The 273,291-nt window shown below is 46.6% G+C and overlaps 4 protein-coding genes and 1 long non-coding RNA gene across 13 annotated transcripts; 1 reads left to right on the forward strand and 4 right to left on the reverse strand.

Annotated features, from left to right (window-relative positions):
• Nucleotides 1–2,526: 2,526 nt before the first annotated feature.
• Nucleotides 2,527–8,985, reverse strand: LOC140261470 (transmembrane protein 45B-like). 2 transcript variants are annotated; one of them, XM_072354935.1, is made up of 6 exons: nucleotides 8,905–8,985; nucleotides 5,416–5,617; nucleotides 5,065–5,277; nucleotides 4,077–4,261; nucleotides 3,032–3,177; nucleotides 2,527–2,705 (listed from the first exon to the last, which is right to left on the reverse strand). In XM_072354935.1, exons 2-6 carry the CDS (start codon nucleotides 5,597–5,599, stop codon nucleotides 2,588–2,590), a joined length of 846 nt encoding a protein of 281 aa, XP_072211036.1. In that variant the 5' UTR covers nucleotides 5,600–5,617; nucleotides 8,905–8,985; the 3' UTR covers nucleotides 2,527–2,587. The 2 variants fall into 2 exon arrangements, with proteins under 2 accessions (XP_072211036.1, XP_072211034.1); XM_072354933.1 differs by lacking the exon at nucleotides 8,905–8,985 and adding an exon at nucleotides 6,562–6,657.
• Nucleotides 8,986–45,824: 36,839 nt separating this feature from the next.
• Nucleotides 45,825–71,381, reverse strand: BARX2 (BARX homeobox 2). Its single transcript, XM_072355031.1, has 4 exons — nucleotides 70,863–71,381; nucleotides 50,544–50,838; nucleotides 47,843–47,927; nucleotides 45,825–47,117 (listed from the first exon to the last, which is right to left on the reverse strand). Exons 1-4 carry the CDS (start codon nucleotides 71,032–71,034, stop codon nucleotides 46,869–46,871), a joined length of 801 nt encoding a protein of 266 aa, XP_072211132.1. The 5' UTR covers nucleotides 71,035–71,381; the 3' UTR covers nucleotides 45,825–46,868.
• A 22,865-nt stretch (nucleotides 71,382–94,246) lies between these two features.
• ARHGAP32 (Rho GTPase activating protein 32) lies at nucleotides 94,247–221,342 on the forward strand. Of its 8 annotated transcripts, none has more exons than XM_072355023.1 (23): nucleotides 94,247–94,465; nucleotides 140,265–140,373; nucleotides 147,596–147,687; nucleotides 148,694–148,735; nucleotides 149,093–149,177; nucleotides 168,793–168,879; nucleotides 177,570–177,707; nucleotides 178,484–178,576; nucleotides 179,277–179,399; nucleotides 180,148–180,225; nucleotides 183,258–183,339; nucleotides 198,493–198,642; nucleotides 204,235–204,337; nucleotides 206,180–206,324; nucleotides 206,927–207,009; nucleotides 207,825–207,932; nucleotides 208,855–209,000; nucleotides 210,195–210,396; nucleotides 211,088–211,233; nucleotides 211,532–211,606; nucleotides 211,927–212,781; nucleotides 213,440–214,350; nucleotides 214,770–221,342. In XM_072355023.1, exons 2-23 carry the CDS (start codon nucleotides 140,266–140,268, stop codon nucleotides 217,068–217,070), a joined length of 6,153 nt encoding a protein of 2,050 aa, XP_072211124.1. In that variant the 5' UTR covers nucleotides 94,247–94,465; nucleotide 140,265; the 3' UTR covers nucleotides 217,071–221,342. The 8 variants fall into 8 exon arrangements, with proteins under 8 accessions (XP_072211124.1, XP_072211127.1, XP_072211126.1 ...); XM_072355025.1 differs by lacking the exon at nucleotides 94,247–94,465 and adding an exon at nucleotides 110,227–110,255; XM_072355024.1 differs by lacking the exon at nucleotides 94,247–94,465 and adding an exon at nucleotides 125,490–125,561.
• Nucleotides 221,343–223,060: 1,718 nt separating this feature from the next.
• LOC140261522 (uncharacterized) lies at nucleotides 223,061–234,058 on the reverse strand. Its single transcript, XR_011905720.1, has 3 exons — nucleotides 233,828–234,058; nucleotides 231,200–231,319; nucleotides 223,061–225,604 (listed from the first exon to the last, which is right to left on the reverse strand). It is a non-coding gene; the product is annotated as an uncharacterized lncRNA (long non-coding RNA).
• Nucleotides 234,059–244,967: 10,909 nt separating this feature from the next.
• Nucleotides 244,968–263,771, reverse strand: KCNJ5 (potassium inwardly rectifying channel subfamily J member 5). The gene is made up of 3 exons (XM_072355033.1): nucleotides 263,220–263,771; nucleotides 256,251–257,197; nucleotides 244,968–248,216 (listed from the first exon to the last, which is right to left on the reverse strand). The coding sequence occupies exons 2-3, from the start codon at nucleotides 257,188–257,190 to the stop codon at nucleotides 247,870–247,872; spliced, it is 1,287 nt and encodes a 428-aa protein (XP_072211134.1). The 5' UTR covers nucleotides 257,191–257,197; nucleotides 263,220–263,771; the 3' UTR covers nucleotides 244,968–247,869.
• Between the last annotated feature and the right edge of the window lie 9,520 nt (nucleotides 263,772–273,291).

The raw sequence follows: 273,291 nt of genomic DNA on the forward strand, positions 1-273,291 counted from the left end.
CTGCTAGGGAGTATTATGGGATGGTCCCAGCAAAGCTCGCCCTCCCCAGGCTCCAGCCCTGATGTTCTCAATCTAAATAGCAAATGGAACTCCATTGCATTTTTAATTCTTGCTTTCTTTTTTTCCCCTTCTTGGCTGTAACTGCAACATCCTCTCCCTGAAGGTTCATCACCGGCCTCAGTGCTAATGAAAAAATGTGATAATGTTTGCCTGCTTCCTGGGGGTGGTGGGAGGCACGATCTAATTAAAGGTTTGCCAGCAGCTCGGGCTCTGCAGATGGATGGTTGTTAGGGAAGTGCAAAGTATTATTATTATTATGACGAATGCTAAGACAGGCTTTCATAAACAGGCAACAGGGGAGGTGAAGCAGGTGGTGGAAGCATAGGCTGGCCTTGTGCTGCATCCTACGCTGTCCCTTCAGCTTTACATTAATGCAGCCACTGAGGGTGGCAGTGGCAGGTCCTATCTCTGGTCAAAAGCATGGGGTGAGGCTGGTGGATGGGAGGACAGCAGCATGTGGGATACTTGGTGCTCTGGGGTGATGTTCTGTGTTCTGTCATGCTGAAGGAATGGGACCTGCAGCTCTTTTCTGCCTTGAATGTGCAGGTTTCCTATTGTGGGAACATCAGCAGCCCTGTGCCCCAACCAATGCCATCCAGGAGCACCGACAGCAAAACCAAACTGCCCCAAACCAAGCCCAGGTAATACAGTTCTCCTAAGACCCCCCCACTCCAGCTGCACCAGCACCAAGTTTCAAGTTGCTAATGGATAATCCAATCTATGTGGCTTTGTACGCTCCATAGGATCCTACAGGACAAAAGCAAGGCTGTGTTAAAGGCAATGTACCATTTAGAAGTGTTCTGGAATGTCTGTCACGTAAGAAATAAATGTGAGGATGGCTTTTGGTTGTGCCTGACTGTATAATAAACCATCTCTAGACCCACTGATTTTGCTCTGGGCACCCAGAACAATTCACACCCTTCTTTGGGTACCTCAGCTATTTACAAACACGTTTTTCAGCTAAAACACAAGTCGTTAATTCTCCCCCCCCACACTTCGCTCCTCCTTGTGTTTTCTGTACAGCCACAGGCTCCCTCTCTCCTCCTTTGCTGACCTTCATACCTCGGAAAAGCTCTCGAGCAGGAAAACAAATTAGCGAGCACCGCACCGGCAGTCCGAGGACGTTTGTAGGGCCGGGAGTTAATGAGGCAGACAGAGCAATTCCAGCTGCGGAGAGGAAAAAGCGTCTGTTGGGGTGGGGACGAGGGGATGCCGGAGGGGGTCGGTGTGCCTGCATCCCCTCATTGGGGGGGAGGACGGCTTGGGGGATGGGGGTGGAGCGGTGCCCACAAGGTGCCTTTCGCCCGCAGCTCCGAGCAGCGCTGCCCTCGTGTGGCCGTCATTCCCAGCATCGCACCGAGCTGCTTTTGCTGCCCGTTTCGGTTTGATCTCCGCCCCCTGGAGCCCTCGGCTGTCGTAGAATCGCAGTAAAGACCTCCAGGAACTCCTGGTCACCATCTCTGGGTCTCGTATCACAGCAGCGAGGAGAACTGGATGATCTGGGGAAAGCTGACCCCAACTATAGCACAGCAAGCATCTCCAAACCCTGCTGCGGTACCCTCCAGTTACAGTTCTTGGCACTTCATTGTGTGGCATTAATCAGACAGATCTGCAGGGCTGAATTGCTCTGCTGCTGAATTTCCTTTGCATCGAACCTCATTTGTGCCTCCTGAAAACGAGCACTGTGAAACAAACCTGCTCCAAAGGCTGGAAACCCCGGTGAGGCTGAGAGCCTGCTTTCCTCTCACCTGGGAAGTGACCTTTTAGCCTGGAATTATCCAGCACAGATGGGCTGGGAACACAACGTGCAGCCCATTTCATCACACTTTCCCAGCTGTGGGGGATTTGCTTATGGAAATCAGGGCTGTTTGGTGGGTCCTGGTGCTCAGTCGTGCATCTCACAGGTCTCTGGGCTCTGCAGGTCTGAGAGCCACTGTTACACACTCCATAATTTATCAGACTGAAAGGATTTTTTGCTTCATATTTATTCCCTCTACAAGAATTTAAATGAATAGAAAACCATTTTTTACACGTCTTCAGTTCACAGCTTTGGCAATAAAATTACTGCTACATACGAGGAGGCTGCTGTGTTGCAAATCTGACATAATCTCACATCACTCTTTTGATCTTCCTCCTTGGGATGATGCTGTGCTGTGGGGGTGTTGGAGGACCTGACCCCAGTATGGAGCTTCCCTGCCTTGCGTCACAGCAGGTTGGGCTGGTGGGGGAGTAAGGAAAGCCAAAGGATGCCATCCATCTCTATGGGGATGGGGATCCCCAAGCAATCTCTTAACAGTCAATTTCTGTGCTTCATTTTGTTGCTAAAATCACTGCAATCAGTGCTTGTGTCAGAGCTGGTGTATCTGGGTACGACGGAGAGCAGAGACCGCCATGCACACAATAGGATTCCCAGCAGCGTGAGGGCAGCCCCTCTCTGCTCTCCGCAGACTTTTTGTTAGGTTTTGTTTGTGTTTTTCTTCTGGAAAGCTGATTCTTCTCCAGCTTGCAGGAGGAGGTTGCACCCTCCTCACTCGTCGTCCGACCCATTGAGGAATGCAGCCTGGGAGCCCATGTTGTCCTTCTGCTTCCGGACCCCAAGGCTGATGTAGGGCTCTCCGTTGCCTCTCCCACACCGCTGCATGCAGCTGCAACACACGGGGCAAGACATCACCGACAGCCAAGCCTCAAATTAAATGCTGACTTGCAGGTGTCAGCCACCCCCTGGTGCAGAGCAGCAGCAGTGCACAGCTCTCAGAGCAGCTCAGAGTCGTGCTTGCTTGCCTTCTCCATGCTCAGTGCCTGTGCCTCTTGCTGCCCCTATTTTGCATTCTGCGCATTCAACAAATAAAGACTACACTTGTTGCTGTGCTCTGAAGCCTGCAGCAGGCACAGGCTGTGGATCCAGCTGTGGCTTTGCACACCAGGACCAGCTGCTCACCCCAGCTCTGCTCCTCCCAAGCCCCAGCAGTACCTGTATGCAATGCTGTAGTTCACAGTCAGGATGACCACTGCAGCCGCCCAGTGCCAGAAGAAGCACATGGTGAGGAACATGATGTTGCTGTGGTCGCTCTCATCCCACATTGGACCTCCCCATGGCTGGAACAGCACGACCCCAACCTGGATGGGATGAGAGCTTTGTTAGCTTGGGGGAAAACCAACATCCTGAGACATGAGCCTGGGCTGGTTTGCAAATGGTGTTATTGCTTCCCAACCTTCTGCGATGTTTTGGAGGCACGAGAAGCTGCTACAGGAGCTTTGAAGCTTACAGTTGTCTCTCTGCATTGCAGACTCCAAATTTAGAGTCATAGAATCACAGAGCCATGGAACCATAGAACTGTTAAGGTCAGGCAAGACCTCTGAGATCCCCAATCCCTGCCCACCCCACTGTGCCCACATCCCTCAGTGCCACATCCCTATGGTTATGGAACACCCCCAGGGACCCCAGCACAGCACTGGGCAGCTGTGCAGTGCCTTTGGTGCTTCATATCCCTGGATAAGGGCTGCTCTGAGTTATCACAGCAACCCTGGCACTGAGGCAGAGAAGGAGATCTCACTGGCAGCTGAGTTTTGGGAGCAGTTCTCTCTAATTGATCTCTTTGCATCTCCACCACCAAAGCGAGCGGGTGGCCGTGCTTTCACTCAGCCATTTGACTGCTTGGTGGGGATTGCATCCTTCCACTAAGCCACAGGGAGTGCTGCAGGGTGCATTAGACACATTAAGCAATTAGGACTCTGTTGTCAGATACTGCAGAGCGCCTCTTGCTTACTGTGAGCATTCGCCTTTTCTCTTCCCCCCCAGAGAAGCAATAAGCCAAGACAAACAGCCACCTCAGCCAGAGCAGCCATCAGAGATGACCTGCGATGAGTAAATTTTCACTCTGGGTTATCATCTATTTATGAAGCGGGCCTGGCAAAATTATTCTTTAGAGACATGTGATTGAGATGTGATGGATGGCTCCTTTCCACATGGCTCTCCCACCCCAGTGCTCTGCTCTATAGGAGGAGCCAGCCCTGACCTGCCAGAACCACGTTCCCTGGACGATGGTGACTCCGGCTCTGAACATCTCCAGCACGATGTTGTCCCTGAGGAAGACCTCCAGCATGGTGCTGCAGGCCCCTGAAAAGATGGCGATGAGCAGCAGGGAATGGATGTGCTGATCCAGCATGGGGCGGTGAAGGACGTGGTAATAAAAGAGGCAACCTGCCAAAAGATGCACCGTGCTTAGGGTAGCATCAACCATAGTAACCACCACCACTGAGCCCCATAGAGTAAATCACGTCCCACCCGGATCTCAGGGAGCTCAATGATCCTTATGGATCCCTTCCAACTCAGGGTATTCTATGACTCTGATTTCCCTTTCCCTTTCCAGTTCCTGAACTGCCTGTGCTGTGCTTCAAACACCATTGAGATAAGGGAAAAGAAAACATCAGAATCAGAGAATCACCAAGGTTGGAAAAGACCTCTACGATCATCTAGTCCAACCATCCACCTACCACCACCATTTCTCACCAATGTAAGCAAGAACTTCATTTCCTAGTGTCTTCTTCCTGCCCTTTGTGAGCCAAGAGGTCTGAAATCCAGGCTCACGATACACAAGACAGTCTGAAGACGTAATGATATTCACGATGTGCTGAAGCCAGAATAAGTCACTTCAATTTGCCACGTGCAACGCAAGCAGATGAGAATGATGATGCCTGCAGCACAATTAATGGCCCTCAGGGGGGACACGGAGCATGGAAACAGCTCGGTGGCTGTAAGATAGATGGGGTATCCACCAGCAATTCATCATAACAAGGAAACTCAGCCTGCTGTCACACCAGAAACCCCAAACCAGGAAAGCCAGGACGCATCAACACCTATATTTCTCATCTTGCAGCAGGCAGTCCATTGATAATATATCAGACCTGCCCCGTCTTCAGGGATGTGCAGAGCGATATCTCAGTCTGCCCAACTATGTTCTCACTGTGACTCACCCAACAAGATCCCTCCCATCTCCTACCGACCTTCAACAAACACAGCCACAGACAGCGTCAGCCGGTCCAGACCCCGCGGCACCATGGGGCAGATGTAGGTGAAGATGTCCACCACCCCGGAGAGACCATAGAAGAGATACATGGTGGTGTGCTGCCAGTTCATCAGATTCACCCAGTCACGTTTCTCCCCGCTGTAGAGGTACAAGTGGGGCCCATCGGGGACGAACTGTTCTGCCAGCATCCCTGCATGGACATACAAGGTCATGGCTTATATGCAACGATGGTTGATGCTGCGGGTTGCTCTGGGTGCTTTCTGAAGGCAACAGGCACCGACTTGGGTCAGGACTGGCTGCCTTAATGCCAAACCAACATAGCCCTTACCTATAAGAGCAAAGGTGATTTTAACTCCTCCTTCAATGGCATCCAAGCGCTGGAAGCAGTAATTCTTTTGGGACTTCTTGCTTGCTTTCTGGCTGAGGTACCTCAGTGGGTATTTCACAGACCACCAGAGCCCAAAGACCAGGAAGAAACTGCCTGGAAGTGCATGGCCCTTGAAGTTTGCCATGCTGACAAGGTCCTCTGACTAGAAGGCAAAGAAAAAAACCAACCATTACACAAATCACACTGGAGAACTGGGAGGTCTGCTGCAAGGAAGCACCACTGGGGTTGTTCAGCTCATACAGAAGGGTTTGAACAGCCGCACTCCAGGCAAAAATGTTTTACATTCCTGGAATTGCTTCAGTGCACCGAGCCAAAGGGTTTGGTGAAAAACAGCTTCAGAAATGTCCCAAACCAACTGCACTGGTGCTCTCCATGAGCATCACCAGGCAGTGGGGGCTCCCAGCTGAACTCAGCCCAGCCCTCAGTGCCAGCACAGTGCAGGGCTGCAGGAGCAGAGGGATCTGTTTCCTAGGAGAATCACAGCAATTAAAACCCAGCTCCTGCTTGCCATTTGCTGGTTTGTTTAATTAGGTGGAGAAACGATTAGCTCTTTGATGTGGGCTCAAGCATATGTTTGGGGGCCTGCCTTGGCACGGGTACAGGTCGGCTGTGTCAGGCTGGTCAATTAGGAGATTTTAATTGATAGCAAAGGCTGTGCTGGTGATGCTGAGCCATTCCTCCTCCGTCCCATAAGGCTCTGAGGTGAACCAACAGGAGTCAGCTCATGGCACAGACATTGCCCATTGGAATGGTGAGGGTATATTTGGGAGCAAACATTGCTCCTGCTGCAAACTCTGCCCTATGCATGCAGCTGCCTGCATGCCACAACACCCCTTCCACCAGGCCAGTGCTGCAGGAACCTTCACCAAACAACAGTGCAACATTTTCATGCCAAAAATAAAGGAGGAGGGAACTTATTGCCAGGGAGAAAATGCTGTGCTTGAAATCATTTTTTCCTGCTGTATTTGCAGGAAGGTTTTAGCAGCACTTAAGGCTCTGCCTTATTTTGTGACTTAGAAGCAGAGATTTATCGACAATGGGCACACTGGATAATTAAACACAAAATCAAAGCAAGGCGCTGCTTACCAGCTCTGCTGGCACAGTCCAGCAGGTAAATACAATAGGCTCTTTGGTCCTTTGAAGGAGACAACCCTGCAATCAGAGCATCTACCTGTACCCTGCAACAAAGGGAGCATCGGGTCTGGGCCAAGCAAGGCTGACAATGTGTGTGTTGGGGTGAGCAATGAGCCACACTGTGTACGTGCAGGGGAACCCAAGACTGAAAGCACAGCAAAGCCCTGGGAGGACAACATGGCAAGGCATTCCTGCAGCAACCGTCGTGGTTATCATGCCATAATGTCATACTGTATGTCAAGTAAAAAACTTCACAGACCACCTCCAGCAGTTCTGTCTATAGCTGGTGTTCACTACCACTTGTGACCACTGACACAGGGCATCCCTGCAAGGAACGACTTTGCAATGCTCCCACTTGTCTGATTTGCTCGACAACACACCCGCATCCCTCTTCCTTGTAATTAATGAACTTTGTCCTTCTGCCTGTTCATTACAATGAGCTGGCTTAATGATTTACTGTTTCCTCTGCTCTCATCGCCCTCCCAGAGGAGCTGGCTTCTTTTTGTCTTAAAGCTAATGCACCGGCACTGTCAGGAGGATGGTAAGGAGCACACCAGGTTTTGCTTCCTCCTCTCACCTGCCCAGCACACCATTTCTTTTCATCCAAATCCTGGGGCCATTACAGTTTGCCTTATTTGCTTTACTTCTCTCTTGGTTTTTTTTTGCCCAGGTTTTATCAGTGCATCAATAATGGCTCAGTCAGGGCGCTGCTTCCATGTCGCCAGCTTGGAAATTACTGTCTAAAGTTCGCCATTGGAAACAGCTCACAGGCATCACCCGTGCAATTAACTCTGCCCTTCAGCCTCCACAAATCAGACAGCTCAGAGCTGCTCTCTCTCTCTGCAGGACCTGCAGTGTTGGTGTGACAGCAGCAGTCCCCGTGGGAGCGCTGACTCAGGGATGAAGAGAAATGGCTTTGCTTGCAAATAAAAAAGCTGAGCTCTGCCTGGATCCCAGCTGGAAATGCCTCTGGCTGCCATGTCTAGGAATAAGGTGGGTGATTCAGACCCTCTTGAGAAGGTCTTATCTTCCTGCTGCTGAGGTTTCAGTGGGTGACTGGAGGAGCAGCCATAGAAGCGAGATAACAACACAGGTAGATAACAGGTAGAAAAACTGCAAAAGGGGCACAAATAGGAGCTCCCCTGTTTCTCATCCCCATCTGTCCAAGCTGCTCAGAGCTGGTACAAGCAGCATTTCCATCACTCCTCCAGGAACCAGACCCCTAATGCATTCACATCAGCCTAAAGCCCCATTCTGAGCCATTTCATCCCATTATCATTGCTTTTTTTCCTTGTATGTCTGCCTGCACCCACACCAGTGACATCGAGCCGTCACGTTATTATCTGTTAGTAATCCTTACAAGCCCAGCTGCATCTGCAGCCTTCCACCTACAGAAGATACATAAGGGTTTTCCTCTTTAGGTTGAAAACCATCATCATAAACAGAACCTGCTTTTACTCCATCAGAGGGAAGGACACGAGCTCATGGCCACAATGCAGTGCCCATCCCCCGGCCCTGCAGAGAAAGCTGAGCACTAAAACAGTGACCCAACAGCACAGTGTTGCCTTTGTCACACCTCAAGAAAAAAAGCTTTTTATACCCAAATATTTAAGACACCATTTCAGTTCTGATATACTCAAGGCACAAGCAATTATTCACCTAAAACCCCCACACCTGCTCTCCTTGCCTCATTGGGCACCTGGGGCTGCATTGCAAAACTGAAATGCTGTTGGTTTCCAGCTGGTATGAAGGAGGAAGAAACCTTCCCAGAACAGAGAAGGGGGAAGCACCGGCCTTGGAGAAGGGCATTGAAGGACTCAGTCCTTCCTCATTTTCAGGCATGAAAAGGGGAATTTCTGAGCAATTCTGCAGAGAGAGGAGGCTGAGGGAAGGCTTTCTGCTTCAGTGCATGTAGGGTGATTTCAGCCCGGCTGTCAGACAAAGCCTGTGTGTGTAACTTGGCTGGGAGCAGAGACATGCCAGTGGGACAGCCCAGCCACGGGGCAGGCAGAACCCCCCCATGCACCCACTTTGCTCTCTGTGCAAAGCACCTCCTTCCTCACCCACCCACTCTTTACTCTGTATGGACTCAATCCAAACACCAGATTTCAGGGTCCACCACCCCAAACCCACTCATGGACCCTTTAGACAACCAGGTGGGCTCCTTTCCCTCCCTGCAATACCAAAGGCAGGGGGTTGGTCACCCAGGTCCCCCACCCCATCTCTTCCCATCCCATCCATCACCATCCCACCCCTACCCAACACACAGCCCCTGCCCGCAGAGCCCCACGTTACCTGCCAGCTGCTGCTGCACCTTGCCCAGGTGAACTGTGCTCCGCCTCAAGCACCTCCCCACCCACCTGCAGCCAGGGGCTGGGCACACCAATACCCCACACCTCAGGGCACACCGAGCAGCTTGTTTCAAGTTTCCTTCCTTCAGAGCCTCCCTGAGTCAATGAGCGATGCTGGCTGGCCATGGTAAAGCTTAATGCAGAATCCTTAACCCCAAACCTTTATGTATTTAATCACTGCAACAACCAGATATCCTTCTCCAGGTTCCTGCATCACCCACAGGGTGTGCAGGGAGCAGAGGCACAGGGCATCATCCCCATTCCCCAAGTGCTGCAACAGTGAAAGGGGTCACCAAACATCTTCATTTGCTCTATTTGTTCCTTTCCCACACATCCCAAGCTGTTGATGGATGCTCCTCCAGGGACCCGTGATCATAACCCATATTTCAACTCGGAATGCAATTTTCTGACCAGACCTCCTACAAAACGTAGTTTATTCTTAATAATACTTTCCCACTTTCATCTCCAGCCCTGCGAGTGCTTTACAAATGTTAAATAATTAACCCCCATGACACCCCGGGGAGGGAGGTAAGCATTATTATCACCATTTGTAACAGCAGCACTGACAGAGCCTTCTGTGCTAAAGCTCTGCCAGCCCTCAGCTTAACTCACTTTTATGGGGCAGCACAGATACTTACATCACCCAGATCACACACACCTGCAGAAGGGAATTTGTAAGGAGAAAGCTGAGTTTTATTGGCTGGGTGCTTTGTAAATGACTTCATGGCTCAGAGCTCTGCCTGGCTGCCCACCCCAGCATTCAAGAAGGGGGGGATTTGTTAAAACCAAAGCAATTTGCTCACGATGTTGTTTTAATGGGTGATGTCCAATGGTCAAGTCTTTAAGTTCACCCCCAAAACCCTGCGCCTAAAGATGTGCAGTGAGTGGTGATGTGGAAGGCCTGGAAATGGGAATAAGTCTTTCTCTATGGGGAGGGTCTGCCTCTCCTGAGGAAGTGAATGGAAAGAAAGCTGTGGGATATCTACATGTGTCAATGAAGCACCAAGAATGTCGGGCTGCTCTTTCATCAATGATAGAAATCCAAGCTGCTGGGCTGGGGTTGTGATCCCACTGTGGCTCCTGCTGTCGCACAGCTGAGCTGCTCAGGCAGAGCCCTGACATTGAAACTGCAGTTTGCCCTCAACCAAAGCTCTGCTGCCCGTTGTTGCTGTTGCTTGTCTACCAGGAAATTTACACTGTGAAATATTTGCGGAACGAAACCATGGAGCCCATGGGGTGGGGAAATAGGAAACCTCTCAGTGTGTATTTACTGCAGCAAACACCATCCCGGAGCTGGCTGTTAGGCTGAATATGTGCGTGTTTAACCTCAGCAATGCTCACACGGTCCAAAGCAAACATTTCCCAACGAAACACACACACAGGATAATCTCTAATTTACAGCTATACTTCTGCTAGAGGCTGTTTCCTCCACCATCCTTGAAACAACACACAGGCACATGGGCACCTTGCCCAGCACGCATCCGTGTTCTGCTCTCTGAAGCTGTGGGCAGGGGGCTGCCACCAGGGTGGGCTCGAGGTCACCATGGGCTGCAGACACAGGCCAGGCTCCATCCCAAATGGCAGCGTGCCTAAATCCTGTTACCTTGACTTGAAATCAGCCCTGGCACCAATTCACCATCCTATCCAAGGATTGCTTGGATAGAGCTCAGAATTAATTGCTCAGGGAAATAGGGGAAATGATGGAGTGTCACGGCCAGGAAATGAGCTCCTGGTTTCTGCAAGGTAAGGACGGCAGCCTGAAGGTGAGCTGTGATTTCAGGGGGTGGGACAGCAGGCTGATGAGCTGCATGTCACAGTCAGACTGAATAGAAGTAGGGAGAGCTCAGCCGTGCTGCAAATCCAACTGCATCCATCCCAGCAGGACACCAAGTCTGCACAGCGCTTGGGAAGGCAAAAGCAATTACTAAGGGACAGAAAAAAAAGCAATTACAAACGAAACAGTGCAGTCAGATGAGAGGAACGAAAGGGAAAGTGAGGGTGGATAGCAAGAAAACAGCCAGGGAAATGCAGAGAGGGGATGGAGGCTGATGAGACAGCAGGGAGCACAGAGCTGGGGGAAAGCCTGTGGGAAATGGGAACACTGGATAGAAATGAAGCAAAACAAGGTAAGAGAAGAGAAGAAGTAGAACAAGGAAGGAATAAAGTAAATCCTCCCGGAGGGTTTTGCGTGGAGCAAGGGCACACCTCGGTGGCAGAGGGAGGAATACCACCCCGAGCCTCTCCGCCCCAGGGCGGTGCGGGGCCGCCAGGTGGTGCTGGGGCTGCGCGGAGCGGTTCCGAGGGATGCTCGGGGTGCTGCCTTCCCACCGCACGGCCGGCCCCGCGCTCTGCTGTGCCTTTATCGCAGCCCTTCCTCCTCCGAAGGGAGGTTTATAGGGCCGGGTATCCCTCCTTTAGTGATGGGGAAACTGAGGCACGAGGGGGATTGCGCAAGCTCCATCCTCACCTATCCCAGCAAGGAGGTGAAGTGGCCGCACGCTCAGCCCTGAAATGGATGGGAAAGGCTCAAAGCATCCCTCAATGAGGGGGACTGAAGCCTCAATCTGGCTTACTTACAGGGTTACCAAAGGTGATATCAAGGTGGCAGGGAGTGGTACAATTTAGTTCCAAATCTGAAAAGTTGAAAAGAAATGACAGTTAATAAGAGGTGTATTTTGAAAGCCAAAGGGCAGCTCAAGCACCAAAGAGGAGAAAAACTGCGGCTTCTGTACATACAAATGGGTTTTTCACCATCCTCAGCTGCCCTGTGAGAGCCGAGGGGCTGCTAATTAGGCTGAAAACCACTCATTGCTCCCCCTTCACCCCCAGCCCCCTTCATCCACCACCTCCCATTCCTATGTGCCACCCGTGGGCTCCGGTTACGCCGCGGGTCCGTAAACAGCGTCTAAAATAATTGCACAGTTGTCACCGTTGGGCTGGGGGGGACTATTTTAAAATGCTGGCTTAGCCCATAGGGCCGGGGGGATTGTGGCACAGCCCAGCTGTCCCCGCGGGCGCATCAAAGTGCAGGGTGGGATGCCTCAGCCTTCGCTGTTTGGGATGGGGAAGGGAGCCAGGGGGTTGGGGATGAGCTGATGTTATGATGTGGGGCTTCAGGAGCAACCCACGGGGCTGTGGGGAGGAGTGCTGGGGTCACTGGTCTGCCCCAGTGATTTGCAGTGCTGGATTGAAGGGTGAAGGGGAAACATCTCCTAATCTCATGGGATGAGGTCTTGGTAACACCTTGGTGCAATGTTGATGGCTTGCCCAAATTACCAGTGAGTGCAAGCAAGGGATGCTCAACTGGGGCAACTCTTCCAGACTGGTGCTCTCTGCTTTATTCTGTGTCATTTCTCTACAAGGCTCCATAGCCCTTGCCAGCACATGACATATCATGGCAACGTCATAGCAAGCCATGACAAACCACAGGGAAAGCGCACACACATCTTGGAGAGGCTCAGGCTCCTCTCGAGGTGAAGGAGCAACTCCCAGCACCAGGCGAGAGCCGTCTGTCAGCAGCTGTGAGCCATTCATGAGATGGGTTTGAGCACTTCTGCAGAAGTCAGGGGACTTGGGGATGGAGACAGAGTTGGGAAGACAAATGTGAAAGAATATGACATTAATTAGCAGTCCATTTGCATGACGTGAAGCTGCCCCGGTCCATCATCTCGTCCCGGTTTGTCAGGTCTGAGGCTTTCAAGCAGGGTCCCAGCGGGTCCCGCGTTCCCCCGCATTGCCATAGGGATGGCAGCTGCAGCTGACTTCTCCTGTTAGAAGCAACCGCCGGCGCTCCAGAAACCATTTCGGGAGCATTTGTCACAACGGCTTCTGCTAATCTCTCTTTCATTTGTAATTATTTTCTCGCCCAGACACTCCGACACCGGAGCCGCTCTCACTGCCCGCCCCTGTGGGAGCACCTCCAGCCGCCTCCAAGGGTCGAGGCGAGATAAAAAGGATGCGCAGGCGGCAGTGGGGACAGCCCTGCGAGGAGGACGGCGGCCTTCAAACGGGCTCGGGCTCCTCTGAAGGCGATTGAAGTGGGCCGAGGGATGGAGCCGGCGGCTTTGAGGCAGCCTGCACCATCTCGGCCAAGAATAATTGAACAAATAGTTTATCTGGCGAACCGACAGCTGTGGGGAACAGGCGATTTCCAGAGGATTAGGGGAGAGCTGTGAAAGGGAGCTCCCACGGGAAGTCTAAAACCCTCATCTTGAATTCAGCTCGCCCAGAACACATGTTGGAGCCTTTGACTTACTTTTTAAGCAACGTTTCTACCCCTTCTCCCCCCCCACCTCCCTCCAAACCTTTACCCAAATGACTCTATAAACCAAATTGGTCAAGTCCTTGAAGCACAAGGCAGGAAAATGGGGTCCATGGGAGGCTGATGAATTATGCAGTGCTGGTTGATTTCTGAACAGAGTTTTGCTCTGGCGCTTGTTGTATTTTGATCTAATCCTGATGGTGTTATTGTAACTTCTTTCCCCAGCATTTCCATTTATTGGGTTTTAAGTTTATTGCAGCCACCAGCAAGGAGGTGAGAGAGGGGACTCCAGCTCTGCTGCTTTGCTCTCTGTGCTCACCAAGCAAAGCTCAGCCACAGGGTGAAGCTGTGATATGCAAACCCTCAACTTCTGACTGATGCAAGTAGAGACAACTAAAGACTCAGACCTTGGGAGTGGGCTGAAGCTCATCTATGGAAACTTATACCTTCACCCACTGAGTGCTACAACCTGGCCCTGAAGGACCGCATCACCTCCCCAGCCCAAAGATGGATGCTGTGCTGCATCCAGACCAGCCCTTCTGCATCCCTCCTTCATGCAAAGCCATCAGCTCTCACCCAGACAGAGATCACAACTTTTTCTTTTCTGCATGAAGCAGTGCTTTTGCTGGAACCACATTGGACAAGGACCTGGCAGTGCCAACACATTGGTCACTGCAGCTCTCCCCCCAGCCTGGTGCTCAGCAGATGGGAACACAGAGCTGGTGGAAAGCATTAAGCAGCATCTCTCCCTTCACACCAGCTCCAAATCTGTCCACAGACTTAATTTGGATCAAGAGAGAGAGACAGAGTTAATGATCTAACCACTATTTTTAGAAAACAAGTCTCCTGTTGAGTATGCATTTGGCAATCCCTACAGCTGCATCACCAGCAATGAAACCTTTGGGGATGGGTTTTGCCTAACTCCAATCACTCAGCAAGAAAATAAACTTCTAAGCCCTTCCCTTGATGGCAGAAAACTATTTTTACTGCCTTTTCACCAGAGCATTATCTAGGCTGGTTTTAAATTCATAGGCAGTGAGAGCTCCCTATGAAATCATGGCAATTTCTGATCTCTTTTTTATTGTAGAATGAAAAAAAAGAAATGTACCCATTTCTAGAGGAGAGATTTGCTGAGGGTTATTAAGCAGGGGTAGATTTTGGCTTAGCAACACTATAAAGCATCGGCTGCTGAAAGTTGCATGAGATACTGAACAGAAAGGTTCTTCTGGGCCACACTGATCCAGGAGGCACAGATACCTGGTGACCTTCTTGTGCTCTCCCAGTGCTCAGTGAGCTGCGGCTTCTGATGGGTCCCAGCACATTGGTGGAGGGGATGAGTGTGGAGAGGCTCAAGGTCCTCAAAGTATGGATCAGGCACTCAGCATCTAAAAGCATTATTGCCAGCTTCTGGGTCTGTGGGTTGAGGTGGCAGCTGCTCGTGGCAGTTTGAGCAGACTTCAGTGCAATGTTGCTCTGGGAAGCTTGGATGTGGCTCTGGGCAGCCTGGTCTGGTGGTTGGTAACCCTGCACATAGCAGGGGGTTGGAACTGGATGAGCATCGTGGTCCTTTTCAACCCAGGCCATTCTATTCTGAAGGTCAGTGTGGCACAGTCCAAGCAGAGGAAAAAAAGGGAAAACAGCTTTCACATTACAGGCAGATGAGAGCCTAACAAAAAGACTCTCACTTGTTGGTTCCTTTTTTTTTCTTTAAACACCATTCAATCATTCCACTCACTGGAGAGACCTTAAATTGAATCTCAGCCCTAGAAAATGCATTACTTAGTGCTGAATTGATGTCACTGCCAAAGAATTTTCGCTCGGCTTAAGCTGTCTGCTGCAACACGCCAGGGGCACGTTGGAGACGTTTCCGTATTTGTGGAGTGACATTCCTTGTGCTGGTTCTTTGCTCTTCCCCTTTCCCCCTGTTCTGCTTTAATTCCCTCTCGGTGGGATGTGCTGCTGGAGCAGAGTGCACCGAACACAACTGAACTTCACTGTGGCTTCCAGCATCCCACCTGGGTTCTGCCATTATAACACTGAGGGTTTGATGGTGCCCAGATCCAATCAGACATCACCCCACTGACCCTCTAACCCTCACAAGCTGGATTCACACAAGTGTTAAAACCACAATGCAGAAGCAGCATCTACCAGGGGTTTGCTTCGAAGCCTCTTCCTCTTGACAGAGGTCCCACCAAAGTCCATACCATGGAGCAGGCTGCAAGCACTCACAGCTCCCACTTGTTGGGATTCTCCAGGGCAATGTTATTTGCTGTGGGAGAAATGTGCTAAAATAGAATCATAGAAGCATTAAGGTTGGAAAAGACCACTACGATCAGCTCGTCTACCCATCAACCACCAAACAGCATGCCCACAAAGCAGCCCAAAGCCATTAAGTTACTTCTTCATGTACTTTCAGTGTATTGACATCTGGAAAACACGAACTTTATGCTACAAGTGCCAAGGGAGAAGCTCCGAAGAGCAGCTGTGCAAGAACCATAAAGCAAACGACCTCTCGGAGAAGTCAGGAGGATTTATGGTCACACTGGCAAGCGAGCAACAGATATCTGGTGCTAAATACATATTTTAGATATCACATTGAATATGGGAAATGTGCTAAACCATTCCTGTGGTGTTCTGGACTCTTTTTATAGGTTCCTTGCCTGAAGCCAGATCAATAAAACTGTGCATTAAGGGGATCTCAGCCTGCTCTGGGGGAAGGTGTTTGAAGCCCGGAGTTTCTCACATCTGCCTTCCCATCCTTAAGGAGGGCAAATGCAGATAGCCAGCATTTTTGCCAACCCTTTCACTCCCATCTTATTTCACAACCCCTCCATCTCCCTCCTATCATCCTCCCTCCCTGCACGTACAGTTGCTGATGTCTTCCCAACCAGATGCACACCTGCAGGAAAAGTTGGCACCTTCTCTTTCCAAGCTGTCATGGAGTCAAATAGTTTATGAGTCCATTGATGACAGATAAATTAATTGCAGAAAATATGAATGACTTAATATTTTGTGTGCTAATACATTCTTTCTTTCTTTTTTTTTCCCCTCCTCTCTCTCTTTTAAATCCACGTCATGGCATAAGATATATCTCAGGCTATTTGGGTTGAGTTCAGATTCCCATGTCTCAACGCCCACTTAAGGTGGCAGAAGATACCCCGTGCCTTGTAATCTCCTGGATTCAGTGCTTGAAATGAGCAACACAGCTCTTGTGGAAAGGTGCATAATGGGTAACACAGCCCGGGCTATGGAATGATGTAGCGTGGACTTTTGGATCCCACTGTGTTCACTGGGACCTGGGTTCACCCCACTCTGCTCAGCCTCAGGGCTTAGGCTGTCTTTGTAGACACTGGAGAGAGGTGGCAGTTCAGATCCCCTCTGTTATTTTAAACAACAGCAGTTTTTCTTCAGGGGGGAAAAAAAGCTTTTTAATGCCCTGCTGAGGGACTGGCTGAGCCCCATATGAAATAGGGCAGAATCCACAGCTTTTGAGGCTCATTCCACTGTGACAGTCTGCTATGATGGATGACACGAGTGTGTAACTGCTCTGAGACAGTCTCTGGTTCAATCCAAGGAGAGTCATGAGGATCTGTCTGGTTTTGGTTCAGCCCCCATCACCAGGGAAGTGTCTGCAGACTCAGCAGGAACCCAAATTACATGTATGGCTGACCTGGATGTGGATGTTGTAAGCCCACATTGACTCTGGCCACAGGTGATTGCCTTTATATTTATGTATCGATGACTAACCCATTACTGCCCAGATGGATATCTACAGTCAATATATTAGATCATCACCTGCTATTGATCCAACAAGCTTCAATTATCTACTTGAATTCAAAAGAGTTTCAATCTGTGGATTGAGGACAACCATCCATCTGCTTTATGCAATACAATAAGCAGCAGGATTGATGAGCAGCCTGGAAACATGGCATATGAGGGAAGACTGAGTAAGAGAGAGAAGGGAGGTTGGAGGGGAAGGCAGAAGCCATGTGAAATGTTGAAGTGAGGCAGCGAAACAGCCTCTCTCTTCACTCTTGATAGGACGAATAAGGAATGGAGTTGAACTGGAGCAAAGGGGTTCAGGCTGACCCTTAGAAAACACGTACATGTAATAAAAATACAAGGAATAGATTCCTTACAGGAATGAGGAACTTGAGCCATTGGGAGTTTTTAAGAGCAGGACAGGCAGAAGTGTCAAATGTGGATTAGAAGCAGCTGTCCCTGCCTTTGCATCTTGAGGTGGCAGGTGGGTTAAATGGAGACCAAAGGTTGCTTAAAGCTTTGTGATGGAGGCTGAATGCTTGCTATCACAGCCAGACCTTGGCAGATACTAAGAGCAGCCCTCATCTTAAAATGAGGTAACTCAGTAGGAGCGATGTCTAGAAGCACAAGGATTAAGACTACAGACATGGACTCTGCCCCCCAAAACTTGAGTTGATTTTAGAAGTTCTGAAACCAAATGATGTAAACAACAGACACACAGAGACGTGTTTGGTCTGTAAGCCTCGTTCCTTAAGAGATGAATGAGGTCACCTTGCCATTTGCATGGCTCTCATTAGGGGCGGGATGCTTTGTGAGCTGCCAGAAGATGTGACTGCCAGTCAGAACTGCTCCTGCACACCAAGACAAGATTACTGGGTCTGCTGTGCTGCCTGAATGCAGACACTGCTGTCTGAGCTCACCAACTACTCTGTTATTGGTGCTTTGTTCTGCCACAGATATCCATGGCTGGTTTTAAGCCACTCCATCTCCCTTGATTTTATAAAGCACAGTATGACTGGCTCTAGCACCAGGCAGCACTTCATAGCAACACTTTCTGGGCTGAAAGCAACGCCATCGCTCTGTATTTGTAACAGACTTTTGCTCAGTGTGGCAATGTGTCATGGGTGAATTCCAAAATCTCATTGCAACGTTAATTGGGCCTGTGCATCTCCAGGGGAATAATTATTTAGATGACGATGAGGAGGTTCTTCCCCTCTTGCTAATTTGCCTGTAGGATGGTCAACAGATAACAAGTGCTACGTGGTAGAGGCCAAGCACAAGGCAGGCAAGGACAGCAAGGCCCTGCTCCCAGGCTTGTTTAGGTAGAAACATACAGACCTTAGGGGTGGTGTTGTTCACATTGGGGTGACCTGGGGGGAAATCTGAGCTCCTCTCTTTCAAGCCATCCCACCTTAATGCAAAAGAAAGACAAGCTTTGAAATCAGAGCAGAACAAAGCCAATGGAAAAGAACCCAAAGAGCTGCGCTGTAGAAGACACTCGCCCTATAAAAAGTGACTTTTGATAATGGCTGGAAAAGTGCCGGAGTATTTTGGGAGTGAGAAGAAATAAATAAAGTGAAGGGATGACCTAATGCTCCTGGAACCCATCCACCAACCTGGGTGCCCTGTGGCTGTTTCATTTTTTCTCTCAATCTGCTTTTCCAGAAGGTATTTCACAATCCGGGTTGTTTGGTGTGCGAGGCAGGGAGGCTGTGCACATCCCTCATATGGGCCCTCTCTGGTCCTTGCCTCGAATGGCACTCGTTCAGGTGAACAGATAACACCTCTCAAGCCACTTCATCATCAGCGCTAACAACCTGAAGACCTCATTAGAATGGAGCCATGACGAAGGGTGATAATTAAACTGAGATGTAATTAGATGGATGCTCAGTAGTATGACTCTAACTGCTGCTATTGTAAAACAGCAACAAAAGAAGAAAATTCCAAAGGCAAAGTTTGAGCAATGAGCAAAGACAGTTATTTATGCTAGCGTATGTCATTTCTGCTATGTTTTAATATATTAATATATCTGGGATGATTCTATGCACTCTGTCTCTCGGTGAGGTTTCCTAGTCTTGCTTTCCCATGGGGAATGATGCAGTGATCTCTTGGCCCCTACCGGGAACTGCTGCAGTCTCTGTGGGTCACACAGTGCAGGATCACGATCTGAGTCTCTGGAGGGTACAAAACGAAGTAGGACTAGCAGTAAGATGTAAATGGTAACAGAGCAGTAAGATGTAAATGGTAACAGACAAAGCATTTAACCACCAGATCAAGGGTTCATGCAGCACGTTTGCCAGTTTTTCCAGACAAGCCTTCACTTCTGGACTGGATTTAACAAGAAGGTGGTCTAGACTGTCATTACATTTGCTTCTAACCGTAAAATCATTTGTCTGTGTTAATGGTTACTGGGACACCAGGACACTTGTGACAACATCAGGACAGGCCCTGTAGGTTCTGGGACCTGATCTCTAGGCAGCTGTGACAGCTTGGTCCAGACACATGCAGAGGTCCTTTGGAACATGAATCTTTACCTTCTAACCTCCCAGCCTCTCCTGTCACACCCTTCCAGCTCAAACTCTGGCTGTGCCATGTGAGCCCACATTTTCCATTTGATTTTACAGCCCGTGGAGCTGTTTGCACAAGATTGGCCAGTAGGGACGTTACCAGATTACGAATCAAAGGGAAGGAATTTGCTCCAGAAAATACAATGGCAGTGATGGCTCCCACCGAAGACTTTATCAGATGTAATGAAACCAATTTTCACACTAGGATAATGCTTGTACTTGCTAGCTCCCCTAGGCTGAACTGGCACCCATTTCCCATCAGTTAACCCTTTTGGGCACACCATGTGTGAACAGACACCGAGGGCCCCTAGGCAGCAAAGCAAGGTGCTGCCCTCAGCCCACGCAGGCAGAAAACCCTCCCATGGGAGATGGCAGCAAGAGCAACAGTTAATGCAGGGCCACAGGAACCTAAAACAGCAGATTTCATACCCCTTTTTAGCTCCATGACACCAGTGAAGTGACAGCTGTGATGGCCATTTTAGCAGCTAAAACATAGGAGCCACCAGACACAAAAGCATAGCTCTCTGTAGGCCACAAAAAACAGCCAGAACTTCAACTATTTGCCCTAAAAGTCACATTTTCCAGTTCACCAGCGTTTATAATTCCTCTCTGCAGTTCCACATTGCTCCCCACTACGTGGGGGCAGTAGCTCCTTGCTACATCACACTGCCCTGCAGTCTGTAACAGTGCACTGGAAAGGAAAGCAGAAGCTTCAGGCAGAGCTTTGCTGTTGTGAGAAGTGCAGAAGTTAAGAATGCTGTGTTCTCTCCTAGTGAATGGGATGCTCAGTGCCAGGGATAAAAGGAGGAAGACTGAGCAGCAATGGGCTGCAGATGTGAAGCACAAAAGAGCCTCAGGATGCAGCTGGGGTTTGTGAGGGTGATTAGAACAAAAGCATCATAAAGGTGGGGAAAAAAACACTACAATATCTTAAGCCCAAGCATCAACCACTGTGCCTCTGTGGCATTTCCTAGATCATAAAATGGCTTAGGTCAGAGGGGCCTCACAGCCCCCAGCCCATCCCTGACATGGGCTGAATGCCCCCCACTCACCTGTAGCCTCTGGCAGCTCTGGGGATGGGGCATCACAGCTCCGGGCAGTGCTGGGCCCTTACTGCTCTACCAGTGTTAAATGCTTACTGGCCAGGTGTTGGAAATGGAGCATAACCCACAGTCCCTTCACATTCACCCCTCCAGCAGATCTCAGAGGCGATGTGGCTTTGCAGCAACACAGAAAATGGGGATATTTCCCTTTTCAGCAGTGCCACTGACTGATTGTGTGGTCTGGGGCAAACCTTGTAACCTCTCTGTGACTCTGCTTGCCAGTCTGCACACCAACGAGCACAGCATTTACCTCATCAAGGGTTGAGAGGCTTAATTATTCCCAGACAGATGGATGCTGCATAAGAGCGAAGTGTTACGATGACTAAATCTTCCTGGAGGTGCCTCTAATATCTCTGATTAGTTTGTTTATCCCCCAGATTCTGTACCATGGGCATGACAAAGATTACAAGGAGCATGTTTAAGCAGGGGCACAGTCGCTGTGCCAGATACCTCCAGGTTAAAGGGAAACAGATGATGGAAAACCAATTAATTTTTTACAGCGAGAGAAATAGCTGCAGGATTAAGAAACATTAATTATTTATTGAACTGCTGCCTTTGCAAAAAAAAAATAAAAGTTTACACATACAGAAAAATAATCACTCGTTGTACATAACAGTATAATAACTTGGGTAATCTGAGCTCCTGTTTTGACACTGCTCTTTTCTCAGAGGTCCGTTAAGATACTAAGAGCAAAAAACACTTAGGAGCTTCAGGAAGAAAAGGGCTGTCACAGCAACGTTGCTGAATGTTATCAGTCCTCCAGCCCAGGCCTGGCTATGGTTTTCCTGGGATGAATTGCTGCGCTGCTGTGTATCTGAGTAAAGGGAACTGATTTTAGCTGCAGATTGGCCCTGAAATGCAGGTGAGGTTCATGGCACACACAGTGTTTGCAAGGTCTCGTCATTCCTGGAAAGAAATTGCATTTTCAGTAGGTTCTGATTGCGAGAAACGTGGATTTGGCTTCAATATTCATGAGAGATGGGCCCCATTTCCCTCACAAGCATCCACAGACACACATTTCACTGCCATTCCTTTCCTTCAGTTATTTATCTTGCTCATTTCAGCTGCAGAAGAGCCCTCAGCTATTGGGACCTCTTGGGGTACGTGGCAAGACTTCTTCCATCCATGCGGCTTGGTGGGTTTGGAAGCTTTTCACTACTGGAGATATTCCCTATGCAGGAAAGGGGAGGAAATCATGCCCTGTTGAGGTATCACAGCTGTGTCCCTTAATGCTGGGCACGAACCTAAGACTTGGGCCTGAACAGCTACAGAGCTTCTGGGAAGTGAAAGGGGAAGTCTTGCAACACACACAGCCTGGAGATTGATTGGCAGTGGTGTTTCACAGCTGGCTCCATCCATGGCTGAGCAGGATTCCTAAGGTCCAACACCCTTCAGCTTCTCACCACACAGCTCTGGCTTTTACCCCCAGCCCTCGGGCGAGAGTTCATTATTGCTTGCTGCAAGTCCCTCCTTGGATTAGGAGCATTTTGGAGCACAGCCTAATGTTGAATGCTGAGTTCTACTGCGTTGCATACAGCCTCGAAGAGCCAGACTAAGGTTACTTCTTTGGCCCAAACAGTGAGTCAATGGGTGGGACTTTGCATGACCACATCCCACGGGAGAATACTCCATGACCTGCATTCAGTGCTCAGGGCAGACCTGCTTGTATATATGTAATCCAGTTGCAGAAAACTGCTAACCAAAGAGAGGAAAAAATCCAGCAGACTTCCATTTCCATGCACCCAAATGGGGCTGTTCCAACAAGTGCTCAAAAGAGTTCAGATCTCCAGCTGTTGATGCTGAGGATGAAGGTTTGTCCACTGGAGCAAAGCTGTACACTTTAGGTAGCTCAGGAACAAGGTTGGCTCCTGTATTTCATTCCCTGTTCTACCACTTGTTGTTTTGGAGGTCAGGCCCACATTTTGGCATCGTGTCTCTGTCCACAGGCGTCTGGGGTTTCTAATCAGAACCCAAGGAGATGCCTTGAGACTCTCCGTGCTGTTCTTTGGAGCCATACAGAGATGGTTTGATTTGAGCTTGGTTCAAGTTTGTGGCAAAGTTGCCAGGAGGTGGAAAAGATAAAGCAGAAGGTGTTTCCTATGGCTCTTCTCCACCACTCCTTTCCCTGTCTGCATTTCCCAAGCAATTATGTAGCAACAGAGGTTTTGTCTGAGGTTTCTAACCCCTGCAAGTCTCATCCCCTGCCAGCAGCAGAGGTCCCTGAAGCCACGTGTCCACCTGGGACAAGCTTCCATTCCATGCTTGTGCTCACTCACTCATTGTATCTCATCTTTACAACTTGTAGCTCGAAGTCTTCCAGTAAGGGGTAGCACAACCAATGCATTTCAGATACAATCACAAGAGGCATAGAGGCCACTCTCTCTAAACCAGCTGCCCACATTGAGCTCCAAAAATCTCCTGTCAATGAGGATTGGGTAAGCAAAACCCATTCTGCTCAATCTGCCAAAAAAAACCCCAAGAAGCTTTGTACCATTAAGACAGTGGGATATCCCAAAACCTACATACAGCAGTCAAAAGATTTCCACTTGATTTCTGGGGAAAAAGAGAAAGGAGAGAGGCAGGGATGATGCTCCACCCCATGAGAACAAGCAGGTAAACGTCAAACTATTTCTCTCCCTGCAGAGGAGGATTAATTTCCTAGGTTTCCCCTGCAGGGAGAAGCGAGTCATTCGGAACAGCCCTGATCTCGATGCAGTGGCACAATCTTGAGGCTTCCAAGGAAAAAGCAAGAGACAAAAGTTTGATTCATAAAAGCTTGAGGAAGGGGGAAGGGGGAAGAGGAGGGGGAAGGGAGGAGGAGATGATAATAATAATAACAAAAATGCCTGGGGGAGATTTCATAACATTAATAGGTAATGTAGTCAATTATGTAGGCTTATTTTATTTCAGCAAAGTGCAGGTGGTGAGCTACATCTCATCGCAGGTGCTTTTCCAATTAGCTCGACGTATTCTAGGTGAATAAATGGCCAAGTGCCAAACCTCCGTGCCACCAGCAACAGACTAATCCAAACTAATCCAGAGGACTCATCTTGCTTCATGTTAAAGCAACTAGAGTCTATTTTACTTATTATCTCTTGAAAGATCTCTTCTCGTCTTGGAAAAACAAGGAGGCCTGTTTCACATAGGAGTCCATAAATACACTTCACTCGGCATTCAGTAAGGGCTGGAAGACTATCACTGCTTGAATTCAATTGCTTATTAGCATTATGTAATAGCAGATGAATATCCTGTTCTGCATTTGCTAAATGTTTTCTTTTAATAATCAACTCATATCCACATAATGGGCGAGCTTATGCAATAGGCTTCCTTATGAGCTCTTCAGGGAGACATCTGTTTTTCAGCATCGTTAATTACCAGCATCGGATCATTAAAATGTATTTATTTACTTTTGTTATTACAACTGGGCGAGCCCTATTACTTAGGCAAATGGCAGGCTGATAAGCCATCCAAGTGTAGGCATGGTGTAGGCAGGAATGATATGAGATAGCCCCACACACATACCTGCACCTACCAGGCACTTTGGTTTTAACATGAAGCCAGACTCCTCCTGACACAGGTAGGTATGGAGGAGAAGGGAGAAGGAAATGGAGGACCACCATTCTTCAGAGAGCCCAACGACTTCACTGTTCACTTTGACTCCATCTCATATAAAGCCAAGATGTCATTTCCAGAGGAAAAAAAAGCATGCATCAGCCCTGCAGGATGGATTCTGGGGGTACCACCACCATCTTCTGACTGGCCAAGAGGTTGGACACCAAGCACCCATTAACAGCAGAGCAATACTGGGCAAACTGATATGATATGAGCAAAGAACCAACAGTACTCAGTTTTACCCCAGCACAGCGATCTTTACACATCACCCACATCTTCTGAAATTCTTCACTGGCCGATGGTTTACTAAGATGGATTACTGGGGAGCAGAAATTGTTTCCTTACCCTATCAGAGGCTCTCTGAGATCCTCAGCTTCCTAATTCCCATTCATTTCGCTGACACTGCAGACTTGCGCAATGTTGCTTACCAAAACCCCTTAAATCTTTATTGAGGGGCTTACACAAGCACCTATTCTGTGTCCCCAGCAACTCCAACCAGCTCCACCCGACTCGCTTTAGACACTCAGGGAAGTCCCATCACCCCATTGGATGCCTTAAAGAAAATACAACCAAGCCTCTTCAGGCTTTCAAAACGATGACCCCAGGATCTCATTGGGGCTCAGGGAAGAGGAGCCTGCCAGGATGAGAGCTGTGTGACATCATCCGGATCCAGTCCAGGACCATCAGACACCTGCTGAGCCTCGCAGTGCAATCCCGCGGCAGCTGCTGCCCTAACCCGCAAGCAGGAACATGAGCTGCTTGGATCACTTGCCTCAAACATTGTTCTCCCGAGTGTTTGAAAAAGGCCTAATGAAATGTGACTCAGAAATAACTGACAAGTGCCAGCCTCACCTTCTTATTGTTTCATCAAAATGGGAAAGACAGTGAGGAGAAGAGTCAACCTCCTCCATGAGATCTGCTGTCCCGGCTTGCCCGTAACCTGCAGGCTGAGTGAAATGTTGACACAAAGTTGACATCTCCACTTGATTTATGGAGAGCTCAAACAGCGGGGAAAAAATTAAACATTATAAATCAGTGAGTAACATCCATAACCCCGAAGTGCTTGTTGTAAACAATACAAAACACCGGCCTAATTTTTATATGTGTAATTTACGACGAGCAATTCCTTCCAAATGAGAAAATTTAAAAGGAAAAACCATCACTTGTTAGAATATCATTAATTCGATCAGATGAGAACTAAGCCAGCCATTGTTCCTAACGGTGGAAAGTTTCGTGGGAGCTAATTGCTTCTCTATGGTGCCTTTTGGCATCTTATGGTGCAGCTGGGCAGAGAGCTGGTGGTGCAGGAGGAGAGCTGAGGGTGGAGGTGACAGCAGGTGATGGGCATGGCCCTGCCTTCTGAGGCTGTGCCTCCTGGTGGGAAGGTGGCTTCATCCCAGCACCTCCCAGCTCACCCTTCTAACTTGTGACTTCTTTAGAGCTGCTGGTCTATAGCAGAGAAAGTCAGCCAGCTAAAAACAGCCAACGGGACCTCCATGCTTGCAGTCAATGGAGAACAAAGGTCCCTAGGCACCACACCAAGGAGATCAGCCACCTCAGGAAAGCCTGGTTGCTATAGAGCTAGTTATAGAATCACAAAGGCTGGAAAAGACCTTTAAGATCATCAAGTCCAACCATGTTTGGTGACTCCATAGTCATATTCTCTAAGTCAGGAGTGATGCCAACACTGATAGTTGGGCCATTTTGTGGTTGGAGGTGCCCCTTGCCGTGCAGTCTGCCAAGCCCTGCTCCTGAGTGCTGAAATGGATGTTAAAGTCAAACGGCAAGGAGAGTCCCCATCCTGACCAACCATGAGAATGCACAGAGCATTCTCATCCTCTTCACCCAGCCCCAAGAAACCAAGCTTGGTTATACCATGGACAGCTTAAAGAGACCTGGTTTGCAGGAACACACATTGGAGGCAGGAATCAAACCCTGGCTGAAACCACAGCCCAAAGCTCACAAGAGCCTCTTTGTGCTTAATCCCAACTCAGGAGCATTTTCACAGCTCTCATGGCTCTGGGCACATGGGAACGCTGTTTGCCTTCAGGTGATTAACAGATTCCAAAGGGCTTGGGGATGGAAAGTTCTCCGTAAATAAATAAATGGATCTAACAGAGATGTAATGAGGCTGTAATTAATTACTGTTTGCAGAACACTGTGAGAGGCACGATGAAGCGTGCTAGCAAAACGCAAGGTATTACTGCAGAAAATGTATTATTGTTGGCACACCAGGGATCATTAGCAAAGCTCTTTGCTTGCCCACTGTGCTGTTTCACAATCCTTATTCCTCCTGATGGTTTGAATGCCAACAGAGGCTCCTGGGGCTCTTCTATTGATGGCTGAGTCCCATAAGGGCACTGGGAGGGAGGGCAATGCTGATGCAGGCAGTGTGGGTATGCAATGCTCTCCCTGCCTGCAGCCCTGTCCCCCAACCCCTCTTTAAAGTGTGCAAGCTGCAAACATTTGAAGTCTTTGATGTAGTTCTCCATATCAAGTTTGACAGACCCCAAAACCAGATCTGAGGTTCAGTAATTCTCAAATATAGGGCAGAAACGTGTATATTGGGTGCTATCTAAGATGTTTCCACACATTTCCATTTTTAAAAGGGTGAAAGATCAGGATTCAGCTAATGATAATTGAATATTTGGGTGGAGAAAAATACGTTCACTGGACTGATGTTCAGCCAGGGTGAATCAGCCAGGCTGACTGCTCTGAGCACCTCCTCCTTTCTGCTGCCAGATCATCTGCCCTTGTGCGTTAATAGAAGTGCATATATTGCAAGGCTAAGATTAAAGATTTCCTATGAACAAATATGACTCAGTATTTCTTTCACTGGGAATACTTGGAGAGTGGAAGAAAGCAGCCTTACCAAGTACACAGTGAAGTCGTAGGCTATCACTTTACATACAGACAAATATACACAAATGCAGCAACACTGAAGGAGAGGGCAACCGTAACCTTCACAGTACTGGATGTGAAATCAATCTGTTTCCAACTCATCTTGAAGGGGAGGAACTGAAACAGCGAGTTGCATAGAGCCACTTCACAGATTGAGCAATGACATTTGTTTTTCTGGTAAGCTCTTAAATGCTTTGAAAGAGGTGAAACACGATCCATCTACAACATAAGCTCCTACTCATTGACTCCAAAGCCACCCTCTCAATTACACTTACAAACAGCATTTTCCTGTAGAGAATTAGGAGGAATCCCCATAATCCCCTGCCCATTGTGGTGCAGCAGTGATACCCAGCGTGGCAGCTCTAGTGTGCAGAGCTGGGTGCTGCTCAGACAAGGAGACCTCAAAGGAACCATCTGAGATGGCCCCAAAAGAAGCTGTGGCACAAGAGGGCAAAGAGGGAGAACATTGCAAGAGGTGCCACCTCCTCCCAGCCTGATCATCCCCTTGCTGGGACCAAGCTCACCCCAGGACTAGGCTGATAACACTCTGCAGACTATCCCTGTTTGGGAAAGAATTAATGGGAAGGCAAAGAAGAAGACTCCACTCATTTCCAGATTCAGACCTTGGAGCCCTGTGGGATGGCTGCAAAGGAGATCACTGGCATCCCAGCTGTCATGGCACAGATTGAAGAGGCTAAGATCTCATGTCCACATTTCTCCTTGTGGGAAAACTTCCCATATGAGTCTTGTGTTGTATCAACCCAAACACGACAGGTTTTGGCAAAGGAGCCCAGGAGGGAGAGTGGAAGACTACTTGATTGCCAATATCCAATCATAACTGGGGATCCAGAAAACTACTTATCTTAGGAATTGCTTAATAATGCTCTTAGCGTGTGAAGGATTATCATTGCATATAATTAAATACGGAGAGTTACACAGAGAGAGATAAGGATCCTGTGCAAACGGACAAGAAGGAAAGTAATTGAGATTTAAGCTTCTGCCCTGCCAGCTCTTCACCTAGCTCACAGTGAGCTGCCTCAACATGCATGCCTGGAGAGAGAAAGGCTCAAGGTGGGGAAGGAGGGAGAGCCAGCACCCAGTACATCACTCACTGCTGTCCCCACAAAATCTGCTGGAAGCCCTGGAGTGCCACTGGGCAATCAGTGCAAAGGAACGATTAAGTCCTGGGGTACCTTAGTGCTGTGGCTGTCCAACCCTATAGCAGATGTGGCATGAACAGGTTACAGGTCATGCCTGACCCCAGGGGGACATGGGGCTGCCACCCCATTACGGCCTCTAGGGGCATCAGTATCTGTAGCAATACTGAGAGCACCCTGCTGGCTGGCACAGGGCGTTACTGCCTACTGGCTGCTGAGCATCCCAGGGGCTGGGTGCTGCTAAGGGGTGTCATGGCATTACCATCTCATTTTGCTAAGGAAAAGGAGAATTCTGCCAAGGCTGTGTCAGTTTTATCTTATTGCTTTGCTGGCAGGGGACCCAGAGCAAACGAGAAAAGAGAAAGGAGCAGAGAAATGGAGGAGAATACAAATGAGAGGAGAGGTCCCTGCCTGACATTGCTGCTACCAAATGACCTGCGCTGTTGCTGCCAGCTCTAACATTGCTCAGCTCACTATGGGAAGAGGTTTTCTTCTTGTCTCATTTTCTAGAGTGACAAAGCAATAGAAGTGCCCACAGCTCCTGATGTGCCCCAGTTGACTCATCCTCATTGCAGCATCTAACTCCAGCACACAGATCAAGGCAGGCAGCAAAGTGGAGAGAAAAACTCCATTTGGATGGAAGATAATCTGGGCCAGACTCAACCAAGCCATCTCAAAAGCCAGAGCAATGCTCACCTTTTCCTTACCCACACTTACTAGAAGAAAAAAAACAAATAAAAATAAATTCAAAAGGAACAATGTCTCAAATCCTCTCAGCAAGATGAGCAGTAAGCAAGCAGCAGGCTTTGTACCAATTAACAAACGTATCAGGAAACAAAGCAAAGGTGTCATAGAGTGGGAATAAAATAATTACAGAGCCTTTCGCCCTTCAAGCCAACCCATATTTATCCCACAGGGCTCTGACAGTCATCTGAAAACCACACAAAGCCTATTTGTTCCATTGGCCCTGGGGCACAAGGACCAGTGGAGCAGCTCCAAAGGGTGCAAGCAAACATCCCAAAGCCACCACTTAAGGGCAGGAGAGGAAACACAACCATACCTTTACTCATCCAGCCAGCTCCCAGACTGGTGTCTAAACAAACTGCTACACCAAAGGAGTCCTGCTGGCAAAAGTCTTCTCAACAACAAATGATTTCCTCATCCCTCTCAGGACCAGCGCTTCCACCTGTGCTTCTGCTCACACACAGCCTGGCTTTGTGATTCCCAAACAGCCATAAATCAGCTGCCATGCCAGGTGATCTGTGCCCATTCCCATCTGTTCCATCACGATGCCCAGCAGCAGAGAGAGAGGGGGAAGAGAGACCAAATCCCCACAAGGATGTAAGGAAACAGGAGAGCTTCAGAGCCAGGAATTAGGAAGAGAGCCCATTCCCCTTTTTTGAATGCTGCATTCTGAACTTCAACATTGTTTTAATATCTGACCCTTTCCCTGTGTCTTGTAAAACACTTCCATAACACTCAGCCACATCCAGGGGCACAGGCATCACAGCCATGTGTACACACAGAATGAAGCCCCCCAGCCTAATCCTCCATGACCTGCCAGTACATTTTAGCGGGTGATGAATATGGAGGGAGAGATAATTCTGCTTACTGGTTAATTAATCCAGCATTACAAGAGCAACGAGAGTATAATGACCACTGGTAATCCCTCTGCAATAACACCGCATGCCACTGCTCATACTGGGCCACCTGTTGGGGTGCTCCAATCACAGCAGCTACTGCTCATTAGTGCCATATCTACGATTGAGATTTTATTAGCCAGCATTTGATACGTTATCTGCCCCACGCAACTCAATCTAAGCCCAAAAATATTGTTTTACAGAATTAATTAAAAGCACCGATACTGGGTGCTTGGTTCACATGCTCCACTATGATTTATGGGCTGCATTTAATTACCCAAATAGTGTGACTTATCACATCTACCTGGTTAGGTATCACTTGTATTTAAAATCAATTAACGTTTGGTGGCTTTAGTGTGTCTTACTAGGGAAGGAGGGAATGTTTCTTGTGAACAACTGAACTCCAGACAAGAAAAGCCAGCAGCTATTTCAGGCATCTAAACTGCAAACAAGATAATGTGACCTGGGCATAGCCACACAACAGCTGTTTGGAGAGCATTGCTTTGTTAAGTGTGCTAGTGATTTTTCGTGGAAGATTTAACTAATTAGCTGAGCAGGCCTTCCATAAAATAGACACCAAGTTATGTTTAGCTTTAATTACACAGTAGTCCTGTTGGCCCATTCAGTTGCTGAAAGTCAGGCATGTGCTTGAGTGTTTTGCTGAATTAGGGTCAATATAAATACACATCTCTTGTAAGCATCTAGGAAGCTGCACTAATATGAAATTAATGAACTCAGTGGCTCAGAGAGATTTGCAGCTGAAAAAAAAAATGTAGTAAAAATAATGAGGACAAGCTAGAAGCTCTGCCAGAAGGGCACTGCTGCAATCTGCCCTGTCCACTTTGCAGGGTAACACATGCTGGGGCTGAGGGGCAGCTCCCTCTGGCACACAGCCCTGGGCAATAGGATGCCCTGCTCCAAGGAGGGAGGATGACTGCAGTGGGCTTTCATAGCTGGAGGCTTTTAGCAGATACCCTCTTTTGTCCCATCACCACAACACCCTCCTTGTTCCCATTCCAACACCAACTCCATTACTCTGCCAGTAGCTCTAACTCTCCCCACCACCTTACACCAGGTTGCTCTCCATTTCACCCCCAGCTTTTAAGCTCTTTGCAGGCTCATTCTTACCTCCCCTCCTCCCTCATTATTTCCCCCATTAGCCCAAATGTGCTCTAATTTACACCACTTCCCTTTCCCAGCTCCCACCCATCCCCAGCTGCTTCTCATCACAAAACTCATTGAATACACGTTTGGCAATTGCAGCCCTGGTTCCTTTCCTTTGCCCTCCTCTGCCTGGTTTGTGTCCTGCCATTTGTCCCCTATTCTCCTTATGCTTCAATCCCATCAAACCGGTGTCATCCAAAATAAAGAGGGCCAGTTTCAGGTGGAAGATTCATTTAAAAAGTAAATGTCTTCTTTCTGAGATGAATGTGTTTTGCCGAATTGTTTCCCAGCTACTCTGTTTGTGTAACCTTCAAGCTATTTTGTACAATCCATTAGTTTTGACAGTTTAAGATTGGCTATGAGCTAATATTTTAACACCAAAATAACTCAGAGGTACGAGGGATTGTTGCAGATCTCCCAGGCAATCTGTGCATGGAGTTACACCAATGAGCACCATACATTGTTTTTAAAGGAAAGGCCTTTCCTGGGTTACCTTATCTTCAACTTCGAAGATATTTGAGTAAAGTAAACCCACTCCCTTTCCAATTTGATGGCCTTTAGGAAGTTGAAAATATGCACATGGATACACACTTATTGTCTTTCTACCTGGCATTTCCCTGTGAATAAGGGGCTGCCAGCCAAAGTCAACGAGATAAAATCTTTCAGGAACTTTTACAATGTCACATACTTGTGCAAATTGCTGGGGTGTTTATAGCAACAGGCACCACAACAGACCTCTGTGCTTTCAATTAGGCCAGGCGGATGGGATCGGGCAACCTTTTCCATGTGTTTACGGGTGCCCATTTGCAAAAGATTGCCCCACCACAGCATAGAGGAGTGGGGAAATCACTGCTCCCCGCTATCCCAATGGAAACAAGATCCAAAAGTGCACAGGGATGGAGCTCTGTCAGAACAAAATGAATCTGGTGGTTTTGGGTCCTTTCCCAGCTTGTAGCAAGAGATTGAGTTGCTTCACCAATTCCAGCCTCGTTTTACCTATCTGTACCAAGGAGATTAATCAACACTTAACCACCTCGCTGAAGGTGCTGTGAACTGTCAAAGACCTGGAAATCCTGGGGCGTATGATCCAGTGAGAGAAGGAAGTGTTATTATGCATGACTGCATAGAGCCATCTTGGTGTGCAGTTGCCCAACACGAGATGTGTAGAAATACGCCTCCATGTTGCATCAAGGTGGATGGGAAATAGAGGCTCTTATTTTGGAGCACAATTGTTCTCATCAAAACTAATTCCTCCAGAATCTCCATTTTCTGTGTACTGGGCCATGTTGCTGGAAAGTGCCGAAATTTCTGCTTTGCTATTATCCAGACAGTGCCTGAAATGATGGGATTCCATTTTCCTGGCTCAGACAGAAATACAAACAATATCAGGTGAAGATGGAAGTGATTCACTTGAGTTCTCATTCACAGAAAAATGAGCCAAAACATCCTTAACAATAAAAAACCTCCTACTGAAAGCGTGTTTTCTTTTGTTTTCTTTCAGATTTATTGACTTTTTCAAGGAATAAACGATCTGCTTTCATTATTCCGTTTCCTAATGGAAATTGTTTTTCAAGAAGCTGTGTAGAATTTAGTTTCTTTCCAATGGACAACTTCTGCCAGTGGCCAGTGCTGCAGATGGGTAAGGACAGGTGAAGCCAACCCTGGGAGCTTGGTTAGCTCCATGAGTTCTATAGGAGATGGAGAGCCTTGAGGCTTCACTTCAAAATGGGACGGGAAAGCATCTGGGCTGCCACACAGGGGAGACTGGGAAACACGAGCGTGATTTATTGCTCTAAATCACACAAATAAAAATAAGTAAGTGACTCAAGCATGTGCTTGCCTTAGCGGGGGTCAGCGCAGTGAGACACATCCCGCTTCCCACCTGGTGGAAAACTGCCCCGGGGAATCCTCCCAGGATCCAGTTACCGAGCTGGGGAACATCACTTAAGCCAACGTATTTCATTTCCAGTCCCTTGGGATTCCAGATGAACAATCAAAGGGGTGAAAAGGGAAGCTCCACCCGAGTTTGTATTTCATGGGATGAGAAGTGCATTATCGAGTGACAGTGAAACAAGCCTGAGGCACAGTGAGTGCCAATAGAGCACCCACATACCTCTGAGCTCTGATAAACTGCTGTGGTACGGCTTTATATCTCTCTGCAGCAACCCTTGGATGAACTGTATCCAGAGGAGGTGATGGTCTCGGTCAAGATGGTTGCAAAGGGAGCCTGGTCACAACCTGCAAATCCCTCATGCTGAAAAGCCCCTTGGAGAGAGCCTACATAGAGAAGTGTTGAGTGGTGTCAAACAGATACTGAGTGGTTGCGCAGGGATGGGCCATGTGTGAGCACTTCATCCAGAACTGCCATGGAAAGAAGAAATGATTCACTCCATCGTCTTTTGGAGTGACACTGTCTCATGTGGGCAGATGAGAGAGAGTACCAACTGCCCACTCTCCAAACCCCACTCTCCTTACTCAGATGAAATTTTTATATTGCCACCCACACACATTCAGAAGCCCATGACTCATCTCCATCGATAATGAGATCGGCTCAAAAGCTACAAAGTTTTGAATACAATGAAGGTTGCCTCCTAAGCTGTTCTCTTGCAGAAGGCCCTTTTTCAAGCTTTTCTCAGCTACTGCAAGAGGTGGGGATGATTTATTTCCATTTTACCTCCCCCAGGAACAGGGGTGCCATGATTTTGGACAACTGCCACCTGTCCTTGACCTGTAGCACAAGATCACAGGAGTTGGCAATGCTAAGCAGGAGCAGAGCAGCCTGTCTGTGATCAGCTCCATGCTGAGGTGGTTCACACCTTCCTGCATCTCCTCCTGGCTTGGAGTAGGTGGTGGAGGACAGAGAGAACATACAACCCCTGAATGGACCTCATGTCAGCTCCTGATGCATGGAAGGATTGGGCTACAAATCATGGATTTCTTTAGATGTTGGACAAGAAGACCATTCCCAGCGTGATCCTGACTCTCAGCTTTATGCTTAGGGTCTCTTGCTTCCTCTGTCTTTTGTGTTGTTTTTCAAGTTTTGGCTTTTTTTTTTTTTTTTTTTTTTTTTTTTTTTTAATTACCCCTTTAGGCTCAGAGTTTCAATTACTCCTTTTCTTTCATTTTTTTTTTTCTTTAATGATTCGGAAATATTTGAGTGACAGATCTTTTATTAAAATACTCTTATCAGAGAGCATCCGAGAAGGGGCAGGGTTAGTGCAGCACTCAGGCTTTCCGTGCCTCAGGGGAGTGAAGTTCTTCCTGGCTCTGCCTGGCCACGAGAGCAGAGCTTTGGTATGCAGCCCTTGGTAGAGAAGACAGAAGAATGTCATTCTCCCAAAAGTCTGGTAGGAAAATGAATTTTGATCACACCAGGCAGGCAAGCAATGAAGAAAAGAGACTCTCAGCTCATCTCGTTCAGAAGATGCTTCCCAACCCACTCCATGTCAAGAGAGCCACGATCCAAGGACAAGGTGTGGGCAGCTGATGCCATTTGTCTCATGCCTTGGCCACTTGGCATCCATCTGCACAGCAAGAAGAGCTGGGCATCCGTGGGTGGAGAAGCTACATCCTCCCCTCTTGCACCAGTGCTTCAAGAAACCCAAGTTGAATCTAGGGAGATTCTGCAGGAAGTCAAATTAATTGGATTTGATATAAAATGAGATTTGTTTATTTATTTTTCCCTACAAGGTACATATTTGTTTCCAATTTTTTTTGTTAAAGAGCACTTGAAAATGAGAACACTGGGGTCAGATCCTGAGATATTTCTGTTTCAAAGCATCTCACCAGGGTTGCTGCATCTCATCAAAGCCCTACCAGCTTTCATGGTGCATTCTGGGCAAGAGCTGGGCAGGAAGAGTTCAGCTGCTGCCCCAGGGCCATTTTGCTGAGGACAGGTTTGGTTTGGGGATGGAGTGTCAGAGCACACACCTGGCACAGCTCTGCTCTCCTGTCCTCGCAGGCTGCTGTGTGCCTGCCCAGCTAAGTCAACATCACACCCAGTGCTTGTGAGAGTTCAAAACAAGAAAAAGAAAAGAAAAACCCAATTTGCTCATTCTTGCCTATCCAAGAAGCAATTCCAATTATTTAACGGTCTGAGCCTGAAACCACAGAGATCACTGGAGTGAAAGGAGCATTGCCCAGCTGGGTGCTGTCGGAGGGTCACCCACCACGTCACCACCCACCGCCAGGCAGGAGATGAGCGTGGGGCTCTGTGTTCCCAGTGGCGCTCCCTGTTCTGACTGAGATTGGATGGGTGTCAAGCAGCTGTGCTGGAGGCACGGGGCTAAGCCCCTTTCCTCGAGGCCACCCGTCTGTCAGGAGGTAAAGTTTTAGGGAAGCCAACCTTCATCTTCGTTGATGAAAGATGTGAGCAGCAGCACTGTAGCTGGCATGCAGGGACAGCACTGATGGGGGCCTGGGGCTATGCACAACCCGTCACCATGCCAGGGGGTGCCAAGCACGGATCCATCCCACTCACACGCTGCTGGGTGTTTGTTCACAAATCTTTATTCCAAAACAACGATTATCGTCAAATTCTCTTCTGTTTTGCTTGGCTCAGCTGCTCTGTTTGTTGCTTATCGTGATGCTCTGCTCTCCTCCCAGGTGACTGCAGATGGGTTATGCCAGCGGGGAGCAGCGGGACAGGGAGAGGGGTCCAGGCATGTCAGCATTGGCAAGGCCTGCCCAGCAAACCCCAGTTTAGCCAACATTTTGTTTTGACAGAGGACTCATTTTTGACAGAGGAATCAGTTTCCCATGCATTCCCCCAAACAATTGTTCTTTCCTCCATATTACTTTGTACTGAAATACCCAGCAACAAACAGGCTGGGTATCTGTTTGCAGATGAAAGTGGAGGCACAAAGCTGCGTGTGCCAAAGGAAAGGGCAGAGGAAACACAACAGCATCACCAGCTTGGGGACATCTTCAGAAAAAAAGAGTGAATCAACCTTTTGTGCTGTCTGGGGAGGGACTGTTCCATCATCGTTGTGGATTTCCACCTTCGGCAAGAGCTCAATAGCCTCACATATCTATCATCAAGGCACTAACAGCCATGCCATAAATCTTAACTCTAAATTACCATTATTCACCGGAGAAAATGAATGGTTTGCAATGCACATGGCAGAGAGCACAGCTCCTGGAAGAGGATCAGGGCTGCTGTCAGGCTCACTCCTGCATGTTGAGGTAAAGGAAAAGGGTCCCAGAAATGATAATAAATGGCTCGAAGCCCATTGATACATCCAGGAAGAGTGTCCAGGCCCTGTGTGCCCTGCTCCTGTGCCCCAGGATGGCACGCAGCCCTGAGCCCTCCCCTTCCCAGCAGCTCTTCCAAGGCCAGTGAGCCCCAAGGGAGAGCAGGGGATGAGGGGAAGCATTACTTTCAGAACAAATTCTTGTGTCATCTTCTTGACAGTACCTTGAAGCGCTGCATGACACTCAGGAATGGTGCAGCTTAACCTCAGAGTTCACCCAAGGGAGTGTTTCCCCTGGCAGAGAGTAGAAGAATTGCTGGAGAAGAGCTCTCATTGCCCGGCCCCGTGTGCCCCCGGCTGCTGGGGGTGAGCTGTGCTGGTGAAGGCTTTCCCGCAGCACTCCTTTCCACACTCATTATCCAGAGACCAATAGAAAGCCACTGTCTAAAATCCCAAGGATTATGGGTTTAGCGTGGCCAAGAAGAAGAAGCCCGCAGAGCATTAATTAATGTTTGTATGTGGTTTCTATTTTTCCTTCCCTTTTTCTTCACCCTTTGTCTGCCTCAGAAGGCAGTAGGTGGGAACAGCTTTTCCTGTCAGTGCCAGATTTCACTGACTGGGTCTCTTCCTTCTCCTCTCCAGAATTTATATAACCATTTAATGCACTGGTTAATGACTCACGTGGCTTTCCCAGTGTTTATCCTCAATTACAGGCTCCCTTTGTTCCCTAGCGTTGCCGTTTTCTTGCAGGGATCTTCTACCTTCCATGATGCTTTTGTCATACAGACCTGGGGCTCTTTTAGCATTTCTGCCTCCCCTTCCCTCCAGGGAAATGCACTGTCCCCACTCTGGACAGAAAAGGCAAGTAATTGCCCACAGACATTGCCCTGCTGTGAATTCCCACACACCAATTCATGGGAGCTCACGTGCATAACCCCGACCTCTCTTTATGACTTCTTCAGGTCAAAGCCATTCCTTCCCCATGGGGTGAGCCTCTGACAGGGTGGACAGCAGAGCAGCAAGCTAATCCCCAGCCAGATCCTCAGAGGGTATAAATGGCTCCCTGCTGATTTATGTCAGCCAAAAATATGACTCCACTACATCTCTGAGTTTCTATATAGCATTGCACTATGCTGCACTTGAACCCAGTAATCTTAGCTAAGAAAAAATTTCAAGCTACTGCAACAGGTGAAAAGAATAAGGGGGGGCAGGGGGGTGTCCTTCCTGCCTCAACAGACTACATACTACCATCTAAATTTATCCAAGTTCCTGAAGTTCTTTACACCTTGTTTTATTATCCGCTTTTATTTTCCTTGTTCAGCCAGCGGATAGGACACGCTGCACAAACAACCCTATGTGTATCAAAAGGAAGGGGCTTACACTTGCAGACACAACCACAGACAAACCAGGAAATAACCTTCAACTGCAGAAGCAAGCTGGGGGTGTTTGGCATGGGGCATTTGGCCCATCCCCACCCTAGAAGAGCTCATTGCAGGCTGAAGAGTTCATGCATCACTCACTGAACCACTGGGTCTGAGAGCACATCTGAAACACCCAACGCTCAGGACCACGGGTGGAATAAATCTCCTCTAAGCTCATCATCTGGGCAGCTGATGATCCCAAGTTCATTTTATGATCCATGGGAGATGACTTCAGTGAAGGCATGCTTGGCATCTCAGTGATGATTTCTTTATGGCCAAGGGAAAGCTCTACAGTGTAGACTGGGTGAGATATGGGAACCTTGCACAATGACAGAGGCCTTCTCTGCATTCTCCATCACTCCAGCCCATCCTGCAGGAGGGAGGGAACCTGTTCCTCCTTTCTTTACCTGCTGCCACTCAACTGCTTCATAAGAAGGGAAATTCAGTCTGGATTTCAGTATTCCCCATATGGTGGCAAAATCCACCCTAACTGTGGCACATTGCACAGTGCTCAGCTGGCTGCACTGTGTAAGAACACTCCTGTTGTCATCCATTCTTTCCATTTGGGAAAATCCAGTAGATTTAAAAACGAGATGCACGTCATTTCAGTTCTTTTATTTTTAATGCAAATTTATGTTAATTAAAAAGTAAAAAAAGCAGTCCTCCAAAGGCATTACTTTCCAGAAGCTGCAATTAAAGCTCTTTTGCTCCTGACTCTGCACCAAGAGCTGATGAATTCGTTGACAATGTAACTAGAATGCATGGAAAGGGATTTGGCACAGCCCTATGAATAGAAGGTTTCGTACAGCCTCAGCCACGTTCATTCTGTCTCCATTCAAAAACACCGACTGAGCACGGGGGAACATTTCCACGTTTGACAGATGGAATAATGGCAACAGTGAGTTATTAATACTCCATTCAGCAACCACAGATATTTCTCTCTGCTTCCCCCAAGTTCAAAAACAAAGAACAGAAGGCAATGTAACTATTCACAGCCAGTTTAGCAAGATCCCCTGTTCTTAATGCGCTGCCTGCTATTATGCCAAAGTACCCGTGTCTCCTGAAAAAAGCTGGATAAAAATAGAACGTCATTAATTAGAATCACCACTAATTATGGAGGATATGCCCTGACTCTACTCTCACTTTCTGACCCCGCAGGATCACTGTAGGGTGAGACAGGTAAGGCCATTCACCCAAGGTTGCCCAGGGAAGGTCCACGCACCCATTATCAATGGGCAAGAAGGAATGGGCCTAAAATACCAGGACCATGGAAATGAGACCCTGGTGGCTTCAGCTCTCATCTAAACAGTAGCAAACCAAACTCAGGAAACCAAGGTAACCTCTCAATACAGTCAGAGGCACCACCAGGGAGAAACAACCTCTGCAGGAGCAGAGAAATTGGGCGGTCTGAACAGCAGCAGTGAGATGGTCAAAGTCAGGTGAGCTGAACCCCCTCAGCTGCTGCTGTATGGCATTGCCCGAGGGATTCTCAAGGTGAGAATAAAAAGGTCTGCTCCATTATTTTTTTGAAGTGCAGCATAGTTTCTTTACTTAATTGTCAGTCCGGGGAGGCTTCATTTTTTACATACCATAAGAGCAAGAAAAATTGGATAAAGCAATCCAACTGCCAACTGAAACTGGAGGAGAGCACGGGGGAAGGAGCCAGCAAAATGTGCAAATGACAGCACATGAGGCACAGCAGCATTTATGTGAAATCCAGGTGAAACCCGCTGCTATTAGTTCATCCAGCTTAAAGCATGAATGAATACAGTAAGAGAACACAGGAATCCTTGACTCTGGTGGGCTTCAAGCTGCACTTCTCCAAAATGGCAAAGCAATAATGGCACCTGAGTGATCTGCAGCATCTTGGCATCACCAGAGATGGGTGTGAAGGGCCAATTTCAGCCCCAGACCTGAATGTTACAGCTGGACCCCACCTGCTGCCTTCGGCAACCCCAAGGTATGGTAAGAAACAAGACCCCATAGGAGTTGCTGGTGTCCATTTAAATCTTACTTACACAAAATATAAGGAGAACGTGAGGATTAACTCCAAATCCATGTGGATTAGTCGAGAAGCATTGCATGGCAACGTGGAATTGCTGAAGAGAAATACATGAAATTGTCATTTTTGTCAACTTTACAATACAACTTGATCCTCTGTGCATAATGAGCCGTAAGCCTGGCAATATCCCAGGGTCAGGTGAAGGGAAAACTTTCACTTGGGAAAAAAATGATGGAATTCATAGGGTCAGAGCATCAGAGACATGAGGGATGGGAAACCAGAGTCCACCTTGCTCCCTCCTGAGCATCTCCAGCCCTTCTTGTAAGCTGTCATCACACACATACAACAAAACCTCTATTTACATGCCCCCAAGGAATTAAAGAGGTCTGTGGAAGATGGGGATGTGATCAAACACACAAAACAACACAAGCAAGCAGGCAGCCTTGCTGTGTCCTTTGGAGGCTGCATGCACCACGCTGCAAGTAAGAGGGAGACTGTTTCCTTTGATACATGGGGAGGATATCTAAAAGAAAGCCCATTTTCATAGTACTCCTCCCTTTTCTTATGGGATGTTTCAGCTGAAGGTGAGCAGAGAGAACCAGGTGTGATAACCTCAGTGCTCATCTCCAGGCTGGCTCTCACAAGCTATCACAAAGAAAAGCATTATTTTAGGTAAAATACCACTGCAAAAGAGAGTGACATTCACTTTGACGTTGGAGGATAAATTAAGGATGAGGATATGTTAAAGAAAACTCTGAGCTCCTTCGTCACATTCCTCTATTCAAGGAGAAATGCAGCTGAGTTTCAGTTGATCTTGGCTTCTTCGCTGACCTGCAGCAGTAAATTTCCCCCCTTTTAGTGTTTAAATAGTTTGTCAGTGAATGATCCCATTCATAAAGAGCTGGTGATGACAGCTCTGCAAAGCTAAATGGCACTTAAATGTGCACCTAATAAATCTGCAACAAAAATAAACAGAGGGGAAGAGGGGAGTGAAAAACAAAGATTAACAACACCAAAGAGGTGGAGGGATATTGTCATCAGAACTGCTTGAAATGGCACTGTGCTAAGCTTTGAATTCTCAGAAGGAAACAGGCTTGGCTGGAACCTGGGTGCTCTGCCCGAATCTCCCTGTGTTCCCCACTGGCATCCACTTCTTTTGGGCTTCTTGAAGTAGGGAAAATGCAGTTCTGCTCTTGTGGAAGGCACAGTTTGCCTTTATGAAATGGTGACCTTGATTTTGTGTGGCCAAGAGTGTAAATACTCGAATTGCTGGAAGCAGGAATCGGATATGGGAGGAAATGAGGGCAGAAAAGCCAGAACTGAGACAAATCTGCAAGGAACAAATCTCAGATTGGCTGTGCTGCCAACGAGATGCTTATCACAGAGCTGAGGAGTCCAAGAGCAGCACTTGGAATAACACAACACGGGCAGAGGTGGCACTGGAGAAATGCCATGTGTGCCCAAGACCTGAGGAGAGAATCTGAAGAGAGCAAAAAGGCTGCAAATTGACTTTTATAGACAAGGGAAATGTAGTACAAGTGCTACAAGAACAGTGCTGCACTTCTGCAGCCACGGGTGCAGTTTTCCACACCTAAGTTCAAGACAGATAAATTCAGCAGCAAAAGATCCCTGGAGTGATTGAGGCAGGAGTTCATCCCATGAGACAGGGCTGCAGCAGATGGAAGCTGCATGAAGATGTGACCCCACCTGCAAAACACATGGATGGAAGCATCAGAGAGGGAGCACAGCATGTGCTAGTGGCCAATCAACAGCAAAGACAGAAAAATCAGACAGCTAAATGGGATGCACAGAGGCACAGATGGAATCTAATGGAGGACTGCCACAGGACTTTGCTTCTGGAACAGCTTTCCAGCAGGAGCAAAAATGTACCATCACCCTTAATGTGTTTGTAAATAGCACCTGAAAGACTTATGAAAGGGGAAGTAGCAAGGCCTGGAGGAGGTCTGGGGAGGGCCTGGTCCTTGGGAGGGGGCATAGCAAACCATGGAGCTCGTGTGCAGTGCTGACGGTTGGCTGATCTTCAGGAGGAGTTATCCTCCATATCCTCCATCTCTGCTGGCAAGAGCTGCAAACCACGTCAGCCTGGCCTTTGACAGCTTCCCATTACCACTGATGGGTGACTTTTCAGTGCACAAACGGAGCTAATTGTTACCTCAGGGGTAAATATTCACTCAGGCACACAGAATAAGGCAGGTAACTCCCAGTCTGGGCTTCTAATCCCATTATCAGACACCTCCTCAGCATCATTATCCCCAATAACACAAAAAGGAAGGGGAAAAAGTACCATTGTATTTCCAGTAATGAGAAGCATGGTCAAGAGAGGAAATCATTTCTCTGAGTCATGCTCCCCACCCTAATAAATGAAATATGGAGAAAAAGATGACGTTATGGATTAGCTGCACTTAATTTTGATCGTGTAGAAATTCCTATGTGCAAACCCAGCTCTTCCAGTGTGTCCAAGGCTCCAGCTCTGTGCTCTCAGTGAGGGCTGAAGAGAGCTGCTGTTGTGCAACCCTTTACCTGCGAGGGATCAGTGCCTTGGGAATAGGATGGGAATAGGTTCATTCATTTGGCTTTTAGCAAATATCAGAAGCATTTGCCCAAGGGTTACCACAGCTTCCCCTGCTCTTGGCAGTGCTCTGGCATGCTCAGCAGACTTCTTCCCCAGGATATTCTGACTTGTGAAATTTCTTTCTGAAGAAAGCATTTCTCACTAATCTCTAGGGAACAAAAGCTCCCATTGCATGTCGGCTGCCCACGACCAGGATGATTTCAGGAACCTCTCTCAGTGAGTAACTCTATGACTCTCGATTGTATGAATAACAAGTGCCTCGGTGTTTCTAGCAGGTAATGGATGTGTCAGAACAGCCTGGGGTGGTTACACTCTCACCACTGGCAACAGCCAAGCAACACACATCTCCCTTTTGGCACCTATGGATCCCAGCAGCGATAAAGAAGCTTCCTTCCTGTCACTGCCAAGCTAAGGTATAATTATTTCTCTGTGTTGGGACAGTATGTTCAAGATGAACAACACGGGTTCCCCGTCTGGAGCTTGGGAAGTCATACCCTATTCTGAAGACTGATGCCCCCAGACCGCTAATTCTAAATTTAATGGTAAAACCTGATAAATCCAACCTGGTTTTACCATGCCTTGAGATGGAGAAGAGCAAGTTGTTCACAGGATGTTTGCATTCAACACCCCAGATTCCAGATCTGTGCTTCAAACCAACATCTTTTTCAAGATGTAGATTTGGGCCCAAGTCCTGTATTGCAGTATAAATGTAATTCAAGTGTCCTTTTGTCAATTACAATCTAATTATTCACTGTAAGAGGAAACTTGTGAAAGACCTGTAATACGCTGTTCCTTGCCTCTACAGTTAAACCTCAGCAATCAATCTGCCTTTACACAGCCTGAGCTGTCTTCGTTTATGGTATCTTTTCAGCTTTAGCTTCTTTCCTTTCACATCATTCTCCCCTCTTTGCTCACTCATCCCTTTCTTACTTTCCTTCTCCATTTTCCTCCTGAAGCAAGTGATGGAAACAAAGGGGAACTGAAAACCCACCCCAACACCAATGCCTTTGTACTGGCCTGGGGCTAAACCTTTTTTTTTCTTATTTAAATAAAGGATGACAGCCCATTCATCCTCGCTGGGTACCTGGGGGAAACTTACCATTCTGCAGGATGAGCTCAGTGCTATGCAAAATTATCTAAACGGTGGGTACAATAAAAGGTGGGTCCCAGCCAGAACTCCGGATATGAGAGCTTTCCATCCCTGTAGGGGAGTTTGGATTTCAACATCAGGGCTTGTTTCTTGCTGTTAGGACTGGAAGCCAAACACCCCCTGAACAGTCACAAGGCTCAACCCCAAGGGCACCTCTCTGATCTGACCCACTGATAAGTGACAAGCCACTCTAGGACAGGAGGCATTGGAATGAGAGCGATGAGAGGAGAAATAAACCCAATGGAGGAGAGTCCTAAAACAAGACAAGGATCTCTTGTCTACTGTCAATGGGAGGGATCAGCATGTTCAACTCTACCAGAATTTGTTGGTGTTTTGTTCCATCTGCAGATGTGACACACAATAGGGAAATATGAACAGATTTATCCAAGGGGTAATTCAATGGTTTTACCATTTATCCCCTGCCGTTTTCATCCCATCTCGACATACACATTCTGAACAGGCTTTCCATTCAAGAAGCTCTCAGCAAAGTCAGTGAAAGTAATTCAGTGTAAGCAAGTATGAAACAGCATTTAAGAGAGCTAATTTTGCTTTTCATCACGTTGAAAAATAAGACGCTAAGATAGCTACTCATCCAAGAGAGGAACAAAAACATCTTCAACGTCTTATGGACTCATTAAAAACTAGCCCAGGCAGCTAGAGTATTGCATTCTCACCCAGACTGACTCATAAGTGATTAGAATGGGATTAACAACCGCAAAAAAAATATTGCTGGAATTGTTCCCACTGTGAAGTAGGGCTGAGTCAGAACCAATTATTTTCATCTGGGAGGTGGGAAGTGACATTTCCCCAAAGCTCTTTGCTGGAAAATCACCAACTTTGCTCGTGATTTAGGAATTCACCTTCCTTAGAATTTCCAATACTCTGTAACTTTGCATTTCATATTTTCCTGAAATAGCACAGAAACACCAACCGCTACCTCCTGCTCCAGAGGAAGAAACCCCTTTTCCCTGTTTCTATCTTTCTACTCCATCCCCATACAAATCCATTCAGATTCCTCAAATCAGATAAACGCACTGGCTATCAATACCAAACCTTTATCTGTTTTCCACTTCATGGAACACATTTTGGATGAAAGAAAGGGTACACACCGACAATTGAAGTTTCCAAGATGCTGTGCTCCATATCCAGCTCCAAAAAGTTACAGAAAAATGCACTGGAGGATATTTTTTCCACTTTGAACTCAGTGAAATCAGAATATCTTTGATGCTCCCTGAAGGAGAAGCTGTTGGCTTTTCCTGTTTTTGGATTGCCTTTTTGCTGTTGTTTATTGGAATGACATGCACACAAAATCTGCTGGTTTGATTCAGTGCCCCTCTCCGTGCTTCCAAACCCGGTGAACTCCAAACTAAGTGGCGCAACCCATTAGTAAGATTATTCCCAGTAAATTGCTCCCTTCATCCTGAGCAATACTGCACTTAAGGCTTGTAGAAACGTTTTATTTTGAGATAATAGTGCTGTTGCTGCTATCCAAGAACAATACCTGACAATTATACAGTTCATAGACCATCTAATCTCATTCTTGTATAAACAGGCCATGGGCCTTTTTAAAATGAAATGCCATTTCAAGTCCAATAGATACGGTTGAACTGAAGTCAAAGGATCTGCAACAACACACAGCATCGTGACTGCAGCCAACCAGACAGGGGCCAAAATTCTGCCCCATCACCCCTGCCTCTCTCTGGGCCTGTCATGAATTTGTTAGAACTCTGTGGAAGAAAAAACAATGCTTCAAAAACCAATCTCCATGTGTTTTAATGGCAGAGGAAACCCATTGTAGCTCCCAGCCTGAGTTTCCAACACAGCAGGTAAGAGGGAACTCTTTGGTCCCATTTCTATCTCCAGCACTGCAGAGTGCGTGCAGCAGTACCCTTGGTTGAAGTCAATGGGAGCTTTGCTGTGCTGAAAGTCTTCCAAACATCATCGAGCAAGAAATGGGGAAAAAAGAGAAATCCTTTCTCCTCATACAATGCTCCTTGGATAAGTCAAGTGAGAACTATGTGTGTGAATTGTTACTCCCCACTTTCCCCCCTCAAAATGACAGGGTCACAGATTTATTAGCTAGATGTGCAGCAGGGCAAGTGACAAAACAGCAAGAGCATCCTGAGACATTGCCCTGCACCCAGGGACAAGGTGACATGGGCAGCACCTTCACCTACCTCAACAAGGTGCTGCAAGAAGGTTGCACAGTGCCTCCTGCCCAGGAGGGTTACAGGAAGCAGGATGACTCCCATATTCGCCAGGGTTTGGTAGAAGGAATGACCTAACCCAGAAAAGTCTGCCTAGCATTCTGAAAGAGAAACAACAACAACTGGTTTGTTTATATATTTCAGTTTTAATTAAAAAATAAAGGTTATCTTAATACATCTCTTGCAGCCTTTGGGCAAAATGCACCCTTAGCAAGACTTTAGGAAACATGATGCACATCTATTCTTGGCACACGTCTTAAACAAATGTGAACTTTCTACAGCAACTTCTCAAATCCATCCTTCTCCCAAAACCCTGGAAACATTTAAATGTTCTTTAAAAACCCTAGAAAAAAATTAGAAGTGGGCCCAAAGCAAAAATCCCAGATCCAAGCATTCCAAAGCTTTTGGAGCAGACTCAAATCCAAACCCTCATCTCCTTCGAAGTTTTATCCTGGATCACTGCAAATTCACAGACACGGCACCCAAATAACCATGAGACACGAAATCTGAGCGCTGACCTGGGTATGAGTCTCTCTTCAGAAGCTTTGGTCTCTATACTGGGCCAAAGCAAACCCATGTGTCTGAACTCTCCCCCCAAAATGTTTAAGTTGGGCCCATCCCTAAGAGAAATAAGTGCTGGTTACATGTCGAAATGGTGCTGTCAGAGCTCCCCATTTCTTAGCTGTCCCTGATCCAAGACCAGGCCAAGTCCATTTGCACTACTTTTAAAGGCAAGGATAAAGCCAAGCGAACACACGGAACCATCCAACACAGCCGTGCTATCACACATCTGCCCCCTCTGCAGGAAGGGAGCCCTGGCTTTCTCCTTTATTTGCCAGGAGCTGTCTGGGGTTTCTGGACATGGTTTTCTCTGGAAATACATTCAGGTCTCCATCACTCTCTGTGGAAGGCATACACGTGCCACCGCTCACACTGGACATCTTTGCTCCACCGTGGTCTACGATGGCTGACTCCCCAAGGCACAAAGTGACCAATCTTCCAACTTATACACAAGGTCTACATATATATATATATATATTTATATATATATGTACACACCAACAATTACATACATATTTAAATATATATATATACACACACATATATATATTTGGTTTTGGTTTCTCTCTTTGTTATTTCTTTTTTTTTTCCCCCTTTCCCTTCTCTTTTTCCCTTTTAACTTAATGGTGTAGCCTCCTCTGAGGAGGGCTCTGGTATATGTTCCGGAGACTCTTCTGTCTCCAAAGAGACTTCTGGCTTCTCCTCTGTCACTTTTGGCTCCTCAGGGGCTTGAGATCCCTCCTCCTGACTCTGAGCCTGGCTGTTCATTTTCTCTTCTGCTTCAATTTCCTCTGAGGTGGGAATGGAGTTTTTCTTTGGACGGCCTTTGGGCTTTGTTGGTGCTTCCTGCCCACCTTTCAACACCTGGAACAAAGAGATTAACAGTCAGATCAACCTGAACTTCACTGCTGTGAGGCTTCCTTTAGAGAGAGGATGAAATGTGACTTCAGACGTGACCTGCAGTCACCATTCAGCTTCAGAGAAATTCCCTGCATTCACAGAGTTCACTCATTATCTCATAGAACTAAAACTAAACACAAAAAATACCAGCAAGGACACTCAGAATTTAGATGGAGCCATCTAAGCCAGTTTCTGCAGCACCCCCAAAAGCAATCTAATCACCCAGTCCTCAACATTACATAAAGATTTTATGCACAATTCAGTCTCTTTCATGAGCATTTGATCTATTTAAAGCCCAAGTTAAGAACATTCAGACTTTAGCCAGGATTGCTTCTGACTGTCTGTTCTCTTGCCAGTTCCACTTCGACTTCTAAATTAGCATTTAATATTATTATGCCAAAAACGCAGAGGTACATAGTTTGGTTCTTCCCTCTGTTCCAGTTTCTTTCATCCCTCAGCTCTGCATTCTTCCCACCGCCTGTTGTACCTCCCGCCCATCACTTATGCTCCAACGTGAGCTTTTTATAGATAAAAAAAAGCACATTTCTAAGGAAACTGTAGGATAATTCAGCAGGAAGAAAACAAAACCTAGTGTAAATAGACACAAATCCCTGATATACTCAGCTCCAAAATCCATCCTTTCAGAAGCAGTTTTTAGGGTCTAAGAGAAATGGCAACAAACCCCTTACCATTTTCTTCCACTTCATCCTGCGGTTCTGGTACCACGTCTTCACCTGGAGCTGAGTCAGTCCCAGTGACTGCGCTAAGTCAAGCCTGGAAGAGAAGACAGAGACTGCAGGGAGCTGACAGAGGACAAGAAGCACCCAGATGCCAAGGGCAGCCAACCACACAGCAGTGGGACTACCAGAAAGGATTGCTTTGCTTCTCTCAGGGTGTTAAGATAGTTGCTGCTATGGAAGAAGAAAGAGTGGTCAAGGTGTTGGTGGACAAATGGCCAAGTGTAAGAGTTTCGGAGGTTTGCCAGCCCTTTTTAAACACAGGACTGCAGTTTGCTGAGTGCTGATGCTCCATATTTGTGCATGAAGCAGGGAGCTGCTGGTACACAGCATTCCTGAAAAATAGGCCTATGGTGTCTGAAGCAACCACGCAAGAAGCAAGACAGCTGGCATCAGTCTGCCTGTGAAAGCATTGCTCTTTGTATCGTATTTCATCTTCACTACCTACATAATGAGGATAATGATACTTTTTCATTTCTCAAAGAGCAGTAGTACATCTAAATCTATTAATTTCTTATGCATTGTGCTATTATAGGCAATTTAAGCTTATAAACGAATTTATTATTTGCGTGTTTAGCTTAAGGGTATGTGTGGCAGACAGCCCATAATCCTGATTCATCCTCCGCATTTCTCCAACCTGTGCGAGTTCATCTGAAACCATTCATTATTTCTATATTAAAACTCAGGATATGAAGCAAATGCAGCTCAGGTTAGCTCTTTATCCTTCCCCACAGGTGATGGTACCATGCATCTGGCAGTGTTGTAACTCAGTTGCACAACAGGCAGAGTTGGAAATCCTCAGCAACGCCAGGCAAGTGCCCCACAGAGTCACGCAAGACCCACAGGTGGGACAGCCCAAACGCAGAGCCACATTCCAAGGTGTTCTGGGCTGTAGGAGCTTTCTGGCAGATATTTTCCCTATTTCTACACAGGAAAAAACACACTTGTGGAGGCCAAGTTGTTCATAATAGCATTTCTGTTCCAGCTGGGCTCCTCGGGCAGTCGGGCTCTCTTGTGTATTTACAAACACCTACGCACCCCACACCAGCTCTGTGCTCACACACACACACACTCCTGGCTCCATGCTTTTCCCCACTTTAGATTCCCTGCTGCCTACGCTACTATACAGTGTCTGCAGAATATCCCATTGACTTAAAAATACTATCAGTGTTGTCTGAGAATGTGGCAGAGGCATTATCACATCACACTGAGCTCCTTTATTACTAACAAACCAGGTGCTCCATTTGCCCTCTAACCAGCACGATCTCGTGTCTAGGCCAAAAGCTGCAGGACTGAACACAGATCACAACCCATTGCTTCACCATCACGTTTCCAGCCATGAGTTCACAGAAAGAAACACTGCTTGGCTAACTTGCCATAGTGCATGTTATCACACTCTGATTACCTGCAGCCAGTTGCCATCTCTTGCCACACACATCACTGTAGTCAGCATTGCTTGGAAACCCAAGGAAACAAACAGGGGAAGTGGTGCAGGGACAGGAATTGCTCACCAGGCTCTAACACAGACAAAGCCAAGGAACAGTCATGCTATTAAATTAATTTACCAGCCCTGAGTGCTTCATCAGTGGTGTCAACAATCTGCTTATGTGACGCTGGGAGGAGCCACTATGGGAGCATTAGGATCTAAAGCATTCTGACTTGCTCATGAAATTCGGTCTAGCTGTGATCCTTGGCTTTGGTGACAAGCAGTACAAGTGGAGTGTGCTGACTTCAAAACCATTTTAAATATTGGGATTCTGCCATCTGTGGAGTTCAAGGTCTGGTGAACCTTTCAAACCCTCCCTAGGTTTACAAACTGAACGGGAACTGGACGAGGCTTTTTCCTCTAGTTTAAATCTGCAGAGTAGCATTCAAAGCCTTTAAAACAAGTAAAACCTCTCCTTATTTTAGTTTGTCTATTTGGTACCAAGCAGTCCCTGAGAACTCAAGACGGGGCAAGGCAACCTCCACATCTATGCGTCCCAGGCTCTCTCTCACTGAATTGTGAGCCATATTTGCCAGATAGAGTTCACTCAGCAGCCAGCTGAAACTACAGCCAACCTCCCAGCTGCCACAGAGACAGAGCCATCCACCTCAGCATCCCAGCAGGAAACCAGGCTGCATCTTTTCCCAACAGTCTAGAGCAAGAACAGGGAAGGAGAAAGAGCCTTTGCTCAGCTTCTTGCACATCTCTGAGCCTGGATGCCTGCTAGCAGGCATATCTATCACCGTGTGACATTTCCATTGATACAGCCTACCCGTGTCATCTTTGATCCCAAGAGAAGTTAGCCTTGAAATTTAATCAGGTCATCTGCCCATGTCCTTGGCCAACAGCAGAGGCATCACCGCTGAGCTAGAAAGCAGCACACTGCAGCCAGGGAGCACTCAATATGGGGACAGCTGAGCAGGCCTGCTTCAACGCTTTTGCTCCCTGTCCTTCTCCTAGTTTAGGAAACAGTATTTTTCCTGCTCCTTTCTAAGCAATACTTATAGTCATATGAGCATTTGAATGGACTGATCCGATAAAGCAGTAAACAGGATGAAGACAAGTGCATTCTGCACAGCCAAATGACTGCAGTTGGTGGTAGACAATAGAGAGCCCGACCTGTGTTGGGCTGCTTGGATCTCCCTCCCCAGCCCAATGAACTCCTACCTGTCGGGTGTAGACAAATACTTCTGCTTCTGGAATTTCTTCTCCAAGCCCATCAGCTGGAGCTCCGTGAAGATGGTCCGACTCCGGCGTGGCTTTTTTAACCGAGGTGTGGGCTGCTCTGCCTCCGACTCACTGCTGCCGTGGGTCTCGTTGGCTGGCGTCTCCGAGCTCCCAGTCGCTGAGTTCTGGGCTGGCAGCACACGGGAGCTGGTGGCAGCCGGAACGAGGTGAGGGACCACAGAGGGCTGCCTGGTGATAACGGAGATGAGAGGATATGCCCTCAGAGAAGGGGACCCTGGAAGGGAAGAAAGCAGACAAAGGTCAGTTCAGTGGCAATACGGATAGAAAGTGGGAGCTGTAGAGATGTCACTGCATACAACTCTGCAAACAGCCTCCAGAACATTGGGCAAGCCACTTTCTCACTCTGTACCTCAGTTTTCCTCATTTGCAAAATGGAAACAATCCTCCTTACCTGCCTCGCCGGTGGTAAAACATGGATTAAAGCTTAATGTACATAAAGTATTCAGAGATCTTTAAGATAAATGGTACTGTGGAAAGGAACATCTTACACCAGCAGGCCCGATTATGAAACTCTTAGTATGAATCACCACTAATGAACATAATAATCTATAGGGCTCAGTGAGTCTATTTTAGCAGGTAACTCTTCACCAGCAGGAGAAAGGTGTTGCCAGCCTGGCCTGCTGCTGACCTATATTCCCCAGCATGAACAGCTGTGGGATCACAACTCAGATCCCAGGTGAACTGCCATGCAGGGGTAGGTCAGAGCCATGCATCTTGTTGGCTGGCACTTCTCCCCACAGCCACTTCACTCACATCCAAAACCCAGTAAAGCAAGCTTGGGAAATGTTGCCATTACGTCATAAACCCCAGCAAAGTGAGAAGAGTTTGAGTCTTGCTTTTCTCCTCCACATCTTTGCAACACCAAAAAGCAGTTACTGCCACAGTTTACGTGCCACAGAGGAATGGACTTAACCTTCTTGTGTCCCTTAGGGGATAGGGGGTGCTGGTTCCAACCTTGGCTATTTTTGCAGGGCAAAGCAGTGCTAGCTATGAGAGAAGCAGATGACCCTGAGGTTGTTCAAGTGTTGAGCACCTGAAGGAGGGGATACTTTTTCCTAACTGCTCAGCAGTCAGCAACTGTGACCTGGCCAAATGCTCAGAAAAGCTCAGTGCATGCTTATTTTTGGTGCCCACGTCAGGACACTTATTTACTTACAGCACTTCTGAAACTGCTCTTCTACTTCTGGACAAGTGGTGGTTTCCAACTGCTAAGCTGCTGCGAGCTCCAGGTGGTAAACAGATTGGTGAGGCTGCTGACACCAAGAGCCTTCTGTCTGTTTATCACATATGATCATAAGAGAAGCCTTTGCTTGTGGCTCGACCCCAACAGTCATGAGAGTGCTTTTAGAAATGACTGTAAATAATGGAGGCATCAGCTGAAGTGCAGTCTGGCCATGTAGAAGGCTTCTCAGCTTTCTGTCTTTGGTGTGATAAGGGCACAGGATGGGTAGGACAGAGCAAGGACATCTCTGGGAGAAAAACATGGAGTTTGAGGCTTTCTATGGAGAAAGCTGGATGTCAGAAAGGGGCAATGCTTTAGCAGCCACTTCACAGTGAGAACAAAGAGCAGAAATAGCTCATCTCTGCATTGCTTCTGGTTCGCAAAGAAAATGAGCAAGTTCAGTCTCATTCTGGATATAATTCCAGAGTTGAAAGGTGGTTGATGCTGAGCCAGTCCATTGGGTCAAGGTACACTATTAATATGGCTTAAACCATCCGTACAGTTCTTACTCTGATAAAGCCTTGGCTTCCAAACAGGACAAAATCTGAGGCTCGATCTCCATTTCACATCCCCCAGAGTTTGAAGGTATTTCTGGACTGACACGGTATTGTAAGAATGGGATAATTTCCCAATCTTCAGCAAATTAAATGCTGGCAAGCAGCTCTCGTCTGCTCAGCACTATCGTGACTCTCTCTGTCTTCCTAAATGGGAAGGAGCAGAGATGGAGCATCTTCCTTTTCAAACCTGCCCTGCAGAATAGTTTCAGCTGAATGCATATTTTCCATCATCATTTTACAAACACCTTTTTCGTTTCTGATCCACCATCCTTTTGCACTTGAAACCCGAACAGCAGCCCACATAAGCCATGCTCTCTGCTGGGATGCTTCGATTAAACTTGTGGCCACTGGACATGACACAATAGGGACACCGTCACCAAGCTGTATCACATTGCAAACGTTTTAATTTAATATAAATACTTCAAACAAAACGTTTTCCCTTCTTTTGTCCCTTCCCCCTCTTCCCTGGCTCACTTTCAAACCCAGCAGACAGAGATTAGAGGGAAGAGAAAAAGGAAAGCACTAATTAATTGCACTGTTTGACTGCCGGCAATGGCAGAACAGTTTTCCTCCCAGGCAAACTCAGCTAATTCTGTTTTGGAAAGAAAGAAAAAGGAAGGGAAGATTTATGGATCAGCTCCTCTTGGCAGGTCAGCCCTGCTCAGAGGCAGAATGAAATCTCACTCCGAATGGGCTGCAGTGAAAGGTAAATAAAAAGAAAATGAACTTACGACTCAGGAAAGTCCATAAATCTGCCTTCTCCTGAGTGTCAAAACAAAAGGCTACCAAGGAGGAGTTGGGTTCGTTCAGAAAGCTCCCTTTTGCTGGAGGGTTGAGCAGCCCATTGAATGGATGAAGCAAGCCCTGAGCAAAGCAGATACCAAAACAAATCCCAAGTTCAGAGATGACCTGGGTGATGTTCATGCCTTGCAGTGTGGTGCTGTGTACAGATTCCTTGGCTGTTTCTAGAATGGGAAGCAGCACAACCGTGCCATGGTGTGACTGCACCTGATCTAATTATGGACTGAAAAGAGGTGGGCTAATTAAACTGAGAGTACGGCATCAACAGCTTGACAGATTCCAGGACCTGAGTTGGTGTTTTTGTGTGGTGTGGCCTTTAAAACGTTGGCACAGATGGTCTTTCAGACATGCTACCCCCACTATCCTGAAGGGCACTTCTGGGACATTCTGAAAGCTTCCAAAACCAGCCCCAAGGTTCAGCTCACATGCATAGAGCCAATATTTTCCATGCAGGGAAACAGAGCAGTCAGCTCTGAAAGCTAAGTGCAGCACTGGAGCACAAAGACTGAGTCTGCAGGAGGAAAACAAACAAAAATTAGTGCAGCTAGATCTAATGAAGCAAAAACGATCCTTTATAGGGTCCTCCAGTTAAAGAACAATTCTTTAAGAACTGAAACCTTCCGTGATGAGCTAAGACAAGATGAGAGTTCACTCAGGCATTCTATTTTGCCTTCCCTGACGCATTAGCTAAAGTCACTTCCCTGTTCAACCACATTTTTGATGGGTTGTGTTTTCATCACAAACAAAAACCCTGATGTCTGTGAACATCACCCATCCTAATACTGAATAAAACATACTGTAGCTGGAAAGGGCTCTTCCCCAAGGCACTTCTTGCTATGGAGTTACCCAGTCTGGTACCCAGCAGAGAGTAGAGGTGGATGAATCTGCAGCTGCGCTTCCCCAGCTATGGGCACTTGGGTGTGTGGTTGAATTCAGTCATTTAGTTCCAAAACCACAAGGGAAATTAGCTGAGCACTTGGAGCCGTGAGATCCAGGTTTCCTTTCCATACCTGTCTCCATTAGCAATTTATCAACATAATGTTTCAGTATAACTTTAACATAATAACAGTAATTAATAAGTTTGAGTGCATCTGAGGCATGCACGCCGGAGGCCTTCACAATAAAAACCCTAACCAAAAAGATAATTAATCTTTACTTAATAATGACATTTGATATTTGTATTGTGCTTTTGTACAAGTTTACGGCACCCTGCACCCAGAAAGTAATTGGTTATAAGGACACAATGAGCCCAAGAGCTTCCCTGAGTAAGGAATTATCCCACTGCCTGCTGTAAGGACCAGGGCCCTGTCAGATCCATGCTGAAGAGGAAAATCTGTAAATAAAGAAGGATTTTTATTTACTTATTTATTTGTTTTTCAAACGAAGCATTTAAAGAATCTCTTTGGCCAGCGCTCAAGAAATCCTCTGTAACGAATGTAAAAGAGCTCAGGCTTAATTGGTGGAAGATGAATCAGAAAAACAAGCACGACGTTTCTATTTTGAATTATCCTGCCTCACGCACTCATAGGGCAGCCTGCCTTTTGGAATGAATTCCCCCTTGACTCACATCCACCTCTTCAGGAAACCAAGCGTGGCTCAGAGAGGTCCCACTCTTTGTTTGAGGCTACAGGAAAGTGTGTGTGATTCCACATCTTTAGCCGATGACCCTTTAAGTCTTACCTTGTAGGAAAAGGGTTGCTCTGAGCCCAAGCAAATCGATCCTCCCATCTCCTTTTAAAATGGATGGGCCCAAGGCCATCACAACTGAAAATGGCTCCAAGCAACGGGTGGGTTTGGATGGGAATCTCCATTCCAGACCCTTACTGTTTGGACTCCAAGGGAGTTTTAAAACCAGGCCACATTAGTCCCAGAGAAATAAACACAAGCACGTCTCTATAAACCACAGAGATCAGATGATGCAGGAGAGTTACTGGGATACAAGCCACCAGCTCATTTACCATATCTGTATCGAGAGACACTTTGGCTCCATTAAGCCAACATCAATTTGAAGCTCTTTCTTTTGAACTAAGTCATGTCAAACACTTCAGCCAAGTGTTTCCTCCATTACGGATGATAAGACTGAACTCCAGAGCTCATCACTCACTGGACCCGAATTTAGAAAGCAACATAGCCAAAAGATTACAGAATCAAATAGCGAGGAGAAATGGAATTACAGGCAGTTTTTGGTCTCAGGGATGGAGGAGAAGCACTGCACCAAGGCGACCCAGCTCTCTGGGTGTCCGAATTGGAACTGCAACATGTTTGTCTTTACTGATGGCAGCCAGATGACCAGACAGCTCAGGACATTGGGGAGAACTGTAGGAGGCCAAATCCCAAACCCTGTACAGATGTTGTCACCAGTCAAGGAGCAACACTTGGATTTAAGTCTAGAAACAGATAATCAGAGTGAGAGGGTACAGTTTAATGGAAGGGTAAGTCATGTTCTGTTCCTTATACTACTCCCTAAGTGTCTCTTACTGGATGCTGTCCAGGATATTAGTCTATAAAGATTTCGGTCTGACACATTATGACCATTCTTACGTTCCTGCACGTTTGATAAATAAATCTGCCTTCTCTCAGGATTTCAGAGTTTCTGTCCAAGTTTAAATGCATAATGCCGTGCGTGTATAAATCAATCAGTCCTTTACTTCCTGCTCTGTTAATTATTATCACAACATTCATAAGCAAACACTAGCCTTGGACAGCAGACTAGCCCTGCACACAAAAGCACTCTTCAGGTTTCTCAAGCCCACCCTTGTGCGAGCTCCAGCAAAAACCTTGCCATAAATATCACCACCTCTTCCTGCTCTGAGCCTTGAAAACATTCTGGTGAGTGACACGTGGGAAGAGAGAGAGTTCGGTTGCTTCTGAGCACCAAACTGCTTAAATTTTGCACACTTGATCTTTTGGAAAACTCATTATTCTTCTCAGGAGAGCAGCAGATCAGTCTTTCAAAAGCAGAGTCCATCCTCTATGCCTCCACACCAACATGTAAGGAGGACTTCAGCAAGTACCAGTGCTAACCTGTCACATAGTGGCAGAGCCTTTGCCTCTTAGAATCATGGCTTATCCAAAGGGTCGCTATTAATAATCTTGCTCCCATCAGGACACATTTAGCAGAGAGGTTGGTCTCACTGGAGCTGTGTATAGGATTCTTTGATCTTCCATCTGCCCTCACGGAGAAAAAACTCATCTCTGTTTCCTCTACACACAAAAATAAACCCTGTGGACAATTTGGTTGAACAGCTGCACTAACAATGCAGTTTAGATAGACTGGAAGGATATATGAGCAAGCTTCATTCAACCTGTCTACCCTTTGTGTCTGCCAGTTCAGCAGTTTCACCCCACGCTGGTCGCTAGTTGAAAGGAGAAACACGGATGGAATAAAGCTAAATATAACATTCACCCCATTATTATTCCAAGAGAGAACCTTGGAATAAGAATTTCATCCAAATGTGATTTTTTGGGGTTGAAGAAGCTGACAAAGACTTTGTCACAGCTTTGCTGCATGGCGTTGCTTATTTTATTCCCTCTGATTCAAACAGCAGCATACCCAGGTTGCCCCATGGGCAGAACCTTACCCTGGATGAAATGAATCAAGGAGGGCTCAGCTTTCACTTTTTGGATGGGGGAAAAGTATGGCTGAACTTCCAGTTCCCAAAGCAGCTCCTGCAACTTCTGTAGGACTGTCTACGTTATATTAAGTCACTGCAAGAACCTTCAGATGTGTGGCTTATTCACCACCTCTGACTACAGCTGGGACGGTCCAAAATGGACTTGGGACACTCTCAGTGGTTATCCCTGGTCTCCAAACAGCCCGATACTGCACTCGATTCAACATCTGGACTTAATCAGCCTGCCCTGTGGTCCAGGAGTCAGTGAGGACAAGTAAAACTGCATTCACTGCTACAGACATCATGGAAAGAGCATGTCAGGCTGCAGCATTACATGTGTATTTTCACCTCGAAGTACAGCCTGTGGATGAAGGCACAGGGAGAGCCAGAGAGGCAGTCTGGAGAGGGGAAATGGGGGCTAAACAACACATCTGCAGCAGACCCACAGCTTGGACACAGGAACAGCTCCCAGCGCAGAAACCAAACTGAGATAGAGTTGTTAAGACTCAGCCCATTCATTTCAGTTTTTGTTTGTTCTCTTTCTAGCTGAAGCACAAGGAGGTTTAGCTCCTATTTCCGTTCATCTCATCTCAAAAAGTAAAACCCAAGCAAAACAAAATGTCTCAAGGACGGATAGTTTCAAAATGGATGCACCCAGAATAAGCAGTTCCATGAGAAAAATGTTGGCCTTAGCATCACTAAGCGCTTGGGCTGCATGCAACCATTTACATGTCAGAAAAGCGATGACAGGGTCTCCTCTCAGCTACCAGGCAGCCTATGCACAGCACTGTTAGATGGATGAGCCAGAAATTCCAGTTGGTGAGCTCTCCAAAGCTCTGGTCTCCAGAGAACAGGCTGCCTCACTCATGCCAGACACCATTGTGCTGGCTTTTTTTCTGTTCTGATAGGAAGTCAGCCAAGGAGACACTCTTTTATATCTCCAGACAGATATAGATTAGACCTAGGGTGGAGATTGGCCCTAATTAATCATAAGAGTTCAAATTAGGTTTCTACTGGTGCTCCAGTTCTGCTACCTCTAATGCTATTACAGACAGAAACCTTAGGACATCCATTTCAGGCACCTCCAATCCAGAACTACAGACACACCCCCAGAAATGCTCTACCTGACCAGAGATGTGGATAGGAGACCCTCCCTTGCCCATCAAACCAAGGGGTTTGAGTCCAAGCTCCGGTTATCGCCCATCTCTGGTTTTCATCAGCACATCTGTTTACCTCTGATTTTCCTATGGAATGCAGCATCACCGTGTTCCACAGTCTGTGATAACCTCATTTAAATACCAATCAGAGAAGTCAATAGACAAAGACAATGCAGTGCTTTCTTCCCTCCACACATGTGGGCGTACAACCCGCGCCAGTATTAGCATCAGTTCCAGGATAATGGGAGATTGTCTCATTCCTACCGTCTCTATTTAATCTCTTTTGACTCATCCAGGACCAAAAGAACCACATTTTGATCACTGAGATACAGATTAAGGGGAAGAGGACTCTGGCGTAGCATTCCCAGCCCTGGCACAGCTTTCATGTTCTATCTCCAGCAGATCCCCAGCTCTCACCGGACTTCTGTTTTCCCCACATGCAAAACGAGGGCGATAACATCTACCACACAAAGCTGTTGTATGGTCTGGAAAGCACTCAAACGGAAGCCACAAAGGGGAGGCAGAGGTGTTATTATCTCACACCTAGCTAAACATATTTCCCATTAATAGATTGCATGAGTGCTCTTTTGTGTCATACGATTACGAAACTCCTTAATGTGCCATTAATATATATGTTAATGGTGAAGCAATGCGTGTATCCTGTTGTTGTGCAAGAAGCAGTGTTTCCATGGGAACTCCTCAATACGAAGCACCTTTTTCTTGAGAACCAAATTAATATTTTTTATTTTTAAAAATCTTCTAAGACTTCTTCTAAAGAATATCAGAAAAGAGATCGTAGCGATGCTATGGCTGCCAATGCAGAGACAGCCGAAGGAAAGAGGTCTGAGGGGAATATCTCTGCTGATTCTCATACACCACCACGGCCAGATTCCTTTATGTGGCATTGCTGGGGTGAAACATCACAGATTTATTATTCCCATGCTCACTCTGCATACGGCGCAAGAGACTTTACGTTGTCAGTGCTCTCACTAAGCTATGAGTCAGTAAAACAAAGCGAGAATGACTTTAAGACCCTTCTAAATTCATACGGCTTCGATCTGACAACACATTCCTACCCCATTCCAGCCTGGAGGAAACAAAAAAAAATCTCTGCTGAAAATAAAAAGTCCTGCATTAAAACAACGCTCCGCTTGCACATCCGCCTCGTGCCTCTTCCACATATTACAGAGAGGAGGAAGAAAAAGCACATCATATGATTTATTTTTAACTCCGTGGGGGTCACTTTTCATTAAGCTGTTGAGAAGAAAACATACTCCCACCAAGACGTTAACATCTCATTTCCAGTACTGCTTTGGTAAAGAGACCAAATAAAAAATAATGGCTTTTACAATAAGACATATCATCCATCGTCAGCGTGTAAAACGCAGTCATTAATCACAGAAGCAACCTACTTATTATAGGTATTCAAGCACTGGCAATACAAATGCTTATAAAACAGGGGCTCCTTTCATAATTCCCTGCCCTTGTCTCTCAATAGTTTAGAGGATTAACCCTTTTACAACAAGGGATGGGCAAACTGGTTTTGCCTAATTCCAAACCAACTTGACGTCATGGGTTCAAAAGTTCGTCTTGAACTCAAACATCAGATGCAGTTTGTGCAGAGGGGAGACAGAAAGAATGAATCTGGGGAGAGAAAATGGAATAGAGTGAAAGAGCACATCTGAAAACACTGAGTGTGTATAACAGAAGGTGAAAGGATAGATACAAATTGCTAATGGATGACTGAAATCCCTACAAAGTAATACACGCAACTTGGTCTTAATGTCTAAATATGATTTGCACGGAAGCCTCTTCCATCCTATAGACTTCCCTCTGAAGGGGAAAGAAACAGAGATTTTCTTTGCATGCATAGTTAAGCCTCACCAAGAACACAATGAAGTGCATGCAAGTCAGTGTTGCAATCTGCACTGGCTATATATTACTTCCGACTTCTTTTGCATTTCTTAGCAAAAGATTTTACAGCACTTTGCAAAGGTGCATAACAAGCCACTGTTTCCACGTAACTAATGGGAAAGATGGGTCTTTAGCCCCACATTGTGAGAGCGGGATGGAGCTGGGTAAAGGTATCCAAGCCATGGAGCAAAGTCCTCAGCTGCCCCATGGATCTGCAAAATCCAGCTCCATTCAGGTGTCCCTGCTAACAGCAGCGACATGTCCGGAGCTGCCAGATAAATGAGTGCTCAGCAGAAAATGGTCACACATTTGCAGTCTGATGCAATTCCTTTTCTTCTCCAACACGCCCAAACCTTCTCCTGACTCCAAGCAGTAAATAACGTGTGGGGACAATGGGGAAATCAGGAGGCACTGAGAAAGGCAACGTTTGGACATTAGAGTTCAAAATATGTAAGCCTCAGTGTTTACTGATGTCTGTAAGAGTGAAGCATCTGAATGAAGGAGGGAAGCTCGAGAGGCTTTGAATTTTCTCTCCAGTTTAACCAAAGTAATTACTTTTCACATGCTTAAATTTTATCAACAGCAAGGCAGTTCTTTCCAATGCTGGCAGCAACTATAGGAGGGAAAAGACTTATTGCTGGCTTTGGGGAAAACAAACATTTTGAGACAACAAATTAAAAGGATGCATTATAAGCCACCTTCAGGCCAGGTGCTGGGAACAAACACTTTCCTCTGGGTGGGTTTTTTTCTATTAATTAATTAATTTTCTATTAATTAATTAACCACCAACGGGCAACAGCAGCTATTCCATTACAGTTTCCTTCACAGGTAGGAATTACTCAGAGGATACCTTGTAGGGACAAATGGTTTCAGAGCAATTGAGCTACGTCCTGGTAAGCCATCAGCACACATTGCAGAGGTACTCAGAAACTCAGCACCAGCTCTGCTTGTTAAGAGATATCACAGGTTTCTCAAGATAATTCCCCTCCAGGAAATGTTTTTCTTAACCAAAGTCCCCGTCAGTGCACTGTGATGAATGGCAGCGCTTTCTGTGTCCTGTAATTTACTACAGTGAAGTACCGTCTTTATTTTGCAGGTATATTCTCAGAGGCAGAGAAATGCAATCAGCAGACAAAAGCATCACCTTTTCCTTTTCTGTGTAAGATGAGGTTAAGATCACAGCTGAGTCAACACGAGTGAAATGCATCGTGCCTAAGCTGTCCTAAGCAGCCGATATCTCTGAATACATAAAGGCAATGCTCAGTTTTTAAATAGCTGTCAACTGATTTTAATGCATTTTCACATGTTGTGACATGTCTAATTGTGCTGATATTAAGAAGGGAGAAAATAAGGCATGGATTGCCAGGCAGTGACAAAATCACAATGAGAATCGTTGCCTTCTACCCCAAACACCACAAAGCCACAGCAACTTGACTGCAACTCTCAAGTGTTCTGCACTGCTTTCATGGCTGTGCCTTCATTTACTTGTGGGAACAAAAACAGGCAGTATTTTTGCCTTAAAGGAAGTTACGTGCCATAAAATCCCTGCATTAATGGCAGTTTTATTCCTTTTTTTTCTTTTCTTTTTTCCTCATATTAGCACTATTGGATGGGTCTATTTCATGGCTGTGAGCTCTCTGGAAAGTATAAATGGGAGTGATTAACTGATCTTGCTATGAAAACTGCAACGGCACCAACAAAAAGGTTATTTGGTTCTTTAATTTGTTAAACAGGGTTTGCCAAAGTGAAAACAAAGCTCACGTAGGCAGCTAACCAGATCTGGAGACATTTGTGCATCCTGTGCTGGCCGTGCCTGCAATCACACGCATCTCTTTCATTTCCATCACTTGCTGCAGTGGGAAAAGTTTTACTACAAAACCCAACCCAAGCACTGAGATAAGACTCAGGTGATCCTGGACAAAGCAAGATCCATTCCCTCAGCATCATCTGCTCGTGTCTTCAGATGTGTTTCTGGGAGGGGAAAGGCTGGGAGAAGGTGTGGGGAGAGGCAGAAGGACACACAAGAGCTCTGCTCCCACACGCTCATGGATGCAGTTCCCTGCCCCACACCAGAAAAAGCCTTGGGGGCTGCACAGTGCAGGCGGGTGGGCAATCTCACCCTACTGATCCCACCCAGACACCCCGAGGTCTCCCATTATCTTTGCTGGGAATAGGGACCGTGGCAGCCCAGTGCTTACCTGTGCGATGGATAATGGTGGAGGCATCCCACACCCACATCCCATTTTCTGTCCTTTTGTTGCACCCAGTGTTTCCATCCACCAAAGACTTTCACAGAGCCAGAGCAACACTCCTTATTTAAACAAGGATCAGGCTCTGTCTTTCATTTTAAACACAGCTGCACAACGAAGGCAGAAAACAGAACAGACCAACTCCAACCCCTGCAAAGCCCTTTCAGCGCCTGGCACTGACTGGGAGATCATTTGCTGCGGGGACGGATTTAGTTCCCTGAGACAGCCAGCAATGACCCCACCTAGCAGCTATTCCCTGCTGGACACACAGTTCTCAATGTCCAAAGCTTGTGAGAGACCTCCAAAGATGGCACTTAGCTGCAGTGCTAAAAGCCCCTGAGACAGCCCTGCTTGGCAGAGGGGTGTAAGCCAGAAACCCCGCAGCTGCCACTGAGCTGCCCCAATTGGGGGTGAAGCCGTTCTGGGCTGGAAGGGAGCTAAGGGGAAATATGAGGACAGAGTGAGAAGGGTCAGTCCTAAAGGATCGATCCCAAATTCATACAAAATACATTAATTCTCTCAGCACAGGTATGTGAGCCACAATTTAAAATCTCCTTCTCATTTTCTGCAGACAACACCGTACGTTGTTCAACTTGAATGTGTTTATAAATCCGCCTTTTTATTTATGTCCACTTTTAAAATGAGGTTTTGGATGCTGTGCTTTGTTCTGCTGAGACAGAAATGAATCTCCGTAACCACTTCAGTCTGGAGATTGGATCATGCACACATTTCAGCAGCTTATGAACTGATACGTGCACAAAGAAGCTCTCCAAATTCAATTAGGAATAAAAAGCACCACAATCCCTACGATTTCTTTCCTATCGTTTCTGCTGTATCTTCTCACATAAGTCTCCAATGGACAAAAATATATCCGCAGAACCAACTGCAGTGACATCGCTCATAGCCATCAAGAAAAAGGGTTTCTTCAGAGCTGTACAAATAAAGAGCGATCGCTCTGGGATTACATTAAAACAAAACCATTCACGAAATCTAAGCGTTAAACTACTTTGCTATAATGTGCTTTTAAATGTTTACTGTTAAGGCATAATTGAATTTGACTCACTTGGGCCCTGATCCAACGACGATTTAATTGACATCAGTGGGAGTTGGATTGGGCTCGGAGTCATTTTAACTAAAATAACCCATCAATTGTTCCTCACCCACTTCATCAAACTCCTTCTCATCATTTATGATTGCTCTGTAATTTATTGCAATGAGGTTAAACCAACCCTACCAACTCCTGGCATGCTTTCCTGTCCCTCAGAGGAGCAGCTCAGTACCATGGAGTGGCCTAGAACCAATTTGCTTATGGGAAGTACATGGATGGGAGGGTCTGAACTGCCCAGCATTGTCCTCTGCTGTTACAGAAACCTTCCAACATCAGCTCCTCCACTATTTAGTCACCAAAGGAACAAAATGAACCGTTGGCATAGCTGTCAAGAAAAGGTTTTGAGCAAAACAGACAGAAGGGTGAAACCAAATATGTGCACCAACTCATGCAAACATTTCATAGCCAAAAAAACAACAAAAAGAAAACAACGTTCGCTTCAGACTTCTCACCATTGTGTTGCATCAGCATTACTCACTTTCTATTTTGAGAGAATTTTTCATATTTCTCCTCTTTGAGCCACAGGAATAAAAGCAAGGCAGAGCACCAGGCCTTCCTATGCACGCAAAATACAATGATGTGCTGGTAATACGCTCCGTGTGCAAGAGCCACCCACAAGAAAGCACCACCACTGCTCCTTTGGCTTCAGATTAATCTGTCACAGAACACCCTGTTTAGGTAACCACAAACACACCACACACGTTTCTGCCTTGTAAAAGAGGAGATGCTTTTATTAAGGCTTCAGCCTTTGGGTTCTTACACAACAGCACGCTCGATTGCCATGTAGGTGTGCAGGCACCTGTACCCTCCAAGCGAATGAGACCTGCTCTTGTTCTAGAAGTGTCTATTAAAGCCCCAGATCAGATGAAACCCAACTTCCATGGGTGAAATCCCAGTTTAAAAAAAAAAAAAGGCATCAGCAAGAATTAACCAATAACTACCGTATAGCTTTTAAGATCATCATTATGAGAAATATCCAAAGGCAAATGATGAGCAAATGCTTCAAGATGAATTGCATTTAAAACAAGGCACAGAATGAGCAGCTGGGTTATAGGAGTTACAGGGTGCACAAACACTCTTCTAATTCCAGCATGAGTAGCCCTGCCGAAATCAGCCAAGCAACCACATGAACAGAAACCACCAGCAAGTTTCAGAACTTACAAAGTAAGACCTGAATGTGCAAATCCAAACACACCTTAAGGTCACGGCGAGGCTGCTGCTTGAATGTCACGGAACTAATGAGCATATGCGTTAGCAGATTCCCTATCATCACATTTTTAATGGGGATTTTATTTTTGCTTTACAAAACGTTCTGGGAAGCTGTTTGTCCTCCCTTCACAAAAAGCCATCTCCCCTTATGAATCAATGCACATCGATGCCACGGCTGTGACAACTGCAGTTGGAAGAGGTTTGAACAACAGTCCACGTTGGGGAGGTTGGAAGGGGTATTTTGGGAGAGCCCACTCTTCACCCCCCCCCCTTTTAGTTACTTAAATGGGTCCCAGCCCTGATCGGAACACCTGTGTGAAATATCTACAAGTGGTGACACGGTGCTCTTCTGAACTGCCGTGTGGCCAAGAGAAATGAGAGAAAAGGAGCCAAGAATCAGTCAGAATGTGAAGTTATATGAAAGGAAGATGGAAAATACTGAGTATTTACTGTGTTAGCCAGCCCCTCACACCAAACCTATATATATCTTTACAGACGTCGTTAGAACATGGCTTTGGGAATTATACATCACTCAGCAAGGGCTAGAAGCTTCCCTATTGGATTCTCCCAGCATATTAGAAAAGGAGAAATAACAGATAACCAGGGCAGAGAAATGCAGTGCTCCCCTGGATGGATGGTACTGATTGCTTGACCTCACACTTCATTGCTCAGCCTACTCCCAAACCCTCACAACATGAGAGCAATGCAAACGGGACGTGGTATTAGATGATGAATCAGCGTGGGTGGACACTGCTGTGCCCACCTGGAGGAGCCCTCACTCTGTATGGCACAACGCTGAGTAAAGGCGCCTGCCAGCTCCCATCAACCCTGTTCTTCTGACCCAGCTCTTGAAAATTAAAGAAAATCTTGCAATATAGAAAGTAATTCATGGCTTTGCCAAACGTCTCATATTAAAAAAAATAAGGAAAGTATTAGAAAGTTCCGTGTCAGCCTTCAGAAGGAATGCTTTCAATGTTTTTTTCCTGTCTCCAACCTGTTCCCCCTCCCACCCCCCAGCCCCGTTTTTAACATCAAACATGCCAAAATAAATTCTACAACATTATGTTTAACTTTGACCTGAAAAGAGCAACTTAGCGTTAACTTCTGTCCACAAACCAACAAACGTCCCTTCTTCTGCCTTAATGCAATTATCAGCTCAGGTGAACAGTAGGGAAAAAAGGCTCCTGAGCTCCTGCCCTGCTGCCCAGTGCATGGTGAGATGGCTCAGTGCAACCTCACCTGTTTTTTCCACAATTTCCCCAAGAATTTTCCGCCATTTTTTGTGCCCATTGGATACTGAAGGCATTGGTGCTGGTGGGACTTTTATCCCACAGTCCAAGTCTTAATTTCCTGCATTAAACACCAGTAATTTGAAGCGGAGTTGCAGGAATAATAACCCATGGCAATGCTGGAGCTGCAGCACTGTGCTGCACCAAAGGGCTCCACGGGCAGAGCTGCAGTCAGAGCTCTGCAAAGACACCCAAAGCTTAACCCAGAACAGCACAAGGATGGACCTGAATTGCTCCCAGTGTGACTGAGAGGCTCCAGAAAATAAAGTGCAGGGATTGGTTTTCCCAGAGGAATCCCACATTCATTAATGCCATCTATTCCAGAGCTCCTCTGCAGCGCTGATTCGTATTCGACCACAGCCACAGCGCTGCTGCCTTTCTGCGGCCGGCTTTACTGCAGCCACCAGGCTGTGATTTGTTCTTTTGCTCTGGGTCGTTTTGCTTGTGGTTGATTTCTTTTAGCCACGATAAACAGCGCTGAGAAGCAGACAGCCACATCCAGTCCCGGTGGCAGATTCTTAAATATCTCAGTGTCAGGGCCAGATTGCTGTGCTTGATCTGAGCGAGATCTGTTTTCAGATCCTGGCTCTGATCTGGCTTCGCTTCTGAAATGCCACCTCTAATGTTGGATAAAATCCGACTGAGAGGATTGACAGACTCATCTCCGCACACACGGGTATTATTAGGCAGCTCACATGCTGCTTTTTTGCATTTCTGAGCTATATTTCTTGCTAAAATTGTCAAAACACATTAAAAAAAACCCACACGCACACCAATAAAAACCATTTCAGACACCCTGCAGAATGCTGAACTTGTTAAAACAATGTGCTGTGCCCAGGCTACAGCCACTACAGCCAGATCCTCTCCCCATGCCAGAACCTTCTGCTGCTCCCTGCTGGGGGACGTTTCCCCATAGGACTGAGGAGGACACTTTGAGCCTGAGGATACCAGCACTGACTTCAGGCCTTTGGGGAGCAGTGAAGCACTCCTGCATGAACAGACAGCAACGTCTGAGCTCCGCTGGGTTTGCAGAGCACTGAGACAGGGCAGAAAGCAGACTGAGCCTTCTAGGATTTGGATGCTGCAGCACTGCCTGTGAACTACTTTGAATTTACTGAGAGCACTCATCAGCTCACCTAATCCCGGATTAGAGGCAGCTACCGAAGCAACACTTGATACTCCTCAGTATTTTCTTTTTCATTTTGCCCTTACATTTTGCTGTTCAACTACAGAATTACACTCATCTTTGTAAACTGAAACCGATCATGCAGAACAATTTTTTTCTATTATTTATTTTTTTCTTTTTCCCCATATAAAACCCTAGAAATAACTCCCAAACCACCACTGGTTTGCACACAGATGCTGGCAGCTCCGTGTTTTGGGTCGGCCTATGGGGATGTGGACCTTCCACAGACACCCCACACCACAGCTTCTGCCACCAAGGGCACACATGTGGGATGTTCAGGTTGGAAAGCTCACTGGAGCACCCAGGGCGCACACCACAATATAGAACCCATTCCAACAGGTGGGATCCGGGTGGGATAGGGCAACCCAAAACTTGGCTTGCTCAGGTGTGAGCTGGTCTGGCATGAGGTCCACCCTCTGCTTTGTATTGCTGTAAATGATGAATCCAGCTGCTATGTTTCATGTAACACACCCAGAGTGGCTGGCATCTCATTTTTCCCCGCACTCAGACGCATTCTGCACCAATCCCTTCTCCTTTCCCAGCTCTCCCCAAGGAGCTCTGTAACAATATCCATTCGATCTAAAGAAAAAAGGGTCAGCAAAGTATTTCTGCAAGAGAAGCGGCTTCCACCCCAGTTCTACGCAATGTCTCAGAGCAAATCCAACCCTCGGCCGTATCAAGGCCATTCTGAACAGAATCTCTCACTGTTGCGAGGTCACTTGAATGGAAACTGAGCTGTTTTAGGACGCAGTAAATCTGCTTTCCTACCATGAATTCCTAACCAGGTTGCCAAGACTGATCAGAAATCAGGAATGCCAAAGCCCACACTTTGCTGCACGAGCAATGAGTCCGCACCGTGTTCACCGTGCTACTTTGTTTAGAGCAGAGCAACGCAAGAGCTCAAATACGTCCAGATCACGGCAGCTGAAAGACCTTTGGGATCAGCAGTCCTCACTTTTACTCCAACATTAAAAAATATATATATTAAAAAACAGAAGAAGTGAAAAATAAAACTTGGAGTTCAGTGCAATTCTGTATTAGATACCTATGTCCATTAAAACCCCGAGAGTACGAACAGAAAACAAGGTCTTACTTTCCCCACTTCTTCCCCCTCCTCACACCCCAAAAATATCCAAAATATATAATATAATATAATATAATATAATATAATATAATATAATATAATATAATATAATATAATATAATATAATATAATATAATATAATATAATAAATTAAATGAAGCAACACACTGAAATGCTTGCAAATTTGAGTTTCTTTCCTCCCTTTGGAGCGCATACGATAAATGATAGACACCAAATAATTGGCACCGTCAACTTTGCCCAAACAACCTGCAGTTTTGAAGTAAGCTCTCTTGAAAGGGACAGAGTGATTCATTTTAAATCCAACATCTCAACTCATTTGGATGGCTTACAAAGGACATTCGGAACCAGCACTGCTCATCATTAACAGTCGATGCCCTGAATCCGAGTCGGAGTTTCTCAGCCTCCAGAACTCAGGACAAGAAACCAAGCATGGCATGTGTGGGCTCTACGGGCATTGCCTGTCCTGGTTTATTGTGTGAAAAGCCAATAAGTAATTAAATATCATAACAGAGAATAATGTTTTCACTGTCCAACTCATGAATCAAAGAGATGTCAACCACCACCTGAAAGTACTTCCCCTTTACTTACCTATTTATCAGCCCTGATGGCTGCGAATCTGTGTGTGCACTTGGTAAGATTTGGTATAAGTACAGCTCTTCTATTTCCGTGGCTCAGCAAATGCCACAGTTACACCAAATTCAAGCTAAGTGCTGATCCCTTTTAAGGGACATCACATTTTTCTTTCCATATACCAGGTCTGCTGGGGGCTCGCTCCGAGCTCCTTGCAATGGGAACCTTCCCAATGGGAGCTCTGAGCAGTGAGCCTTCCATCAACCCCGAATCTCCTTCCAACTAAAATTTACACACACGTAAATATCACAACTTCCATCGCAGCCAAAACTGAAAGTATTTTCCATCTGCTCAGTAACTTTTTCAGCTCTCTCGCCCTAACAGGAGATGCCATTAAACACGCGTGCTGAACATCTTATATCTTTCAGCTCCAAGTAAATTATAAAGCACATTCGACTGATCCAACTTCACCCAGGATGAAAGAGAAATTCACTCTTCAGCCCAAGAGAGCACTGTAAAACACCTGAAATTATTTCAGACCACAATGGAAATCTGCGCTCACTGCTTTCCTGCTTATCTCAACAGACAAAGGAAGCACGAGCTGAAGTTTGATGCCATCGTGCTGTGTTTCTTCAGGCTTTGGTCCCCGTGCAGTTTTTGTTTTCCCAACAGATTTGTGTCGGGTATTTTTTGTATGTTGTTATTTCTGTGCTCCGCTCCGTTTCTAAGACAATATCAGAGTTTCTTCTCTTTTATTATAATAAAACAAATCCCATTAGGCAGTACTTACTCTTCAGTAGCACCTATCCTGCTTGGGAGGTTCGCAGTTTGGAAGCACGGACTTTTGCAGCCGTTCCTTCCATGGTTTTAATCCCACCACCAAACCCTGCACTTCCCAATCACTGCAGCTCCATGAAGCTGAGCAGCTCAGGAGCTGACATCCACTGCAATGGGGCAGACCGGAGCTGGGGCTGAAAACTCAGTCTCAAGGGCAAATTCATTAACAGTCCCAGGCACAAAGCGAAGCACAGCTTTAACTGCAGAGCTCAGAACCCACTGCTGAATCATCCGAGGATTATTAATGACTATTTAATGAATAAATATTACTCTCTCATACTTATGCTGTGTTCCTTCTGAGTGTTAAGGGCTGCTTTCTTCTCTAAGGCTTTCCATACAGCAGAGATGGAAGGAGGAGACAAGGATCTCCTCCCCACAGATCTGTGCAGCCGTGCCATTGACCCCAGCATAGGCAGAATTGGCTCCCCATGCTTACCCCCCCATCTGAGCCCTCTGTGCCTGTTTTGGCCAAGTGCAGGACTTTGCTGTTCATGCAGCAACAAGGGATCAGCGCTCAAAAACTCCCTCATTAACAACATCCCAATTAACAACTGAGTCTCCTCATAGGACAGCACAGCATGCTAAGTTCGGGGAGGCAATGGGTGCCATTACAACTCAATAGGAAGAAATAAATTTGGAACGAAGCTGACACTATTCATGTAACTTCTGACCCTCCAATCAATTTGGGACCTTCAGTTAATTACATTTGCTAACTAAATATTGAGGTTGGAGGAAGACCAAGGCATTACTGAGCTGATCAAACTCTCTGTAACCCGACAGCAAGTTTTACATTGGCGCATTAGTGCAGCTTCTCTGGGACCTGGAAAGATCCCTTTTATTTATATCCAACCAAGCACTGAGGGAGGAAGGAAAGCAAAGAGCCAAAGTAGGAACTGAAGTTTTAAACACAGCATCACAGAAATGCAAAATGCATTTTCTCAGTACAAGGAAAAACAAAATGTTGGCCTTGATACCTCACAAAAAATTAAGCTTTTAAGGAATATTCTTGAAGAGTTCCGGACTTTTGAATCACGTATTGCAAAGTCCCAGCTTCACCAGCTGCTCCATTGGGTGCCACAAGGGTGGCACTACGGGAAGAGCATGAGCTACCTGCTTCGCTAGAAAACGGGCTGGTTTTTGTTTAAAACCGGAATGCATGACAGGGGGACATTTTTACTGCGCACGTGGATCTTTAAAAGCTCGCGTCGGAGCGATTCCTTTGTGAAACACCTGCGGTCGAGACCCCATCCTGCTCACTGTGATGTACTAAAATCAGCCGCCGCACAGCGAGGTCGGCAGGGTCCCTCGGCATCCCCCCTCACCTGGAGCCGCTCTCCCGATGAGGACGGCCCTGGGGGGCACCTTTTGGTCCCAGCGAGGGGCAGCGATCCCCGCCCCAACCCTTCCCAGCCCTTCTTACCCGCACAGGAGTGCAGCGGCTTGGGCCGAACCAGGAGGGACGGACAGACGGAATAGAGGGAAAGTTTCTCGAAGTAATCGCACGTCTCCTTGGAGAGGATTTCGTCGATCATGAAAGTCTTGTAGCGCCTCCTGCCTGCCTTGGCGAGCCGGGGCTGCGGCGGGCAGTGCATGGCCGGCCCCGGGGCCTCGGGGCTGCGCGGGGCTGCCAGGGCGGCGGGCGGCCGCTCATGGATGGGGCGCGGAGCCGCCCGAGCTCCTCCTGCGGGTGCTGCCCCCGCTCTCGGTCCGCGTTCCGCAGCGCTGGGCTATGCTGGGCTGTGTTGGACTGTGCTGGGCTATGCTATGCTGGGCTCTGCTCGGCTCGGCGGCGCTCCCTCGGCTCGCAGCGCCGCTGCCCCGCTATATAACCGTGCCGATAAGCATCTCCCCGCGGCCTTTTTAGGACGCTCCGGCTGTCAATCAGGGCGCCCGCTGCTCCCCGCCGAGCACCATTGTTACCCTGCGCCCGGCTGGGAGGATCCCGGCGCTCCTCTCCCCTCCCTGCTCTCTATTTTAAGATACCGGGGTGTGTGCTTTTCTTTCTTTTTTTTCCTTTTTTCTTTTTCTTTTCTTTTATTTATTTATTTTTTTTTTTTTTCGGTGCAAAAAACTGGAAAGCTTCCAGATTAGGGCTGGCTTCTCTCTCTCTTTATTTTTTTCCTCCCCCTTTTCCAAGCTCGCAATTAGTTTGAAGAAATTAAAAGCTCAGGCAGCGTGGGGAAGCTCAGCCTCGGGGCCGCGTCCCGAACCGGCTCGGCCCGCAGCTTTGCTGTGCCGCTCTGGGCCCCCAGCTCAGCCCACCCCCCCCCCCTTACCCGGGGCCGCACGGTGCGGGACGGAGCGGTGAGCTCCAACCCGCTGCGATGGGTGCTTCTCTATGCGGCCGTTCTGCGCTCTTCCTCGGCCCCGGAGCTGATTTACGGGCAGATCTCCTCGGGATGAGCACTGCGGCTGTCAGAAACCCCGTTTGTTTCTATGGAAGGAGGCAATCGAGTCCCACTCACGGATCATTTTGGCAACTTTTCGTTGCTCTTTATTAATCAAAACCAACCCCAACCCTCACGCATCTATCGGCCGCCTCTCATGCCCTCTTTATAAGCAGCGTCTCTTTGTCAAAATCACTGCTTGGCTTTCAGCTTTACAGATCTATCTGCAGGTTCGGAGAGCCCTAAAAGCAGCGCTGGGCACACACGGCAAAACTCCACACTCCTCACTTCTCTGTTGGACTTTTGTCTTTAAATCTCACTGCGCCGCTCTAAAAAGCACAGCACACCGAATTAACACAAAGATAAAACAAAGCCTTTTGCTCATTAAGCCATCGGAAGAGCTAAAATAAGTTATTTCTATTGATTTTGAGAATCGGAGGCACTCTCGCCAAGAGGAATCTCAGTAGAATGAAAGCAACCACCGTGGAGCTCGGGGACGATGATAAAACCAACCCCAATTACTGCAACTCTTTGCTTTAATTCCTAAGCAAAGCACAAATGTTTAAGTTGATTTGCAGAGTTATGAGCGCAGCTTTACCAGCGCTCTCTTCACACACCAAACAGGCTTCGGGAACACTTCCCCCTTTTTTTTACACAGTTCTCTTTTTCTCTCCCAAGGAAACAAAGTAATTCCCGGCGTTGTTAACCTCAGCAATCATCACTTGTTGGTAGCCCTGCTCCAAGTGCTTTCGAGGCAGCAGCCGAATTCAACCCCCCACCATCGCAGAGCAGCAGCGAATGGCGTTTTGCTCCTGTTTCCCCCATGTCTGCCCCCTTCTCCCCACTCAATATTCATTGTTGCATTTACGAAAGCTGACAAGGCCCAACAGATGGAAGTTTCCTAAAGCTGAAGTGCAATACAAGCGCTGGAAGTGAAGGGCTCCTCAATGAGCCCAATCAGCTCCAGTGCAGAAACCAAATGGGGAAGAAGCCGCATGTCTCACCCACATCCCTTCCCACTGCCAACCCACTGCCTGCCCTTCCAAGTCCATTTTGCTCATATCTGAAGGGCTGAACGTGCAGAGATGTGGGGCTGGCACCTCTGCCAAATGCTGATGCCCAAAAAGAAGCACGGACAGGTGGGATTTGCACACCCCGACCCATCTTTCCCACTTCTTACTTATTTACTTGAGATTTCTTTTTTTTTCCCTATTTATTTATTTATTAATTTTTAAGTGGCTGGAGCAATACCACGGATTATATCATATGAAACACACGCTGGCTGTCAATCAAAAAGGGGGTGCTTTGGTCAGGAATAACCAGGGGTTTTGTTTCCAACATTAATGAAGTGGCTGGAATAGCAAACATCTGCCGAGGGGACTCAAACCCCGAGCAGCTGTTGGAGCCCCCAGACCTCTTCCCACGTAGGACAGCTCTGCTGCTGAGCACTTCTCCCTGAGGTCTCTGTAGGGCTGAGAAATGGGGCCATGCAGGAGGGTGGGAAGGGAAAGGCATGTCAGAAGGGTTCGGAGGGCAGGCGCTGTGACGTGGGTTGCGCACATGAGCCTGGCAAATGGCCGTGTGAGAACCAGGCCCAGGATTCCTGTGTGTGCCCTTTCCAAGTGGGAAGGGGGTTAATCCCAGGGAAACGACCCTGCAGGTCACTGAGTGAAGCTGCTTTGTGTGTGTGTGTGTGTGTAGAGCCAGAACCAGAGCAGAGGAAGAAGATGGCACTGCTTTGAGCTGATCAGTTGGCAGTGGGTCATCCACGCAGAGAGCTCTTTCCTCCACCATAACACTGAGCAATAGCACCCAGCTGATCAGAAAGCACAGCAGGAGATCTGATGAAGCAGGGTTTCTGCAGGCATTTGCTTTAACCCCAGCCCTGGTGCTGCCAGGCACTGTCAGCACTGGAACCCACTGGAAGGTGTAAAATCTTCCTACATGCACATAGAATTGGGTAAACCCAAGGAGCTCCTCAGTGCTCTGCTCCTCTGAGAGAAACACTGCTCAAGGACAGACAGACACCCAGGCAGGGCATCCCTCCCCCAGCCCTGATAGGCCTCTGTAATGGCAGGAACACACAGGACAGAAGAGAAACTGCAGGGTTTGTTGGCTCTGAACTCTGCCTTGGCCCCTGTGTGGATGGCAAGGCGACACTGCTGGGCAATGAAGTGTGCGATGTCATAGAAATTGCAAAGCAAAGAGGTCATGGCATATGCTCACACACAGCATTGGCTTTGGGGAGGCTGCTGCTTCCAGCTTATCTTTACAAGCAAATTTCACTCCTGGCTCAGACGACTGCAGAGCAGGATTGTTGCAGCTCCAGCTGTTTCATTGATTTTTACTTTTCCCAGCTCAAAGCAGGTCTTGAATCCTCACAGTGGTTCCTCTGTCACCTGTAAATCTGTCTGCAGCCTCTGTGAGTGTCGGCAGACCTCAGTCAGAGCCAGGCTGGCTCTCCTCCTATTCCCACTGCAGTGCTGCAATATTAGCACAGCCCACAGCAGCCCCAGCTTTCCTAGCAAGTTTGTTCTTTATGTGACAGACCTGAGCTCACAGCAGCACTTCAAAGTAGCCCTTTAGCAGTCAGAATAAAGTGGGGCTTTGGACATTTCCTTCAATAAGTTTACATTGATAAGTGAACCATCAGCAGGGACTCCTTTTCGTATCTTGCTCTTCTGCCAGCCAACAATAGCACTGAAAGTTGAGAAGGCGTATTTCTAATTTCCCAGCTGGGATAGGCACTACCTCCTCCTTTCCTAAGTCCCACTGCTACCAAAATCAAACCCAGTTCTGCCACTGGTGCTGGTGGAGCTGCTCCCAGGGGCGTTGCCTTACCCTACTCAGGGAACCAAGGAACCTATCAAGCTGGATTGAAGAATTCATTATGAATTCTGAGGCAGAACTGGCAGAAACGAAAGCATTTAGAGAGACACTTCTGGGGTGGCTGTGATTTCTGGGTGTTGTATCGATACCACATACACCTGAGTGGATGCCAAAGAACATATGGCATCTTTCAGCAAGCGGGGATTTGTTTTTTCATGCTATAGCTAAGAGGTTACAATCTGGACATGTAAACCAGGGCTGAGGAGTTTGGGAGCGGCAACCAGGAATGCAAAGGAGCATTCTGTGTCATCCTGAGCAGCAGAACACTGATGGGGCTTAGTGTGGGGTGGAGGGAGCAGATCACTGCTGTAATGGATAGGGCCTCTGTGGGGCAAGAGTGCAATAGTTTCTGCAGCTATCCTCGAGGCAATTTAGCATTGGGTTTGGGTAAGACAGATGTGCTTGGTACCCCCCCAGTATTAACCACAAACATCTGTGGGATGATCGTTTGGACAGTGCCCTCAGTAATGGGTTTTAGCTTCTGGTTAGCCATGGAGAGGTGTGGCAGTTAAACAGATGTCTTTGGAGGTCCCTTCCAAGGGAAATACTCGGTCCTCAATAGCCGTTTCCTCATGCATCCTTTTGTCCATGAAACTCCAGGCTGCACATCCATCTCTTCATCCCAACTGCATTGCTGCCCTCTCCAGGATCCCAGTGAACACCAAGACACCCCTTAATACAGGCAAGGTAACAAAAATCTTATTTAAACCATAACCACTTCCCTGGAAAGATTAGAGCCAACATTTAGGGGCAGCATCTGATCTCATGAGAGCATCAGTGTTTGGGATTGGAACATTTTTAGAAGTCTCCCCCAGTTTTTGGCATGGTGAGCTTCCCAGATTTAATACAGCTTCACTCTGATCCATGCTCCAACCTAATTTGGGTGAGGATCCACATCTGAATGCTCACTGCTTCATCCAGCTTTGCCTGAGGCCCATTATTTTTGCACAAGCCTTGCAGAATGTCTGCCAAACTGGATGGTAGTGTTCAAAAAATCAAACTATTTCCAAGTCCTTCTATAAAAGGGAGCAGGATGTTTTGGCATTCTGTGACTGATGCTTTATTCATTATTCACAAGGATTATATCTGTTTGTTTTCCTTTTTTTTTTTTTTCCTTTCTCCTACAAGACAATTCACCTGAAAGCAGAGAAGAAAAAGGATCCCAAGCCAATAGACCAGAAGTATGACTCCAGTCTCCATAGAGACACCAGAAAAACACTATGATCATGTGGGTTGTACACAAGAAGCCTATTCATACTGGAATGGGTGGTGTTCCAGGATGTTAAGTAATTTTGACAATCTGCCACTATCTCAGCCTGCAAGAAGCCCGGAGGGAGTTATTGATGCCATCAAGTGCTGATCTGTGTAAATGGTTTCTAGACAGCCTCCTTCGTTCTTGGCTCTGCAGGACCCCAGACCTGCAGATGGATCTCAGCACGGCCATCTGGAAGCAACCACGGTCGCCATTTCCAGAGAGCACCCAGACTGCTCCTATGAGCTTCGGCTCTGCCTGCACCAATGCAGTTCTGGAAGCAGGTTTGTGACACTCAGGACTGGTTAACTGGCCCAACCTATGGGCTCAGGCAAAGCAGCTCATACCTGTGAGGAACAGCAAGAATCAGCTATAATGCAACTGCCATGCAGTATAATTAGGACATTCAAATACACATAGCTGTTAAGGCCCTGGTGCCATTGGTTAAGCCCCAGAGCTTTCACTGTGTTATCAGTATAAGTGGGGGAGTAACACATCGAACAACTGGCACATATTTCCAATCCCTCTGCATTTAGGAGGAATCTCTACATTCCCTTTTTCTCACCAGCCATAACCTCATCTTTACAAGGAACTTGAAGCCTTAATTCTCTCCCCTATACGTATTTCCATGGCTCTCAGTAGTGCTCCTGGCAGCCCTTGGATGGCATTCACACAGCCTTGCTGCCCTTCATGCTGGCTCCCATCAGGAGCAGCCCAGCATTAACTGCTCCCAGACCATCATGCAGTGCCTTTAATTCAGTGCCTTGGCTTATACTGAACAGACCTTGTGTGCAAGTAAGGACTGTTCTCCCTTTCACCTCATCCCAAAGATATCTCAAGGCAGGTATAGCTCCTTCTCACTTGCTACAGACAGCAATATTCCCACAAACCTCTCCCCACTCTCCCGTATTCCCACATGAAAACACTGATCAGGGCTCATTGAGCCAATCGATTCTGCCCTATAAAAGGGGACAAGGTCTGCTGAGAGAGGACTGTAACTCCTTGCAGCTATGGTATTAGTTTTGGTATTTGAAAGCATGGCCAATATGAATAGCATCCACAGAGATGATGTTTGCATAAGGCCAGACTAAAAGAACACAGTGAGGACAAAAGGCTGAGATGTTACGGTGAGGGCAGCCTACTATTGGCTTTATTTTATTATATAAAACCTTCCCTGCTTTATCACTGTCAGAATCACTGCCGTAGGTAAGAGTGCTCCTTACCAGCAATGAGATCAAGAAGTATTCTGATAGCCCCAGTCTATTTTTCTCTACAATCAAGAAAATAGCATTGTTACCTATTACTGGCTAGAAAGACAGCACGTGCTTCTACCCTGACCTGGACACGTGATGTGAAGCTAATTCCAAACTCCAGAGTCTCCTTTACATAGCAATGAGCTGAGCTAACCCGGCTAACCTGAGTAGCAAAAAAGCCACTTTGTGTGCATCACTTAGCTTATAGCTGCTCCCAGTCCATTCCAGCATGCCCATCTCTGGCCTTAGCTTTATCTGTAACTAAAACAATTCACAGATTCCTTAATGGAGGGGAGCTGGAGAAGTCAGGCCAAGAAGCAGCATTGCCTGTTTAACATGGATAAATCCCATTCCATTGCCTGCAATGGGACTAAGATGGTTGATACTAGATAGAAATCTGTCCTGTAATCCAGATGAGGTAAAGCATGAGGCTAATTACAGCTAATTTGATCTCCATTGTCTCTTGGCTGAGTTGAGACCATTTCTTAACAGTGAAGACTTGCTCCGTGTTTAGGGCAAAATCCTTGTGAGCAGCTGAACTGGTGAGGAGTCTTGGACTCTTCCTGACCTTTTCACACCACACTACAAAGCTGAAGACCAGCTTGCAGGTTGGAATAACAGCAATCTTCTAGGACAGGCCTCAGTGGGATCTCCAGAGCTTGGTTTCCTGCTGAAAATAGAGCCTCTGGATTAGGGGAGAGAGTTTAACACAGCTTCCTTAACTTTTCAATAAAGGTATCAGCTTCCATCAGCTGGGAGCTCCTGCTCTGCATGCCCTGCTGCTGAAACAGGCTGGAGCATGAGGCACTAATGAGCTGGGCTTAAAGATGCAAAGCTTAAGAGTGATATATCAAACACAGGGTGGTGTGTGCGGTTAGAACGGATAGCAGCGTAGTGTAAAGGACACAGGAACCCAGCTGCTGGCTAAAGAGGCAAGAAAACAAACCTTGCTTTGGTCTGCATCGGCCTCGGATGCCATCCAAACCTGTGTTCAAACATTCAGACAGGGCTGCTGTGTTCCCGTAACTGATTGGCTCTCATTTGGAAGTGCTGGGTTGCAGACACGTGGGTTGTTCATGTCAGAAGACAGGCAACACAGCTCTTCCATAAAAGTCCAGCAGGCAGACACGTTAACCCCTGTAATCCCTTCCTGTAGTGTCCATGACGCCACCTAGATTTATTAATTAAACCCTGTTATCCGGTGGCCACTGTCAATTAAGCATTTCCTTATAACTTATAATGAGGGCTCATTCATTAGCAAATGTTTCCATTACATTTAAGGCTATGAGTTTCTCTGAAGGCTTTTCTTCCCCAACAAAGAAGGGAATTTGTTGTGGTTTGGGATCCTGGGTAAAGGGAGAGATAGAGAAGCTGAGGCTGGATCTGCTACTGAGCTGAACAATTAATAAGTGATCATTGCTGTGCTCTAGGAGGGCACAGCTCCATCCACAAACAAATGTTTCAGGAGATGAATGTGATTCTTGCTGCTGCCCATTGCCAGCCCTGTGACCTCAGGAAGTTGCAGCACACTTTTACCTTTTTCATTGCCATTCTCTGCTTTGCCAGCTCTCAGTAACACAGCATTACTGTCTCACTTCCCAGTGCAAGCAGTTCCTTCACTCTGCCTGAAGAGTTCACTTCACTCACATGAAGCTACAAGGCTGTACTGAGTTTTGCCTTACCTTGCATCTTTTCTTGCCCATAATTCTTCATCCTTGTTCTGATTCCAGACCTCTCCTGTCTGGATGTCAGGAAAACCCTCTGTTCCTGTGGGCCTTGTGTCTACTCCTTCCTTTGAAATGATTCACCAGAAGCTTCTGTCAAACACATAATAAAATTGCTATGGTTATAAATGGGTACTTGAAGTCCTGTCAGACCTGATGTGACTTTTAGACCATTGGGTTTAGGCAAAATAAATAAACAAATAAAATAAAAGGACCCGACAGAATAATTAATACCTTTGGAAGGTTACCAAGGGTTCTTCCCAGCAGCTGCCTGGAGAAGGGTGAAGGGCTTGGGCTGCCTGCACCAGAAACCATGGCCCTCCTGCCTGCTGCAGTGCTGCTGCAGCTGTTGGGAAATGGAGCTGCAGTTCCCTCTTCTGGCAACAAGTGCAGCTGCAAGTCCTGTTCGGGATGATTTATTGGGTTAATCCATGGCTGTGATTGGGTTCCATGAGAATAAAGCCCAGAGCTTGCCACACAGGTCAGAAACTGCATGCCAGGAGAAGAATCAAAGCCCACCTGCAGATAACTGACAAGGAGGTGAAGGAGTTAAACCCAGATGGTGACTTGTTTTCTAAGGTAACCTGGTAATGATTCTCTTGGTACTGCAGAGGTGTTATGCCTTTGTAACAGCAATTGCCAAGCTTTACAGTTACTCCACCAAGCCTCTTGTAAGGGCTCTTTTGCAGAGGCTGGCTGCAGAGCCTGGAAATAGAAGGGAGTGGGAACTTGGACGTCAGGCTTCAGAGTTGCTGGGTGGTGGCACCAGGGAATGGAACTGGAGGCAAATCCTTGAAAGAATCCCACAGAAACAATCCGTGTGAGGCAGTGCCCGAGTCCCAGCTCCTCTGCAGCCAGACTGAGCGAAGGAGCTGATGCTGTTGAGTGCTTGGAAAAGACAACCTTATCGAATCAAAATCACTGGGAAAAGAAGACAATGCCATCTGGCTGCATCTGAGAGAGCAGGAGACCAGGCTGGCATTATCTGAGGCAGACTGCACTCACCCTTCCCCATGCATTCCTGGGACATTTCTAATCATAACTGTGAATGGCATCCCACAGCGCCTTTTGGGGATCGGGTTCCCTCTATAAACGCCCAATCCCGTATCTGGAGGCTGCAGAGCTCCCACTGAACTCAGCTGAAGCACATCCTGGCTCAGCAGTGTCAGAGCTGCTGTTTCACATCGGGCCCATTAACAAAGAATTTGTATAATTCAGACGCTCAGAGCGCTGAAATTGGAAATTGCCTTTTTGTATGGAAGCCAGCAAAAGACAAGGGGGAAAAAGCAATGCACTCCTCCTCCTCTTTACCGAATGGTTCTCCAGTGACATATGCATGTAATCGGTTGTGGAGAGCAAAAAAATGGGATTATTTTTAAGAAGCCCACTTTACTTCCCCCCACCCTCCCCCTTTTTAGTGTCGGCATGTTCACACAACTCAAAATGGATTGAAGTGATAACGAGTAACTCAGCACATGGCCCTGTCTGCTCCGTGTGTTATCATGCATTCCTATCTGACTGTCTAATCTAAGATGCTTTTAAAGGACATCATCAAAATATCTAAGAGCTGCCGCAGGATCTAATTACTAATCTCCAGGAAGAAACGCTGGCTTTGCTGCAAAGATGGAATCCCACCCCCTTAAGTCTTTATGAAGCAAAGAGGCAGAAGGCTGCAATGCAAAGCACACATGTGCAAATCACAGAGCTGTGTTCTTGCACCTAAGTCTGTGAGCACTTGGTGCATGACGCCACATAAAACTATTGTTCTGTCCGAAACGATGGTGCTGTTTTACACTGCACAATCCCATGAGTCACTCAAACTGTGTTGTACCCCTTCCAAGGAATGGTTTATATTGGTCTCTGTTATTCATCGCTTTCTTAATTGCTTGGCTTTCCTTTGAGCACATTGCCACGGAATTTGGGTGCCCTGTGAGTGCTGTTAGATTCGCTCACACACCAGCATTCCCTTTACATGCATGGAACTGGAGGCAGAGATGAGGGATGAGATCTGTCTGGGGAAATAAGAGTGATTTTCAGGGTAGTGCAACCAGATGTCTTGTGTCCTAGTCCTCTCTACTCACCTAACTGAGCTTTTTCCCTTGTCTCCTGGCAAGCCAAGGACAGGTTCACCAGACAGACCAAATAAAACTACAGCCAATGTCTGCATCCTTCTGCACAAAGAACTTATTACAACTCAGACATGCAATAGCTCACAGCAGTGCAATGTCAGGCACAGATCTGCTGCTTGCTGTATTCAACAGGGGAACAGAAGTCTGGGAAATGAGTCTGGGATGAGTCTTCCATGCCTGTAATAGAAACTGCCTTGTCTAATTCTAGTTTCCTAACAAAGGTCCACAGTGCTCATCCAGTTTAAACCCCCTTTCTATGTGCAGGGTCACCAAGCACCAGCCCAGGCTGCCCAGAGCCACATCCAGCCTGGCCTTGAATTCATAGGAGGGCACCCTGCTGGAATGAGCACCCCCAGTGCTGGATTCTGAATCACTGCAATACAAACTGCCCATGACACTGAGATTTAACAATTGAATGGTATTCTGTGCCTCCCCCACTTGTGCAGGAGTCAGAGGGAACACCTCTGTACAACCACCTGCCCCACACCAGATGGGTTGGATGGAAGGCGAAGGGGCTTGAACAAACAAGAGTAGCATTTCCTCTGGTCGTCATCTTCCTCCCTTTATTTCCCATAATTATATCATGGCATTTGTTACTTTAAAAACCCCCAAATATAAACCAATCTCAGCTTAGAAGTGGCAGTACAACAAAAGGCCTTTAATGTCTGACTGCATATAACGTCGTTAAAAAAACAAACAAACAAGCAAACCAAAAAAGCATGGCAAGCTCAGCGTGCTCAGCATGGGGATGCCAAGCAGAAAACGAACAGCAGAGGGAGTTGTCCGGCCATGCATGAGGCAGCAGAGAGGAAGCACCCTGTGCTGTTGGGTGCTGCATCACGAGGGTCCACGCGGGTCCGTGTCTCGCACCGCCCTCTTCCTCTGCGGGACCCTGAAAGTAATTGAGCTTAAGGAAGCAAAGGATTCTATAGGGAGTATCCAGGGATAACCCTCTGTGCTCAGGACAACTGCACAGCAGTGTGCAACTGAAAGGAAGGCTGCAGTGAGGGATGTGTAAAAGTCTTTCCCCTTTGAGGGCACTTTCTGATGCTTCTGAGCTCACCCCCTCCATACAAGTCTGAAAGGTGCCACAAAGGACAGAGCTCTGTTCTCTCAATGCACAGATGCACTCAGCAACCAGAGGTCCTGAAGAGCACATCTGGAATCACTTACAGCAGCATCTGGAAACTGTCACGAGTTGCAATGAGACACAGTTGCTTAATTATTCTGGGTCTGTATCCTTTGCCACTGTGAAGCTGTCAGTGGCCGTTCAGCTTCCTGGGCACAAATCCCAGCGCACCCCCTGCACACCACTCATCACATAGAACACTTGTCACAGCATAGGAAGCATCAGCTTTGCCCTCAGCTCTGCCCTAACTGAGTCCAGTGAAAGTAATAACCTATGGTAAGTTCACTGTTACAGCAGGAGGAAAGGAAGAGAAAGGAAATCACCCAACAAGCCCCACAGAGAACGACAGCCCTATGATAGCCCCAATCCATCTCTGCATCATACACAGCCAGACGTTTCACTCCACAGCATTAATCTGTTCTTTAGTGAGAAGTCCATCGAGCCTTTGCAGCAGCAGGATGGTTAAGATCATCTTCTGACTTATCCTGAAAGGTGAAAGGAGTACAAAAGTACCCAGGACAGACTTCTACTTTGCTATTCTATTTTTGGTACATCTTACAGATACAGAATAAATAGTCTCCTCATGGAAGACAATCGTTTTGTTTTCCTTATCTCTTTCCCAGCACTGACGTTTCCTTCTGGAAGTGAAGGAGTTAAGCACGCTGCTCAATGCATTTTCCTCAAAGCACAAAGGGAGATGGGCTAAAGATTCTTGTCATTATCCCAGCCCTGAACTTCAAGGCTGAACTTCCTCTGGAATCATTTGCATCTTCCCCTTCCGCCTCCAGCAATGCCCTGAGGTCAATGTCCCGACCCAAATGGATGGGATCATAGCAGGAGAGATGGTGCCTCCGCACAGGGAACTGCTTTGGAGTGGAAGCACAGAAACATGAGGGGAAAAAAAATGGAATAAAAGTAATAGAAACTAAAGAGGAATGTTGAGAAGCTCTGGGGAGAGGAGGAAACATGAAAGGATATCAAGACAGAGAGCACTGATGCAACTGTAGCTCAAGGGGGGCAAATGAGCCACGTGGAAAATGCAAAGGAATGGTAGAGAAATCATAGAACCAGGATTCCAGAGAATACATCCTATAGTTCAGCTCACGCTGCAGTAAACATCCAGATGGCTGCGTATCCCAGAGAGACACTGCTGGGAAAGGAAATGGAGAGGGAAAGAGGGGGAGAGAGGGGTCACTTACACATGACTCTTCCATTCCCAGCGAAAGAGGAAAAGGAAATGTAGATTAAGAGAGGTCTTCAGGCCTCAGCACTGGCTGAGCCAGCACAGGCACAGGAGGCAGAAGCCAAAGAATGTCTTTGAACCTCTCGTGCTTGCATATTTTTCTAGCCCTCTTCCCGTCTCTGTCTCTCCCTCCATTTCAGCCCCCTCTTTTCCCACTCACACCAGCCCTATCTCCAGTTTTGACAGTCTCTCCTCCCTTTTCCAGAGCCCTACAGCAAGGGTTGGTTTATAGCACTATAAGCCACATGTCACAGCATCACATCCTCACTTCCCTCCCCTTTAGGGGCTCTTTCACAGGTCACAGTAAAACAAATGGGAACAAGCTAGACAAGCCCTCACTCTTTAAGAAGTGCTCTATAGCAATCCCAGAGGTTCACAGAGCCTTCCACAAATCCATCTTCCCTGTGGAAAGGGGATAAATAAGCACTCTGGTAATAAAGGCATAGCAGCTGAACTTCTCTTATCAGGAAAAACAATTATGGGAAAGACGGTGAGTTTAGGATTGCATTAATTGGCCCCAGATCAGACCATCTTGTTGTTCTCAACACATTCAGCTCTCGTCCCATGATCTTGAGCATGTCCTGCTCCCTTCCTGCATCTCAGTTTATCTAGATATGAAATAGGGAGGAATGCTGATCTAGCTAAGTCCTCCCTAAGACACTGACAGCTCCAGTCCTGTGTAAGTAAGAAGCACTGCTGAATCCCAGTGCATAGAGCTTGCACAAAGGGGACTGCAGGAGCTCGTGGATAATAAGAGCAGGAGCAGCATGGTATTATCACTGGGAATGCCAGAGGGCCCCCAGGAGAACACAGCTCTGTATTCAGGCACTTGTGGCATATTCCCCATCTCACTGGAACTGGCTGATTGGGTTTGTTCAACCCAAGGCTACAAAACCACGAGAGAAAGCAGCTCTGAGCAATGAGAAACACGAGAAGTGGTTGCACATTGCATCCCTCCCAGCCCTGAGAGGTTTAATAGCACAGTCTGATACGTCAAAGCTTTTAACAAATACATTCATAGAAGGGAGAAAAGGACCACGCTTTTGCTTTTTTCGCTCTTTGTTCTGTATGTTACCTCCTTCATGGTGAATCAGGTGTTCTTTCTTCTAAGCACTTTATTTTTAGCATTGCTGTTAGTAAATTGCTTTCCCTTTTGCACGTGTCTGCCTTCAGATGGAGATGAAAGTCTGCTCTGAGGAAGGCGCTGGGTGCGCTGCTGTCCCTGGGTGACGGTGTGATGGGGCGCAGAGCTTTGAGAAGTCAGCACTTTTAGGGCTCCTTGCTTTCATCCTTGCTTCAAATCTGCTTTAGAACCTGCTGAGTAAGCAGCAAAAATAGAGATGAAGTAGTGGGGGTGTGCAGCTGGGACAAGAGCGATACAATAGACCATCACAGAACCTTGTGGAATGGCTGTTTTGCACCCAGACTACTAATCACGCTGCAGATGCTTTTACCATCACTTCAATCCAATGGGCAGGAGCTGAATATCAGCTGAATATCAGTTTTACCAAAAAGCTGAGGAAACCTCCCACTCAGTCTCTTCTGTTCCAATAGAAACTGATGGGAGAGCTCCCACAAACCGCAGTTCAGGGCATGCATACACCAAGTGTAGACATAGGATTTTATCTTGCAACCTGGAATATACCACTAGGCTGCAAATGTAATACTTCACAATTAAATGTTTTTAGCCTACAAATAACTGGAAGCACCACTGGCAATAACTAATGACCGCCCTTTGCATATATGTGGCATCTTTCATTCAATAGCCTCAAAGAGCTTAATAAGCAACAATTAATTAACCCCATAACATCTCAGTGCTGTAATTAAGACATCTACATGAGGAATAATTGCAGCTCCGGTGATTTTGGTTCCAGTAATTTCATCGGGACACTGCAGATGTGGCACAGCCATTTGCAGCACAGTGCAGAGCACAGCCTTGGAAAGGTCATGAGAAGCTCAGTGCCAGACTGTAGCAAGGTGTTAGGGAAAGCAGGATGCTAACAGGTAAACCACCAATGTTACAACATTTCTGGCAATGCAATGTAACACGCTTTGTGGTACATTCTCATTTTGGATGAACGGATGTTTCCTATCTCTTCTTTTTCTAGTGCCGCATTAGGTTCTTTCCTATTCCTTTATACATCCTTTTCAGTAATAGCTCTCCTGTCTTCCCATGCTATTATGGCATGTTATTCCAAGATGAAGGAAAGGGGAATTTGTTCCTTTAGAGAGCTTTCATCTGCACACAGTGCTTTAAGGCATCCACTGAGATTTATAGGATCTGACAGCTTAAAGGTGGAACAACAACAAGAATGGCAAGCCTTGCCATTAATTCAGCAGCTCCCAAAGCACTGCAGTGTTCTTCACAAATACCGGGTCTTACCCCACTGTCAGTGGGTTGGCCTTTTTCTTTTGCTAGATGGGAAATGTTGGGCACACCGATTTCAGGTCCAAGACCTGTGCTTAAGATTAAGGGAGATCTCAAATACACAGGGATGGCAGGAGGTCACAGGAGGCAGTAACGAAGTTTGCTTCAGAGCAGGCAAAAAACACTTAGCAGTAGGAGGCTACACCTCACCGGGTGTAATTTAGCATAGCTTTATTGACCCAGAAACTCTATACCAACGTAAATGAGCTGAAGCTGTGGTAGTGAGGCTCATTCAACATGCATAAAAACATAATGGTCTGGAGTTTCATCAAAACAGAAGGATAAGGATCTTGTTTCAACATTTAAACCAACCTCTGGGAGTGACCCAAAGGGAGGCTGGGGGGAGGAAGGCTCTCCCCACGCACTCACCCTATTGCCTAAACAGAGAGCCGGGCTGTTCCCATCCAAGCTCAGCTCTGCAGAGTGAGTTCGGGCAATGCCTGGACCTGAAAGGCGGCACTGTCAGAGCTACAATGGGACAACCAGCCGGCAACATAAGTGTTAACTTGTATCGACTGGGGCCACAGGTCACAGGGGGAACAGAAAGGAAGGGTGACTTGTGGCTTGGAAGGCGGAGAACGTACCAGCTGCACCTTCAGCTGTATGGGGAGAAGAACGTTCTCTCCTTGCAGAGCTAACACTGAGGTTTCAGCATCCATTTCCACCCAGGTGCAATCAGAACAAGCTTGTGAGCATCACACCTAGAGCTGGGAGGAACAAGAGGAAAAGGGAGACAGAGCGATGCAGGGAATACTGGTCAGAGCTCCCAGACTTCTGACTGCTCTGGAGTGATGGAAAATGACTTTGCTTGTCATTGCAAAGGTTCTTTACGTCCTCATATTAGATAAATTCACACACAGATTGTCTTTATGTGGAATCTTTGAGATGGGAATCTATATATTATGCAAAGCATCCAAAGCAGTGCTGGAACCACCGACTACTGCTGTCAGCAGGGACCTGAGTGTATAATTACAGCTTTAAAAGTGAAAAATTCAAGAGAAAGAACTCCATCAATAAAGGGCAGACAACAGTTCCTGCAGCATTAACTCCTCATGACAGCTAAATCAGTTTCTTTCAAGGATTCATGGATTATCATAGATAAGTACGTAACACAGGACATTCTCCTCTCATTTTGCTCCAAAGTGCTACATGGAAAACTTGCTTTGCAAGGAACGTTCCTGTTTAAATGGCTTGATAAACTGGATTCCTCTGCTGCTGTTTGCTTCTGCCTTCCTTAATCTCCCCTAATCATGGTAATGATTTTTTTGCAGTCTGCAATGCATCTGACCTACTTCCACACTCCCTCTGTCCTGCTGCTCTTTTCCCTTCTCTGTTCTCAGTAAGTAACTGCATTTCTCTTCTCTTTTTTCCATTAAGAAATAATCATTGAAAATGTGCTCCAAAAAGACTGAGATCCTCAGGTCTGACTCCCACCTCCCTGCCAGCAGCCTGCAGCCTTCCAAAATCACTGCCCATCTGCATGGGATTTCTTAAAGCTTTGTGCTTTAAGAATAGCATCCAATTTTGAATCACTCCCGCAAGATAATAATAATAATTTGGACATTAAATATATATATATATAACAACTTTGACAGAAGACAAGTAACTCATGAATAGCGCTGGGTGCATCACTTCGGGCTGTTTATCCATCACCCATCTGGAACTCCAGCTGAAGCTGAAGCACAGCCCAAGGATTTGGGTTTGTGTGGTGATGTGGGATGATTTGGTTGGAAAAGAGAGGAGAAGAGCAGAGTGTGAACCAGCACAAAGGCCTTGACAAGGCTTGAAACTCTCATCAGCAGCCCCAGTTCTCCTAGCATGTGCCAGTGCTCATTAACTAATTGCTTCAGACCCAATATCCCTGATTGGATGCCACATGGGAGAGGTGGGAAGCTGGGCCTCTGCTCAGGGAACAACGTGTTTAGAGCCAAACAAGCAAAGACAAAAGGGCAACAGGAACCAAAGGGTGTTGTATCTGATCCAAGAACACGAGGCAGTGAGATAAATGGTCTCTGAAGTAAACTGTGATCAATGGGGCTGTGGTAGAGCCAGGCAGCAATGCTCCTTCCTGTGCAATAAGCCAAACAGCATCGCAGGAGAGAAGAGCTCTGTTTGAAAGGGCATCAACGCTCACTCTGTGCTTTGTGTGCTTTTTATCACTTCTACTACAAAGCAACAAGATACCCTCATGCTGCAGCATCCAAAAAGGTCTCCATCACAAAATACTGAGGTAATTCTATGGATGCCAAGGCAAACACAGGATGCACGACCAAAGTCACACCTTGCCTACAGCAAAGCAAGGGCTGAATGCATCCTGCAGCTCAGGGCACTGCTCTCATGCTGCTCTCCTTCACAGCTTCCCTCTCCACCCCTTGCTGCCTGCAGGAAGCCCTGCTGACTTGCTGCCTGCAGGGAATCAGCTCCTGTTGCTCCTCACCCTCCCATATGCTGGGTGCCATCCCTGGCACCAACACCACACAGATCCCCACCCAACAAGCAGTGCCTGTTGTCCTCCCAGACATCACACAGGGATGGAGCAGCTTCTCCTCACAGTGTGCATTTGGTGGATTAACTGCAGGTTCTCATTTCCATTGGCTACGTGGCACTGAATTGTGCAAAACTTCCATACAAATGAGAACAGAAAAGCTATTGGGACAAGCAGGCTTAAAAAGAAAAGGGAAGAGAAAGAAAAAAAGCAGCTCTTGACTGGAGTCTCTGTGCCTAACAGTTAATTATGATGCTAAGTCATAGAATCTGATGATAAAAAATTAGCTATCCCCAGAAGACACACAATGTAATAAATGCTTGCTGCGGATCTAGCTCCTAAATCTGCTGCCCACTGAGATAATGAAGTATGATTCAGTCAGATCCAGGCTTCTTTTTAATTTCAGAGGCAAAAGTGCTCAGGGCTGCGAGGGGAGGAAAGTATAGGGCTACAACACAGGGGGGAACACCCCATAGGATTTCTGCCTTGATTTCTGGTCTGGAATCACAGCAGAGATGCACGTGCTGTCTGTGCTCAGCCCACTTAGACACAACAGGTAGGTTCTGCTCTGAAGCTCTGCTCTTTGTTCGTTATTCTTCTCCCAGCACAGCAATGCTCAGACATAACCCAATTCCCCAGCAGGTGCTTTATTTATTAATGCAACTGGAAATGAGAGCTGCACCTGCCCATGGGGCAGCAATACCTGGCCGCCCTCCTTAGTCCCTGTGCTGAGAACAAAGCTATTACATTACCTTCAAGCTATTATTGTATTACCTCCAAAAACGGTCAGCAGCTCCAGTGATACAAAATTAGGCAACAAAACTCTCATCTATTAAATCAATTGGGATGTGCCTTCTGACCTACATATTAAATCAACTTGGATTTTCAGGGGACTGATAGCACATGGCTCTGCTCCAAGGACAGCCTGAGAGCTTCCATAGCACAACTGAGCTCCAGAAGGGCCACAGCTGACAAGGAAGCTTTACTCTCACATCTCCAGATGCAGGGAGATGCACTTCCCACCCACCTCCAGACAGAGCAAGGAAAACAGACCTGCACTGTCTGAACTGACAAGTACAGGACACAGACGGAGCTGCCCTTGGGAGTGACATTGCTTATGCAGACAGAGGTTTACTCACCCCTGTAACTGCTGTGCCCCAAAGAAACAAAGAGCCAGAGGGGAACACCACGCCTGCTCTGGGTGGAACGTGACACATCTCCCACACACAGTTCACATCATTTCCTTTTTGTCTGTTCTACCGACCGGCACATGATTTAATCTGGCTTTTTTTCCCCCTCCATTGAGGACTTCTCCCTCTCCTATCCCAATCCTGTGGGGGCAGCTGATGCCAACAGCCAAAATTGCAATGTGCATCAGCAACAAACACCTTCTGCTCCCAGGTGGTGCCAATACTGAAGCCCTGATGCCCACGGTGCTCAAGCTGGATGGGTACTAGATTAGTTAAATCACTGATAATAAGACTAAAGGATGGGCTCTAAAACAGAAAAACCCTCCCAGAGCTCTTTCTTTTATGAAACACCCCCAGCACAGCCAGCTTGCCGTGTAGATTTGCACTTGTGAAGTAATGCATTTATAACTTCTGCAGAAGATCAGATAAATGGTTGACTGTGACTGGTTGAGTGTAACTGCATGCCCAGCCCAAGAGAATGCATTTACACCAGCAACACCTATGATGAAACGTTACCAAATATCTCATTTGCAAGAGGTTTCTCCTGCTCCCATCAGTTTGTATCTGGGACACCCAACCACCAGAAGATTTAAATACCTGTTCTAATAATAACTGCAGAAATTTATACATATTTATAGATACTTTTATCCTCCAAACAAACCTGCAGTGCTAATTCCTGTGCGGCACTGAGCAACAGGAACTTATGGCAGCAACTGATTATCCCTCTCTCAGAAGCCAGCACCAGCTCTGGTGTGAGGTATGGAAACACAACTGCATGTGGAAGCCTCTATGGGCAAAAGAGCTCTCAGTGGGAGCATCTGCTGCAAGCTGACACTGAGCTGTCAGAGAGCTCATGGCCAAGGAGAAGATGCTGCATTGCAACAAGGAGCCAAAGTGCTCCAGTTTAAGGAAGTGATAAATGGAAGTTTAACATGGCATTTCCAGTGCCTATGCTGTGCCCTCCACTGGTTCTGACTGGAAGGGCAGAACTCAGGGCTGCATTTCTTGCAGGATCCCCATCCAGCTTGTGTGACAAGACCTCTGGCCTAATGCAATCTGCTGTGCTCACACTGTGGGCAACGGAGAGACTCGAATAGAAACCGGCAGCTCTGGCCACATACAGTTAGTCATAAATACAGGAGTTATTGCACAACCTAATTTGCATTGAATATGACGGGTAGAAGCACTAAGTGAGCAGCTTAGAAAACAAGCTGGGATCTGGTCTGTCCTGCACGTCTGGTGCCCATCACACAGTGCATCAGATCCTCCTTCCCAGCTGAGAAACTGCTGAGCAAAGGCAGCACCCAGCTCCACCACAGCTGCCCCAGACTGCTACCAAATGTGTGGCACTGCTGGATTCCAGGATGCTGCCGTGTTTCCCTGAGCAGTATTCCCCGCTGTTTATGCACTTGATGCTGTGTTACAATGTTTTAAGTCTGTATCCTCCTCAGTTTTCCCACAATGCCCATCTAACAGCTGCGAAACCAGCGCTTGAAACAATGGCGAGTCTGCAAGAGTCAAGGAAGTGGGGAACAAGTGGCCTAAAGAAAGGAATCGTGCAAACAGGCCAACGGCTGCAATACAGCCCCACCTCCCCCTCAGCAGGCTGCACCAGCTGCAGTGTGCTTGCCCTAAGTTTGCTCTCTTGGAGAAGCATTCCTGTGCTGGACCCAGGCAGCCAGCTGCTGTCACAGCAATTCCAGTGCAGCAAAGCACCAGGAGAGCTCTGGAGACACTGAATGGGGGATGAAAGAGCAAGCAAAAGAGTAATGTTACCCTATCCTAAGCACAGCATCACATTTCCATGCAAGGAGAAGCAAGCTCAACAAGTGGGAGAATCCCATTCTGCAGGCTGTGCGTTCATCCGTGTGGATTTGAGCATCACAGGGACAGAGTGGATCAGAAAATCATATTCTGCTCTATTTGTGTTTATACCCACTTGACCTTTATTGCACGGTCCCAGGGCCTCCTCACACACACTAAGAATATCTTGTAAACACAAAGGGGCTCAGGGCCTTGAAAGTCTATACATTCAGTTACACTCCTAACGTTTCTTACTGCTTTCTTTAACCATGGGCACGGGTCTCCACAGTGGTGACAGCACAGTAATAATTCTAAAGGAGTGGGAAAATGTTTGATTCCAAGAAAAATAATTAAAAGCCAAAGGATGTGAAGGCACAGAAGGAAAGACAGAGTATTATCACATGTGAAAACCTTCTCAAACCACAACCAGGCTGCTTGTATGGAGCAAAGCAGAGCTTTGAGGCTACATAACAGCACTGCTTTGCAGCTTCTCTGGGCAGAACTGGGCAGCTTCCCACTGTTGCTGCAGATAAAGAGCCCCACAAGCACTGGAAGCTTTAAGTCAGGAAAAATCCCATTCCCATTCTGGCAGCTCACTTCTGGATGAGGTGACCGGGTTGGTGACCTCCAGACCAACAGGAGAAGGGCAGACAGCCCCTCCAGGCTCCCAGCAGCAACCTCTGCATGGCACCCACTGGAGCAGCTCCCATCAGTCCTTTCCTATCAGGGTGAACTGCTCACATGGGCTCTGTGCTTCACTGCCCATTGCAGCTGGAGAGCCTCCTTGCATCACGAGGAGCCTCTACATGTTTCCACAAAATGAACACAATGAAGGAAAGAGCAAACAAGAAGCAGAGAGAAAATTTGGGATGGGAAAGCATTCTGCCTTGGTTATAGATTTTATTAAAGTGAAGATGTTCAGACAGGGGAAAAAAAAAAGGCAACAGTGAGCTGCAAACCGCCCACCAGGAGCAGCTGGGGGGAGGCAGTTTGGGGCAGTGCAGCAGGGATCCTCAGCACGGAGCCAGGACCTTGCTCTGATCTGCAGTTTTCTCAAGCTGCATTCCCATGTGCAGCCCACCATTTGGTTTTAGTTAGACAGGCATAATGAAAAATGCTCCGCATGGGAAGAGCAACAAAGAAGCCCTACCAGCATCACGAGGCGACAGCCAGTCAAAACAAGGGAGAGCTGAAACCACAAAAGAGATGATGGCATCTCCAGAAGAGGGGAAGGCTCTGTCACCTTGGGATGCTCCGGGCATCTATGAGCCACTCACATCAGCCCTGCATGGATAGGGATCGCCCTGCACGCTACTCAGACTGCAGCCTCCTATATATGGAGTGAACCGAGCCGCTTCCGGAGCCCCAAGGTTTTATCAGCAGTGCCATGTGGGTACAGTCCTGGCTCATCCTAATTAACTTGTCGGGTCTGACAGGATCAGAATTGTCAGTAGCACACAGCAGCACAATAAATCACATGCCTTTGCCTTGTCATCATCTTAATTTATAACACTTTCTGCATCCTCTTTTATTAGCCCACACAGCTCTGCTCCCTACACCAGGGGATGCTGTCTGATACCTCTCCTTAGAGAGGAAACCCAAACCCACTCATGTCCTTAACCACATTTCTGCCCATTGGCATCTGCTGCAGCACACACTGCACGTGTCTCAGAGCCATTGTTCTCTTAAATTAAAGCTCACAACTCAGAACTTCTGCTTGCTTATTACAGAATCATAGAACCATAGACTGGTTAGGCTGGAAGAGACCTTAAAGATCATTTACCCCTGCTGTGGGCTGGCAGCCCCCCACCAGCTAAGGCTGCCCAGGGCCCCCCTTATGGCCTTCAGTCACCATTTCATGTTGCCTTTGCAATGCCAGCACTGCTGCCAGCAGGAGGTCAGCATGCATTGCAGCCCATGTAAGCCCAGGTGCACTGTGTGTATCATGCCAACACAGCTCAGGGCTGTTGCCCACTGTGCCTCGGGGCCCACGCTGCAGGCAGAGCAACTGCTTTGCAATAGAGGAATAAATGCACAGCAGCCATCAGATGTTTAACCTCTGCGGTCACCAAATGGCAGGGATAATTATCAGGAAGGATTTTCCACGTCGTGTACAGCCAGCAAAATCCAAGTCATGTGTTTCTGACAATGCTAATGGTACAATAAAGCATCTATAAAACACACTGCCATTATGAGCAGTTGGGGTCGGCTCTCAAAGCACAGCCCAGAATGGTGACGGCTCCATTTCTCCTGCTGCCACTGCAGGGACAGCCCCAAACAACCCCACTGCCCGCAGTGCCCTACTCGACCCCCCATGGGAGTGCCACCTTTCCCTCCACCAGCTTGACCTCAAGCTTCAGGCTAAGGTTCAAGATGAAGCACTCACCCTGCCCTCACTGCCCATGCGAAAGCCCAGCACCCCCACCAGCAGCCCTGATGCTCCCAGGTTTCTATGCAATTCGGTCACCAAGCCGCACTTAGACCGCCCCTGCTGCAGCCCTTGTTCCCCCTGGCTGCAGGCTGCTTGCACTCTGAATACACTGCAGTCCCTTTGCTCCATGCATGCTCTGCAGCTCCCCTTGCACCCTGCAAGTCCCCATTCACCCTGTATTGCCCTTGCATTCCCCTGCACCCCGCATGCACAGCACCACCCTGCAGACCCCTTGCATCCTGCATGCACTGCATCCTGCATGCATTGCATCCTCCCCGCACCCTGCAGCCCCCTTGCACGCCCCCCCCCAAACCCCCTCCTTCGCCGCGCGTTCTCGCGGTCCATCGCCGCGCCCCCACCCCGGCGGCCGCCATCACGCGCGCGACCCAACCGCCCCCTCCCACCCTCCGCCGCCGCGCAGCGCCCGCCCTTCCCCGGCTGCGGGGCGGAGCTGGGCGGGTAGAAGCAATGCGCATGGGCCCCGGTGCAGCACGGAGCCTTTCTCTGCGCCGGGGAGCGCGCGTGTGAGGGGGGTGTGTGCCGGTTGGATGCGGTTCCCCCTCCCGGAGCGTCCCCCGGCGGCTCTGCGCCCGTCGCCCATTCACCTGTCCGGACGGCGGCCATGGCGGCGGCACGAGGCTGGTAGGCGGCGGGGAGGGCCTCCGCTGCGGCGGGGCGAGGTGAGAGCGGGGCGGAACGCTGCGGGGAGGAGTGGGGGGTGGGGGGGCTTTGTCAGCGCCGACGGCCGCGCTGCCTCTCGGGGCCGCGTCTGCTGCGCGCGGGGAGTGAAGGAACAGCGCCGTGCGGCTCCATCTCCTGCCGGTGGGTTCGTTTTGTCCTTGTTTTTTTCTTTATTTTATTTTAATTTTTTTCCCCTCCTTTTCCATCGAGGAGCGGAGCGGTCGGTCCGTATTTGCTCACCGTAGCGCGGTGGCGGTGGGAAGCAGCGGAGCGCAGCGCCCGGCTGTACGCGCGGGGCCGTGCGGGGCTCCTCGGAGCGCAGAGCTGCGCCGCTGCCGTCCGCCTCGTGTCGGATCCTCCGCTGCGCTCAGCGCCCTTTGTGCGGCGGGCGCGCGGCCCTTTGGAACCGTTTAGAGCCCCCCCACCCGATGCGAGGGGATCCCCGCACACCCCGAGGCTCCGGGGCTGCTTGCAGTGTGCTGCGGGAAGGGCGTGGGGTGCTCCGGGTTGGATGGCTTCCCTGGTTGGCTCCGTGCGGTGGGGATGGCGGTGTTGGGTGTTCAAAGGGAGGACCCGTAGAGCTGCGGGTGAATTGTGGCTTGGGCAGAACGTCAGGTGTGCCTTGAAGCTTGGGTGCGTGTTCCCAGTTAGGTTGCTGGTTTCGTGGAGCGGTTTGAGTCGGAAGGAACACAAAGGCTGTCTGGTCCCAGTCCACGCAATACACAGAGACACCCACAGCCCCACCTGCTGCTCAGAGCCCCATCCCTGACCATGGCTCTCTGCAGGGATGGTTTGCTGCTACCTGTGCCCTTGTGTCCCTGCCGTCCCATCTCTTTCTCCACAGAGAATCTATCTCGTATCTCAGTCTCCTGCTCCTTAACCAGATTGATGGCTTTCTAATTATAAGAGGGTGATGGGATCAATTCATCTTTTGTTGAGCTTCTGTACTTTGCTCATGAGGTAGTGCAGAAAACAGCACTTTGGACAGAGACTTGGATGGCCTCCGCTGCAGATGGGAGTCCCAGCTTGTGGTGTTGGCCAATGCTGTCATTGGGAAGAATGCAATTCATTGGAAAACGTGAAAAGGCAAAGAGGTGAAACCTTTAAATATGCTATTGCGTTTCAAGAAAGAGAGAGATAAGAATGGAGAGATCCAAAACTGGCCTTCCTTCCAGCATGGAGCAGGATGGTGGAGCTTTGGAGACCATGATGAGAGTTATCTGCCGAGTGTGGGAGTTCTGAGCAGGAACAGAGGCAGGATGAATGCTCTACATGGACTTGTTTTGTGTCATGCAATTTCTTTCCTGCTGCACAGATGTCTCCTCATTGTAGTTTAGCAAAATTAAGTTAGGCCTGACTGAACAATTTATTTTGACTGGCAAGTAAATTATTATGTATCCTTTATGAGAAAGAGCAAGCAAATGGCTCTCGTGATTGGAATGATTTGTTTTCATGAGGCTTACCAAAGGTTTTATGGAGTACCAGAGCGTGCATCCATCTATGTCTGTTGGTTTTATGAAGTTGAAATGCACTGGAGCCATCCGGGGGAATCATTTTACTGCTTTGAGGACATACAGTGATCCAGATAATGAAATGGGAAGAAGGAAAATGGAGAAGCTCTGACAACGTGCTCCTTGTAACCCCTATTATTTGGGGGTGCAATGGAACTGCAAGTATTAACATGAAATTAATAATGTACAGAAATATTAGTTCACTGCCAGAAGCAAATGGCTGTTAAATAGTTCAGATTTGTTTATTTAAGTATATTTGCCAAGCTTTTGGAGAAGCAATGGGTATTTGAGGCAGGTCAGCAGAACTACCACTGAGGAGATGGGTTTTGTAGGGTTGTGTGCATGGTTGAAGCTGAATGTAGCAGTGTTGTGTATCTTCCTGATGGACTGTGAGGTATCCACATCCCAGTTCTGAACGTTCTGTTTTCCTGCAATGCAAGTGGGGGAAGTAGAGTGATGGCATTGAGTTTTCCTTCTGAAGGAGAAACGTTACTTTGCCATTTAAATGCATTGTTTTGCATGCAGTGTCAGCTCATATTGTGGAGATGATTCCAGTCAGGCACCATGCTGTATTCATACAACCATTCTGTGTGTTTTTCAGGGTCTCAATACACCTATTTCCAAAAATAGGAGTGCTTTTCCTAGAGATGTTTGTATAAATGACGAAGGTTGCTGTGGGTTCCCTTGGCCTTCACTTCCTCCTCTCCACAAACGAGAGGAAGATGTTGGCCTCTGCATGAACTGGCTGATGATTTTGGTTGCATTTCCTCTTAGCACGGTCTCACCCATGATGTTGTTGTGTCACAGTTGTTGGCTCCATCCCATTTTGGATGATCCCGGGGTTCAGGCAGGGGGAGATGCAAAGAAACGTGGGGAAATCTGGAAGTTTTGCATACGGACACTCGGGTTGATTGCTGTCCTGGGCTGTGCTGTGGGGTGCCCGTGGGCACGGCTTTGTGCGGCACCTCGGCGTGGTATCGCAGCGAGCTGATGGAGGGGTTGAGAGCTGAGCTCGTTCTCCTCCCGTGCACGACTTGGATCTGTAAGGCGAGCACACGTGGTGCCTTCAGCGCCTGCCTTGAAAGCTGTTCCGTGTCGCTGTTGGGATGGCGGTGTCTGCCCCAGGGCCGTTTGTGAACTCCGTTAACGCGAAAGGAACAAACTTCAGTGTTTCTCAGCTTGGAACGTCAGCAGCTATTTTCTCTGGAGGAAAAAAAAGATCCATTTATTACCTGGGGTGAAGCGGGTCCTCCGGTCCGGCCGGTCTGAGGATGTTAATTTTCATAGCGATTGCCATTGTGATGCTAATCTTGGAGCTGTCTGGCTGTGCGCCCTGAGCCAAAGGCACGGGGGATGTGCGTGCCGTGGGCACTAAGGAGAAGCATCTTATTACCAGCCAGCTATTGTTGTGGAAATGAGGTCTTCCAGCCAACCAGCACTTGAAGGATGACATAACCTGAGGAGGTCCAGCTGCAGGTCGGCAGTCATCGACTAATTTCGAGCTTGTCTGGTTGAAACTGTTTCTTTTCAGTGTTTGTTTTGTGTGTGTGTGTTTGTTTTTAACTCAAAACCTCTGCCATACACATACAGTGCGGGCTGGGGCTGTTCCTAAGCATCACAAAGCCTTGTATTTCAGCTATTTGATGCTTTCTGTTCCTGGAGTCTGTGCATATATTCAATGAGACCAGCTTGCTGTATCTGTGTGTATGCGGCGTCACGTTAGTTGGAAGTGTCTAAATTAATTAAAAACTGCCCTTTGAAGTATTCAGTAAATTGGATTTGCTTTCCCAGCAGTGGACAGGAAGTTAATCGTGTCTAAGCTGACGTTGACTTCTGCAATCTGATTTTCCCTGCAAAGAAACTTTATTACCTAGTTGTTAAATGCACACTTAATTAGGTGTTGATTGTTTAAGCTGATAAACCAACACTACCAGGTTTGATGTAACCAGTTTGGTAAATATGCCATGCAAACCCTTCCTTACGTTGTTTTGTTTTTTGATGGAGCACAATCTTAACTACCTTCCTTCTATTTGAGTGTATTCATCGTTTTTCAGGTGATGATTATGATGTCGAGCTGTTGGCATTCACTGGATGTTCTCTTGCTGTTTACTGGCACATGTAAATCTGGGCCTTATAGTCTCATCTGTGGATGTTATAGCAGCATGGCTCTGCTGCCCCTCTTTTAACCCATAGCTTAGGGAAAAGGTACCTCCAGATCTCCTCTTTTGAAGCCGTTGTTTTAGGAGCCCATGCTCAGTTTGTTTTGTTTTCATAGCTAAACTGCAGCATTTGGAGCTGCAGCTTGAAGCCTCCAGCTGAAGGGATAGTTCAGCGTAAATTACCGATCAATGATTCATTCATCCTCTTGTCATCTTAATTGCTCTCTCTGAGGAAGAATAGATTAAGGAAAGAAATGAATAGATTTAAGAGGGAAGCCCATCCTTCTGAGTCCGTGCTGCAGTGTGGGAAGAAGTTCGATTCAGTGGAGCTTTGTGGTGGCTTCATCTAAAGATGGAGCTCTCTGCCACTTCCCCTTTGTGCCCATCCACTGGTGCTGCTGCTTTGGCTTCACTGAGTACTCTCTGGAAGCTGCAGTGCCTCCCCTCCCTTTCCTCCTAGACTGCCCTTTCTTTTACCTTTCCAAACCTCAGCCTTCTATCTTTATGGATGGAAAAGCACTGATTTAGAGTATGCATTAATAACCCTTCTAAGAATTGGAGAAAATAAAGTCGTTTTAGCCTGCCTTCTTGGGGATTTCAGGATAAAATGAAGTGCTTAAACATCCCTGAGGTTTTTTGTTGGATGGAGGGTCAGTTGGTCAACCGCAGCCTGAGATATGGCCCTGGATTTCCTGGCTGTGTGTTTGCAATGTGAGGGTCACAATATGAAGCACAGTGTGTGGATAAACTCGCTGTAATGGTTCAGATTTATCTTGTGTGCTTCTGTTTACTTTTAAGCAGGCTTTATAGCAGATCAGCAAACTGTCAGCGCCGTGTTATTCTTGGTTTGGACTTTTACAGGCTCTTATGCCTTGCAGCAAGAATAAAGCAGGCAAACATTTCTTCCAGACATAGCGTGCTCATGGGACATCTCATACTGTGAATCAAACTCGTGTCGCTGGGTAAGTCAGCAGCACAGATGTGGTGCTATTCCCACAATGCAGCGCAGAGAAGGTGACAGTGATGTAATTACTGCTGGTGTCTTGCTCTTAAGATGCGGGGATAGAAAGTGGCGTTCTAAAAGCTTTGTCATAGCTTACTGGCAGATTGAGATAATCAGTTTTGCTCAAGATAACTGTCAGGAAGGTGCTGGGTTCTTAGAACTCACTTGGAAGTTCCTGTTTCTTCAAGAAAACAGTGTTTAATGTCCTGTGTATCTCATTATCTGAGTTATGCTTAGCAGCAGCAAAATGAGTGTCTATTAGAATGATGAAGCCTTGTTTTCACTTTGGTAACAATGCTTGCTGGCAGTGGATAAGTTTGCATCGTGACCTCAATATTCAGGGTGTTCAAGGTGCATGCAGGTGCTCTTGGGGGGAAAATGAGAGGTGCAGTCCTTTGTGTTTGGAAAGCAGTCTGGTATCTGTCTGGTGCTCCTTCCAATCCCTATGGTTACCATCTCATCCCTCACACCCTGGCTGTGCTATAAGAATTGCAGCCTTTGGTGTGTTGTTGTTTTCGGTGTGTATGCAATAAAAGTATGTGTGTTACTTTAGAACTGTTGACAGAGCTCACTTCTGCACTGATATATAGAACGTTCTCACTCAGGTGAACTCATGAATGAGTTTGAATTTAAGCATATACATCTTTTGATACACTTTGTACAGCAAAGTGCATTGATTCTTCCTCACTCGTATCCATACGCAGCTTGATGTGTTTGCTGGAGGTTGATTCGATAGGAGTTCAATCAGTAGTTGTATTTCACATTAAGTCCTGCTAATTTATTCCTGAGGTGGAAATGAGATTCCATAGGCTTTCAGCTGAATGATGCATGAGGCAGCTTCGTGTGGAAGGAGAGGTTCCTGGTAACTGCTGCAGCCCATTTCATTGAAGAAACGGGAACAAAAGTTTGTTTGTAGCTCTGCTGGAATGGAGAACAAAGGCTTTGGGGACCTTTGAACCTTTGTGGCTGTGCATCTGAAGGAGGAATTGTTCAGGAATGGGAAAAAGCTGCCAGGAGAGCAGAGCTGTGCGTTCCCCTCCATCTTTCTGCAGCAGGGTTTAATAACCGCATTTAAAGCAAGAAAAGTAATTAATTGGAAGACTTCTTACTTGTTCTTCCTACCGAGCTCTGGTTTGATTTATCAATCATGTAGGGATGGTTATTCTATCAGTTTGTGTTTTCACTGTTTTATTGAGCTGAGGTTTCTTTTAATTATTATTTGTTTTAATGGTTGTATTGGCTTCTTCCTTCTTGTTCCTTGAAGAAACCGTACTGGTTGGTTACGTGCTCAGATGTATTTGCTTTCCTTGTTGTTGTGTATGTGTTATCTGTGAATAATTCTGGCCCAGGAAGCACTTTGTTTCCCCTCTTTCTGTCTGCACTCTCATTTCACAATTGCTTTTCAGTGGTCATCTCTCCAAGGAAGGCAGGCAGGAATAATCAGTGCTCTGAACAAATTGCTCCTTCTCTGCAAGCTGTGCTGCCTGGCATGCTGTGCGTTGCAGTCTCCATTGGTTCTGCATGTGTGTGTGCATGGCTGGGTTGGAGTTTATTCTGATTTTTGTGTTGTCTGTTCACTCTGCTTTCCAGCTTGGCCCAAATGGCAAAATATCTCAAATACTTTCTGTTGTTCCTTAGAGCTCTTGTCTTCTTCGTAGCCTTTGCTTGCAGTTTCTGCAAGGTTAGGCTGTGCTAAAGGGAAACACACCCTCATGTCTTGCAGTGTGTGAATCCTGGCTCCTCCAAGTGTTGTTGAGCTGTGTAACAGTTGTGTTGCATCTCTGAAGCTCTCTACAGCATTATAGGTGTTGCTTTACTTTCTGCTTCTCCCTCTGATAGGTGCGCAGCAAGCTGAACTGCTCAAATCACCTTTCATTTTTAATAAGACTTCACTGTGCAAAGTGCTCTTTATCTGATGCTTCACCAGTTATCCACAGAGCAGTTGTAAAGTGTGTATCCAATAGATCCTTGGCCATTCAGTTTCATAGACATGCTGTATTAATTTGTGGGTAATGCAGCCGTCTGGAGTAGCACTGGGAGGCTTTCTGAGTGTATTCACCCACGTTACAGTGTAACCTTCCCTGCTTTCCATCTCTCAGCACAGGTACCCCTTGCATTTCCCTTCTGTCAAACACCAGGTTGAAGAATTAAGCCACAGTTAACTCTTACGATTAAAACAGGAAATGCAAACATATAGATTGGTGTTATAGGAAACTTAATTTGTCAGCTCTTATCTCCAGAGAATGTGTGTGGAGGAGGGCTGCCATATGGCTGCTAAATATAACACAACTTTCTCCTGCGAGCATTCAGGAAAGTAGAGAAGTTCGCAATCTGCTATCTGTGCTTTTAACAAGAAAGTGCTGCAGATTTGAAGAGTGCAAACCGAGGTAATAGGAACGGAGCCAACAAATAATGTAATAAAATGCGAGTGTTTCCTGAGGAGGTGATGTTGGCTGACATAGGGGTGAGGAGGTGCTCAGCATCTTGCAGATGCCCGTCCCTTTGTTAGCAGTTTCTGTAAAGCAAGGTGGTGATGCAGGCTGGGTGATGTCAGCTGTCAGTGCTCCCTGCCCTCTGGCTCCAATAGCTGCCATTCTTACTTGCTTTAAGCATCTGCGTTGTTACATCCCTGCACTGAGGTGCTGGAGAGCTTGGGCTCCTGCTGCATGCAGCTGTTTGAACCAGGGAAGCACAGTTTGGGTGTGGGTATTCCAGGTTTTTCTTCAAAAGAAGTTCTTGTTAATTTACCCGGCTTTCATGTTTGCTGGAGGTGCTGCCAAGACGCAGATGATTCTGAAGTGCTTTGCTAATGGCAGCATGTGAGCAGTTCTAGGGCTGCACATAGGGTGAGAGGTGCTGCTGAAATATCTGATAGGCAAAACTTATCCTGGAAGAGAATCAGAAGAGAAACTGTGTTGGTTGTGTTCTTTAAGGCCTTTAGGATATTTCAAAGGGATGGGTATAGTTTTACTGATGGGGTTTTGGTGACTAAAAATGCAGTCAGGCAAATCCCAGCTTGTTGGGGCAGGGAGAGTTCCTTTGTGCACTTGAGCACATGTGTGCTTTCACTGCTTTCTCTATGAAGTTCAATTGCAGGCAACGAAAATGCACTTTGTTGTTCTTAATAACAAATAACAGCGCAGCACTTTTGATCTTCAAAGCACTGCTCAGACCTTAATTAATCTTCATAATAGCGCTGTGGGGGAATTAAAAGTGCCTCCCTATATTGGTGAACAAGGAGCTCCTTAACCTGGAGATGTGAGAGGATTCACTTGGGCTGCGTTGCAGTGGTGCTGGGTTGGTTGCTCTGAGGTTCCTGGCTCTGCTCCTCAAAGCTGTGCTGGTGTGTTACGATTTTCACTAAGATCATCAAGAATTGAAGCTGTCATTTTCTTCTTTTTTGCATCATTTTGAATTTCCATCTGAGCGTTACCACTTATGCATATGCATGTTGGAATTCCCCTTGGGATGTTTCCAGAGGCACAACATGGTGTAGGTTTGTGTGTGTGCACGCTGAGAGCAAGGATGCAGAACTGCACCTCAGAAAGCCCGGCTTGCAACTTTTTTGTTGCAGGAAGAGCAAATAGAAGAATACACAGCCCTGGATAGGAAGTGTCTCTGTCTCCCTCCTCTAATCTTCCTGGTTTAAAATAAGGAAGAGGAATTAATACAGATGTTCAGTTTTCAAAGCTTTTCTGTAGGTCGCTGTTAATTGGCATCAAAGAGCACATTCTGGTCTGGATGCCTAAAGCAAAACTGAGGCTGTCCAACTGATCTGCAAACAGTTCATAGTGCTTACCATGGGAAGGCAGCCATCTCTCCAAATAGTCCTACATGGAGCCAGTGTTCATGTCTGTGTTAGGTGCTGGCATGGCAGAACCAAGGTCAGGTTGATTCTGTTCCAAAATGCCATATAGTTTTTACACGTCCTGGGATGCTCCATTGTAACGAGCAGCCCCTGATTGGTGTTTCCTGCTGTGAACTCCAGCTTTGACAGCAGGCGCTGTAATTTCTGCTGCTGGTTGCGCCGATTTGCATGAGGAATGAATGTGGGCAAAGCAGAAACAGTTGGCAACCGGTTAAACAAGTTTGAAGAGTTCTGAAGTATGAAGAGCGAAGTCAGCAGAATCCCATAACTGATGCCAGAAAACCCTGTTAGACTTTACCTGGTGACCTCGTCATCTCAGAGGAACTTGCTGACGGCGTGGTGCTCCCAGCAAAAGAGATGCATGGAGTTCTTGAGTTGGTTCAGAAGGTTCAGTTGGTTCAATGCATCCAGCAAGGTGTGCTCCATTTGTATGGGGGAACGGGGGTAACGTGGAGCTTTAGCAAATGCTTTTCAACTGCTGATCTATTAGGGTTGTTGCTGACTGACATATGGTATGACATACGGTGCTATTTACCACCTCCGTGTCTGAACTGACAAGGAAATGATTTATTTATTTATTTAACATTTAACTCCATTAAGTACTCGTCGGCATCATCCAGCAGTGCCCTGGCCAATTCAATTTACAGTTTTGCTTTTTTTTTTTGTTTATCCCATCTGCTTGTGACTGTTTGTTTTTGTTGGCCGGGCAGGCAGATGAGAAATTGCTCTGTAGTATCGAGTCAAGCGTTGTATCTTCTTTCAAAGTCAGCCTGGTTCTCTCCAGAAATAAGAAACCAACTGGAAACAGTAATCAGTGAGGCTGGGGAAAGGACCTCAGAGGTGGCAGCTCTTGTTGAACATCTGGTCTATGGTGAAAGAGGAGGAAAACCAACGTGAAATGGGGCATCTTAAAACCTGTGACAGCAGCTGCAGCCTGCAGGGCTCCAGGAACAACTCCCAGTGCCATAGCAGGAGCTGCTGGGTTTGCTGCCTTCCGGCACTGCTGTGCAGCCATTGCAGTGAGGATGCTCTTTGTCTTTATTGCTGCTATCTCAACAACTGCTTTAAGGAATCTACTTAAGCCGATGTGTGGCTGTGTGTACACATGAAGGTAAGTGGAACAAATGCTTGAGTATGGATTTATATAGAGAAGAGATGAAGGAAGGTCTTGATATTACTGATGTAGAAGGGCTTGTGTTCATCTGCCCAGCTTCTATAGAAAGTCCAATTTCTTCTGTGGATTCTGCAGTTTTCCAGCAAGAAGAAAGCACTGAATATATACATTGTTTGTATATATTATTGAGGAGTTCTCTTCACTCCGATTCAACTTTTCTCTTCCCTGTTCTCATTGGGAACAGCCTGATTGAAATGTGGGCATGCATTTCCATTAAAGCTGTCAGAATTTCTTGCTACCTGTCACACTTCCCTTGCAGTAATCAGTCACCTTGTGAGCATTCACGTTGAGAGAAGCAGTTCGTGTTCTCCTTCCCCCCTTGCTAGACCCCATTTTTCTTTATTTCCTTCTCACAAAGGTAATGCATCCTCTAAACAAGTGAACTTATTTAGGCTATTTAAATGACTGCATTTTCTGCTTACTGCATAGGTGATAGATAAATTATTGGATTAGGTTATTAGATATGGATGTTGGTCGAGCCCTCATTTCCTTGAACAGAACCTGAAGATTGAATCTGAACTTTATCTTTTCTGATGAAAACTATCTGAAAGGTTAATAAACAACAAGGAGTTGTCAAATTACTTCTCATTAAACAACCAAAAAATGACCCTAAACCAAAATACACACCTGTTTATTTAGCCCGTGTTTTTAGAAGCTTTCTTAGATTGCTTTTTGTTGTCTTTTATATAAAAGGGAGGTGAGATGTCCGTGTTGTGGAAGTGGAGATGAATCCCTCTGAAGTGTCTTTAACAAACCCTGCTTCCTTTTTGATGTCCATTCTTTGGAGGAAGTGTTGACAGAGCAGTTGAAGCTTTCCCTTCTTTTGATATAGGAGCAGTTGAGAACTCTTTGCAGTCACTTTTACTTTAAATAGTCCCAAATGCTGCTGTGAAACAGATGAACAGAGAAAGCAAATGACTGATGAGCAAGATTTGCTCAGACTCAGAAAGGGGAAGAATGATAAGGTTAATTCATGTGATGTTTGCAAAGGACATGAAAGATCCTTAGGAACAGGATGCTCAGCGCTTGAACACCGAGCATTTCAAAACGACTTTCTCGTCTAGATGTGATGCTGCCGTGTAACTCCTTGGCTTGAAGATGCTATCATTAACTGAAAGCTGAAGCTCTCACTCTTTGCTAACCGGTGCTAAGTGCATTAGTAACAATGTGTCGTCAATGGCACAGAAGGTCTCTGCGCTCTTTGATGTTTTGTTGCTTCTCTGATTCAAGTGGAATTCCCTCATATTGCCTTAGATGTGTCAGTTCTGTGGGCTCTTGTGGGAGCTGGGCACTCTGTGGGTCTAAGATCCCCCCCATTGGGTGCAGGGCTGAGCCCCAACAGAACCAAAGACCCTTAATTGGGGATGGACTTTTTTAGCTGTTTGTCTTTCAGGGTCTGTGTGCAAGCTTGTTCACTTGTACTCTAATCCAACAACTTAACAGCTGCACTGAGCTTGTGTGCATAACCAGTTTCTCCCCAGCAGATACTGACACTGAAGCAGTGGATGTGTTAAGCCTCTTGCTTTTCCCCCCTCTGCCTGCTGTTTTAATTCCAAATCAGCATCGTATCCAAATCTGCGATTGCATTTTGTTAATCCTAAGAAGCTGAGGATATATTTTTTTCTCCTTTAGAGGAATTTGGATTCTTTTTGGTAGCACACACGTTAAAAAAGAATCAAAAAATCCCTCCTCCTGTAGTGTGAGTTTGGAGCCATTGCTATTGTCAGCTCTCAGTGGGTTACTTGAGTATAAATAAATTGAAGGTGGGGGGAGTGATCTTTTGTGAGCAGTGCATTCTGCTTCTTGTGGCTGCTATGGTAACAGATGAGGGAGAGACATGCTTGCATGGTAAAGCTTAATGGCAGAGCGGCAGAATGTAGTGAGGAATTTAGCTGGAGGAAGAAGGGAAGAGAGCCCAAATCCTTTAGCAGCGCTGTGAAACGAGCCACCAATTAAGGCAGATAGGAAAGGACTTCCACGTTTATTTACGAATGATTTAAATCAGGTTGTGTTGGTTATATTTGGAGCAGAAAGAGGGGCAGTCTGGAGCTTTGGGGAGCAATAAATAAGGAGGTGCTGCTGTTGTTTCTTAAATGGAGCTCTAAATGCCTTTCCTGACTCAGGACTTTGCCAACAAAAGTCAGGGGACATTTTGCATCCAGCCTTTAAGATTTTGGTCTATAGAGGTGAATTTCCTGATTCCATCCTGTTACATTAAAAATGAGGGTTTTTAACCCTTTCGTTCTGAAGGGGATAAATGGGGAATGTTTTGACTCTGCTTTTTCCTTCTGTACTTGGTCAGTGTAAAGCTTTTCTCACACACTTCAAAGCTTTGCCGGAATAGCAGAGCTGGGATGGAGTCAGGAAGGGAGGCTTTATAGCAAAGGCTGCAGAATGTCATCTTCTGCCAAGCCTGGCTTAAGGTAATGCTTTGAACCTGACAGATGTGATGAACCTGATTCTGTGCTCAGTTGATTAGCGGCCTCTGGTTTTATAACCCCAAAACTTGTAGAGTGGTGGTTTTCCTTCCCTCCACCCCCCATCAGTGCCCTGCAGGGAGTGTGTGTGCCCTTGCCATGCTCAGGAGTTTGCAAAAGAAGTCCACTTGTACAAAGTGAGAGCTCTGTGGGACCGTGTCTATCCCTTATGATTGTCACAACCTCTGGGGAGAGATGGAGCAGTTCTATAAAGGACTTCTCATTTCCATTTCAGGACTGTCCTCACAAATAGGATGTGAGGGAAGTTCCCTCGGGTCCTTTACAGCCTAATTCTGGTAAAGAGCATAGCCTTATTTTGCAGGTTTCCATGGCCCTGCAGGATAAGACCAACAGACTTCTCTGTAGGTTTATTCCTATTATGTGTCTGCACATCTTTGTTAGCCTTGGAAATAAACCTTGGCCATTGTTTAAAGGAAAGCCCTATGAAACAATGCTCTGTTGTGTAGGTGGTGGTTACTGATGTAACCTGAGGGTGCTGAGTCTCCCAGCTCTGTTCTGGAGCCACTCATGGAGCACAGCACTCAGAGCAGCTCATCCAGGGATGGACACACATCTTGCTGTGCTGATAGCTCTGGGGGGTTGATGAGAGCAGCATAAAGCAATAGTCTGAATCTTTTCAAATCATCTGAAATGTGGCTGGACAACTCAGTGCCTTTAATAGCCATCTCTCCTACAGAAGGACAGTGACTGTTTTCGGCTCCTTGCTGTCATTGACTTCAATACATTGATTTCTAATACAAGAGAGATGCTACAGAAAAAAGCATTCATCAGCGCAGTGTTAGTGTTGCTCTTTAAGTACACAGAAGATTCCCCTTTGCTTGGCTTTTGTGTAATATAGAAGTATAGCTGCAAACCTGGGAAGCATTCTTAAAAATAGAGGAGCCCAGTAGCTGCAGGTAGTAGACTGAAACTGTAGATGAAACTATAGCTGGGCCTGCAAAGAAAATAATACAAGCAGTGATGGGTTTGTATTATTTATTTGTTCTATGGGAACTTGTAATATCAGCTGGCTAAAGCTGGCCTGTGACTGAACAGGCACTTGGCCCAGCAGCTGTGAGTTGGGATGGCACTTGCATCTTGGTGTTGTGCAGCTGCAGAGGAAAGCAGATCATACTGAAGTGCCTGATCTGGGTTAGGAGTAACCCATGAGCGGGACAAATGCTGCTGGTCGTCTCTTTGGGCTTAGGTGAGTTCAATCTGTTCCTGTTCAGCCTCCCCTCTGCCAGCTGCTCTTGCATCTCCCTGTCTGCTCTGAGTTAAGCCAGTGCAACTATTTCTGGAAATGTGCAATGAACTGGTTCAGTGAGCAGCAAAAATAACCACTGCAGGGAAAGAAGGCGGGGGGGTTTTAATTTTTAACCTGGTTTATTTCATTGCCTGGATTATCTTTGTGGCCGAGATAAGAAGCTGCACCTCTATGGGCATTTCTATAAAACAGGGCTGGTAATGTGTAGCTGTCTGACTGGGATAACACATTTAGAAGGCTGTGATACTCCCACGTAGTGTGGTGGTATGGACTGTGATGCAAACTGTTAGTCAATGGGAACAATAGAAAAGAAGAGTCTGTTTACATGCACACATACACACAATGGCTTCTTGGCCTGCTTGCCAATTGTGAAGAAGTCAAAGTTATCTTTTGAATGAGATTCATCTCAAATGAACGGGGGGTTGATTTTAACATTGCTGAAGTTATCAGGAACTCCTCAGTAAGCTGATCCGATGTATGAGTGCCTGTAAGCCCTTCGGCACCAGATGAAATGCTCTCTGAGAAGACAGCTCTGTTTCCTTGGGGGTCTGGCTTGATGGATTGCATCTGGGGACTGAAATGTCACGCTGATGCTTTCTGCAGGCAGTGACAACGGCTTGCATGTTGTCATTGTGCACTGCAGCCGTGCATTAAGCTTAATGCAGCCCTTGTAATACCAAGGGAGAAATGGTCAGACTGCTGGAGCAGCGTGAGGGTTTGTTAAGACTTGTATCTCTATGGCTGGGAGTTGCTGTGTCTTTCCAAGGGGAGTTTTGCAAGGTGGGCACTCGGAGCTCAGAGAGGTGTTGTGCTGCAGAGGCAGTTCCTATGGTGGATTGCTGTTTCCTTGCATTCTCAGCAGGTTTTGAATGTTATATTGGTGTTTTTTGAGGAATGTTTTTGAGTAACTTTGCCCAGACTCTCCTTGCCTACCCCCAGAACAGACTGTTTATTTTTGGAGGAACACCTGTATACGTAAAGAGCACAGAGGCATCAATATTGTCATAGTAACTAAAAAAGCAGTGCTGGCTTCCAGCCGGAAGGTAGAGTGAATCACGGCCTGAATGTGGGTGTTTGGAAAATGACTTCACTTCGGAGTCTTCTGCAATTGAATGAAGTCGTATTTGTGTTTGCTTTGTGTTGTTTTCCTCTCTTCTTTCCCCTGGGAGACAGTTTGAATGTTGTAATTCCCCACGGATCCTTTTTTACTTCTGCCATTTCATAGGTAGGAAGGATGCAACCAAACTGTGCCCTGCATCTGAGCAATAAATATATCTCTGTGCAGTGAGTGTTTCTATTGGGTTTATTTCAGCTTAGCTTTAAATTCAAGAATATGAAACCTGTACGTGGAGTTTCGAAATGCAGCAATTTGATTTAATTGCGGGTGAGTTTGAGAGCAGGTTTGGATACAGCGTGTGTGGATGCAGACTGTGTAGGACAGGAGAATGTGATCATTGCAGATCAGGGTTTGCTAAGCATGGCTTCAGTTTCTATAGTTTGCTTGCTCCTGTGCTGAAATAATGTGTTCATATATTGATTGGCAGTAATAGCTGAGCATGCATACCTGCACACAAATGTAGATGTGAGCAGCAAGATCACGTTCTGGGCACATGGGCTGATCATTCCTCCAATGGAAGAGGCTTTCTAGTGTTGCTTCAAGCTCCACACCTGTGCTGTGATACCACTCCTGGGACATAATAAGCTTTAAGCTCATTCTTCAGCTGTATGTAAATGGGAATGCTGACATCACATGCTGAATGTGAAGCTTTTCAAGCTTACTTGCTGTTGTACAGCCAAAGCAAGGGCAACAATAGCAGACAGCCTTTTGAGAGGTAGGTTAGAGATGCTTGTGACCTGATTACACCACTTAAAATGGGACTGTTGGGCTCTTTTTCTATGCTAATTCGAGGTAAAACTCTACCTTTGCTTCAGCCATATCTGCACAGGGGAACTAAACTGATCTTTGTTCCTTGAATTGAGTCCTGAAGGTCTCACTAACAATGTTCAGTCACTGGAACAGCCTAATGGGGTTAGCAAACATCCCCTTTGGTGGGACTCATTGCCCTAACTGCACACTTATCATTTGGATGCTTGTCTCTGGCCTTCCTCCGCAGCTGGTGCAGATGAATAAGCACCTCCCAGGGTGACAAATATGACCAGTATTTAATGCTTGCTCAGGCCAAGTGCTTACACCTGTGCTGCCCACCTGAGCAGGAGTGGAGACTCCAGGCTTGATATAAAGGCCAACCATTGTAGGGAGAGCATCCCTTGGGGCTGGGCTGCTATGGAGGAGGAGTGCTGCATGGCTGGAGGTCCCCTTCGTCAGCTGTGTGAGTTCAGCTCTTCTTTCTGTGTGTGGCTGTTGGTCTCCCTGTGAGTGCATTGCCTGTATTGCAGGAGCCTGTTGGGACTGATTTTGTTTCTTTGTGAGAAATATATATATGTTCAAATTCAGTGCAAGCAAAATTTGGGTTCCAGGAAGTCTGCAGGATGTCACAGCTAATCAATGCTTAATTTTCTCTTTTATCTGATATTGAGCTCTAGAAATCTCTTTTCCCCTCCTGAGATAATTTGGTGAGGCTTTGAGGGCTGGGAATGGATTGGAATTGTTTGTGTAACTGCTGTCTTTTGTAAACTGAGGTTGTTTGTGGGTCTGATTTAAACAGATGAAATATGCACGATAGCAAAGTCTAGTCATTAGAGATATTGGTTTTTCTCTCCTTTCATGGCATTCTGTGCTGTGGACCTGCTGTGTATCAGCACTTCAGAGCTTCCTTTGTCTGATTGGGAGTGTGCTGTGAGAGCAGAAGGTGGGAAGTGCAGCTCAGTTTGGGTCTGTTTTGGCTTTGCAGAAGGACACCAGGCAGGCTCTGCAGTGAGCCAGACTGCCCAAACCAGCTTGTTGTCATTGAATCACATGGAAGGCTTATAAAATAGCCATGCTTGGTTCTGTTCCCTTTGTGGATTCCAAATAGTCCCATGGCATTACAAGAGTAATGGTCAAAACTTCTTTTGACATTAATTTTCTGTGTTGAGGCAGGATGCATTTCTAGCATCAGTATTTATCTTGAATTTTGGGTATGAATAAGTTGGGTTTTGGAAATTGGGGTGTTATCTTTGGTACTGTTTTAAGCTGAAGAATCTGAATTCTCTGGGGCTGAAGTGATACTCTTGCTGCTGTGGGGCAGTGCATCTCAGCTCTGTTTGACCTCATTGCTTTTACAATCTCTGCTCTACAGTTTGGAAAGTCATATTGTCCTTTGGCTTTGCAGCTTCCTCAATTCTAAAGAATAAATAGGAGATCTTCAGCCATTTGATCCATCAGGTAGACATGGGTACTGAAACCCCCATGCATCAGGGAGTCAGCGATTTGAGAGCTCAGCTGATCTATCTAATTAAGAATAACTGGGACTTTGTTCAAAAGGAAGCCTTTCTTGGGCCCTGCCTTGTTTAAGAAGTAGTGCCACCTGCTCCCTGCTGTGACTGTGTGCTGCATGGCCTCAGCTGCTGCACGGCACACCAATCACTGTTGCATAGAAAAGTAGGCAGCTGAAAACTTGATTGGACTTCAGTGAAGGAACAGATGAGGATTTCTTAAGAGTTGCCATCATTAGACAACACCTTCCCTTGGTTGGGGTAAGGAGGTGGTAGGCTTTGGTCAGCTCTTGCTGTGTGGTGTTCCAAGCTGAGCTTGAATGCATCTTGTTAATTAACTACTAATTTAGAAGCTTGTATCCTGGTGTAGGTGCTACTATAGAGGGCTGAGATCCTTCTTTTGTTGTTAATGGTGATTCTTTTTGAGTGTTGATATGGTTCACTGAATAAAACCCACGACAAGCTGTATTATTGAGAGCGGTGAGTGGAGGTGTGCATAGTAAGGAACTGCTCATTTCATCCCTTATGAATTCATGGTTCTAGTGCTGAGGAACAGCTGCCACCAAAGCAGTGGCAATTGAGAGCCATGGAGGAGGTGTGGATTTCTTCTCAAGTGTTTGCTTTTCTGCTCCTTGTTCCTATTATTGTCCTCGCATTCTCTATTTCTTTGGGACAAAAGCTGTGATGAACAAATGCTGCAGTGATGCTGTTTAGGCAGACTGTGTTCACTGCTGTGTGGTGATGTGGGAGCAAGGAGCAGATGGAGAGCCGCTGCAGGAGGGATCTGCTCTGCAGCCTGGCTGTTTAAAGTCCCTGCAAGGGCAGAGGGGTTGCTGGATGAGAAGTAGGGCACATCTGGGGCCATGCAGCTGTTCCTGCCCAGTGCTGTCTCTCACCCGACTCTTCAGCTTGTCAGCACTTGCACTGTGTAGGAAGTTCTGTGAAATAACAGAGCTTTGTGCCTTTTTGTGCACATCCTCTGTCACTTCATGGCACATCATAGTGGATTTGCTGGCACGCAGGTCAGCTCAGAGCTAAGCAGGAGAGGATGCTTTGGAGCCTGCACCTGTTCTGTGCTGCAAAGCTGCTGTATACGTGGATGTTGGAAACCTGGGTTGTCTTTGTGTCTGGGGGGGTTCTCCATAGCTTTGTGATTATTTTAACTGGCTGTTGTCTTTTCAAAGTCTGTCTCTTAAATGCCCTGCAAGCTGAACATTGCATGTGCTTTTGCTGTTCATCTACTGTGGTGTTATGAGCTTAATTTCCTATGAGTAAAACCACTCTCCTTAATTACAGTAACATTTTTCTAATGCAAGATAAACGCAATATGGGTGCAACAGAAATCTTTGGGAGGCAGGAAGGTGTTCTGTCTGGGCTGTAGGAATGACAGCTATGCAGGGCAAGTTAATACTTGCAAGTACTCCTAACTCTGTTTTCACATTATCAGCAACTCTTTCTGTTCTTTGAGACTTTATCTCGACTTTAAGTCAGAGTGGTTTTTTACTCCTTTTATCATCTCTTCTTGAATGCTGCCTCATCTCCTGCTTGTTATTTCCATTCCCACCCCTTTCCATCCTTTGCCTTGTTTGTTGTTTTTTTAAGCTTGCCAGACAGCACTGCAAATTATCAAGCTTACTTTTCATTTGAAGTCATTGCAGCTCAGTTCCCAGCCAGACCTTGCAGTATTAGTCAGGAAAACCTTTGGCAAGAGCCTGACATTGAGCTTTGAAGCAGATATGACCATCTGCATTGAAGGGGTGTGTTGGAGTGAAATCCATCCGGTGGTTTTCATGTACTTGCTGATGCAGATAAAGGCAGTGTTGGAATTTCTTAACATCAGAAATTGTCCTGTTGGGTTGTTGTTTTTTTTTTTTTTTAAATCAAGGCAATTAATGCATTAAATCCGAATCATCACAAATTGCAGTTGAATTATAGTCAAATCAGATTGAGGCCTAAAATAGGTCACGTGCCATTTGAAATAAAATGCTCTGAAAATCATTAAATCTGCTTGGTTGGAGCTGATGTCTTATCCTGAGGTGTAGCATCCTGCCCTGGCTGCTGCTGTTCCATTTGGTTTCTTTGGACATTCTTGCAGCTGAAAAAAAATACCATATGGAGCCTTCCTGCTCTGAGCTCAAATGCGCTGCTTTACAGTGGTTGAAAGCAGCGAGCCTTAAACTTCCTTATTCCTTCATTTTGTACCCATTGTGACTTTGAAGGGACCTTCCTTCACCACCCAGTGAGCTGTCTCATGACTCAGCAGGATGCCATTAACCCTCTACCAGCCCCTCCAATGCCAGCTAGGAAAGTGTTGCTTTTGTTGGTAGGTGTTGCACAGAATTGGCTTCTTGTTGTGTTTAATACGAATCCAGTGCTTTATGCCATTGTTTTTAATGATTCTAAATGCTGTGGAATAAGTTACATTAAAACAGCTTCACTGGTGACCTTGAGTGAAAAGCATTCCCAGCAGTGCATCATCTGCATGTGTACTGAGTTAAGGCTCAGTTATTTAGCATCAATTATTGTTTCACATACCTGCATGTATGCCCCTAATGAGAACCAGTTATTTTAATTGTATGTATGCGTCTCCATACTTCTGCAGCTTTATTGCAGTAGCTGCTGGCAATCAAAATACCAGATCTAAAAGGCTGATCTGGTTTCCATCCCAGATGCATCTGCAGTGCAAGTAGGAAGGGTTCTGTGTTCCTCTTGCCTCTTTCCTATTCACAAACATGGATGCTCTGTAACCCCACTTATCTCTCCCATTGCCACCCCCAGTTTTGAATGATCATTGATAGGAGAGAATCATCAGAGCATCCCCCATGTGAGTGCTGCAGCCCTCATGTTGCTCCTGGTGGATTGCTGCTGTTTAGTGATGTGGAGGTATGCAGGCAGTTGTGTTGACCTGGTTTGTTTTGGCAGTAATGTAAGGAGGCACTTCTGACCTTCTCAAGCTTCCAGCAGTTCTCTGTTACAGAGTAGGAGGCTGTTTGTTAGCTTGCAGACCACAGCTTTATCCCTGAAACTGGCCTTTCCTAAGAAGTCCTTATCAATACAGTTCAAGGTGCACATCCAGGAACCTGGAGATGTACCCTGTGCAGCAATCAGTCTTTAATTAGCAGCTGATATGAATGTGGTATGGAACATGAGGCTTTGTGAACTGATATAGAGGGCTGAATTCCTCTGTAGTTTCTTCCAGGCCATAGCAGCATGCTCTTGGTGTTCTTTAAATGTGCAAGCAGTAGCAAGCAATACCTGGCAGGTATTGATCTGTCTCAGGACATGTTGAGCTGTAAGTGAAATGAACAGTGCTGTTTGTCTTTAAATGAGAGGTAAAACACTGGAGAATTGCACTTGTTTTACTTCAGCCTGGCCAAATGGTTTAGAAAATTAATCCACTACAAATTGCATTTGTTTTCTCTTGGCTGAAATAGCTGGAAATGAAGAACACTTCACTTATCCAGCAGAGCTTTGGAGGGTTTGTTTCTAGAAGGTGCTGTCCTTGCTGACTGGCTTCCATTGTTCTCTCTGTCTTTCCAGCAGTGCTTTCCTAATTGATCATAATTCTAATGAGCTGAGCTTGGAGAAAAGGGAAGGGTTGAGCTGGTACATTTTTCTTGCCATATGACCCAGTTAACTTAATGAGATGGTGGATGTCATTCTCTTGAAGCTTCAGAAATGACTGATAATGGCTTCCCATCCTCGAGTAGTTCGGGTTCTGGGGTCTCTTACTTCCAAGCTGTGAATTTGGCAGCTGTGGTTTAACAGGAAAGAAAAGCAAGGTGGAACACTTTAGATTTAAATAGCTGGCTGTGTGAAGCCTGATAAGGCCTGTAAGAGGAGGGCAAAACTTTGTATGCTGTGTTTATGTAGAGGTAAAGACACGAGGCCAGTTCTGCACATTATTTCTTCTTGTCATCACTTCTGTATGAAAGGTTCTGCAGGAGCTGCTGTCTGGCGTTTCTCTCTCCATCTGTTCTATTTCCTGATGCTGCTCTTTGTCCTGACTTTGCATGTCACAGAGACTAGTTTTGCAGGGAATGCAGCCTTAAGAAAGGACACTTTATGAAGCGACTTGTGCTGGAGAAATGCTCTTTGTAAAAAGAAATCAGTCGTAGCTTTTAGCTCTTTGAAAATGCATCCCAACGCTCCCCATGGGTTCCTTTCTATGTACAGTAATGTAGAGGATTAGTCAGCATCATCTAATTAGGCAGCAGCAAAGCAGAAGTTTTGTTTAGCTTTCTCTTCCCTGATTCAGTTTCCATCCAGGGGATTTGCCCATTGAAACCAAATGCAATAAGGACATTACCGGCGGCATTTGAGATGTCAGTCTGAGATGTGGCATACATACAGGAGGTGTGCACCTGGAGGAGGAAGTCCTGGTGCTTTCCTGGTGCTTTTCATACCCTCACAGCCTTCCCTGTGTTCTCTGTTCATCCTGGTGCAGACCGGTTTCTTAATAGCTGTAATTCCACTCCATCCTGAAACTGATGGAAATAGAAGCTGCTGGAGGACCTTTCCTTCCCACTCCTATTAGTCAGTGCTGTTTTGGTATCTGTATAGGATTGTCTTATGATCTAGTGGTGTGGCTGAATGCCCTAAAAAATAGCTCCCAGTGATTGTGGGGTTGGTAATGAGAAAGTGCCTCCCGGCCTGTAGGGCAGGCTCAGGATCCAGGAAAGCTACCTTACAGTGGGACAGTGATCAGGAGAAACAGCCTCTGAACAGGTTTGTGGTGGCCATTTACTTCAGGCAGGCATTTCAGCACATGCTTAACTGCAAGTGGACAGATGTGCTGAACAGCTCTCTGTGCCTTTGGCCCTCACCAAGGAATGCTGACGCTTAGTTATGTTTGCATGAGAGGACAAGCTGGGCTGTGCTTCATTCAGGTTCTATTTGTGCTCACCTGAGACCCCCCCATGTGATTTTTGAATGCTCTGAGTCCTGGGAATTGCACTGACCTGTCAGACCGGAATGGATTTGTCACAGTTTCAGGATGAGGTTTAGAAAAGGATCTTATTTATGCACTGTTTTCCCTTTGTTCTTATTCCTAATTTTATTTAAGAGAAAGTGGAAGGGCTGCATTGTCTCCGAGGCAGTTCTAAGGTGAGTCACATCCATATAAATAGAACTGCTGAGCACGTTGGATAAGCTGCACTGTGCAGAGGACAAAAATGCTTTGGAGCAAGGAAAGCCTCCTTAAAACGATCACACAATTGTAAATGCCTGTCCTCTAAGACTGCTACCAAGGGTACCTACTGTGTTCTTTCCTTTCCCACTTACCTCTCCTTCCAAACATTTGCAGCTTAGGTAGAAAATGACAGCAGTGCTTGACTTGGTTGGGCACCTCACCTCCAAAACAGTGATCTGGAAGCATTTAGTGCCTTTCCTTTTGCACTGAAGTGTAGGATGATGGGCAGAGCTCAGCTGCCAGCAGACCTTCATATGGGCTCTCCAAAGCATAGAAAGCCTGTGGTCGTCACAGTGGAGCTGAGTTTGCCCATTGTGAGGATGCAAACTGCTTTATGGTACCCTACACACTGTGGCTGAGCCCACTGTGGTATCTGGCTGGGTAAAGATCTGTGGTGCTGGAACCTGTATAATTCTTGATGCAGCTCTAAGCTTTGTGTTCTGTTTGTCACTCAGTCTTTATTTTGGTCATCTGGAATATATATTGGTATGAAGAAAGCTGGTTCTTATGGAAAAAGTAACAATGATTGAGGACAGTGATATCAGATCCCAGAGCTAGATCCATGCCTCTGCCAAGAGCTTAAATACAGCGTTTAATATTCATTATTAATATTACTCTTACTGATAGTTGAGGAAAACTTGAGGTTTTTCATGTTTATAGAGTATTTTCTGTGAAAACAAGTAAGCTTGTTTTCTGTCCAAGTAAGCTTGATGAGTAAGTGCTGGTTTCTCTCCAGCACTGAGGTTTGTTTTCTATCCTAACTGAGCTCACAGGAGAGGATCCATGCTGCCCCTGTGCCCCATGGCTATGAATGGGGTGTGATGCTGCATCTGATCTATTCTAGCTGCAGTTTGCTGCCTCTTTCCCCATCTTTCCTTCCATTCATTGTACCAGGCTGGCTGAGTTGTTTACGGCTCCTCAGAGTCTGTAAGCCTGTTTGTCTCAATAATCCAAGTAGGGGAAGAACAGAGATTTTCCCTTTACTCATTTTCACAATGGAAAAGCATACAATTTCTGGTGTTTTTTTGTTGTTGGTGATTATATATATATGTGTGTGTATATATATATATATATTTAAGTAGGCCAGCACTAAAATGTGAGTTAAGATCCTGAAATAATTTTGCTTTGATTAGCTGCAAATTTGAAAAGCTTTATGCAGAGGAGAAAGTGAGGGAATAAACACTGAGGTCTCTGTAGAATAGTGAAGTAATATGGCTGTATACACCAACGCCACGTAATGCAAGGACCTGTGACTCCAAGGGCACATAGGAGAATGAAATTCCCATCTCAATAACATGCAACATAGTGGGTTTTTTTAATGCATCATTTTATTGGATTCTTATTTTTTGTTAGGCTCGGAGCTGATGAAAGTCGTGCTCAAAAAGATCTTTCCAAGTTGCATTTGAGTGCATCTATTCAATAGATACGTTATGTATTATTGCAGTCTTCCTATAAACGAGTGCTGGGAGAAGAACAATGGGGTTTTTCTTTCCTTTTGGAAATTCTTGAAGGCTTTTTGAAGTAAGAATGTTCTCGTACCACTTCCTCGATCTCCCATTTGCTTTCATTTCCATAGGATTATTGTGAACCTCAGCAATGATAAAAATGAATGGAATTTTATGGGATGGAATTTGAAAACGTGTATCATTTAAAGGCTCTTTCTTCCATACATTGTGATGGGCTCAGGATAGATTCTGCCCTGGAAAGGTCCCTCCAGCAGCTTCTATTTCGCCATCAGGCCCAGGCGATCAATGCTGGCTTAAAACGATCTCTGGGATTCCTCTCTTAAACCCAGCCCTGTTCTGTGCTTGATATCTCTGCTAAATGGGTTGAGCCGCAAGGAGAACGGAGCCTTTCCAACATCGAATGTGGGTTTTGCTTTTGCTGTCAATATGAGTAATTTTGTCATATAAATGTGACCTCTTTTTTATGGTAGCAATAATTTCTCCATTCTCCTTAAACATTGCTAAGCCTTTTCCTGGCAACAGTCTCCTTTTCATCTTTAACTATAGAAACCTTTTTCTATATGTTCAGAAACTTGGATTTTCTCTCAGTTACTGGCTTAATATTTCTCATTTCTTAAAAGCATTCTTTCCAGGTTTCCCCAATAGAAATCAATGTCAAGGATGTTGGATTTCCTCTGTGTTGTGACTGGCTGTTCTGTTCCCAAGTTGTCTTTGGGGTGAGGCTTCCCACAGCTGGCTGCTTCTCTGGGTGGCAGAGGAATGGTTGGGATGCTTTGGGACTGATGAAGAGCCATCAGCCTCACCTTGCCTGCCAGCCTGTGTTGTGTGTGGGCTCAGCCCAGCCCACAGGTGATGGTTTTCTTGACTTCTGGCTGTATATTGTGTATGTAGGGAGAAGCCCACTGCTCTGGCTGAGCTCAGCAGTCTGCCTATCAAAACTGTAATCACATTGTAAGCTTCTCTAATGCTCCTGTCACGTTTGAACAATGGAAATATTCCTAGTGTTAACATGTTCCACTTAAAGCAGAGCCTGAGCTCTTCTGAGGGGCAAACCCGAACTCCAACTTGCAATTAAGACCCATTATTTCCTGTTATTACTTGTTAGCTCAGATTACATGAATCTCTCTTGAACGTGAGAACACAGCTACTCGACAACAAGGGCTGACTTTCAGTTATGAGCAGGGGTTAAGGATGCTTTAATAAGTGGGAGAAGAACAGCATCGCTGACTAGTGGACAGGCAGGGGATCCTGTTCAAGTATGAGAGCTGGAGCCCTGCAGGAAGCCACTGCTGTACCTTAGTTGCCCAATTACCTGGTGTTCTGCCCGAGTATGTGGGGTACCAATGCCAGGAACTGCATCAGTCCCACAGTAGTGGGTATGTGGGCAGGAGGGGAGTTGGACACAGACCTTGAGCTGCTGAAGTCACCTAAGGCTCTCCCGTATCTCTCATGCAGAGTCCTGTGTCAGATGCTATTGGGAAAGGAGGAGTAATGTGCATCTTTCTGTCTGTAGATTCATTATTCTAGCTTGTGAGTACAGGACTTGTGCATGCCTTCATGCATCTTCCTGAAGAAAGACACTGCCTGGCACAAGTTTGAGTGAAAGGCTTTCTTGCCAGCCCTAAGAATGTGGTGCTTTCATTGTGGTCTGAAGTGTGCTTTTGTGCATTGTTCTGGTGTGGAGTTTAGCACTGAAGTCACAACTTGAATAAAAGTTTTGTGTTGGCTTTCGAGGTAAAAGAGCTGCCTTTCAGTCACAGCAATGGTGTCAAATGTTCTTTCTGGTGTTTGTGGAGTTGACATCATTGTAGTCAAGTTATGCTATTGAAAGCATCAAATCTACTGGATATTGGATATATTTACAGCATAGAAACTTAATCAGGATTGTTTGCAACCCCTTTCTCTTCCTCCTGTGCACAAAAGTAACATTCCAAGTAGCTCTGATGTGACTATTGGATATCTGCTTTATCTGCATTGGAAGCAATGTGTTAGGAATTGTTTGAAATCAGGTTCTGAAATTGAGCTCCAAATCTGAGCCCCTTTGCAAAGGCTCCAGCAATGGTGCACTCCACCAGCCATTACAGCTGAAACTGTCAGATGCATCCAAGTAATAATCTGTGCAGTTCTTCCCAGAGATTCAACTCTTAAGAGTTCTCAGTGTTTGTTTCCACATTGGAAATATGAACGTATTTAACATTTGTATAATAATGTAACATGTACTTCAGTGATATTTATAAACAAGCTTCATAATGTTACCCTGATTGAGCAGTCATCACTTCCTTACAGGGGTATTGGGACAGTGGTTATATTCTAGCCTGGGTTTTAATACGAAGCTCTATTTGTGTTGGTACAGCACTCAGGATAGAAGCCCCTGCTGTGCTGTTCTGTAGTAGCATTGTGAAATTATTGCACCTGGCTCTCTATGTAGGATTCATCACTTTGTCCTCCAACAAACACAAAAGGAATGTGAGTTTCTGCCACTGTGTGGTTTTTTTTTTGTTGCCCAGCCTTTCAGTTTCATACAGTAAATGTCATTCTGCATGTTTGGCTTTTAGGGTGTATTTATCCTGGGGGGTGAGAGATGGGGCAAGGCCATTTTTCAGCAGGCTCTTCCTATTTATATTCAAAGAGCAACCTCCAGATCCTTACTGTGGCAAACATACACTCATTTCATAAAAATACTCATCTATAAATATTGATTATCATAACTTCTTTGCACTAAATTGCAGCCTGTCGGTGCCAGGGTGTGACTCACCTCCTCCTGCATGGCAGTTGTCACCCAGGAGTCTGGCACTCTTGTTTCCTTTTATAGCTTCCATTTGTGACACAGTGATTCTTTTTTTCTTCTTCTTTCTTAAACCCCTCATGCACCTTTTTGCATCAGTCCAACACTGTGTGCTCAGTATTGTAGCTGCTGAGCCTGGAAATCATGGTGGTGATGCCCTTTTCCCCTGGCTGCAGCTCTTCCAAGTTCTCTTGCTGGAATGTGCACCTGAGCTTCTTAGCTGCTGTTCTCCCTGCAAAACTAATGAAGATTTTGCTAAAAAATTCCCCAAGTGCTTCCTCAATTTGGTCTTATTTTCTTGCGGTGCTTCTTTAGGTTTATTATAGTTGTATCTGATTAGATTATACGCATAAGAAAAGCAATTAACAAGAATCTGTTTAAGAATGGGTTGTGATGAGGGAAAATGAGATGTCTTTCATCTCCCTTTTCATTTGAGGAAGAAGGAGATGACACTTCCCTTCCACGTTCAAAACAGCCATTTTATTCCCATTTCAGTCTTTTGTGTGTTAAAATAAATTAAAACAACACCACCTCGGCTGCAGTGGCATTGATGGAGAACACAGCTTTGGTGGCCAAGGCTCCATGCAGACTTTTTTCTTTCACAATGAGGATATTGGCAATATTAGTGAGATGCTGTGAAGTATTTGGACGTTGAGTGTGAAGAATGGAGGTATAACTGCATTTGAGTGATAGGTTAGGACTGAGAGAGTGCACAGAGAGGGGGATCTGAATGGCACTCTTAGCACGCTTTATCCCAACAGGCCTGTTTCAGAGAGGATTATTCAGAATGGAAGAGAATTAGGATTGTGGGAAGAGCAGACAATGACAGAGGACAGAGATTGTTCTCTCTCTCTCTCCTTGCAATTCTCTTGGGGAGTATTTTAATTGAAAGCTTTTATCCAGGAGGATACTAAGGTGGGATAAATAAGGACAGAATCATTAGTGCTCGTCTACAGTGTATTCCTGCGTCAAATCAGAGTTGGCTAATATAAGAAGCAGAGCAGCCTGTTAGCTTTGTGCCTAGGGAAAACAAGCCCTTGGTCTGACTGTGTGTTTAGGTAGGGGTGTCTGATGGGGTGTCTTAGCCAAGTCTGGAGAAAGACACAACTTGTGTGTGCTGTGCTTGCTTTTCCTCTCTCCTCACTCTGTAATTGTATTTTCTCTAGGCTTGGAAGAGGTTTTCGAGTGAAGCTGATTATCTATTTTTACAAAGCTGATTTCTGTAGAGGTAAATATTAAGTGCAGCTTGATTTTTCTCTTGTAACGTGGAGCTCTGTTTCCATATCTAAGACACATTTGAGAAGAATGCATCTCAAATGCACACTCCCTTCTTTCCCCTGCCCCCCATGTTTTCCTCTCCCTGGAGGGCAGCTGGCAGAGGTACAGCACTGCAATCCAAGCAGGTGGATTGCACAGGGACTGCAGAGCACCCCATACAAGCACAGACTTGTGCTGCATGGCAGCCTGCTCGGGCTGTTGGATAAAGGAAGAGAAACACTGTGGGAATGCTGCCCTTCCTCATGCTTTAGTCTGCTTCACCAGGCTGGGTTTCTCTTCACCTGGGAACGAGGTTTTTCTAACCACACGCTGCAGGAAGTGCCCATTTCTTCTGGCAAGTGTTGCACCAGAGAAAATTACGGCTACTGACTTAACTTTTGTAATATGTTGCACAGAATTCAGATGAAGGATACAAAGGTTTTCAGCATGGGTGGGCTGTGGGTATGTCCAGTTCTTCTCTGCACCTGCACTGTGTGCTGGGCTTATCTACTCATTCTGCTTTGTTTCTTGGGCATCTCTAGCAATAGTTTTATTGCTACAGGCTTGTTTAATTGCCCTGTCTTGTATTTTAAGTCCTCGCTTTTAAAAATGACTTGGCTTGGTTGCAGATGCTCTGTACTCTGTATGATAAGGAAGTTTTGCCCTGCATCACTCTCTTGCAATTCCCACCCAAGAGATGCACAGGATTGGCCACTTTCATTGAGATCCCCAATTTTCCCCCTCTTCTTTCCTCACGTATACATAAACCTTTCAATTTGTTTATGGAGAAATCAGTGATATATCTTCAGTAGATTAATCAGTCATCAAAAGAACAAGGTGTCTACCAAGGAATCCAGCCCAGCAGTAACTGTCATGGAGGTACTAACACATAGGTGTGTAAATGGCCTTTGAAGATGATTAATTGTGGAGGTGTGCAGTTGTGGCAATAGCCTTGTGTTTTTTAAATAGAGCCTTGAGCGCAGTTCTTGTACAGGAGAATGCGCAGGAATGCAAACTCCCTTTAGACAGGGATTAGAAAGTGTTTGCTGCAGCCTGCTCGGCATCTCTGTTTTCTGCCTGGGGAAGGCATAGTGTGAACCAGCCCTTCAGACGCTCCTTTTGTATGGTTAAAGTTCTCTGATGTGGTGAGGGGTTGGAAGGGTTGGATGTGTGTTTTGTCAGTCAGAAACTGCAGCCTGATTTTTTTTCCTCCTATTGCTGTGATTCACAGAGTCCTCCCAGTATAAAAACCCTTTCATATAACAAGAGGTTGAGCAGACGATGAATGTCTTGTGGTTGCTCCAAGAAGTCAAATGTCCCGTCATACGCTCTGGTAGAGAGCAGTGGGTGACTCGTGTCATCAATTAGCAATGATGTAGCTCTTGTCTTGGGCTAGCAGCAAGATTTCCTTTTAAATATTTTAGCTTCTTGGTTCCAGCTGGCCAGTAGGTTGTCACATTTCCTGGACTCACTTTGCATACTGAGCAATGCCATGGCTTAAACCTTGGTTTCATTGTGCACTACAAGGACGAGTTGCTTACAGTCATTTAGGCAAATAATATATTTATCTCAACATCAAAATATGTTTTTCCATTCAATTTAATTTGCTTTTGGGGTCAGAAGCAGTTCTATGTTGTCACACATACAATATTAATTGCAGTTAATATCTAATTTAACAAAAAATTACAAGGAAGCAGTTATGTGACATCCTTGCCTGGGTAAACTCAAGCAGTCGAAGAGGTTAAACTTCATATCCACTCTTGCTCATCTATATATAAAATGGAACACTGGTGAAGTTTAGGAAGCAATTGAGGGAGGGATGAATGCATTGGCAGGGGTGACAAGTGGTATTCAAGTTGTATAATTGTGTTCTTTGTGCTTGACAGAAGTTTCTGTCAAAGAATTGCCTGAAACAGGAGCTCTTGATGCAGTTTCCCAGTTCAGGTAGTAGAAGGCTTGTCTCATTATGTAAATCTAATTATCAAGGTTGTAAGCTATCAAGGTAGAGGTTGCTCACTTGGCCCTGAGTGTGGTGATGTCAGAAGCTCTGAGGGCTGGAGTTGCAGTCCTGCCCTGCTCCCCATTACACTGAGTGTTAAGATAGAGATGAGTGTCCAAGCTTGCAGCTTCCTTAGCAGTGACCTGGAGTTTGCTGTTACTGACATTATTCTGCTCTGTTCTGTGTGGGGAACACACTTGGGTTTCTCTCCTTGCAGCTCTGCTTTTCAGCATAACAGTGTGCCTGAAATTAGAGCATAACAGACAGTATCTGTTGAGTTGTCATGCTTCATCGCCATATAAAATGAGTCTGTTCTTGCTCTGTTTCTGTTTCATTGCTGTCCCACACCCCAGCTGTAGGACACACCTCTTGACAGCAGAATTTTACCTTCCGGGCCTCTGAGAATTGTAGTTGTTCATCCCGGTGCAAAGTGCAAGTGGTTGTTTCTAAACGAGCCTTTATTTCCCAGTCACTTCTCCTTATCTCCACCTTGTCCCACCCATGCAGGTCTGTTTGGGTGAAACAAAGAGAAATTAGCAGTGGGAGAAAGGGATTTAGAAACAGTCATTGGGCTTTCTAGGCACAGAGCCGGTATAACCTGTTTGACTTTGCCCACAGCTTTGCATCTTCCCTACTCCTGGAACTGCTGAACTAATGGTTAGCATGACTCTCTCCTTACTCATTAGGTCTAATTAACAAGGTCATTGTTGCTCAGTTACAGAGCATACAATGCAACACAAACAACAGTAATCCAGCCATTTAAACAGAAAGAAGCCCACAACAGCAGCAGTTATATTGGCTGTTCTATATAATTTGGGATTGGGTAGCTTTTTCTGTTCAATTTTAAACAGATTTACTACACAGAAACACTTTGTTTTTCTAGTTCCTTTTCTCCACCGAGCCCGGAAAGCACACAGTAGTACTTCACACACTTGTAATCTGCATTTAAAACTGATGAGCTACTGAGGCAAAGGAATGGTGTGCAGAATTGGGTACTGCTGGATGATACTGAGTTTCAATCAGCTGCATCCCTGTGTGCAAGCAGTCCCTAATACTGAAGTTGTTACACATTACAGCTGCTGTTTCCGAGATGGAGCTTCAGTACAATAATAAGAGCACAGGGAAGCGATGCTGCTTCACAGAGATATTGCAGCTCCATGCTGTGTAGCTGTGCAGGGATTGCAATGGGCTGATGTTGGGGGCACAGGTGGAGCCCAGGGCTGCACCTCAACGCCTTCTGTGTGTGTTCCATAGCATAGGGTGGGCTCTAGAAGCTGGATGGTGGTACTCTGTCAGTATGGCTTAACGGGAAAGGGGAATATCAGCTGTGCACGACTTCTAAAACTGCCTACGTGGAGGCAGAAATAAATTAAGCCTTCCAAGTCTCCTCTGGGAACCCGGTGAACGCTGTCCCGTTTTCAGGAGTAGGAGGAGGCAGAACGCTGATGTGATGCAGCCAAGGTTACGGCACATCTGGGAACAGACTGCTGCTTTTACGCCTCCGACTGGTCACACACATCAGAGCTGCTGAGGTTTGATTTCAGGATAGAGGTGTCCGGCCAGGTAAGAGCATCGCAGGGCAGAGAAATCCTCCAGATGGGAAAGGGTTACAGCCTGCAGCAGCCCAGGGGATGCGGGAAGCAGTGCAGGCAAGGGGTGGCATGGAGCAGCCGGAGCCCACGGCTGTCTGTGTGCTGGGCTGGGTTAACTCCATCCTTTGTTCAGATACACTGCAGAGGTTATATGAGCATGCAGAGAGCAGAGTGTAATTTGGCCGTTGCTGCTCTTTGTGTCACTGAGGTCTTTGAGGTGCCTTCCAGTTGTGTGCGGTGTTGATGTTTGCATGAGCAGAACTTTGGGGCTTTTTTTTAACAAAAAATGAAATACATCGTGTTTGTAGCAGAGTAAAGCATGCAGGCTGCACTTCAGCTGCCTGCGAACAGAGGCAGTCAGATGAGTTCTGTGCTCAGCATGCGTTTCTTTATAACAGGTAACAAAGTGTTGCTGTTACACTGGCAAGTCGTCTCCTTCAGCCTGGCTGTAGGTTTACACCGTGGCTGATATGAAATTAAGCCCATTGCTGCTGCAGTTGGTTGGGATCTTCTGCGTGAGGGCTGAGAATGCCTTAATATTTCCTGGGGGTGGGGGGAGGGAGGAGAGAGTTGAGGAACCAGTGTAATTAAAACGTGTTGTCTTGGGTATGCTGTTACCACCTACCTGGTGTAGAGATCAAGGGTGTTTCTACCCAGCCAGAAGTTATTTCTGAACACAGCTGCCAGAAGCTGAAGACACAGATCCTCATTTCACTGTATAATGCATAATCAACAGTCCTGATAATTAATGCTAACTCCTCCCACTTCAGCTTGCATTGCCAGGAGCTGCAGAACGGCTCCTCCAGCACTGCAAGAACCCTCAGCGTTGGGTCTGTTTCTTTTCTCTTGGAGGATTTTGCCTTAGAAGTGCTGCTGTGTATCTTCACGTTGCTTGAACTGTGTAAGGAGAAACAGCAGAGGGTTTTTGTGGCGTGTGAGTGGGATCAGTGTGTGTCTGGGGTGGGGAGCACAGCTGGTGCATGGATCTGCCCTGGTTGCTGGGCAGAGGAAAGTAAAGCTTACAGACTGATACAACCTGTGCAGGCTTTGTCCAAGCAGTTCTGGTGTTTCAGTGAAGGTTAAATGCATTTTAGTTCTGACAGGGATGTTCCCCCTTTTTTTTCCCCCTGTGTAGGTAGGTCAGAATGTGGCAGGGCTTGGTGTTAGCTTACTGTGGCTGGGTCTCTTAAGGAGAGGCCTCTTTCCAGTGGCCCCTCTGATTTTCAGCACAGATGGTGGAGTCTTTTTGGAACCCCACGGCCAGTCCATGAGCACCTCCCCTGCAGTGCCCTGTTGTTACAAACCCCCCAGCCCTGTATCTGCCTTTCTTCCTTCATTGCACAAAGCAGCAGCAGAAGTTCCACACTTCCTGAGAGAATCTCTCATAGTTTTCTTTCAAAGCCCCAGGAAGCATTGCTCAGAGATGTGGCACAGCCCGTGTTCAATGGCTGTACCCAGAGGCAATCAGCAGAGCCTGGCGTGCTCCCTGCTTGCCTTCCAGGGCTGGGAGCAGTGTCTGTGTGCTGGATCATCAGTGTTAGGGAAGTGACATGGCTTCCCCTTCGGCTCCCAGAGGCTGCCCAGCCTTTTCTTTCCCTTTCAGTAAGTTCCATGGCTGAATGAACCTCTGATGCACCCGAAAGGTGACAGCATGTTACTGCTTGTTGGGTGCAGTATTTACAGTTACTGCATCTTTGTTGGAAAGCTTTATGAAGGTTTGAAACCTCTGGTTCATCAAGCTTGGGGAAAGGCTTTTAACCTGACACTTCTCATAATGTTAAAGGCTAGAAAGCCCTGCTGTATGAGCATGCCAAGAGTTTAACACAGCTCTTTGTTTTTTAATTCAGACAGTTCAAGCCAAGGGCAATTTTAGTTGGTGATCACGAGGCTCCTATTGCTCTTAGTGAAGTAAGATGATGGCTTTGCTGGGCACGGAGCTGATACACAGGCAGTAGCAACAATTTGCTTTTTCTTGGCAGGCGAATTTAATGCTGTGTGTAGTCCTGATGGGATCTAACCGCTCTTGGAGGGGGCAGTTCAGTTTTTATGACCCTCCACTTGATCTGAGGCTCTGGGTGCAGCTCACTGTTGTGAACCAAATGGTGACGTGTTAATGAACTCCAGCAATGTGTGTTTTCTCCTTTTAGTTATGTATTACACAGCAATTTTCCTACTCACAGTGCTATTGAATAGTCAAGGATTTCTCAACCTCCTTTTTTCCCCAGGGCTTATAAATTACCACTCCAAACCTTGTTCAGGATTGGAATGCAGTAGATGAGATTTCAGCCCTAAAGGAGTGTTTCAACCAAGCAAATGTGCTTTAATTTCTGGCCCCATTTCTATGTTTCAGGAGGTTTTGTCCTTAGTAGTGAAACATAAGACGTCACCCAAACTTCTTCCAAAATATCCAAGGTTTTTGGATGTTGTTTTCTGTATGTTTCAATGCACTGTTGGTTATTGCTGTATTATAAATGCCTCTGCAGCTTGTTTAGTGTCACTGTGCTGAATTCTGTTTTGGTCAGCTGCTTGGGTCAGAGATGCTCGTATGATATAAGGAAGTTCAATCTGAACATTGTGGCCATAAGATTGTGTGATTTCCCTTCAAGGAGCGTTGAATTCGGTTTATTGATTTTTGTTTTTCTTTATTTCCTTTTTGGTGAGGAAATGTCAGAGCAAAGGTAACCATAAATCCTCTAAATTGTTTTCGGATGAGTCACCGTGCTGTCAGTTGAACAACGGAATGTACACACAACCGCATTTGCACAGAGAGCAGCCAAAAAAACCACCAGGAAGAGTAGGTCTGGAATTGCTTGAACCTTTGTGGCTGCTCCCTGTATGAGGGTGAGCATGTGCAGCTGTGCCAGCTGGAAGCAGCTGCTCCCCAAGTCTGGCACCTCCTGCACCGTCCTGTCGTAGTACATTGTGGTGAGGAAGGCTGATCAGGTTGCTTGCAGGCAATAACGTGTTGGTGAAGACTGGCTTGCAGGAGTGGAGGAAAGCCTTGCTATGTTGTCTTATGAAGGTCTGTCAAACTTGTAATGTTGAAGATGGAGTTCATGTGGGTCTAGAAGGCCCTCATGGGTTAATCTAGCAACAGATAAACAGAACAGACGACAAACAGAAGGGAAAAAAGGGCAAGAATTACTGTAGATACCTGATGTTTCCATGGGGTTATGGGTGGTTCTGCTGCCATTTGTGATCTGTCAGCAACTCAGAGCTCTCCAGAATGACTCACACTGTCTGCAGTACAATCCTGTAGGACAACCTGATACTGCTCCGTTGTTTTGCTATAACGTTTCCCTCTGGAATCATGGCAATGGGTTTATGGACACGTGCATTACTGAAAAGCACTGTGCAAATGCAAAGCTTGATGTCACTGAAGCAGCGCTGTAAGCACGTGATGTGGCTCCTGGTGCAGAAACCTCCCTTGAGGCCTTCTTGGTACTTTCTGCCTCTTTGATCAGCAGTAAGGCTGCTAAAAATGCTTGCTATATTTGGGTGCTAAGACAATGTGAGATGTTAAATTTCTGAACGATATTAAGAGAGAAGAAAAACTAAAGCTGGGAAACTTTATCATGGCGTGGTTTCCTTCTGCGTTCAACAGCCTGCATCCATAATTGCTTTGAGCCTGTGCACAATGAGATTAATACATTTAACATCCTGGCAAACAGTGCTATCAGGCTCCCATCACAGGTTAAATCAGAAGGAGCGAAGTATGTGTGATATCACAGGGTAAACCATTACATCTTTCCTGTTTTTTCTCCCTTCACAACCTCTTAACTGGAGGTCAGACTCTGTCACGGGGCTGAAAGGGCCAATGTCCTTTGGGAATCTCTGCCTAAACTGGGTTGTGTGTACACAGCAGCACTGGAGACTGGAAGAGTACATTTAAAGAGACTCCAGTCTGCTGGAGTGACTTTTCATCTGTAGCATAACTGACCCCTCAAGCACTTAAAGAGCAGCAGTTGAGTTTCTGTAGAATCACAGGTTGGCTTGAAAAAGTGAGCCTTTTAAGGTACGCTTTGATTCTGTTGGGGTTTTTTTTCCCTTAATTTGCCCTCCAGTTTGAGATTTTAAGTGCACGTCGGTTCACGTTGCTCAGCTTCCCTTTGCAAGATCGTTTCATAATTGCAGTGAGAGCTGCAGATACGGCTTATCTGTTGGACTCTGCGAGTGGAACTTTGAAAATACGAAATGCTGAGAGACCTGCAGTGAATTAACAAGAAGTTCTAATGCTGCCTTGCACATTGCGTTCTGATGTGCCTGTAATTCAATCTCAGCAACGTTTATGTGGTCCTATGGTCGATCTGGCAATAAATTTCCCTGTTTCTCTTCATCTACTTGAAAACCAGACAGCTTTTGTGTGCGCAGGTGTGTAAGTACACACAGGCAGCATCTCCTGTGCCAGTAGGGCTGGCCCAGCATGCAGGTTATGCCCATGGGAACTCTTGGTTGTCCCCTACAGGCAAACAGCAGCAAATTATGCTTCAATTATTTTTGTGTATCCTGATGAAGTACCACGAAATACTGCTTTAATTGCAGAGTACATCTCACATTTAATGAACTCTGGCTCTGCAGCAGCGAGGGCAAGCACAGTGTTGATTTCAGTGACACAGCACTCTTTGCAAATGAGGCTTTGTGTCTGATTACAGCTAACAATATATGGACATAGGATGTGACACTGGTAACAAATACCTTCTCAGATGTAAAACTGGTGTTGAACGCCAGCTGATGCCTGTACAGGCTTTTTAATGGCTGTTTGCCCCCTTTCTGGGCAACTTACCTGGTAATACCTGCTAGAAAAAAAGATGTGATGATTGGCTTAAAAGGGAAAGCAAACATGCCGTGCTCACAGCTGCTATTGTCTGGACCAACCCACCCATTCTGGGACCTGAGCAAGACAATGGTGTTTGCTGAAAGGAGCAGACTGCAGAGCAGCAGGATACATGGTGTTCCAGTGCACGCTCTTGTGAAATGAGTCAGGAAGGTGAAGAGAGAGAAGGGCAGTTACTGAGTGTTGGTGCTGAGTGGATCTGGACCCTTTGGCCATGTGTGGGGAGCTTAGAGAGTGGAGATGAACACCCCATCTCTGGATGCATTCAAGGCCAGGCAGGAGGAAGAAAACAAACCTGAAGAACACACTGCTTGCAGTCATTTTCCCGGCCCCTAAAATGAACGTGTTCTGGTTTCAACATCTCATTTCTTGGTGAGCCTGTTGGTCTGGTCACTTCATTATCCCATCTTTTTGCGCAAGTGCCAAGGTAATAGAAGTGCTTCCATTTCCCAGACTACCCTCGGGTGCTTCAGACAAACACTTTTAACAGCTGACCCAAGCTGCCTTGTTTTTATGTCATATTGGGAAAGCAATAAATCTGTTCATCACCCATCCATTGAAGTTATCCAATTGCACCTGCAGCCCTTTTTTAATGTCTTAAAAATAATCAGGCCGTGTGCTTTCTCTGGCAGGTACTCTGCCAAATCAGTTAAAGCTTTATTTGCCTATTTATTTATTTTCCCAAGAGGGCTTTTTATTGCTGACAGCGTGAGTCAGGACAATTAAAGCTTGTGGTGAAATATTCCAGCTTCTATGATACAGTATGATTCGGGATGAATTGTTTCTTAGTCATGCTGAGCAGCGCAATTAACACTCTGTGTGCTGATAGCTGAAAGGCAGCAGTCTGCCAGCTATGCATGGCTGCTGCCTTCTTCCTTTGCAGTGTGGGGAAGCAGAAGTGCTGTGCTCTTATGGTGCAGGCTGCTGGGTGGGAAGAGGCAGCAGAGATCATGGCCTTGATTTGGGCTTTGCTGGCTCAGGCAGTGGGTAAATTCTTCGTGGTGTATTATTCACCCTTGTGCCAGCAGGGTACCAAAACGTTGCTTTTCTATGGGGACATTTGAAGTTAAGCCATACGGCTCTTCACAATTGAGTATAAACATTACTGCAGGGCAAAACTACATGTTGTTCCACTTGGCTTTTTGAAGCAGGATTGTGAAGTGGATTTTAGTGGCTGAGTGTAATTTTGAGCAGGATTGTCCTTGTTTATTACGTTCCCCTCCTGACCCCATGAATCCCAGGAACGCTGCCCCAGGCACCGGGTGGGGATGGATGTTGACACAGGTGTCAGGACTGTGCTGCAGGAGCTGCCCTGTTCCATACTGGGACTTCCTGTTTTTTAACTGCAATTTATTTTGATGCAGAAGCCCACAATCCTTCTTGATCCCTCACTGCCATACAAATACATGGCTTTTCATGGGCTAGCCATGGAATCCCAGCTTGGCCTGTCCCAGGACGGTTGGGTTTACTTCTCCCAGCAGTGGGGATGGACAGTGCCATGTGTTAACCAGACAGGCTGAGGATGTGATGGCAAAGGAAAGCATTTAGAAACTTGTGCAAAGTGCTGACACCTGTTCTGATACCAGGCCCTTCCTGCCTGTGCCCTTCTCCCCTTGCCTGCCCTCTGGCTTTGCAGCTCTCTGCCATTGCCAGCAGTTACTCTACAGCTGCTCTGAGAAGGTACTGGCATCCTCTCATCTTTTATATCCCATACATAGGCATAATAGTAGCAGGGATACCACATAGAACTTAGACAGATGGAATCACGCCAGGAGAGATTTTAAAGGCATGTAGGAAGCGATAAGGAATAGGTTTTTTTTCATGTGATTGGGTCTGTAAGTGAAGAACACTGGAAAGGAATCAGTTACCTGATACGTTTGTTTTTTCTACCCCAGCCTTGCAAAGCCTGTAAGCATCTGCTTAAGTTTCACTGAACTCTTTAGCGCAGAGTGAACCAGGCAGCTACCTGCATGCCTTGGTGCTTCTGCTGCCTGCTTCCAGCTGAGGGGCAGTGCAGGAGGGCAGGGGATTTAATGTTCTTCAACTGCTATTGGCAAAACAGCTTGCAAAGGGGAGAATGGAAGCGAGAGCTCTCAGACAGAGCGGTGAGATCTACACAGTGTGACTGCTTGTCTGGCAGGTTGGACTATGCTATCTGTGTTTGACAGATAACATTTAATCTCACTGTTTCAGGGAGATGTATAAGAGCTGTTCAGCCCCATTAGGCATAGGATAGCTGTCCTGTAAAGTCCTGTGAGTAGAACAGGAGCTTGAATTTCATGCTGCTTTCTCAAGAGAGCAGCAGTGGCCGTGTAGAAGTATCATGTCATGTCTGTCCTGTCAGTATTCATTGGCTTTGTGGGTTGGGAAAGTGAGCAGCTGCCTTTGCTGCCCCAGCCCAGCTCCTTCCTGAGCAGTGCTGCATTCCCCAGGCTGCTGTTTTCTTTCCACCCTGTGCTTACCTGGCTTACTTCCTGACTGCAGCTTCCTATCGTGTTGCTCACAAAGCAAAGCCTGTCTTTGCAGAGGAGTGTGTTTATCAGCCTCCCAAGCACTGGTGAAGCAGGGGTTAAGCCAGCTCAGTTTGCTGCTCTACTTGCTCAGGTGAGCAGAGGAGCAATAAAGAATGGCTGAGTAGGTGAAAGAGCAGCACCTTTGCGCACTGAGCTTATGGGACCTTGCAGAGTTCCACGCTGGGTATTTTCTCTGGTTCTTCCTCTTCATTTATTTTACATCGTGTTTGATGGTAGATATTAATTCTTATGGAAAAGACTGCCCTATCTGCTATTTTTTTTTCCTGCTGAGTCATTGCACAACTCAACAGTCATTTGTGTGGTTTGCTTCCTCGAGCCTTGAGTCGGTCTCATGCCTTCCTTCTCGCCTCCTGCATTTGCTGTTACTGTGCTGGCTCCAAGCAGAACTCCATCAGATGGTCCCATGCTGTCGCTCCATAGTTGGGGTGAGTGAGGCATGTCCTAAAAGCAGGATTCACCCCGTGCTCAGTAAGTTGTTTTTACTACCATAATGTTAGCATTGAAAAATTGTTAATCTTCCTACACAGCACAAGTCAGTGAATGCAGATATTGGATCTTGTAGCAGAGAGGACAAAAAAAAACCTTGTTTGCTTTTGTTTTTTTCTTGCATTCTGCTGTTGAAATCTGCATAGGCAGTTTTAACCCCCTTTGTGTTTTTCATCCTCTATGAAGTGCATTTGGAAGGTTGGTTTCCTTTTGGTTTTTGAATGTCTTTGGATCATCTGTGCATGTGTATGTACTTCACTCCCCACTCCTTTGGTGTCTATTAAATCAAGTCGATGCTTGGGTAGGTATTTCAGGGACTTTCTTGTGCTGCCTGATGTAAGATTGAAGTGGTTACCTGGTGATGCTGCATGATGAAGCATTGCAGTGCTCATTCAACCTCAGGTCTTTGTCTCCAGCATTTTCCAAGCTAAGATAAATGTCCAGGATCTCCACGCTCGGTGTGAAGAGCTGTGCATGCACATCAGGATGGCATCTGCAGAAGCCCACTGGGGTTTTACTGGAGAGGAGGTGGTCAAAGCCAAAGGGAGATCTCTGAGAGGAGCACATGAAGATCTTTGTGCAGCTGTATCCCAGCGAGGGTGAGCTGGGGCTAAATGAGGTGCTTGTGACCTTCATTAGGCCAACAGCAGTTCTTGGAGCACTTGGATGATGGAGAGCTTGTTGGTGGAAGCCTCAGCCTTCCTCTGAAATATTGGGTGGGTTATTTGAGCTGTCAGTTAGTGTGAGTCTTTGGAGAAATGGAGCAATTCTCCTTGCTCACCTCTTGTCTGCTGTGATGTAGATAGTCCTTGCCATGCCATTTTTTAGTCCCCTGACATATTCAAGTATAGCTCAGCATCGTGGGGGTTGCTGGGCACTTGACAGTAGTGCTTGTGATCAGAAGCTGTTGTAATACACTTTACACATGGTGTTTCAGCTTCGTGTTTCTTGGTGTAGCCTTTGGAGTATATTTTGTTTTATGATATGCCATTTCTCAGTCTCTCCTCCAAAAAAGAAAAATAAAGCGAAATTAGACTGAAGCCTTGGCTAATTGTTCTCTCTCTGTTCATCTCCGTGGCAGCAGGAAGCCTAGCAGCAGGATTTCCATTCACAGCAGACGTGTGTGCCAGCTTGAATGCTTTTGTACCAAAAATGCATATGTGGGTGTTGAAGGTGAAAATGATTGGGTAGTAGTGGTTGCAGCTGGATCTTTGAGAACTCGAAGGGAGATCAATCATCTCTTTTTCTGCTCTGGAAAAGATATTTAATGTTTACAAATCATTCCAAGAGGGCAAAGTAACTGATTTGTAGTAATTGTAGGTTACACAGTCACTGGGTCTGTCTGTAGTGCTGACAGGTTCTGCACAAGGTAAGGGTGGGAACTGTATAACACCTTTAATTACAGTCTGCAGGTGCTACTTTCACTTGTCACCCCTTATTTATTGCACTGCTGCCACTTGTTTCTTCATGTCGTGCATCAGAAATGCAAGCAGTAGATAAGCAGTCCTCGCAGGTTTGTCCTGGTAACTCCTTTACTTTCCCATCCATGTTAGCTTCAGAATGACCTGCTTGTTTAGAATACACATCTCTGCTACAGCAGGAATAATTGCAGTATGGTTTGCACTTACTGTGGCCATATGACCCCTAACCTGGTCAGATATGGCTTATTATAGTTGTGGATCTCCATTTAATTCAATTTAAGGGGTCAAGAACCATGCCATACAAATAACAGCACAGCATATTAGTAGTGATCTGTAGGCATGAAAAGAACTGAGCATTTTCCTCTTCTGTTGACATGGAGTGATAGCAGAAGTGCTGCTGTAAATAGGATGCTGGGTCAGCTGGTCATTTAAGACTAGTCATTAAAGGCAGAATGGCTGGAACTACTCTTCAGTAATTTGTTATGCTTGCTTATCTTTCATTCTTTCTTTGGTCAATCAGGTTCTGGTGTCCCAGAGTTTGTTTCCCTTCTTGTCCCTGGCAGTGCTCATCTCTGGATGTTCTTCTCCCCTGATTTCTCCCACAGTGTGTTCCCACTGTGCCTGTACTGAGCTGGGCAGATGGGGAGGCATTGCTGTGGGAAGATGCCCAGCTCTGTGCTTGCATTTGACCAGAGATGAGGTTTCCTTGCAAAGCAGCTATCTGACCAGACAAGTTGCAAGTGTTGTTTCATGTTAGGAACAGTTGTCATGTTAACAGCACACGAGCCTAATTGCAACTGATGAGTTGATGGTGCTTGATCATTTCATGCGCTGAAAGCATCATTTTTCCAGTATATGCTTGGATTAGGAAGGTTTACATTTATCATGGCTTTGCATTACCTCTGAACTACAAGGAAATGAGAAATGAGCCCAGATGAATGTCCTTGGATCTGAGTTTGGGTCACGCTTTGTAATTTTGGGGTAAACTTCCAAACTTTTCCACATTTGGATTAGCTGTAAACAGCTGGTTTTTATTACTGATTTGTATTATGGTATTTAAGGGCTCCAGCGGAACCTGGAATGGCTTTTATTGGGCAGTGAGGAAGCCATGAAATGAAACCATGCCCAGAAGAAAGCATGGACTCAAAAAGCAGCCATCCTTCCCCATCTCTTCTCTGTGCTCCAACTTCAGGGCTGCTCATAGCAGTTCATTAATTGTAAATGAGAGGCCAGTAGTCTTTTTCCATAGAGACAGTTTATTCCTCCACGTGTTCCTGAATCAAACCAGAAGAAGCCAAGTTAAGAACTGAGCGTTTTCCTAATTCTTTTCTCACTCAGGGAAAAAATGATAAGAGAAGCTGATTTAAAGAATAAGTTTTCTAATTGACTGCCAGTGTGTTCTGGAAGAAAATACCAAGCACTGAGTAAAGCAATGCCTTTTATGTGCTGCCAGAGCAAAGGGTGGTTTTGTCCAATAATACATGTACGGAGAATGATGAGGATTCTGCAATTGCTTTGTCAGTAAACATCTATAATAACCAAGATCATGGCTTGGAGCATGTGAAAGCTGAATATTCTTTTCATAAAGTGTTCAAAGAAGTCCTCCTTTTGCAAAACCTGAATGCAAATTACTAAAGCCAAGTTCAGCAGAGCCCTTAAGTACCATTGCAGCCCCTTGAAGAGCGTGGATGGGTGTCTCACTGCTTACTGAAGTACCTTGCAATGGGTGTTCCTGAGCTGAGACAGAGCACAGCTGGCTGAGGCTGGGTACACAAAGCTGCCAACACTGTGGCAGAGGAGCAGAGCCATCCTTGAAAGCTCTGTGCTTACTGAACAGCTGCATGGTACAAAGAAACATTTTGTACTCGGCTCCTGCTGCCCCATCCCAGCAGTTCCCCGACGATCACTGATAAATGAGGAGCTGAAAACTATGGATATAAACATCTAAAACTAAACAGATGCATCCCTGTTGGCACAGGTAGTGTGCAGAGTCATTCAGAGAAATTAAGGTTGGTCTCTGCTGACTCATATTTGGGTAGAAGCATAGGATTTTTAAATGGTTCTTCTGCTGTAGTATAGTGTTTCTCTATTAGTTTTTCTTACCCAGTGGCTTCCTGAACAATCAAATTTTGGCTTCCTAATGATGAACTTCCATCAAAAGTGCCCACTGTCTCTGTCAACATAACAGAATCAATCACAGTAAGCCATTTAGTTATGCCAGGTTTTCATTTTGTGGTCAAGAATTAAATGCAGTCCCATCTGTTTGTTTATGAGGTGTGTTTATTTATGAGGTGTGCTGACCTTGGAGGTCTTTTCTGTCTCCACTCTGTGTGAACCTTGAGACAGACTTCAGAAAGCTTATTTTATATAATACAGACAGACATAATGTAATCAGCAAGGTGTCGACAATGCTGATTTAAGAGATGGGAAATTAAATTCTCTTTCAGGTCAGCACTGCCAGCCTTCAATTCCCATCTCGTTTCAGCATCCCTGGGGCTCTCAAGCTATCTCCACTTCCCATATTGCACGATTATTTGTTCCTTTCCACTGTATTATTTTAATTTCATGGATATAGAGTTTGCTTGGAAAATTGGGTTGGTGGAGGGTGGGTGTCTCCTGGTTTCATTTTTTCCCCCCTATCTCTTTCATGGTAGCACATATCCTTTTCTTTTCTTGTGGTGTAAGTCTGAGGCCAGAAATAAAGACATGCTGATGTTTCTCTCTAGATTCCAACTTCTTGCCCAGGTGTTAAACCCTGCAAACATTACCTTCTTGCATGGGGACAGGCAGGGATGCTGCATCCAGGCTGTTGGTACATTTGCCCTTTAAGTTTAATATGCAATGGATTGAGGGTTTTTGCACTGTGCTTCTCTTGTAGTGAATTCTTGGAGCCTAAAGGAACCCCAGATCTCATCCGTCTGCATTGTATCTTCCTAATCCTCACAGTGGTGCCCATAAAGCGCTGCCTTTTGAACTTGCAGCAGCACATCACAATTCCATTCTGGTTGCTGTCTGCTGCCTCTGCTCTTTGCCCCTCTCTTGAGCAGTATCTTTTAATAGCGTCAGAACTGAAGAGTGCTCATTGAAAACAAATGTGTTTGCTAGGAGCAAGGAAGATGAGCCAAGTGGATGCACAGTTCCCTGCAAGCAATGCAAGGATTAATCTGCAGAGCGTTGTTAGCGCCCTGATAAAGTCTGTGTTATTTTGTGCAAATTATTTGAGTGGCATAAATCCCAGTTTTTATCAGATAATGTTTGAAGCTCATTGATTTTAAGCATAGATTTGTGTCAGCAAAGGCCGTATTTAAATTCATCTTTTTGGGTAGAATTTGTATCTCAGAAAGCATCGCTTTCTGTGGAGCTCTAAATCCTTTTGAATCATCGCTTCCATGGGGTAGAGCTGTGCTTTTCTGTGGGCTGAGAAACCTCCCAGCACAACAGCAGTGCTGTATACATAATAAATAAATGAATAAATCAGTTATCATTGGCTCTTGCCTCTTAAATTGAGGTCAGAAAGAAAAGTCATTTGAGGGAGAAGCAGGAGGGAATGCTGACCTGCCCAGTGTCCTATGGGGGGAGCGCAACCTAAAGATCAGGCTTGGCATTTCATTTAAAAAATATATAGCTGGTCTGAAATGAGTATCTGTCAGGCAGGCAATTATCTGTGTGATATGAGGGGCCTGGTGCTCAGAGTGCCTGGTGTTTCCATGCTATATCGCATGGCTTCCAAACCATCAGGCATCTCTGGATGTAATTTGTCAGCACCTCGTGTTGTCCTGGGGGAGAACCATCAATCAGCAGTGAGGTGGCATCAAGGCCCTGGCAGTCCTGCATGCAATGAGTAGCATTTACCATATCTCACAGTCAGTAACTACAGGTAGGTGGGATATGAGCTGTCCTGCAGGGCGTCGATGCTCACCCATTGCTAGTAGTGCAGGGCTGTGGCTGCAGGGCAGCACTAGTGGGCTTTGGTTCCTTGTAAGCAGTGCTGAAATGAATGGCAGTTAGCAAATCAGGGTTGAGAATGTGGAAATGGGCATTAGTTGTTTCTCGATACAGTTGTGTCATGTGCAGGTATACGAGCTCTGACTTGAAATTCATAAGCCTGACCAAGTAGAGAACTTGAAAGAATGGGTGTGAAAAAGAGAGCTGTGCCTTTTGTGAAACATCCTTGCAAACGTTTGTTCCAGTACATTTGATTCCCAATTTACACCGGAGAAGGATTCAGTCATCTGAAGAGAGATTGCTTAATGACCTCCGTACGGGCAGAGCCGTGATTAATGTAACGGTGTCGGCTGCTGTTTGATGGGCACAGAGAGCTAAAGAAGCGGCGTTTCAAATGCAGTTGTATTTCTGTCATTACAGGTCATACTAAATTGCAGTGAATTTTCAGTCAATTACAGCTCCTGTGAAATAACCAAGTGTGGGCTGTGTGGAACAGACAGGGTTTCGTTTGTCCCTTAATGTTTACAGAACGTGTCCATGTTTTATGTCAGTGGATATCCATGTATGTGATATTCCTCGCTTATCTCTTAAGTGAGGCCGTCTGACTGCTTGGAAACCTCCTCCTCTCAGCAGCGTAGCTCCAGGGTTTTGCTTCATGTCTGCTCTGCCCTGGGTAGTGACAGAGGACAGGAGGTGTCGCACCACCCAACTCCTGTCTTTCCTTCGGGATAAATTGTAACGATGGCTGCCTGCTTCTAGCTACAGTAACATCCCTTTGGTTTCAAAGGACACTTCTGTGCTTCTCAGACTGTTTCCCAGCTGTTGAGTTTGTTACCACTGGGTAACATTGAATTGAGTTCTCCTATAGGTGACTCCATGGGCTCATTTTGTGTAGTGTGTGTGTGTGCATCCTAAAGGCAGGAGGCACGGTGTCCTTGGGCAGCCCTGCAGTGCTGGCAGCATTTCAGATGTGTGGGAAGTTTATTTGTCAAAAGGAAAGCATTGGCTTTGGTGGGAAATGCTATTAAGAAAACAGATTTCTGATGGGAAATCCAGGGGGGATTGGCATAAACCTGAGGAGTGTATGGGAAACTGACCTGTAATCCAAAGTGAAGGTAAAGGTGTGAATTCAGTCGTCTTATTTTCAAGTCTTAAAGCTGAGGAAGCACTCGTTTTGATAAGCTGCTTGTTTTAATTGTGGATGCAGCACTGATAATCAAATGGGTTACTCACAGTAAATGTCAACTACTAATAAAAGCCTGCCTGAATCTTCACTGTTAGTGAAGCCGATGATGCTGCACCTTCCATTGGCCAAGGACTCGGTGTCTGCTTCTCACAGGCTAAGGGTGTTTGCATGAGCAAACAGCAGCTCGTTAAAACAGCCTGAAGGTCTTTCAGTGCTTTAAGACCTGCGTAGATGACCACGGATCAAACCTGTCTGTCCTTCTTTTCAGAATGATGAAGTCCTCTTTACATTCAGAAGAAGATGACTTCGTGCCAGAGCTTCAGAGAAGCATCCATCCCCGAGAGAGGCCGGACTGGGAGGAGACCCTCAGTGCAATGGTAAAACACCTGGTTGCCTTTTTGTATGCGTGACTTTCGTTCTGAATGATCAGCACCTCTGGCTGTTGTGTTTTATATCATGCTTTGATTCTTCCTCTGTGTATTTCAGCTTCTTAAATGGGTTGTGTAGTAGTTTCAGTAAGACCAAAATACTTTCCTTCCTCTGGCGCTTTGTCAAGGGGGAGGGAGAAGGAGCACGCATAACGCTTCTGCCCTATTAATGTGTGCCCCAGAGCAGGTCTGGTAACCAATTAAAAGGTCTGTAATGTCACAACAATTTTCAGTCTGCATTAACCTCGTTTTCAGCAAGACTTTGGAGCATGAAGGGAACTTCTTGTAAAAACATGCCCTTTGAAGCATGCAGCATTGTGGAAGAGCATTATTTTAGCAGAAAGCTGCAAAGTCTACAGCAGTGAAATGTTGGCCTAAAAGCTAACCTGCCATCAGAGGGAAAGCAACTGCAGAAAAGCAAGCACAGAGGTGCTGCTCTCATCCTTATCACAGCACTGCAAGTGGGCTGTGGGCTGCAGGCTTCTGAATTACCCTGATTTGTTTCCTTTTTAAAGGAGCACCTCTCTCTGCCTTCACTTCCTCTTTTCCCATCTCCTCTAGAACTTGCTTAGCTGGGGCAGGAGGTTGTTACTTTATTTAGTTGCCAAATTAGGCAGTCTGATCAGGTGGTTTTGTGAAGTTATCTTACCTTACAGACGTTTGGCCTGCCTTGCTTCAGTACAGAAGTGTCCAGATGTCCTATCTTGCTCGTTATTTTCATATATTTTAAATTGCTTCATTAGCATCCTAAGCAGAAGAGGAAATAGCATTCTGCAATGCAATTGGACAAGGGGGAGATCTGAATGTTCATGGGTGGGATTGCTGCTCCTGGCTGGGGCAGCCCAACTGCATGGCTGAACGTCCTTACTGTGATGTGAGACCAGCGACAGTCTTTCCTTTGCATCAGATCATGTGGCAAAGCATCTGGAAGAGCCGTATGTTTTCTGCTCCTGACTTGCAGCAGCATGAGAGATGGGCTGGGTTTAGCTGTACTGCAAGGACAGTCAGAGCCATGTGATGTATGGGGTTGAGGGTCTGCAGAGAAGCCCAGGTGCTGTATGGGAAATCCATGCTGAGCTGGTTCTCTCTTAAGCTTGGTTAAGGGAAGGGAAGTCACAGATCTTCATGGATAAACCTCCAACTTCTTGGGGGAGATGTGAGGGGAGAAACAGTTTTCACTGTTATTCAGTGAATAATTTCTTTGTCCTTTTCCCTTTGGAACTGCAGCACTGTTGAATAATGTTAGAGTTGTTTCACTGCAGCATTACTGTATGTGCCAGTATCTCCACAGCTGGGATTTTCATACAGACCTATGATGACATTCTATAGTACTTAAGGCACCTCAATGATGGGTATTATTACCAGCAGCACATAATTTGAAGGTGTAAGTCATGTGGCTGTGATTTAGGGTCAACAGTGCAGTGAAACAGGGTTCTAACTCCATCTTGCTTATCTGGAAACACTGCAACATTCCTTTAGGTTTTCTCAGCCTTTATGTGACATCCTGGGATTCCTAATGCTCCCATAGAAGATCTGAGATGCTTCTTTGTCTGGAAGCACTGACCTTGTCATGTATACATTTGTGTTTCCTGCAGCAGCACCTTCCTGAACAACCTTTCAAAGGAAGGATGTAAAGTACCCAACCCTTACACTGTGCCCTACAGTGAGAGAGCATGCATTTCAACTCAGCTTACTTTCACAGGCTGAACAAGCCTTTCTGAGAGATGGTTTAAGTGAACCGGTGCTATTCATGAAGACATAGAAGAATCCAGCAAGACAGACAAAGCCGACCTGGAGACAGGTTTTGTCATTGCTTGTTGTTTCAACCTTTGGGTAATGGAGGCTGTAAGGGCTTGGAGAAGTTGGGTGTAGTTGTGCTGCTTTCTGTTCTCCATTGCTTCTTATTGTAGACCCAACTGGGTGCAAGGCTTTGTCACTTGGAATGAATATCACACTCTGCCAGGTGAGGAACTGCTGAGACTAGCAGCAGTGCAAAGAGCTTGGGCAGTTGTGACACAACAGACAGGTCTGTGATGCTCATTCAGTTGTCTCTCAAACTTTGCCTATGTACATGCTTTTGTACTTTAGGAAAGGTGATTTATGCATTCACGGTTAGGTGAGCATCCCCTTCCTTCCCCCTTTTATCTGCAGTGTGTCTGGAAGTGCTTATTATTAATTTATGTGAGTGCTTTGTTTCCAAAGCTGCTTCTTAACAGGAAGTAAACTAAAGGACTTTCTATTAGATAGGACAGATTCTATTTCTAATATTTCCATCCTTGTTGGCTAATTGTGGGCACCTGAGTTTTTCTGTTCTTTGTAGGATTCTAATTTGTACTTTCAGCTGTTGCTCTTTGTTGTTTAACACAAAGGCAGGTGGTTTTCCTGGGGAGATCTGGTTGCTTTTGGTACTTTGGGTGGCTCCTTCAGCTCCATAGGAGCTCTATAATCCAGAGTCAGACTGACTTAGATGCAGGAGCAGGTGGACAGACTACATAGGAGTTAGGTCATAGCACAACTTCTTGACCAGTCCTCAAGGATTGCTGTATTTTATAGCAACCTCCAATTATATTCTATATTTTTAGAATGTAACAATATTATCTGCACCATTTTTTCTCATGTTTCAGCCCCCAGGTCCCGCTGCGCTGCTGGGTAACCTTCACACGTGCCCTTTTTCTTTCTCTGCTCCACTTCAAAAGCTGCAGTTGATGATGCTGACTTTCTTTGTGAAATACTTGTGAGCTCTGGGGACAAAGTCATGTTTGAGCCAAGTAACGTTGTAACATATGGATTTTTCTAACATCTCTCTGAGCTGATTATGTTACCGTACAGGAAAGGAGCATCTTTTCCTTGTAAGGACCCAAGGAGTGCTCTGTTTCTATTGCTAGAAGAAATAAAGTCGTGAAAGAGAGCCTTTAAATAAGATTTCTCACACAAACCTACAAAACAGCTGCTCTCAACCTATCATTAACTTCAGTGTAATCCAATAGTTTTACCTAATTCTGCATTTTGCCTTCTGTCACTGACCATCTGACTTGCTCTCAGCACCTCACTGTGGGTGCAGGCTTGCTGTGCTATAAAAGCAGCCTCTTCCTGTAGCAGAATTTAGTGGGGAAGCAGAATTAAAAGAGCGAAACGAGCGTAGAACTCTTTATTCATGTGCTCCTTTTAAATGGTGCTGCCACAGAATGATGGCACCTGGAGCTGCACTAAGCATGATGGCAGTCCTGCGGTGGAGATAAAGTGAATGTACTGAGTCCAAAACTGGCAATGGGATTTCTTGATGGAAATGGGCAGCACTGGAGCACAGTGACTGGGCTGACCCTTTTGTTCTCGTGGGCTGCGGCTTATGGATAGCGATGGTATAAATTGCATGTTACAAACAGACACATTCCTCACATTGCTGTGTTATTATAAGGGTTTGCAAAATGAATGTATTATATAGCAGCTATGTCTTTTATGCCATTGGAACCAGATCTTTTATAAGCTGAGCCCAGGCTGGTTTTGCATGCGTAAATATGAATTCCTATTAACTCCACTGGCTCCTGATTTATTGGGTTAACTGTCAGGCTGCTGGTTTTCCCATCTTCCCAGTGTTTCTTCCACCACAGTGGGAAAATTCTTTGGTTTCTAAGCTGATTTGTAGCTATAACATAATGCAGTGCAGGTTGTTATTTACATGAGCACTGCGTATAGACAGCAGACTGAGAAATGGCATTGGCTGAGTTCAGCCTGAATTAATCCCTCAAGTTTTCTGTGCTATGAGCAATTGCATTCTGGCACCCAGAGCCCTGCAGGTCCTTTATGAGTGAGCTGTGATTAAGAACCCCCCATCCTTCCTCTGTGGTAACAACAGGCTGTAGAAATCGTGCATCAAACAGGGTAAGGGGTTTTTGGGGTGGCATTTTTTGAGCCAGCAAGGAGCAGGAATGAAAGCTTTGTGTTCGTTGGATGGTGTTCATTGGATGCTCTCTTTTCTCTGGCTTTCTTCTAAAATTTATTTGGTGAGCTGTATGGAAGGAGGACTCCAACCCTGGCTGCCTTTCCCACGCATATTGTATGTGGGATTTTTGTTCTTAAAGTACATTCCTCAGCCAGAAACCATTCTATGGGGCTGTGTACCCTACATGCAGCTCCCTGGGCCGACCTCTTTGTGAATGGCATTGAGGCACTCACTGCTGCTTGCCTACAGCCACACAGCATTAAAGCTCTCAGGTAGTTATCATGCTGATGCTGTCCTCCGTAGCCAACCACTCATTTTTGCTCATTGCATCCGTTTTTGTCTTTGAAACAAGTGGTTGCTATGAAAGAATATACAAGCATAGGGCTGTTTTGCTGGTAATAGCTGTCATTCTTTGGGTGTGTTTGATTCATCTGCAAGTCCGTGCGTCTTTTTAAAGCCCACTTAAGAAATCCCATCATGACATAAAATCCGCCAGCTTTACGAGGTGAGTTTTGTTCCCAGTCACAATAGCCCTGCCAGAGTAGGGTCAGACTGCTGCCAAGTTGCTTACTCTGTGCCTTGGATTCCATTCACCAAATTAGCTGCTTTACATGTGAGCTGGGGGGGGGGGGCTCTTCCTGCCTATCTGTGAACTAGCAGACTTGATTTGAGAAAGCAGGACGTGAATAGTTAAGAACTCATGCTTTGTTCTCTGCTCAGGCTGATCCTTTAAACTATGGTAAATGGATGCTGTGGATGAACGCCTGTAACACTGGAGCTCAGGAATGAGAGGTTTCCCTTCATTTGCCAGCTCATGGCAGTGCTTAAAAGTTTCCTCTTACTTTTTTTTTCCCTTGGAAGGGGAGGAGTTGGGAGCAGAAAAAACCCATCCTGTGTGGTCTTCTGGGAGAGAATAATTCCCTGCTAACCATGCTGTGCGGTAAGGACTGGCTCGAACAATTCAGCAGTGACAGGGAACGTGGAAAATGGAATTAGAAGTCCTGAACTGAAAAAAAAACGATACACATCAAAGCACCTCCTTTATTGAACACAGATTTCTTAGACACGGGATTAAGAATGAGCATGGCCAGGATCCTGAGTCCCTACTGGGCAGCTCTTGCAGTTCAGGATGGGGACTATGGGCTACACAGCAGACTGTGTCCTTGGTTTCCAGTATTAGGTGTGCCAGTGCTGCACTCTGCTGCTCAGCCCCTGAATAGCACGGATGCTCATTCAGCTCAATTTGGGGATGTGGAGTTGGGAGGATAATTATTTTTTGTTTCTTCAGTAAAACTTCAGGTATTTCTGTTTAAGCTGAGATTGCCAGGCTTGGGCACACAAACCAGATGCTTATTTGCCTTAAATACATCCAGGTACCTCAAGCGGTTCTGAAGAACTCAGCTGCAATGCATTAAAGGCATGCTTGTTTATTGTGGAAATCTTGCACGGCTGTTTTAAGTATGAGTAGAAAGAAATTGCTCTCCTTGAGTCTTTTCACATCGTGTTACAGTTCTGGAGGGAGGAGGGCTGATGAATGCAGTGAGACTTTTAGGAGAAAATCCCTTCATGTTCTGTTGTGGAGTTGTTAGATATAAATTATTTATGACTGAGGTTTTTTTGTGCCAGAGAGAGCAAAGCTGAAGTTCTTCAAGTCAAGGCGATAAAAGACTGCAAACTCAAACTTGGCATCCCTGGAAGGTTCAACAGCAGCACTTGGAAGTGGTGACACCCCAGCACTCATGTAGTTGTGGTGACCTAAACCTGGTTTCCCATCTTCCAGGAGGACAGACAGACAGGTGTTGTCTCAGAACTGCTTAAGCCTTTCAGTGCTGTCTGCCTGCCCCGCAGTCGGTGCTGCTCTGTTGCACAAAGGCTGCGGTGGGTCCATCCCAGCTTGGAGCATTGCAGCAGGAAACCTCCAACCAAACACAGCAGCCTGAGGATGCATGTGAAGCCAGCAGGTTGAGTTCTGGATCAAGGCCTGATTTGTTTACCAAATCTGGGACCAAAGCAGATTGATTGGTGCGGCAGTGGCATTAAGCTGTGAAAATCAGACTAAACAATTTGCATGGACAGATTTGCTCTGCAATTACTGAGCTTTCACAGAACAGGGATGCGTAGAAGAGAAAGGAGTGAGAAGCCAACCTGTAATGTTAGCCAGCTAATTCTCAGGTATAAATAATTCAACTGTTTCCAAATGGTTTTTAGAATGAAATTGCTGTGGCACAAAGAATAGAAGATAACAAATCTCATTGCATCTCGTTGTGCTCCGTGTCAGCTGTGTGTGCTGCTGGAAATGGGAAGGCAACCAGCAAGGTTGGGCTCAGCTGGGAAGGAGAGGATGGCGGAACCTGGAGCAGAGATGCTGGCATTTACATCTCCTGGAGGTGTAAGTTTTGCCTACGCTGCTCTGAGTCAGCAGGAAGGCTCTGCCCACTGCAGGCTGCCTTGGGGGCCCACGTGGTTCTGTCAGATTTGTTTCACTGTTTTCAATGTCTCCCAGATTCTGGAGAAGAAAAAAGAAAAACGTTTATTTTTCTTCCTGCAAAGTTTCTGTTCTTTAGAAAATACAGGGCAGTGCTGATGGTCAGGGTTGAGTGGAGGTAGAGATGGACCCTGGTGCTGGGATCTGACCCTGCTCTGTGAGAGCAGCCCTAGGGATGCATGTACAGCAGCACATGGAGCTCAGTGCTTCCCCAGGGATGGTGCTGCAGCTGTGGGAGGAGGGGAGGTGCAGTAGCAGGGCAATGCAAATGGTAAAGGAGAGCATGGAGCTCTGGTCTCTCAGCAATTAAAGACATTTTAATATGTTTGTGCGCTTACAACAATGGCTTCAAGTGTCTTTGTGAAGGCTCACCTCCCAAGGATGAGCAGCTCTGTCGTTAAGGTGGTTTTGTGCTGCATGATCTATCCAGCTGCATCCAGGGCCTGTGCCTGAGTGCTGCTCAGCTGTCTGAATAGGGAGTTGGGTGTTGTTTGTTGGACTCCACCTCTGAATATCTCTATTTAGAAACCAGGAGAAGTGATGAGCAAAAAATCTGATCTCAGAGTTATTAGTAAGGCTTTACAGATGACACGTGTTAAGTCATCACCTTGGGTTCAGTTTTCCTTAAAAGGCAGAAATACAGCTTTTACCACCAGAGATTTGAGCTCATGCTTGATGAGCAGCAATCCAAAGCATGCAATCCCATTTGAAGTTCCTCACTTTCCTTTCCTTTGCTTGTTTTGCAGGCGCGTGGTGCAGATATCCCTGACATCACAGGGGAGTTACCGCTCCGGACCTGCGGCAGCACAGCAAGTATGAAAGTGAAGAATGTGAAAAAGTAAGAACGCTCTTCTTTCATTTCCCTACCTTTGCTGGGCTCCCAGTTGTGACATCCTGGATCTGAGCTCTTGTGTTGGAATATAACCGGGGCAGACAGTGACAGATTTTGTTAATGCCTTCACTAAGGGCAACCCAAATCCTTGCAAAACAGAGTTCTAATGTTCATAGCAAGGAAGTGGGGAACAGAGGTTTCCTTAGGTTCCTTGCCTGCTTCCTGCCATGAAGGCAAAGCCTGTTGGAGTCTTTCACCTTGCTGTTAATGTATTCCTAAGCTTCTGTGGTTCCTCTCTGAAATTGATCCATTTAAATATCTATATACACACACATACATATGTGTGCGTTTATGTGTATATACATGTTAGGGTGGCCTATATCTATTTGATGTTTTGCTCTTTCCCTTTTTTCACATTCTTTGTGCCTCTTCCCTCAATGGGTTTTGCACAATTTCTTTTTGGCAGTGTTCATGTTTTCCTTCTCTGATTCCCTCTCATTTCCCTGTGAGCCTCCTTTGCTCTCTCTCTCATTCTCTCCCAGATGATGTAAACCCACTTATTATGTTTGTAGCTGAGGTTTCAAACCCCTAACCTGTAAAGAGGCTCAAAAGCGATCAATATTACTTGACTTGTCTTTGCTAAGGATGCTGACTTGAGGACCAGAGCTCCCCAGTATTGATTGCTCTGTGCATTCAGATTACCTCTCCGTAGTGCTCTGATGCTGCGAGGGAAATGGCTCTTTGTTCTAGTGCTGAGCAGCCAGATGCTGTATCTCACTTCCCACTTATATTCCCGTGGGAAGAGAGAGCTAGATAATGACAATCTCATTGGCTCACCACCACAGTTATCTATAGGAGTCTATAATAGCTTCAGCAGAAGCAGAGCATGCTGCAGAGCCAGAGGATCTCCCCGTAAGCCATCGCTGTAGCTGGAGTCACTTGGGAATAATTATGCCTCACTTTTGAATTTTAAAAAAGCAGAGGATAAATAGCGTTTGTTCTGCACCCTCAGATACATCAACCCGGGACTGATGGGCTGTGATGCCTTTCACAGGTAACGTTCTACTTTCCTACGTGTCTCGTGTAAGGCTGCTTCTTTGCACTGCGAAAATGCATTTGTTAAGGTGGAGCTGCTTTGTCCCTGCACTGTTCCTTAAAGATGTGGGCCTTGGTGTTGATGGAATGCCACACGGTTTTTAAGGATGCAAAGATAAAAGGCATTTTGCAATTTGGTTTTTCCCTTTCTCGCTCAATTCCTTTCTCCACTGTTTTGGTGCATCACATCAACAGACCCCTCTGTTCCCTTGGCTTTAGGGTGAGGAAGCTCTTATTCTGTATGAGTAATTGGATTGTATAACGCAACTTGGTGTCAGTGATTTGCATCTTATGATGTGCTTTTGGTGTGCTTCAGGTTATCCTTTACAAAGGGTCATTTCCCGAAGATGGCTGAATGTGCACATTTCCATTATGAAAACGTGGACTTTGGCAACATACAGGTGAGTTTCAGATCTCTTTTCTCTGTTTGTGTTTGGTTACCAGCTGACCTGGCGGGGGCAGCTCTAGTGGGGTTTGTTTGGTTGGTGGTGTGGTGTTTAGCAATGGGAAGTTAAAGCAGTCCGGTCTCTTTGTTTGGAATTGCTTCTGTGTTCTGGGCCAGAATCTGTCCCCAGCCATGTGGTCACCCCTCTGTGGCTGCATTTGGCTGATGTCACACTTCTAAGTCTGCATCATTCGTTATTGAGCCTTCTGTAATAAGTGCATGCATATTTTTAGCTCGTGTGTGCATCTTTAAACAACTGCGTGCATGTGTTTATGTAAATACAATATCCTAATTCCAATTTACCCATTCTCCTCGTGCTTTCTCAGCTCTGCGTTGTGCACTGCAGCAGCTGTGTCATCAGAATACAGGGAGCTGCTACTCAGTCTGAGCTGCATTTCCAAAGTGTGCGGGCTTTATTCCTTTGTGGTCCATCCATCAGAAATATGGGCAGATGCATTTTTCATTGAGCAGTTCCTTGCAAGGTTGAGAAGTGAAAGTCGCTGCTATTTTCTCATAAATAGGGCACACCGTGTTCTGTGTATTCAGAAGCAGAAATGCCTCCAGCATCCACCAGCTTTGTAGCCAAAAAGAGGTTATGACCTTTTAATTAGTGAAACATTTTCTCTAATATAATGAATTATTTACAGCCTTGCATGCTCCTGTACTTTGGCGGCTTTGCGGACAGCTATAACAGAGTTATACATCCCTTCTTTTGTTTTCCATCTCTGTAAAATTCCTGCTGGTTGCTCAGCCCTATCAGGCCCTGCTCTGTTTGCCCTGTGTCTGTATGGGCAGCGGCAGAGTGGGGCACAATGCTAACAGCATTTGGAGGTGTTCAGCTGCCTCTGAAAAACCATCACAGCTACTTATGCAGAACCAAAGCCTTGCTCAGCCAAATACACACAGCTGTTTGTGTACCTGAGGCCAGATGTGCACAAAGATAGCGAATCAGGCCCTACATGCCAGCTCCAAGCCTCTTTCTAAGCAAGATTCCTGCAGTGTAATAACTTTGTAATATGGATAAAAATATCCGAAGAGCAGAGCTTTGCTCCTCAGAAATGAACAAATAAGGCATTACAGTATTGCCTTCATAGGAGAAAAGCAGAATTAATAGCAGAATAAGTGAAAGCCATTAAGACAAGAGCAGTATTAGTTTACGGGCTTAAAAATAGGTTCGTATAGGACTCATACATTTTAATCGAGTGGCTTTCGTCGGTAGCTCCTTTGTAGGCTGCACTGATTTGTAACTGACAGCTTGGCACCTAATAGCGAGTTACCAAGTTGCATCTGAGGGGGTAGTGGGTGTAAACTCCTTTCAGAATCTATTTGCTGTTAAAAATGTGCATAGTAGAAATGCAGGATTATCTGGCTGTGCCAGTAATTGTGTAATGCTGCCTATTAACAGCCTGGCCGAACTTCAGATTGTTTTGTAACGTTTATGTCACTTGTAATATGGTCTCATGCTGCAATTGGTATTAATATCTTGGCATTTCACCTCATGAGATGGTTTGAAATGAACTCTCTGAGATGTATAAAGACAGATTTGTTCTCATCCTAGCACTGTGCTAACACAACAAGATACATTTGGGGATGCTTTTTTCTTCAGAGACATCCTCCTTTGGACCCATTGCCACAACCCCCTGTCAACCAAGTGCAACACTTGGCCTTCTTGAACCTTGTTAGGCTCCTATGGGCACACTGCTCTGGGCATGGAGCCATTCAGCCAGTTCTTTATCCACCCAATGGTCCACCCTTCAAATCCATGTCTGTGCCATTAATGTGGTCAGGAGAAATAGTGATAAGGCATTCTGTAAGTATCTTCCTGCCAGAAATAAAGACATTGTGCTTGGAAAAAATCAGAGGTTATCTTCACTTGAGGTTCTAGTAATGGAATATGGAGACATGATGCATGATGCATTCTATTCTTTCCAGATGATACTGTTTGCTCACTGAAGAACACATTGCTAAAGCAGAGATAGTGCTGCCATGCACATTCCTGTTGCTGCAGCTATCTTGCCTTTAGCCCAGGTTTACCCCTCAGACAGCACTGTCTTGTTGTGGTTGTGTTTATGTGTAGCTGCCTTCTAAAAATAAAACCCTGTCAGAACAAGAGTGGATTAAGGTACCTGGAAGATCCTCTCCTCCTTATCTGTTAAGCCCTGGCATTGCTAGTGGTAGGAGTGCATTATCAGTGATAAAGGAAGCATTTGAACCAGAATCACTTCCGCCTGAGGCATCAGCTGCCAGGATTGCTGCTGCAGCTCAGCAGCGTGGTTTGCTGTCTGCAGCCCTTCCAGCCACAGCAAACTGCTGCTTTTCAGTGATCCCCGTGGTTGTGTCTGCAATTGCATTTTCCTGTGGTGTCTTCAGAGTGAGAGGTATTGCAAAGAGCAGTTCAGTGCTGCTTGTGCTGGTTATCAGCAAAGCCTTTTGAGGAGATGCTTGAGGGGGTTGTCGTCTTCTGGCTGTTTGTCTTTTCTGCTTTTATTGAATAATAAATTCCAGTGAAAGGAAGGATACCTGTGAAGGTCTCTATGTGTTGCTTTTTCTCCTGTGATGGGCTGCAAAGAACCCAAAAATGGGAAAGCCTGCCCAGCTGCCTTGCTTTGGAGATGCCCACGGTAGTTTAAGGTCCATGCATAGGTCAGCTTACAACAGGAACGTGGGATTGCCCCCTGACCTGTGCCTGGGAACCAGGCAGCACAGCTCTCATCTTCCATCCGTGCTGTTAAACGAAGCCTGCTCACTGCCTTTGGAGTGGGAGGGATTGTTCATTCCCTCAGCACTTCTGTGGGCATGATAATTTCCAGCATCTTGGCAGCCATGAGCAGCTGCAGGCTGTAATGTCTTCATTTATTCCACTCATTTGCAGAGGAAAAAAATATTTATTTTAGAAAATGAAACATTAAATGGCAATTCCCCCACTCATCTCATTCCTATTTAAAAGATGGAAATGTGTAGTAAAAACCACAAAACCTGCCCTGGGTTTTGCTGTGTGCTGGTGCTATGGAAGGTAATTTTGCTGGATTTGGCTTTGTATTCACAAATATGACTTGTTATGACGTGAGTACCTGTATTGAATACTATGCGGTGCTCAGTTTTAGCTGTGTTCTTCTATGGAGCAAGGCCTCCCATCCCTCTGCTCCGTGTGGTTTCCCCACTGTTTCCTCCTAAGTGGCCAGGGGAGATGCTGCAAGAGCTCTACTTAAGGACATGGGTATATAAAAACAACTGTGTTCATAACGTGTATGGAAACTGCTTCTATTAACAATTCCAGCCTCTATTCCCTGAATATTGGCATGACGTCCAGCCAAGATCAGCAGTGGGTTGGGAGGAACCCAGCATGGATTTTAATGTAGATGGATGACTTGGTGTTGGTTTCTCTCCTCTACACCTTATTCCTGCTCTCAGCACATCACTGCTTGCTTTATGGTCATCGCCTGCCTTGCTGGTGACCCATCATTGTTGGGTGGGATTCACATATGTCATCTCCACCGATGCAAATGAGATTCTCCCTGTTAATTCAGCTGAATGGGCTGTCTGTGGTCTGTTCTTGTTTTTTCCCTTTTGGCCTTTGGGTATTTTTGCAGGGTTTAACACTGAAAAGATAGGAGACTTGTTTGTGGCTTCTCAGTCTTTATTGGCGCATAGCGGCTGCTTGATGACATGAGTGCATCTTAGAAGTGACTGCAATAAGCCCAGCTGTTAACTTTGGCATTGCCCTCCTGCTGTTTGCCACCATCATAAATCGTCCTTAGCAGCATGTCACAGGAAGGTGTAAAAATTGCTTTAATTAGGAACTGGAACAGAGTTGTGTTGGAAAAATTTTCTTCCCTGAGGTTTAATGACCTGAAAAATACAGAGAGATGTATTATATGTATAATGAAAGTATATTAACATCTAAGAAGAATCCATGTGCTGCTGGTGACGTGGTCTGGGCTCCAGGTAGTTCTCATCTTGGAAACTGAAGAGTGCTTTCCCATCTGCTTCACTCTGGTTTAACCTCACTCACTCAAGGACGTGTGGTGTGGTGAAGTCAAGATGAGGGAAGAGTTGTGTCTCAGTACTCAAGAGGAATCTTGTCACTGCAGCACTGCTTTGGATGGTCTGTCCTGCCCAGAAGAAAACCTAGGGGGAAAGGCTTTGAACTAATAGCACTTACAGTCTATGTGTGGCAATATTTGCTGTTAAAGTGACAGCGTTTCAAAGCAGCGTGTCCTATGTGTGCACCACAGAGGATGCTTCCAGGCCTGTAAGCTGAGACTCAAGTCTTCTGTTTGTTTTACTTGTGACAGAGACAGATTTGTGCAGAAGATTTCCTGTGAACCTAAACTTTCCCAGGGGTCTGGCTTCAGACAGGCATTTCATTTTAGAAGGGTAAGCACACACACACACAGGCACACATTCTCACCCACGCATACTATTAGGATGTCTAGAAGGCATTTAAACATGTTTGTAGACGTTGATAGTTGTGTTATTTTATCCCTTGCCTGGTGTGTCTGCAGCAGTGAAGGTTCTGTTCCCTCCTGGGCATCCAGACTGAAAAGCTCTCTGGTCTCCATTGAGGATTCTGAGGATATTAATTACTCATTTCCTCTGACTGCTTGTTTCTGGCTATTGAGACAGCCAAACTTGCACATTCAGGTTGCTCTTCTCCTGGTAAAGCAGGATATAATGATAATAAAATGGAGTGCTGCCGTTGTAGACCCACTCTATTAAACTCTCTATTTAAAGTACCACAGCAAACTTTGATTCTAAGTGTTTTTTCTTCTTTCCATCCATCTACCATAGGAATTAAAGCATTAAAGCTCGGTGACTTGCTCTGGGATGTATTTTTAAGGTGTGAGACCTCCTGCAGCCACCTGAAATTTGTTCTTCTCAAATATTTTGTTTCCCATAAGGAGCTTTTATGGGGATCTTGCTTAGATCCGCATCCATCTGCTCAGAGTCCCATTGGGTGCTCTTCTGGGTGGCTAGGGATTGATTTGTGGGTTGCAGTCAGTGCTAACACCTCTCACTGCACAGTGAGCCTTTGGCATTGCTGCACTCAGAGTTATGTCAGTAATAATTCAGAGGAAATAGTGTTTCTTAATAGATACCAGCAAACCTGGCATTATAGCAACTTGGAAATAAAAATAAATAGTGCTGCATGCTTTATGTACCTTCAGGATCCATGAACCTGCCTGAAAGTTAATCCTGGTCTATTGGGAGAATGATGAAGCTTATAAATATGGTTATAAAACAAATTGCCTTCTAGAAAACTTCACTTCTTGTGTAGGTGATCTGATCTGGTATTGCCAGTCTGTGTTTGGCTACCAATGAAAATGTTACCTTGAAATCCAGTACAGCTGTGTAAGTGCTTTTCATGGTGCTTGAGTGTTTATTGCAAATGGGACATTTGGTCTTTAAAGTGATTTAGGACCAAGTTCCCATTCACTCCCTTGAAGTAGTTGAGAAAAAAGAAGCAGAAACAGCTTGTTTGACCTTAACTGTGAGTCCAGGATTTTAAAAGCTGGTAAATTATTTAGGAATTCTGTCCGTAGTGAGTCCTGCAGTAATTATAGGCGTAGCAATGCTGGGTCAAGCAGGGAAGCTATTGGGAGATGGAGCCTTGTGTTGAGAAGGGTTTGCATGGAAGAAAGGATGGAGTGGTATCAGCTCATGGTGCTGCCTACTGGGGTGGGGGAAACTTGTGGTTATTTAGTGTAAGACTTGAGAAGCATCAGATTGAGTCTCCTTCTATGAGAGTCTTCTCCTGTGGCTCAAGGTTTGTTTCGGTGTCTTAATGTTTGTTTTCCGGCTCAATAAGACTTAAATAGGGGTTGGAAACTCCTCTTGAAGTAGGGAGCTTTTAGCTTGGTGTGTGCATTTTGAATTATTAACACATTTCAGCAGTAACACTAGAGCTGTGATGTGCACTTTGGATATACCCCAAGCTCTGCTGCTTTCTGTTTCCTCCCCGTGCACAGCTCTGCAGTTCTTCAAACTCTGGTGAGCCTCCCTTTATCCGTCACTTTCTGGCTACTTTAAACTCAGTAGAGCTGAAACTAAGCAGAAGATCTTTTTAGAGCTGGGAATTTTGTCGACTTGATTTCTTCTTCCTTAGAGAAAGGGAAGGTTGCATGAGTAAGTTAAATAGGAACCTCTTAAGAGTAAACCTGAAATTAAAAGCAGGTCTTGTATTGTTCCATTCTTTTTTAACAAGATAAAGCTACATCCTTCTCCTACCTTATGGTGCTTCGTCCTCCATTGCCTGCTGTGCTGCTGGGAGCTCTCAATGAGAAGTGAGATATTTTTAAGATTAATTACCCTTAATTACTATTCAGGCCCAGAGAGACCAAGAAATGATAGTAGCTTGTAATTGCAGCTGATTTTTTGAAGCCTGCTAATTAGGAATTTACCTAATTACATCCCAAACTTTGCCACCTTTGGTTGTGATCTCATCAAAAGTCAGGTCAAGCAGTGCTGGGCTGAAACAGTACTTGAGCTGTAAAGTTCTTGTTTTGCCTCTGACCTCAGTGATTTCAGTCAGTGCTGATCTTCTTACTTCTTATGTAGTATTCCAGAGCCTCTGTGCGAAGGGCATGATGGCCAAAGGCTTCAGAAGTGCCTTGAGCCCTGGTGTGACCAGGGTGGGGTACAGAGCCATGCTGTTGTTTGTAAGGAAGAGACCAGCACGATCTTCCCAACACTTATTGTGATAACAACGTGGGTCAGCCTGTGTACCATTTTTGTGTGATGCACCTCCTATCTGCTTTGGTTTGGGTGCAGTGTCAGATGCAGATGCAACAATTACTGACGTTTGAATTGTGTTTAAATAGGCGTTGCTTTTCTTGCTTTCTTTCTGCCCTTTCTCCTGCGTTTTGTTGTATGTTTAAATACTCTCAATCCATCTGTCATCTCTTTGGTTGCTTAGGAATAGCTGAGAAGCGAAGCTCTGAGCTTGACTATAAGAGGAATTACAGTGGTGCTGTCAGAGGTTGTTAAACTTCTTTAATTGAACAAAAGCCTTCAGCCCCCCCAGCTCTGTGCTCAGTCTGTGTTAACATGAAGATGCATTCAGCGGTCAGTGTTTTCAGACTGAGCTTTATGTAAAACCAGGGGATGTAAGCACAGTAAATGCCAAATGCACCACGTTTCACACAGCCTCGTTCGTAAAGATGAGTGGCTGTTGATCTTTCCCACTTCTGGGCTCATGGGAGGAAATAAAGTTAAGCTTCCCCTTGGCTTTTATCACTTCCTCCTGCCAACGAAAAGGGGATTATTTTCCTTCATTTGCTGCTCTTTTTGTCAGCAGGAGGAGTTGGGATTTGGCCAGATAATAAAGGATGCTTTACTTGGGGAAGGAGTTCTTAGATGTGGTTGTAGTAACACTAATTTCCCCCTCCCCACTGCTTTTCTGTTTCAAGCCTGCAGGTTGTGGCTCGGAAAGATGTGGTTTGTTTGCATGTGATGTGCAAAACCTGTTGGCTTTTGCCTGCAGTCTGTTTCTGAAGCTTTTAGTGCAGTTCTGATGGTGGCTTGTTACCCACTGAACCCTGCCACGTTTATCCATCTTCTTGCATAAGGCTTTTAATGGCCAGGATTGCTGTGGGAGAATGTGCTTGTGCAAATGGGGCTTCCTTATTCATTGACTGCTGCTGCTGTATAGATGTGAAATAAGGGATATTAAACAGCACAGCTCCTGATTTGGTCTCTGTGTTAAAAACAGATTGCCTCTGTTTGGATGGCTTGGAGGTGAGAAATCACAGAATAAACCTATCTGCACTCTGAGCAAGGTGAAGGAATCTTTAGGAACTGTGATGGTGAGGAAGGACTGATGGTGAGATGAAGCAAATTGAGCTCTGAAGGCACAGTGCTCTCCCTCCCATCACAGTAGTGGTTTGGGGGCTGCTCTTTGTGGTTCTTCTTCCTCCCCTGGAACTCCCGAGGACATTTCAGGTGTATGAGTTGTTCTTTCTGGTGCCTTCGGTTCTTATCAGTGGGGGAAAATGTTAACATTGATTTAGTGAGGGAGGAAACAGAAAAAGTGAGTGAGCAGTGTCTACTTGGGGTGGCTGGTTGGGCACCTTTGTGTTCTAGGGGAGGTGGCAATGACCACAGCAAGGGGCCTTGCTCTGCAGGGGAAGAAAGGGCGCTTTGTTTTGGGGGTAAAGTCACTTTTCTTCTAAACAAATAAATAAATAGGCAGCTCCTTTTAATTTAAGAGGCTCTTTGTTTCTCCCCAAGCCAGCCCTTCTGGCAGAGCCATCCCCATTGTCCCTACACTGTAAATATACCCCCAGTTGTCCCAGCCTTCCATTTGTGGCTGAATGGGGAGGATAGTTTCCTCATGTTCTCCAAATCATTGCCTGAACTCTGCTATAATTTGCAGTGCAATGCCATCTAGTGTGCACGGGACTGCAGGCTTCTCCAGCTCTGGAAATTCAGGACAGCTGTTGTCCTTGGCTGCAATGAACTTGGAGTGCTAGTTGTCCCAAACCTCATTTTCACAGTTGTTTGGTGGTGTCAGAATGGGGTGAGGGTTGTGGGTGGGGAAGGACAGGAGAAACAGTGATAGTTTACCTATCATAGAATCATATGATGACCTGAGGATGTGTTTTCTCTTGGCATATGCTGATTTTGTGTCTTTTATCTGCTTCTTGATCGGGCTTTAGGACACATCCAAGGTTTTGTATCCAGTTTCCTCTTAGCACTGCACTGTTACCACTTGTGAAATGTGGTTATGAATAAGCTTGAGTTCAGATCCCTTACCAGCCTGGGAACACTGTGACCTGACCTGGCTGTTCTTTGGACCTGCTGCTGAATAGATGTGGTGCAGGAGAAACATGCCTTCATCACTTGTGTTCTCCAACGAGTGTTTAACAAGATGGGTCTGCTTGCAGGCGCTTCCTTTCCAGCACCAGTTTTGGTATCACTGTGTGATGCCCAAAATGTTTCATTCTAGATACTGCCAGGAGGGGATCTGTGCCTCCCCAGGTGATGACTAAACCACAGCACAGGCTGCCAGAGAGGATTAATTTCTGAGTAATCTCGTTTTGGTTTCAATTAATTGTGAAATCAGACTTTAATAGGGTGTGAAATGGAAACGGAGAGGTAACACCAGATGCCTTCATTTACATGTGTTAATCAACACAGACCCAAAACAACAACAACTAAAACTGGAGCCCTTCACAGTGTTGGGAATGATTCACAGTTGACCATGAGCTTCCAACAATGTGCTTTTTGGAGACAGAAGTGGGAGGTCAGGAGCATTTTTGTACCAAAGATGGCAGCATCCTATCAGAGCCCTGAAGGGCTGTGTTTCCAAAATGCCAAATGTGGTGATAGAAACCCATCATTACATTGAATTGGTTTTGCTTTGAACAGTAACGTGGAAAATATTTACTTTTCCCTTTTTGAGCACAGCCTGTGGTGTAACGAATATCACAGCAGAGTGGGCATGTGCCCTTAATGTATCAGAGTGGCTCTTTCCAAATGCCTGCTGTTATTATAGTCACCAGGGGGAATTAAGGAGTGACTAAAGGTGGTTTCCTTTGGAGACAGACTGGATTTTGCTTTTTGGCTGCTGGTTCTTAACTGGTTGGCCTCCCAGTTCTAAGGGTATTCATATTGGAGTTTGCACTTTCTGGTACCAGGCAGAGGCTTTCTCAGTGGTGGGATGCTGGTTGTATGTAGGTGCACAGTGAGAGGAGAAATGTGGCTTTCTTGGAAGCCTCATAGCAAGAACGCATATTAACCTGTTCCCACGTTCCTCTCCTGCCTTTTGCAGAGCATTTCAGGATCTGGTTTGCCTTAGATTCTCCTCTCATTCTGTAATCTCTGTGCCTGTGGCAGACCAGCCTGCACGTCACTGGGGGGCACCACTTCTGTATCAGTCATCGCTTTGTGGTTTATCAGAGAGCAGTGGGTGAGGGGAAGGCTGGGAGTCACTGTTCCAATGGGCAAAGGAGCAGCTGGAAGGATTGATTCCTTCAGTTCCTACTGTGTGTTTTCTTGGTGCACCACAGCGCTGTGTGTTTAGGTGCATGAGAAGCAATCTTGTCAGATCTGCAGCTTGTGCTTGGAAACACAGCAACCAGGAGCACCCAGTCAGCTTCCCAGTGAAGTGGTGGTATTTCCACATAGATGACAGGGAACTCTCACTCACTTCCTGCATGGAATTTACTTGTTGGAGACATAACCTGAAAAGCATGCAGGAAGAGAGCTTGTTTATATTATTACAACCTTGTACATACTCAGGTGAGCTCCTGCTGGTGCCTGGAAGCAATCATGGTGATCTGCCTGCTTCCATGGGCTGGGCTGCAGGGGACAACCAGGTTGTGGTCAGGTATCCAGGCAGGTATTGACATAACAGCATGAGGAGTGGATGGCATAAGAACTGCATGCGTGGTCAGTGTGTCTCTGTGGCTGCACCTCCATGTCCTGTGCTAGCAGTGGTGCTGGGAAGGTGGTGGCAGTGGTTCTTTGGATGCTGATGTGACCACACACAACGAGCATGGAACCCCAAATCTGGGGCTCAAAGGAAGGACTGCTCTCCTTATCAGCAGTTATTGGTGCTCAGGCACTGATTGATGAAATCCTGTTGCTGCTGGTTGCAGTGCAGACCCCTCGGACAAGCAAATGCTTTTAGCTGTGGGCTGAATAGGGAAGATTGTGACAGCAAACTTTTCAGCGTTGGAATACTTGTTTCCTTTAGAGAATACATGCAGCAAACAGAGCCCCGTTGTGCCGGAGCACACATCCTGCATGGATCTGGGCTTGCACAGCACTGGGGACTTGAGAGGAATTTCATGGAGCTTCAGTTCTGACAGATTTGATACCAGAGGAAAGGGCAGAGGGATGAGGAATCGGCGTGCAGTAAGCTATGCTGTGTTTCGGGCATGTGATGGCAGTTTGCTGTCATTCTGGTTGTTTTTTTTCCTTCCTTCTGAGCCGTAGCAGCAGACTTCTGTGCTGCGCCTGAACACAATCCCTGCATGCATTCCCTCCCTCTCTGTTTCTCTTGGCTCTTGTTAAACTCCACGGCTTGTCTTGTGGGACCTTTCCAATGAGACAGCGAGCGGGAGAGAAAGGAACACCGCTGACTTCTCTGCAGTGCAAATTGAGCATGAAATGGGCAGTGTGGATACGGCTAACGGGGCTATGGAGGCAGATCTTAAATGCTATTCATAGGCACGTTCAGCTGAAGAAGCAGCAGCACCAGGAAGAGAGGAGAGCCGAGGGAGCCGAACTGGGGAGTTCAATGGGATTTTGCTATCTTGGAGCTCTCGCCGTGCAGAGCCGATGCCTGGAAGGTTTTTTCAATTAGCTGCTGGGAAACTGAGGAGAGACCTGGAACTGCTAGGCCTTGGCTAGGGGAAGAAATATCCATGGAAAGAATAGATCATTGTAGCAGGGGTAAGTAGTATGCAGCATTTCAGTGATCTCTGTGCTTGATATACGATCCTTTTTGTTTTGCTGATGCCGTGTAATAGCAACAAAAGCAGCTGAAAGAAAGCCTTGAGGATGGCACCAAACGTTAATGTGGCAATAAAGAGCGATTGGAATGAGTTTAACAGGCAGTGATTTCTTTGCAGAATTAGCAGATGTAGTTTGCAGGGGCTGTGCATTGCATTTCTTGTAGGCTGTCTTGCACTGGAGATATTAAAGATGAGGATCATGCAAGCTGTGGGACTGCTTGGAGGGATTAACCCATGGCCTTTTGGAAGGTTCTGTGCTGAGCGAGTCAGTCTGAGAGGAGTATTGATGAGGGAGGAGAAAATAGCTGCAAATGGGGCTGGGACAGCCCAGTGCAGGGTTCCTACCTCTGCAGAAGTGAATGGCTGCTCTGATCCATTTATATTAACTTCAGTGACACTTACACTAATTAGAGAAATGCAGGGCAGAGAAAGAAGGGCTGTGCTGCATGTTATGGTGCTGGATGTGCTCCGAACTGCTGCTAACAATACTCAGAGCTCTCCCTTTGTCATTTAAAAATGAAGATACTTCATAATATATTTCCTTCCCATTGATCCTTCCTGCTGCTTCTTTCAAAAATATCTGTGGATTATAAAGCAACGTTTATTGCTGAAGAGAATGCACTTGTATGAAGTTCTGGCTGCACAAAGAGCCCTATACGCATCTGTATATGTTTCTGTTTGACACTGAGATGGAGCTGTGTGGGACGCAGATGTGGGTGAATCTTTAACCAGGTGCAGGGGCACGTAATGCCCACCTTGCATGTCATTGCTGATGGCAAGCACAGAAGAATCTACTGTAGGCAGGGAACTTATGGAATGGCATGGTTTGTTTGTCTCATTCAGAGCCATAGAACCACAGATCCATGAACTGGACAGGATCAGTGTTTGCAACTTGGACTTTCCCAACCATAGATGGTTCAATGCTGTCCCAAACTCCGCATAGGCAGTGGAGATCAGCATGCAGCATGCATAAGGCCCTTGTGAAATAATGGTGAGAGTTACCCTGGCACCTTCCTTGGGAAGTCTCAAGTCTCTGTAAGCACTTGATGTGTTGTAACCCTTTCCGTTGTGCTGACTCAGCTCTCCGTGTCTTTTGTGCAGGAGAGTTGGACTTGAAGCCCTTCCTGTTTCCTGCCTATCTGCTCCCTGCTTTGCACGTGGCCCAATGAGCCTTTTATTCTGTGCAGCAGATTTGCATATGTGAATGAGGGCACCTCTTTATGATTATTTTCTACTTGTCTGTGCAGTGAGCCATGTGGGGCTGCAGGGCAGCATTGGCCAGGGTTGCTCAGGCAGGTGGTGGTGCTCAGTGTGGACATCGTGCTGCTCTGCCTGTCAGAGCTGTGTGCTCCGTGCTCTCTGAGCAACAAAACAAGCATTTAATCAACAGTGTGCCATAATAGAGGCTCTGTATTTACTGGAGCCAGATGCGTTTGTATCTCTGAGGCTGGGTTTACTCTATGAGCTGTTCTTGCCATAGCTATTTTGATTTCCATCGTAGATGTGTTAGCTTTTCCCCTTGTATTCCATTCCACAATCTGTCTCTTGGTGGAGCTGATGGAGCCAGCATCAGATTCCATTAATTTACCCTGCAGTGCTTAAGAGTACACTGTGTTTATCCCAGGGGCTGCTATAACCAGGAGCCTGGTTGGCACAGCACTGAGCAGTGCCTAACGGGTCTCCAGAGCATGGCTTTGCAGAAGGAGGAGTGCCTGCACCCATCTGTACTCTCTGATACGTTCTGGCAGTGATGCACCAGCTGTGGCCACAGCTCCTGGATGCAGGACTTGGCTTGTGGCTGCCATGTGGAACTCAGTACCCTGCTATATGCCTGGCAGAGCACAACCACCCCACACCCAGGGCAAGCTCTGGTCTTAGTGTCATGTTTCATGCTGTCTTCTGAAACCTCAGGCACTGGAAGTAGCTCCCCCACAAGAAAGGGAGGAGAAAATGAGGTCATCGTGGAAGCAAAAAAAGCACCCATCTACTTAGGAATGAAATCTGTAAAGCAATCTGGTGGCAGTTCTGTATTTTTCCCCATTTCATATGGACCTCTCTCAGCTTGTAGCATCTCTGCATTGGTTGGAAGAATGGTTGGTGTTCCCCAGCGTCTGTGCTGGGTCTGGGATTGTTCAACATCTTCATAGTGAGCTGGATGAATGGATAAGAGCGCACCCTCAACGTGGTGTTACAAAGCTGGGATGGGGTGGCTGATGCACCAGAAGGCTGAGGAGCACGGAGCAGGCTGTTGGTTAGTTTGTTTTTGATAACAGCAGATATTTTAATGTCATGAAAGCATTCCGTTTTCAGACCCGAAGAAGTTGTTTCTGCCTAATGGAGTCCCTAATGGGCGCATCTAAGAAGTTTTAATGAATATTTGATGGGTTATGAAGGTTGACCTTCTTACACATTTGGAGGATATAAACAGGGGAGACCACATGAGGAAACACTTGCAATTTGATACAGGAAAATCTGGGCAAAGTAATTCTGATACAACTCTGTGGGACTGTGTGTCTCAACAAGCTTAGGCATCAAATATGTTTGGCTTAAGAATTAAAACAACAAACTCTGGCAGCATAGAATTAAGCTGCCTGCATTGGCAGCTGAGCCTTGGATCAGGGACTTTAGGGCTAAGTCTTTTGAAGTTGTGCCTTTCTAACTGCAGTCAGAGCCGAAATCCATCAAGGTTAGGCTTGAATTTGTCTTCACAGAAGTACAAACTGGATCCTGCTGTGCTTTGTGTCTCAGAGCAGCATTACGACAGCAGGAGTGGATGAGACCACCTCTCCAGAGCCATGTGCAGGGCTGGGATGTGTGGAAGGGGCTAGGAATTGACTTTCATCTCTCTTGCTCTGTGCAACAGGCTCAGGGGACAGGCTTTTCTTCCCCCTGTTTTCACATTTACTTTCTATAACTGGCAGAGTGCATTAGTATCTCTTAATCCGACTTGCTCTTGTCTAATTGATTACCTGTGATTCTCAGGGTTGAATGTCTGGTACCGATCCTATGGTGAACTTAAAAACATAGGGACCGAGGCTGCTGTGTTTGCAGAGGAGTCCTTCCGAGCACGTACATGAGTGTTACATTCCCTGCACCTTGTACTGCTTTGCAAATCCTTTCTGACAAGGCATGCTTCTGGATGTGCATACACACAAGCACCCAGTGAGCCACGTGCTGTAACCCAAGGTGGTTACATCATCAAGAAAACAAATTCTTCGTTCTCAGCTGGAGCAACAGAATGGAAATGAACACCCGTCAGCCTGATGCTGATAACTTCGGTCAGTGCTAAAAGCATTTGAATTTCTGAAGCTGGCTGCTGCTGGCACGTAGGCTCTGTGCTGTCTGACTGAAGTCTATTGGGGCTGTTCTCTGCCTTAGCAAGCACAGCTTCTTGCTCTAAACACACACTGTGAGCAGAAATCTATGAGCAGCAGTGTGCAAACAGGGCAGGGTGACCTTTCTCCAGCGTTACATCCTGGAGCCAGCCTCCAAGGTGCAAAATCCAGAGCTTAATTACTTCTTCTCAGGAGATGCTGCTCTTTGCTGCCTCACAAGGATGCCATTTGCTCGCTATCTGCATGGGCTGTTCATGTGAATGGAGGAGCTCCGTTTCTATGGGTCCCTGCATCCTTTCCTCTGCCTTTAAAGTCCTCCTTCCCAGCAGTTTTGATTTGCAGAGAAGCTGAAAGGATTCCTCAGCTGCTTCAGTCTCTCGGGTGGACAGAACTGCACAGCTTGAGGGCATTGCCTCATTGGGAGCTTATACTGAAAACAAAATAACCCCACTAGAAACCTGCTGTGGTTGCAGGCACACATGGAACTATTCCAACCTCTGGAATGCTTAAAGCAGCTGAGGGTGCTGCTGGGGGTGAGCACCTGCCTAAAGCACTGGCAGGGTTTGTTGGTCCATGCAGTGATGCTCAGCTGAAAGGATGCTGACTGCTGAATAATCACACTGCCGTAGGAAGGAAGCATTTCTCATGTAATTGGCAAACTTAAAATAGTTCCGTACGTTACTATGGGCAAAATACGCTTCCTGTAACCTTTTAAATTGACTTAATGTTCGTACTTATTAAAGTTAGGCTTTCTGAGCACACCTGTGAACTGATGGGAACTTGTTTCTGCAAGGAGGAGAATTTAAGGCAGCATTTAATTTCCCCCTTATCTCTTGTGACCTCCTTACTTGGAACAGTGATGTTTTCTTTTGTACTCAGTGCAGCCCAAGTAGAAGAAATAGGCTGTCTCCTTGGGATCAGTTTGTATCTTTACTGCAGAGAAGCAGCCGAGCTGAATTCCACATGCAAACACCAAACTGCATTCCTCAGTGCACCTCAATGCTGATATTAGCAAACCTCCGGGGCCAGCATTAATCTATGTGATGGTTGTACCCTATTGTACCGTACCAGCTTTGCAAAACTGACATGAAAACTCATTGCTTGTCTGCAGTGAGTGCGCAGCATCCCATGCACATGAGATGTGCAGTGCTGTCACGGCGCTGCCAGCACAGAGCAGTCATCCGGGGCCATGGCAGGAGGTGCCTTTCTTTGAGCTCTGTTTGATTTCTGCTGCTCTCAGGTGCCACTTTGGAGAATTCAAAGGGCTGGTTTCAAAGAGCAGTCAATAAATGGAACATCAGATAGAGAAATATTTTGTGAACGTTGCTCTCTTGGCTCTGCTTTCATTTTAACTTCGTGTTATTTGTGCCTGAGCAAACCTGCTCTGCTGTGGATGTTCTGCTTTGAGGGCACAGCTCGGTGTGAAAGGGATAAAGCAGAAGATGGGGAATTGTGTGGGAGTAAAATGAGTACCTTTAGCGAGGTATATTCTGGAGAGGGGGAAGAAGGCTGCAGGTAAAGACTTTTGGACTGTCGGAGAAGTTGGTTGGAAAATGATTCACTGTGCATAAAGATTTGCCAATGTAGAATTTCAAATACAATAAAATAATGAGTTCATATATATATAATATATGTATAAGAGGTTTTGAAGGGTTCTGCTTGTAAGTAAGGAATGGCTCTGGCGGAGAGAAGGTGAAGTGGACAGACATCAAGGAGATACTGGAAGCTGTGGTTTAGAAAGCAAAGAAGCTCATTGCTACTATTGTCACCATTGGATGCAGCAGCCATTTGGAAACTTAATGAGCTTTTGCTATGGCTGAGTTTGAGCAGCAGAAGCTTCGGCTGCGTGTGCCTGGCTGCTTCTGCCAAGGAATTAACCTTAAATTCCATCTTGGAAAAACGTAAGAAGATGACCAGGTTTCCTTGGAACAATGACACATCTCCTGCCAGGGGGAACGTCAGCCTTTCCACTGACTTAAGGCTCCTGGCAAAAAACAGTTCTTCATCGTTCTGCCATTCCTACAGATGTGTGATGTGTTTGAGATGAACCCCGTGGAGGTTTTGGCTGTGTGGGCAGCTCAGCCCCATGCCTGGCTGCTCACTGCCCTCCTCCCTCCTGCAGCGCTGCACCTGGTGCTGCTCAGCACAGCTGGATGGCTCCAGCACCCAGTGAGGCTGCACCCACTAACCAGCCTGATTCCTTCCCAGCAAACTGAATTATAATGTCTAGAGAGAGCAGTTGTGTTCATTTTATGCCCGTGGTTATTTTAGTTGGCTATAAAAGGCATTTTTCACGTGATGAGAACATGCATTTGCATTGTGTTGTGCACAGGTAGGTGCAGTTTGCTCATTGCTGCATGGCAGGTGTTGTGGTGGTGATGGATGCGCTGCATTTCCTGCATGTAGACCCATGGAGAAGACATGTCAGCAGATGCACCTGCTGCTCAGGGTCAGGGATCCACTAGAGCTGACACCGTGCAGCTCCAGACAAACAAATGAGACTGTAAAGCGCCTGCTGCTTTGCTCCAAGCTCAGACCTGCCAGAGTTTGATGCGAGGATTATTCTTGGAGGGAGAGCAGAAGGAGCTTCCAAAGCCACTTCAGAGAGGACAGCAGAGAGCATTTGTTTTGTTCCTGCTAACCTTCGTTCTGCACACGCATACAGTTGTGAAGTTACCATGCTTTTGAGTAAGACTTGTTCACGTGCCATATCATAACTGGCTTTCCATCCCGTGTTGTTGTTTGTCTCTGCAAGAGGAATAGCCGGTAAATCACTCTGCAGGGGACTCCTGTAATCACTGCCTTAGCTGGTAGCTTACTGGAGATGAGCTGCTTTTTCTCTGACAGTAAGGAGACCACAAGAACCAGCAGCATTTCTAAGCCAGCCCTGCCTGTAAATGTTATCAGTAAAGTCTTGGCTGGCAGGTGCTGCTCTTTCCTGGCAGAACTGTGTACCAACAAGGTATGTAACTTCATTCTGTCTTCCAAAATACCAATTTGAAACTGTTGCCATTGGAGTGGATGGGTTCTGTGAGGTTGTGTTTGCTTCCAGGGCTGGTTTCCTGTTCTTGGAAATCTCTGCTGCTGTTTGGTCTGTTTTTGTTACTCATTGCTGGGCGGTTGTTGGTTGCATTCAGAATCACTGCAGCTCTTTTTGGTCAGTGGCATGCAGTGATTTGATGTCATGTAATGCAAGAGGAGGAGGAGGAGGAATTCTATACCTGCTCCAGGGTTTGGTATGTCGGCTCTTGGGCAGTATATGCAGAGTAGAGAATCACAGGCTTGTATAAATCAGAGCAGGCCTAATGCACTTATATTCTGTAGGATATTTTGTTTGGAGGATATACTGATCTCAGTAACTTAGGAGCGACATTAATGCGTTTCTCCATAGCCCAGAAGGGACATTCAGAGCACTGCTGCACAGCTGATGGGCCCCCTCAGGAGCTGCTTCATCTCTGCTTTGGCACACATAGACCAGGAGTTTGTCTGAGGGGACACCGAGAAGCCCTAAAATGAAAGCAAACTACGTGGGTGTGAAGGCAGTGAATATAAATCAGCAGCTTAATCCTCAGGTAGCTCTGCTCTTTCAAATGAAAAGTGATCTCAGTTTGGTGTAACTCAGCCCTCCTACACACAGGGACCTCACGCCTACGGATGATTCACTTTCTATTTCTGGAGAGGTCGTGTACAGACTTGGCTTGACATGAATCCAAATGGGTGCACATTACAGTACGTGTAAGAGGAAAGGTGATGCAATTTCACCTTTGTCTTAGCCGGACCCGTGCCTTTTCCTACCCTGTCTCACGCTGCACAGAACTGGGTCCTGTGCATGTCAAGGAGCTGCTGCAGGTGTGTGCTGTGACTTCATGGCTGGGCTGCTGGCTGTCCTGTTCACAGAGGAGCAGAGCTGCAGGGATGTACTGTATGAGGCAGGGCCTGGAATTCCATCGTGGGCAGATGGAGTGGGTGCATGGACCCTAAATAAGCACAGGGCACGTTAAGGGATGGAAACTTTTCTCCTTGAGTAGGAAACCTGGTTTTGATCGACCTGCAGCTCCACGGAACCTGACCAACATGGAAAATATTGCCATGTATTGGCTCACTGTGTTAAAGGCCCTCTGAAATTGGGTTGATTTTCAGGGCTGTGCTGCACTCCACCTTCATGAGAACATGGGAACACGGAAACATCATGAAGTTCTCATTGAAAAGCTTTGGAGATGAAAGTTTGCTCTGAAGGGGGAATGTATCAGTGGGACCAAAACAATGTCCAGAAGCCAAGAAAAGAGTGTGCTAAGAAGGTGGAATGGGAAAAGCCCAAGAGTGGTCAAAGGGGAGATCTCATGGGCTTTCTGGAGAAGGGATGGATGAAACTGGGGAGGATTGCGGTCATCTGACAGGGGAATAATTATGGAGATACTTTTGGGGAACAATTAATTTGCAGATTTCTAAGCTAGAGGTTTAATCCCTGCCTCGAACCCTTTGCCTTCCTATGATTGCTTTATTTTTGAACCATACTTTTTTATTTTTAAACTGTCAGGTGAGATGCCGGGATCCAATGGCATCAGAGGGTCTGTTCAAGGCATGAATGCTGAGTGTTTCCTATATGATGACTGCAGACAGGCTCCACTCCCTGCTTCCCTGAGACTCAGCTTGTCTTGGAGCGAGCTGATGTGACTGCTGTGCTGTGTGCGTTGTTCCATGGCTGGCTCAGCCCTGCTCACTGACCTGCTCTTTCTCTCTCTCTTCCCACCCTCTCCCCACTCCCTTGGTGCAGCTTTCACTCCCGGAAGAACAGAGCGAAGTGATGAGGAACGGCTGTGAATCCAAGGAACTTGTCTACCTTGTCCAGGTCTCTTGCCAGGTAAATGCCATGTTTTCTCTCCCTGAGTTGTTTTGCAGCCTGTGTTGCACTGTGTTTAGTAAGGCAGCCTCATAATGTTTTGATGTGGCACTTCTCTGCGGCATGTGTGGGTTTTTTTCCACTTCCCTCCAGCTCAGCCCTCAGAAGGATGCTGTCTGTGGTGCTGTGACCAGCTAGTCTTAAGGAAACAAATCCCTTAGGCAAATAATCCCATCCCCAGTTTGTGCAGAGCTGCACAGCATGATCCAGGGCCACAGAGCATGCATGTTTCAGCTATGTGCGTGTGCGTGCCTGGTGGCTGTAGGGAGCACAGCAGGGATGCAAGCAGCAGGGATGTGTGTGCAGCCTGCACTGGATTGTGTGGGGCAGAGTCCAGTGACTTCCAGTAAGATTTTTCAAGGGGTTTAAGGGATCTGAAGACTTGAGATACCCTCAGGGGTCTGTAGGACCTGCAGGATATGTAAGCACAGGAGCAAACCCTGGGAGCTGCAAGCAGCAGTGAATTGCATGCAAGGTATTGGCAGCGCTGTAGCCAGTGAGCCCAGCTGTCCTGCAGTTTTACACTGCTGTCAGCCCTTGGATGCTTTGTGGGATGTCTCAGAATGTTATACAGAGAATTGATTTCTCTGGGGACAGCGTGGTGAGGTCTGTGCCTTGCGCAAGGGAGTTGCAGTTGGCAGCCAGACTGAATGGAGCTGCTGCCCAGTAGATGCAGAGGCTGTAAGTCGTGCCCAGCTGCTGAGCTATTGCTTTCTTTTTCAGTATTGTACTAAACTAAAATGAAAGCAATGGGAGTCGGCCTCATCACTTTAAAGGATGGGCACAGAACCAGTCACCTTTGCATTTAGTAATCCTCCTGACCGTCTCGAATGTCTCCACGCCCCGAGTTTGTGATTCATCTCGTGTCAGTCTGTGCCTGTCTCTCAGATCCTTGCGAAGCTGAGAAACTCGTGGCATCTGGATTCAATGAAAGGAAAGGCATGGAAGGAGCCGCACAGCTGAGTATCATTTGTGCTGTGGAGATACCTCACCCCTGACATCTCGTGGCCTCCCCTAATGTCCAGGGAAAGATTCCATTCTGTCACGCAATGGATACCAGTGGTGTCTGGATGGATTTGGCTCCACATTCGAATTAAATGGAAGGTGTGAAATAGCTCATGGAATGATAGTACAGTGGAGAAAGGTTTTGGCAGGATTCATTTGTATTGGGCCAAAAATATGGAGGAAGGGGGAAAAAAGCCTATAAAACAAATTTCACTTTGCTTGCCCTTTGGGTGTTGTGCTAGTATTGGTGTCCAGCCTACTGCAGCAGCTTGCAAAAGTCTTCCTGATCTCTCAGACGGACACAGAGAAAAGTTGTTCTGCTAATCAGAGCGATATCTGTGTGCATTTAAAAGCTGCTTTGCAAAAACAGAAGATAGAGAATCACAGACTCACCAAGGTTGGAAAAGATCTCTAAGATCACCCAGTCCAACCACCCACCTATCACCAGTATTTCCCACTAAACCACATCCCTCAGTACAACATCTCAATGTTTCTTGAATGCTGATCTCAGGGCACTGAGCTCTCACGGTCCCAGCGTGGCTTTTCTCCATGTTTCTTCTCACATTTGCAGACCTCGTGCTGGCAGTAAGTTGAGCAGCTCCATGTTGTTGCATGGGATGCACAGTTCTTTGCACTGTTCCTGCTGTGTCTGTGCTGTGTTCATTTTGATTGATAGAATAAGGTCTCTGATGCAGTGCATGAAGGCATTTACGCATATATATGCCACTCGTATCTCCCGGCTCTGTCTTGCACAAGATTCGAGCTCGTTATCTTCTGTTTGAAGAACAGTTTTGCAAAACCCTGAAGGCAACCCCATCCAGCATCCCAGGGCTGGCGGTGTGGTTGCAGTAATGAGTGTTTCAGGGCAATAGAGAGAGAGTGCCAGGAAAAAATGAGATCCAATAGGCAGAAAAGTCCGGACTCCCCATCCTGGGTGGTTTGTGGGGAGAGGAGAGCAGACTATACGTTCACAGAAGCAAATGTCTTACTCAGTCTCTGATGTCTTAAGTACTGTTTGCTGATTCCATCTGCCTGTGAGAGTCCTTACTGGAAACCACAACTGCTTGCAGTAGGATTTTTGAGTCAAGCATTCAAAAATCTTTCGTATGATTGGCTTTTTTTTTCCTCTCTTAAAGGCTTGTTCTTTAACATACAATAGTTTTGTCTTGTGTGATTGAGGCTCAGACACCTCGAGAACAGTCACTGTGTAAGTGCTGTGAAATTTCTTCCACAATTCTTAAAACAGATGGGACTCTGAGGGCCAAATTCTGGCACACACATATATAATAGTGTATGTGTGCATTTGTATGTATTATATATATCTAAAAGATTGGGATAGATCTCTGTGGAGTATCCAAGCTGGATCCTACCCAAGGCAGAATCTCTTCCTCAGGGTATGTGTTACCTGCCTCTCCTTTCTTAGTATAGCATTTGCTGCTTTTGTTGTTTAAGGATGAGTTTGCTAAACTAAAGCAGTTGCTTTGTCATTGTGTTGCATAGTAAATTCAGATAATGCTTCACTCTAAGCCTGTTGCTGAGTCCCACCGGGGATGAGCACTGGATTCCCCCTTGGGTGGTGCAGCACTGTCTGTAGTGGTGCAGCCAAACCAATAGGTGTAAAATGAGCATACATTGCACGAGGGTCTGCTCTGCTTTCTTGCCTGAAGATGACTGCAGTGAAGTGCCTGGAGAAATACAGCTTCACCAACCAGTTTGCCTGTGAGAGTTGGGCACATCACATGCTTGAAAATCCCTGTTGTGACACCTGGTACCAGTTTGTAACTTCCCAAAATATTTAAACTCCTGACTGTGAGCCTTCATGGATCAAATATTTCTTGCCTGTCCTTCCGGATGATCTCAAAAGTTCAAACCTCTGCCTTAAGCATTTCTCGGATGAGGAAGGTTGTTCTGTGTTAGTCAAAAGAAAGCAACCGAACTCCTTGTTCCTGCAATACTAATCCATCACTTGATGTGCTGTGCTTGAACGGTTGATCTTAGGTCATACACTACATGCCTTCTGCTCTCGGTAGAGATAAATTAAAGCGAAGTGACAGCAGTGGGGTGGGGTTAATAAAGAATGTATGAAGCTGGCAAACAGCCTGGAGAGAGTGGCTGGGTTGTGTTCAAAGCTCAGGCACTACCAGAGCACTGGCAAGGTGTAGTGTCTGCTCTGGGCTTTCTGAAAGTGGAGTAGCATCTGTAGGAAAAAGAGAGAAGAAATTGAATTGCTTGAGAAGCCTTTAAGAATGACATAATTAACATCTACATCTATTACTCTGTAGCTGTTGTGATGATATTAAAGGATAAATTCATTCATTAGTTAGGATGATAATCATTAAGGACAAGGATCTGACAGGCTGTTCTTTAGAGCTTTGCCACGCAACGCTGATCTGGGTAGGGCAGTGCTTGCATCCATCAGATTAATGCTGTGCTGTGTCCTTTCCCTGCTGTAAAAACATGCTGCACCATACCCTCTCCATTCATCGTGGGGTTTATATATAACTCTGCAATAGTTCATTTTCCGCAGTGGAAGATTTGTGCCATTTGCTTACCTTTGCCACAGTGTATTTGTGCTCTCCAGAAGTTAACTGCTGCCTTCTGTGTTGCACAGTGTAGTGAATCCAGAAGCAGCCCCAATCGACAGCAGCTTCTATGTGAGCTGCCCAGCCTGGGGGACTCATCCTGCCCTCCATTCCCAGACACAGAGCAGACCGAGTACCAATAGCAAGAGCTGAAAAGCAGCCGGGATTTGCTATTTAAGTTTTCCCATTCACTGCACTCTGATGATTTTTTCTCCTCTGTTTAAATACGTATTTTGTAGAAATGGGGTCAACGTGGTCCTTTCTTAATTCTGTACACTTGAGATGTTTGGGCTTGAGCCATTTATTGAGCAGCACTGCAGAGATAAATGCTGTTACAGAACTGCTTATGCTAAGGTGAGTTCTTTTGGCAAGTGCACGCATGGGTGCATTTCAGGCTGCCCTTTCAGTGCACCAAAGATGAAGGCTTGCTCTGCTCTGTCCCATGAAGCAGCAGAGCCTTTTAGGATTCTGTGGTGGTTTGTTCATGTCGTGTCCTTTGAGCATTTTGCCTTCAGAAGGAAAGCTCTGAGTTACAGACATCAATCTTCTCGTATCTAAACTGCATTCTGTTTAGCTCTGAAGCAAAAGTGCAATTCAGTGCTGCAATCTAAAAAGACAGGACGGTGATTGTGGTTTCTCTATGTGAGCGATGAGTTCTGGCAGGGCTGGGGCTGTCATATGGGGCTGTGTGGACGAGGCAGGGCCTGCCACAAATGGAAGGGAGCAGTTGGCTCTGAGTGCTGCGAGGAGACAGCAATTCCTGCCTTCAGCTCAGCAAGTGGAAATGCATTGCAGTGGAGCGGTTTGTCCTCAGTTTTACTTGTTTGACAACTCCAAGAGCTGGGTTTGGTTCATATCCCAGCTTAGAGGAACTGTGGTGGATGTTCTTGTCTCTCTTGGTTGCATCGGTGTTTATTCCTATGGTGGTTGAACACGTGTGTGTTTGCAATGGCAATTGCACTGCGTCTGTTTATTTGGGAAAGCTGAGAGCCACTTGGGACAAAGGCTTCATGCACTGTGATCCTCTGCAGGCTGCAGAGCTACTTAAAGCAACAGTGCTACAGTGCTGAACGTAGCCAGTTCACCCCACATCCCATTCCTTCAGTGAATGCTTTGAGGTCCCAGCTCCAGATTTGCATTTGAAGCATGATACAGGTCAGTGCCTTGTAGGCATCTCCACTTCCTTGGCCAAGGAAGGGTACCCTCTGAGCTTCCAGGGTTGCCCACTGCAGACAGGCTGGGGTGCAGTCCTTAAACATAATTGCATACTGATGCTTTTGCATGCTGCAGAGCAAGTTTGCAGTCATGAGCTGAGGCTCTGACAGATGATGGAGGCCGACTTTCTTCTTGTCTAATGATGCGTTTTTAACCAATTTGTGGTTTTTAAAAGTACGGTGTTTATTTTAAACTTCCTGGTTTTCCTTTTTAAAAGACCCCACCAGGGATATTAGCTGTTAAGGATGGCCTGTCTGCAACACTTTGTCTCCTAGCTCTTGGCACCAGTCTATCTCTTGAAAGTGGTACGTGCAGCTGCCAGCAAAGCAGCTATGTTTCCATTTTGGCTGCAGCTCCAGTTCAGTCAGTGGTGCTCCAGAGCTGCTTCTCTTTCTCTGCTTTCTAAATAACTTTTCTCCTTTCTATCTGCTTTCCTGGTCATCTTTGACACACCTGCTTGCTAATATAGCAGGGCTTTCTGACCTGTTTAATTACTCCGGTGCTGATGGCAACTGTAACCAGGCTGGTTTTTGTTGGTTCCATTTTCAAACAGAGTTTCTTGCTTTGGGACCTACAAAATCTTTCATCTCTGGCGATTAGTTTTAACAAAACCTTGAAACAAAAAAACATCTGCTCTTTGCTTCAGTGTTAAGCCCAAGGAATGGGATGCAAGAAAACCACGTTCTATATCTGTCTAAGCTGCTGTCAGTGTAGCTGACCTCAGGCAAGTCATTGTGGAAGGGCTTATTTGATTTGGTTTGGTTTACTGACCTCGGGGAAGTCATGTTCAAAGCTTTTCTGTTGGTGCTGTTTTGTGTGGTGCTGGCTTACTTGGATGAAGCAGTGTTTCTTCTCTGTGGTTCTGTGCCCAGTAGATAATAGCATGTTCCAGGCACAGGGAAAAGGCAGGTTTGTATTTCAGTATGCACAGTGTCCTTATAATGATCAGCAGATATCTGGCTGTGGTCAGTTCCCCAATAGGTCAGAGCAAGTGGAACGGTGCTGCTGTCATTCCAACCAGGTCTTGGGCAGCCTTGCATTCCTGCTTGTTTCTGGTGTTTCTATCTGTAATTGGAATCAGAGACACAAGGAACTGCAGTATTTAAGTGAGGAGAGCTGCAGTGATTTCCATTGAAATGCCTTTTTTTCCGCGCTGATTGAAATCAATGGGTAATTAGCGCTGAAAGAGATGAATTTCTTCTGTGGAATAAGGCTATGAAGGATTCACCAAAATATATGGGAGCTCCTGTTGAGGGGCAGCACCAGGAGCAATGAGTGAGCATCCCTCCCTGGGCTGGAGGGGAACTTGGCACTATGAGAGCTGAGAAGTCTCAGGCTGTTGCTGGGTGACTGCTTTCATTCAGAAGTAAAGCAGCTTCATGTTGCCTTAACACAAACTTCCTTTAGATCTGAAAGTTTGTAATTTTCCTAAGGTTGTAAGAATAGTGCTGGAAGGCGTGAAATCATCCAAGGCAATCTGGTAAATGGTGTTGAGCTCGGATAAAGCCACCTACAGCACCAGCTCAGAATGGATCTGATCAGCCTTGTTTGCTGTTTTGACTGAATTTCTAAAGCTGTTTTCCAGCGTGACTCATATTAAAAAGGAAAAAAAAAAAGAAAAGAAAAAGGCTTTAGGGTCAAGCTGTAATAACACACAGAGCCCGAGACCAGACAGCTGTAAAAGTCACTGCACGGCCGAGTTGAGCCCTTCTGGTGGGTGCTGGCGCTTTCCCAGCTATTCAATACGTGGTGTTCCCTTTCTGCAGGGTCAAACTGCAGTGACTTTTGCCGCGCTCTTTCATCTCATTCTCTGCTCTTGGTTTCCACGTGGACTGGTGAGGTTCATGGGAGCGTCAGTGTGATTTCTCTCAGGAACTGAGCATTTGAACCAGAAGAGAAAGGTCTGCTCCTGTCTTAACATAAATAAATTGTAGGTGCTGCAGAGAAAACAGGCTCAGGCCATGGGACAGGAAGGCTGTGCGTGCTGGAGCTCAGCATAGCACCCTGTCTGCCTGAAAGATGCATTGATGGACAGAAGGGTTGGGTATCTGGGCAGACTTAAACACTTTCAGCTGGAAACAGTCCTTTTACTTTCCCTTATGCAGGAGGGGATGGCGTATCAGTAAATCTGTTATAAAACTGAGTGTATTGGGCTTTTAAGTGGATCATATCACAGGTGTGGAGGAGAGGAAACGCTGTGCCCTTCAGTGCTAGCTTTCATGCTGGGACAAGGGAGCAGGGAGAAACACTGCAAGCTCACAGCTGTGTTTGAGGGAGTGTGGAAACTTCTCTTGGCCGTGGCTGCCTGTCATCCCCATTGGGCTGTGTGAGCAGCAGAGCTATAAATGCTGCTTATGGAGCTGTGCTTCAGAATCCTTGTCTCTGTGTCCTGTGAGGTGCAGCCCATGTAGCCTTTTACCATCTATGATCTCAGAGTTTTACAAATGGAAGGTTCCAATCTCTGGCTCCGTGGAATTTAAATCATCAGTTGGGTAATCTTGAATCATTTTTCTAGCATGACACTTCTTGCTTTGATTATGGGAGAAAATCAGGAGCTCTGTGCAATATGCTGAAGTCTCACTGGTCTTTCATGATGGACTCAGCCCTACACAGCCTGGAAGAGCATGAGGGAATGGAAGATCAGACTGTAAGAAGGGAAGAAATGAAAGAGAATTTTCCATTTTGGGAGAAATTCCTTAACTACGGTTGGGAATGTTCCTGTAGGATGAGATTCCAAGAGAAACCTTTGGTTTTGTTGGAGAGGTTTTGTGTCAAAGTCAGCTGTCAGGTTTTTCTTTTCCTCTTTTAAACACAGCAAGAGCTCCTTTGTTGGCATTGCTGACATCTTCATTTGGGACTTGATTTTTTGTCTTTGTGAAATGTGTCGTACCCAGTTTGTAACTGAAAGCCTGAGTTCAGGAAATCACTTGTCTGTGTGTTTAGCTTCATCTCTGTCCTCACATCCCATTGGAATTAATAGGGTATAGTGTGCTTGTCTGCATCTGGGCCACCAGTAAGCAACTGCAATTGGAAACTAGATTGTGGTCATCCATTGGTTTGAATATGGAAATAGTTGGGATATTGGGATATCATATTGGGGATGTCCATGGCCACTGATTCAGAGTCCGTGAGTGTGAAACAGAAATAGCGTATCTTCTGGGCTGCATGAGAGGATTAACTGTTCATTAAGATCTCTGACCTGTAAACTGCTACGCTATTATGTTTTTGTATTGATCATGATAGGCCATGAAGCGTTTAGTCATTAGATATTAAAAGCTTCACAGGGTAAACTACGCTGCACTGCCGCGGCCCCTTCCTTGTCCCCTCAAGCAGTGTGCATCTCGTCAATGGTTTTAATTGGGGAGATGATATGCACTCAGGAGTACATTTTCACATAGTGCTGTTATTCATCATAGATTTTCTTTCCCCTTAAAGTCAGCTGAAGATTTGCCTGGAAGCATCTACAGAAATGTTGCAAGCCCCGGTGCTGCCCTCAGATCCTTGTTTGCATGTTCTTCACCTGATGCAGGATCTGATGCCAAGCTATTTATACAACCATTTTGCAACTTACATTTGTGCAAAGATGTCTTGTTCACAAAATGCCACAAAGATCCATCAGGTGGGGGCCGTTAACAGCTTTGGTGGGTCCCACAACCACAGGACCACATGCAGACCCACTGGAGTGCAAATTAACACACGTAAATATCGCTGGGGCACTTCCATCACTTCCAAATGCTTTGCAAAACGGGCTCTCCAGAGCTGTCTGCTGCTTCTACTGGAATCATCCCTTCCTTCATCTCAGCAGCCCTGGTGAGTCTGTAACCGCGTGGGTTTGTTCTCTCTGTGCAGGGGAAGAGTTGGATCGTGAAGCGGAGCTACGAGGATTTCCGAGTTCTGGACAAACACCTCCACCTCTGCATTTATGATCGGCGTTTCTCCCAGCTGGCAGAGCTGCCCCGCTCCGACGTGCTGAGGGACAGCCCGGAGGTGAGTTAGCAGCTCAGGTAATGAGAGCAGGGCAGCCTTTCCAGCCTTTAATTACAGTGGCTTAAAGGGAAACGGCCTGAGGGTTTTTACCTATCAATGTGCAGCTACGGAGAGCATCCAGAAGGAGACTTTGCTGTCTGTGCCTCAGCCAGGATGCTGGTTGGCTTCTTTGCTGTGGATAACTTGGGGGTCCATTCATGTCCGAAATAATTTGCTGGGAAGTAGCAGGTGCATCTTGGCTGCATCATTTTGAAAGCCAAGGAGAGAGACAATGCAATGTGTGGCCACAGAGGGTTATTTGAGCCAGCAGAGCATGACAAAACCGCCTCTGTTGGGCTGCAGTCTGGCTGTGGGAAGAAGCGTGTATTCCAGTTACAGGCAGGGCCCGTTGCTTCATTTCACAGGTCACTTGTCTCTGGGCCCCGTGCTTGTGTGTTTGCCCCCTACCATCAAGTACAACCATGAACCAACATTGACATGCTGTGTCAGAAGGCGAATGTTGCCTGCCTGCAAAGTGTAGCTGAAAAGGGAGATCAGAAAATTGAAGCCATTCTGAGCATTCAAAGCAGAATCTATCCGGGATCTGTAAAGCAGAGTTTGTGTTCTTTCAGTGCCAACTGGGTGAGGATTGATTGCTTTAGAACTGCACACAATGGTTGAAATCAGTACCCTACTGCAGACTGTGGGGCTTCTGCCATTCAGTACAGAGGGTCAATAATGCTCTTCTATTGCTCAGAGTACACAGAGTAACTGTATGTGTTTCTTTTCCATTGCAGCTTGTCACCCATACGCTGATGGCTTACCTGTCCCGTCTCTCAGCCATCGCATGCAATAAGATCAACTGTGGGCCTGCCCTGACATGGATGGAGGTATGCTGTGAAGCTCTGGTTGTTCTTTGTTCCCTGACTTTAGCCACCAGAGTGAGCCACAGATGTGCTCTCCTGCCTTTCAAGAGAGGTATAATCCTTCCAGATCTATAGGTGTCATAGAAAAGCTGTCCTGAAAGCTTAATTTCCTCACTGCAGGTGTCTAGATTGACACAAAAATTATAGTACAAAAAGGCATTATGAACATACAGATGCATTTGTCCTGTCCTGCTTGAGTTTTATAACCCAATGGCACTTTTGATGATCCAAGGGTTGGGTCAGCCTACCACCACCTCAGTCCTGTCCATGAGGTCTCCAAGGAATAGGTTACAGGAAACAGACAGTTCTTACCCTCCTTTTTTGGGGCTGTCTCTTCTCTGGTGTTCCTCCTCTTTCTTTCTCCCTTTTTATAGCTACAGAAACAATAAATACGATCTGTTCCCATTTGCCAGATACGGCGTTGTTCTTAAGTGGATGGAGGGGATATATGACCTTCTGAAATACACACCATGAATTGTTCTTCCCCTTTCTTTCTGTGTGTGCTGTGCCCTGTGATGCCTCTCCATGCTGCTCTGCTCTGGGGGCCCTCAAGCTGTGCTGTCTCTATGAATCAACTTGAAATCTCTGCCATGTATGAGCACCAATAAGATGCCTCCTTGCCTGTCCTCAGCTGCCTCACAGCCGCCCGTGCTCTTTGTTTCAGATTGATAACAAGGGAAACCACCTGCTAGTCCATGAGGAGTCATCTATTAACATTCCAGCTATTGCTGCTGCTCATGTTATTAAGAGATATATTGCCCAGGCACCAGATGAGCTCTCCTTTGAGGTAAGTAGTTAAAAGGCATTGGCATTCCTCGTGGTCATGTACAGTGTAATGTGTGAATGCATTGGGAATATGTTCAGACACCTTTGGAATCACAGAATGGCCTGAGTTGAAGAGGACCATGATGATCATCCAGTTCCAACCCCAAAAGACATGTGGGTCTGTCATCTTCCAGGTTCAGATGCATGCAGTGCAGGATGCAGGCAGTTTGTTGGTGTCTTTGTATTAATAAATGCATTGGGATTGCAATTCCTGCTTGTAAACCTTCCAGCTCGCTGCCAGCAGGCTCAGCTGGCCCTGCAGTGGAGCAAGTTGGTACAAGGCGCAGTATAGAAACGTAAAATATCAGGTGGAAGTTTTGGTTACACCCAGCTGCAGTGTTTGCTGAGGATCTGCCCTGTCTGCTCATTTTCAGGCCACACAGGAGCTGAATCTCAACAAACCTTTTTGTAGCCATGATTATAACGACGTTCTTTTGTATATTGTAGGATGACTTCTGTACCCTTTGGCAGAGAGCCTGCTGCTTTTGAGAACCATTTCCTATTGAACAGCTGTGTTCTATATGCTATATATTATAGCAACTCTTCCAGCTCCACGTTCATTTTTACAAAGGCAAATCTCTTAATAGCTGCATTGGTGCAATTGCTCACAAGCTTTCAAGGTTTTGCAGTGCAGAAGAATGCAGCCCTTTGAACGGTGTTTTCCTTCCAGCCTTGTTGAAGCTGGGATTGATGTTGCCAATCTCTTGCAGGTGGGAGACATTGTGTCTGTTATTGATATGCCACCAAAGGAGCTGACCACCTGGTGGAGGGGCAAGCACGGATTTCAGGTAGGCACAAGCTTCAGCCTTCATAGCACACCTTAAATAAAGCCAGAAGTCCCATCTTAGAGCTGCTCTGCCCACACAGGATTGCTTATGAACATAAACAGTTCCCCTGTCTTGGTGTAAGAGGACTTTGTTTCCCTTTAGCTCTGGGCTAAAGCTGAAGCAGGGTCCTTGTAGGAAATGTTCTCCTCACCAACTGGGCAGAGCAGGGACAGCTGTGACTCTTTGATGCTGATGTTAGGGGAGCTTTTACTGAACCCTGTCTGAGACAGCTGACGGTTATTCGTATTATACCATTCTTTCCACTATCTAAAGCTAGCTCAGGCAGAATGGAAAGGACTCAGGCAAAGGCAGCTGGTCAGACTGCCACTGAGATGGACTTTTCCATGCAAGACTCAGTTGTGGTTCTGCTCTCACTAATACCAATGCTGTGTGCAGTCAGATCCCATCCGAATGGAATGTTACACACAGGGCTGTGTCCATGTCTCATTAGAGAGCACCTGAGATACAGCTTTTGTTGCCTTTCTATCTGGTGTGGGTGTTCTGATGATATCTCACTAAGATGTCCAAGCTGCTCTGACTTGATGATTAGTGAAGTGCTTTAGTACTGCTTGCAGTGATCAGACTATGCTGCATTTAACTCTTGAGTGAGTTGGTAAAAGGAAACAGAAATACATTGTGATATGTCTATGAGCCATTATGCACGCAGCTGATTGCTTGCAAGTGTGTCCCCACGTACGGTGTGGATTCCATCATTCGGAGCAAGCTCCCTGCTTGCCATCAGGCTGCTAAAAATTGTGACTCAGGGTCACAATTTGAACTGTGAACTCAGAATACGAGAAGGCTTTTATTGCTCTGTTTGGTGTTGCTCCCAGATCTCTCATCCTCACCTGGAAAGCTTTGACCATTGGTGAGCTTTTGTGCTGACAGGTGTTTGGAGAAACCAGTGCTGGTAGGGTGCAGATATGCTCCATTTGAACCTCAGCTTTGATTCAGGATGGAAGATGGTTTGTGCTTTGCCAGACCGATTCCTTGGGAATTTGTCCTTCTGTTTTCTGTTGCAATTGCAGGCACCTTTCTCCTAATACCTGATCTAATGATTGCATTGCAAAGTACTTAATCCTGCGCAGAACAAAACGACCCGTTAGGCTCTTTATCATTTTCCCTGGTTAAAGTACAATCATTTTTAAGATGTTTTTCCTCTTGCTTTTTACTTTTCAAATGCCCTCAGTGAGTCACTGCTTTCATTGTAAGATTGTTACCTAAATTACAGCCACCTCCACAGTAACAGCCTCCCAGCCCTCTTTGTTCTCTCCTTCTTCTTTTCCCTTCATGCTTTGTCTTTTCAATCAGTAACTCTGTGTCAGATAGCTGAATCACCAGAGACAGGCCCTCTTCTGATGCACAACTGCCTTCTGATGTTCTTAATAATGCTGTCTTTGGGGTATATCTTCATTAGCTGCACTGCTGCACAACAGCAAGCTGCCCAGCACAAGTGTGTGTGCAGCCAGCAGTGGACCGTGTGCTTTTGGAACCAAGGTCTGCTTACGTGAGCTTGAACTGGTTGTGAAACTGCAGATCCACCCTTCTGAAGCATGCTCCGTGCTGGGCCTCTTCACTTAGAGGAGGAGCAATACTGCTGTTCTGCTACTGAGGTCTGGCAGAGGAGAGATGAATATCTCAACCTTGCAACTCTTCCAGTGCCTTTTCCATGAAGGATGGCATATGTTTGTTCTCCATTCCAAAAGGTGTAAGGCAGGTCTCCAAAGAAAGGCAGGCCTTTGATATGAAGAGATGCAAGAGAATTGCTGCTGTAGGTCATTTGTTCATTGACTTACGTAGTGTGTGCTTTCCTTTTGAGCATTTCTTAACCTTCACATGACCTTGTATCTATCTAAATATGTGTTATCCTTGCTATTAATTTTTGTACGTTGCCAAATCCTTTAATCCTGGCCCCAGCACCAGCAGCTTCTTGCTACATCTGCTGAGATTAACTCTTGGACTTAACTCATGTGTGTATACAAAATCAGGGAGAACTTTCCATGCAGGGAGAAGCAGCATCATTTAAGCGTGTGGGAATAAGGCAGAAGTCATAGGTGATGACCCTGCAGCTGATCTCCTGAGGATCATTAAGAAATGTCAGGGTGAATAAGTCAAAAAAAGTGCAAGCTGTCAGCTCTGTTAGCAGGAATTGAGCATCAGAGAGTTTGTAAGGGCTGAGAGAAATGAGGATTCTTTCCCTTAATGCTGTTCATTACAGTTATTGGTTCTGAATATGGCAAAAAACAAATGTAGAAACAGGTGTCGTGTTGTATTGAGAACTAGGAACAGTCTCCCAGGCTGAACCATTTACCTGGGCACAGCATGTATGGCACAGCATGTATGCACAGCATGTATGGCATAGCATGTATGGCACAGTGTGCATGGCGCTGCTGCTGGTTGATTGGGAGCTTACTGGTGAAAATCATTGTGGTGTAAGAATGAGTTCCTTTCTGCTTGGGGAGTTGTGCAAGATGGCTCAATGAGGAGAGCCCTCTGCCACGCGTTGTTGTTGCAGCACTGGAGCAAACTGTGGCTATAGGGATGACACAATGCTGGTGAATATACTGTTGTAAGGGCGGAAAAAGATCAGGTGTTGTTGAGATCTGAGTACAGATGACTGCGATGCTAAGAGCTGAACGAGCTGCTCTCATCACTGAATTTCTCACTGCAATTGAAATCTTTCCCTTCAGTTCCACTTGGGGTGTAGGGCTGTGTGTCATACCTGACCTCTCCCTGCCCCATGCACAGAAGTTGACCATCTGTATCCAGGGTACCAAGCATAGAAAACAGAACCATGATTTGGTTTGTGGACTTTTTGACTGCAATGTTTTGAGGAATGACGACTCTTACGCAGGCTGGTTTGTGTTGGATGAGGTTGTGGGGCGTCAGGAAATCACATCCCGAAGAAAATGTTATGTGGTTGTTGGTTGAACGGTTCAGATCTTAGAAACACTGCATTCAGTACTCTGCCTCTCTTTTTGTTCTCATCGCAGGTTGGATTTTTCCCTAGTGAGTGTGTTGAACTAATTAACGACAAAGTTCCTCAGTCTGTCACCAATTCGGTGCCAAAGCCAGGTATGTATGTTGCATTTTAAGGCGCAGTGAAGTGAAATGGAGTCTTTCATTGCGTGTCCCATGCCTAACACCTCCTTTGTACACCCTACGTTATATTCTGTGTTGATCATCCTTCATGCGTTCCATTGCTGCCCTTTCTCTGTGTTGACCATCTGCGGGTTCCTCCTCTCTGAATGGCATCCAGTGCTGAATGTCTTTCATCTGTTTCTTATGGTAGTAGCAGCATTCATCTCCTGCATGGTCTGAAAGACTCGATGCACGTGAGAATGTAAGATTCCTGCAGCAATCCATGCAGCTTCCCAGCTCTTGGTGTTTTACATTCGTGTCTCTGGTTTTCCATAAGGAACACAACGGTGGTCCAAAAATGCTTATGCTGATTTAGATGGAATAGATTAATCAGGTATTGCAAGCTGCTTTCTCTTTGGAGTGTGATGGAGAAAGTCAGCTAGAACAGAACTTGGGATCCTCATTGCCTCTCTTCTGGGTGTAGAATGACTCCATCCACTCTGCTGATGGAAGGGAAAATAAGTAGGAGACGTGAGCTGTCCTCCCCCTGTTATCCCAGTGTATGTTGGAAGTGGTTACAGGTGTACGTGCTGGGATGTCCATAGAATTTACTGGTGCTGAAGCTTTTGTTTGATTCCTCCAGTTTTTTATCTGCTGATGTTTGTGTGTGTTCATCTTCTGTATCACGAGGAGCAGTTTGAAGTTGCTGATCTGTCCTAAAACATTACGCAGCAGGCATGTAGAGCTGGAGAGCTGCTTAACGAGTGTTCTTTTCATCTGTTTCCTTTAATGATGATCTTGTCTTACGACATTGCTGGTTTGATACGCTGCAAATGGATGCAATTGCAAAGTCTGATTTTTACTACAGGAAATGCATTGCGTCAGGTCTTGTGCTAGGACTTGAGGCTTTCAAGTTCAATAGTAAGAAGTCGTGAGCACCCTCGGTTATCAGCCTGCTCTATTCATCTGCATTCTCCAAGAGCAACAATTCAGGGCAATCAGTTTTGCAGCTTTTGTTGTTCCTGGGAGCATGCAAATGTATTTGTTGGGCTCAGTGTCAGATCACCGGCAGTTGGAGGCAATGCAGCAGGTGGTCGTTCCCTAAGGGCAGCACCTCCTTCTGTTGGATGCTGAGCTCCATACACTGCGCTCAGTCCCTGCTCTGTGCTCTGTCAGCTGCAGCATAGTAGATGAGGGAGCCCTATATACAGGCTGAGCTGATAGAAATAGCCATAAGTGAGTGTTTGTTGTTACGTATGGCTCAGGCAATTAAATGTCATGAACTGCTAGTGAGCAGGCTCTTGCTACGCTTTAATGAGAGATAATGAAGTAGCATAGATTAATAAATTCTCTTTGGCTTTAACAACACGCTGGGGGGTGGATTTCCTCTGTCAGTCCAGAGAAACGTTTGCTACAAAGTTATAACAAAAGCCTGAATCCTATTAAAAGTAATACTATGAGATACATTGCCAAGCCAAGAGGCTGTCCCTGCTGCCCTTCCCTGGCAGTCATTCCAGGCATACAATTAAAGGCAGAAGCAGCACAGTGAGAAGGGTTCAGATGCATGGACTGCTAGAGCAAACGTTGCAGCTGTTTCTGTAATCCCCCCCCTGCCCTTCCTTTGCACACAGAGTTTGTGATACCGTATCCCTGCAGCACTGTACTCCCTGTTTTCTTTCCACCTTGGGATGGCAGTGCGCTGTGTTAAGCACGTTGAATGTTGTGTTGGCAGAACTGAAAGACTTGAGGGGAAAAAATGATGTTGCGAAAGACAAGAAGGGGTGAGAACAGCAGGGAGGAGGGGAGAGGTTCTGTTTGCTGCTCTGGATTCCCACAGCTGCACGGGGCAGCAATGAGATCCTGGAGTAGCACTGCTGCAAAGAGTGCAGTTGGGTCTGCTGAGGAGCTGCACTGCTGGGATGATGCAAAGAGCTTCTTGCTCACCCGATGCATTCAATGCCTTTTAATCTGCGGTTTATGCATATATGGGATATTTTCTGTACACTTTAATATCCACACAAACTACATTTCCTCCCTTTAGATACATTTTAAACATTAGGTTGGCTTTTTCCCTGGAATAGAGGCTTTCCTATAGGGAAATGCTTGGAGCTTTTGTCCTTCACTAACATTGCCAGGGTCTTTCATCCAGAACTAATATTAAGTTGTAGATGTGGGGTTGATAAGGCATGCTTATCAATATCCAAACTTGATATTCTTTAATCAAAGTGTGGTATGCAGAGCTTCCAGGGCATGTTGTATCTGCAGCATGAAGCTCTTTGCCATGAAGGGCTTTACAATGTAGGACTGCTTGTGCCGTTTAATTGTCCATAGATTTGGCTGCATTGAGTAATGTAATGAAAAGCAGATGGAAAGCAAAGAACTTCCTGTGTATTTTTACTGTTATTTACAGAAAGAGGCTTTGATTTGCAGAAGTGATGAGGGCAACATTTTAATGGAACCATAAAGTCTTGCAATGGTCTTAAATATGGAACCAATGATGACAGAGGTTCAAATGGAAACAAAAGGCAGCGGGAGAGGAGAGCCGTGTGCTGAAGTGCAAAGTGCTTCTAGAAACAGCATTTCCATGGGCTGTGGAAGTCCTTCTAAGTGTGCATTTGGGAATTGCCTGTGGGTTGTGGCTGCGTTTCCTCTTCTTGTCCAGCTCTTCCCACCTCTGTCTGCCTCTGCAGCAGTGTCTGTGTGCACTCATGCTGTCCCCACTCACTGCTTTGCACACATAACCCTTCCAGGCTTCTCAGCCATCCTCCATCCTGCTCAGGGCAATGGAGTCAATGGGCCCAACATCTCTGCCCACATTTGTTGAGGATGTTTTTCAAATCCATTATCCGCTCATTTAATTCACATTTAATGAGGAAACGTGCTCTTATTATATGAAATGAAGGGTATGTGAAGGGGGGGGTGTTTACTTAAAAGGTCGGGAAGAATAAGGTGCAAATAGATGGGGCGTGCTGCAGATGGCAGGGCTGAACAGCCATTTGACACTGATGAGTGCATAATGTCTTAATTGGTGTTTTTATAAGGAAAATATGGAAAGAAAATGTACCTAATTAGTACCATTCTCCTTAACCTTCAGTAAACAAACTGTTTCAATGAAGCTAAATTAAATTAAATGAAAACGTTACCGAGGCAATGCAGGTGCTGTTTGCAGGGTGGAAGCAGACAGGGAGCAAACACACAACAGCACTCAGGGCTCCTAAAGCAGGCTGTGGTCAGAAGACAGAACACACGATGCAGTCAGTACTGACAGACCAAAGGACCAATCCTTGAAGAAATGGTGTTTTCTCAGCTCCTATGGAGTGAGAGGACAAAGGTTTGGGGATGAAAGGTCAGCAGTGCGAGCTGCCTCCTGCGGGAGGCTGTGCAGTGTGCCTCTGAGCAATGGGTGCTGGGAAAGGACCTCAGTGCAGTGCCAGCATCACACTGCTGCTCTGACCTGGGGAGGGGGGGGGTTGTCGAGAGGAAAACATGCATCTTAAGCAATGAATGCAGAGAATGGAATGTAAGATAAAGCAGCTGCTTTAGCTCTGCAAGAGACGGAGGAAAGCTGATGAATGTGTAAGAAAACCGTTCATGCACGCAGTAAATACACAGATTTGTGAGGTATTTTTAATTGTTGCCGCTAATGGATCAGCACTGTCTGTTTATATAAAGACGCACTGCAACTTCCAGCCCTGTTTCTGACTCAACAAAGTGCTTAACCATAAACACATGCTCAGCAGGCACTGCAAGGACCGCAAACAAAGCGGAGGTTTCGCTGTGCTGCTCAGCAGGGTGGGCCTTGTGCGGAGCTCAGGCATGCCAAGTGTGTTGTTTCTGAGCTGGGACACGCTGGGTGGGGAATTCCTGGATCCCAATGAATTTCCAAAGCATCCGTTTCTTTCTTCCTGGTTTTCCCACTTGTTTCCATCTCTCTGTTCCCTTTCTTCCTCCTGGGATGTTGCTGGGATGTCATAAACCAGTCTTAAAACTGGATATGCAAATACTGCGTGTGTGCCTATCTATAAAAAAGCAAGTAATATATGCGTGCATGTAGAGATGCATATGTACTTTCCCTGTGTACACACTTCCAGCCCGTTGGCATGGAGATGGGGCTGCGTTACCATGGTAACGGGGATGCAGGGCTCCAGCTGCTGTTCTGCTGGAGAGCACAGGGTGGGCGATGCTGCTTCCTGAGCATTGGAGGGGGAGATGCACTTAGAAACAGACAGCACCTCGGAAAGGAGCTCTGCCTGCAGCTCGTAGCCCTACCAGAGGTGTGCAGGCTGCAGCCGTGCTTAACCCGCTGTGATTCATCCTCCACCATTGGCCAAACTCAGTTGTGATCTATTCTATGTGAGCTTTGAAAGTAACAGGAGCTGCTGCCTGCCTGCTCCTGCAGCATCTCTTCTGCCCCATTTGGGGGGAATCAGCTGAAACAAAGTCCTACGAGTGAACAAATATCAGATGCTTTTTTCTGCAGACAACAATGAATGTCTGACCATGAGAACATCCTTTTATCTGTTACTTGCTTTTGAATTCAGCCTCCGGCAGCAAACCTGAAATACTGACCACATAAATGCAATCTGTAAATCCCAGCTAGCCCCTAAGTGAGGGATGAGCAGGAATGTTAAATGTTGCAGATCAATTCCCGGGGACACATAGCATTAGGAAGTCAATGTTTTTTCCTCCTTAATCCTTTAATCCTTGACTGGTGCAGCTGTTTGTGGCAGTGGTAGGAAGCACAGCTCCCACATTTGGGCAGCATTTGTAGGCACCCACGGTTGTCTAGATCAGCTCCAAGACTTGCCTGTCCTCTCCTTCCCTCCCAGCCCCCACACCAAAGAGCCTTTGTAACCACAGAAACAAATGCCGTGTGTGCAAAGCAAGCACTTTGCAGGCATCAGTTATCTCACGTGAGCGTTGCCTGTGCAGTCACATGCATGGTGAGCAGAAGGCTGATCGCTCTGCACCTTGTGGCTGTGTGGCACAGTGACAGCACAGGTGTGGGGCATCAGTGAATGAGGCCTCTGTGTCCAACCTGGGCCAGATCCACGCTTGTGTTTTTCCTGGCACGGCCGGTCATGCTGTAAGTAAGGAAGAGATAGCAGCCAGAGCTGGCACAGCTTATCTGCCAAAGAAAGCCCACGGCTGTTGGCCTCAGCAGTGCTATGCCAGCCCTGTGCTCAGGCAGAGAGTTCTGCCCACCCTGGAATGGGGAGATGGAAGATGCAGGTTGATTTCTGCATTCCCTCTATGCCATTTCTTCTATGGGGCAGCTGAACCCATAGATGGTAGCTTTGAGCTCCCAACGTTTGAGGAGTGGATGTGTGGTGAGCTTGGGCTGTGTTCCTTGGGGAGTCTGAGCTGGAAAAGGAATAATGGTGGTGTATGAATGAGTGCACAGTCTGTGTATTCTGTCGGTAATATCTGGTTAATAATCTGGTTCTGTTATGGAACTGAAGGTGTTTGTGGGGGGAGGTGCTGGTGTGGCCGTACCCAATGCTCAGTGCTCCTTCTCACTGCTCTCCATGTGTTCCAGTTGGAAGTTCTTGTTATCTTTAAACGAGGCTTTTTTCCTTTCTCACAAGCTCTGTCAGAGTGGGACTCGGCTCTAAGAACAGTTGGCTTGAGCAAAGCTCTGTGTTTGTGGTAAGAGCTCTGAATTCCTGGCAGAAAGGTGGTCGGTTCTGCTCTCCTTTTCCATGCATAACTGGGAATCATTCCTGACTAATTGGATAACTGCAGGAGCCAAATTGTTGAGCCACAACACAAAGCTCTCCAGGTGGCTTTAGCCTTAGCTGGTCCCTCTTGGCTCTGACCTCTCCTGGCAGTGGCACACGGAGTCACACAGTGATGCTCACATCAAACCTCTGCTGTGTGCCCATGCCCTGCCATCCCTCCTTGCTTCTCTGCTCTCCCTCCCTCCCTCCCTCCCTTAGCAGCAGCGTTAAGCCGCTGCACAGCAGAGATCACAGCATTACTCCGGCCTTTAGGGTTTGCTCATGAATCAGCCTGTATCTGCAATTAGTTTGGAAGACTCGGCTGATCTGAAGTTTCATCTGCAGGATTTCATTTAAGAACTCGTGTCGGTGTCGCACTCATTCTTCTTCAGCACTGAATCCTGTAACAGCAGCAGAAAGCTTGCATCAAATTCTTTGACCTGTTCTCATGGGAACTTGCTTTTGCTAAAGGGAAGGTGAGTAAAAGTCCTCTCTTCCCTACTTGCCTTGTTTTGTGTCATTCCTAACTGCTTTTTTGGGGGGGTTCTACAGTAAAAGAACAAAAGGAGCAGACGCGTCACCCTGGCAGTTTGGAGCCATCTGTATGACTGCTCTGCAGCCCTGTGCAGGCTGCTTTTCTGTTCTGAATTGCTGCGTGTCTCTTCTGCCTGTGAATTTCGGATAGCTTGGTTGCTCCTGTTGCATCCGTTTGCTGTTTGTGTTGGGGTTGTAGCGATGGGTATCGGTGGGTTTGATAGGAAGAACGTTCCTGGTAGCAGGATGTGGGCTCTGTATGTGCAGTGGTTGAACCTGGGCACATACAGAGCTGGATTCCAGCGGTCACGGTTTGGCTGCTAAGGAAAAAAGAAATGTGATACAGTCGTAGTCCAAGCAAAACGATCCAGCAATAAATACCGAGCAGAATAAGTAGCTGGAGAAAAGCGTTATTAGGAGTTATGAGTCAGCAAGCAGTTCTGATAATAACACATTTGAACACCAAAAGATGTGTTCTACCTCCTGACCATCGGCATGTCTGCATACCTAGAAGCAGATTCCTCTTTAATCTCCTGACGCTGAGGTTGCCCAGCTGACCCAGTGAGCTGTGAGCCCACGGTTCAGAGGTGGATTGAAGTGCACTGCAGCCATGTGTGAACTGAGGTGCTGGGGGTCAGCGTGGCTAAACAGAGCACGGCAGTGTTCATTCCTCAAGCAGATGCACATAATGCTGTGCACTGGAGAGAAGTGGGGCTGAGTGGCTCAGCCCTGCTGGGTTTTGTCCCCTCTGCCTTCTGCTCGGGGTGCTGACATAGTTGGGGCTGGGAATCAGGCTATAAATGAGGTCACTGCAAAACGCTCCGTGTCCTTTGGCTTTGTTTTTAAACAACAGACCTGGGGAAAATTTGGGACAGAAATACTTTGTTTTTCTTTCAGTGGTTTCATCCATGTGGCCACAAAGTGCGTTGGTTCACAACCACGCAGGTGGGAAAAGGAGCACTGCTTCCTGAGTACTGCAGATGGGAGAGAAGCGCAGCTCCCGGTGCTCAGGTCCGGTCCGGCCGTGAAACGCAGTTTAGCTCCATGCGAGGAATGGGAAAGCGGTGGACAAACCGCAGCTCGCGGTGCGTCCCGATAACGGAGGTTGGGAGGAGACGCGATCAGGGCCGACAGGAGCGCTGCCCGAATAGAGCCGCGTCCCTCTGCGCTCCGTCCGCGGTTGCGGGAGGAAGGAGGCACCTGGGGAGGTGGAGCCGGGCCGTGCCGGGGAGGGGCCAGGCGGCTCTCGGGGGCGGTGAGCTCCGCACCTCCGCGCCGGCTGCAGTGAGAGCCGCGGGAGCCCCGGGCTGCGCGGGTCCGGGCGGGCGCTGCCGCCGGAGCACGTCGGGGAGGTAAGGGAGCGGAGCGGCTCCGGCTCCTTCCTTATGTAAGGCTTGCGTTTGTCGGTCCCCGCGGCCACTTGTTGCCTAGTAACTTGCCAGGTATTCGGTTTGCCGCTTTGGGGAACGGCTTTGCGTGGCTTTTTCTTCCGAGCGGGGCGGGAGGAGCGGGGCGCTGCGGGGCTGCGCGTTCTGTGCTGTCCGCCCCGTGCCGTGTGCGGGATGGGAGCGGAACCCCCTGCCGCAGCCCGGGGCTGTGCCCATAGCAAAGGCCGATGGAAGCCCGCACGCCTTCCTTCTTTGCCATTTCAGTTCTGTTTCCCTTTTACTAATCTCTGGTTTCAGGTTTCTATTGCACCTTCCTGCTTCCTAGATCCGCAGCCATAAACTGTTTATTGCACTTACGCTCGGGCTGTGGGTGTGTAGCAGGCCGGAGCTGTTAAAGTGTTCATTTTGAATCTGGGAGGGTTGATGTGTGGATTCCCACCCCGATCCCAGGGGAGGAAGAGCTCTGGAGCTCCCAGACCGCCTCCCATGTGAGTGCTCTGCAGATCGGGGTTACCCACGGGTTTATACCCCTCCAAAGAGGCAGCTGGCAGATGGGCATGTCTAACATTTGAATTTCAATAGCCCTTTGCATATCACGTTATCCTTTGTTTTCCTTCTCCTCTTGGACCAGCGCTCAGACAACATAGGATGCATTCCCAAGCATTAATATTATGGATGGTATTGTTTGGAAAATGGGGCTTCCTATTTAGAACTGCTTTTCCATTGTGTGCCGGAGCCCCGGGGCACCGAGTGCAGCTCTGGGAAACAGAATTCCCAGGAGGAGCAGTTACTGGGATCATAGCAGCCCCTTTGCAAATAGCCACGGCTTGTCTGTTCCTATTTGTTCAGAAAGCCTCCGAGAAGCTACCGGCTATTTTAAGGACCCACTGCCCTGCGGGGTGTTATTATTTATGAGAGAGGAGGCAGGAGGCCTCCCCCTTCCACTCTTCCCCGACCTCTTTTGTTCCGGGCACCACACAGGCGTGATGAAAGAGTCACTGGAAATCAAAGCTCCGGGCTGGTGTGATAAAGGAGAAGAATAAAGCACACAGAACAATACAATGTCTGCATTCCTGAGTCTTAGAAAGTAGATTTAGTTTGCCGCAAGTTTAGTTGCCATAAATGCATTGGGCCTGATTTTCAGTAAAGCCTTTGTACACCAAAGCAGTGTAAGGAGATGTGTGGGAATACGTAATTCTCATCCTTGGTGCCTTATAAAGTGACTGATGTGAACGTGTCCTGTGCTCCTTGTGTTCAGTATCATTTCCACTCCAGATGAGTGCAAACTTGGCTTCTAAAGCCAGAATCCCTACAGGGGTTAATGTGGATGTCAGTAGCTGAAGTAGAAACAATTGAAGAAGTCAAGGCTGTGAATAGGCAAAGAACTGTCCTGATGTCAACCCTGGCAGAGTAGGTCAAGGCAGTGTGAAAGTAGCTGGTGTGGATGGGAAACATCTGCCCTCTGGCTAGTGGAAACGGAGATAGGGATCTGCAGTGCCAGTCTGGGAGAGCTGCAATGGGAACTGGGAGGTATGCAGTGCTCCCAGTGTGACAGGTGTGGTTTGGGAGAAGGGAGATGCTGTGCCCTGAGCTGAGCCCTCCTCACCCAGGTGGGTCGCTCACATCCCTTTCTGAGGGAACAGCAGCTCCTTTCCCAGTGCCTTGCATGAGAGCAGACGCCCTCTCAGTCCAGGATTGGGTCTCACCTGGCAAACTCGCTGTTATTCAGCTTTTGCTGTTTGATGATTCATGTCAGGTCTTTTTTTTTCACTGCTTGCCTCCTCCCACCACCCCAGCTGTAGCGTGCTGCATGCAGAACTGGAGGGACTTGACTGCAGTCACTCCGGTTATCCTGGTTTGGCTGATGTCAGAGCTGTGCTTGACTGACAGGTGAAGGCTCTGGGCTTGTGTGTGTGTGTGCTGATGGTACTCAGGGTTGGTTTTGGTTCCTGTCAGGTTTTTGGACAATCTCCTGCAGCAGTGGGGAGCCAGCAGCCACGCTCTGACTTCATCCAGGGTGTTCTGAAGCCTTTTGGTCAGGGGAAGGTGCATCACAGGGTATACGGCTGCTGTTGGCAGGCAGTGAGGATAAAGGAGGGCAGAGGCAGTTCTCCTTCCAGTCTGAATGAGGCTGGGAACAGTTGGTGGACAGATAAAGGTTTGGTTGTGCTAGTGCTGCACTGACTCTGCCAGAACATGGCTTTTCAGGGGGATCATTAATCCCCAAGGTGAGCAAGATAAGCAAGAGGGCTGCATTAAGCTCTGCTGGGATACATAGAGATTTGGCATAATGTAGTATGAACAAAAAAGAGACAGAACAAAAGATGCAGGGGTCTCTTTTGCTCCTTTTCTCCTTGTTCTGCATTTCCCAGCTTAAACTCCTCATCCCCTGGTTCCATTGCTGTCCTGGTGTTGCCTGGCTGCTACCTTTTCCCCTCTCCCACTTCAAGGACCTGCATTACCTGACCGAAGCCCATCCCTGCTGCTTTGTCACTACCACTATTAGTGCTGCATTTTTCCCCAGATAAAAGGGAAGCGTTAATAGAATTAATAGATTGACCTTGTCAGCTCTTGGACCTTTGAAACCTCTCTCTTTTCTCAGTTGGCCTTTGGCTGTGATTTATATCTCCTGGCCATGCACTGCTTCCCCCAGGCTAGAGAAGCTCTCCTACAATAAATGAGTTCTGAGATGTCCTGTGGTCTGTTTGCTCAGGAGGTCAGCTCATATTATCTTCATGCTCATTTATGGCCTTTGAATTGATGAGAAGATCAGGCATCTCTTTATGTGGAAAGTATTGCACATTTCTTGGTACTGGACTTCCCTGTCCGTGGGCAGGTGATGTCCACCTGTATCTGGCCTTGCACTTTACTGCTGTTATCCCATTGTAAATACTCCAGGAAATCCGGCAGCAAAGTGCCTGGGCAGAGTTTTTGTCAGTGTGAATGGCTGTCGTAGGTATTTTCTCCTAGAGGTTTAGAAGCCATCTCCAGACTGTTCAAACTGCATGTAATGGGAGTGTGCACCATCACAGATGTGTGGCTGTGCATGCTCAGATCACATAAAGAATGTTGGAAACTGCCTGTGCTGCTGATCAGACACACCATTTGCTTTTGGAGCCTTCAGTAAGGAGACCAATCAGACCCAACTGCTGCATAAGGTGATAGAGGTGGTTGTGTAACCTGGGAATGGAAATGCACGGGGTTGGTTCCTGAGCTGGTGGGTCTCTATGCTGGGTGCTCCTCTGCTGAGCAGAAGCAGCTGCTGCTCAGACCTGAGCCTTAAACTGGTGTTGGCAGGCACAGAGAGGAGCTCCATTCTGTTGAGTGGATTGCTTACAAGCACTGCCCAAAGGGCAGCTCCAGGGTCTTGGCTCATGCAAGAATAAGGGCTGCTTCCCACATTATTAGGCTTTGTGAATAAGAGCAGCAACATTGCTTGCCAGTTTGAATGATCTCTCCATGGTTGTGGTGCTCTTACAGTAGCTGGAAATATGTGCTTGTTCTTGGCCAGTTCTTACCATCCTAGTTTGATGATTTTTATCTCATGAGGAAGAAATGAATCACTTTTAACCTATTTCCTGACTTCTTGTGGCACAGATGCCGACCTCAGCAGATGTCAGCCGCAGCATCAGGGTGCTCAGCTGTTGTTGTTTGCTTTCACTGAGCAAATAAGCAAACACACACTTACCAAGGCTATTAGATATGAGACAGGAGGATATTTTTAGCCTCAGATCTCTGGAATTGTGAAATCTTTCTAAAAATCTTTATGGTCAGCAAGGGAGCCCAGTGGTGCGGTTACTGCTGTGGTGGTTGCTCCCATTCAAGAGCTAAAGGAGTGTGATGGTGCGTGGTTCCAAATTCTGGTTGGGTTTTTAGGGCTGTATAAATTAGCTTCCAAAATAGAATCTGTTGTGGCAGGAGGAAAGAAGCAAAATGCCCCGTTGCTAAGGAACATGACAGAGAACTGGGAGATGTGACTCAGTTCTTGGCTTTGTATGATTTCTCTCCAGTAAGATGTGGGTCCACAGAGCACGTCTTGCTAAGTGTGAAGGGGAAGGGCATTAAAAACCTTGACTGAGGTTTTAAGAAGAGCTCGAGAGATTTGCTCTGAGGGGAACCAGCTGAACTGAGTCTGCTCAGCAGGTTGTGCAGGTAAATGTGTTTGTGATCAGTGTCTGCAGAATCAGGAGCGTATCAGATAGGTGGCAAAACTCAGCTCAGCTATCTGACATGCTCCTGATTCCCATTGCTGCTTCTTCTCTCCCCACAGTAGAGTTTAGTTTTGGAGGAAAATAGGTCTCTGGGGGCTTTGATTTTTGTGGCTGGGTGTTGCAGTGTGTTGATGTGTTATGACCCAAGCAGCCGCACGTGGCCCTGCTTTGCCCCCAGCCCTGCAGCAGCTCTCAGCAGGGGATGCTTGGGCTCAGCAGCATGCAGCCCCCTGGGGGGAGCAGGAGAAACAAACAGTGGTGTGTGCTGGAATGTGGGTCAGCGAGCAGCTCAGATCTTCTCCTGTAGTCCAAGCTTACCAGTTGTCTGTTAGAAAACATGCTGCCATCAGTAGTGCCAAGGAGAGGATTCTTTTCTAGGAGTGGGTTGGAAGGGGTCAGGCAATGGGTGTGTGAGGATGTGCCATAGGAAGCTGCCATTATCCTGCTCAGAGCTGGGAGCTGGGTCACCGTACGGCTTCATGTCTGTGAGCACTTTGCTCTGATGTGCACATAAACTTCATTTCATCACTGCCAGATCTGTGCTGGGTAAGGAGAGCAGGTTGTGCCCTGGTTGTGCTGCAGTGTTGGGCTGCTGTGCATGGCGTGCTGTGCTGCTGTGTGCACTGAGAGCACCAGGTTCATTCAGCAGGTTGCTTTAATCCAGGTCACTTCCATGACTCAGCTCCTGATGCAGCCCCACAGGGGGATGCAGGAGCCCAAAAGGAGTGCTGCGATGCTCAGAGGAAGGTGGGCCACTCCTCAACGTGTCCTAAGAGATCCCTGTGGGCTTTCAGCCCTCAGTAACTCAGGAACAGCACTTGGTGCCAATCTGCAGCCATGAAAGCTCTTTGAAGCAGCTGCTGGCTGACACATTTCTCCAGGAAACGAGCTGTGTAAAGTATATCCTGAAATGCTTTATAGTCTGCGGCGTGAGGGCGAGCAAGCCCTGCTTTTAATGAAGTAATTGTTATTTAATAGTTTTTATCAATGTCGGGGGAATTTGGGGCCTCACTTACACTACAAAGGCTGGGTGGAATGGCAACAACGGCACAGATTGATTGGCGATGGCAGCTTCCCAGAGCCACAGCACGCCTGGCATGGAGCTCTGCTGCTTTCCCTCCCATGCACAAAGGCTTTGGCCAGCACAGCTGTGGCACTGAAGGGTGTGGTATTTCTTTGCACTCCTCATTGACGTATTCTTGCCAGCAGAACTTTAAAAATAGTCCAACCTCGGGTTATTTTTTGACTATTATTTTTTTTCACAGCCATTCTCACTATGGCAGAGTTTGCCTTTGCTTGCTTGGCCAAACCCGGAGGAAGGTCAGCCCTCTTCCTTCTAAGAGAGCTGCAGGTTCTTGATAAACAACTTGTTTTACAGCGTTTGCTTTTGGGATGGGAAGTAATATGGCTAAATATTGGGATTTTCACGTAGTTTTATTTGCCTTTCTGCCACTAATTCTGTAGCACTGGGAATACAGAGATAGGCTGATGAAGGAGAGTAGGAAAGAGTTAAGCATTTTGTCCAGATCTCCATATCTTGGGGCAGTTTTAGGTCTGTTTCTGGTATAGATCCTCTCCCTGGATCCCATTACTTTGTTGCACTCCCCAGTTTGGGCTGAGCAGGAGCACTGGGTTGGCACATGGGTGCCCTTGCTGCTGCTGGAGCTGTGACAGCGGAGGTTTTGGTGCGGTGTTTTGGAGCAGAAAACATTTCTTCTGCAGAATTCTTGGTAGCAGCCTTAGTGTCAGTGTTTGTACAGCAAGCGGGACTGCTGTGCTAGCTTAATCAAAACAGAAATGAATCAGAAATGTAATCTCTTTGGATATGCATTGCTGGTTCGAGGGTCAAATGATGCCAGAAGAGCTGGAGGTGGGATTGAAAGCGTTTCTCCTTTATTGCTATTGGCCCCAAGACAGCAAACCTGACAGCCTCCTGTGTTCTTGTGATAGCTTTATCCTGATCAGACACCTACGTGCTTTTTTTGTTCCTTTTGATAACCTGTCAGCAAGGAGAGCACTGCTGGAGTTCTCTCACATATTCTCTCCCCACTCCAGAGAAGCCTGACTTCCCTTATCAGTGAATCATTCCAGCCTATGTGTAAGCCCCAGAAGTTGCTTTAGGCTGAGAAACTCTCTCAGGGAGGGCAGTGATTCAGAGAAGGCTGTTTAAGCAGGGAAACATGCAGCTGGGATAGGCATAGCTCAGGTTCCTTCATCTGCCCAGGCACTGCCCGGCTCTGTCATGGATTGCTGCACTGTGTGTTTGCAGGACTCTGCTTAATGGGGCAGAAAACACAACAGTTATTTTAACCTGTGCTGAGAGGCTTAAGGGCAGATTGATTCTGTCTGAAAAGGGTCTCCATTCTGCACAGAGGTGTAAGTGTGTCTCAGTGCCAAGCAAAGCACAGCCCAGCATCAGCCAGGTGTATGCACTGCACTGTGCTGCTGGTTGGAGGTGCTGGCACAGTCATTGCTTCTGCAGCATTGGGACTGGATGTTTGTCTCTATTCTTCTGTTATCTGATGGGTTTGTTTTTCATTAAGTCAATCAAGAACTGTATGCACAGTCTATGGAATGATTCAATGGGTACATGTGTATTTGTCTGACTGGTAGAGGGGTCTGTCCCAGGTCTGCCAGATCTGGTAGCGTTATCACAGCATCCCAATGGTATAACCCTGTATGACTGCACTCAGGTCAGGATGAGACTCCAGTCTCCCTTTGAGCAGGGCTGATTGGAGCTGATAAAGGAGCTGTTACTGCACTGTGATGGGCACAACCAAAATCTGCCCCAGCTTTGTTTGGTGTGCCAGCACAGCCTGCTCGTTTGTTGTGTGTAATTAAAGAACCCCATCAAACCGAAAACATTCCTGTAATTAAAGTCCCCATCATCACAGTTTGTCCTGCTCAGTGCTTCTGTGTTTCATTAAATGATTTGGTTGAACTGCCATGAATGCAGACCTGGGATTTGCTGGAGATTTTGGGATTTCAGATGTATTTTGGTGCTGCCTATCAATGTAGTGCTGCAAGGTGCTACGAGGGACCTGATGCAAAGGCATGTTTTGCAAGCTCAGCCTTGTTCCTTCTGCACAGGTGAACACCAAGGGTTGCCAACCACCAGACCAGGCTGCCCAGAGCCACATCCAGCCTGGTGTTGAATTCCTTCAGGGATGGGACATCCACAGCCTCCTTGTTAATAACGTCCTTATAGTTTTTACGTGCTCCATCGGATGTGTTATGCTTGGCCTTGTCCGATTGAGCCCAATCTAAAATCACTTTCTTCATTTTGTTGTGCAGTGTCAAAGAAACACGGCAAGCTCATCACCTTCCTTCGTTCCTTCATGAAGTCCCGCCCAACCAAACAGAAACTGAAACAGAGGGGGATCCTGAAGGAAAGGGTGTTCGGCTGTGACCTGGGAGAGCATCTGCTCAACTCTGGCCAGGATGGTAAGGAACAGCTCAATGCTGAGTTCTTCCTCTGCTGGGGATGTAAAGATGAAAAGAGGGATCGTATCTAACAAGGGGCAGGTTGGTACCAGTGGAGAAATGTGCAATGATGGCTGAAAGATTAATTGGGGCTAATGCTCATTAGAGGCGACATGAGGTGTCCAAGAGGAAAGTGATACAGCAGTGGCATTATTGTTGCAATAGGAGCCCAGGTGACAGCATCTCACAGAGCTCCGTAGGTGTGCTCTGCATTCAGCTCCCTGATGGGCAAAGCTTTATCTTAGACCCCTTGAATTTTTGAGTTTGGTCTTCACTGAGGCAGAAAATGCATCTCAGGCCGGCGTGACAGAACTTGTGTCTGCACAACTGCAGGACATGATGCCTCTGCTTACTCGAGTTTCTCCCGAGGGGAGGGTGGCTGGGTGTGATAGGACGCATGGAGCAAGCAGGCCGTTATTGCTGTTGCCTTTTCATTTTTGATGAGGATGCAATTTGTCAACTCTTTAATTGTTGTGTAGGCACCTGAGAAGTAACCCTATAAGCAGACATAGGGAGAGAGGTAAGGATGTTAGCAAATGTTTGCAAGAACGGCAGCAGGGATGAGTCGTGCGCCTTAAATTCTCCCTTTATGGCTGGTGACTCATGTTGGGGATTGCAGTGATTATGGGCTGGCAACTGTAACATCCTGGTTTTGGGGTTCAGTTCTATGCGTTGGTTTTTTCTTTAGATCTAGTTTGTAGTTTGTTTACACTTTGGGCCATTTTGTGTTAGTAGTACATGGGCACATTGTTTGCAGTGAAAGCAGCAGAGCCTGCCCTTCTTGTTCCATGTGTGAATGCTGACTGATGGGCCGATGCCTGGAGGTGTAAAACCAGTTTTGATAGGAGGGATTTTTGACTTCTTTGTTGGATTTAGATCTAGCCAAGGCCATGGTGGTGCATCCCTCAAGCATGCTGGCTTATGCAATACATACCCAATGGCCATCACAGCCTGCCTTGGGAGCACCATCTCCATTTAATTTTAGTGCATTACTCATGTGTTGGCTCTTCTGGGCTTTGAGTGCTTCCCCTGCCAGTGAGGCACCACTTGAAAGCAGACCGTGCTCAGCAGGGAGCAGCTCATTCTGCATCATCCTGAGGGACATTCCCAGTGGCTTTTGTGCCCTGGTGCTCGCGCTGCTGCTTTGCTGTGCAGAGCTGCAAGGTGCAGCAAATCCAGTGCAGTCCCCAATGGATGAAGGCTCTGTGTCCCCTGTGGGTAAGCAGCCTTTTTTTTCCCCTGATTTTGTTCTCTCAAAGGAAACCAAACAGAACTGAAATGTAGCCTGACCCCAATTAGACAGATCTGTGCTGGCGGAGGATGTGTTTGCTTAGCGTGGGAGCTGCTTAAATGCTGCATTGCAGCATCCATACCACGTCCTCAGTTGTGCCTCAGAACGTTGGGGAACGTTTCTGTCCCTTCCCTGCAGCTGCACACAGTGCTGTGGTTGGTGTGCACTGTGTGGGCTGCTGATGGCAGCTGGTTGGGTGCTGCACTGAGATACAGAGAGCTCCAAGACCAAAGCTGAGGGATCCCTGTGCAGGGAGTGTGGGATAACAGGCTGGAATCACTTGCACTACAGAGGCTGAGGTGTAAATCCTGGCTGTTCTTTGCCTACACTGAAAAGCTGCTGTTGCCCAACACTGGATGGAAATACCATTTTTCTCTGGGCGGTTGGAGTTGGGTGCAGGCTAACCCTGATGTGCCCTGAATGTGTTACTGGGTGTGTGTTCTCTTTCTGTGGCTGTTATGCTCTTCAGATAAGCTTAACAGCACCTAACTGCATCCTAACTTCCCATTGGTGCCTCTGGGAAGATAATGCACATTTGCTTCTTTGGTGAAGTTCATCATGCCCTCAGGTAGTAAAATAAAACACTGGGTTAGGGCAGGATTCCTCTCGAGGTTACAGCTCACAAACCAGTGTGTGCACCATGTGCTTCCCAACGAACCTGCCTTGCAATGCAGATACTGATGAAACTCTTCTCTTCCTTTAATAGTACCTATGTAGGATGGACCCCGCAGCAGCGACTGTCCCAGTGTGCACACGAGTAGAGAGTATTCCACTTTCTGCAGATGCATTCACAAACCCATTGAGCACCAGTTGATACTTCTAAAGGCCAATAGTCCTGAGCTATTTGGGGCAATTTTCCAACCATAACAGGCACTGTTATTGCTTCACCATCTGCCCTCTCAATTGCTGGAATTCGAGATTACTGGGTATGGGGTTAGCATTACAAAGAGATACGTGGTGTTCCCACAGAGAATTACTTGCTTTGGGGGGAAGTAGTTGCAAAAAGGGTGAACTGGGAAGGCAATACAAGGTCTGGCAGTTAAGAAAAGAGACGATTTCTCAGTCTCCTCCCCTTCACCATGCCCGCAGCTGTGAGGAGAGCCATTCTTTATGCCTGAGTGACCCAGGGGACAGGGGGGAGTTGAAAATTAATTTGCATTTTGAAATGCTGCAGCTGCAGGGAGAACAAACAGGAGAGAAAAGAAATGATTCCCTCCATGCAGGAATTGCTGGGCTCTTACCCCTCACTTTGCTCCTGCTGAGGTGGGTGCTTTGCCCCTCTGTTTGACTGATCTGAATGGAAGGTGCTAGCACACAGTCTGTGTGGGAATATACCTGTAGTGTATTTGTTCCATTTAATGGATATGCATGCAAACAACTGCAGAGAGTTAAGTGGATCCCACCTGGGAGATACATATACCATGCAACAATGCCTATCTTGGATGTCAAAGCAGTAGGAGTAAGCATGTAGCTCAGAGCAGGAATTCCCTAGCACAGATAGACCTGTGATGCTGAGCGTGTGTGCAGGCGATGCCCTGAGTGGAAATACTTGGATATTTCATTGAAGAATTGAGCTGAAAATAGGAGAATGACTGGAGTAAGAGCAACACTATGTCTTGAATATATTCATTGGTATCTTCTTAAACAACCTTGTGTTTGTGCAGTAAGGGAGATGGATGTGTTTGGCTTTACCACTGTGGTTGGGCGGCACTCAGGGCTGTTCATTTGCCGTGCCTGGTGGTTGACAGGTTTTGATTTCCTCCTTGGTTTGCTGTGTGTGGAATTCAGCTGTGCAGCTGCATTTCAACATGCTGTGGTCCATTAACCAGCCAAAGGCCTGGCTTATGTGGCAGCACACCTTATTGCTGTAATAGCATGGAAACAACTCTGTGAGAGGGGAGCTTGATGGGAGGCCTCATTCCTCAGGCTGAACAAATAGTTCTGATTCCAGTAATACACTGGAAAAATAAAGATATAAAAAAGCCTCCCAGAACCCAGGGAGGGAACACTACAAGTGATTATAAAGAGTAAAAAAACAACCCAGCAACAAGAAGATGATAGGAGAGGAAATGTGTCTGATTTCAAGATGAATCAAATTGCTCTTCAGAATGAAAACTGTGTAACTCCTGCCTTCTCTTAATGGGGAAGAATTAAGAATGAATCTCATCCAGCCCTATGGACTTGTGTCAGTCCAGTTACAGGAGTGAGATGATTCCTTCCATCCACACACACATATATGGAACATACATGTATGTAAGTGTGGATCTAACTGAAGGGCTGAGAATTCAAAGGGGAAAGGGTGATTAAACACACTTGTCAGGTGTCATCTTTGTTCAGAAATAAGAAAAATCGAATCCCCATTCCAGCAAAGGGCCTTCAACTGTAATTAAGGCCCTACTTATAATTCAGTCGCTTCTTCAACCATGCAAAATTCCCCCCAAAATATCTGTGGTGCTGGCATGATATATTTAGCTTAAAGAACAGATCGTCCTGGCAACCAGATTAGGAAACGTGTGGAACAAGCCTGCTGGATGTTTTCAGTGTGCATTAATTCTGGCTGTGCCCGGCCCTAACACGATGATGCTGGATGATGCAGTGTGCTGTTGTTCCTGCAGCCCCCTCCTCCCCTCCGTGCTCCCCTGACCTGATTCACGGTATCACAACGGGTCGCTGCTCAGAGGAGCAGGGATGTAAATACCACTCTCACCATGCTGTGTGTTTACACAACTCCATCAAGCCCAAAAGGAGGGACAGAGAAACAGGAGGTCCATGTGGGCTGCCCCTGTGCTGTGTGGTGTCAGCCTCCCTGCTGGGACCTCAGGGCAAGGTGCTGTGCTCATCTCCCATCGTTCCGCATCCATTTATACCTGGGTCACACTTGTCTAATGCTGCAGTGCAATGCGAAGCATATTGTTGCCTTTTTTGGCAGTTGCTGGTATGTGGTGCAACTCCTACCCGATCCGCTTTATGCATTAAAACTTCCTTCTTCAAGAGGTGTGGAATTTTATATGTATATATATTTGCATAAAGATTAAATGTCCTCTAAAAATGTTGCTTGAAACTGTATTCCGGTGTAGGGCCATCTGTTCTGCCTGCCCTGCTCTCAAACTTTCAGCTGATGGCACTGTGGATCCATTCCAGAATGGGGAACACGCACAAGTTCTGCCTGGCTGGGCCTGCATGGGTTCGTTCTGTCATGTTCTCGAGTGTGGAGCAGACGTGCCCATAACCCAGGGTGCTTCTGCTGACCACCATGGAACCACTTACAACAACTCTTCCTTGCCGTGTGTTTGCTGCTTGCCACAAGCCCAGAGAGGAGCAGTGGTGCACAGAGCATCTCCGTTCAGCAGCACTTAGGAGAACTGAGTGGCAGATGGCATTTGCTGCTTGATAGAAGGGGATTTGCCACGTGACCTATTGAGGATCAGACTTAGCATCTAACGTAAGAATAAATCTTGATCTTCATAGGACTTGTGGCACGAAGGTGGTTTGTGCAGGAATCCACACGGAGGTGGGCTTTGCCCTCAGATTTGCTGTTGTTAACAGGAGCTCAGTCCTAATTTTCTCTGTGCTTAGGGAAGTTTTATCTCCCTGTGATAGATAAAATGAGGTGCCCCTCTTCAAACCTACATGGATGGACAGACAGCTCAGGCAGTGGGTGCTGCGTGAGGCTGAAGTCAACTGGAAAGAACCAGTTGGTGAAGTGGCTTAAATATTAACTTGGCACCTAATGATATCTTCTGGGCTTATTTCTTCCATTCTGTTGTACCGTGGTCTATCTGCTGCCTCTGTGAGCGTGGTTTGGTGTGTACTTTGGGGAGGAAATTACCAGTTGTAAACACTGCACTTTCCCTGGTGCAGAAAGCAACATCCACTCAACATTTGCATTTGCTGAAACCAAACTGTAAGTCAGTCCCGTGTTGGTCTGAAAACAAAGGGAGCCTTGAATCCGTTTCATAGCTCTTCTGGACATGAGATCTAACAGCACCGATCTTGTGGGAGCTGTGATGGGACTTGCAGTGTCTCTGGCTTCACCAGATTGTCTTTCTCCGGGCTGATTCATAGATCCTGGCACTTCTTTAAAGCAAAGGACTCACCTCTGTCTCATTTCCTCACCAGTAGTGACATCTCTGGCAGCTTTCTCCTCTAAGGAAGAACCAAGCAGCAACCCAGATGGGCTTAGTGGATGGGATGTGACAAGAGCACAGCCTGAACCACACTTGAATAACAAGCTCAGCTAACCGCTGGCACTTGTTCTTTAGTCCCCCAGGTCCTCAAGAGCTGCACTGAGTTCATTGAGAAGCATGGCATTGTGGATGGGATATACCGCCTGTCCGGCGTCGCATCCAACATCCAGAAACTGCGGTAAGAGTGACACAGCTGTCAGTGGGGTTGGGATGGGACACGTGCCATGTTCTGGGTGTTCAGAGGCCTGTGCTGTGGGGCAGCTCTGTGCAGGCAGTGGGTGCTCAGCAGTGCTGTGCCAGGCTTGTTGCTGTCCTGTAGGAGCATGGGGTGTTCAGACTTGCTGGTGTTCTCCTTCGGGACAGAGCATTGGAAGGCTCCAGGACTGCAGTGTCACTGCTGTCAGATTTCATTCCTGTTTCCTCTTGTTCCCGGAGACCTTTTTGAGTAGCTGATGTTTCTCCTTGCTGCTTCGGGCTCCTGGCATATTAGCAATTAATTAGTGACATGTGATGAAGCACTTGCATAATCCTTGGTGGGCGGCATTGCCGTGTGGGGGATGGCGAAGTGCACCTCATCCCCACTTCAGAGCTGCTCATGTCACCATATCGTGTCCTTTATCCTTTTGTGAGGCTCTGGATTTTTCCTCCCTTTGCTTGCTGTGCTTTCTTCCGTTGTGAAGGGACTTAGAGAACACTGTGGGATGTGACCAATTCCAGGCCCACAGCCCCATAGAGGCAGCAAAGGGGTATTTTTCCTATGGAGGATATCCTTTCTGTACCAGCTATTCCCAAGTTAAATGGACAGGTTTGAGCCAGCACAGCTACTGTACAAAACCTTGTATGGATGGGCTTAGTCTGGTTTCTGGTTCAGCTTAATCCTGTTTTTTCATCACAGCAAGTTCAATTTTAACAACCTGCTTGAGAGGCTTTGCTATGCAGGCTCCAAGGACCCTGCCTGTAGCTGTTGTGCACAGCAATCTACTGAATAAAATGATTGTCCTTGCCTCAGTTCCAACCCTTTAATTCCCCGTTCCAACTTGAGCTGGTCCATCCTTCCTATCGCCACTTTAACCCATTTTTTCCCCCTTTGTTTAGCCACGCTCATTTTCTATTTGGACGCACTCCAAAGGTGCTTTAAAAATGTTTTTTCCTGAAACATTAATTGCATCATTCCCAGGTCTAATAAAGAGAATGAGATGATAACTTCCTTCTCAGTTTTCTGAGACAAAAGGAGTGGGATATGTGGCATAACTTGTAGACACTGTCCCTGTTGTTCATCTAAATCACTAGTGCTTTTTGTAATCAAAATGTGCCTTGATGTGTCTGATAAGCACAGCAATGTCAGGTTGGCATGTTTCCCTCTGCATTCTGGTTTTGGCTGTTTTGGAGATACTGCAAATCTCTCCTGCTAACAAATCTTCCTTTAGGGAAGACTGAATGTAAGTCTTCCCTTATCTGACTCCATGTTCTGCTTCTGCAGGGGTACTTCTTTATAACATGGCATGAGATTTCTTCCTCAGCAAATACTCAAGTGGCAATAGAAGGGCAGGATGAGGCCGGGAATCCACCAGGGCTCAGTTTATTTGTAAAGGTGTAATTGTAATCCTCACCCTGCTGGACCCTCCAGAGCTGGCCTGCTAATTCAAAACTGCAATCTCCATGCACGTACCCTAACAGCAAGCCAGCTCCTGGCCTTCAAAGTAGTTTTTGTTCTGGCCTGCAGGGACTTTTCCTCCAGGCAGCTCTGTGCTCCTGGAAAACATGCTCTGGGGGCTCTGCAAGTGGTTTTAGACCAAGCAGTCAGTTGTAAAGCTAACCGAGAATGCCTTACCATAAAGACAAAGTCTATTTTGGAAACAGCCGGTCTGGCATGGCTCATGTGGTGTTGGTGACTAATTATCTATCTTTTCCTGTACGTCAGGAAGCTCTTGCTTTTCATTTGGCTGTAATTCATATTGGGTTTTATTTATTTTTTCCCCTCTTTTTCAAACCCCTTTGCCTGTTTTTGTGCCCTCCGCAGCCATGAGTTTGACTCCGAGCAGATTCCTGACCTAACCAAGGACAATTATATCCATGACATTCACAGCGTGAGCTCCCTCTGCAAGATGTACTTCAGGGAGCTCCCAAACCCTCTGCTGACCTACCAACTCTATGAGAAGTTCTCAGTAAGTGCAAGGCTGGGCCTCGTGGCACGATCTGTCACATACACATGCATCTGCTCCCCCCCCCTTTTATTTTTTGGTCTTAATTCAGTTTAGGTTTGGGTTATTATAGAGATCCAGAGGGTGTATGTGTAAAACGAGCAGCTCGTGCTTCCCACACACCAGATGCCCACCTGCTGTTAGTATCCTACCCACTTGAACAGTGGGAGATGGGCGCAGTGGTGCCCCAGGACTGAGGTCCTTATTCTCTTGCCCCATTAGGTTTACTCATTGCCGTATCACGCATCACACTGATGCCACTTTGGAGAATTCCTGTTTGGTTTTTTTTCTATGCCCCAACTATTTATAGAACAGGAACGGTACTTGGAGATGGATGCCCACTGCAAGGAGCTGAGCTGCACAGTCAGGCTGTAAACCAGCCCAGCACTTGGATTCCTCTGCCTTTATCACATCAGCTGCATACACCACTATGTTCCCAAGATGCCTCTTGGAAGGCAGAGAGGCTCAAAAAGTCTTCCTCAATGCTAACAAGCAGTGCATTGTCCCCATGGTTCCAGATCCTGCAGCAGGTATTTGTGTCTAAATCCCTTTCTGCCTTATTCCAGGATGCTGTTTCTGCTGCTACAGATGAGGAGAGGTTGGTTAGAATCCACGATGTCATTCAGCAGCTGCCCCCCCCTCACTACAGGTCAGTAGTTCTGCACTGCTGCATTTCAGAGCAACAAATGGTGCCATTCCAGGTTTTGTCTCATGCTGGCTACATTATGCCTGTGTACATTGATGGGAATAATGGCAGCAGTATTTGTGGTATATGATAATTTAGCACTTGTCATTGCAATGTATATTAGTAGGCAATTAGCCAGTGTTAATAACTTCTGCACTGTACAATTAATGTATGCTGATTGGTGTTAATAGTATTGCAATTTGTCTTGACCAATTATAATGTATTGATTGGTATAAATAATATATGCTAATCTCCATATTAATATTTATAACTATCCAACTAAATATAATGAATAACAAACTAGTGATAATGTTTAGTGTTAACTAAATATGATGTATGGTGATTGGTATTAATAATTTACTGTAAGGCACATTAACCATACTTAGCCTATCATAATGCATGGTCATCCATAGTGACCAGTTACAATGGGATGGGGCTGTGTGTGCTGGAAGGGATGGAGTCCCTCTCTCTCTGCCCAGTTTTGCAGTAGCAATTGTGGATAATGCAAAAAGCAGCTTTATTTTCATAGGGACGCAGGTCTGTGAAGTTTAACCTGGAATCTGCTGGGTCTCCCTCGTGCCTAAGTTGTATTCAGATGCACTTAGCTGGTATCTGAGCTGTTAGATCCCCCTCCACCTCCTCGTCTGCTGAATCCAGTCCTGTGGCAGAAAGCGGCTTTTTCCTTTGCCCTGGATGATTCACAAGAGACCCCTCCCCTCCACCCCTATGTAGCTGTTATGATAAGGATGCTGAACATTTGTGCCTCTCTTGTTTTCCAGGACACTGGAATACCTAATGAGACACTTGGCTCGTTTGGCTGATTACTGCACCATCACAAATATGCACGCGAAGAACTTAGCCATCGTTTGGGCTCCAAACCTTTTAAGGTAAACCTGGTTGTTCCCCATTTCAAGGCTTACATCTGTTCTCCAGGAAAAGAAAGCCTCAACAATCTTACCTTATTCTCCATCAAATGTACTCTTCTCCTGTCACATCGCTAGTAATAAGTTACTCAGAGCAAGGGAAAGGCCTGGACTGTTCCCCCCCTGCCCCACCAGCACAGTTTCCAGATGATAATTTCCACTCTCAGTTAAATAGGGCTGCTGTGTCCTTGAGCATCCAGGAAGATTTTGTTCAGTGGCATCACTGATTTCCCACTGTAGGAGTCTCCAGGGTCTGATCTGACAGCTTTTGGCTGCAAAAAAATATAGGACTTAGGGAAATGATCTTGGAGAAATGACTCCTACGGTTTGTTTTCGATGTGCCTGACGGGGTATCCTGAAATTAATGATGTAATTTGAAAATGTGTGCTTTAAAAGAAAGAAAGAATATCACCCCTGGCCTCCATTACATTGATTTCTGCACTGCTTTGTTAGCAGCCTGAGAAGTCTGAGTCATAGCTCCCCCTGTGAGCAGTTAATGAGGGAGAGCTATTTTCTCCTCTCTGGCAATTCACTCCCAGGCACTCTTTTAAAAGATCTCATTTGAGTTTGCTGTTGTGGATACTGGGGTTCTTGCTGAGCAGGACCAGTTGGAGACGTTCCCTGCTAGAGGGAAAGCTGTGGAAAAGCCCATGCTGGGCTTTGTGCAGTGCCACTGCATTAAACTGCTGCCACTCATTGTTTCTGAAAGGAAGTTAAGGGTGAGCTCCTGCTCTGTGTATGCGATACATTTACCTCCATCTGGACCTGTCAGACTCGTCTTTTCCTTTTATGACCAAGTGTTTCTCTTGCCTGTTTTAGCCTAAAACCAAAACCTTGCAACCACTTCTGGCTGGTTGCAGTGGCACTTAATCTGCCTTTCCTTCAGATCAAAGCAGATCGAGTCCGCCTGCTTCAGTGGAACAGCTGCCTTCATGGAGGTGAGGATCCAGTCAGTCGTTGTGGAATTCATCCTGAACCACACAGACGTCCTCTTCAGCTCCAAATTCAGCTCAGTCATACGAGATGGAGCAGGTGAGTGTCTTCCTCCATTAGTTTTACCTTGATCAAAAACAGTAGCAGACACTTAATGGTAAGTCCTCCACAATACTTGAAATGTGCTTTTACTATCAAAGAGACAACAGATATCCAAGGTTGGGTAAGAATATGGCAAACATTACTACCATCACCTTTCTGAGATAGAACCTGAGCCAAATGATCATCCCAGCTTTAGAGTGGAGTGTATAAATTCGCCTAATTGTTTAATGACTCGGGCATTCACATTGTCTGCTTTGACACAAAACTGGGGGCAGAAGGGTCAGGGTATGTCACAGTGTATCAGCTAAGCTCAGGAATACTTTGCTCTAGGAAGGCACTCTGAGCACAGAGTGATAGAAGCAAAAGCCTTCCTTAGCCTGTTTTAAGCCATCCCAAGTTAGTCTAGTTGGAAGACAGCAGGGTGTCTGAAATTTCACCCCTGGTACTCAGGTACAGCTTACAAACACCCAAGGCTGTGCACACGTTACCCGGAAGCTGTGATGTTAAGGGAATAAATAGTAGGAATGGGTCCAACCAGGATGTTGATAGGAGGGGATGATAGACTTCCTTCCTACACCTCTTATCACATGAGAATAACCATGTAAATACTTGCTCTGTAAGCAGTGGCAAACAAGGACAGCTCTTAGAGCAGACTCCTCGTGCTCCCCCCTGCAGCACTGCTCTGCATTGAGAGGCTGAACAGCAGATCCTAGCAGCTGCCATGTGCCTCCAAAAGCAATCACAGGCTGTAAGCAGGCCAAGAGCAAAACACAGCTAGATGTAGTTCTCTGTATCCACCTGCACAATGGTTTGTAGCACCTTCAATTGTGTGCAGCATTTCCTTTTGCTACATCCTGAGAATGCCTAAACCCAAAGTTCATAGGAACAAAACACATTGTCATTACGATGTTTTGCATGGAGATGAAGCTTGATGGAAGTATGGCAATGAAGATTTCTAACCTACTTGCCCCAGTTTTCCAGGTTTTTTTTTTTGTGTGTGTTTAATGCAATAAGCTGATCTCAATTATGACTACGTCCTTCACCATAAACATCCCTAAGTGGTTATTTGGGCATCATCTTCCAGTGGCTAGGATGGCCAAGGCTTAGAAGAATACATCACCTCCCCCAGAACTGTGATGGCTGTGCTGCTGCTTTCTGATCCTGCCTCTTACCTGTGGCTCTCCCTTACAGGACACAGTTCTTTATCACGACCCAAGTCTCTGTTGGTGTCTTCTCCCTCCACAAAGCTGCTCACGCTGGAGGAGGCACAGGCACGGACACAAGGCCAGATCAACTCCCCCATGGTGGCAGACAATAGATACATTGAAGTGGGAGAAGGACCCGCAGCTTTACAAGGGAAATTCCACACGGTCATCGACTTTCCATCAGAGAGGTAGAGTAGATACGTGCTTTCCCAGCATATATCATAATTGCGCAAACACTTACTGAAACTAACTTACATTAATCATGCATAAAGCGTTGTAGACAATTTCCACCCACTTTGGACATTGAGGATTCAACTAACAAGCACGCAGTTGCCCTGTAGGTTTAGTTTAGCCACACAGTGGTGCCATTCCTTCCCTTTTGAGCATGAGATGTATAAAGCCACCTGGTGTCTATCCTTGCCTGCGCTAACAGTACGTGGAAACATTGGGTTTGTCCAGATCTCAGGACCCCATGCCTGAAACAAACTCTGGTTCTCTAAGCAGAGCCATTGGACAGACTTGCGGGCACTACAACTCAAACAAGGCAGTGAGAGGAGGCTGATGATTTGTTAACACAGCAGAAGAGATGCTTCTGAATGCCCTGTGTGGCTGCATGGTTCCTTAGAAAGCAGTTACACCGCCACTGAATTAAAGCCATCCATTAGATGCTGTGCTGTACAGCTGTGGAGCCTTAGCTTACCTGCACTGCATCTTGCTTTGCATAGATTAGAGGAATTTATGCCAGCTGAGCTGTAAGAATGGAAACATCCTCAACTGTTTGAAAGAGACCGAGTTTCTAAGGTCTGTGTCAGCTGAAACCGGGCAGCTCTTCCCTCACCCTGCACAGCTCACACCATTCACTCCATTTTCTCACTCCAGAAAAAGGCCGCCCAACAAGATGAAGAAATCACCTGTTGGCAGTTGGCGTTCCTTCTTCAACCTGGGGAAATCGTCCTCCGTGTCCAAGCGCAAACTGCAGCGCAACCCCAGCGAGCCCTCAGAGATGAAGGTCATAGCCCTGGCAGGTAAGGCTGCAAAGCCAGCTTTCAGAAGACAGCAGCGTAGGATTCGTGCTTTCAGTGTGCTTGGATCTCCTTCTAGCGTTCAAGCCCATGCATGACATCTTTAGTTAACCCATCTTTTCTAAATGGGTCTTGTGTTAACGCAGAATCCAGACCTGTTACAGCACACAGCCTCGTGCCTTCCCTCTGAGTAGCATTCGAAGGACTAGAAGCCTGTTTGCTTCTTGCTGCCACCACTCCATAACCAAATGTCAACCACTTCCATAATCCAGCTTGTCACTGTCTGGTTTTATTTCCCCAGGGGGACGCGGAGACAGCGGGACTCTTCGCTCAGCTAAAAGCGAAGAATCACTTACCTCTCTGCATGCTGTTGATGGTAAGGCAAAACGTGGGTTTAAAAAAAGGTAACATCACTGAGACTGCAGATAAGCAGCAGGGCAGATGCCTGCCACCCCCCAGTAAAAGCTGGACTTGTTAATGAAGCAGCTTATCCATCCCTGTTGAATCGGACCTGATAACTGCTTTAAAAAGAGTTGGAGCAATCTTAATTAACAACAGCTATTGCTAACAACATTGTTTTTCTGTTTAGGGCTCACCAGGTGAGCATCTTGCATGCTAATTGAAAACCACCAAGCCATTGCCTCCTCAGATAGTAAAGGTTTGACACTTAACCCCTATGTATCTACTCATTCCTAGGTGAATCTAACCGGTTTCGACCCAGAAGACCCAGATCCAGTAGTGATGCACTGTCTGCTTCCTTCAATGGAGAGCTCTTAGGAAGCATGAATCGCTGCAATTCTTATGACAACCTTCCACATGACAACAGCGATGGGGATAAGGAGCTCATCCACGTTCCTGCCCTCATTTCTCCTCGCTCTTCTGAAGATGTTGATCTGAGCCCACCAGATATTGGAGTTGCTAGCTTGGATTTTGACCCAATGTCTTTCCAGTGCAGCCCACCCCAAACAGAGTCTGAGTGTCCAGACAGCAGCACCTCCATGCTGGAGTCAATTGGCATAAGTAAGGAGAAGTCGAGCCTCTTGAAGAAGGACTTGGAATCAGGCAGCCAGTCCCAGACGCCGGGCAGTGCCACGAGCTCTGAGCCAGTCTCTCCATTCCAAGAGAAGATGAGTCCCTTCTTTACTCTGGACCTGAGCCCAACTGAAGAGAAGACCTTCAATCCCAGTGACACCTCGCCCCAGATGGGGAAAAAGCCCATCAAATCTCCCCCGCTGACCACATCAGAACCTGTCTCCTTTGCACTGCCCAGCTGCACATCAGAATCAATTGGAGGAATGCTCATCTCAACCAGAAACTCCTCCACTTCCAACTGGAGTGAAGATATTGGTATCACTGAAATCACAAACAGGTTCCCAACCCAGATGTCCTTGCCTCTGAAAGAAATTGAAAGAGCAACAGAGGAGGAATCCCATCAAGAGCTAAAGCATGCCCAGATAGTGGCTGCTGGCAAACCAGAGTTGCCAGAAGAAGGGGAGAGACCAATGTCAAGCAGTCAGAATAAGACTGTCCCCAGTGGACACGCACAGCCAGGTACAGTGCATTTTCCTCCATTCTTTCTTTAAGTTCCAAAGGGGACCTGCTCTCAAAAAAGTCCGTCTCTGCGTGCCTTTTAGGAGAGGGGATTGCCCGTCAGTTCTGATCACAAGTGTTCTTGCAGGGCTGTGCAAATCGGTACGGTCTTAACCTCTGTCTTCTTCCTACATCACACAGATCTCGGATATTTTTCCATAATGCTTTCTATACTGCTTTCTTTCCCCCATCGTGTTGTACACGAAAATCTATAGCATGTACTTCTAAAACATTTCGGCTGATAGATCATCTAAGACTTTTCTTTTCTTAAGTTAAAGATCTGCCAACACTCGAAGAAGGGATCCTTTTTGCCCAGAAACTTATGATCAAAATTGTGTAAGGGTATCTCCTTCTCTTCTACCTTCTTCCTACCTCTCTAGAAATGCAAGAGGAGCCTTTAGACAATCTCTTGTGTTTTTCCCTGTTTGTGATGAACTGCTATGCTATTGAGCAGCATTTGTATGTAAGACAGAAGATACGGTATTTCGCATCAGAAGGAATTACTGCTGTGAAAATGTGGAAAGCACCTATTTTTTTCTTAGGGTAGTCATTAAGGTTAGGTCACACTCCTTATTGGGTAACATAAAATCACTCTCTCTTTCGATTTTCCCCCTATTAGGAGCAGTTGCCCTCGACTCCCCCCAGGATCCTGTTCCTGTCAGTTCTGTGTCTCTTATCCCTCCTCCTCCTCCGAAAAACGCAGCGCGCATGCTAGCCCTAGCGTTAGCTGAGTCTGCACAGCAAGCATCTGCTCAGTCTCAGAAAAAGCCAGGAGATGCCCATTCTGAAAGCACCAGTTATGGAGAAACTGAAGCTGCTACAGCTCTGGAAAAGCTCCATCTCTCTGCTGGAGCTCCAGACAAGCTTCACCTGTATACTGATCTGCCTGAGAGCCAACTTCACTTCCAGACTAGTGCACCAATTGAGCAGGATTTTCAAGCTAGCACCACAGCTCGGGAGCAGAACCACCCTCCAGGTGCACCTGGAAGTCAGGACCCCCAGCCTCTTCACACCAGCGTGCCTGGGGACATGCCTGCTAGAAGAGATGCAGAGCAAGAGCAGCCCAGCTACCTTGCTGGTCAACTGGAGAACAAAGAACAGCTCCCAGCTGAGGACTGGGAGCAGACACGGCAGCACGCTCCAGGGGCACTACCCGATTGGGAGCCACCTGCACCTGACTTGCCTATGGATAAGCCCCATGTTCGTGCATGCACGTCTGGGGACAAGCAGCTCACTTCGACCTGTGCAGCTGATGACAAACTTGAGACTCCTGTAGCTGCTGGGGAGAAAAGCACCCCAGTCCCAGTGCCATACCTGACAACCATCCAGGCAGCAGCAGCTGAGCCTAACCGTGCACCAACATGTCAGCATGCAGCTGGTCCTGCCATAATTCAGGCAGATGTCACTGGCACCGCTGCTCAGCGCACACCCACAAGCAGCCAGCCCACCCCACCGCAGAGGCAGGATCACCAGTCTGCAGTGGGACAAGTGCCAGCGGCCTCTGCAAAAGCATCCAGCAATTCCAGTCAGGTACGTGAACGTGCCCCTTGCTCAGCCTCGCACGTGTTGGCGAGTGCAACATCTGTGCACAGCTCCAGTGTAATTATAGGGGACTGAGGTCAGGGAGAGTTGCTCCCAGTCAGTCTTGCTTCTGGAAGAGGCAGGAGGCTCCTTGCAGGGAATTGTGAGTGTATGGCAGAGGCACGGCCTAACATGAACGCAGCACAGAATTGCCTAGGTGAACACAAGGGAACACCCCAAATGTAGTTGCTCTCATAAGTTTTACAGGGGAAAGAAGTATTCGCTGGGGTTACTGATCCAGTGAATGGCATTTCCAAGGTGCTCAGAAGGAAGTAACTGACACTATCCTCTTCCAACAGCCTTTAGCATAAAGCAGCTCAGATTCCCAGTGAGGGAACTGCCTCTAACTTCCAGTCTCTTCCCAACAGGTTTGGGGTGCATCTGCACCTGAAAAACCACCCGAGCCTGCTCCTGGTTTTGCTACAGAAAGTACATCCAGCACCCACCGCTCCTCCTCTGTGCCCAGCAGCCACCAGAGCCGCTTGGAAAAGCCACGGGAGAGCACGAGGGCTCCCCTGCTGCACCTGCGCTCCGAGTCGGTCCCTGCTCACTCCTCCTATGGCTTCACTCCACCTGTCCCACCCGTGAGAACACTGGAGAGCAAAATAGCTGCCGCCATGCACTCCAACAACACTGATGCGATCAACAACTCCAACTATCACGCCTTCCTGGCTTCCTCCATGCTGGCCTCCTCCGTAGAGGAAGTCCTGCTGCCTCCACCAGCACCTCCACCACCACCGCTGCCACCACCACCCCTCGCTCCACCACCGCCACCACCGCCACCCCCCAAGCACGCCTCCCTGCAGTCCGTCTATGTGCCGCACCCCAAACCCGAGGGCATCCTTGAGCCCTCCGGGCCAGATGTCTACCTGCATCACAAGCCAACCTCCATCCACCAGTACAGACCTGAGAGTGTTCCTCCTCACATGACCTACCACAGCAAGCCAGACCAGCACCCAGCCTACCCTCCTCGATCGGAGACGCCCACTTCTGCTGGCACTCGCTACAACACCTACACAAACCAAGGGAGGAGCGCCTCTGCTGTCTACTCCAAACCGCGCAGCAGGATGGAGTTTGTGTCCTCCGTGAGCCCCACAGGTCTGCGGAACGCCGCCTATGCCGAGGACCCTCCACCCTACCCCACCATCCGAAGGGTTCAGTCGCTGCACGTTCCCACTCCGGCCGCCTCTGCCATCCGCTCCGTCCCCATTTCACGCACTGAGGTGCCTCCAGACGATGAGCCACTCTTCTGCCCGCGGCCCCTCTACCAGTTCAAGCCATATCAGCCTCACTCCGACTACCACGTCACTCAGCTGCAGCCTTACTTTGAGAACGGGAGGGTGCATTACCGCTACAGTCCTTACTCCAGCTCCTCTGGATCCTCTTATTACACCTCCACTGATGGGAACTTCTATGACCTGGACCCCTACAGCACCATGCGGGTCAGGCCTTTCCACCCGCTGCACAGCCGTGACTTCACATCCTACGAGGCACGGCTTCACAGCAAGGGGCTTTACCGCCACCCCAGCCTGTCTGCATACCCACGGGGCAGCCTTATCGGCCACCTGGCAGGCAAGGAGCACAGCTTCATCAGCAGGGACGTGCCTCCTGCCCCAGACATCAAGCACATGTACATGTCGTGGGACCTGGAGGACATGGAGAAGTACCGCATGCAGTCTATTCGCAGAGAGAGCCGCACGCGGCAGAAAGTGAAAGGGCCACTGATGTCCCAGTATGACAACGTGACCCCACTGCTGCCGGAGGACCCGGGAGGGCCTGATATCATTCACTTGCGCAGCAAGTCAGACCCTGGGAAGAGCGGGCTGCTCACTGTGGCAGAAGGGAAGGAGGGCAAGTACCCGGCCAAAGCAGCTACACCCGATGGGGATGAACGTTACTACATGCAGCACCCTGAGCCAGAGCTGGACAGAGCCCACTACCACGGCGCCTATGGGAATGGGCAGCCAGAGAAGCCATCCCTTCCCCAGAAACAGAGCAGCATCCGCAGCAGGAAGGTACACGAGCCGACCTGCAGCGCCAGCGACCACCGGCCACACCTGCAGCAGGAACCGAGCCACAGGCAGCCTTCCGAACCCAAAAACGGACCCCCTTATCCTGACTACAGGCCCAAAGGCCCCGAGCCCACTGAGACCATGGGTTACCAGCACTTGGGAAGGAAGTACTTCCTAGCAAACCAGGATACCCTGAGACTAAACCACAAAGAAGTGAGGCTGGCGGATGACAGGCCAGATTTGGAAAGGTCCCGAGCCAGGCCCAGCACGTCCATTGAGAAACACTCCAGAGATGGCTACAAGGAAGAGGAGCACACCGCCTCACCCATGGCACCACCGCCTTCACCTGAACGGAGCCACAGCCTCAGGGTGCAGCACCGCGAGTCCGTGGAGAAGGACCCTGCCCTCTTCTACCCATTCCAAACCCTTGGGAAACGCCAAAGCACTATGACTGTGATGTCCCAGTATGATAACGTGGAAGATTACCATACCATGCCTCAGCACCAAAGAGGGGGCTATGCTGGAGAAGGGGGGTGCGTGCCCCCTGCTTTTACCCATGTGCACAGTAGAATTTACGCTACAGCCCTCGGCCAGGGGGCCTTCCTTCCAACAGAGCTATGTTTGCAAAGGCCTGAGACAGAGGTCCACGTTGAGTGAGCACACGGAGGTAAAAGAAATAATGGAAATAATTGAAATAATAGAGTTTTAAACAGCCTCTGCTGGACAGTGGACTGTTTTATTTTTTCAACGATGGAAAAATAAAAAGTAAAAATTCCTGCCCCAATGAACAGAGCAAACCCATCTTCAGCCCCACCCCTCCCAGCCCACCACTCACTGTTTTTATGTAGTAGAGATGGAGCTTTTTCCATGTCATTTGAAACAACTGGAACGACAGGGCAGGCTGTTGGTGCACAGATATTGCCAGAAAGGACAGGCAGAGCTGAAAGAGATGCTGCTGGGGTAGAGGAAAGGAAGCTTTTCCTTCCCTGGGTTTAACACTGGCAGTTACCAGCACTTCCTCACCATGCCTCCATAGTCCCGTGCATGACAGACTGTGCATGCTGCTGTTTTTGTGAGCCCCGCGTGTTGCCTTTCCCACTGTTAGCTCCCAAGAATGGGTCTCCGTCACGTGCAGGAACTGCTTCTACCCTCTCTGAGGTTATGCTGGAAGAGCGGGTGGGAAGCTGCAGGAGCAGAGGGAGACCTCCTGAGCACTTTCTTCTTGATCAATGCCAAGGTCAAGCCTCTCCTTTAGAGATTATTGCTTAGGCATAGCAGGTCCGCTTCTACTGCTTTGAAGTGGGTGTGAGCCTGTTTTGACTTCAGCCTGTGGAATGGGCTCTGAAGCAAATCCAGAACACAGCACACTTTTGAAATTGCTTAACAAGTTGCTTCCGACTACATGAAATCAGATTAAAGTTTCTCTAGCCTAAGCAGAGGCCAGCTGTAGAAGCCAAGTAGATCACAAGTCTACATTTCTTGTACCAAAAGCCAACACCAAAAACAACAACGCAGACTCACTCGGGAGCAGCAAACCCATTTCATGCCAACCCCTCTTTATGCTGCTGGGCTAGCTACAGTGCAGGTGATGTAATCCCACATTGTGGCTAACCTGTATCCTCTCCCTACAGAAATAATATTTCTATAGCATTATGTCCAGCTTGTAAATTGGGAGCACAGTTACTAGCTGGCAATGAGTGTGCAAGTGCTGAGTTACCTGCACAGCCAGGTATTTGGCCCAGACCACATCCTGCAGCTCTTAGATCAGGGAGTGCTCCCATTGACCTTAAGCTGAAGGCTGCAGGACGCAGCTTGCTGTAACCTTTCAGTTCTGTGTTGGCAAAGGGATCCCTGTGAAGTCGTGGCACATGCAGAGTAGTTATGTGCTGTCTGTGCGCTGTGAAATAATATTCCCTCCTGTATACAAGTGTAGATGATACCAGTATTCAGTTAAAAGTAGGGACAGAAGGCCAGTGCACTCTGTAATACACTAATACCATTGTCCTAGGTATTTACAAGCTTTCTGTACTGTAAGAGAAGCCAGGCACCCACCCTACGCAGCCTCCCAGGCTTCCCAGGACTAACTACAACCCCACCTTACAAAGCACATCCATTTCATTAGACAGGGCTTGCAAGCAATACTTGAGACTTAGGATTTTTAAACGCTCACTGATAAATACCAATTCCTGTTCTGTGTGGCTGAAGAACTTCTGTACCCATTTTGAATCTCTGACATCTCATTAAAAAGCTGCAGGTCCTGCACATGGGACACAGCTGTGAAAGTTAAAGGGAGCTTACATCAGTTGTGTTGGATATATATATATATATTTTTTAAGCAGAAGTTTCGTGGCTATTTTGAATCATAAAGATCTGCTTCTGGTAGCTGATCTGTCTTCAGCTGTTTACTTCTTTTGGTCTTGTAGCCTTGTCTGGGGCTGTTTCACTAACAGCACCTTATTGTGCAAAGCTGTTGTTTTAAGCGTTCTGTCTGGAAGAGATGTTTTGTGTTCCAGGAATGAATCTGGAAATCAGAAATAAGACTTGAGAGCCAGATTACCAGTAGTGACTGGGTAGTAGGGTTCATTTCCTCATGGGGGGGAATGCTATTTGTAATGTTTGCTTTTAAGGAGGTGTTAATGAGCCACACTGTGGGTCATTCCCATCCCTCAGTGCAAGGGCTGGGGGTCCGGGTAGAGCACCCCTGGGTTCTGTTAGGACAAGAGGCAATCCTGCAGTGCTGAGCACAGACTCCCATGGCTGCCAAGGTCTCCATCTGAACAAGGGACAATGCTTTTGGTTTGGGCTATTTGGGATTCAGGTAATGAGAGCTGGAGGTTAAACTTCTCTCTCTGTGAAAGCCTTAACTCCCCTCCTGCCCCCAGCACCTAACTTCCATTTTGGCCTTATCTAATCAGGACTATCCTTCTGCTACAAGGGGGCTGAAATCAGCTCCCACCAATTCTAAATGCCTCTGGATTTTCCTGTACAAAGCCACTGTCTCCCTGTAGATACCAAGTGCCATCCCTGGACAACTGTTCCCCACAGTGCTCCTACCCCCCAAGCCTGCCATCTCCAGCTCCCTGCACTGTACCAGGTGCTGAGCATCCCATTGGGAATTAAAGCTTTCAGCACCTTCCAAACGAGCTCCTAGCAGTGCACATCTGTATGCCAAGATGGGTGCTACAAACAGCCTTCCCTCAAGAGAAGAACGTCTCTATTGAAAGAAAGGCACACAGCAGAAAACTACCCCCAGCATTCTCCCATCCTTGCCCAGCCACATCAGCACATAGTCAGGGCTGTGCACTCCCAGAGAACAGCCTAACAGCAGCGCAGGGCCACAACTGAACAACAGGAGGTTAAGTCGCAGCATCTCCCAGACAGAAATACAGACGAGCAGTTCTCTTTTGGTTTGGAAAAGCATTCAGCAGTCATCCCCACACCCACCCCACACAAAGCCATATAGCCAACTATGCAGTTCTGCTCTTGCACTGTGCTGATGGTCCTAAGAAAGTTTATCCGTGCCCATTAATTAATTTGCAGTAAGGCAGTCAAGATAGCTTTCCAAAGTCATAGCTGATATGAAAAAACAGGGCGTTGTTCATCACAGCAAGGAGAGGAGCTTACACCAGATATCCCAGGAAGGTAAGTTGGCAGTGCAGTTCTCAGCATCCTAGCAGAGAATAGGGAGAGAGAGCAAGGGGATGGCAAGGCAAACAAAGAGCAATCCATTGCAAGGCCAGTTCTGCTTAGATTAAGTAATTTACTGCCTAACCTCATCTCCAGCCAAGATGACAAGCAGCTCTGATGTCAAATAATTCCCCTATACAAGCCATCTGCATCTTAAATCACCACTTCTTAAGTTCTCAGCTGAGTTCTCCCTCATGCAATGCAAGAGTCAGGGCCCAACAGCACTCTCCAGCTCTGGATTTCCACCTCCACATTGGAGCAGTGAGTGACCCACAGGAGACCTGTGAGCAATGAGGACCCAGCCCCTAGAAAGTCATTTCTGATTTTCAGAAGAGGTTTATCAGGTGAAATCCACATGCAGAAGTGACAGAACGTCCACAACTTTGTGCCTGCGTCTTTCCAGAGATCCTCATTTTGCACTCATCATTTCAAAGGGGTTGGTAAGGATTGTTTAAATGGCTACTTAAAACCAAAACCAACCTGAAAACACACATGGTTCCTCTTTAACCCCAGAAGGGAACAGAACCTCATGTGCACTCTGCCATTCAGCACTGCATGGCCAGGGCATTGACTGAAGCGATGTGTGATGTGTTAGGAAATCCAGATGAGAAATTGTTTCAGTTTCTTTTGTTACAGGGGCTTAGGCATGCAACTCTTCCCAAAACCTCGTGCTACAGAAACCCAGTAATGAAGGCATGGTCTGGTGTAAGCAGCCATCCAGCAGAATACCTTCATGTGCAGTCTTGCCTCGTCCAGTCTGTGGGGGTGGCAGGGGGGGGGGATGGGGGGGGGGAGGACAGGGTTGTTTTGCTGTTCATTTTCCTGCTGTAAAAGACTTGGTTTTTCTTTCCCTGAGCCGCATGAGAGAAACGTCCCAGAAAGTCTTGGGTTACCTTTGGAGTTCCCTTCACTCTAATTTATATAGTGTCTTTTTTTTTTTTTTTTTTTTTTTTTCTTTTTTTTTGTGAACTGGTGTACAATGTATATGCTGACAAGCTCATGTATTTTTATGTAAATATTTTTTGTGGTTTCCCCACTGCCCTCCTCTGTAAATATTTAGAATTCTCATATTCTTCTCACCTTGTATGATGCAGATGTGGTTTTGTTTCTGTTTTTTATTTGTACTGTAATGCAACAATCCAGACTGAGGTGTCTTGTGGTATTAAGCAAAAGCAACAGTCCCACTGAGCTCACACTCAGATGTACAACTTGACAGCATTAATCAAGCCAGGTTAAAAACTATTCCTGTGTACGTGTGTGTTTGTGCCTCTGCCTCATTAATTAAGAGTAAAAAGCCTGGAAAGCCATTTCGTGGCCACAGCAGGGATCTCTAAAGCCAAGGGACAAGGTGACTTTGTGCTCATATGCCAATACCCCTCTAACTGCTGCTTATCTGCCCAGTCAGACTACAGCCCTGACTGCTGCGTAGCAAACAATAAACCAGCCTGGGCATTTTTAGGCTGCCATCCTTCTCACCCAGCACGACAGGGCAGCAGAAATAGCTCTGCACAGAAGGCATAGGGCAGGGAGGTGGGGATGGACAGATGGCAGCAGCACTGTGGTCTTCACGCCTGGCCGGGGGCATTCTGGCACTGCAGGCGTATTGCTCACTGTTAGTTAACAGCAAAAGGTGTTGGGAGGACTTTCAGCAGGTCCTCTCTGTGCACCTGTAATGACTGGGAGTCGTGGTGGGACAATAGCAAGGCTACTGCTGTGCCAACATCTGCTTGGGATAGAGGGACCCTAGGAAGGTCACTGAGCATTGCTGCCAGGCTGGAACAGACAGCCACCCCCACCCCAAAATAAGCCTGCTGAGGTCATCAGTTTCCAACATGGGCTCCATGAGATCAGCAAAGGCAGAACACAGCAAGCAAACACAAATCACTTTGCTCAAGTCTACAAGTTCTCATTTCATTTGTGGCAGCGCTGTATATTAATTGCAACAAAGATCGGGTCCATGGTCAAACCCATCCCCAAAGACTCAGGTTTGGCACGGAGGGCTGTAAGGTTGCTCTGAACTCGTGGAGCGCTTGGTTTGGCCTCACACGCCACAAACGCAGGGCCAGTAAGAGCACCGCCTGGAGCAGCCCCCAGCATCACCGCCAGCAGGGAGGTCGGGACTGTCCGACACTTCTCTCCCCACGCGCTCCCACCAGGCGGCACTGTTCAACCACTTGTGCCTCTAAAAGCCAACTTCTCAGACCCATTTCTGAGAATTAGGCTTCGTTCTAGCCCGTCCTGTCCAGGTCCCCAACTCATGACACCCAGGGAAATACTGAGAGGGGGGGGGGGGGGGGGGGGGTTGTTTTCCCATGGAATTCGGTGCTGCAGCAGCACAGGTGCTGTGCCGGCAGTGCTGTGGGTCCCTGTGCTCCTGCCAGGCGGACACACAAACTGCAGAGCTCGGCAGTTCACTGCTGCTGCTCAGAAAACCATCAGCTGTTCAAGGGCTCCATCCCCAGAGGAGCACTGCCATCTATTAGCCTAGCATCAGATACACCGGTACAAGAACTCAGTGATAAGCAAGCCATCCAGAAGCAGCAGCTGAGGCTGGAAAAGCAGCAACGCTCAGCGCCTCCCTTACTGCCTCTGCTCCATCCTCCGAGTTGCCCTGCTATATCCTAGAGGGTTATGAAGTCCTCTGGCCGCAAGCACCAAGTCCAGCAGCTGTCAGAGCAATGCTAACCCAACAGCAGCATGCAGGGAGCTTCTTCCACAGCACTAGGCACTAGCCAGGGTTTATCTCCTCACCTCCAGAGGCTGAGCACCTGCTGCAGTGTGCAGCCCTGCCTCCAGGCCTTGCTGCTGCTTTGAGGGCTCCTGGCAGTGATAACCAGGGCAATGCGATGGGTCCACAAAAAGTGTGCTCACAAAAACCAAAGTCTCCCCTCCTTCAAATCAAGGACAGGCAATCTCAATCAGTAGCCCTATCCCGGGAGAATCTCTTCCTGCTGCACTTCAAACGAGATTTATAAAACAAAGTGCCAGACAGGGTCAGGTTCTCAGACAGGCAGGCAGGCAGCCAGCAGAGCCACATCCATACCCACACAGCCCAGGGCTTGCTCCCAATGGTGGGAGACACCTGCCATGCCCCTCACCCTTCCATCACGTGTTCACCTTTCTCAGGTTTCACTCAGCTCAAAGTCATTCCGTTTTCTTTCCGAGGGGCATCTTTACAGTCACCTCACATAAAGGATTTGTTTATTCTACACTTTTGGTTTCTTTTCTCTCCCTTCAGTTTCACTTCTCCCCATTCATCCAGCCCCCAAAGGATGAGAACAGGAGCACAGTCTGTCTCAGCTTCTACAGCAGAAGATGGGAAGCTGGGAGTGGGTGGGTACACAATGAAGCCTGTGCCCCCCCAAAACAAACAGGGCAGCACGTTTGGCATCCAAGATTCACCAAACAAAAGGGGATGTTTGCTGATAATGCTGCATAATGCAACAGCCCTCCAGCTCATGCTTGCTGAGGTGCATGTAGGGTACAGAAGGTGCCACAGTTACTACAGAATAGTAGGCTCTGCTCCCACTCTCAAATCAAACAGCTTAAGTGTCCTTCTTCCAGCCTTCTTCCAGCTCATCTCCTGGAGGATGAATAATGGAGCAGTGGTGAGGAACAGAAGGGAGCAGACTGTCTGTTTGGGGTTTCAGGTCAGACAGAGAGGAGCTTGAAACCCAAACTGGCCAAATTAGAAGGAAGCTGTTTATTTCCATCCACCCACAAGTAGCATCACTAGGAAAGAGGCTCTATCATTGCCCTATCCATCATAAAGGAGAAGAGAGACAGCAAGGAATTAGGATCAGTCTTGACTTTCCAAGGGGTTGTAGCCCCACAAAGCCTGATTTTATATCCTCCTGGCTTCAAACCAGTCTTATAATTTACCCTTGCATGCTGATACGAGATGGGTCAAATCTTCAGTCCTTTTCAATGCTCTCTGCACTCAGTGAAGCCTGTTTCGGGTTTTAAACATTAGCTCAGCTCAAGCATCAACAAATCAGGCAGGATCCTCAAAGGTAATTAAGCAGCTAATCAACGTTAAGAAGCTGAGCCTCTAATCGCTCCTCAGAAATACAAAGCGGACTTTTCTTACTAGTTTTCCCAGGCAGAAGAGCAGGATGGAGCTGTACCAGACTGCAAGGGATCGTGCCCAGCCTCCCTGCTTCTGCATGTGGGCTTTCATGCTCCAAAACTGCATCAGCACTTCAGAGACGTCAAAGCAATTCAGTCTGAAGAGGTTCTTTTTCTCTCTATCCATTAAAACCCTGTGAAACATTGCCCAGCTTCAGCTCTTCCACAAAGAGCCACCAGCATGGAAGCCCTGATTGTTCTCTGGTTCCTCAAGAACAAGAAAGAGAAGAAAAAGCTGAAAGCAAGGAACTAGAAATGGAGCAGAAGAGCTTCCTCCTGCACTGTCCAATTTTCCTCTCCAAATTGGAACATCCCTGGTTTTGGTACCAGGCTTATTATTGAACAAAAGCTCCTACATGTCTGCCAGTGACTCTACCTGCACATGCCAGGCCTGCCAGCTGTACAGCAGACACAGCATGGGCCACATGGAGCAGGGCAATGCAGGGGCCTGCTTGCTGTCCGGCAACAGCTTCACCTGACAGCTGTGAATTACCCGCTGTGTACACACAACATTTTCCATTTAAACAACCCTTGAGGCTTTTTCTCTGAGCTGTAATCAACAAATGAGGTGACACTCTTGCCTTCGGCAAAAGAGCTTCTGCCAGGTGCCTGGTAACCTGCCTGCTTCTGTGCATACCTCTGTGCACAGCCAAAAAGCAGCAGCAGAGGCTCCCATTACTGAGCACCATTGCTTTGGGGAGCTGACATTGTACAGAAGTCCCTCAGCCCAGGAGGCATCACCCAGCAGCAAATGCTGGCAAACAGCTCTGCAGTCCTTTCTCTGAAGGCTTCTACTCCACCCAGGACACCAAACCTCGATGATCTGATGTTCAATTACTGCTCTGTTCTTCCAAAGACAAAGTCAGTGCTAAGTGTTTTCTTCAAGGAGAAATCCATAATGGATATTTCCCAGGGTACGATGCAAACCAGCTCTCTGTCCTTGTGGAAAGGCATAGGAAAGAGGCAGTGCAGGGATAGGGTTGACTTTGCCTCTCTGCATCCTTGTATGTTCCCTGGACTCCAACTTCTTGGGTCACATCTGACACTACTGCAGCTCTGCTGAGCCCAGCTGCCTCATTGAGAGTCACAAACAGCCCTCCCAAATGGAATTAGGAGAAAGAAGTGCACTGTGCCCTGCACGTGGAGTGAATTATCAATCCACTACTGAAACTTCAAGGTAAAACTGCAAGAAAAGGACATTTCTAGGGCTCCTCTGGCAGCAATAAATCTTCCAGCTGCATGGGATGGGAGGATGTAATAAATCTGAAATATAAGTCAACAGGAGCATCAAAGCTTGGCCAAATCCAGCTGTCAGTGTGTTGCTGGGGTTTGCAGAGAGCCGCCTGCTCAGCTGCTCTGGGAAATCAGCAGGTAACCTGGAGAAACACAAAGAGCAGCAGGGCTGGGAGCTCAGCCCTCATTCCCCATTCAACACACTTGGATGGCACTCCAAGCCTGGGCTGACACACACCCTGCAACACTAAGCTGCTGTGGAGCACAGGAGAGCAGCAGAAAAGGGAAAGGAGAGGAAAGCTGTGCTCTCCCCAGGAGCATCCTATTGGACACCACCTATGAAAAATCTCTTTGCAACCCTTCGCATGCAAGCTAAACTCATGGGCACAAAGCAGCTGCCCCTTAATACCAATATCTGTAGATCCTGCTCTTCACATTGACTTCCATCTGCCCATACAGGTGAGGGGAAGCATAAGACTAAAGCTCCAAGCTGCATAATCACCTTGTAAGCAGGGATGCTTCTGGATTTTAAGCAAGCCTACACGAGCTCCATCATTTTTATAATAGCCTTTTGTTTTTAACTTTGGTGCCATTCTTGCTTTGTGTTCTGCTGCTCTCACTGACTGAGGGATGTGACATTTCCATAATACACTTGGTTCCTCTGAAACTCTGATCTCCAGGCTGCAGACCTTCAGAAGGCAGTGAGGAGCTACGAGGGGAGGGGAGGCTTCCTTACAGCTCAGTCTGCATCCTCCAGTCTCTGCTCAGAGAGCAGCAGCATTGCTGCCAGCCCAAGGAGGGAAGGGCAGGAGCTATGGCATGCTCACTGCTACACATTCATTATCACAATGACAGCACGCTGCCAAGTTGGAGGGGTATTTTTAGACCGGAGAAAAAAACCTGGGACCTTATTAGAGATTGATCAATACAGAAGCAACACTAATGCTCACAGTGTTCTTGTGTTTTCCCTACACTCAGACAAATGAGGTTTATTTCCTTCCCTCCTCCAGCTTTTCTAGACGAGGGGATTGGTTCTCATCCAGCCCCCACAAGGACTGGGGCAAAGATAGCAGCTCAGAAGAGCAGAGATGAGAGTCCCTGCTTGGACTTAAGGACAGAAGGTTGTCTTCAGAAGGACTATTTTTGCTCCTATCATGGTTACAACTGCAGAGTGAGGCAGGAAGTGGGTCTTGGTGTAAATGTAGCCCACTGATGGCCATGGTGGGCAAACCAAACTCATGCACTCTCTGGGACATCCTGCTCCCAAGGCCAGGGCAGCCTATACAATAAAATTTGGATATATGAACTGGATTAAGTCTCTATGTGGACAGATTTGTCTAGAATTAGAAGCCCATGTCCCTCAGTGCCACATCCCCAAAGCTCTTGGACACCCCACTGCTCTCCTGTGCTGTACCATCCATGACCTGCCTGTGTGCCTTGAGGTGAACCTGAGCCACAGCCGGTCACCCAACTGCCCTGGATTTGCTGCTCCTAGCTAATGAGCAGGCAGGCACACTTGGGCTTTCAGCCCGGTTTTCTACAAGAGCATTTCTGGCTGAGCTGCGCAGACAGATTATTTAACAGAAGGACAGGAGAAAACTGGGAGGGAAGGAAGGATTTAGGCTCTCCAGGGAAAGCTGCTGACAACAAGCAAAACACAACACCCTGGAGAGAGAGAGTGCTCAACAAGAGACTAAGGGGAAGGAAATGTGTTAATGCGATGCATTGCAGGAGCAAACCTGGATGGAGTTCCCAGCTGACAGGTGAAAAACAAAGGGCAGAACAGACCCTGTGGTGCCCAGAGTGGCCATTGGAAACACAGGTGTGGGGCAGAAGGGAGCACTGCCTGCACCAATGGGGCACAGTTCTTCCCAGGGCTGGGGCAGCCCCGCAAGAGGCTGATCTGGGGTATAACCACACTTAATGCTCCCCTCATGGCCATATTTTGCACACAGCAGCTTATTTCACCAGGTCTGGTTTCCACACAAAGCGGCAGCAGCAACAACAGCAAATGCTGAACGCATTCAACAGCGATACATGGAGCTGGAAAGAGTTACTGAGCAGGGCTTATCAAGATAACCAAAGCAGCAACTCAGTTACAAAGACAGAAACTGATCCAAATACATCCTTGGTTTGGCGTCTCTGGGGCAGGGCAGGCTGCAGAACTGAACGTCGTTCATTGCATGCAAGCTCTTATTACAGATGCTATTGGGCTACACACAGTGATTAAGTTCAAAACTACACTACCAACTCACAGTTAATGAACTATTCTAGCTTATGGAACGATTTAGTTGAATGATTTTTCTCTTCATTTTTTTCCCCCCTAGCATAAGCGGGGCCATGGGTTAAGCACAGCTATTCCATCAAGATCAAGCAGGAGAAAAGTAACATGCCTATTAGCATTGGAGCTAAGGGAATAATTAGCCGTACCTCTTTCTGCTCACAGATGGGCTGGAGCACCTCGCCATTTCCTTCTATTTATTTGTGATGGGAAATTTGGAAAATTATTCCTGCAAATAATTAGTTATTGATGTGGGAGTTTGCTTAGGGGAGAGCACCTCCAAGCAAATCAGTCTGTTAGTCAAGGAACATTTGTTGGTTGGGGATGTGCTGCTGCAGCCACGCTGTTGGTCTGCTCTGCATGGCCATGGGGAACTGCCCCAAGTTCCATTGACAGCAGTCAAATGTTCTTTTTCCTTTCAGAGTCTGCTTCTCTCCAGCATAAAAGGTCTGGAACATTTCTTGAGGAAAAAAAAAACAAGCTATTTTATCAATATCCTAGAAACATTTTCCCAGCATTTAGAAGTCATCAGAAATAGCATTAAGATGGATTGGAATTCCTCAACCCAAAGAGCACAGAGAGCTTCAGATGGACACAACTGGGGGCTGAGCTTCCATTTCTGCTCAGTTTCCCACCTCTCAGCGCAGCAGGCAGAGCACTGACCACCAACAGCTGGCATTTACTGCAGCTCAGGTTGCCACTCCCAGCACAGCAGACTTGCAGTCTGCAGTAATTAAAAAGGAAGAACGAAGCAAATTAGCTCTCAGCCTTCAAGAAACCGTGATTCACGCTTCGTTGGGCTTTGTCAAAACGAGCTCAAAGCCAAGAGAACCAGAGCTTTAGCCCATCCTGAAGTTATAGAAAGGAGAACTCCAAGCAAGCTGTTAGCATCCTCTGCATGTCCTGTAAGAGCCCACAGCTGGACTGGCACTGAGGACATGGAAAGAAAGCTACAGCTCCGCACTTGCTGCAAGCATTTGGTGTTCTGTTTGCTTTCTGTCTGCAGGAAGAACAAAAGACTTTCTAAACTCACTAAGCTCTGCATCAACCCTAAAGAGCACGTGGACCAGCACTGCACAGCAGCCCTGCCCTGCTGCAAGGCAAGGAACATGGGTTGGCAGGGGACAAGCTCCATGCTGTGTCACATTTAATAGCAACAAGCTCTGTGATGGGGGACCTTCAAGTCAGCCTGCCCCACACTGTGTGATATGGGTATCACAAAGCTTTCCATGCTGCAAATGGAATGTAAAACAGACAAACCAGCACGGCCACATCGTGGTCCTCCCAGCATTTATGGGAAAGCTGCTTTTAGAGACCACATACAGCCACCTGGTGCAGATTGTCTGGGCTCCTGATTTTAAGTGCTACTTGAGCTCCTTCACATCACTTCTCCTTGCTCATCCCCCACCTCTCCTACAGCATTTCTTCAAATTATAAGCAACAAAACACTCTAAAAGTATTACTTCGTGCTGCAACAATAAGAGATGCCAGTGTGAAACATTTTGGAGATAACCAAATCCAAAGTCACCAGTGCTTGTTAATACAAATGCCTCAAACTGCCCTTAAGCTTTCAGCTTCCCCCCTTCCCACAGCTACAGGCCCACTCTCAGCACCCCAAACAGCTTTAGTGCTTATTCCTTTCAACACTCCACACAAATCAGTCTTACTATGCTGTGATGGGTTCAAAAGAGATCTGCACTTCCTGGGCAGAGGAAAGATGGTTCTGTAGTTTCCTTTCTTAGTTTTAAAACAGATTGTAAAATACAGGGGGGAAAAAAGGAGCTTTAGAAGAGGTAGGAGATAAATGTTTTTAAAGGAGCATCTTCCTCTGCAAGCCCAGTAGGAAAAGCACGTTTCAGTGTTTTCTCTATTAATCTCATCCTGTTCTATTAGTTAATGCTATTAGCTTCATCATCATTACTGCTCAAGATTAACACTATAGGATTTGTCCCTTCAATACCTGCTCCAGGAATGGGATCCACACTTAAGGCATCAAACACACCACTCCCTCCTCTCCTGCATGTCACCCCCACTAGCTGTGTGATGTAACCTTAAACACATTGCTAAGTCAAGCCATGCTCAAGCCTTGCTAAATTAAAGGGGCTCGCTGCAGGGCAATGAAGTGGATAGCTGGAACTGCTACAAAATTGCACTGCTCCTCTGCCCCAGATAAGCTTATCACCAGTGAATTCTGCTGCTCCCTTCCCCCCCACCCCATATTAATGCCTACCATTGCAATAAGGATTCCTACCCACTGCCAAAACTCAATTTACACTATTTACTTTAATGACCTCGTTTGTCATCTTAGCATGTGCATCCACCTCCGGGACTGCAGCCCCGTCAGTCTGCCAGAAGGTCTCATTTACAGCTTGCTCTTTCATTATTATTTTTAAAGATTAAATTGCTTTCATTTCAAGGCAAACAATCTGGGAACTCCCACAGCCCTGAGGATACCAAGACACATTCATACATCTGATCAATATACTTTAGTTACACACATCTCAATCCCAGCTGACTCTCCCCCTCCTCACCACCATCCATCTATTTCCATCACCTTTAACTTTGCTATTGCTCTTAATCCTTGCAAAGGATGCACACCGGGGTATGAGGTTTGAATGCTGCCATAACATTTCAGGTTGGAGTGCCATTTCTCACCCGTGAGCACTCGCTCCATCCATGTGTCTCCTCCTGTCCCTGCCTCCCATTGACCAAATGGGACAAAGCACATCAAAACAACACAGCCACTGCTCTCCGTTTCCAGGATCATTTACAAAGCAAACCAGGCACCATCTGCAAATCCCAGTATGAAGCTCAACCAGAGCAAACAGATTAACTGCTAGGAAAACCAGGGCTAGGTGAGCAACTGAGAATCACAACACAATCCATTCCTTCAACATTTCAGCATGCTTTTCTCAGGGTAACAAAAACCTCTTCTAACCAAGAAACATCAATCAGACCTCCCAGAAAATAAGTTCAGAACTCAAAGTTCTTTCAGAGCTATGGAGCTCCCTTCAGCCCATACAACAACATGAACTACCTCTGTCTTCCTTCCTACAAAAGCACGTATCACAAGCAGCAATAAACACTGCAGCAAAAACCTTCACTCCTCCTATTAGTGCTTTCCAATATGCTGAAGTGTTTCTCCAGAAGCTTTCCCAGTGAAACAAATTGGTCCCAAACTAACAGTACTTGGTATTCAGACACAGAGTTGTCTGTGCTTGATGCATCTCCTAAATACACCAAAGCAGAAGCTTAAGGAACATCATCTCCTCCACATCTATTTGGGTCAGACATAAACGTAGTTATTTTCTACAGAAAAACAGCCTTTGCGTTTCTCATCAATATTTATACACACAGCAGAAACAAAACTCTTCCCGATCGTATATAACGATAAGTTGGCAATTGAACAAACTTAAAGGTTATGTATACAGTATAAAGGCGTATTTATCTTACTTACAGTTAGATGCTCACAGTTCGGGTACGGCAGCAGGAGATGGAAGATATCAGAGCTCAGCCTTCCCTGGGATCCCTGAGGTCGTGCTCTGGGCATCACATGAAGAGAGGAGCAGCAGCAAGGCTGAGGAAAAACAAATAACAATTGACAACATCAGACCAAGGAAACCAACACCAATTTGTCCAAGGCCATTTGCTAACACGGGAATAATATAGCATCATCAAAGCTCTTTGGAACATCAGGTTGTGCCAGAAAGAAGCAATCATTTTGGAAGCTATGCAGTAAAATAACAGCCTTTGTGCTCCTGTTGGTTTGGTTTTTTTTCCCCTCCTGCTTTCCTTTGTGTCCATTTTATTTCCCTTCCTTAGTGTGCTCTCTGCAGCAGCACACAGCACTGATACCCACATTGTTGCCTCAGACCTGAGGCTGAAGTGAACAGACTCTCATCCATCTCAACAATTCCTGCTTCCCAAAGAAGCACAGATGGAATACTGATAAAAACAACAGGGTGGGAACCCCACAGAATCCCCATGTGGAACAGGAAAAACACCTATCCCTGCTGTTGTAAAGGTAGGGAAACCGAGGCACAGGCTGGGGACATGGCTACAGCACAGCCCTTAAAAGAGGGCCTAGAAAAGACCCAGAGCTGTGGTTTGCAAGGTAAGCCACCCACAGAGCCTCAATCATCCCATGAGCTGAAAACCCAAGATGGAAATTTGGTCTGAGCACGTCTGTTTCTGCAAAGATCATCACATTCAATAAGGCAGGCTTTTATGGCGCACTCTGTCAAAAGAGCTTCCTGAACCATTTAGTGGGGGGCAAAGGCTCTTTCCGAGAGGCACAGACCTCTCACTTGGCACATTCTGACACCTCCTAACTGCAGAGAGGAATATTTGTAGTCACGGCAGATAAACGAGCCGTGGACGGGGAACACAACTAATTTAATAGCATGAATTATTTACACATACATTCACGAAAGCCATCTTGCTACACAGCAGTCCCAGCAGCAGGGATTATTAATTTATAACTCAACTACAGCTACGTTAAACAGAACCAGGCTTCCATAAAGCCTTAACAGCAGCCTCCAACCCCACATTAACTGCATCTGTCAGGCAATGAAGAAATGCCCACCAGTTTCAACCCACACCCAGACCTATCTGCTGTGCCCACACAGTACATCCTCAAGTAGGATTGGCCTTTAAAAGCCATTAGCTTCCAAAATAGCATGCTTTCTCTTCTTTAGAACAGCAGTGCCAACACACCTCAAACCAGACGTGGTTTTAAGTCCCAGTTACTCAGTCTTGCTCCTGGCCAAATACTTTGTATACTTAAATCCTGCTTGAGTGTATTGTACCAGCTGCACAGAAGCCTCCACAATGTAGGCATCCTTCCAGCATCCTATTTATCCTGATAAACATGCTAATAGCTGGACTGCCTGCATCTTCATGTGTCTTATTCACTTAATAGATGGCTGAGGCAGCAAACTAATCTTCATATAGTAGGAATTCACTTCCCATTAATGACTAGAAACCCTTCATAATGCACTGTGATCAACCTGAAATAATTTCATCAAGCCAAACCTCGTGGCAGAGCTGACTCTGCTTTTAACTCCTTGTGGAAGATCAAAGGACTGGAAAGGGAGGTCGGACTGCCTGTTTGTAATGATACAGAGAGCTGCTGCTTTCAAGAGAGGTGCTTGGTGCTTCCTGAACACACAGGACAGAGCAGAAAAGGCACCCAAAGACATTCACTGCAGCAAAGTGCAAGAAGGAAGCACATGGCAAGGCCAGGTGTGTCTGATGTAGGGCAGGGCTGTGAGCAGGTGTGGTTGATATCTAATCAGCTCGTTAGGCCAGGCATGTGATTGTTTCTGCAGCACCCGAAAAGCCAAAGAAAAAAAGCAATATTTTTTTCTTATTGCTTTTTGTGGGGGTGCTGTTACAGGCCTGGTCAGCAGCTGATGAGATGAGAGAGGTTTGCAGGGAACGGACAGGACTCACAGTAGAGATATTGCACTGCAAGTTTCCCCACGGACACATTCAGAGATTTTAATCGTTACCTTTCTGCTCTGTGCTTCGGCTTCTTCATCTTTATAAGTGGGGATTCTGACAGCAGACAGCCACGTGAAGTACTTGGAAATACTAAACTGTAAGACCTGCTTGTTGTATATGGGCACACCACAAAGCACACAGCCTACTAAAGGAGGGGTGGGGGCAGGAGGGGTTTGGGGGCCAACAGGTCAGTGTTGTTCCAAGTATCACAGCTCTGGAGCAGAGCACAACTCTTCCAGACTCCCATGCACCACATATTTTAGTGCACAAAGTGGGTTCACTTAACAAGGCAGCTATCAGCAGTGACACAACATGCATCGATTGCTGTTGGCTGCTAACATAAGCATCATACCCCATAAGAAAAGGCAGCATGACTCTAGAACATAACAAACCATTTTAAGGAACAACAACAGGTTCATAACCCACAGCTCTTCTACACCACAATACAGGGCAAGTCCTGCCTGGCACCCTCAGGACCACACAACTATGCATCAGAGGCTTCAAACCTCAGAAAGAAACCAGCCCTCCTTCTGCAGAGCACTACAAGGTCATCATGCTCACCCTGCCCATCTCTCCTTACCTCCCATCTCCTCCAGGGCTGTTGCTTCTTTTCTTCCTCAAAGAGGTTGAAGGTTCTGAACCCTTCACAAGGGCACAGAGAGCTCAGAGCAGGAGGAGCACACCACGTACAACAGTAGATTCCATTGCAGCAGAGCTCCAACAAAACCAAATCCATGACAGAACAACAACCACCTCCTGCTCCCTCACCAGCTATCACCGACTTAATGAAGCCTCCTGAGCCCCTGGGAGGGGTAGGAGCCCCAGAGTGCACCGCTCCTGCCTGCCCCTCAATGGCCATCTGTGTTGCTGGGGGCCACAGCTGAAATCCACCAAAACTAATTGTCAGCTTTACTGAGGAGTTACAAAAACATCCCTTTAGTTCCTGACATCCCAAAAACGAGTGAGCTTTTATGTATTTTCTATTTATCCACAAAAATTCAGGTGTTTTTCTTTTTTCCTTTTCCCCTATTATTTTCTTTATGGGATGCCAGGGAAGGAAATAAATGCGTTTTGCTTTTGAGACCCGGTTCAAACATGTAATGAAAACCTGGAAATCATTCTTCCATGAAAACAGCTGCTTAGGAAAAAAAACCCCAAACCAAAACAATTGTCTTTCAGGAAGAAATGGTTTCATTAAAGAAGAACAAAAAGATACAGTGGTACTTTCAAGTGAGAAGCTGGAGTCTATCCCCAAATCATATTGAGTAGCAACCCCAGCCAGAGGGATGTAATTTCTTTGTTATCCTCACTAGTGCCCACGCTTGCAGCAGGCAACGTTCCCAGTGGTACTTCTGAGTTGCCAGCAGTACTTTGGTTAAGAAAAGAAAAAAACCTTCTGTCTGGCACACAATCTGTATTCCTGATTTCCAGCCACGCGTTCAGGATTTAGCCCAGCTCAGAGCTCAGCTGGGTCTTTCCAATTTGTACTGCAAAGGATGCTGAGCTGTGATCCCGACTTGTGTGATGCCAGCAGAGCTGTGCCATACAGGATGTTGGCTTGGGGACTGTTTAGGACCTGTACTTCTATAGGAGCTACGCAGGCAGACACTCCCTGGCTAAACAGACACTAAAGAGAAGTGTGAGCAAACCATTTACCACTGTATAACATTAAGAAAATTCCTGAGACAAGCTCACACCATTAGGGATAGGTCAGACTGACTCCAGAATGCTTTATTGTACACATTGACCCCAGCAAGAAATAGCAGGAGGAGTATTTATGAGCCAGACGAAGGATGGGAAAGGGCAGGTTAAGTATCAGGAAGTTGCTAATGCATCTGTTCTTCAGCTACAATGGGTAATGTGTGGGGAGGGGTGAGGGGGAGCAGCTATGGACTGACCTTATTCATCTGCAGCTGGGAAAGAGCCCTGAAACAGCATTTCCATCTAAGCTCTTTTAGTAATGGCCACAGATGAGGTCTGGATTGGCAGCACGAGGCAGGTGAAGCTGAATGTTAATAAGTGGGGCCTGGAAACAATCTCTGCCCGCAGAGTTCAGATCTAGCTTGTAACTTTGCTCACACAAAGGACCTTAACGTGGCTCAGTACAAAGCCATTTTACTATTGAGTTGCAAGCATTGTATTTATAACTGCGATAGCAGCGTGCTCTACTCAGGACTTAAATCCTCTTCTATTCTGAGCCATGCAAGAAGGGAAAGACAGATTTCCCACCCCAGCTGATTTACAATTTAATCAGGCTGCTGCTGTGTGGAAGCCTGCAGCACGCCAGCATCAGTCATGAGAATAAGGTCTGCCAGTGGGACGAGAGCGTGCTCCTTCAGTTGTTAATCATAAAAAGCTTTCCAGAAATTTTAGAGCTTCCTTCAGAGCCATGTCCCTAAAGCAGGGAAGTCTGGGGCACCTGTAAGCCTTTAGTCAGCCATTTCCTTAGCCCTGTTGTCTGTCAGTGTACAGCTGACAGCAAGGTGGTCCTTCCAACATGCTGCTCTCTCAGCTTCAGAAGTGCTCATCTCCTTCACTGATGATTGAAGTTCTGCTCTCCCAGTTGCCTGTCCCACATTAAAGGGGTTTCCTGCGGCTTTGACAACAATCTTCCTACTTCCAAGGGAAAGCTACTGCAAGCTTCGTTCATATGAAATTATATAAGGGAGCTAAAATAGGAGTTACTCGGAGATGGAAAAGGTAGAAGCTCCAATTTTGTATCCTACCATGCATGCTGCAAGATGATCCCTAGAGAACCAGCTCTTAGACTGCATTCCACTGCAAATGTCTTCAGGCATTACATCCAGAATGGTTTCCCTCAGTGGAATATTCTGAGCCTAATATGCCCCTTGCAAGAGTCACTCTGATGTACTGACTATGGAGCGGAGAGAAAACACGTACAAATTTGTGTGCATGACAGAGTCTGTGTGCATGCACAAGCAGGTCTGAACACATTCATACCCAAATAGCACGGCAACAGGAACTGTGCCCTTCACACTGTGTATTAATGGTCACTCCACGCAGCATGTTGCTATGCAGAACCCAGGGGGCTGCATGCTGCATCTGTCTAACTCCTGGTGAGCGTCGCTTCAGGCAGCTGTTCGAGGGATATAATTAAAGCTGGTCTCCAGATCCATAAATCAAAGAGAGAAAGACCTTGAAAAGGAGGATAATAGAAAGAAAAAAGACTTAAAAGTATGCCCTGTGCTGTATAATACCCAGATAGGTTCTTTCCAGACACAATTGTGTTCCAGAAACAGTGTGTTGAGGCTGGGGAATCCAACTGGGGGAAGTATTTAATCTCCATGTGTCTGTGGGCCTTTGAGTGCTTTGCTCTGCTGTTAAATCATAGCTCTCCTCTCCTGCATGGCCACCCAGGGAAAAAGCAGAAGATGGCAATGCTCCAGGGAAAAGCTGGTGAGCTGCTGGAGATGTGACTGCCTATGAAAAAACACCAAGGGAGAGAGCAGCAGGGAGGTTTACTGCCACAGCCCAGATACACAAGGATCCTGTAATTAGAGCCTCCCTCACCACCATTAATGTTTTATCAGCACGGGTGAAGTGGCAGAATTGGGAACAGGGAGATAACCCATCTCATAGGAAAGGGGAAACTGAGGCAGGAGAGGAGAAAAGTCAGCACAAGTGCCAACATGTGCCCACAGCCATCCCAAGAGTCCTTGCCATGACACTCGTATCTGTTTTTCTAATGCCTGAACTCATCCTCCCAGAGGCATTTGCTGGCTCTCATACACTACATGAGCCATGGGGATGACTTCTGAGATCACCACAAGACCTGGGAGTTGGATGCTCACAGCCCCAGGATGGGGTGAGGTGGCTCAGGATTCAGATGCCAGATGTGCATTTTCAGCAGCGCTGTTTTATTGAAGGCCATTGAAGTCTGAGCTCTATCAGTTCCCCATCTGGAAGAGCCATGTGAACGCATCTAGCTGCTTGCTCAGAGCTGACAGAGAAGGGAAATTCAAATATGAGTAATGTTTGCAAACTAGTACGTGGGTTGTTTTTCTTCCATGCAGACATCCATAGAAGGCTTCATTATTCCGCTTTAGGCTGAAATCAGCTCTCTTTAGCGATTTCAGCTGAGTAACATTTGCCACATGACACACGGAGTGTAGCAGAGGTTCAGATTCCACGAATGAGAATGAATGCAGGAGAGACGTGGAGTTCTGAGCAGCTGCAGGTTAGATGAGGCCGTTTTAAAAATAAAAGATCCTGCTCTGCTGTGTGCAGAATGGAATGTGGGTCTGCTTTGGGGACAGATTCATGGGAGCCTATCTGGAATCAAAGCAGAATTCTTAATGAAACAAAAGCGAGGAGCTCTAAATTTAGATGCTCTATTAATGCTTTTAAAAGGAAGTGCATCTGTAGCCATGGGCTGTCTGAAATTTCATTCACAGTGTTTGCTTCCACCGGGCCAAATCTCAAAGCCATTGAAGGCAGTGGTAAAACTCCTACTGATTTCAATAGGTCCGTTGCTTGGCTCATGTCTGCTGTCCTTGCCCTTCTTTGGTCACCCATTTGGGAGATGGCTCTGCATGCCTACATGGCGGAGTCTGCAGTTGTTGATACTTGTAATTCCATTTTATGCTTCAGCCTTTCTGGAGGCAAAGATAGCTTAGAGCTTGCACAGTAGCTCACCGAGTGAGACAGCAAAATAACCAGCAGGGCGAGGACTGTAAATCCAAAGGAGATATCTATCTTTTGAATAGCAGGTCTGCTAGTCTAATTCTCTTTGTGTTGCAAAACAAGCTTCTCCATGACACTCCAGCTACATTTGCATCAGATGTGCCATACATCATACAGTAATACAGACATGAACTGTGACTTGCCTGGCAAATTGCATTCTGCTTTCGATACGCCGATCTCTGCAGGATATGAATGTATAAGATCTGTGGGTTGAAGGCATTATTGAGATCTGTAGTACGATGGTTGTACATGAGAGATGTTCGTATCAGACCCTTGCTGCAGCGTATTGCTTATTCAAGAAGCCTGATTTATAAATATTTCACCTGAGCAGAACCATGGCTCTTTAAAGCCATGCACACAGAACTGCCTTGCAGTGCTAAAGGGTGATCAAAGAGATCCATGAGATGCAGGTGAGGGGCTTGAGAGCTGCAGCTCTTCCACAATACTTCCAGAACCAAAGAGGAGCTGAGCTTTTTATTGGGCCAGTAACAGATGATAATCCCTCATTTACTCTCTGCTCCAACTAAGTACGTTATGTGATAGGCAGTGGTTAAAAACTCTCTCTTCTTCCTCATAAGGTCAGGATAATCAGACCGATGCAATAATAAAACACCAACCTCACTCCTGTCAATCACTGCAGGTTTATCAGCTGCAGACACCTCTTGCTGCCAGCAGCTTAGTTCTATTTTTACTGTGCAAATGCTTTCACACCTCAGCTTCCATGCGTGTGCCACTCTGTGCATTGTTCACACCTTGGTTACTCTTCACACCTCTCAAGGGCCTCACAGATAGGCGTGAAAGGATTCCTCCTCTAGGCAGCCATGTGCTCTGATGGAGAGGGAAAACAAACGGAGCCAGGGATGCTGTCAGCACTTTGGGCTATTGAGAGGGGACAGGAGAGGCCTCCTTTGTTCTGGTGTGAGTTTACAAGCAGCGAGGGAGCATATCTTCATGTCAGTCCTTCACAATCACTGCCCGTTTTATCCCTTCTCTCTTTGCAAACAGTTTGGAGTTAAAGCTGTGTATGAAGAGCATCCTCTCAGCAAGGACCCGGATTTTTTGGGTGTATTTCACCCAAGATGCAAATTTCCTGCAGTTTTCTGCATCTGACAATTATGGGGGCACAACCTTCCAGCAAGGCATCGATGTGGCTGGACACAGATACACGACCAACACAAACTGTCTCTAATATCCAACCTGAACTTCCTCAGCACAGCTTAGAGACATTCCCTCTCATCCCATTGCTGTTACCAGGGAGCAGAGGCTGACCTCCAGCTCACTACAACCTCCTTTCAGGAGCTGGAGAGGCAGTGAGGTCTCCCCTGTGCCCCCTCTTCTCCAGACTGAGCCATTCTGTTCCCTCAGCTGCTCCTCATAAGATGTGTGTTCCACAACCCACAGGCTTTAGGGTTGCCCTGCAGGACACACCACCACCCCATCCATCACCAGTTGCTGCACCAGTCAGATGTGTTCAAATTGTGGCTCCTAACCCAAATGTAGCCTTGGGAATATTCCCAGCGCATCCATCTCAGTGACAATTAGCCATGAAATATGACTCCCCTTGATACCAGTTTAGAGTCTTTCCAGTAACATCGTACTTCATCACAGAAACGTGCACTATTTAAAGTAAGAGGGCCACATATTTAATTGGAATGGAAATAAATGTGCATGCCAAATATAATCTGACTTTAAATAATCACCCCGGCATTTAAAACCTATCAGTTTTCCTCTTCCACCTCAGTTATTAATAGCAGAGGTGCAAAAGAAATCAAACACTTTCCCTGGGATGAACCATGCTGATGGGTGGTTGGCCAACCCGCGTGCTGCATGCTGGGCTCACGAAGGGCATCAGAACATCACAGAACATCACGTACAAATGCTTCACTGAATCCAGCCCGGCTCTGATTTGCCACTCCTAAGAACAAATACTGCCTAAAAATAAACCTGTGCGTTCCTGGTTTTCTTCCTTTCTTTGTTTCCCTTCTCTCTCTTTTATTCCCCCCTTTCTCTCTTTCCTTCTACCTCCCCACCCTCCTCTCTTCTTCCCTGTGCTTCGTGCAGCCTAAAGATTCAGAAGGAGCTCTCCTGCCAGCATTATCAGGTCAGGGAGCTCCCTGCACGCAGGGCTCCACCACGGTAAAAAGTTCACTTACTAAAATTACTGATACAAGAATGAAATATTTATGAGCCGGGCTCCTTTCGCCATCAGTTTACAAAGACTGTAATTTCATCCCTGTGACAATCAGCAGGCTGTGTAAGGAGTGATTCACTGAATTGACTCGGATGAGGGAAAGGCTGCCTCTTTCTGCCAGAATCACGACAGGATAAATGTAGAATCTATTTCCAGCTGGAAAACAAATAAACAAATTTAGAATACCCACAACAATGGCTCAGAGACTACAGACGACATGATGGACAGCTATGGGAGCAGCAAAAAGGGCTTTCCTCTCCCATCCCTTTCTCCTTGAGAAGAACAAGGGGCACAAGGAATTTATAAGAGCGCTGTTTCTTGAACTCCCACTTCTCATTCCTCCTAAGGGATTGTTACAAGCAGAGCATCAACCCCCTGCGTGTCACAACTAAGGATTGCTGACTCCATCCTCATCCCCACAGAGAAGGGCCGGAATTTCTGGATGTGGTCATTTTGGAAACCTAATTGCTCACCTTAGGAGAGGCATCAGAGCAGACTCTCCTCGTTCACTTGAGCGTGAATCTCACTCGTAATTATTGAGTCCATTTTGTATTCAGCTCCTACTCTCCCTCACGCAGAGCCACATCAGCTTAAGTGTTCTCATCTCATTTCTTCCTTTCCCACAATTCAAATCTTTCACATTAGCAGAGATGGGGGAACCCTCTTTGAAATGTATTATTCCATTGAACGTTTCCAGCCAGGTTCCATTTTTCACGGTCTTTATTTGGATCAATCACATTAAGAGCTGATGTTGCATTATTTAAGCTTTGACAGGCATGGAATTAAGATGCAGGTTTATTCACTTACAGCAAATGTCAGAGCAGAATTAGATGATCACTTCAGGGATTGAACCAAACCACTACGACTGCTGCTTTTCCATGCAGCGAATGTTAGCATTTTTGGACATATTTTTTCCCTGGGTTCTTGTGGCACGAGAAGTAACTTTGTGGGAAAAAAAAAACATCCTGTTCTCTTCTTGAGTGCAAACAACCTGTTACTGAATATTCAGTACTGAAATGTATGATAGCAGGCTGGGTACTGACATAACAGAAAGCGCCCAAGGTAATGCGTACCCACACAGGAACGGAAAGGACTTATGCCTGCGGGCAAGTCAGCTTGTCTGCTGCAGAATGCAGTCTTGTCTGGCTTCAGACAGTTCTGTAACACCACGTTGATTTACAGCAGCCAGGACAGCTCTCCCTGGTACTTCAATTCTCCCATATAAAGCTGGGTGCTCTTGAAGGGCGGTTATGGGAAGGACAGAGCTCAGCACACACTGCCCACAGCTCCAGGGCACAGCTCTGGGTATCGGCACAACTTGGCTCCTGCTGATAACTCACTGCACTGAGTACTGGGTGATACCCTCAGATGAGGACAAAAGCCTTGGTCATGAATAAAGCAACTTCCTGAGGGCCCTGCAGGATGATGGATTCCCACTATTTGGATGAAATACCCAGACACAGACATTTCTATTACTTGATGCATTGCAATGCAGGTCATTAATATGTCTGTGAGGGACAGTGGTGGGTGCTGTGATGGGAAATGACAGCTGCCAGGGGGTCCATCACCTCATTTAGAGCTGGTCCCTGCTTACCTTGGTTCCAGCCCCTGGAAGATGCTCCTGTAAAGACCGATGTGCCTTGGTAATGAGTGGGTTAATAAGCAGCTATCTGCATTTTCCTTCTTTGGAGCCGAGTTCCCCCTCCCCATCAAGGCCACAGCCTGTTTTTCAGCACGGATCGTATCTTTCCTACTCAAGAGGTCACAGATTGTCAGCCTTGTTTTAATGAGCTGTGTCCTGTGAATTTCACAGTCACTTCAAGTCTAATAAGGGAACCCGCAGGGGTAGTGTTTTCAATTTGCTCTTCTTTCCTGGAGAGTTTGTACCATACATCACATGTAGTACTTCACAGCTGGTGAAAAAGGAAAGAATCAGCTTGTATTCCCTATGCACGGATTTTACAGTTCAATATTTATGAAGATTGGGGGTCCTCTCATCTGAAAGGCCGAGCAGTATCTTTCACTGTGTGTGGGATATATTACGTTAATATAGTGAACAGCTGCTTCCAAGAACTAATTTGATGCTGGTGCTGAAAAGCTCTGTGCACTATAGAAATATTATGAACATCTAAGAGTCCTTAGCACTTTGCCTAGCTGAGCCTTGTGCATACAAATTAAACATAATTGGAATCCTTGCCCTCCCCCCCATCAGAACTAAGGGCTACTTTACAACTGAAATAACACCTAAATATCTCATTTTAATTTCAAATTCACTCTACTAAAGCTCAGCCTGATTGTTTTTCTCCTCGTTAAAGAAGGATTATGAAAAATGATCAAATCTAAACATTACTTAAATGCGTGTGAATGAACGCAGCCAACAGCTGGAGATCACAGGAATGCAGCACTCCTTGAATAGTCAATAGTTCTTCCAGACATCTGATATTCCTTGTACACAGAGCAGCAAACGCTGTGGTTCAGTCAATAATGCCACTGTCCCATGGGAAATGAGGAGATCCACTTTCAGCTCCTCAATTGAACACAAGGTGAAATATTTGACTGTTTTGGATTACAGAACATGCCAATATCTGTATTTGGAATGGTCACAACAATTCCCCACGTGAGGACGAGATCTGCTTTTTGTAGAGCTGGGGAGCAATGCCAGCCAGATGAGCAGGAGGGGCAGAAGGGACTCCCAGGGCCTGGGGCAACTTTGTGTGTGCCATGAGATGCTGAGCAGCACACTGGGATGTCCCCAATGAGGGCTGTATTCATGTACCCACTTGGTCATCCCCGGCAGCCCAAGGAGACACCATCAGACTCACCCCCAGCTTTAATTTGCTGCTGGAAAACCTCAACATTTCAGGACAGGAAATTCTCCTTTCTCTTTCCACAGTGACAGTTTCCATGGCCCGGAGAGCAGCAGAACAGCGTGTGCAAAACAAAGAAAAACAGCTTCATCTACACTGCAGTTAATAAAAATTAAATGTCAAGCAGGACAAGAAAAAACTGATGTGGTAACGTACAGGGGACAGGATCCACGAGAGACTGAGTAATGAAAAGGTCAGGAGGGCCATAAATAAAGCCGGAAACAGCCAAGATGTGGTGAGGAAGAGAGCACATCTGAGGGGTACAAGTGCTCAGGCAGTTTAATGGATGTGTTTTATGTAAATGGAACGATTACCGTTCCAGGAACAGGAACTGCCCTTACTCTGAACACCACACGCACCCCGCATCAACCATCAAAGCAAGGCATGAGCTGAACATGTTGCTTGTAAGGGCTGCACAGTGCAGGGACGCAGCTCGTCCAATGTTGTATCTGTGAAGTTTTTCCTGCTTCTTATCTCCATCAGTGACCACAGCAATCAGACTGAAGTCATGAGCTTGACCTACCCGTTGCTATTTGATTCCCTGTGACAGTATCCCAAATCCCACAGCAGAATAAGCTGTAGCTCCTGCCTCAATTAAATTGCAGCCATCAAGCCCTACTTTGGAAAATCAGCCAGCTTGAAATTCAGGATGTGCTTATGGGTCTTCCTGAACCACAGCCTCCATAGATATGACAAACAAAGCACCACGTATAAGCACTGCCTCACACTGATTTGTACATGGGGTCAGTGGAAGCCAGGGATAAAGCATAAGTTCTCTGAGTCACAGCCCATTGCCTTAGCCATCAATTATGCTGCATTCTTTGATATTGTATATAATGAAGCACAGCACTTTGTTCAAGGCTAGCTGTTCATTTATACCAGCCAGGACCAGTTATTTGTTCAGTTCATTATTATAATGGTCTATCATGTGTGCTGCAGGAATCACTGCAGGACTCAGCCCTGCTGGCTGCTCCATAGACACAACAGCAGCAGTCTTGCATGCCGGATCTCACAGTCTCACTGCAAGGAGCCTGAAAGCAGATGGGCAGAATAAACAGGCAGGGGAAGCACAAGGCAGAGAGACAACTATGATTCAATAAAACCTGACATCATGGAATAAATGAGATAGAAACATCTCGTCTGTGCTATCAAAGGGTCTTCAGCGCTGCGGTCCTATTCCCTTCTCTTTATCTGCTCACTGTTTCAGCCATGTGGTCTGTCTCTACTCAGCCTGGCAGCAAAGAGAAGCCCCATCCCAGCACAGACAGACCCCTCCTGGCCTTCCTTGGAGGGTCTGTCAGGCAGTGACTCTCTCTGCCTGCACCTGGCATCTGTCTCTCCTCTTTCTATTCTGGGAGGAAGAGAAACAGCTGAGCTCTGCTACCGAAAGCGAGGGAGGCAGATGGGGCGTGAATTCGGTAGTGATTGTACTGCTCATTTGTTTGGCATGCAAATGATGGACACAGGATGGAACAACCCGGAACAAACATGGGGGGGAGGGGGGGGTATGAATACTCAATGGCTTTAACCATCATTACTTTTCCCATTACTGTGAGATTTTTATCTCCTCCAGTGATAAATCTGCATAAATACGGAGAGCTACAGGCTCACGAGGTTTTTCATCTGATGGGTTTTCCTATCTCTAGGATTTCCTATGGTGCATCTCTTTCCCTTTCAAGCAATGGGAATAAGCAGTTCAGTTGAACTGCTTAGCTGGCTGCACACACTCCTTCGTAGGCACTACTGAGTGTTGGGGTTTGGGGGGAGGCATTTGCTTCCACTCTGGGACAGAACCAGATTCATAGTATTTTTTAGCAACCTTTGGCTTTATCTGCTTTTAGAGCTTTAAATCCATACCGGACTGGAGGGCCAATATAGGATTTCAAAAGCATATACTCGAATATTAGGCTTTTAGTGACATGAATCCCAACACCTTCATCAACCAGGACCATGAGTTTGGTGCTTTCTCAGGGCTTTACTGTTTAGCAAGAGTAATTCCAACAGCATATGCTGCTCAACAGAAGCCACCTCTGTATGCATTTGCCTCCTCACAATAACACAACCAATAGCTGAACACTGCTCCGTTATATGCTGACATTGCAGAGGGACCCACTGGGCTCCACTGGAGTGTCTTCCCATTTCCCTGGCATAAATGAGATTGGAACTTGCCCTTGACTTCTTCATATAACAAAATGCCATCAGATAGATGCTCCTGCTTCCCACTCCTCACACCTACCTAAGTGCCCAGTTATCCCTGGGCTGAATGGTGCCAGTGAGAGCATCAGAATCAGACTTTCAGCACTTATCGCTGTGTCACTGGCCTCAAAATGGAAACTGTTGTCACTTTTATGCATGGACTCAGAGCTTGCCTAGTTTCCCTGTAACCTCATTAAGTGTCCTCTCCATCATCCCCAAAACTGCTGCTTAGCACACCCTGGCAACGTGCCCTCCTGTATTGCAGCAGATACGACTGGCAGTGTGCAGAGCTCATGACAAGGTATTAATGACTTGAGCATAAATAACATTCTCTCTTATCTCTGCTTCAAGATCCACTACTCCTGATGGAAATATATTCATAATAATAAACGAGAGAGAACAACAAAAGGAGTAAATCTGAGCATAAAAACGAGTGACAGGTCTCACAATGAGTGAAAATTAAAGCCAGGGAAGCTCAAATGAAAAATAAAGGTACATTTCCACACTTCTGTTGATTATCCCCAGGAAGCAAATGCCAAGAGCTGCGTTCTTAATGTCGATGCATCTTCATTTCAACATAAGAAACACAGTTTAGTAAAAACAAATGGTCTTAATGCACTTAAATATGGAAAGTCATGCAGGAGGAAGCAGTGTATGAGGCATCCAGGTCAGTTGGGCTGTGTAAGAGCACTGGTGACACTGCACAAGAACAGAACAGTTGGGTGATGTGGTCTGGGAGAGCAGCTAATGCACAGGCTGAGGGCTTGCAGGCCTCCTTCCCTTGCAACCCCAAACCTTCAAACAAAACCAAGCTCAGCAACAAAGCCTTTGCTGAGAGCAGCTCTCCTTCCCTGCCTCCATTCACAGCTCATCAAAACTCCTGCATTAGGAAGGTGTTTCCCAGCTACCATGCCAAAAAATATAGCTCAGAAACACTCATTAATGATTGCGGGACAGAAACGTATACCCAAAATCAAACAACTTCAGTGAGTGTTGGCTGCTGAGACTTCCATTGTTCTGTACCGTATGGTGTTGGAAAAGCATTTGAGCACATAGATTTGCCAGCTGGAGAGACAAAGCGTACCTTTACGTTTGCATGAAGGCATCTGTATTTGAGACAAAGAGTGCACAGTCCTCAGGTGGTTGTTAATAAGCAGGAGCCAGGCATGCACATCGACATGTGGGTGTTGTGAGTGGCACACTGTGGATGCAGCTCCTGAGAGCTCTGCAGACACTGCTATAACTGTATGCTCTTGTGGACAGGTACTGCTGTAAATGTTGCTCACCAACAACCCATTTATGAGGCGTAATCGATGTTTCGAATGTGTATTTTTAGTTTGTTTGCTGGGTTGGTCGTATAAATGTCATTATTTGTGTATGAATGGTGTGCTTACAGGCTATAAACGCTTCTGTGGAGTATCAGTATTTTTAAAGGATAGAGGCTGATGAGTGTAAAGTATATATTGGTTATTCATGTGGGTGGGCACAGCCACGTGAGCTGTTTCAACTCACATAAGACATACAGACTAGTATGTAAGCCTCCATCACAGCAAGGAGGAAATAGCATTCTGGTCATTCAAAGATGGCTGGTTTCTCTCTGGAGGGTATCACACAGGTAGGAGAAGCAAGGTACAGATGCAATCCAGTGCCATTTTCCAAGCTGTCTGTCTCTGGCATCACGTAGGGGACCCAGCCAGCCATCTCTCATGCTGAATTGAACTGGACAAGTTAACTTGCCGGGTAGAACTTATATAACCTCTCTCTGAGGGGCTGAAATTGCCTCTGCCTCACGTGGATCAGTCACAGTTCTACTTCCCATTACTCTCCCCTCCATTAGGAGTTCACTTCAGTTACAGAATGAAACATTCTGGAATACAAAACCAATCCTTGCAGAGGCAGAGTGAGAAGTGAGGATGTGAGAAAAAGAAGGACAAACCCTTCCAGGAAATCTCTCCTATTTTTTCTCCCTGTTTTCTTATCTTTCTTTCTTAGTTAATCCTGTTCTGTACTACTGCTCCTCCTACCTTACAAAAGGAGAACATTGCAGGGTGTGGATGGACTGTGAAATGTATCAGAGGATAAAAACATTGGATAAACCTGCCATGATCTGCAGGGAAAGCTGACCTATTTGGTAAGAAATAAGCAACAATGTCTGTGGTCTTGGAGCAGAACACCAACTAAACTCCAGCACAAAACAAAAACTCCAGGATGTACGAGAGAGGTTTTTTGGTCTCCTTTTAATTAAGCAGTAACAATGTCTACAACACATCCACTCACAGGTTAAGTGAAGGCATGAAAACACATTCTTCATACTGAGATGGGAGCTTCTAGCTCTTTACCTTTGTAAATACCCTTGCAAGGGGAGATACGTTTTGAATGTCCGATGAACACTTTTTGAAACAACTACTGGTGGGGATTTCAATTGTAACTGTGTATTTAGTGACCCTTGTCCACAGAGATCCAAATGCTTTGCAGTTGAGTGCAAAGCTCAGAACCTCACCGTACAGTTAAAGATGAGGGAAACTGAGGCACAGTGCTGTGCAGTGACTCGCCAAGATCAAGCAGCAGGAACAGAGATCTGGATTATAAACCTCAGGCCTCTGACTCCCAGTCAATTCCTCAGTTGCTTTGTGTGTGGGTTTCGATTGTCCAGCAGCTCACGTGTTATACAGGCAGATCTTCTTTCATCTCTCCCGCTGTCCCATTGGCTCCACTGAATGCTGCTGGCTCCCTGTCTTCTTCCTCTTCCTCTTCCTCCCCTCTCGCTGTCTTTGCTTCTCTGCCTCCACCCAGGACAGTGGCACTATTGATGCTGCTGAGGAGCTGGCCTTCTCGGCGGGACTCAGCCAGCTCTTTAGCACAGCACACGGGAGTGTTGGTTTCATAAGTGCTGTGGAAGCTGTTGTAGTCGACTTCATAAAAATCCTTCTCCAGGGTGAGGACAGGAGTGAAGCGATGTCCCCACAGCACCTCTGTGTCCATGTAGGAGCTGCGAGCCTGGCAAGTCATCCCTGGGTGGAAAGAGAGGGATGTTAAATGCAAAGCTTCCTTACATGCTCACCCAGCCACTTCTTTCATTTAAAAGCACTTTCATGTTATTTCCATACCTGATTGCTCTGGGACACAGACAAAGTCTTCGCTTAATAAGCCTCATAAAAGCCTCTATCATGAAAAAGCTGAGCTCTCAAAGGAAAAGGGGATGGACTCATCGCCGCATCTTCAGGCTGCTTCCTGAAACCTGCACTTAAGGGTTTGAAGTCTGGTAGCACTAAGAAGCTTCTCTCTGTCCTCACATTTCTCTGGCGAGGTGCTGCTTCCATGCGTGGCTGCTACTAACAGTGTTTCTGGTGAATCACGTGCTAGAATGACACACAACCCTGCCAATGCACTTCAATCCTGACCCACGCAGCCCCCAGGGAGAATGAACCGCTGCCCTGCCAAAGCCACCTGCACCAATTTTGTCCAGCTCCTCAGCCCCAAGGAGAAGAGTTTGTTTATGTACTTAGAAAACTTCTAAAGAGGTTTCGCAGAGCAGAGATAAGGATTCAGCATTGGAGTGACCTCCTCTGGAATCACCCGCTGATTGAGAAGCCGAGGCTGACTTCTCTTCCAAACATTTGCTGTCTGCTCATCCTGAACACGTTATGCTTTTGCCCTTTAATTCTGGTGAAATGTAGAAAAGCTGAACTCACAAAGCCCTCCCACTGTTCTCCTTTGGAGTGTGAGTGATGGCCCTGACTGGAATACATTCAAAACATGCACTTGATCCAGTTTGCAGCCAGTGCCTCCAAACCTACCTCCTGCAGCCCAAAGTATGCAAACAGAAACCTGAAATAACTCACAGGGGGAGAATAATGGTGTCAGATGCTGCAGGAAGGAGCATATGTGTCCTGACCACATGAGTTCTATGGACCGACTAGTATCTCAGAGTAATCAAAAGCCTTATCCTTTCAGAAAGCCACCTTTGAACAGACTGAAGCTTGTTTCTTGTATTGCTGCTACAATCTATTAAGTCATGAACACAAGCAAGGTCTGCTGAAGACTTTACTTGCCTCTTAATGAGTGCTTTCAAAGCTCAGGAATGCAGAACAAGCCAAGCTAGGAGCTGTAAGCAGACAGGCTGACTTCTACCATGGCTTTCCAAGAGCTGCCTGTAGGCATGGCATTGTGAACCCAGGCCAAGAAAGAAGGACCTTGCTAAATGTGGGGCTTTGAGGCATCCAAAGGGAACTCCTGCCTTGCAACCATGGCCTGAAATAGTTCCTCCGCTGGGGGAGAACCTGACAGTGAACCCGAACTCCAGAGACACGATCATGGTTATTTCCTGCTGTAAATATTCAATTAAGGAAGGAACAATAGAGAGCTTTCATCAACCAAATACTGCTCGCTGCCAGCTTCCTGCAGGAGCTGCTTTCTGTAACCCCAGGGGTACGCAGAGGCGGCACAATAAGACAACTTGTAATTGCTCCATAAGCCCGTTCAAATATTCCTTTTTAGCACATGTGCAGTGGTATTTTAATTGCGTGGGGACATACTGCTTGGCAACCCCAGCATCACCCAGTAAACAACAGCATTGTCTCTGCCTCAAAGTCCATTGAGTGCCTGCTTTGCAGGCTGCCCTGTGCTCCTCAGCCTGCTTAATTAATGCAACTGTAACATCCCTGGCTAATCACTGCCTTTGTAACTGCAAAAAGATGACAGAGGAGGTGTGGAAACAATAAACCTTGCTTTTATTAACACCGAGAGGATGCAGCCACCTCCCATTTGCATACAACGTGCACTCTGCCTTCTGTGCTGTGGATGCTGAATTCCAGCCTGCAGTGGGGCTGAGTTATTCCCCAGGCTCACACCTTTCATGCGCTGCTCTGCGCTCAATGCAATAGCCAGCAGTTCTGTTTCACAAGCCTTGCCCATCCGAGTCCATGGGTGTAGTGAATCATTACGTCCTATGCTCACATCCATCAAGAACCACTCCAGGTGGGCCACTGCCATTCTGTTCCATTGCAGCAGCCCTGCCCTGTGTGGTCCTGCTGCAGCTGTCTGATGTGCTGCTGTCCTGCAGAGTGCATGCAATAAACTGGGGGAGATTTAAACTCCCTGAATTTCTTGCAAAATAAACAAATAAATAAATAAAATCATAGTACGATGCTTGGTCTTGAATAGAGCTGTTAATGCTTTTCTTAAAATAGATATAATTACATGGTGTAGGTTTAAATGGAGTGGATATTTGGTATAGTTATAGGGAAGGAAGGAAGGAAGGAATATTTGGTGACTGGGGCATTTCATTCAGACTCATTTCATGCCAAATATCTTCATTTCCCCTTTGTCAGCATAAGCAGCTGTGTTTCAAATCCTAAAGATCACTGAGATTTTTACTGTCCAAGCATTACAGGAGTGGACTTTGGTTCTTCTGACCAGGATCTGTGCACGCTCCTGTTCACAGCAGCCAGATATGTGTTCAGAATGCCTTGTTTCTGCTTTCCAGCCCATGAAAAGATGTGAAATATATTGCAGTGTGCCTTAAACCAGGTGTTTCATTACATCCAAGAACAGACAGAGTCACTGAGGAAAGATTCCTGTGTAAAATTGGTGTCAGGGAACTGTACCGGAAAGGCACTTTTCTGTCATCAAAATCAATGGGGATCAAGCAGCTTACATTTTATCAAAGACAAATGCATGTAAATGCATGCTGACAAAAAGCAGTTATTTGATGGCTCTCTCAGTGAGGAGCCTATATTTTCTGCAGTGTACTCAATGAGAGCTGCAGATTTCAGAACGTTTCACTGCTTGCAACACCACTGATTATACAAGTGGAGCAGCGGCTGCTGGCTCTGCCTTGCTGCTATGGAAAGGGGAAAAGCTGCAGGAGAACACTCCACATCTCCCTCAGGTCACCAGTTCAAATCAAACTTCATTATCATGGGCCAACTCTAACCACGCTGTGCAGCTGTTTGGGTGCCTATAGAAGATCCAGCCATCTCCCTCCAACTTCAGAGCTTGTTTTTTTCCCCACATGTACCATCACAGCCTGTACCCATACTGGCAGTTTCACAAGAGAGGGCAGGAGGACCACAAAGCACGACCCACCAGCCAAGAAATGGCCGCAGGCTTCCATCGGATCGCATCAGCAGCAGAGCTGAATCGTTTGGCACTGTTGCACAGCCTGGACTTCCTCAGCGGGTACGGCCATCCCAAGGCCTGGGGCTGTCAAGACCATGTTTTTCATCAGCCTAAAATTAACTCTCCTCATTTAAATGCCACGAAGCTCAGTGATTATCTGCTGGCAGCGCGTCATGCGGCTGCTGACTGCATGTTAGCTGTATTTGCTCTGCTCTCTCTGCAGTTTAGCCACAGACACTGCTGGAGGTGATTTCACCTCCCTGGCCCCAGCTTCATATGCTATTGTGCACACACTGATTACTCCCCTTGTAGCAGGTGCACTAAGGCTGCACAGTGCAGACTGCTGCTTCAGCTGAGCCCCAGCTGCACTGTCAGAGCACAGAGAAAGAACTGATGGACTCAGAGGTAGAGCAGCAGACGTATGGCAAGCGGTAGCTATAAAAAATGTACTTCTGTCACTCCAATTAAGAAATACATGTCTTTAGATCAGCATCAGCATTTTAATAGTTACAGAAGTTATTAGTCCCTTTGCATTAATTAGAACGAGGAACACTGCAACCTCCAAAAAGTCAATATTCCTCCAACTTCAAAAGGAATATTAGAAGGTAGGAGCATGGCCCTCCAATTATTCATGCTTGTCTCTTTGAGAGCAGGACATGTCCAGGATTGATTCACTTTGATTTTTATGCCAGAGGAGAGTAATAGGATTTTAATTTTTCTGAATGCTCTCCAGGCATGGAAAAGCTCCCGAGCACTGGGAAAAAAAAACAATAATAAAAGGACATTGTGATTTGAAAACCTTGAGTTTGGTGGCCTTGATTCTGCCAGGCAGAACCTGAGGCCCAGGTACACCCACAGCTGCGGACCCCTCACAAAGGCATTCATAGACTGCAGGGGCATCTAAGACAAGTGATGTGCCCTTATCCGCCCATGGAGCACAGCGTGGGTGCTGAGAGCAGTGACTGCAGGTGTCTATCTCTTGCCTTTAATTACATAGGCAGTGTCTGTAACAGCTCTGCAAGGTCCTTCTTGCAAAAGAGAAAATGTATTTATATGCAAAATTCAAAACAAAACGAGAGCCCAAACCAGATGCTGAATGCATGAGAAATCCACTTATTAAATTCAGCCTTCCTTTGTTCTCCCAAGAAAATCATGACTAATTTCAGAATGCGTTACATTGCAACTGCTTCTTTTTCTCCTACATTTACAGACACAGCATTTGACTGTATCCTGTGTAAAGATGGATGGTTTGAGATGCAAATGGGATACATTCCCATAGGGACGGGATAAGGAACTGAGATGCAGAATCCTGACACATGGCTGATTACTTATATATATAGGTATGTATATACATATGTATTTATTTATGTAGACTGTAAGCCAGAAATATATCTACCTATCCTTTCCAAGTGTTTACTATAATTTTGTTTAGCCATAGACTAGTCAAGTCTTTAGACTGTGTGGTACTTAATAAAGGTGGGGAAAAGAGGCAGCAAAGGAGACCAAGGCACCCATACACCAACATCTCTGTGCCCAGACAGGAGCAACACCGGACACTGTAGGCTCAGAATGGAAGAGGTGTGAGAATCCTCACTGTGTTTGATATTAAGCCCTGGTTGATATTACATACCATGAGGGCAAGGCCAAGACTTGTGGCCAGCACCAGCTTGGCCCCCTTCTGTCAATAGGATGGTTCTGATTTTTTTCTTGCCATTGTGGGAAGCGGAAAGACAGTGAAAGCAAAAATGTATTCACTTGGCAAACAGATTTTCCACCTCCACTCTCTTTCCTTTTATTGCAGATCAAATTTGGGCCAACTGATCTGGACGAGCGTCTCTTTAAGATGCCGCACAAGAGAATTAATTCCCTAATGTAATCTCTATGACCAATTCATTAAGCAAGCACTGTGAGCAGAGCTGCTGCTTTCAGGATGCCCACAAAGCAGCAGTGAAGTCAGAACTCTTGTCATCTGTATTGATTATGCCCTTCCAGTGATTATTTCACTCAGCAACGATCACCACAGATCTGCCCAGAAATGCAGGCTCCCTTCGGTGCTCTTAACCTCTTGTAGAGTCACAGTGCTACAACCACACCAAAATGCTGCTTGGGAAGGCAGCTGTGCTTCAGGCTGATTGCATGGGGTATGAGTGCAGTGGCTGCAGGTCCCTGGAGAGCTCTCATTTCACTAATAAAATGCTATTCAGTGTCTTTGCCTTCCATGGGATGGGAATTCAGTGTCAGTGAGAAGGGATACCTGTCTGAGAGCAGGACAAAACATTTCTTGGACAACGTGTGCCTATCTCAAACTACAGGCAGTGTCCAGGAAATCGCCCTCCTCAACATTTATTCCCTGAATAATTATTCTCTCAGAGATTATGCTCAGGATTCCTTTGGTCATTTCCACGTTGACAATCACAGCACAGTCAGATCTCACCTGCTTTTCCTTACCAAACACAGCCATCTTCCCCCACCACTGCAGGGTACGACCTGTTGTTCTCTACAGACTGGGAGAGTCTCCATTAATTTTCCCTCCTGCCAATAACTGCAGAGCTGAGCTCCCCCCAGAGTGCACGCAGGACCTGTCTGCCCTGGGCACCGTGAGCAGAGCTGGATGTGTTTAATAGCCTCATAGGGGGTTATTAAGGGAACAAGCAGCCTGCTGTGTTTTCTTGCTGTCCCAAACCCAAACAGGTTGTAGCGGTGTCATCATTTAATAGAAGTGGCACTACAAGTAAATTATACCATTCCTGAAAGCAGATGGGGCTTGGGCAATAGGAGGGAAAGAACCAGAAGAATTTGCTGGGAGCGAAAGTTATGATATGGGGGGGAAGGTCACAGTATTAAAGCCTCCAGAATGGGTTTAATCAATGTTATGAAGTGTAAGGGAGCAGAAACCCTTCTGCTGGGACAAAACATCACCCATGTGCCATTCAGAAAACCATTGCAGCCTCTGACTCAGACCTCACCGACACCTGAGGTCTGCTCCCACTCTAAGCCCAATGCAAACTGGCTCTCCTAGCTCTGGTTTTGAAATTTCACAACGTGTCTTCTGAGACCATAACAAATCATTTCCACAGATGTCTGTTCCTTAATATCATTACACACCGGTCTGTACAATCCCTCTGGGAAAGGAGCCCATTTGTAAAGTAATATTATTGCTATGCCATGCTTTTAATTTTAAGGCTGTTGCTGATAATGATTTCCCCTCACACACATCCAGCAGGGACTGAGCTCTCATAGGACTGCATTCCATGCTCACTTTAGGTGGTTTTAGTATCTGGTAATTGTTTAGGCTACAAAATAAGCTCCCATTACAAATCCTCCCCTTTAATATTCTTTTCCACCCCCTCTTCTTTTGCCACATCTCTACGATATTCTGCTGGCAAAGAATATTTGCCTAGCAATGCCATATGAATTCCACCCATAAAATACAGTACTCCAACCTAAGCACAGTGAGGCTGTGCATAACCACCCATTAGCTGTTAGAAACGCTCGCCTATTGCTATTCACTAATAACTACAGGGAGACATTAGGGAACAGATTTAGCTCTCTAGAGCGCTGTACTCGGGTCTGAAGTTCTGGGGTGCAGGATTCAGAGAGACTATTCCTCCTTATGTTCAGCTGTTAGGAGACCAACAGGGACAAACCCCAAGGAAGGGACAATATTCACTGTAAGCAAAGGGCAGAATCTATAGGACAGGATGATGATGCCACTGAGAACACGTATCAAGCAGAAACCCCATGTTAGTGTTTCAGAGAGAATGTTTGCTTCAACAAGATGAAGAAATACTCGGGTTGAGAGCAGCCTTGTAACAAAAATCCTTAAATGCCAAAGGGCAAAATTACTCATAAAAGCATTTCTGTATCTTTGAGACTTTCTAGGCTCCTGCATCTCTAGACAGTAATTCACTCCTCCCTGCTGCCTGCAGTCCCATTGCCCTTAAGGACCCTGATCTGACCACGGCACGCTGCCAACCCCAGGCTGAGAAAGCCTGCCTTGAAGGGAGCATCAGCATCTCAGGCTGCTTAAAATCGTTTGCTCCCTGTTGGCTCTTTCTCAGTGCCTGGAATAAATTAGCTGCAAGTGGTAAAATGATCCCTTATGCCTTGTCTTTTAGGTAAGACTCCGGAGTAAAAGCCTCTTCCCCACTAGCCAGACCTCATGGGGATGCACTGCAGGGAGGACATAGAGAGCCTTTGTGGACATCCATCCTCTCACCCTGTGAGAAGCACACTGCCAGATCCCTTTTTACACACCTTGAAAGGCTGAGACACAGAGCTTTTCCAGATTCATTTTATATGGAAGCAGATTTCTTTCATTGCCTACCACAAATACACCCATAGGAGGAAGCTGGGAATCAGCAGAGCCTATCTCCTAATCTGCCTATTGCACAGAATTGTTTTGTGCTGTTAAACAGCTGGTATTTTTCCTCTCTGAGCTCCTTTTTAAATGCATGTCCTGCATCATGTGCAAGTCATCCAGTCTCAGCACATGCTGTTTTATGGAGTATTGTAATACTGGGGCAGTTCCTTCATAGCCTCCATTAAGTAGCAACACCACAGCAGTATCTAAAATAACAGAGTTACAGCCAGTTTTTAATACTGAGGAGAAATGGAAAACAATTTGCAGCATGAATTTTGATCACAGAAAACAGAACCACACGAGACCTCACAGATTTGTTCAGTTCATTCCTTTTTTTTTTTCCCCATAGAACTATTCTAATTGATTACGGACAGCTCTTCATCTCTTCTGTGTGACCCCAAACACTACAGCGTGAGCTAAAGGACCTCTCATTCAATCCCTACCCAAATCAGACAATACTTTACCCAAATGAGTCACTTGAGAATGATAAACCCAACATGTTCTCAGTGCAATTTACCCCTTTTCTCCCTCAAAACTGTGACTAACTTTGACAAGTGCTTACCTGTTGCTTCCACCATTCCTTCCAGAATGACCACAATCTCAAACTCTTCCTTCTCCAGCTGGGTGCGGGACATCTCCCAGAAGGGGCTTTTCTCGTTGATTTCGTGTGAGATGATAAGAGGTGACACCAGGAACAACCTGTCATCTCCAGTGTCAAATCCCACATTGATGTCCGTTTGGTTCAAGGGGATGAACTCTCCCTCTTTGGTCTGTTTGGACTTAATCAGTTTGGCTCTAATGGAAGCCTCGACAATGTGGGAATTGCGGAGGTCTCCAACACGAAACATGAGACAGAGCTTCTCATCCCTCATGGAAATCACTGCGTTGTTAGAAAACATGAGGGTTTCAGCTCTCTTCTTTGGTTGGCTGATCTTGACAAACATGCATCCCACCATGAACGCGTTGACTATGGAGCCCAGAATAGCCTGGATCAGGAGCAGTATGATGCCCTCTGGGCACTTCTCCGTTATAACCCTGTAGCCATACCCAATTGTTGTCTCAGTTTCAATAGAAAAGAGAAACGCAGAAACAAATCCACTGAGATTTTCAACACAAGGGATCCAGTTTTCATCTTCAAGATGGTCCAGGTCTCCCCGGATATAGGCAATGAGCCACCATATGAATCCAAAAAACAACCAAGTGATGGTATAGACCATAGTGAAGACAAGAAGATTAAAACGCCATTTGAGGTCCACCAGCGTAGTGAAGAGGTCACTCAGGTATCGGTAGGTTTCTTGAACGTTCCCATGGTGCACATTGCACTTGCCACTTTTCTCCATGTATCGCTGCCTTGGCTTCTTACCTTCTGCTGTTATGAGTCGGGTTCGGTCAGTGGCAATGGGGACGTCATCCCGAGCCTGTTTGGGAATCTTCTTAGGCTCCCTGGATGCAACTCCGATGTCCATGTCCTGGTTCATGAAGATCCTAGAATCTCTGGCCATGGCTGGGCTAGGGGAGAAGAAAGAAATGAAGTTTAAGATCAGAGGGAAAGAACTGAGACAACAGTCATTGTACTGCATGAACCACTATGGACAGTGCAAGCCATCAGACAGCACAACCACTAACACTGCCTTGACAAAGCATGCTGGTACAGCACTGGATACAGAATAACTTTACATGGGGAAAGCTTTTTGCTCGAGCCACGTCTTCCTTCCTGGTACTGCTCTGCACAGCACTTTGAAGGGCTTCAACATTCCTCTGCCAACAGCTGCTTGCTAAACACAGCATCGTACTGAACTGGATGTTAAATACTGATCTGTCCCTTTGAAGGTGAAGCAGCTGCCTTTCACCTCACTTATGGCATCACTGGACCTCAGAAACATGTGAATGAGAATGGCCTGGGTGAGGTTTTCCTTGTTAAAACTTCTTGGTTTTCCTTTACTTTTCTTACACGGGGCTCACTTCTTTCTTTGTTTTTGACCCAACATTTCCCAGAGATCACAACCAGAAGCAAAGCAAAGTTGTAATAAAGTACAATCTATAAAGGGATTGGAGTTTCCTGGTGCCTCAGGTCTGGGATAGATACCAAGAGAAGCCTTAGAAATGCACAGCAAATACTCTGCACTACTGCCTACCTGAATCTCACACAAGTCTAAATTATTCATCAAGGTTTCCCTTACAGTCAGCAGAGAAAAGAACCTCCAGGGATAATGGAGATTTCAGATGCACTGATTCACCTTCTGGGTATATTCACTCCTTTCCACAAATTATTCTGGGATTCTGAATTCCAGAGGTGAAACAGGCTTTTAGTTCAGCATCTTCAACTGAGTGCCTATGGGTGTGATGGATCCAGGCCTTCTGGTAGTCAAATAGATGAGAACTCTTTCACCTCATTTGATGCCAGACGAACAGCAAACACCTTCAGAAATGCAACAGCTATTAAAAACCCACAGTCTACATGCAAAACTGTGCTCGACAAGACACGAATAATACCAAATGATGTCTGAAATGATTTTTGGTTATCATGCAACATCCTGTTTACTCGGATGATTTGATATAACCCTACAAAAAAAAGCCCACACACACTCTATAGAAAAATGAGAATCTCCACTCTAAATGCAGGGCACAGACAAAATCTCTGTAACTACCTGAGAAGCCTCAGGAATATCAAAGATAGAGTAGCAATATTCTCTATGATGTTCATTCTCTGCATTGCCCTCTGCAAATCCTATTAAAATCCAACTAAATCTATTACTGCTCCCTCTATCTTTAATCTTCTTATGAGCCTGTGAATCAGAAGAGGTGTAGAGATACAATTAAGAGTATCTTGGGAAAGATAATTTTAAGAACGAGGAATGTAGCTTCATCTTTTCAGAATTAAAAAGCACGAAGGGTGGGCAGGAAGGAAGCAGAGGCAGGATGAGTCCACGAAGCAACAAATTTCCACTTCTATTCTGCTGTAGCCAAGTCTGGTTAACAGCACTACGCCCTTGTACAAGTCACCATCAATCATTACCCCACTGAAGCAGCCAGAGCCTGTTGTTGGAAGCAGCCCCGCTGGCTCCATCCATCAGGGAGCCCGGCCATCTGCCCACAGCACAGCCCCAGCGCTTCCTTCTGCTGGCAAATCTGCCTGCTTGGAAGGGTCTGAGCCAGAGCTGGGGCAGTGCAGTCACAGGAAGGGGAAGCAGAAGGGATCCGTGTATCTGGATGGTGAGGCAGGGGAACTGGTTTGCTGTGCCCACTGTCAGTCATCATGGATGCAGGTTAGGTAACCCCAGCAAAGTGCTGCTCCCTTTCTCTAACAGCATCACCAAGGATTTGGATAGAATATTAATCCCTACCTCTGTCTTTGCATTCTCTATGGAGGACTCCCACAGCTGACTAACAGCAGATTTAGATGCAACTCAAGTCATTTTCTACCACTTTTTACGAGCTCAAATCCCCCCAGCCATTGGTGTGGCTCTCTGCTGCCTTTTGGTGTACGTGTTTACATGCACACCAAGTGGCTGCTCAGACTGTGAGATTCTGAGGGTACACACTGACACTTCACAACGTGCAATAGCATACGCCAAGTGCAGGTCAGAACAACCAGAAACTTCCATTTTCCTTTTTAATAGGGGAGGAAGCAGCCCATCACTGACCTCAAAATGATTTGGTACAGAGGAGAACCTCTCTGCTTCCTCCTCAGCAATATGACTTTTGATCCTTGTGTTGCTTGATCGATCCATTGCTCCATTTGGACTCAAGATTTGGATCAATCCACGTATGTGTATTAGTGTGAAGGCAGGTAAATGGGGCACATTTTCAATTCAAAAAAGACTTTTGTTCTTTTAAAAAAATGTTATAAAACTTAAATTTAAAAGTGAATTTCACTTGCACTGACACTACATAGGAGAGAACAACTGATTTCAAGACATTCATCTGTAGTGTAAGGTTCCGTATTTCAGATTCATACCCAAGAGACCAAAAGGATCTGGAAACATATTAAAAAGATCAGAATAGAATAAGAATAATCATAAGGACTAAATCCCTAGAAATATCACTCTGGTGAAACCAGCTACAAGGGCTGCCCATTAATGAAAGCACAGGGAAACTTGCTTTAACTAAAACACCCAGGGGACTGGCAACACCACTTTTCTAATGCTACTGATCTTTAGCAATAGGTCACAAGAAATCTGCCTGGAAATCTTTAGGAACACCTCGCAAGTGCTCCATTAATGCAAAGAAATTCCTGCTGTAAATGAACTTTACTGACAGCTGCAGCAGCCTTGCAACTTCTGCTAATATTTAATTTAATGCTCTCCCATCGCAGTGAGAGCACGAACTCAGTATGTGGTTACTGGAAATAATTAAGCACATGAATCTCTGAGCACAGGTTGGGGTGTCTGAAGACTATCCAGCTTTCTGTTACAAAAGCTTGCAGTATTTATTCTCCAATTCTGAGCAAATCACTGCCTCTTCCACTCCCTTAATTTCCCAACTGTAAAATCTGTGATACAAATACAGTCTGTGAGATATGAGGCAGAAGAATCTAATAAGAAATTCACTATTATTCCCTTATTAGCTCAGCTGCACTTTATGATGGATGGCCAAACACCAAAGAGGACCACTGTCCCTATGTAAGGAGTTGGTTTACTTCTCTATTGTATGATATACCACCATCAAGCACACACATCGTTTCCAGGTACTGGTAATAAAGTGTAAACATCCTACAGAGATTTAGAGTTCAGATTGTAAACCACTGCTCCATCCAGCAAAGAGAGCTGTGACACAGAACTGCCTCTTGCCATTGCACACACCATCCTGCTTCATTGGCATTTACCATCTTTGGTTAAATGGGGCCAGGATAATAAAAATGTCACATTTGTACAAAGCTGCTTTCCTTTTGGACAGATAGCTGCAAAAGAAGATGTGAGTCACTGCATTATCAACCTTGCAAAGAGCCTTTCTATCTGACTGGCTGTTGCTCAGCTTTAGCCCAGACAGACTCAGGGGCAGGCAGCGACATTTGGGCTCCTGGCTCTGCTGAAGCAGGGTCACATTGGGGTTAGTTATTCACATAATTGCTGATCTCACTTGGGTAAACGCAGGTTTCAGTGTGGATAGAATCTGCCCCTGGAGATGGTCTAACCTTGCAGGCAATAGGAGTTTGGATACAGGGATTGCAAAGTGCTTGGAGTTCCAGAGGTGAAGGAATGCTACCCCAAAAACAAGGTAGGACACTTCAGGAAACTGCACAAGAGAGATCTGTGACACTTCACTAATAAACACGTGGCTCCAAAGCTCCCTCAGCCCAATAACTGCTTTTTGGAGTGAATTCTCACTCAGCACTAACGCTGACCTGACTGTTCGTGGTTCATTAGGCTCAGATATACCAACACAGAAGGTGTTCATTCTGTCAAAACAAAATGCTTTGTAAGGAAATCTCTCTGGGTAGGAAGTTATGGCACAAAGACAGAACTCAGGGACGTTTGTACCTTACCTTTATCTGCTCATTACCTCCCACTCTATTTTTCTCCCCTGCAACAATCACAGTTCCAACAGCCCTCAGCCCTTTCCTTGTCATTTGTGAGGCAGTAACGTGCCCCCCCCCAGAGCCTCCAAATGCTTCAGTGCTCAATACAAGTAACCTGCTTAATTTGTATCATTATTATTACGATTATTATTGATTATCTGTGAAATAAGGAAGCTCTCTGGTTCTCATTTCTTGGGATGGGGAAGCAAAACACAGATGCTTGCTTCTTGCATGGATGGGAGGCCTGTGGCAGGGCAGGGAATGGCAGCTACAGATCCCCAATCCCCTGAAGTCACCACACCTCCCAGCAGAGCAGCATCTCCAAGGGAGCAGCTTTGCCAGAGGTACTTTGCAGCCTCTTGGACCTTTCACCCCAGACTATTTTTAGGGAGACCTTATGGTGTCATTGCAAAAGTGACTGTTACCTTTCAACAAAGACAAGTGAACACAGACAGACAGTCCTGTTCTGATGAGCCATTCCTGTTCCTCCTGTTCCTGGCTGCCTACCCACGGCACACTGAGTACTGCGGTATGTAGAACCTCAATTCGATGAGAAAATACTGCTCCAAAAGCACTAATATTCCTGTTCAAATCTTGCACTGTTCTAACAACCGACGTTTACTGTACAAATCTGCAGCTGGCTTGCAAAGAAAATAAAACTGAACAATGCTGACACCACCTCACACCTCTATGGTGACTCGATGCCAAACAGCTCCAAGATGAACTGGCCAACTATTGTCTCCTTCCACCCCAAGAGGTGTAACAGTGCCACTCAACTGCAGACAAGAGAAAATGAGTCACAGAGGGACAAAGTGATCTACCTAAGACCAAATGGCTGGTAAAGTGCCAGCATCATCCCAAACGCCAAGTGTCTCCCAACCTCTAAGTGAATTGGAAGTGGCTGACTCACATAGAAGTCCACAGATTCGTCTCAGAACGTGAAACTAAAAGCCTGTTTGCCTGTTTCAGAGCCTGTAACTAACAAGCCTGGAACCTTCCAGAGGTGGACAACTTTCTCTATTGGAAACCGAAAACGATCCTGATTCCTTATCTCCACCCAATGAGGAACAACAAGGAAAGAATTGGACCCCAAAAATGAAGTAGCTCCCCCAGCACAAATCCCACAGATGATGTTTGCCTGGACTGCTCGGAGAACAACTGAGAAGAACCAGCTTTGTTTCCCTCCAAGCCACTCAGCTATAACTATAAGGCAGTTTTCCCCATAGGAAAGCAGTGCACTGATGACCTGCTTGATTACCACACTACAGAAAGTCACACAGTGAGCTTCTGGAAACAGGGACAGCTTCTGGCAATTCTTCATTTGTTTCCTGGAACTTTCTGGTCAAAAACAAGCTGGAGAGGTGCTGTATAAAAGTTAGCATGTAACTCCCAACAGCATGAATTAACACAACAGTTTGGACTCTGGACACTATTTGCTCAGTGTCAGTAAATAAACGAGTCATGGTTTTACTTCATGGGGCCATTAACACCCCTATGGATTCCCAATGCATTAAATGGTCTGTCTCCCTTCAGGGCTGAACATGCCAATTCATTGTCTGAGTATTACAATGTAAAGGCTCTTTGAACCCAACCTGGCTTCTAAGCTTCCTCATTCTAAAAGAATTCAATCTCTGACTCCAGGTTAGGATTCCAGCCACTCTATGCATCTCAGGGTTGTCAAGCGACCAGTCTGTTCCTACCTACTGTATTCCACTGACCTCCACTAATTTGGTTTTGGGGCACTCCATCATTCATAATGCCATTTCCTCATCAACACCTCAGCTACATCTGACAGTGCCTTTGCACAAAATCCACATCTACTCCCCGGCTTCCCACAGTCACCCAGCAGCCAACAAGTTACACAGCAGCACATCTCCAGCTGTCACCCGGCAGGGCTGGGCACAGGGACCTCATGCTCATCTCCTTTTCCTCTCGCCTCCTGGGCTACTGATTGTCAGCAGCCGAAGAGGAGAGCAAGGAAGCCGACAAAGCGAACACAAGGAGGTAACTTACTTGCTGAGAGCGGCTCTGCATCAGTCTCGTGCCGTGGCACTTCGGGGATGCCGGGCGGTGACCGCACCGAGAGGCGGGGAGCGCAGATGCTGGATAAGCGGCCGATCCATGCCATCACCAGCAAGGTGCGGTGCTCTGTTGAACCCGGGGCCGTCTCCTCCTTCCCTCCCTCTGCCCGGCATCACAAAACATTGATGTGGTACTGTACGGTTAAACGCACACACCCCCGTTTCTGGACTCCGGGCTCTCTCGCTGTCGGACTGACACGGGGAGCTCCGTGCCCGCCCGCCCCGCTCTCCCCGCTCCTCCTCCCGGCCGGAATGACGTCCTGGCGGCACGCAGCTCCCCCGGGGCCGGGAGAGGAGCAGCATCCCTTGCAACGAGCAGAAAAGGGGAAGGGAGAGGTGGCGGGAGGGGACGCGGAGGGAGGGGTTTAGTGCTGCCTTGCACTGCACGGGCTGGAGGGGAGGGGGCGGTTTTGGTGCCTGAGAAAAGGCGAGGCACCGCGCTGCCCATCACCGCGTGGTCATCGCCCTCCTCGGCTTACTTTTCCACTCGGAGCCTGCTTCTCCGCTCTCCCATTGCCCGGCTTCTCCTTTCCCGTATTACTGAGCGGGCTTTCTTTTCTTCCCCTTTTTCTTCTTCCAGTGGGTGGGGAAAAGAAGAAAACCCATTGTTTTAAATCACACAGACCAAAGCGGTCCCGTGCGAGCTGCTGCAGGGAACCTGCTTTAGCAGAGGCTGGACTGAATGACCCCCAGAGGTCCCTTTCAAGCCCTGAGATTCAGTGACTGCTGTAAAACAGAACGGGAAGGATGCAGAAGCTGCACATTTAGCAAGGAGCACACGTGCTTTTTTCTTTTCTTTCTTTTTATCATTGATAATACCACACTGACTCCCTAGCTTCATAAATATTTCCTCTTTTGAAAAGCAAATGTCAGGCCAGCTGCATATGTAAGATCTGCCTCCCGAGTGCAGGTTGCCTTCAGGCTTTGTTGCTCTGTTCCTTACTTCCAACCCTCCCCTCCTCCCTAATTCCCTCTTTCAGGAGCCACACGCGTTACAGCTCATCAGAAATGCTTTCTCAGAAGATTTTCTGGGCCAGAAAAGAGAGCTCGTCAAAATCACAACATGCCACAGGGATGTGCCAGTAGCACTGGAAACTGACAGCAGTTGTTTCCATTTTCTGCTGTGAAACAATAGTCAACATCTTTAAAGTTACACATCGTCTATGAAATACATTTCTGCGTGGATCTTACTGTATGGGGATGAAGTCTCCCTACATTAGACCTTCTGCCTGCTCACAATCATTGGGAACACTCTTTGTTCTTCCAGTATTTCACCTTTCAGGACTGTGCCTGTGATATATGAAGGATCCTCATAGATCCATAGAGCGCAGGAGTCAGTCCCCATGAGAATTACAATGCTCCCTTTCAGGAGGCACTGCACACTGCTTCCATACAGTGTCACCTTCATAAAAGTACCAGCTCTTCTTCTTTTATTTCCCCTATTTTAATAAGATATAGAATGAATCTTGGTGCTACAAAGGGCAATCCTGCCAGCAGCCCTAGAAGAACAGAGTCTCTGCAAGTCTGCAAAGCTGATGTGATGTGGGCAACGTCAGGAAAAGCCTTTCTTGTCACATCCCCCCATACTCATCCAATACAGCTCACCTACCCATCCAGAGGAACGGTCTCCCAGAGTGGTGATTATATGGTGATGGTTTTCCCACCCTGAGCTGCACTGCCTCACCCGCACGTTGGAATGAACACCATTCCGGGCAATGCAAATACAAACTTTTGCATTTTGAGTTCATTCCTACTTCTTTTGCCACGAGTGAAACTGCTAACAGGCACTGCCATCTGCTGGCACCTCGTCCCGTCACTGACTATAAGGAAAGGGCTTAAAGGGGATTCTCCCAGCTCCCACTGGTCTGTGAGCTTGCAGGAAGCTGTGTTTCCCAACACCTCACCTGCATTACTCAGCTAGAAATGAGACCTCTCTCCTCTTGAGGCATCAGTTCATGAGCAGCCGTACCATCCTGGCTCTTCTCTTTGCAATCACACCATGCTGTGCTCACACCTCTGCCCAGATGGCAGTGTGCTGTAAAGCTGCTGCTGCCCCAGGAGCTTTAATAAGCACAGCAAAGACAGAGCAGCAGTGCTTGGGAGAGGAGAGATGTACTTCAGAGGTCCATCAGGAGCCTGTTTACCTTCTGCATGTTCCGTGGGAGTGTGTACAACTTGGTGGCTTTGTCACTTGATTTTGGTTTCCTTATTCTTACGCTCTAAATCACTGCACTATTTCACCTTTTTCAACAGACATCTTATGGTTTGCAATGACTGAAGATCAGGCAGATCTGAAAATTACACTTTGTGAGTCACTGACATCAACGTGCTATTGCTAATGTGGTTTAAAAGCTGCTAAGAGCTTCACGAGCTTGGAATATAACAAATTACTTTGGGTATCAGATTGCTGCAGGACAGATTTCATACATAATGGCAATACAGTTTGGGATCGCTCTTGGGCCAGCATAGAAACAAGGAAATACAGAGGGAATGCTGCTGAGGCCAAGTTCTTCCAGTGTTTGGGATGAAATCCACCTCACACAATGTCACAGTGCTCTTTCCAACTGCAGAGGACAGGCAGTACCAGATTACATCTAACTCAGAGCCTTACAACAGAATGGGATGGATTATCTTTGGTGCAACATCATGGTTTTACTTGGGAAGATGGAACAGAGGAAGGCAATGGGATGAAAAAGTTTCAGCAATAAACCCGAATTCCCTCACCTCCATTAAGTGTGTGCTGAGGAGTCTGCTTGCCATTGCCTTTGATGTGATAATGAGAGCTAACGCTAACCTGGGGAAGGAGGCAGCTTTTCCTACAGCTGTCTGGGGCTCCTGCCCAGCACTGATCCACACCAGCCAGCACACATTTGCTATCTTTTATCTTCTGGATTGCCTGCAAGTGTGTTAGTCCGGTTCCATTATAATTAACAGTAATTAAGCCCTTATTATGCAGGTGCAGCAGGACCTAAGGCTGAGGAACACCTAGAGATGAAACTTCCCACTCGGGCCCATGTAGCTGCAGGAATGGTGACCCTCATTGACTCTAATGAAGTCATTTTATTACTGTTCCATCTCACATGCCCAGCAGACCTGGAGACAAAAGGCCACTATTTAGCCACAAAATGGGTACTGTGCAGACAGCATTTCCCAGTGCTGCCCTCTCCTCACACCCCAAATGCATTCAGGTGATGGGACAGAGCAGTGCTGGAGCTGCTGGGCTGTGAGCTCCTCACAAACACACTTTGTTCCCTTACATACAACAATTGCTCAAGGCAATTTCCGAGACGCTTCTTACTACCACGACTCCGAGAGAGCCTTTAAGAACAAACCCATTTGTTCAACCCTTCCCCAACGCGTCCATACCCAGGAAGCAATCTGCAAGGACCTATTAACTTCAAGAGCTGGGAGTGTTTATTAGAAAATTCCATTAGCCTCAGCTAACTCCCCGAGCTCCTGGATTTACACCTCATTTGCAAACACCAGGAAGATTTTTCAGCAGATTTTCAGTCATTTTGGAGCTGTAGAGAAACATTTCTAGAACTTATTCTTTTTTTCCCCCCCAGACCTTGCAGCAGCATTCAATATTTATAAGGAATTCCCTGCCTTGGTAGCAACAACTGGCAGTTATAAAGAATAGCTCTACAAAAGGCATTAATATTTTAAGTCTGCCAAAGACTGCTGGATGAAGATACTTCCAGCTTTTGCCTGACTGGTTGTTATGTAGTTCAAGCAAATAACTGACAAAAGGAAACATATATAGGAGGGAAATGAGAGCGCGTCTGGGAACGTGCAATAGCTACAATAAAAGGCCTTTCTCTATTTACACAATAAATCAGCAGCACGATGGAGAAAGGAACCAATATGCTGGTTTCTGCTCCAGTCACGTATTCAGGGAACCACAATGGCAATGACGTGCTCAGATATTGCTGTAGGATTCTGTAGTACGTGAATGAAACCCTTCCATTTTTTCCAAATGAAATGGAAAGATTGTGCTGAATGCAGGCTTTTTCTACACACACAAGTGCAAATAGCTCCTATTTAATGATGCAATGGAGAGAAAAGATAAATCTTGATATCCCTGCAATGAAGTGCCTTTCTTTATGAACACTCCTGTTTGCTCACGGCCTGACGATGCTGGACACGCTCTGGTTCTGTTTGCAGAGCCAGTCTGTGTCCCTGACTTCTGATACATCTGCACATTTTGTTCTTGGCATGTTTGTATCTATGGAGCCAGCTGACCTTGGAACTCACAACGCAGAAAGAAATAAAGAATAAATAAGAATATTGGCAGGCAGAAAACTGACTGCCCCCCCCAGCCCACCCCTCCCCATGGTTGTACTCAAAGTGCTTTTCCTCTCCTTGGTTTGCACAGAGATGATGCTCGGTAACACTGAAAACGTTCCTACTTCCCCTAGAGAGGCCTGCTCAGAGCAAAACCAAAGGAAATTAAAGACCTATCTACCAATCCCTTGCTACAGGTTCATAAATACAAAACTGCAGGCAGGAGCTGGCTAAAACACTAAGGACAAAATGTGCTGAAATGCTTTGACTTGAATCCCTCTGTTCCTGTCTCTCCCGTGTTCCCTGCTCTTCGAGGAGATGGGGAAAGATGTTCCCTCCCACTCATTATCACTGCATATTCACATGAAACAGAGGATGATGCCTTTGCTGTTTGGACTAACTTGCCATCGAGCACTGCTGCTGTGACAGCAAGGCGTTGCAGCAGCCTCTAAAAATACACTCCTCTGCCACTACAAGGACAGCCCCTTTCCTCCCATGGTGCCCAGCACCTGATGGGATGCGCTCGGGTGCAGCTCATCCCAATGATCGTACAGACCAGGGGATCTGAAGTCCCAAGCAGAACACAGCAGACCCTTCCCTCACACAGACTGTGAGCAGTCTGCTGTGCCTGGGACACAAACTGCCCCACTTCTGAGCAATCCTTTATCTGAGGATCCTCCTCCCTTAAAGCGTTTCCCATCCTCCTGAAGAACCAGCGGGTGAGTTTTGCTGTGTCCTGCTTTACGCCTCTACGATGCACATCAGTGATAAGGGTTTATTTTTCTAGCAGCCCTGAGAAAGAGATGGGGATGCTCAGACACAAACCAGGTCCCTCCACGACTTTCAGAGCCAAACTGCTCTGCACATATGCTGCTTTCAGTTCCCATGCTCACTGGAGCGCTCCCTTATTCACTGTAATTTGTGCAGCAACAGCTCTCTAAAGTTGTGGCAGATCTGTTGGATTTACCCTGCAGTTACTCAGCCAAGCTTTCCCTTCCGGATGGATTTGCCTGAGGCTTATTCCTTCTCCACGCAATGCACCAACTCCTCCTTTCAGATCTGACTGGTGCTAAAATTGTACAAGATGCTTCATGCAAATGGATGAAGTCTCCTTTTTCTGTTCGTCGTGAAGTTCAGCCGCTGTTAGATACATCTGAGCCTGAGATTCAGGGGATTGGTGACATCTCAGGTCATTATAAAGCCATCTCAGAGTGCAGAACAGCCGCAGAAATAACTCTGATGACTCCACAAGCCGTGCTGTGCTCTGCTCTAAAAGCAGACGTGAGGACTTATTGACTAGACTTCCCAGAATGTACCAGTGCAAATGAGGCATAACCACACAACTGTAGACGTGTCAAAAGAAAGAGAAAGAAGTTTCCCCAGGAAAAGATGCTGCCATATGGACACGGCAAACTCAAAAGCTTCGGTCTGCTGAAGTTTCTTCCAGCTCCCCAGGCTTTTCAATGTCTCAACGTTCTCTAGGAATAAGGCCGGGCTGTATCATCTCAGCACTCACATTGCCCTGGGCTGTGGTGTTTCCATGCCTGCGATACCTCTGGAACTCACAGGCTCAGTAGCATCCCGTTTGCACAGAGCTGATTCATTTGTGCTGACAGCTTGCATACACCTCGTCATACAGCAAAGTTATTGAAGCTGAATTGCCAGAAAGGCTGCAGTCATTGCTTCGGGTGATTTATCAGGGACTTACACTGCATTGAGCCCATGCCAAGAAAATTCCCTCGTGAACCAAGACCAGATGTCGTTCTCATCTAACTACATTAAACCTGAGACAAAACCACTAAAGCCAACAGACCTGTAGCAGTGCTGTCGCTCTTGTATCCATGTAGAGCCGCTCTCCCCTCTGTGCCTCCACACACAGCCCACCCCAACTCGACACAACTGCTGTTGCACAGAACGATCCCACTTGTTTGCTGTGCAAAACGATTTTGCCATATAACAGAAAGCTTCTTCCACTTTCTTAAGCGATTTTTCCCATCATCACCGGAGCCGGCCGTCACCCCGCAGTCCCTGCACAGGCCAGCAGAGGGTGATGGGCAGCTACGTTGTTTCTGTACCATCCTGACCACTGCCGCTCAGACAGCACGCTTTTCCAGCCTGAATTTGAAGCCTTGCATAGATGAAGACACATCACTGAGCATTTTCATCACTCGTGGAAAACGAGCAGGCTACAGCTGATACCTCAGTCTGCTCTCTGCTACCAAAAGTGGTAACCGCTCACTGCTATCAAGCCTTGTGTTCTTACTGCCCTCCCAAGTGACTCATTCTGTTGTGTTCACTCATCTGTAAAACAGTCGTTCTTCACTTGGCTATTTCTCATGTTCTGACCTTCAACAGCAAGGCCTGGGGTTTTTGTGTGATCATCCAGTAAATGTACTTCTGAAAAGAGAGCATGAAGGAGAGGCACCTGCTCTTTGCTAGAGCACCATGCAAGACTATCAGCCAGTTCCACTGCCTTTGGAAATTAAGACAGAATTACCACCAGTTCTGTCATTGCTGTCAGTAATGGAGATTTACCAAAGGAGAGCAGGAGCTGCAGGGGCTGTGAGCTCCATAGCAGTGCCTACTGTGTATCTGCACGTGCATTCCCCAGTCATACCGACGTCTTCATCGCCCATCCCATGCCCATATGGGGCCGTATTCCTGCTCTTGGGGAGCAACTCAACAATCACCCTGCACAACTCGTTCACTTTCTGACTCTGCAGGCTCCATCCAACCCATTAGCTGCAAAGGGAATTCAGCAGAGCCCTTCCTTTGAAGTGTTATGCTCTCAGCTTTCCTCATGGCTCCCATGAGAGATCAATGCCTGACTTCCGCAGGTCAGAATATCACACCAGGCTTTCTGCCACTGTTTTGCCTTTTTGCCTCGGTTATTATCAGAGAAAAATAGCATGATGACTGCTTCCTTTATTTCTCTCTCCTTCCCCTGCGTTCCAAAAGAGGCCAAATTTCATTTATTAATGCTGATAGAGTCCATGGAGACATGCAGATAAAAGACGCAGTTTGAAGCAGAATGTAATGTTCCATCTTGCAGGAAGCTTGTGCTTTACTATTTACTTTCAGGGCACCTGCTGACATTGCTAGGCAACTGTGACAATGTCCAAAATAAAAACACTACTAACAATGAAAGAAACAAAGAGGTTCTGAGGCTGACAGTCACAGCTGAGAGCTGTCAGGAGAGCAGAGAATGGATGGAATCGATTCCTACATATGGAAGAAAGTGAAGGCCAAAATGATCAGCTGTGGGTTGAAAGACAATTGCAAGTAATGAAAACACACCTTAATTTGCTTACTCCTATCCATAGAGTTGCCTTCCAGCAGATGCCCACGCAGGTATGCCTGGTTGTGCACTGTGTGCCGCCTCACGCCTTATCAAGCTATCAGGTCTGCTCAAGCAAGAAGGGCATCACATGTTTCAGAGCCTATCTAGCCTGTGGCTAAACACATCTGTGCTCCCACCAAAGCTGAGCCTGGGCTCCCAAAGGCTGATGTAGGAACAAATCCCTTGGGACCAGAGCTACAGAAACACCCCAGACTTCTACAAATGGCTTTTTGGAGGTCTTTCTTCAGAACCAGATCTATTTGGAAAGCAGAGAAAGGCAGAGGGTGAAATAAAGCATGCTCTTGCTTTAATGCTTCATAACATTTGATCAAGCAGGAAGGAAAGAAGCACCTTTGTTACAGTCCACCCATGCCCTACATTTTCAGAGGAAGTAAGGACTTTTCGGGCACTAACGTACTCTGCCAAGTAGCTGAATTACACACAAATGCAAGTAATGAGCTTTATTACTTCCAGTGAGAAGCCAGCACAACTTTCTTGATGAATACTGTTGCATAAAGCAGACTTTCCCCATGTCGTACTCTCAGTAAGGTGTTCTACCTTGCAGACTTTACTGACACAAATGAGGTCTCTGCTTCCATGCAACTCTTAGTACATCAAGGAGTTAAATAACACAGTGCTCTGCCTTTCTGGATTCCCACATGCATTCCCACAGCCAGCATTGCAGCCAGCTTCGTTCCTGAAGTGAAGTAGCCTTCAATTATGTCTATGCATTTAAATTCTATCATTACAGTTAGCAGAGGAGGAGAAGGACTTCCAACTACCTGCTGTCTAAGAATAAGAAAAGGAGAAGGGATTATAAACCTCTTGCTTTCATTAGCAGCAATGCCAGAATCACAGCTGTATGTACACACACAGAACAGGCTCCTGTTACTTCCATATTCTTTGCTACACTACTGTCAGCTCAGCATTTAACAGATAGAAAATGAGATGTAATGGGAAGGACGGAATCACCTCTCTTGGGAGTCGGAATAAAACTGCAGTGGATTTCAAATCCCAAATACCAAGTACATCAGCACTGGGAGGCTGCCAGCCTCGCTGCACTGAGGTTAATGAACAAACTACTGCCTGCAGTACTGACTTCTCTACCACGCTTATAAAGTATGTATCTTTGGTTACATCTAGAGAGGCTGCATCTTCCATAAATAACCATTCTAAAGATAAGGGCATGACATCTTCCTATTCATTTGACAAAGCAGATAAAGATGATCAATATTTATGCAGAAAAACTGCTTTAGGCGAGCAGGCTTCACAGAGCACCCTCAATCAACAACGTTGACTTAATGTGGAAAAACACCAGAAAAATATAGTCACAAATACAGCAGGGGATGTTCTGACATCAGCTCAGTCACACCTCGTTTCCCATTTCTTCTTTATAGGACAGGTTCCCAAAGAATGCATGTCGGATAAAACAACAAAGCCAGCTCAGAGAAGGGGAGATCATTACAATGGAGGAGAGCAGTTGGCAAACCCATATCAGGCTGAAAGTGCTATTTAGTTCCTTGGTTCTGGATGCAACTTGGAAGTGCTACCTTAGGAAAATAACACAACCAGGTGAACGCAATGCCTTACATTTCCAAGGATGTCTTTGTGATTCTCCTGTCCAACATGAGAAACGAAGCACAAAATGACTCCACTTTGTGTTGTGAGAACTGCCACCATCTAAGTGGAGCACCCTGAAGTCATTTGTCAGTCATGAAAACCCAAATCCTTTCCTGCTCTCCTCCTGCTCTGCCTTCCTTGTGCCAAACACAGAAAGAACGTTCTGGCCTCAGACTGAATGAGGAAGTGAATTACAATCTAACCTAAAAACCTGCAATTGAAATCCACTCTGGGAGCTTCTGAAAGCCAAGGAAATCTATATGCTTTTTTAACATTCTTTTGCCACGTCATAGTGGGAGAACGAAGGAAGCCCATTCACTCTTAATTTGCCAGTGTTGAGGATAATATTTAACAGAAGCAAAACCCTTTAAGGGCTCAGCACGCTCTTTGAAACTAATGGGAAGAGAAAATCCCATTGAGTTTCATGGCAGGAGAACAGTGTTTTTTTTTTTCTTTGAAAAATTAAGTTAAACAATGTGCAATATGCTGGTTGATGACATTTAATTTGTACCATCACGAACTGCCAACAGGTGAGCAGCACGGGGCTCCTGTGTGCGCTGGGTACAGCATAACAATAACCAGACTGATTATTTCTGAGTGCACCACATCAATTACTCCTGGTAAAGTTACCTGCAGCCATTCCATCATCACATTTCTGGTGCTGTGCTGGCACTTCTAACAGCATCCCAGGAGTGTGAGGAGATACAACAGATGGATTAATGTGCTCGGAGATGAAAAGCACCACTTAAATTATCACACC

This window comes from Excalfactoria chinensis, chromosome 21 (genome assembly GCF_039878825.1).
Source record: "Excalfactoria chinensis isolate bCotChi1 chromosome 21, bCotChi1.hap2, whole genome shotgun sequence".
In the NCBI taxonomy this organism is placed as follows: domain Eukaryota; kingdom Metazoa; phylum Chordata; class Aves; order Galliformes; family Phasianidae; genus Excalfactoria; species Excalfactoria chinensis.

Coding starts and splice junctions, on each gene's coding strand:
- BARX2 (XM_072355031.1), bottom strand. CDS start 71,034: ATGCACTGCCCGCCGCAGCCCCGGCTCGCCAAGGCAGGCAGGAGGCGC. Junction 47,928..50,543: donor TATTTGTCTACACCCGACAG/GTAGGAGTTCAT, acceptor CTTCTCTTCCAG/GCTTGACTTAGCGCAGTCAC. Junction 47,118..47,842: donor GGATGAAGTGGAAGAAAATG/GTAAGGGGTTTG, acceptor TCTTTGTTCCAG/GTGTTGAAAGGTGGGCAGGA.
- KCNJ5 (XM_072355033.1), bottom strand. CDS start 257,190: ATGGCCAGAGATTCTAGGATCTTCATGAACCAGGACATGGACATCGGA. Junction 248,217..256,250: donor AGGAATGGTGGAAGCAACAG/GTAAGCACTTGT, acceptor CTTTCCACCCAG/GGATGACTTGCCAGGCTCGC.
- ARHGAP32 (XM_072355023.1), top strand. CDS start 140,266: ATGATGAAGTCCTCTTTACATTCAGAAGAAGATGACTTCGTGCCAGAG. Junction 140,374..147,595: donor AGGAGACCCTCAGTGCAATG/GTAAAACACCTG, acceptor CTTGTTTTGCAG/GCGCGTGGTGCAGATATCCC. Junction 177,708..178,483: donor TGCTGAGGGACAGCCCGGAG/GTGAGTTAGCAG, acceptor TTTCCATTGCAG/CTTGTCACCCATACGCTGAT.
- LOC140261470 (XM_072354935.1), bottom strand. CDS start 5,599: ATGGCAAACTTCAAGGGCCATGCACTTCCAGGCAGTTTCTTCCTGGTC. Junction 4,262..5,064: donor TGTGGCTGTGTTTGTTGAAG/GTCGGTAGGAGA, acceptor ATCTTTTGGCAG/GTTGCCTCTTTTATTACCAC. Junction 2,706..3,031: donor AACTACAGCATTGCATACAG/GTACTGCTGGGG, acceptor CGTGTGTTGCAG/CTGCATGCAGCGGTGTGGGA.